Below are 288,358 nucleotides of genomic sequence, written 5' to 3' on the forward strand. Positions count from 1 at the left end.
TCGATTGGATTCAGGTCTGGACTTTGACTTGGCCATTCTAACACCTGGATATGTTTATTTTTGAACCATTCCATTGTAGATTTTGCTTTATGTTTTGGATCATTGTCTTGTTGGAAGACAAATCTCCGTCCCAGTCTCAGGTCTTTTGCAGACTCCATCAGGTTTTCTTCCAGAATGGTCCTGTATTTGGCTCCATCCATCTTCCCATCAATTTTAACCATCTTCCCTGTCCCTGCTGAAGAAAAGCAGGCCCAAACCATGATGCTGCCACCACCATGTTTGACAGTGGGGATGGTGTATTCAGGGTGATGAGCTGTGTTGCTTTTACGCCAAACATAACGTTTTGCATTGTTGCCAAAAAGTTCAATTTTGGTTTCATCTGACCAGAGCACCTTCTTCCACATGTTTGGTGTGTCTCCCAGGTGGCTTGTGGCAAACTTTAAACTACACTTTTTATGGATATCTTTAAGAAATGGCTTTCTTCTTGCCACTCTTCCATAAAGGCCAAATTTGTGCAATATACGACTGATTGTTGTCCTATGGACAGAGTCTCCCACCTCAGCTGTAGATCTCTGCAGTTCATCCAGAGTGATCATGGGCCTCTTGGCTGCATCTCTGATCAGTCTTCTCCTTGTATGAGCTGAAAGTTTAGAGGGACGTCCAGGTCTTGGTAGATTTGCAGTGGTCTGATACTCCTTCCATTTCAATATTATCACTTGCACAGTGCTCCTTGGGATGTTTAAAGCTTGGGAAATCTTTTTGTATCCAAATCCGGCTTTAAACTTCTTCACAACAGTATCTCGGCCCTGCCTGGTGTGTTCCTTGTTCTTCATGATGCTCTCTGCGCTTTTAACGGACCTCTGAGACTATCACAGTGCAGGTGCATTTATACGGAGACTTGATTACACACAGGTGGATTGTATTTATCATCATTAGTCATTTAGGTCAACATTGGATCATTCAGAGATCCTCACTGAACTTCTGGAGAGAGTTTGCTGCACTGAAAGTAAAGGGGCTGAATAATTTTGCACGCCCAATTTTTCAGTTTTTGATTTGTTAAAAAAGTTTTAAATATCCAATAAATGTCATTCCACTTCATGATTGTGTCCCACTTGTTGTTGATTCTTCACAAAAAAATAGTTTTTTATCTTTATGTTTGAAGCCTGAAATGTGACAAAAGGTCGCAAAGTTCAAGGGGGCCGAATACTTTCGCAAGGCACTGTATATTTTGTTTGTTTTTAGTACTGGCCTTCCTCTATTTCTGATGTCCATCCAGTTTGATTTCTCCTTCGTATGATATGTTACCGATTACAATTCTTCTCTTACTGAGTAAACACCTTCATAATATTGAGTTCACTCTAACGCTTCCCACAGTTGTGTCAAGTTGGCTGGATGTCCTTTGGACCATTCTACACACAGAAAACTGCTAAGCATAAAAAACCCAGTAGTGTTGCAGTTCTTGACACAAACCGGTGCACCCGACACCTACTACCATACCGTTTCATATTATTCTGTATGTAAATCTGAGACACTCCATTTAGTATTGATACTTTACCTTGCGTATAGTATATATTAATTTGTGGATGTCCATCAACCATTTTGTGTGATATGTTACAAATTACAACTCATATGTTACGAATTGCAATTCCAACAATATGTTAAGAATTTGCATAGATGTAGAATATGAAACAAATTACCAAAACGTATGATTTGTTAGGAATTCCAATTTGTTGTGGATAATGCTATCATTAGCTAGCTGGCTAATGTTAGCTAGACTAGGAGTTAGGGTTAAGGTTAGGAGTTAGGTTAAAGGTTTTAAGGTTAGATTTAGCTAAAATGCCAAGTAGTTGCAAAGTAGCTAACAAGTAGTACGTCGTTGAAAAGTTGCTAAAATGCTAGTTGTCTTGATGAGATTTGAACATGCAACCTTTGGTTGCTAGGCATTTGTGTTATATGCCCGCTCACCTATCCACCCCAGACTAACCACCCTCCTTTAGCTTTTGTCTTAAGTAACCTTCTGTTTTATTTAACCATATTATACTAATTCCAGTGTCTTGGATTTACTTTTACTATGTTATGTCTAGTCTATGAGACCAGGCTGGAATGGCACACACAATCCATGTCTCAATTGTTTCAATGTTTAAAAAAAAAATATCCTTCTTTAAGCTGTCTTCTCCCCTTCATCTCAATTGAAGAGGATTTAACAGGTGACATCAATAGGGGATCAAAACTCTTACCGAGATTCACCTGGTCAGTCTGTCATGGAAAGAGCAGGTGTCCTTAATGTTTTGTACAGTTAGTGTATGTTACGAATTGCAATTCCTACTGAAAGAGAGCTACTGACACCGCCCCCAGATAGAGGAGAATAAAGCAGCCAAAGAGTGAACACACATAGGGAACTTTATTCACATACAGGAGACGATGAATAGGGGGATGCATATGAGAATGTACATGGGGATGGTTCTGTAGGAAAGGTAATGGTTCTGTAATGGACCGAAACCGAGGTAATGAATACACACATACTGAATGAATATACCAGGGCACAAATCAAGATACAGAATAGAGCAGTAATAAGTGTCAAAGGACTGTATAGATTGTATATGCTATCTGCAGAGTATTATACAACACAGTAAACACAGAGGGGCAACATAAAATACACAATAGTAGTAACCAACTATGAAGAACAATATACAAATATCACACAACTCACTTTGGGCACCCATCCCATCTCACAAGTTCAGAGATATGAATGAGTCCAGTTGTGGATGGGCAGAGACAGAGATGTTGCTCTCTGCCACTGCCTTAGGGAGACTGGAGGTATTGTGTGACCTGTATAGTCAACCTAGTAACCTACCTAGCAACCCATCAGGGCACAGGCCACAAAGGTCAGAAAGCGTTTGAGAGGCAGGTTTATGGTACCCCGTAGTGCAGCTAAGGGGTTGTGAGGTGCTGATAAGTCACCAGCAGGGAATTCCTAACAGCCACCCCTAAATATGAGCAGCATATTTACGCCACCCCATCAGAGGCAGGCAAGAAGCAGCCAGGGGACAGAGTGCTGAGGTTGTCCATATTGATGGCACTTCAGAGTAGGGCCAGCCCACTGCAGCAAGTCAGGTGCTGGGGGGGCTCCCCCACAGAGGCGGGCCAGGAGTGCCCCCATGTCCAGGGAGGAGAGCAGGCACAGCGGCAGCGACTCCCCAACTGAGGCAGGCCCCAGCAGTGGAGAGCAACCACGGTGGTGTTCCCCCACAGGGGCTTGCTATTCCCCAGTAGAGGAGATAAGGCCTGGCTGCGACGGTTCCCAAACTAAGGCAGGCAAGTCCCCCAGTGCAGGACCCAGGGCAGGACCCAGAGCAAGGCCCAGATCAGAAGGCAGTGCTGGTGAGTCCAGGGCAGATGGTGGATCAGCTCAGACCCCAGGAGCAGGAATATGTAGTGCCTCTGAGACAGGACACTGGGGAGTCAAGTCTGGGTAGTTGCCCGCGATTAGGTCTGGTGTGTCCCACAGTCACATCGGGGGTTGAGTCCAGCAGCAGCAGGACCAGGACTGGAGATCGATCATGTGGTGCATGCTGGGCAGGGGCATCCCGGACAGAGGCATCCTGGACACCCCAAATGGCACCCAGGGCTGTGGATGGGTCAGGTGAAGCAGTACTGTCAGTAGCTGGTGATAGTGGTGTGGCTAGGTCTTCCCATGGGCCCAGGTCAGGACCGCTCATCAGAGGTAGCAGCAGACAGGTCCAGTGCTGCTGGAGGGTCCCCTAGTTCAGGAACAGGCTGAGAGTCAGAGGCAGGCATGATCTAGTGGTGGTGAGGAATTGGGTCCTGTCAGCAACATAGGCTGCCTACCCCGTGGCAATTCTGCTGGAGTCGCATAGACTGCCCGAGCCAGGGAGAGGGCTCCCCCAGAATCCACAGCAGTGGAGGGGGGAATCGGGAATGACATCTGTAATAGACTCAAGCAGGCAACTCCAGAGGAATGTGATTGACCACATGAAACAAAGGAATATTGCAATATTTATTGTTTAGAGGCGCTGCATTTGAAAGCAGATTCGAAAAGTCATTGCAACCATAGAGATCCTATTAAATTACTCAAGGGGCTGTCCTAAAACTTCAAAGTTACAGAATTGGGTGAAAATGGCAGCCAGGGAGAAATCCAAACCAGTCTAACTGGAATGAAGGGTAGAGGCATAATCCAGATTTTTCTGGATTATGTAAAAAGAATGTGTATCAGAAATTGTGTAACACAATTGTCAACCTAAAATATTTTCATATAATTATAAATACAGTTTATACCGGTTTTATACACGTTCTGTATAAATAGCCTCTATAAAATATGTAAACAGACCATAAATGTCTAAATTGTTTTCTTGGAAAGCTGTGTGCTATTATTTTATTATAATCTATTTAACCTTTATTTAACCACGTAGGCCAGTTGAGAACAAGTTCTCATTTACAACTGCGACCTGGCCAAGATAAAGCAAAGCAGTATGACAAAAACAACACAGACTTACACATGGGATAAAGAAACGTACAGTAAATAACACAATAGAAAAATCTATACGGTGTGTGCAAATGTAGTAAGATTAGGGAGGTAAGGCAAGAAATAGGCCATAGTGGCAAATAATTACAATTCAGCATTAACACTGGAGTGATAGATGTGCAAATGATGATGTGCAAGTAGAGATACTGGGGTGCAAAAGAGCAAAAAATAAATAACAATATGGGGATGAGGTAGTTGGGTGGGTGGGCTATTTACAGATGGTCTGTGTACAGGTCCAATGATCGGTAAGCAGCTCTGACAGCTGATGCTTAAATTTAGTGAGGGAGATATGTCTCCAGCTTCAGTGATTTTTGCAATTCGTTCCAGTCATTGGCAGCAGAGAACTGAAAGGAAAGGAGGCCAGAGGAGTTGGCTTTGGTGATGGGCAGTGAAATATACCTGCTGGAGCGCATGGTACGGGTGGGTGTTGCAATGGTGACCAGTGAGCTGAGATAAGGAGGGGCTTTACATAGCAAATACTTATAGATGACCTGGAGCCAGTGGGTTTGGCAACGAATATGAAGCGAGGGCCAGCCAACGAGAGCATACAGGTCGCAGAGTGTTGAGGCTATTTTGTAAATGACATCGCCGAAGTCAAGGATCGGTAGGAGTCAGTTTTACGAGGGTATGTTTAGCAGTATGTGAAGGAGGCTTTGTTGCGAAATAGGAAGCCGATTCTAGATTTAATTTTGGATTGGAGATGTTTAATGTGAGTCTGGAATGAGAGTTTACGGTCTAACCAGACACCTAGGTATTTGTAGTCCACATATTCTAAGTCAGAACCGCCCAGAGTAGTGATGCTAGTCGGGTGGGCAGGTGCAGGCAGCGATCGGTTAAAGAACATGCATTTTGTTTTACAAGAGGCCACGGAAGGAGTGTTGCATGGCATTGAAGCTCATCTGGAGTTTAGTTAACAGTGTCCAAAGAGGGGCCAGAAGTATACAGAATGGTGTCATCTGTGTAGAGGTGGATCAGAGAATCACCAGCAGCAAGAGCGACATCATTGATATATGCAGAGAAAAGAGTCGGCCTGAGAATTGAACCCTGTGGCACCCCAATAGACTCTGCCAGAGGTCCGGACAACAGGCCCTCCGATTTGACACACTAAACTCTATCTGAGAAGTAGTTGGAGAACCAGACGAGGCAGTCATTTGATATACCAAGGCTATTGAGTCTACCGATAAGAAGCCTTGGCCAGGTCGATGTAGACGGCTGCACAGTACTCTTTTATCGATGCCGGTTATATTGTTTAGGACCTTGATCGTTTAGGACCTTATAAGACACAATATCACTTGTTGCATTTACAGTGCCTTCAGAAAGTATTTATGCCCCTTGACTTTTCACATTTTGTTGTCTTACAGCCCAAATTTAAAATTGTATTAAATTGATTTTTTCACACAATACCCCATAATGTCAGTGGAATTGTTTTTCAAAATGTTAACAAATTAATAAAAAATAAAACGCTGAAATGTCACGAATGAATAAGTATTACTGAGGAGTAAAAATGTGCTTAAGTCTCATACGTTGCATGAATTCACTGTGTAACAATGATTTTTGTAATGACTACCTCACTGTGCCCCACACATACAATTATCTTTAAGGTCCCTCAGATGAGAACTTAATTTCAAACACAGATTTATCCACTAGGGAGGTTTTCCAATGCCTTACAAAGGGCACAAAAAAAAGCAAACATTGAATATCCCTTTTAGCAGAATGAAGTTATAACACTTTGGATGGTATATCAATACACCTAGCCACTACAAAGACAGTTGTCCTTCACCATGAGTCCAATCGCGACTACAATAGTTTAATGGCTGTGACAGAAAACTTAGGATGGATCAATCACATTGTAGTTACCCCACAATTACTAACCTATATATAATTGACAGAGTGAAAAAGAAGCCTGTATAAAAGGAGAGCTTCAAGTTCCTCATCCACACACACGCACAGTAGTGAGGAAGCCATGACATGACTCTTCCCCCTCAGGTTGTAAAGATTTGACATGGGCCAAGAGTGGTGAGGACGTCCCAGTACATCTCTGGGGCCCCGAGTTCCCTGCCATCCAAGACCTCTATATCAGGCGGCGTGAAATGAAGGGCCGGGAAATCCTCCAGCCACAGACTGTGCTCTCCACTTCATCACAGCAAGCGGTACCAAGTTGCAAGTCTGACACCAACAGACTACTGAACAGCTTCTATCCACAAGCCATGACTGCTCAAAATGGCTACAGACCATTTTATTTTTGCACCGTTTCTACGAACACTCAAAAGGGCCCTACACACTCCATTTGCTCACACATAATATGCACATATTTATACTGACTAAAACGCACACCCAATCACATAAGCTGATGGTACTGTTTAGCATATCCTGTTGCCTAATCACCTTACCCATATCTACCTCTATCACTCCAGTATCCCTACACATAGTAAATATGGTACCAGAAGTGTATATAGTATGATTGCTTACTTTATGGGTGTTCTTCTACATCTTGTTATTTTTAGTACTACATTGTTATTGATTACTGCATTGTTGGGTTTAGATTTGGCAAGAAAGGCATTTCACTGTACTTGTGCACATGACATTAACTTGTAAGCACAGAACTCATCCTCACATTATAAAGAATACAGGTTTTCAAGTCTAACCAGCTCATTGCAAAAGTAGTCACAATGACTTCCAAACATTATGCAGATTTAGTCCAAAATCAGCAAATAAAATCCATGGGAGAAGCTTTTGTTCTTTAGACATTTTATTGACAAAAGAAAGCATGGATTTAGTCTTCGTCCTCCTCCTCTTCCTCATCCTGGTTGATCTGGAAGTATCGCAGTTCATAACTCTCCTTGGTGTTGGCCACCACACGCAGCCAGTCCCTCAGATTGTTCTTCTTCAGGTACTTCTTGGTCAGGTATTTCAAGTACCTGGCACATAGAAGGGCAGTGTCAGCAATTTAAAACACCATTGAAAATCACATTACATTTTGAGTACTTCTCAGGCTAGGCCTGGGGTTCTCAGGCTAGGCCTGGGGTTTATTCTGGATGGTGCAACATAACAGAACGTTCAGATAGAACAGACAATATAACTTGCAGAACCTCAAATCATCAGCTCCATATTTAACCATTCGATCGGCAATGTGCCCCCCCACCCCCAAATGCACTCTCCGGGTTCAATTTAGAGCAGGTCTTGGCACCCCCATAACAAATCAGGGATCCCACCTAAGAATTTAACATTTCTATGTGAGACTCCCCCAACAACTGTTAGAGATAGACGTCAGGCACCCCAAGACACTTCAGTCATCTACAAGAGTCAATGTATAACTTAACAACCCCCCCCTATTACATAAAGCCTAGATGTACTAAATCACCACGCATTAATGCTAGTCAAATGGCATTCACATCTTAAGTCAACTGTGTAAACCTGACCAACAAACTGAATCTGTTCAAAATACTGAACCTATCCATATCAGAAGAAAAGGATCAGGGATACATCCAGGGATCTATGTGGAGGGTACGGATATTAAAAGGCTTGTTTTAAAAAGAGCCCCGTTTGCTTCCCTGCCTGTACTGCAACATCTACAGTGCCTTGCGAAAGTATTCGGCCCCCTTGAACTTTGCGACCTTTTGCCACATTTCAGGCTTCAAATATAAAGATATAAAACTGTATTTTTTTTGTGAAGAATCAACAAGTGGGACACAATCATGAAGTGGAACGACATTTATTGGATATTTCAAACTTTTTTAACAAATCAAAAACTGAAAAATTGGGTGTGCAAAATTATTCAGCCCCTTTACTTTCAGTGCAGCAAACTCTCTCCAGAAGTTCAGTGAGGATCTCTGAATGATCCAATGTTGACCTAAATGACTAATGATGATAAATACAATCCACCTGTGTGTAATCAAGTCTCCGTATAAATGCACCTGCACTGTGATAGTCTCAGAGGTCCGTTAAAAGCGCAGAGAGCATCATGAAGAACAAGGAACACACCAGGCCGGTCCGAGATACTGTTGTGAAGAAGTTTAAAGCCGGATTTGGATACAAAAAGATTTCCCAAGCTTTAAACATCCCAAGGAGCACTGTGCAAGCGATAATATTGAAATGGGAGTATCAGACCCTTGCAAATCTACCAAGACCTGGCCGTCCCTCTAAACTTTCAGCTCATACAAGGAGAAGACTGATCAGAGATGCAGCCAAGAGGCCCATGATCACAAATCTGGCCTTTATGGAAGAGTGGCAAGAAGAAAGCCATTTCTTAAAGATATCCATAAAAAGTGTTGTTTAAAGTTTGCCACAAGCCACCTGGGAGACACACCAAACATGTGGAAGAAGGCGTAAAAGCAACACAGCTCATCACCCCGAATACAACATCCCCACTGTCAAACATGGTGGTGGCAGCATCATGGTTTGGGCCTTCTTTTCTTCAGCGGGGACAGGGAAGATGGTTAAAATTGATGGGAAGATGGATGGAGCCAAATACAGGACCATTCTGGAAGAAAACCTGATGGAGTCTGCAAAAGACCTGAGACTGGGACGGAGATTTGTCTTCCAACAAGACAATGATCCAAAACATAAAGCAAAATCTACAATGGAATGATTCAAAAATAAACATATCCAGGTGTTAGAATGGCCAAGTCAAAGTCCAGACCTGAATCCAATCGAATCTGTGGAAAGAACTGAAAACTGCTGTTCACAAATGCTCTCCATCCAACCTCACTGAGCTCGAGCTGTTTTGCAAGGAGGAATGGGAAAAAAAATTCAGTCTCTCGATGTGCAAAACTGATAGACATACCCCAAGCGACTTACAGCTGTAATCGCAGCAAAAGGTGGCGCTACAAACTTAAGGGGGCTGAATAATTTTGCACGCCCAATTTTTCAGTTTTTGATTTGTTAAAAAAGTTTGAAATATCCAATAAATGTCGTTCCACTTCATGATTGTGTCCCACTTGTTGTTGATTCTTCACAAAAAAGTTTTATATCTTTATGTTTGAAGCCTGAAATGTGGCAAAAGGTCGCAAAGTTCAAGGGGGCCGAATACTTTCGCAAGGCACTGTATATTTGAATACCGTAAAGCCAAATTCGCACGGGGAGACGTCCATCAACGGCGTGAAATGTGTGTGCGAGAGTTGCGAGTGTTAATTCACAGACCGCGTAGCATAACCAGCATAATTGTCATGAAAAGCCATAATAAACAGTTGTATCATCTTAAAATCGTAGTAGCCTGAAAAGGCACTAAGTAGACCAACTATACATTTATTTTCTGTAAATGTATCCTGCTATTTTAACAGCATTGTGCCACGTAGACTCAAGAACAATAGACTGGCGTCATTGTTTGACAAGCTATACGCGCGGGATGCCGTTGATGCTCACAGTCCGTCTGTTTTATCTCATTTAGTCCTGTGCATTCCATTTCCAACACGCTCCTTCTCGTGCATAAAAAAATGTAATAAACACTTAAAAAAATAAAAATTTAAACACAGCTTGCCGTGTGATTCGGGGCTTAAGCCACAAAATTACGACGGGATTTTCTCCTTCAATTGCGCCAATTTGCTTCATTTTAGGCTCACAAGAAGTGCCGCCCACAGACATACCAATGGCCACTTCATATTCAGCTGTGTTTTGTATTTTTGTTTATTTTCCTTCTTTTTTCTCCCTGACCCATTATTCCCAACATGCCCTCCAATCTAACCCTCAAACCCTTACAAAATAAAGGTTCATAATGAATCAATTAAGCACTAGGCCCACACTGGAGGGGGAAATTTAATTTAAAACGGTGCATTTCAGAGAAAGCAAGCGCCACGATCCCACGGGAAATACACATTTTATTTATTTATATATGAGTACTAACTCTGGTGGCCCTGGTGACTGGGGAGCTAACTGAACAGTGCCTGTTTACTCCTGCGGCGCATTCTGGGGTTATTTAAAAAAAATGTGTGTATATATATATATATATATATATATATATATATATATACACACACACACACACATAAGTTAAAATATAAAATGGCATGTCCAGAGACTGAAAAGCTCAAATAAAACATAATAAATAAATAAAACTCAAATAAAACAAGATATTGCACTGAATCAAATTATTAATTGGCAATTATTTACTGCCCGCAAGGGCGGGGTGTCGCTAGTGTTCCATAATTTCCTGCCATGTCGGCCCAAATATAGCTTCAGAAGGTGCTTAAGAATCCATGAATGTCTAAGAGGGTACATGGTGACTTGGAAACAACAATGTTACTTTGAGACTGATGAAAGACCTGCTGTAGACCTCGATCGGATCACAGCATCTCATCCCCTTGTGGAAATAAAGCTGACTGAAGTAAAAAATAAACCATGTGCGTTCTCTTAACTTTTTCTACTCATATTCATCTACCTGTCTAAAGATAGTATTTTATGTGAAACACTAATAATCACTTTAAAGCACTCCTTCAAACAATGAATTAGACTTGGGATAATCTCTAGACTGTCCATCAGGTAAGACAACAGAAAGCCAATCAAAGCACAACATCGATGGCAAAACCGCAACGAGCAGATAACTATTTGTGCCATGTTGCTTGCTGCCTTCGTAAATGCAATACCACAACACAACTGAAAGCAAAGGACAGTTCCACCTTCCCAATAAAAACAGGTGAAAATGCAATACATGCATAACTGTGGACACAAACCAAGTACCACCATCAGACAACATAAAATGGAAGATGATGTTGCTCGCCACATCACAAGGAAATTAAGATTTCATTCACATACCTTTTGGAGAATGGCACCTCAGAATTCACAGAGATTTTGCTCTTGCTCCTTTCAATGGACACCACGCCACCACCCAGGTTCCCAGCTTTACCGTTGACCTTGATGCGCTCCTGCAGGAACTGTTCCTGTAGAAGACGAGGCCAAAGTTGGATTTTAGGACAAATATGGAACCATCCCAACTGAATACTACCTGTAATGAATGCTACATACTGCTGCAAATATTCTGTCAATATGAGAACCATAAGTTGAATATCATTTACATTTTAAACATTTTCATTTTGCCGACTCTAGTAGCAATTTACAGTTTGTGAATTTTAATTAAGGTAGTTATGTACGATAACCATATAGTTATAGTAGCCTAGTCTAGAACCAGGCTTCCCTAATCGGAAAGCCTCCTGAATTCAATGGCAGAAAGTAGCTACAATGGGGTGGAAACCCCATGTAAATCATTAACACCTCAATGTTAAACCAATCAAATCCCTTGCTTGTGCAGATCTCTAAAAAGATGCCCACTAGATTAGTGCCATAGGTGCGTGAGGATGGCCAGGAGTACAAAAGTATCGAGTACTAAACAGAATTACGTTTTTCTCCAGGTTTTCTTCCATTTTCTGCAACATTGCAAACTAGCATGCGCAACAACTCTGCAAAATGTGTCCTACCCGGTCAGAAAACAGTGACAAACATTACACGCAGCACCCCTTCTACAGGCATGTTGGGGTATGGGTCTTGAAATGTAACATCCGCTGACGGCTGGCAGACCATTCGAGCAGTTGACTTACACAAAATTCTACAGACCTCCAAAGGAGGCATGACAACGTCACTTGGAGATATGGCTACACGAGACTAAGGTCACAGTCACTGGCCATGCATCATTTTTGCAAAGAAGGCCGTACTTTTTTATTGTGAGCTCATTTACTTGTGGTTGCCAGTTATTTCATTTTCATCTGATGAAAATTAAGCTATTTTATGCCGAATGTGTTTTCCGTGAAGGAAAACTATACTTGCATGTCCCTGATCACTCAATCGAAGCAAAAAATTTTTTTTTAAAAACACTTGACTTTCAATATAAAAACGCGACCCCTGGACTCTGATGATCCTGCTCCCGCTTTCTCCTGATGTGTTATTTACAAACACGTGACTGGCTCAACTTTGCCGGGGAACTAAGCTTCACAATGTAAAATAATAGAACAGGTGAAATAACGCAATCTGCTAACACATTGCACAAGTTGACGGCAGGTATTTAGTTAAATAGCTGAAAATATTAAAACGTATAGAAAAGCTCAAGTTTCAATGGTATTGAAAAACTATCCCGTATATACAGTATACTGCCCAAGAAAACATAGCTTACCCATTTCCGAGAAACTTTCCTCCCAACTGAAGGCAAATCTACAATACCTTATCAGTCGGTAAGGGTTATAAAATGTTTAAACTGGTAAAACAAACATTTAAATTAAAATGTTACGAAGTTCACTCACTCCATACTAGGTCCCAGATGGAAGCTCACCTTTGTGGAGATAAGAGTGTATTCAGGAAGTGGGATATAAATGTTTCTTTTCACACATCTTATAACCCATACTGACTGGTAGGGCATCCCGGATTATAATTGTCTTCAGTGGTTGGAAAAGTTGATCAGAAATAGGTCAACCAGAGGGCTGGTAAATATGCTTTCGGGGATATGGGACGTAGCCTTCAGCGACGGTTGCCCATGTGTACAGGTCTCCTGGAACTAAGAGGCTAATTTGTGACAGGCAATGGGTACACTGCAGCTCATGACTGGAACGAGCTGCAAAAAAACTCACTGGACAGTTTTATCTCCATCTCTTCATTCAAAGACTCAATCATGGACACTCTTACTGACAGTTGTGACTGCTTCACGTGATGTATTGATGTCTCTACCTTCATGCCCTTTGCGCTGTTGTCTGTGCCTAATAATGTTTGTACCATGTTTTGTGCTTCTACCATGTTGCTACCATGCTGTGTTGTCATGTGTTGCTGTCCTATGTCTCTCTTTATGTAGCGTTGTCTCTTGTCGTGATGTGTGTTTTGTCCAATATTATTACTTTTAATCCCAGCACCCGTCCCCGCAGGAGGCCCTTTGCCTTCTGGTAGGCCATAATTTTAAATAAGAATTTGTTCTTATCTGACTTGCCTAATTAAATAAAGGTTAAATAAAAAAAATATGTAACATGTCTAGTAATAAAGTATGACATTTAATAGGATATTGCATGTTATTTTCTCTAACATAGGCTACTTACAAAGTTGGCAGCATCCATGATGCCATCCTCCACTGGGTGAGTGCAGTCCAGGGTGAATTTCAGGGCCTGCTTCTTCTTCTTGCCACCCGTCTTGGTCTTCTTGACGACCTGCTTCTTCTGGCAGGACATTACAGAGGGTCTAACGTTATTAACTTCAACATTAAACAAACTGAATGGGACACCATACTGTGTCATTTTAGTGTCTAACGTGCTAGATTGTTTTGAAATTAGCTAACTTGATTGATTTGTGTTATCAAACTGGTCCGGAAATGTTTGGTCGTGACGTGTGTAAACTAACGATGGGACTAGACTTTAGAATATCAATTTGGTAACACATTTGATTAAACATATTTTAAAACGGTCACGAATGTGACTATAATTAGCAAGCTATCTTCTAGCTAGTGTATTTCCCGCTGGCTAGCCACCCATCGTTCACGGTTACTACTAGCATTTGCCAACTCGCTAGCTGTGTTAGCTACTATAGCTAAATTGCTACAACGTGGTTCAATGGGTGCAGGCCCAACTGGTAAACAAAGCAATCGATTGGTTTTACAATTCTTCTTTGGAAACACAGTTCAATGTGGATTTATTACGTGAACATTAACTACAATAAACGACAGACAAAAAGTGATATACTTAGCTATACAACCTATTTCAACGTGAGTACTCACAATCGGAGCCATGTTGGCCGGCGATTCTTGTCCAGAAAGGAAGAGGCAGGGTTTGCTAAATCCTATATCCGGTCTACATAAATACATGAAATACATGAATCTGTGATAGATTAATCCAGGAGATATTCTATACCCAATTTGAGGTATAAATATTTTGGCAAAAACAGTTTAATAATTGTTCTACACTTCAGCTACAGACCATTTTGAGGGTAGTCCAATTCAACAACTATTATTGACAATTAGTATAACTTCAACAGGCATATGTAGGCTACAGATATCCTCTAAATCCCGTTGTTGCCCAAAAGAAAATAACTTCTCTCTACAATTGAGTCAAAAAGCCTGCCCTCATTTCAATATTTCTGAGACTGCAGCATAGGTGTTGGTGGTGATACCCATTCAATCCCTGATTCCTGGTTAACTAAGAGGAGAATATTCTATATTAGGGGGATTTTTCCCCTGCTGACATGGCAACAATATCTGATTTCCCTTTTGTCATCTGTGACAGTATGGTTGCACTGTTGGCCCATCCCCAGTCCCCCACTCTGTGAGCAGAATGGCTGCTGGCTAGGGGAGCAGTCAGCTGCCTGGCGTCAGGGCTCAACCAGGCCACTCCAGAAGAGTTTCTGCATTGCTGTCATTCCTGCTGGGGGTAGTTGATAGTACCACTCTGAAAGGTAAGACAGTAGCGCTCCGTGCTGTCCATATGTAGGAACAGACTCCATCCACTACACTTTTACAGTGAGCTCTTGTGTTTGGGATGCCTTGTGTTTGGTTGGACATATAGAGCAGTAGGCTACAATAGAAGTATTAATATGACAAAACAATAGAACTTTCATGTCACATCATGTGTGTTTTTTCATCACAGCACTGAGGACTTCTACCATGGCTGGCAAGGTAAGTGAAAGAGGGAAGTTATCTCTAACCTAACTGTTCCAACTAAATTAGACTAAAGGTATGGGAGTATTATGTACTGCATTAGCCTGGGTACCAGTGGGGTAATGCTAATGTTCAAGTTCCACTTCTTGTACTCCGAGTCATTGGCATTGACACGGGGTACAAGGAGTGGAATGTTAGCAGAAAGTGACTGGTACCCAGGCTAGTCCTGCATCAGATTATTCCATTTGAAAAATTATCTATATGATCTCAAACTCTATATGTGAAGTCAAACATGTTGTCCTACTTACATCGTGGCTGATTTTAAATGTCAGTTTAGTTAAAAAAAGAAAGAAAAAGAGGCTAATCCTAAGGGATTCACTGTCACTACACTCTCTCTGTAGATGGCAGGGGGTGTCCTCTCTCCTTTGGATAATCTGTGTGGAGTGGACTGTTCCAATGTCCATCCCCTGTTTTGTCACCTGTGCCATGAGCAGTACCAGCACCCATGCCTCTTAGACTGTTACCACATCTTCTGTGCACGCTGCCTACAAGGCAGAGCCAATGAAAGTCGTCTCAACTGCCCCCTCTGCGGGTAAGGGACTGAACTTAACTTACTGAAAGAAGCTTTCTGAACACACAAGCTGTGCATTTGATTTGACACTATTGTTAGTCCAAGACTAACTAAATGCCCCCAACCACATTTGTATCTTTGTGGTGACCTATAGTTACTTGTTACTTGTTTAAACATTGGGTTTGAGCATAAGGCATTGCATCTCAGTCTTGGCTATGAAATAGGAGGAATCCCCTTAAGAATCTGTGTAACTCTCAAGTTCTACAGGGCGCTTAGAGCATACATACTGCACAGCCAACTCTGATCTACACATGAATGGAGAACATGACAGGGACTCGCCTATCCTTACAATCAATACCAGCCTTAGTGGATGAAAGTCAAGCAGTCTGCTAAGGACTATGGCTCAGAGTGACCTGGTCTAGCCCGACCAAGGCAGGATGGTTTGAGCGGCTGGGACAGCTGCAGGGTCAGCCCTGGCTCTGAGTTAGCACCATGTTAAGGCCACCATGCAGTCACACTACAACAAAACCTACACAGGCATCTTGGCAATGGAGCCGGGAGCTCAGAGCAATTAAATGTGACCTCACAGTGCCCAATCCATGTTATCCCCTACTGGAGAATGAGTCATGGCCAACAGTATTACCTAAAGGCCCTCTGGATTAGATTAGCTCTCACTGATCAAAGAGCACTCTGGCTATGTGGAACAAAACTTCTCCAGGAAAAAGATTATACTGGAAATAAAACTGATCTTAGATTGGGCCTTTTCTATCACTAGAGTTTTCAGCATATGAATTTATCACTTATCTTTGATTATCTTCAAACCCAAAAACACAAGCAGATACAAAGAAAAGTGGTGGCAACCCCATTTAGATCACTGGATCAAGTAGTGATGAGCAACACATTGGGGATGATGTTACAGCCAAACTGATACACTGCTTTGTACAGATACCCCAATGTGCACACACTGGTTGAATCAATGTTGTTTCCAAGTAATTTCAATGAAATTACATTGAAACAATGTGGAGTAGATGTTGAATTGTCATCTGTGCACAGTGGGACAGTATGCAGCTGACATGATCAGTCATTTCAGTCCATTTCCTGAATACATCCTGAGGTCCCCTGATCAACTCCCCAACGTGATGCCAAACAAACAGTAGATTGCTGAAATAATTTCTGTCCAAATCGTTCCTCTGACATTGGGTAATTTTGAAACATGTTGGATTTTATTTGTAGGGGAGAAAGGGGATGACCGCAGGTCATCAGACTGTAAAATAATCTTACAACTAGCTGTAAGATTATCGCTTCTGCGGGTTCTGATAGTATCAAAGCCTACAGCTAAATCTGTCCCTGTAGATCTCTAGTGGTCCAGAGGGGCTTTGTTTCCCTGCCTGCCCGAGCCCACAACTGCTATGGTTGCTGCTTTGTTCTGCAGTTGCATTGTCCCCCCAGAACCCAAGGTCTCCTTGTGTGTTCTGTGATTACATATCTGGGATGAAACCAAACACTGGATCCCATCCGATCATGCAAGATGATAAGTTAAATAAAACATAGTTGGTACGAGTACGACTGCTATGGGATGGTTTCCCTATTTAAAATTGGCTCCCTGTGGCTCTCGACCAGGCATAAATTATACCAGAGTTCCTCTCATTCCAGGTATTGAAGAGCTTGCAGAAGTGAGCTGATGGATCTATGGAGGGACCATTGTGTAGTAGGCTACTAGAGGGAAGTGTGTTCCGAGGGGAGATAACCCAGTGGGCACACTCTCTCCCTGCAGGTCCCCCTGGCCCTGTGGCCTGTGCATGGGCAATACAGAAGTGCTGTGTGTTGCTATTTTCATCAGTACTACCAACCATCAGCGGTGGGAAAACTATCCAATTGTCATACTTGAGTAAAAGTAAAGATACCTTAATAGTAAATTACTCAAGTAAAAGTGAAAGTCACACAGTAAAATGCTACTTGAGTAAAAGTCTAGAAGTATTTGGTTTTAAATATACCTAAGTATCAAAAGTAAATGTAATTGCTAAAAAATATACTTAAGCATAAATAATTTCTAATTCCTTATATTAAGCAAACCAAATGGCCACTTTCCCTATTTTTATTTAATTTACGGATAGCCAGCGGCACACTCCAACTCTCTGACATCATTTACAAACGAAGCATGTGTTTAGTGAGTCCGCCAGATCAGAGGCAGTAGGATTCTCTTCCCTCCTCACCAATGTTTGTCTGGTTTGCATAGCAACAGGGTCTATTGTGTGCTACTAATAGGAGTGTAGCAAATTCCCGAGATGACATGGTTCTTGAGTGAGTGGATGGCAGTGGTGTAAAGTACTTAAGTAAAATGACTTTTTTGGGGCATCTGTACTTTACTATTAATATTTTTGACAACTTTTACTTCACTACATTCTTAAAGAAAATGAGATACTTTTTACTCCATACATTTTCCCTCACACCCAAAAGTACTCATTACATGTTTAATGCTTAGCTGGACAGGAAAATTATCTAATTCACACACCTATCAAGAGAACATCCCTGGTCACCTGTGTAATACTGCTTCTCTTGATAGGTGTGTGAATTAGATCATTGTCCTGTCCAGCTAAGCATTAAACATGTAATGAGTACTTTTGGGTGTGAGGGAAAATGTATGGAGTAAAAAGTATCTCATTTTCTTTAAGAATGTAGTGAAGTAAAAGTTGTCAAAAAATATTAATAGTAAAGTACAGATGCCCCAAAAAAGTAATTTTACTTAAGTACTTTACACCACTGCCATCCACTCACTCAAGAACCATGTCATCTCGGGAATTTGCTACACTGCTATTAGTAGCACACAATAGACCCTGTTGCTATGCAAACTAGATAAACATTGGCGAGGAGGGAAGAGAATCCTACTGCCTCTGATCTGGTAGAACCAGGTCAATGTTAGAGGTTGCATACTTAAACTCTAAAATGAATTATTGTTTGACATGTTTATGACATGCCATGTGTTTTACCTGTAGTAAAAAACTAGTCACGTACTGAATTCAGAATATGTTAGCAAAGCTTCTGCGATTAGATATGTTGCACCATCTGCTGGAGAGCCTTGGGAATGCAACTCACTACTCTTATGATCAGTGTAGCGAGAAATAAAAATTTGAATGAAGCACTGCATGAAACATTTTTACTGTGCTTTTGTTGCTGGATCCATCTGTGTCACAGATACCCATCAGTTGTAAAAGGAATGAATGCACTCCCACCAGAGGACCGTCTGCTGAAGTTCCTAGTTGATAACTCTACCGATGACTGTGAAGAGACAGTCCAGTGTGCCAACTGTGACCAGCAGAGCAACAAACAGGTACCTTACAACAGAAATAACTCTAACAAACCATGCTATAGATCTTAATAGAGAGCATTTATTATCATGGATCATATTGTGTGTGTGTGTGTTTTATAGGATACAGGGCCAATGTACTACTGTAACACGTGTAGCCAGCCCCTGTGTGGAGCTTGCAGGGATTCCACACACAAGGCCAAGATGTTCTCCCACCATGAGATTGTGTTCCTGGCCAAACGCACCAAAGTGTGCCACCGGATGTGCTGTGAGTACAACCTGTATTATGTTCACACTACAACAAGAGCTCAGCGGCTTCTAGCTATAATTACATTGTTATCTAATAATAACCTATGGTAACACTTTACGTTAAGTTTCCCCTATTACTGCGTAACTAACACAGTAATAACTGTTAACAACATAGATTTTACTAAGCTAACCAGGAGAAATTAAGAGACATGATAACATTAGGTATAACCCTTTTAGTTGCATTGCACAATGTAACAATCTTTGAGAAAGAACGGTGTACTTGCACTTTACATTAAGTTGCTTGCTCCTGGGTATGTACATTGTAAATACATGCATATCCCTTGTAACAACAATGTAATTACAGAGTTGGTTGTTAAAGATTGTTACATTGTAAAAAGGTTCATCCTAATGTTCTCCTGTCTCCTAATTTATCCTGGTCAGCCTATTGTCTGCAAAGGTTATTACATTGTAACTGCATAGTAACTATAAAGATTATACCCTACTGGGCTACACTTTACATTCAGTTGCTTGCTCCTGGGTAGGTACATGATAACTACAAGTATATCCTATGTAATTACAATGTTATTGCAATACATTTGATTCAGTATAGCCTTTGTGCCAGGTCATAACATAGAAATAAACTAATTGAAAATGGCCAGTAGTTAATGTGCCTTGTTACAATTGTTGTTACCAGGTCCTAGCCTATTTATCAACCCTGGTATTGCATGTGGATTCAATGGTAGTGGAACCTTAGTTCCGTAGTTACATGTACCAAGATCAGATTTTGGTTTGAGTTATTAACATGGTAATTCACAGGTGACTTTCAAATGTGTAACTACAAAACATTAGTTATATAGTGGAGCACGAGAATGTGTAATAATAACATCATTAGTTATATAGTGGAGCACGAGAATGTGTAATAATAACATCATTAGTTATATAGTGGAGCACGAGAATGCGTAATAATAACATCATTAGTTATATAGTGGAGCACGAGAATGTGTAATAATAACATCATTAGTTATATAGTGGAACACGAGAATGTGTAATAATAACATCATTAGTTATATAGTGGAGCACGAGAATGTGTAATAATAACATCATTAGTTATATAGTGGAGCACGAGAATGTGTAATTACAAAACATTAGTTATATAGTGGAACACGAGAATGTGTAATAATAACATCATTAGTTATATAGTGGAGCACGAGAATGTGTAATAATAACATCATTAGTTATATAGTGGAGCACGAGAATGTGTAATAATAACATCATTAGTTATATAGTGGAGCACGAGAATGCGTAATAATAACATCATTAGTTATATAGTGGAGCACGAGAATGTGTAATAATAACATCATTAGTTATATAGTGGAACACGAGAATGTGTAATAATAACATCATTAGTTATATAGTGGAGCACGAGAATGTGTAATAATAACATCATTAGTTATATAGTGGAGCACGAGAATGTGTAATTACAAAACATTAGTTATATAGTGGAACACGAGAATGTGTAATAATAACATCATTAGTTATATAGTGGAGCACGAGAATGTGTAATAATAACATCATTAGTTATATAGTGGAGCACGAGAATGTGTAATTACAAAACATTAGTTATATAGTGGAGCACGAGAATGTGTAATAATAACATCATTAGTTATATAGTGGAGCACGAGAATGTGTAATAATAACATCATTAGTTATATAGTGGAGCACGAGAATGTGTAATAATAACATCATTAGTTATATAGTGGAGCACGAGAATGTGTAATAATAACATCATTAGTTATATAGTGGAACACGAGAATGTGTAATAATAACATCATTAGTTATATAGTGGAACACGAGAATGTGTAATAATAACATCATTAGTTATATAGTGGAGCACGAGAATGTGTAATTACAAAACATTAGTTATATAGTGGAGCACGAGAATGTGTAATAATAACATCATTAGTTATATAGTGGAACACGAGAATGTGTAATAATACATCATTAGTTATATAGTGGAGCACGAGAATGTGTAATAATAACATCATTAGTTATATAGTGGAGCACGAGAATGTGTAATTACAAAACATTAGTTATATAGTGGAACACGAGAATGTGTAATAATAACATCATTAGTTATATAGTGGAGCACGAGAATGTGTAATAATAACATCATTAGTTATATAGTGGAACACGAGAATGTGTAATAATAACATCATTAGTTATATAGTGGAACACGAGAATGTGTAATAATAACATCATTAGTTATATAGTGGAACACGAGAATGTGTAATAATAACATCATTAGTTATATAGTGGAGCACGAGAATGTGTAATAATAACATCATTAGTTATATAGTGGAACACGAGAATGTGTAATAATAACATCATTAGTTATATAGTGGAGCACGAGAATGTGTAATAATAACATCATTAGTTATATAGTGGAGCACGAGAATGTGTAATAATAACATCATTAGTTATATAGTGGAACACGAGAATGTGTAATAATAACATCATTAGTTATATAGTGGAGCACGAGAATGTGTAATAATAACATCATTAGTTATATAGTGGAGCACGAGAATGTGTAATAATAACATCATTAGTTATATAGTGGAGCACGAGAATGTGTAATAATAACATCATTAGTTATATAGTGGAGCACGAGAATGTGTAATAATAACATCATTAGTTAAATAGTGTAACACGAGAATGTGTAATAATAACATCATTAGTTATATAGTGGAGCACGAGAATGTGTAATAATAACATCATTAGTTATATAGTGGAACACGAGAATGTGTAATAATAACATCATTAGTTACATGTAGAATAACCTTCATCAAGTGAATGTGTAATTAAGTGTTGCCTAATCTATTGACACAATTGTCAACATGTTCATGGGATGATTATCTTATTGTAAGGAACCAGTGATGTAATGGTCTAACATAATGTTTGTCTCCACAGCTCTCCACGATGAGCCCTACATCATGTTCTCCACAGAGAAGAAGTCGATGCTCTGCATCAAGTGTTTCAGAGACATGCAAGTGTGAGTGAAGCTCCTACTACAGCGACGCCACAGATTCAGACAGGAACACTGTGAGTAAAGCTAATTGATGTTTCTGCTAAATTCCACAGAGAGAGCCGGATACACTGCATCGATATTGAGACAGCATACATGCAAGGCTGTGAGATACTAGACCAGGCAGTGCTGGTAGGTGAATTGTGACTTTTGTTCTCTAGATACATTGTGTGTTATCCCAGTTAGAAAAACAAAGAGAGTTGCACACTCTATGTATAAACTCCAGGTATGTATTGGGTAAACAACCAATGTTTCGGCATCACTGTGCCTTCTTCAGGGTGATGTCATGAATGCTTGAACCAGGTTATGTAGACAAAACAGTGCAATTAGTGCAACCAATTACAATAGTGAGGGGTGTGTCATAATTGTCAGGTTAATTCAAATTAATTTTGTGAAACTGTTAAAAGACAATAGTTTACAGCATATTGAATATATTTGGCTATTGTTATCATTAGCATAAGATTATCATCAACATACATGATTGTTTCATTGAATTTCACATATACAGTGGGGCAAAAAAGTATTTAGTCAGCCACTAATTGTGCAAGTTCTCCCACTTAAAAAGATGAGAGAGGCCTGTAATTTTCATCATAGGTACACTTCAACTATCACAGACAAAATGAGGGGGAAAAAAATCCAGAAAATCACATTGTAGGATTTTTTTATAAATTTATTTGCAAATTATGGTGGAAAATAAGTATTTGGTCACCTACAAACAAGCAAGATTTCTAGCTCTCACAGACCTGTAACTTCTTCTTTAAGAGGCTCCTCTGTCCTCCACTTGTTACCTGTATTAATGGAACCTGTTTGAACTTGTTATCAGTATAAAAGACACCTGTCCACAACCTCAAACAGTCACACTCCAAACTCCACTATGGCCAAGACCAAAGAGCTGTCAAAGGACACCAGAAACAAAATTGTAGACCTACACCAGGCTGGGAAGACTGAATCTGCAATAGGTAAGCAGCTTGGTTTGAAGAAATCAACTGTGGGAGCAAATATTAGGAAATGGAAGACATACAAGACCACTGATAATCTCCCTCGATCTGGGGCTCCATGCAAGATCTCACCCCGTGGGGTCAAAATGATCACAAGAACGGTGAGCAAAAATCCCAGAACCACACGGGGGGACCTAGTGAATGACCTGCAGAGAGCTGGGACCAAAGTAACAAAGCCTACCATCAGTAACACACTACGCCGCCAGGGACTCAAATCCTGCAGTGCCAGACGTGTCCCCCTGCTTAAGCCAGTACATGTCCAGGCCCGTCTGAAGTTTGCTAGAGAGCATTTGGATGATCCAGAAGAAGATTGGGAGAATGTCATATGGTCAGATGAAACCAAAATAGAACTTTTTGATAAAAACTCAACTCGTCATGTTTGGAGGACAAAGAATGCTGAGTTGCATCCAAAGAACACCATACCTTATGTGAAGCATGGGGGTGGAATCATCATGCTTTGGGGCTGTTTTTCTGCAAAGGGACCAGGACGACTGATCCATGTAAAGGAAAGAATGAATGGGGCCATGTATCGTGAGATTTTGAGTGAAAACCTCCTTCCATCAGCAAGTGCATTGAAGATGAAACATGGCTGTGTCTTTCAGCATGACAATGATCCCAAACACACCGCCCGGGCAACGAAGGAGTGGCTTCGTAAGAAGCATTTCAAGGTCCTGGAGTGGCCTTGCCAGTCTCCAGATCTCAACCCCATAGAAAATATTTGGAAGGAGTTGAAAGTCTGTTTACCCAGCAACAGCCCCAAAACATCACTGCTCTAGAGGAGATCTGCATGGAGGAATGAGCCAAAATACTAGCAACAGTGTGTGAAAACCTTGTGAAGACTTACAAAAAACGTTTGACCTCTATCATTGCCAACAAAGGGTATATAACAAAGTATTGAGATAAACTTTGGTTATTGACCAAATATTTATTTTCCACCATAATTTGCAAATAAATTCATTAAAAATCCTACAATGTGATTTCCTGGATTTTTTTTCTCATTTTGTCTGTCATAGTTGAAGTGTACCTATGATGAAAATTACAGGCCTCTCATCTTTTTAAATGGGAGAACTTGCACAATTGGTGGCTGACTAAATACTTTTTTGCCCCACAGTATATTTAATTGTTTCCAATATCATTCAATTTTTGTTACATGTAATATTTTGGTTCAACCATAATGCATATTTTGGTTCAACCATAATGCATAATAAGCATCATCAACAGGGGGAACATATTGGATGTATGTGGATAAGCTGTATAAATAATATATTCATTTATAAGACTTGTTCATAGAAAATTGTTAATTAGAAGGGCCTGAGATCCAGTTGTGTAAAGTACTTAATTAAAAATACTTCAAAGTACTACTTAAGTAGGTTTTTGGGGTATCTGTACTGCTTTTCTATTTATTTTTTGGACAACATTTACTTTTACTTCACTACATTCCTGAAGAAAATGATGTACTTTTTCTTCTCTACATTTTCCCTCACATGCAAAAGTACTTGTTAAATTTTGAACGCTTAACAGGACAGGAAAATTTTCCAATTCACGCACTTATCAAGATAACACGTGGGCATCCCTACTGCCTCTGATCTGGCGGACTCACTAAACACTAATGCATAATTTGTAAATTATGTCTGAGTGTTGGAGTGTGCCCCTGGCTATCTGTACAATTTAAAAACAAGAAAATGTCATCTGCTTTACTTAATATAAGAAATTTGAAATTATTTATACTTTTACTTTTGATACTTTAGTTTATTTTAGCAATTCCATTTATTTTTTATACTTAAGTACTTTTACTCAAGTAGTATCTTACTGGCTGAGCAACTTTCTACTAAGGTATCTATACTTTACTCAAGTATCACAACTGGGTACTTTTCACACCACTTCTGAAATCAAAGTCAATATTCAGACCACTAGAGGTCAATGTTTTTAAACAGGATATGCAGTAGGCATTCCTCCGTAGTAGTAGTAGTAGTAGGACCTCGATGTTACCTACTCTTCTTTGTAGAGCAACATGCTCAATGCCTGTGTACATTCTGAGAATTACATGTTTCATAGAGCTTGGTGAGAGCGTGGTTGTCCTATGGTTATTTTGAATACAACCTTCCACAACTTTCTGGGAATGGTGCAGGGTAGTTGCTTGGTTTTGGAACATTCTCAGCACATTTAAGGAATGACAAAAAAAACATTTTCTTAGAATTTCATTACTTTAACAGAACGTTTCCTAAAAGTACAAACATGGTCTTTCAATTTTGGTAATGCTCTTGGAACGTTCTCAAACTGGTTTGACATTGGGAATGTTCTCAAATAGTTCAGTTCTTCTGTGGGAATTCCAGTACTTCAGCATAATGTTTCCTACAGGTTTCCTCATGGTTCTATTCAAGCTAATGTTCTCAAATTGTTCTGAAAACGTTAAGAAAAGTTCAATAAAAACATCAAGAAAACTTTAGTAACGTTCAGAGAACGTTCTAAGAATGTTATTTAAAAAGAGTAACTTTCATGATTTTTTTTTTTTTACATCGAAAACCAGATGTTTTAAGATTAGTTATTAGAAACAAGTCAATTCTGGTCTTAATTTTGACAGTTTGTATATATTTATTTTGTCTATTAGTAGTAAAGCTAGCTGTTTTTGCCCCTATAGTGGTTCAACTCTACCATTGAAATCGTGATGCAGAGGCACCTTAAGAAGGTACCTCTATGTTATCACAAGGGAGGGCTTCTGTATGAAATCCGCTCCCTTCTAGATGTTCTGGGTAGTACCACCTCAAGGCTTACTAAAAAAAGCAGGTGACAGCGTGCCTTATTTGGCAATGGTATTGGTACTCTCAGTGGAGTTTGCCAATATATTTTGCATGATGCTTCCTTGACTTGACTACGGACATTACACAAAATTCAAAAGGCAGTAAGACACATTTACATTTTTGACAGTTTTTGCTTATCTTTTCATACACATCTATGTGCTTTTACAAAGAAAAACAAAACATGTAGGCTATCAGAATTATATGTTTATATTCGTAGCTACATCGATCAAAACAAGAAATATCTTGTCAATTATTTGTATATTTTCACTACCATGTCTGATTGGTGGCGTAGTTTGCTAAAACAGTTGGCTCATATTTAGTCGTTATGAGTTCTAATCCCACATGGAGCAGTTGTCTTTTATTTATTTTTTAATAATGTAATTTACAATATTCATCCCATGCCCACACACTTATAATTCTGAAAAGTGAAAGCATACCTGTGAGAGGGGTCGCCCTGGTACTATAGTAGTTGTAGGTTTTTATGCAGTTCCCAAGACCAGTCTGTGAGTTACTTTGACCACTGGAAAAATAGTTATTTCGTAAATACTGCAATGAGGGTTGGATTGAATTGAGCCCCTAATCCTTCATTTGCAAGGTGATGATTGCACTTTTCTTCCCAACACAATACTGCAATAAATGTCAGCCCACATTTTTTTTAAAGAATTTGCCCCCATGGGGTATTCAAATTTACACCGCAAGTGGCAATAGATGTCAGGAACTCGGCGTCGTGCCAATGTGAGCTAACTTTCCAGAGCCGTATTTGTATGCAATGCACATAATTGTATTTTCAGAGCCTGGCAGTGGACTTTTGGTAAGTATGCTTTAGTGATAAAGTGTTGGGATCAGGTACAACTAGGTTTACCCACCCCCAAAATGAATATTTCTAAGCAATTTCCCCCACCCACAACTTCTCACTAGAATAAATTTTTTATTTAATTTAAAGGTATTGGGCAAAGGCTGAAATTAGGGGTGAGAGTTACATTCTGAGAACGTGAAGATAATGTTCCATAAAAACAATCTTAAGTGTGTTCATGTGTGTTGGCCGCAGTCATTAATTGACCACACCTGATCTTAATGAGTGCTTGTTTCCTTTGAAATGGGGTCTATTTGGATAGACTGAAATGAACAGCTGTGTTAAAAAATACAGTATGCTAGCACCATTCTGGTGGCACTTTGGACTAATTCAATGGATAGAGAATAGAAGATTATATGTTCGAAGCTCATTGATCCCATGTCAAAATAAAATGTGTTTGCATGATTAATGCCAAAGGAAATTATATTCCATATGTTCAAACAAGTTAACTGAAAGTAAGTTAGCAATGTTATTGAATGTCTTATTGAAACATTCAATGAAAGTTTTAAGAAAGTTATTCAAAAACCTTGAAATAACCTATAATTTCCGTTCCCAAGTGTTAATAAAACCTCTCATGAAAACCTTCAAGGAACCAGAGTAAAATGTTCTCACAATCTCCCTGCAACCTAAAAATAAATGTTACTAGAACATGCAAAATTGTAACTACTACAGTATGTCAGGAATCATATTGCTTTGTTCCCATAACCAATGTAAAACCAAAAAGATACATTCCCACAACTTCCAAGGACAAATGTGCGCTAGCTGGGATTACATTGATATGTCACAGTCACTACCTCTGAAAATCACAGTTTTCCTCTGTAAGGGAGAAATTGAGCCATTTTTTACATTCAGCATCAGTATTATTTCTAACAAAGATACACTACATGACCAAAAGGATGTGGACACCTGCTCGTCGAATATCTCATTCCAAAATCATGGGCAGTAATATGGAGTTGGTCCACCCTTTGCTGCTATAACAGCCTCCACTCTTCTGGGAAGGCTTCCACTAAATGTTGGAACAATGCTGCGGGGACATGCTTCCATTCAGCCACAAGAGTATTAGTGAGGTCGGGCACGGATGTTGGACACTGATGTTGGGCGATTAGGCCTGGCTCACAGTCTACCTTACATTCAAACTTACAAAGGTGTTTGATGCAATTGAGGTCAGGGCTCTGTGCAGGCCAGTCAAGTTCTTCCACATCAACTTCAACAAACCATCTCTGTATGGACCTCGCTTTGTGCATACGGGCATTGTCATGCTGAAACAGGAAAGGGCCTTCCCCAAACTTTTGCCGCAAAGTTGGAAGCAGTGAATAGTCTAGAATGCCATTGTATGCTGTAGTGTTAAGATTTCCCTTCACTGGAACTCGGGCACCTAGCCCAGACCATGAAAAACAGTCCCAGACCATTATTCTTCCTCCACCAAACTTTACAGTTGGCACTGTGCATTAGGGCAGGTAGCTTTTCTCCTGGCATCCGCCAAACCCAGATTCGTCCGTTTGACTGCCAGATGGTGAAGTATGATTCATCACTCCAGAGAATGAGTTTCCACTGCCCCAGAGTACAATGGCGGCGAGCTTCACAACACTCCAGCTGACGCTTGGCCTTGTGCATAATGATCTTACTCTTGTGTGCGGCTGCTCGGCCATGAAAACCCATTTCATTAAGCTCCCGACTAACAGTTCTCCTGCTGACGTTGCTTCAGAGGCAGATTGAAACTCGGTAGTGAGTGTTGCAACCGAGGACAGATGATTTTTCGGTGGCCCCTTTCTGTGAGCTAGTGTGGCTTACCAATTTGCATTGTAGCCGTTGTTGCTCTTAGACATTTCCATTTCACAAAAACAGCACTTACAGTTGACAGGGGCAAATCTAGCAGGGCAGAAATCTGACGAACTGACTTGTTGGAAAGGCGGCATCCTATGACGATGGCCCCATTGGCATTTTATTAGGATCCCCATTAGCTGTTGCAAAAGCAGCAGCTACTCTTCCTGGGGTCCACACAAAACATGAAACATAATACAGAATGACATAATACAGATCATTATTAGATAACAACAGCTCAAGGACAGAACTACATACATTTTTAAAAAGGCACACGTAGCCTACATATCAATGTATACACACAAACTATCCAGGTCAACTAGGGGAGAGGCGTTGTGCTGCGATGTGTTGCTTTATCTGTTTTTTGAAACCAAGTTTGCTGTTTATTTGAGCAATATGAGATGGAAGGAAGTTTCATGCAATAAGGGCTCTATATAATACTGTACGTTTTATTGAATTCTTTCTGGATTTGGGGACTATGAAAAGACCCCTGGTGGCATGTCTGGTGGGATAAGTGTGTGTGTCAGAGCTGTGTGTAAGTTGACTATGCAAACAATTTGGGATTTCCAACACATTAATATTTCTTATAAAAAGAAGAAGTGATGCAGGCAGTCTCTCCTCAACTCTTAGCCAAGAGAGACTGGCATGCATAGTATTTATATCAGCCCTCTGATTCCAATTAAGAGCAAAATGTGCCGCTCTGTTCTGGGCCAGCTGCAGCTTAACTAGGTCTTTCTTTGCCGCACTGAACCACACGACTGGACAATAATCAAGATTAGACTAAACTAGAGCCTGCAGAACTTGCTTTTTGGAGTGTGATATCAAAAAAGCAGAGCATCTCTTTATTACCATCTTTGCAACCATTGAATCTATATGTTTTGACCGTGGCAGTTTACAATGTAAGGTAACGCCAAGTAATTTAGTCTCCTCAACTTGTTCAACAGACACACCATTCATTACCAGATTCAGCTGAGGTCTAGCACTTAAGGAATGATTTGTTCCAAATACAATGCTCTTAGTTTTAGAGATATTCAGGACCAGTTTATTACTGGCCACCCATTCCAAAACAGACTGTGACACTTTGTTAAGGGTTTCAGTGTCTTCATTAGTGGTGGTTGCTGATGCGTATATGGTTGAATCATCAGCATATATGGACAAACATGCTTTGTTTAATGCCAGTGGCAGGTCATTGGTAAAAATAGAAAACGAGTAGAGGGCCTAGAGAGCTGCCCTGCGGTACACCACACTTTACTTGTTTGACATTAGAGAAGTTCCATTAAAGAAAACCCTTTGAGTTATATTAGATAGACAGCTCTGAATCCACAATATGGCAGCGGTTGAAAGCCATAACACTTAAGTTTTTTCAACAACAGGTTATGGTCAATGATATCAAAGGCTGCACTGAAATCTAACAGTACAGCTCCCATATTCTTCTTATTATCAATTCCTTTAACCAATCATCAGTCATTTGTGTCAGTGCAGTACATGTTGAGTGCCCTTCTCTATAAGCATGCTGAAAGTCTGTTGATCATTTGTTTACAGAAAAATATCATTGTATTTGGTCAAACACAATTTTTTCCAACAGTTTGCTAAGAGCTGGCAGCAAGCTTATAGGTTTGCTGTTAGAACCAGTAAAGGCCGCTTTACCACTGTTGGGTAGTGGAATTACTTTGGCTTCCCTCCAGGCCTGAGGAAAAAGACTTTCCTTAATGCTCAGATTAAAAATATGACAGATAGGAGTGGCTATAGAGTCAGCCACCATCCTCAGTAACTTTCCATCTAAATTGTCAATGCCAGGAGGTTTGTCATTGTTGATCGTTAACAATAATTTTTCCACCTCTCCCACACTAACTTTACAAAATTCATACATGCACTGCTTTTCTTTCATTAATAGTTTTTTTATGCATGAATATAATTGCTCACTGTTTGTCGTGGTCATTTCCTGCCTAAGTTTGCCCACTTTGCCAATGAAATAATCCTTTAAAAAATTGCAACATCAAAAGTTTTTGTCATGAATAAGCAATCTGATTGGATGAAAGATGGAGTTGAATTTGTCTTTCTGTGACACATCGCCCCAGACCATGACGGACCCTCCACCTCCAAATCGATCCCGCTCCAGAGTACAGGCCTCGGTGTAATGCTCAAATGCAAATCTGACCATCAACCCTGGTGAGACAAAACCGCGACTGGTCAGTGAAGAGCATTTTTTGCCAGTCCTGTCTGTTCCAGCAATGGTGGGTTTGTGCCCATAGGCGACGTCGTTGCCGGTGATGTCTGGTGAGGACCTGCCTTACAACAGGCCTACAAGCCTCAGTCCAGCCTCTCTCAGCCTATTGCGGACAGTCTGAGCACTGATGGAGGGATTGTGCGTTCCTGGTGTAACTTGGGAAGTTGTTGTTGCCCTGTAGTACCTGTCCCTTAGGTGTGATGTTGGGATGTACCGATCCTGTGCAGGTGTTGTTACACGTGGTCTGTCACTGCGAGGGCGATCAGCTGTCCGTCCTGTCTCCCTGTCTCGCTGTCTTAGGCGTCTCACAGTACGGACATTGGAATTTATTGCCCTGGCCACATCTGCAGTCCTCATGCCTCCTTGCAGCATGCCGAAGGCACGTTCACGCAGATGAGCAGGGTCCCTGGGCATCTTTCATTTGGTGTTTTTCAGAGTTGGTAGAAAGGCTTCTTTATAGTGACCTAAGTTTTCATAACTGTGACCTTAATTGCTTACACGACCATTCCACAGGTGCATGTTCATTAATTGTTTATGGTTCATTCAACAAGCATTGGAAACAGTGTTTAAACCCTTTACAATGAAGATCTGTGAAGTTATTGGATTTTTACGAATTAACTTTGAAAGACAGGGTTCTGAAAAAGGGATGTTTCTTTTTTTGCTGAGTTTATATTAGCCCACACAGCTACAGCATGCTAAGTTTAGGACCTCATATTGAAGCTTTTAGAGAACCCAAACCCCCAACTGATGTATACAACAATCTTTAAATTATCTACTTTGGTTTAGATACAAGCATCATGAAACCTCATTTGACATAGTGAAAATACATTTTTGGGGGACCTAAGTTTGCTTACCACTTTTTCAATGTGGTTTCTTCCTTCACAGACTACATGAAATGATGACCTCTTCCTAAATATTTGGTCAAATTATACATTTTGTGTATGGTCACATATAAACAAGGATGGCTCAACATACCCCACTCTCCCCTAACGCACTCACAACTCCGTGGCCTAGTATGAATCTCCCTCTGCAACTCTGTTTCCATGCTGTATTTTACTTGACATAATATAGGATGCTTATGTTGTCAATTTTGAAAAGGTACCGGGTGGGTCTTGAGTTTGAGATAAAGCATATGTGTGTGGTTTAGCTACAGGTGAGTGAGAATATATACCATGACCATGTGTGAGCCTTGCTTTCTCTGTAGGCAGTGAAGGAGCTGCAGACATCAGCCCGTGAGGCTATTATCATGCTGAGGGCCATGATAGGGGCGGTGGGCTCCAATATGGAGGAAGAGGAGAATGCAATCTGCAACATCTTCACCAGTATGCAGGTAAGGACTCTTTTCATGACTCTACAGGACTCTTTTCAGGTCACCTGAAAAAAAAAAGATTATGTTGTTATTGAGATTTGAATGTATTAAATAAGCATTGTGAAGTTTAACTATCTAAGTGCAACACAATAAATATGATTCCACATTTGAATATGTGATATGCCCTTTACATGGAATATATAACTTTGAAGATGCTATGATGGTGCCTCACCACTGGGTGACTCTCTTGCTCTTTTTGTTAAAAGATTGCAAGGGTCTTCAGCTCTCAACAAAAACTCCATGAATGGACCAAACCCATACTGGTACAATTACAAGACAATGTGTACCACAAAATTACATTTTAGAGGAAATGAATCAGAAGTTAAATCCTCAGACAGTTATTTTGAAAAATGGAGGGTGGCAAACAAGGCCAACAGTCTTTTTCACAGTAGACCGACTACTAGCAGACGTTTTCATATCCATTTTCCTTGTGGTTAACTTTTTCTCTGCTCTCATCTGACAGGAAAGACTGGCTGAGAGGAAGAAAATTCTGTTGCGAGCGGCTCAAAGGTACTGCATTACGTTGCTATGAAACTGTTGCTTTGATAACATAAAAACTATGGATAGGCAATCTGATTGGCATGGATTGAACTTAGCGATTTTCCCTAGGTCTCAATGTGCTTTACATTGTACAGTTTGTACATAGTTAGCAAATCTCATTTACCAATGCGAATGTATTGCAGCGATTATATGTTACACCCTGGTGTAGGCTAGTTTCTATTTGACCCCATGAGATAGACTTCACAGTAAACCATTCAAACAAGAATGACTGGGCAAACAGAGTAAGGACTGCTTCAACACAACTACTCATCGTTCCATGTCCACAGCTGCAGTTCATGGTTACATTTAATCAATGAAAATGTGTAGATAACCTCTGGTATTGATATTTACTCTCTGGTAGCAGTCCATCACAACAAGTGGAGCAGGAAGCTAGATCCTGGGGGCCACTGGACTGCAACATTACTGCCTCTGAAGTCTGTATAGGAGAGAGTGTATCAAGTTGCATTCTGTAGAGATCTTCATTGAGATTTTTGGGCCCCGTGTCCACCATCTTTCTCGGCTCGCTGCCTGGAAGCGGCCCAGTGACTGTCTGGATTCCCAGAAGGGAGTTAAAAGCTATTTATGGCAGGCTGTGTGTTTCCGTCTCAGTGTCTGTCGGTGTGTATGTGTTTGTTACGGAGAGCAGAACATAGATAAGGACCTGGATACATGAAGTATGGGTTTCTGTATTGCATAACCCTCTGCATCGAGTGGATAGACGTGTAGTGGAAATGTTGTGTGTGTTTGTAGCCAACATGAAGAAAAGGAGAAGGCGCTAAAGGAGCAACTCTCACACCTTGCTGCCCTCCTGCCAACCCTGCAGGTTAGATCATCATATCTCTATATCCCCAGGCCTGTAATTAACAGTGTAGGTCAATAACTAGTTGTTACCTAGTTGATACCCATAAATACATTTGACAGTGGTATAGTTTTGCCATTATTACCTGGACAGTTTATTATTCACAAGCCCTCCAGTGTGGTTGACCTCTGACCCTCTCTGATGCCCTCTCCAAGGTTCACCTAGTCACCTGCTCAGCCTTTCTCAGCTCAGCCAACAAGTTTGAGTTTCTGGACATGGGATATGTGAGTACTGGCACTTTATATTCTGAAGAGAATCAAAGATAGAATGGGTAAATTAACCAGAGGTTTGCATCAAACATGGTGGCTCTCTCCTCCACAGCAACTAATGGAAAGGCTGAGGAGGATTGTGAAGCTCCCTCATCAACTGCGACCAGTGCAAAGCAGCAAAGTGAGTGTGGCTTGTCTACTCTGTTCTTACAAAACAATGTGACTTCAATCCACACTGCCCTTACAAAAAATATTGCTGTTTTGAAACTGCAGTAAAAGTGCAGTAACTGCAGTCGACTGTGGTATTTTGGATGCAGCAATTGCAGAATAACTGCAGTTATACTGTACACTGACTGAAATCTTTTTTTGTAAGGGTGTCATGTAAAATTTGCATTTAATACTATACACTCAGTAAATGTGTTGTCTCTTCCTTCAAAGAAAGGTGCTAGCCAATCTCTGACCCAGATGATCTCTCTCTCCCCTCAGATTAACACAGGCTACAGGGTTGAGTTTGCTCGCTGTCTGGAGCCCCTCCTGCTGCTGGGACAACGCCGCCCAGCCTCCATTACCGGAGCAACTAGTATTGCAGCCCTGTGAGTCTGCTTGGCCTTTAACTCTTGTGCAAAATATTCTTCCCTAATCTCTGTCTTTCAGTGTACAAGTGGGGCTTTTTAATGAGACTAAATCTCTGGACCCAAATGTTTGCACATATAAAATATGAGATGATCTCCTTGAAACATGAGATATAATATAAACAACTCTTGGAAGCACAACTGGCAGATGGTGATAACCACAGAGAGAGGGAAGGAGACTCCATTATGAGCCCCACTATGTCACTTATCCTGTCTGCCTGTAAGCTCTGGGCACAGACATGCTTAGGCTACGTAACTCACCTTTTTGGTGGCGGTCTTCCTGTTATAGCGGGCGCTAGTCCCGTCCTTTCCGTGCCAGAAATACGGGTGATAACAGTGGGCTGGGCCAGAGTGACCAGCGCAAAGCCAGGGTTCCAGGAAACAGCTTTTTCCAGCAAGGCTTTGTGTCTGTCTGGATATCACAACACAGTCTGGATCCCAAGCAAACCTTGACACACATGACAGTATGTCTCTCAATACACACACATACTGGGGTGTCAATGTATTTGGCTGAAGTATAAGACACAGTGAGGATGACTGGACCCAAATTCAAGGACTGAGCTTACACTGAGCTTAGCTGTTACCAGAGTTTTAACAGAATCAAAATGTCCCCTTCCAGAGCCTTGGTTCCTAGTTGGTGTAAGCTATAGTTGTAGGTATTTGACACAGACATAGAGATTCATTTGTTTTCAAAATGGACCCATTTGTTCTCACAAACTCATTCAGATGCAGACTCTGTCCCTGTCCATGTAGACACAAGGGACGCATGCTCCCTGACCAATTTTCCACATCAATCACTCCCAACTGTTCACAGGTCTGTAACTCCCCCTTTTCCCAAACCCCCAACATACTGACAGTCCTCCCTCCCAACCAGTGCCCCTTCCATGTAGGATACGGAGTGGGTGGGGACGGCACTGAGCAGGCTGGCACTATTTTTATCAGAATTTCACAGAACTCTCCAGGATTCATCTGGTAGCTAGGCACACAGGAGTGGCGGGGCCAATTGGTTCCATGCCACTGATGTCACTTCTTTTGCCAATGTCTTAAATTGGTATCAGTGGTGGGGGCAGCAAGTGGATGCTCAGAGGACTAAATGCGTATGGCAGGGTGAGAAAGAGACACTCACAGCAAACATTTAGAGACTCACTCTCGGGATAGTTCTACTGCTGTATCAGGGCATGTGCCAAGCAAGAAATCAGGACTGAAAGCATTCCAGGGCCCAGGTAAGCTACATGTCTTCCCCAGTTGTGTGCTGATAAACTTTTCCATAATTATAGAATATCTGTCTTTACCAACTGGCTAATGATATTTCCACCTGTTATATATTCCAGAGTTTATTCCGTGTTTCATTGGTATGATGCATAGCCCTCCCTCATTCGTGGACAATTGTGAACTATGACAAATATTTGGTTAAAATTGTAATATTAAGTGTTAGGAAAGTCTGTTAAAGCGGTCTACAGTATTACATGAATAGCTATCTATTACTCCAGTGGTAGTAGTGGTGGTAAGGAGTGAGGGAAAGCCAGGTCAGGGCCCATCTGTCTGTCCTGGTTGTCTCTTTGTCTTAAAGCTCACTGGAGACGGGGAGAATTTTATGTTTCCAGTTCAGCCGGGTCTCAAAAGCGACTCAAGTACAGTCTACAATATTTAGCATTTCCATTTGTTGCAAATACAGTATATGAAGCAATGGTTCTATTGTTCAAAATGTTATAGCGAAGTAATTTTCTGAACTGGAACTCGGGCAAGCAAATGTTTTACATTGTTAGTTGTAAACATGGTCTTCAGAATGCCATTATCGGAATAGCCTGTGTTGAGTTATGGTTTTGAGGTGCACGCTTCAACTATGAATCACTCTCTCTGGAACATTAGCAGTGAGAACACCTGAATATAATATTGAACATGAGGGACAGTATATTTATATAAAATGGGATAGATAGGCTGTAAAACGTACTCTCTGATATATATATTTAGAGCCTAAAATAAATAACTGTTACTTAGGACGAGGCTTCCCGATGAATGATGCCCTGTGGTTTTATCTCCCCTCCCTCAGGCTCCATTCCCCCTTCTCCATGTCGTGCCGCTCCCCGTCCCTCAGTGACATGCCCCTGGGCTCGGCCACGGGGAGAAAGTCTACCTCCCACCGCTACATCTGCACCAAGGTCCTCCTGGCAGAGGGGGGTGACACACCCTTTACTGAGCACTGCCGCAACTATGAGAACAGTTACAGGGTGAGTGACATGACCACAATGACAACAACTATGGGTAGAGCGACTTGGCCACTTCACTTGTGATAGGGTGTCTGTGACAGTGTTGGTGCGTGCGTGCGTGCATACATTCATCTGTGTGTTTGACCCAGACCCTCCAGACTGAGATCCAGAACATGAAGGACCAGGTACAGGAGCTACACAGGGACCTGACAAAACACCACTCCCTCATCAACACAGACACCATGGGGGAGATCCTGGACCGCTCCCTGCACATCGACGGACAGATCTCCTCCCAGTACTCCTCTGTGGAGACCATGAGGGCTCTGTTTGAAGAGGTACATCCACAGGCCCCATATCGAACAGCAGCAATATGTTTAGGAGGTCAAGCAGCTTATAGATCCTTTAATATATCCTATGTTTTGTGCACATGAATGACTTGGCCTTGTGAATGATTTGGCCTTATTAAAGGAAGTAAACCATATTTCCCTTTTAGATTTGGGAGGAGACCTTTCAGAGGGTCACTAATGAGCAGGAGATCTATGAAGGTAAGGTTTACCCATTAACTAAATATCAATCTGTTGTATGTACTGTATGTACATTTGGACTTGGTAACATGCATCATGATCTAATCCCATCTTTGGATGTGATGCATGTGCTTTGTTCTGTACTTTGACATGGCATTTGTATTCGACCACATTCTAGCACAGCTCCACGACCTGCAGCAGCTGAAGCAGGAGAACTTGTACCTGACCACCATCGCCCGACAGATTGGACCATACATCCTGTCTATCGCCAAGGTTAAAGAGCGCCTAGAACCAAGGTAATAATGATATACGGTTCCCTTACAAACTACAACTCCATCGATACAAAATACAGAAATTCTACGTCAAATATATAATTAAGTAAAATACTGGTCAAACCAGATTTCAGGAGCCCAAAGAGCTTCATGATGATCGCACAGAAACCATGCTGAAAATCTATGAGGACACCTCTATGGCCATGGACGCACAACACAGGTAACTCACAAACACATAACTGTGGTTAGTCTGTATACTACAGATAATATAAATAATGACCGGAAACTGGGACAGATTCCATTTTATAATCATGAAGGTGTTGAATGCACTATCCGAGCTATGTACCCTCTCTTTGTTTTCCTTGGCAGTGAAGACCACACCTGTCCCACTGACAGTGACTGGGAAAAGAACATGGACAACCGCTCCCTTATCATACAGTCTGATGAGGCTTCCATCAAGACCAATGACTACCATTGGCCAGGAAGGCAGACAGCCAATTACAATGAGATGCCATTATAAAGCAGAATGTTACACTTTTCCCTCCCCCCTGTTTCCTGTGTGGCCTCCAGCTCAACACAACAGGACAGGGACAGCATGTGACATTCTCCTCTGTTCAGATAGTCGCTCCTGACATTTCATGGTGACATTTCTTGGCAGGGAGGTGTTGTCATCAGCTCAGAGGTGAGTCCTTAGACAAACAGGTCTCAGAGGACTCCACTGACACTCACTGGACTCAATGACTAACAAATTGGAGTCAATGGACTCACTGAGAGGGCGGTGAATCCCCTCCAATCTCACTTGTCAATGTGAAAAGATCAATCTGATGGACCAGTAGAACACCTCATTATGGACTGAATGGATGGAGGATCTGGAGTTTTATGCTGAGGAAGTGACTACCATGTCTCAATCAACAATGCATGGTTTTAGACCTGCAATAACATACAGAGGGAGAGTGCTTCCTCAGTTGATATTTCTAAAATGGTCATATGTTGTTATGCTGTGTTGTCCTGAAAGGGCTATTCGTTTGATTGTATGGTTCTAAAACCAATGGTTGTATTTGTATCATATGATCACTAGTTATATACAGTACATAGTGGAATGTATCTGGTGATGTATGGCTTGTTGGTCCTCATCCTCAGGTCATAGATAGTGCTGGTGTGACCTCAGTAAATACAACAGTCAAATGTAATGATGCACATCAACTTGTGCATTAATCATGGAGAAACTGGGTGAGTAATTGTCAGTGTGTTTTCCTTAAATTACCCAAGAATATGCAGCAAATTGGTGAAGCCGAGCTTATGTGAGGGAAGCAATGGCAAAAATGTTGCGTCAGGCGCTGCTCCAGAATCTCCCATGTGTTCAATTAGGTTGAGAGCTGGTGACTGAGACGGCCATGGCATATGGTTTACATCGTTGTCTTCCTCATCAAACCATTCGGTGACCACTCGTGCCCTGTGGATGGAGGAATTGTCATCCTATGGGGGCATAGCCATGGTAACCGCAATACCCCATAATGACAAATGCGAAAAACAGTTTTTTAGAAATGTTTGCAAATGTATAAAAAACAGAAATACCTTATTTAGATAAGTATTCAGACCCCTTGCTATGAGTCTCAAAATTGAGCTCAGGTGCATCCTGTTTCCATTGTTCATCCTTGAGATATTTCTACAACTTGATTGGAGTCCACCTGTGTGTTAATTTAAATTGATTGGAGACGATTTGGAAAGGCACACCTGTCTATATAAGGTCCCACAGTTGACCGTGCATGTCAGAGCAAAAACCAAGCCATGAGGTTGAAGGAATTGCACATAGAGCTCTGAGACAGGATTGTGTCGAGGCACAGATCTGGGGAAGGGTACAAAAATATTTCTGCGGCACTGAAGGTCCCCAAGAACACAGTGGCCTCCATTATTCTTAAATGGAAAAAGTTTGGAAACCAGCAAGACTCGTCCTAGAGCTGGCCGCCCGGACAAACTGTGCAATCGGGGGAAAAGGGCCTTGGTCAGGGAGGTGACCAAGAACCCAATGGTCACTCTGACAGAGCTCTAGAGTTACTCTGTTGGGATGGGAGAACCTTCCAGAAGGACAACCATCTCTGCAGCACTCCACCAATCAGGACTTTATGGTAGAGTGGCCAGACAGAAGTCACTCCTCAGTAAAGGCACATGACAGCCCACTTGGAGTTTGCCAAAAGGCACCTAAAGACTCTCAGACCTTGAGAAACAAGATTCTCTGGTCTGATGAAACCAAGCTTGAACTCTTTGGCCTGAATGCCAAGCATCTCGTCTGGAGGAAACCTGGCACCATCCCTATGGTGAAGCATGGTGGTGGCAGCATCATGCTGTGGGGGTGTTTTTCAGCGTCAGGGACTGGAAGACTAGTCAGGATCGAGGCAAAGATGAATGGAGCAGATAACAGAGATCCTTGATGAAAACCTGCTCCAGAGCGCTCAGGCCCTCAGACTGGGGTGAAGGTTCACCTTACAACAGGACAACGACCCTAAGCACACAGCCAAGACAACGCAGGAGTGGTTTTGGGACAAGTCTCCGAATGTCCGTGAGGGGCCCAGCCAGACCCCGGACTTGAGCCCGATCGAACATCTCTGGAGAGACCTGAAAATAGCTGTGCAGCAATGCTCCCCATCCAATCTGACAGAGCTTGAGAGGATCTGCAAAAAAGAATGGGAGAAACTCCCCAAATACAGGTGTTCCAAGCCTGTAGCGTCAAACCCAAGAAGACTCCAGGCTGTAATTGCTGCCAAAGCTACTGAATACTTATGTAAATGTGATATGTTTTTTATTATTTCAGAAATTAGCTTTTCTGAAACTGTTTTTGCTTTGTCATTATGGGGTAATGTGTGCAGATTGATGAGGATTTAAAAAAATCTATTTTAGAATAAGGCTGTTACCTAACAAAACGCCAAGGGGTCTGAATACTTTCCGAAGGCACTGTATGTGGAAGTATCTGCTGTCAATATACTTTGAATCCCTCATTAAGTGTTTTCATTATTTTGTCAGTTACCTATAAATATTTATCTGGTGTAAATACTATTCCTTATTTGTCCTTTCCCATTTTCTTGTATGTTTATTTTTTTGTTTGTCTGTTGAAGACATGTCCATACAAAAACGTATTTCCATATTATAAGAAATCCGTTGCTTCACCAGTAATTAATATCCCCTTTGTATTGTGGATAGAAGCAGGAATGACCTCTATGCAGGAAAACCAGGCCTACATACAGATGGATGATGTAGAGCAGAGGTTGAAGGTTATTTACGTTACAGTATGTGATTTTAGGTCTGTTCAGCCCCGCTGCTTCTCAGAAAATATTCAGGTCAGGCTGAACCTACAGAACAGGGCTGTCTCTCCTCTGCAGAGGAGTCAGGGGTGCACACTCATTAAAAACACATTTGTGACAGCAGAGTAAGTAAAGACTGAGTTTGCAACTGCTCTGGCCATCCACTGCCTCCCCGTGGTCGTATATCATCTCATTGAACATCTAAACCTTGTTTCATCCTCTGTCCACTATAGAGGATATTGATGACCTGTGACTGATCCCAGCCAGGTGTTGAACAGTAATTGGAATCAATGTTGATCCCCTCATCACCACGGTGACAGGTGCTGGGGCAGCCATAGAAAAATGTCAGAGGGCAAGAGAGTAGTCCCATGGGATTGTGGATCCTCAAGAAAAAAACACATCTCACTAACACCAACCGAACCTCTTCACATACGCACGCACAAACTACACACAGGCTCACTGACAATGTCAATGCAAGTCAATTTCCTTCACTATTCCCTGTCTCTCAGCTGTATAATTGAAGGCTGTCTCTCAGCCTAGGGTTTCTAATCTGATCCCTGTCTCTCTGAAGGTCACACTGTCCTCGGTCTCCACGGCTACAACAGGGAGCTCAGATGCTGATGGAACAGAGTGACAAGAACACACTGACCAGTCCACACAGGAGAACCACACACCCACTGGATCCACTGAAACTAGGGCAGTTACACACACACACACACACACACACACACACACACACACACACCAGCTGGAGTGATAGGTCTTTTTACAGCTCCCGCCGTTAACATGCATCATTCACCCTGATCTTGACCTGATATTTTAAGTGTAAACAGACAAGATCACAATGCGTCCTTTAATCGACTACACTTGTATAAAAATGTGGGCACAATTAGAATGTGTTCAAGATCAGGTCAAAGACTGCCTGTTAGAACCAGGTATAAACATGCTAGGTAATTTGTAAAGTGACTACACATAGATAATAAACAGCCAGTAGCAGCAGTCTAAAAACAAAGAGGGGAGGGGGGTTGTCTCACCTTGCTACTTTAAGATGCACTAACTGTAAATCGCTCTAGATAAGTGTCTGCTAAATTACTAAAATGCAAATGTAAAATGTAATCACACTCCTGTGGAGACAAGATAAAGACAATGTACAGTAGCAGTGTGGTAGCCTCTCAAAGCCGCCTGATCCCGAGAGCTTACATTAATGTTGCTCAGTCTGGTACAGCTCTAGATAATACACTGGAACCGTGGCCTTTTCTTGATTTCCTTCTGTAACAGTACAACTTTAGTCCGTCCCCTCGCCCATACCCGGGCTCGAACCAGGGGCCCTCTGAACACATCAACAACTGACACCCACGAAGCATCGTTACCCATCGCTCCACAAAAGCCGTGGCCCTTGCAGAGCAAGGGGAACAACTACTTCAAGGTGTCAGAGCAAGTGACGTCACCGATTGAAATGCTATTAGCGCGCACCACCACTAACTAGCTAGCCATTTCACATCTGTTACACTTCTATCTGCCTTTGAGTGTCGCAGTACGGAAGGAAGTAGGAAAAAACAGGGAACTGTTGACCCTTCCTATCAATGACCTCGCATAGTGGTAAATACTGTATGTCTTGTATGTGAGGCTGACAAGGTGTGCAAAGTGAGAAATGTTCTATAGGGAACAGCCTTACTGTCATTCCTTCTTCTTTTACACAGAATCCTTGCAAAATTCCAAAGTAATGCTAAAACAAACAAAGGAGAAATTGCCTGTTCCACTTATGTATGCGCACGGTCTTGTTCCATGTAATATAACAATAAAACCCAAATCCCTGCAAAATCCTTCACCATTGGATGTCATTTTGAATTTGGTGATCAGTCCAATACTGATGAGGCATTTCTTACAATGCTAAAAATCCACTCGTATGGCTTCGGAATTCACTCACAGAAAACCTCTGGAGGATCATTGCTAACGCAATGAAAGACCTGACAAACAGAGCTCTTTTTATTGCTCAGAACAAATGCAGTCACTGTGTCCTTGACTGGGAGGGATCACAGGTGTGTGTGTCAGAGGATGTGTCAACCCAGTAGCACACCATGCAGGACTCAGGAGACAAAGCCCAGCAGTCCCTGTATTAATCATCAGCTGGTTGGGGCTGACAGCCCCTGCTCTACTCCACCTCCTCTTCCCCTTCCTCCTCCTCCAGCCTCCGTTCTCGTTAGGAGCTCAGCAGGAATGAATCATTAACAGATCAGTTACTCGTTAATTAAGACCTCTCCCAGATGCTCTCACAGGGGGAGAGAGAAAATAAAGAAAGGGAGAGAGGAAGGAGAAAGGCACTCAACACTGAAGCCAGCATGTGGTGTGATATTGGTATTTCAGAGACGAGGAGCGATCATATAATTCCTATAGAGGCACTTGTTCCTCAGAGATGCAGTGGAAGCTACATGAACAAAAATTAGGCTTATGCAGCCTTATCCAACCTGATGACAATGAACCATACAAGGGTTAGCACACAGCGGGTACCAGGTACTTTCAATTCCAGGAGGCATAGATTATCACTCCAACTACATCGGGTTCATACAGGAGAGGTGGTAGACTATCAAGCAACACTACTGATGTGTGATGATCACAGGCCAATTTTAAGTCACATGCTGTTTCTCTTCTCCCATGTGAAAAGTGCACTGGTGCGGCACTCCACACAAGTGTCAGGAGAAGAACTGCATACCAGAGTGATTTCTCCCCGAATAGCCAAATCCTGAATTCTTCTTAGATTCCTTAGATTTTCTGTTAAAATCTACTTTCACAATGTATAACATATAATACCTACAAGATAAATACAGTTGAGTGTGAAAAGGGCAGGGCTGTAAACCAATGTAGACTTGTGTCCTGTCCAGTCTATTCTGATAAATCAAAGCAGTGGTGGGGCTGTGGAGCAAGCAACCCTGACAGGGAATATCAGGGCCAAGGTTAACAGAGACATGTCTGAGAGGAGAGAGACAGAAACAAAGAGAAGTGAAGAAGAAATAGAGGGGGAGAGGGAGAAATTAAAAGGAAGGAGCATGGTAGGAACATCATTAGGGAGATGGTACCGCCTGTTTTGGGGGTGGGGTACCTTAATAAAAACGACTTCATACTGCACTATAAAGTGTTCAAGAAGAGTTCAAGTGGGTTCTATTATAATGCCTGTCAGACAGGCTCTCTGATAAAGAGTCAATGAAAACAATTTAGCCAACGGTAGGCATGTTGTGTTGTGCACTGTGAAAGAAACAGTGATCTGTGCTGTTCTGGCTATGTCTTATATAGAGGCAAGTGTAAAACATCCATTGTTTGAGCTACAAAATTGTTTAATTGTCTAGTGTTTTCATAGACAAGTGCAAGGGGTATAGCATTTGCAAGGAGCTTAGCAATACTTTTTTAAAGTACATTTTGCATGCAATTCTGTCTACCCTGGATAATTCAATTAAACACTCCATGAACAATGTAAATGAAATGTTAGGTGTCGTGTTTTTATTAACTTGAAGATAGAATTTCAAGGTGGTGAATGTTTGGTATTCACCCATGTTACTCAAATCAATGTGGCTGATAACTCAGATCAATAAAGAGTTTGTTTGATCAAGAGAACAACTCAACACTGCTGGGACATGCAATGACTGTGATGGAATTTGTGTGTAAGACTAAGAGTTGTGTACTTTGACAAAGGCTTAAGTGCATTTACACATGAAAGACAATTATTTATTTCAGCTTTTATTTCTTTCATCACATTCCCAGTGGGTCAGAAGTTTACATACACTCAATTAGTATTTGGTAGCATTGCCTTTAAATAGTTTAACTTGGGTCAAATGTTTTGGGTAGCCTTCCACAAGCTTCCCACAATAAGTTGGGTGAATTGTGGCCCATTCCTCCTGACAGAGCTCGTGTAACTGAGTCAGGTTTGTAGGCCTCCTTGCTCGCACACACTTTTTCAGTTCTGCCCACAAATGCTCTATGGGATTGAGGTCAGGGCTTTGTGATGGCTACTCCAATACCTTGACTTTGTTGTCCTTAAGCCATTTTGTCACAACTTTGAAAGTATGCTTGGGGTCATTGTCCATTTGGAGAAATGTCCTCTGGTCTGATGAAACAAAAATAGAACTGTTTGGCCATAATGACCATCGTATGTTTGGAGGAAAAAGGGTGAAGCTTGCAAGCCGAAGAACACCATCCCAACCGTGAAGCACCGGGGTGGCAGCATCATGTTCTGGGGTGCTTTGATGCAGGAGGGACTGGTGCACTTCACAAAATAGATGGCATCATGAGGAGAGAAAAATTGTGGTTATTTTGAAGCAAACTCTGAAGACATCAGTCAGGAAATTAAAGCTTGGTCCCTCAGCTTTTTTACCAAATCAGAGGCAGGGTGGCGCTTTGCTATTGTTTCAACTGCAGATTATAGCTTTAACCCAGACAGTATGGAAGGCACCAATCCATTGGGCACACACACTGGTTGAGTCAACATTGTTTCCACGTCATTTCAATGAAATTTCGTTGAACCAACATGGAAAAGACATTGAATTGACATCTTTGCCCAGTGGGAAGCATCTCATACTGTGTGTTCAGACAGAGATACAAGTCTGATTTCAAAAAGTACACTCACAGTGAAAGGATGTCACAGTACCATTGCAAAACAAATGACTCGCATGTGACTACATGTTGACCTTCTCATAACACTCCTAATCCTGAAACAGGAACTACCCTGAGAGGGTTATGTTCAGTTTCACAACAAATAGATCAAATTATTTAAGTCCTTCCTGAAAGCTGCAGTGTGTGTCATGTACAGTCAGATGGGGAAGTAAAACTAGAAACATCGAGGAGATGGTGGTGCTGAGAATAGCTTATGGATAGCTTACAGTAACATACGGTTTAGTAAAATAACACAAAACCAGAGCACTGGTTAATCCAAACACTGACAATAATACTGTTGGAAACTTGTCATGTCCATCTTTCAGGGTTATGACCAATGTTCCCTCTAAGGTTTTTCATCACTGAGCAAATTTCAGGTCTGCTGAGTGCAAACTTGAACATTGTGAGAATTCTGTGGAACCTCCGGCACGCGTTTACTGTGAATACTGAGGCTGTACCCAGCTTTAAGTTACAGTTATCACAGTTTTCAAGTAGGCTACTATGGCTATTTGATGATAATGTAGGCCTTCCAGAGTGGCCAACCATAAAAAACAAGGGAGAAAATGCATCCCATGACATGCTAACATGGAAATAGCTGTTCTATCATTCAGCCTACAGTTTAAATAATTTGAGAAAAAAAAAACATGAAGGGCTTGACATTAACCTGTCTATCTACTTGTCTTTCAGACAAGTGACTTCCATTTAGTTGTGTTGCTTGATGCAAGAAATTACTTAACATAATAAAATGCACCATTATTCCCATATAAGAGAATCAGACAAATTATGCTACCTTCTGCCTATTGGCAACTTAGCTTATTCAAGACTGTCTCAAAATACAACACTGCCCTTTTAAGACTAAAAAAAGCTATTTACCAGACTCTCTTTTTCAAAGATGTCTAGAAGTGCACACATTTTGTGCTCTTGTAGGAAGCAATCACTCCCCCATTGCTGTCTGCAAATGATATTTGACTGGGCTAATAACTCACGAGCAAAGGATATGAACGAACGTGTACACTGTGCTACATGTAGCTCTCGGTTTGATCTCAAGACAAGCTCATTCTGTAAAAACAGTCCAGTTCAAAGTGAATGGCACTGATCCATATATGGCAATGGTCTATTTGCATATAGGCTTACTGCAGCTGATTGGTTATGGTGCACCGGTCTGTGTAGAGTACCAGCCTGAGTCTTGCCTGTCAATGCAACAGAATCCTACTCTGACACATATTGACTACAACAGTTTTGCATACCAAGTCTTGCATAGTTTGTTTTTGCTTCATTATGTTGCATTGAAAGTAGATAATATTGCGTTGATTCGATCACAGTTTCTACTGTAAAGGGAAACATTGACAGGTATTAAACAGGGAAAACTAGATAGTTCAGTGAAGTTTAATCTCGTGTGTTTCTGCGCAGGGCGAGCTGATATTTCTTCTGTGAGGCAGTCCTGGGGGAGTTGCCTGCCCACACATACTCGGAGCTTAGGGGGAACATTGATTATGACAACAAAGATCTTTCTTCAGACATGGCACAAGGATGTCACCACAAAGATGTCACCACAATAAGACCCTCGAGCTCATCAACTGGCACTTTCACAACCCCATGAATTAATTGATGTATTTTTTGTTATATGTCGGATCCCAGTAAGACTAGCTGTCGCAATTGGCTTTGTCTAATGGGTAATCCTAATAAATATAATCAAATCATAATTTCTCTCATCTGTAGACTAATAAACTGCAGTTTTCTCGAGTCATAGCGGGAGGACCACACCAAATCCTCACCTGACTCCAAGTTTACTTCAATATGATGGTTATTAGGCCTATATAAATATTTGACAATAAAGTAGTTTCAGCAGCCATTTCTCGCAGAATTAATTTTACGCACAAAAAGATCCCACCATAACTTTTCCATCCAGTTATGCGCATAAAGTCATACCATATAAAACAAATCACGACAGCTGTGAAGAAACCAGGAAGTTTCAGTACAATTTGATAAATGTCGACAGATCATTTGTTCTTTCTACATGGTGGGATCTTTTTGTCAGTAAAATTGATTTAAGCGAGAAATGGTTGTGGAAACACCTTAATGTTATGAACCGACACAATCGTAGGAGCTAACTACTAGCTATGTAGAAGTTGGATGGAAGAAGACCTAGTGCTGCTTACCTGAGACCATCACACAGTCCTTCTTCGTAAGTGTACGCAATGACTTCCTTTGTGTTGGAAAGAAAGGCTGAACAGTTGGTTGTAGCCAAACTGACACTCAAAAAAATGTCTGACCAATGGAAAAGCATCATCTTCACCTCTCACTAAAGCCCACCCACAGCTGTGGGGTCAAAAGTGCAAAAGAAGACTTGTGTTTTTAACAACAAAAAAAGTTTTTAAATGTTTTTTTTAAGAAGCACTGCAAGCAAAGGGGGCAGTCTAGCCAAAATGGAGCGTGGTTGATAGCGACATGAAATTGGAGTTTTGGATAAATGTACCTCCATACACTATGTCATCACTCACTGATTTTTATTTTCCACCAAAGTCCATTTGGTGGGAACACCACTGGTGGGAAAATGCACAGATTTTCTTTATGCGGATTTTGGAATACTCGCAAGAAAATCTGTCGCCAATTGGATGGAAACCTAGCTAGTGTAGAAAGAGCAAATTATCTGTTTGTTCTTTAGAAAATTGTAATGAAACTTTGTTTCCGTAGGACTTTCCTCACATAAAAACTGTGGATGGAACGTGGTTAGTGATTTCGTACCATAACATCTCAAATGTAATCACAGCTCTCATTTTATTGTTATGCAGTGACTGAGGTATTTCAAGTTCTCTCCATATGCCAGTGTATGTGACATTACCCTGAGCATCAAGCATACTGTACATGGCATATTTTACCATAACAGTATGTATTTAGATCAGGACATTATTGGTAAGGAATTGAATGAAGCACAGAATAATATACAAAGGACTCTTACAGTTCACAGATACCCATATGAAAGGAAGACTGAATTGGCTTTGAAAAAACACAATTTAACAAAAACATAGATTCCTTCATGAAACCATGCATTTCCAAGAGAATAAAGTGAGTGCTGTGCTGGCTCTCAGTAGGAGTTTGTTGCTCCAGCCTTGGTGTCCCTGGCCTGGTTGAAGGGGTTGGCTGAGCTGGTTGTCTGGTCCTGCTGGTCAATGGACTGGTAAGCATCTCTGTTTCGTGTTACACTGGGGAAGCCTGCTGTGCAGAGATTAGACAAAAGGTCTTGAAAATAAAGTTACTGGTACAGTACATTATATCAAAGAAACCTGTTTCACTTCACTGACATTCATATCACGGTGACATACTATCACGCCAAATCCAGGATGGTAGCATGTCAAGTCGTTTATCTGTAACTAGTAGATTTTAACGTACTAATAACCTATTCATTTATGGTTGAGTAAATCCACAATTTCCTTGTTTTGTAGTGCAAACTATTTTGTTTTGCTGGTGTAAAGATTGCGGGTCTCCCTCAACTCAGATACACCCCCCCACCTCGCTATTTGCACTTCTTTACTTGAAGTTTACCAAAGTGACCCTATATCTGGCTGGCCTGAGTTCTTCCCTCAGCTTTCCCTCCACAGAGTGTCTCATCCAAGCTGCTCCTCATCACTCACCGCCTGGCTGTTAGAGGCAGCTCAACAATCCCCAACCCGTTTTCTCAAATCGACCCCCACACCCAATCTACTCACACACGCACAATCACATACAGACTCATACATACACACTGTCCCTCTCTCCCCTTAATTTTCCTTGGCCTCCATTTCTTACATCTCTCAGAGAAAATGAAAATTTTTGTGGTATTGCTTTGTGCATTGACTTTACTGAACTCCGGAGAAAACGAACATTGTCACTGGGTGAGTCCATCTGACAATGTGCTCTCCCGTCCATTAGACATTTTGTCTGCGGGAACTCGCTCTTTTTCACTCCATCCACTCGTCCCAGTGCCGATGCATTTGTGGCATGATGTGAACAGTACGAACTTGTGTCAATACCAAAGTCTAATGGTTTTAAATGACTGTTTTGTATTGTCTGGAAACCCACTTGTAGAATGTGCTTGCAGTTGGTGTTAAAAAAGACAAGCCGTGCAAGGTTATTAAACAGAGGTGACTAGTTATTCTTCTTTTGTTAATATAAGGTAACGTGCAATCTAACCCTAATATGTAATGTCTCCAAACCCCCTCTGATTTTAAAATCTAGATCTGGTTTTGGTATTTTTCATTTAAATGTACACAGCCTGTTAAAAATTGATGGGGTTAGGATTTGGGCCAAATCAACTGATGCTGATGTAATTGTATTTTCTGAAACCTGGCTAAGCAAGTCTGTTCTTGATAAGGATATTTGTATAAATGGTTACAATGTGTATAGCACTAATCGAGTTAAGAAAGTTGGGGGTGTGGCTATATATGTAAAGACTAAATTCCTTGTAAGTGTGGCAAAGTCCAACTGTTTGCAAACAGTTGGAATTTATTGCTTTGAATATTGAGGTTTCAAAGGGTCTCTCTAACTGTGATTGGCTGTTATAGACCCCCCTCTGCTCTCTGTGATGCATTTTCTTCTCTGATGCACCTTATGTCTAAACTTCTTTACAGTGAAATGATCTTGATTGGTGATCTCAACTGGTTGGTGTTGGTTAAAGTCGGTGTCTGATGATTTAAAAATGTTTTGTAATTATATGAATCTTACCCAGTTCATTAACTCATCCAAATCTCTCCAGAGAAATTTACCTTGATTGACTTGAGATTGACAAATGTTCCACAAATATTCTGCAGTTGATGTGTTTTGATTTAAGTGACCATTGTGCTGTTGTTGCTGTTAGAAATACTAATGTTCCTAAGACAAACCCACGCTTTATTCGTAAGAGAAATTTGAAGTGTTTTAATGAGCAGGCTTTCTTTCATGATTTGTTTTATTTTGACTGGAACAAGATTGAGCTTATTCCTGATGTGGAAGCTGCCTGGAAATTCTTTCATGATGGTTTTCTCCAAATAGTAAACAAACATGCCCCATTCAGCAGGATCAGAGTTAAAAGGGTGGGATAATCCATGGTTTTCTTCTGAGTCGTCTTGTATAATTCACAAACGTAATCTAGCCTGGGCTAAAGCAAGGAAATCATGTTCTGATGCTGATTGGCTTCTTTTAGGAAGCTAACGAGACAAGTGTTCTTTTCTTCTCAGGAAGGCCAAGTCTGAATATTTTATGTCCGTTACCACTGATAACCTGAATGACCCTAGAGAGTTTTGGAAGGCTATTATGTCTGTGTTTGGAAACAGTAATGTTAATGAATTACCGTCATGTGTATCGAAGGACTTTGTTGCTGTATATGACAAAACTGAAATGCTGAATTGTTTCAATGAGCACTTTGTATCATCTGGTAGGCTGTTTGATTCAGTGTCCTCTGTCTCTGTACAACCCTGTGTGGATGAACCAGCGAGAGCTGGTCTAACTTTGAGATGTTTGCCATTCTCAGTGCAGGGGGTACACAAAGCCCTGAAATCCATAGATCAGAGAAAGCCTGCAGGTCCTGATCTTCTTGATCCCTGCTTTTTAAATCTTTCAGCTGACTTCATAGCTGAACCACTTACAGTGCCTTGCGAAAGTATTCGGCCCCCTTGAACTTTGCGACCTTTTGCCACATTTCAGGCTTCAAACATAAAGATATAAAACTGTATTTTTTTGTGAAGAATCAACAACAAGTGGGACACAATCATGAAGTGGAACGACATTTATTGGATATTTCAAACTTTTTTAACAAATCAAAAACTGAAAAATTGGGCGTGCAAAGCACTGTATCACTAAATCCGGCATAGCCAAAGACACGACACAGAAGACCTCGAAGCTTGCTGCCAGCTCTTGGCAAACTGTTAGAATTTTTTTTGTGTTTGACCAAATACAATGCTATTTTTCTGTAAACAAATTAACAACATACTTTCAGCATGCTTATAGAGAAGGGCACTCAACATGTACTGTACTGACACAAATGACTGATGATTGGTTGAAAGAAATTGATAAGATTGTGGGAGCTGTACTGTTAGATTTCAGTGCAGCCTTTGATATCATTGATCAACCTCAGCTCTGAATACATGATATGGCAATCTAATATAACTCAAAGTGTTCTCTTCAATGTAAGCTTCTCTAATGTCAAACATGTAAAGTGTGTTGTATCGCAGGGCAGCTTTCCAGGCCCTCTACTCTTTTCTATTTTTACCAATGACCTGCCACTGGCATTAAACAAAGCGTGTGTGTCCATGTATGCTGATGATTCAAACATATAGGCATCAGCAACCACAGCTAATGAAGTCACTGAAACCCTTAAAGAGTTGCATTCTGTTTTGGAATGGGTGGCCAGCAATAAACTGGTCCTGAACATCTCTAAAACTAAGAGCATTGTATTTAGTTCAAATCATTCCCTAAGCTCCAGACCTCAGCTGAATCGGGTAATGAATTGTGTGGCTGTTGAACAAGGAGGAGACCAACTTACTTGACAGTTTACAATGTAAGGTAAGGCCATGGTCAAAACATATTGATTCAATGGTTGTAAAGATGGGGAGATGTCTAGTAGTAATCAAGATATGCTCTGCTTTTTTTACACCACACTCCAAAAAGCAAGTTCTGCAGGCTCTAGTTCAGTATAATCTTGATTATTGTCCAGTTGTGTGGTCCAGTGCTGCAAGGAAAGACCTAGTTAAACTGCAGCTGGCCCAGAACAGAGTGGCACATTTTGCTCTTAATTGTAATCAGAGGGCTGATATAAATTACTATTCATGCCAGTCTCTCTTGGCTAAGAGTTGAGGAGAGACTGACTTTGTCACTTATTTTTATGAGAAACATTAATGTGTTGAAAATGCCAAATTGTTTGCATAGTCAACTTACACAGCTCTGACACACACTTATCCCACCAGACATGCCAACAGGGGTCTTCTTATAGTCCCCAAATCCAGAACAAATTCAAGAAAGTATACAGTATTATATAAACCCCTTATTGCATGGAACTTCCATCTCAAATAAACAGCAAACCTGGTTTAAAAACAGATAAAGCAACACCTCTCCCCTATTCAACCTAGATAGTTTGTGTATGCACTGATATGTAGGCTAAGTGTGCCTTTTTAAAAAAATATGTAGTTCTGTCCTTGAGCTGTTCATATCTAATGATGTTCTGTATTATGTTTCATGTGGACCCCAGGAAGAGTAGCTGCTGCTTTTGCAACAGCTAATGGGGATCCTAATAAAATACTAAAAATACTAAGTACTCTGTTCTCATGTACATTAAGACTGATGCATGGCAGACATTTTGCACTTGAATGCTAATAGAAACACTGGTAAAAAGAAATTATACAGTCTAGTTTCTTCTCAGTAATATCAAAGGGCAAAGTAATGTGAGAGCTAAAACTTATGATTGCCAATCAAAATACTACACTGAAACAAAATATAAATGCAACATGAAAAGTGTTGGTCCCATGTTTCATGAGCTTCCAAATGCACAAAAAGCATATTTCGCTCAAATTTGTTTACATCCCTGTTAGTGAGCATTTCTCTTTTCCCAAGATAATCCCCCCACCTGACAGATCAAGAAACCTTGTGCTGGGGACAATAAAAGGCCACATCAAAATGTGCCGTTTTGTCACACAACACAATGACACAGATGCTCAAGTTGAGGGAGTGTGCAATTGGCATGCTGACTGCAGGAAGGTTCACCAGAGCTGTTTCTCTACCATAAAGCTGCACCCATGTCCGGCTTCTTCACCTGCTGGGGGGGGCTGAGGAGTTTGTCTGTAATAAAGCCCTTTTGTATGGAAAAACTAATTCTGATTGGCTGGGCCTGGCTCCCCAGTGGGTGGGCCTATGCCCTCAAAGGCCCACATATGGCTGCACATCTGACCAGTCATGTGAAATCCATAGATGAGGGCCTAATTTATTTATTTTAATTGACTGACTTCCTTATATGAACTGTATCTCAGCAAAATCTGAGATTGTTGCATTTATAATTTGTTCGGTATAGTAACTTCTGGTACTGTACAGTGCAATCGGAAAGTATTCAGACCCCTTGACTTTCTCCACATTGTTACAGCCTTATTCTAAAATTGATTAAATATTTGTTTTCCCTAATCAATCTAAACCATACCCCGTAATGAAATAGCGAAGGCAGGTTTAGAAATAACTTATTTACATAAGTATTCAGAACCTTTGATCATCTTTGAGATGTTTCTCAATTGATTGGACAAGATTTGAAAAGAATGCACACACACACACCTGTCCCACAGTCAACAGTGCATGTCAGAGCATAAACCAAGACATGACGTCGAAGAAATTGTCCATAGAGCCCCGAATCAGGATTGTCAAGGCACAGATCTGGGGAAGGGTTATATATATATATATATATATATATATAGTATATATATAGTATAGTATATATATATATATATATATATATATAGTATAAATATATTATATATATATATTATATAGATATATATATTATATATTATATATATTATATATATTATCGGTGTTCCTCAAGGTTCCGTTTTAGGACCACTATTGTTCTCACTATATATTTTACCTCTTGGGGATGTTATTCGAAAACATAATGTAAACTTTCACTGCTATGCGGATGACACACAGCTGTACATTTCAATGAAACATGGTGAAGCCCCAAAATTGCCCTCGCTAGAAGCATGTGTTTCAGACATAAGGAAGTGGATGGCTGCAAACTTTCTACTATTAAACTCGGACAAAACAGAGATGCTTGTTCTAGGTCCCAAGAAACAAAGAGATCTTCTGTTGAATCTGACAATTAATCTTAATGGTTGTACAGTCGTCTCAAATAAAACTGTGAAGGACCTCGGCGTTACTCTGGACACTGATCTCTCTTTTGAAGAACATATCAAGACCATTTCAAGGACATCTTTTTTCCATCTACGTATCATTGCAAAAATCAGAAACTTTCTGTCCAAAAATGATGCAGAAAAATTCATCCATGCTTTTGTCACTTCTAGGTTAGACTACTGCAATGCTCTATTTTCCGGCTACCCGGATAAAGCACTAAATAAACTTCAGTTAGTGCTAAATACGGCTGCTAGAATCCTGACTAGAACCAAAAAATGTGATCATATTACTCCAGTGCTAGCCTCTCTACACTGGCTTCCTGTCAAAGCAAGGGCTGATTTCAAGGTTTTACTGCTAACCTACAAAGCATTACATGGGCTTGCTCCTACCTATCTCTCTGATTTGGTCCTGCCGTACATACCTACACGTATGCTACGGTCACAAGACGCAGGCCTCCTAATTGTCCCTAGAATTTCTAAACAAACAGCTGGAGGCAGGGCTTTCTCCTATAGAGCTCCATTTTTATGGAACGGTCTGCCTACCCATGTCAGAGACGCAAACTCGGTCTCAACCTTTAAGTCTTTACTGAAGACTCATCTCTTCAGTGGGTCATATGATTGAGTGTAGTCTGGCCCAGGAGTGGGAAGGTGAACGGAAAGGCTCTGGAGCAACGAACCGCCCTTGCTGTCTCTGCCTGGCAGGTTCCCCTCTTTCCACTGGGATTCTCTGCCTCTAACCCTATTACAGGGGCTGGGTCACTGGCTTACTGGGGCTCTCTCATGCCGTCCCTGGAGGGGGTGCGTCACCTGAGTGGGTTGATTCACTGTTGTGGTCATCCTGTCTGGGTTGGCGCCCCCCTTGGGTTGTGCCGTGGCGGAGATCTTTGTGGGCTATACTCAGCCTTGTCTCAGGATGGTAAGTTGGTGGTTGAAGATATCCCTCTAGTGGTGTGGGGGCTGTGCTTTGGCAAAGTGGGTGGGGTTATATCCTTCCTGTTTGGCCCTGTCCGGGGTGTCCTCGGATGGGGCCACAGTGTCTCCTGACCCCTCCTGTCTCAGCCTCCAGTATTTATGCTGCAGTAGTTTATGTGTCGGGGGCTGGGGTCAGTTTGTTATATCTGGAGTACTTCTCCTGTCCTATTCGGTGTCCTGTGTGAATCTAAGTGTGCGTTCTCTAATTCTCTCCTTCTCTCTTTCTTTCTCTCTCTCGGAGGACCTGAGCCCTAGGACCATGCCCCAGGACTACCTGACATGATGACTCCTTGCTGTCCCCAGTCCACCTGGCCATGCTGCTGTTCCAGTTTCAACTGACCTGAGCCCTAGGACCATGCCCCAGGACTACCTGACATGATGACTCCTTGCTGTCCCCAGTCCACCTGGCCATGCTGCTGCTCCAGTTTCAACTTCCACCTGACTGTGCTGCTGCTCCAGTTTCAACTGTTCTGCCTTATTATTATTCGACCATGCTGGTCATTTATGAACATTTGAACATCTTGGCCATGTTCTGTTATAATCTCCACCCGGCACAGCCAGAAGAGGACTGGCCACCCCACATAGCCTGGTTCCTCTCTAGGTTTCTTCCTAGGTTTTGGCCTTTCTAGGGAGTTTTTCCTAGCCACCGTGCTTCTACACCTGCATTGCTTGCTGTTTGAGGTTTTAGGCTGGGTTTCTGTACAGCACTTTGAGATATCAGCTGATGTACGAAGGGCTATATAAATAAATTTGATTTGATTTGATTTGATTTGATATATATATATATATATATATATATATATATATATATATATATATAGTATATATATATATTATATATATATATATATATATATATATATATATATAGTATATATATATACTATATATATATATATATATTATATATATATATAGTATATATATATATATATATAGTATATATATATATATATAGTATATATATATATACTATATATATATACTATATATATATATATATATATATATAGTATATAGTATAGATATATATACATACACATACACACACACACACTTCAGCATTGAAAGTCCCCAAGAACACAGTGGCCTCCATCATCCTTAAATGGAAGTAGTTTGGAACCACCAAGACTCTTCCTAGAGCTGGCCGCCCAGCCAAACTGAGGAATCAGGGGAGAAGGGCCTTGGTCAGGGAGGTGACCAAGAACCCAAATTGTCACTGACAGAGCTCCAGAGTTCCTCTGTGGAGATGGGAGATCCTTCCAGAAAGACAACCATCTCTGCAGCACTCCACCAATCAGGACTTTATGGTAGAGTGGCCAGACAGAAGCCACTCCTCAGTAAAAGGCACATTACAGCCCGATTAGGTGTTTTTTTAGCAAACTCCAAAGACTCTCAGACCACAGGAAACACAATTCTCTGGTCGGATGAAATCAAAATTGAACTCTTTGGCCTAAATACAAAGCGTCACGTCTGGAGGAAACCTGCCATCATTATTACGGTGAAGCATGTTGGTGGCAGCATCATACTGTGGGGATGTTTTTCAGAGTCAGGGACTGGGAGACCAGTCAGGATCGCAGGAAAGATTAACGGAGCAAAGTACAGAGATCTTTAATGAATACCTGCTCCAGAGCACTCAGGACCTCAGACTGGGGCGAAAGTTCACCTTCAAAATAGGACAAGGGCCCTAAGCATGCAGCCAAGACAATGCAGGAGTGCTAATTTATTTTAACTGTTTTTGCTTTGTCATTATGGTGTATTGTGTGTCGATTGAGGAGGAAAAAAAACAATTTAACATAACGAAATGTGGAAAAGGTCAAGGGGTCGGAATACTTTCCGAATGCACTGTAACTCTACCTCTTGTACTGCAGTTGCAGTCGGTGCCATTTAAGATTAGGGATGACAATATTTTTTTAATGAGCATGGCCTTATTTCTATTACAGCATATCGGATGACCGTCATTCATATTCCATTCATCCAGCTCAATGCAACATCGATAGGCTACTACATGATACTCAAATTGTTGCGTGAGGTTGCTACAACCTAGCCTATGAATAAAAGTTTACAATGTAGGTTGAGAGAAATGTAGTAATCAAGGTGACAGACACTGACACATTCAATACCCCCTTGCACACTCTTGTCTGCATCTAGCTGACACACCTGTTGTGGACAGGTGTACAAAATCAAGCACACAGCCATGCAATATCAATAGACAAACATTGGCAGTAGAATGGCCTTACTGAAGAGCTAAGTGACTTTCAATGTGGCACCATCATAGGATGCCACATTTCCAACAAGTCAATTCAACACATTTCTGCCCTGGTCAACTATAAGGGCTGTTATTGTGAAGTGGAAATGTCTAGGAGCAACAACGTCTCAGCTGCGAAGTGGTAGGCCACACAAGCTCACAGAACAGGATAGCAGAGTGGAGAACGCTACCTGCCCGGAGAACGCTACCTGCCCAAATGCACAGTGCCAATTGTAAAGTTTGGTGGAGGAGGAATAATGGTCTGGGGCTGTTTTTCATTGTTCAAGCTAGGCACCTTAGTTCCAGTGAAGGGAATTCTTAACGCTACAGCATACAAATGACATTGTCAATGATTCTGTGCTTCCAACTTTGTGGCAACAGTTTGGGGAAGGCCATTTCCTGTTTCAGCATGACAATGGCCAATGTACAAAGCGAGGTCCATGCAGAAATGGTTTGTCGAGATTGTGTGGAAGAACTTGACTGGCCTGCTGCACAGAGCCCTGACCTCAACCCCATCGAACATCTTTGGGATGAATTGGAACGCCGACTGCGAGCCAGGCCTAATCGCCCAACATCAGTGCCTGAACTCACTAATGCTCGTGGCTGAATGGAAGCAAGTCCCCGCAGCAATGTTCCAACATCTAGTGGAAAGCCTTCCCAGAAGAGTGGAGGCTGTTATCACAGCAAAAGGGGACCAACTCCATATTAATGCCCATGATTTTGGAATGAGATGTTCGAAGAGCAGGTGTCCACATACTTTTGTTCATGTAGCGTAGCTACTAGAACTAACACATTTGTAAACACGCTACAATCATGCAATACAGTGTACAGCAAGAAGTTTATTAGTTACACAGGCAGGCCCGTGGCAATAATTTAATAAAACCAAAAGCTTACCTTGACTTGAAAGAGTTCCCGTGTTGGATAGCCTTAGCCAAACAGCTAGCATAGCATCCCTCACCGTTTGAACCAAGTGTTTGAGTAGGCTAAACTAGCTAGCAGCATTCGCTAGCTAAGTGAATATATATATATATATATATATATATAAAAACTAGCTCGCCTTTTCTCTTGCTTCTTCATTTTTGAAAATATTTTTTTTTAAATGTATTTGTCCAAAACTGTTCAACGATTGTGCTTCGCTCTCTCTGAGTCAACTACTCACCACATTTTATGCACTGCTAGCTAGCTATGTTTTCAGTACTAGATTCAATATCTGATCCTTTGATTGGGTGGACAACTCTTCAGTTCATGCTGCAAGAGCTCTGATTAGGTTGCAGGACGTCCTCCGGAAGTCGTCATAATTCCAGTGCAAGTCTATGGAAGGGGTTGAGAACCATAAGCCTCCTAGGTTTTGTATTGACGTCAAAGTACCCAGAGGACAAAAACTAGCTGTCCTCTGGCTACACCATGGCGCTACCCCAGAGAATGCCGTTGAGGCTACTGTAGACCTTCATTCCAAAACAGTGCATTTTAATCCATTATCTGGTGAGATGTACATATACTTAGTATAGTTTTACCTAAAAAGGCTAACTTTAATGTTTCATTACTTTTGTGGACATTCACTGAGGATCGTCCTCTGAGGAGCCTCCACTGATATAATGTACTTACACGTATCAGCGTTAAATGTTTTAATAGTCACACACCTTGTTGCTTTGGTGTGTAGCACAGCAGGAGACCACCTTGAACCCAGAGACCCCCCAAAGTCAAGCAATCAGAGAGCATCAAAAACAAACAGAGCCAACATATCAATTGGTATTGTTCATATATGAATGGCTTTCAGGCGTGTCTTACTAGTCTACGGGACAACTTAAACTACATTCCTGTTCCAGTGAGGAGTGAGAACCATCTACAAAAACACCCAAGACTTATGTTGTGCTAAAATCTCAGAGCGACTCAGACCAACATAATGGGAGTTGATTGATTTCTGGTTGATTTCTGCCACTGCCATTATAGATACAACTGTCTTATTATATTTAATTTTATACTGTATTTGTTTGAATTGAGATCGGATTATTTTGCTAATCAATTATATTATGTAACCCAGCTACAAAGGCATAGCTCTTCTCTAACTGGTCCACTAGTTAGTAAGTGTATCATGTGCATTTGTCTTGTGACTGTCTCTGTAACTCAATTAGCTTGACTCTGGTTTAATCTGCCTGTGCTCTACAATTCTCTCATGGCCAATGACATGAAACAACCCAGGCAAGAGCACAGCCTTGAGAAAGTTATTTCCTCTCTACAACACCTTGGCACTAGGATGGTATCTGACTGAAGCACATGCATCACACCCTGCTTCGGACTTTGTCGAGATCAGTTCAGGGTTAATCCTTTGTGTGAGACTAGTTGTACAAACCTCCAAACCTTATTTTTAACACTTGAAGCTACAGTAACTAGCTTTACTGTAAGCTAATGGTTCACACTTGCTGCCTCTACTCACACCAAGTCATACTAACCAAAGTTGAAGTTGTAATCAGAAACTGGAAGAAAAACACAGATGGAAATACAAGATGAATATATATTAGAGCCAGATGAGGTAGGATGATTCTTATTGATAGCATGTCTGGAACAGCAACACCAAGGAGTAGATATGCTTCAAAATGAACACATAAGACTCCTCTGTCCAGGGCCCAATGAAATAGAATGGATAGAGTGACTACTGTTGGCTATTGTCTCAGTACATGAGTAGGAGGCAGTGATTCACCATAAGTACAGCATCAATGGAGTCCCTCTGAGCGATGGCCCACACACCCAGAGCCAGGACACTGAAGTTACCCCAGGCATAAGAGGGGGGCAGCCACTCCATACAGCCCCTAGGAACCACACACACAAACGCACTTGCATATCCTTCCAAATGTTTTCAGTATACACTACCCAGCTAGCACAGTGGATCTGGGCCGATTCCGGCTGAGAGTCGGGCCACTCCGCCGACATCATGTGGCCCAAGTTTGGGCTGCCTTCGGCAGTATTACTTATGGCTAGGATGTGAGGATTGAGCTCAGGCCGATTCCGGGGTGAGTTATCTAGCCCAAATGTATTACGTGGGGCTCGGGCCGATTGTGGCTACTCTCCGGCAGATGATTACACGGGCTGCTTTATATAATTAACATTTCATTATTTAATTGTATTTCTGTGATCCAAAAATTAAATTAACATTTAAATTAAATTCTTTAAGAGTTCTGTTTATGTAGTATTTTGATACTTTGTGCAAATTGATAAGCATTAAAAAGTGGCGCAGTGCTAGCGAGTGGCACCAGTGCCAAGTGGCACAGCGGTCTAAGACACTGCATCGTAGTGGAAACTGCGTTACTACAGATGCTGGTTTGATACCCGTGCCGGCTGCGACCGGGAGACCCATGAGCTGATGCACAATTGCCAGGCGCATGCACGCAGACACGGTCAGCTCTCGACCTTTGCCTCCCCCGATGGGACAAGACAATTGGATGAGACGAAAAGGGGGTAATTTTTTTTATTAAATTACTTTTATTTGTGGATGGGTCAAATTTGTATGTATAAAATGTATAATAGTAATATCTAAAATGACTAAAATGGGGTAATGTTGTATGCATTTATTTCAAATTGCATTGGGCCGCTTCTGGGGGAATTCTGGTAAGATGCCGGCAAAGTCGGCTGAATTCTGGTAGACAGAAACAGCCCAATGTACTTGGGTTGATTCTGGGCAGTCATTCATTTTGATTCCCGGGCCGAGTCCAACACCCGATTCCAGGTCGATTCAATCAGTTCTGCCCCCCCAGAAGAGGGCCGCTTCCTCATTGCTAGCTGCGCAGCGTCTCTAAAAGAGTAGGCCTAAATATAATTATCCAGATTGACAATTTTAATTGACTAGAGGCAATGCATGTAGGTGAGAAATGGTCCATATAATGTAGGCCTGCAATTAAGGACAGCCTTGTGTGACTGACTAAACTATATTAGGTTTTCATGCAGGGCATGATGTTTGTGCAGCCACCCATTGAGAAAACATAACACAAGTGAAGCATGCAGAGTAGACCACTTTCCTCAGTTGGAGAGGGCAACAAGAGAAATTCCACAGATGTATGAAAAAGTTTTAAAAACCCTTGAGGAGCCAACCCATCCACTTACCAGACGGTCAGAAGCCAGTGCACCAGTACTATGGCCTGTGGGGCCAATTATTTTTTTAATTACATAATATTAAACCAGTTCTATTCCCAGTGAAAGGGAGTCTGCCTGCAGCCAACTCCACTTTGATTATTGCCTGACATTTCATTCAACGATCAGTGACTCACAATAAATATAGAATTTGAATTGATTGGAAACGTATAACCAGGGACTCAGACATTTCAAATCCAAATCACGTTTTATTTTTCACATGCACCAAACACAACGGGTGTAGACTTCACCATGAAATGCTTGCTTACCAGCTTTTCCCAACGATGTAGAGTAAAACAAATAAAAAAATAATAGTTACACTGAGGAATAAAATGTCACGCATTATACAAGGGAGAATATTGTTACACTTGTTGCTATTTTGTACTCTACAATAACGGCATGGCTTGTGTTCCTGTAACATTGTGGAAGATACAACGTAACTCTCGTGCAGATCGTTTTAGAACAGCGTAAATACAGTGAGCATTATAAATATGTAAACAACCGACTTTACCTTGAGGTTTATGGCAGGAATTTCAATATTTTCAGGCCAATACGGATGTAGTTAGGCCCCCTTCGGTTTTTGAGGATTTCATAAATAATTGTTACACTTCACACTCAAAACTTCTCAATACCTCCTAACCGGGAAAGAAACACAACCCATGTGACAACAGCCTGACTCCTTTCACGTGACCCTTAATATCCGTCTCCACTCCACCTTATTTCATACTTGCAAAAAACACGTGAGCATCTGCTGTTGGTGGTCTTGGTCACCATTCTGTAAATCAATTATCATAAACATTAGACCATGTAGTTATTGGAATGTGGGCAAACCTGTTCACATCCAAACACACAAACTATATTATAGGCATTCTGGTTGAACTGGTTAAGGTGGTCACTTTTCATACATGTCACATACACAAGTTGAATATCCTGTGGTCCAATAAGGCTATAGATGGCTGTTCCAGGAAGGATGACAAGTATTTCTGCTGATTTTATTCTCTGCTATCTCCCACCCATGTGTCTACTGTGGGTTTGCACTTCCCTCTGCAGCAGTGGTGGAGAAAGCACCCAATTGTTATACTTGAGTAAAAGTACAGATCCATTAATAGAAAGTTACTCAAGTTAAAGTCAGCCATCAAAATACTTATTAAGTAAAAGTCTAAAAGTATTTAGTTCTAAATGCTACCGGTCAAATGTTTTAGAAGATTTTTCTTTATTTTTACTATTTTCTACATTGTAGAATAATAGTGAAAACATCACAACTATGAAATAACACATACGGAATCATGTAGTAACCAAAAAAGTGTTAAACAAATCAGTAAATGTTTTGTATTTGAGAGTCTTCAAAGTAGCCACCCTTGCCTTGATTACAGCTTTGCACACTCTTGGCATTATCTCAACCAGCTTCATGAGGTAGTCACCTGGAATAAATTTCAATTAACAGGTGTGCCTTGTTAAAAGTTAATTTGTGGAATTTCTTTCCTTCTTAATGCGTTTGAGCCAATCATTTGTGTTGTGACAAGGTAGGGGTGGTATACAGAAGATAGCCCTATTTGGTAAAGACCAAGTCCATATTATGGCAAGAACAGTTCAAATAAGCAAAGAGAAACAACAGTCCATCATTACTTTAAGACATGAAGGTCAGTCAATATGGAACATTTCAATAACTGTTAACGTTTCTTCAAGTGCAGTCGCAAAAACCATCAAGCGCTATGATGAAACTGGCTCTCATGAAGACTGCCACAGGAATGGAAGACCCAGAGTTACCTCTGCTGCAGAGGATGAGTTCATTAGAGTTACCAGCCTCAGAAATTGCAGCCCAAATAAATGCTTCACAGAGTTCAAGTAACAGACACATCTCAACATCAACTGTTCAGAGAAGACTGTGTGAATCAGGATTCATGGTTGAATTGCTGCAAAGAAACTCCTACTAAAGGACACCAATAAGAAGAGAATTGCTTCGTCCAAGAAACACGACATTAGACATTAGACCGGTGGAAATTTGTCCTTTGGTCTGTAGTCCAAATTTGAGATTTTTGGTTCCAACTGCCGTGTCTTTGTGAGATGGTATCCTTTAGTAGGTGTGGGTGAACGGATGATCTCCGCATCTGTATTTCCAACCGTAAAGCATGCAAGGAGGATGTGTTATGGTGTGGGTGGGGGTGCTTTTCTGGTGACACTGTTTGTGATTTATTTAGAATTCAAAGCATACTTAACCAGCATGGCTACCACATTACTCTGCAGCGATATGCAATCCCATCTGGTTTGCGCTGAATGGTACTATCATTTGTTTTTCAACTGGGCAATGACCCAACACACCTCCAGGCTGCGTAAGGGCTATTTGACCAAGAAGGAGAGTGATGGAGTGCTGCATCAGATTATCTGGCCTCCACAATCCCCCACCTCAACCAAATTGAGATGGTTTGGGATGACTCGGGCAGCAGAGTGAAGGAAAAGCAGCCAACAAGTGCTCAGCATATGTGAAAACTCTTTCAAGACTATTGGAAAAGCATTCCAGGTGAAGCTGGTTGAGAGAATGCCAAGCGTGTGCAAATCTGTCATCAAGGCAAAGGGTGGCTATTTGAAGAATCTCAAATACAAAATATAGTTTGATTCGCTTTACAATTTTTTGGTTACTTGCATGATTCCATGTGTTTTTTCATAGTTTTGAGGTCTTCACTACTATTCTATGTATTCTACTATGTAGAAAATAGTAAAAATAAAGAAAAACCCTTGAATGAGTAGGTGTTCTAAAACTTTTGACCAGTAGTGTACTTAAGTATCAAAAGTAAATGGAATTGCTAAAATATACTTAAGTATCAAAAGTAAAAGTATAAATAATTTCAATGTTTTTATATTAAGCAAAGCAGATGGCATTATTTTCTTGTTTTAAAATTTTACAGATTGCCAAGGGCACACTCAAACACTCAGACATAATTTACAAATTATGCTTTTGTGTTTAGTGAGTCCGCCAGATCAGAGGCAGTAGGGATGCCCACGTGTTCTCTTGATAAGTGCGTGAATTGGACCATTTTTCTGTCCTGCTAAGTGTTAAAAATTGAATGAGTACTTTTGTTGTGAAGGAAAATAGATGGAGTAAAAATTACATTATTTTCTTCAGGAATGTAGTGAAGTGAGAGTAAAAGTAGTCAAAATAGTAAAGTAAAGTACAGTCGTGGCCAAATGTTTTGAGAATGACAAATATTAATTTCCTCAAAGTTTGCTGCTTCAGTATGTTTAGATATTTTTGTCAGATGTTACTATGGAATACTGAAGTTACATTACAAGCATTTCATAAGTGTCAAAGGCTTTTATTGACAATTACATGAAGTTGATGCAAAGAGTCAATATTTGCAGTGTTGACCCTTCTTTTTCAAGACCTCTGCAATCCGCCCTGGCATTCTGTCAATTAACTTCTGGGTCACATCCTGACTGATGGCAGCCCATTCTTGCATAATCAATGCTTGGAGTTTGTCAGAATTTGTGGGTTTTTGTTTGTCCACCCGCCGCTTAGTTATCCCCGAGCCACCTAGTTATCACTTTTGCCTTATGGTAAGGTGCTGGAAAAGGCATTGTTCGTCACCAAACTGTTCCTGGATGGTTGGGAGACGTTGCTCTCGGGGGATGTATTGGTAACATTCTTTATTCATGGCTGTATTCTTAGGCAAAATTGTGAGTGAGCCCACTCCCTTGGCTGAGAAGCAACCCCACACATGAATGGTCTCAGGATGCTTTACTGTTGGCATGACACAGGACTGATGGTAGCGCTCACCTTGTCTTCTCCGGACAAGCTTTTTTCCGGATACCCCAAATAATCGGAAAGGGGATTCATCAGAGATAATGACTTTACACCAGTCCTCAGCAGTCCAATCCCTGTAACTTTTGCAGAATATCTATTGTTTTTCCTGGAGAGAAGTGGCTTCTATGCTGCCCTTCTTGACACCAGGCCATCCTCCAAAAGTCTTCGCCTCACTGTGCGTGCAGATGCACTCACACCTGCCTGCTGCCATTCCTGAGCAAGCTCTGTACTGGTGGTGCCCGATCCCGCAGCTGAATCAACTTTAGGAGACGGTCCTGGCGCTTGCTGGACTTTCTTGGGTGCCCTGAAGCCTTCTTCACAACAATTGAACCGCTCTCCTTGAAGTTCTTGATGATCTGATAAATGGTTGATTTAGGTGCAATCTTACTGGCAGCAATATCCTTGCCTGTGAAGCCCGTTTTGTGCAAAGCAATGATGACGGCACGTGTTTCCATGCAGGTAACCATGCCTGACAGAGGAAGAACAATGATTCCAAGCACCACCCTCCTTTTGAAGCTTCCAGTCTGTTATGCGAACTCAATCAGCATGACAGAGTGATCTCCAGCCTTGTCCTTGTCAACACTCACACCTGTGTTAACGAGAGAATCACTGACATGATGTCAGCTGGTCCTTTTGTGGCAGGGCTGAAATGCAGTGGAAATGTTTTGGGGGGATTCAGTTAATTTGCATGGCAAAGAGGGACGTTGCAATTAATTGCAATTCATCTGATCACTCTTCATAACATTCTGGATTATATGCAAATTGCCATCATACAAACTGAGGCAGCAGACTTTGTGAAAATTAATATTTGTGTCATTCTCAAAACTTTTGGCCACGACATTACAGATACCTCAAAAACTACTTAAGTAGTACTTTGAAGTATTTTTATTTAAGTACTTTACACCACTGCTCTAACATTATGAGCTGACAATCATATTACATCTCTTGTAATTTCCTCTTCAGACAGACATAAAACCTCTCTCACCGACTGAGGGGATCTGTCTAATAACATATATATCCCGTGTTAAGAAAATACTGTCTGTCAGAACAGCATATGCTTCAGAGAATTGCTAATGTATCAAATCTCTCTGTAACTCACCTTAAATGGTTGCTTAATGGACAGTTTGTCATGTTCCTTTGAAATCAAAACTCTGATGCAGATAAGAAACTTTACTGTGTAAAGTATATCATATATATGTCACCCTGTTATGTACTGTATCTCTACAGGTGCACCTTTACTATTAACTCAATTATAATCAAAGTCTCAGTCAGTGTGTGAGCTAGGACTGTGATTTGTAGTAGTATAAATGAAACAGGATTCTTAACATACATTGACTGTACATTCTAGTAGACACATCTCATAGATTGAAGTGAAAGGCTTTCCAAATGTGGCCATGTATAGCCCACACTTTTAGGATTGGGGGTGGAGAGAGAGAGAGGGTGGTGGTGTGTGTGACATATGGATCTATTAATTTGTGTTGTCATTTTTTTTTACACTTGGGAGCCAAATCAATCACCAGAATTTTATACAATTGGAAAACAAGTGACCATTTTTTTGTTGTCACCTCCCAATAGAGTGATATACTGCACATACACAACAATGTTCCTTTGAAGCATCTTCCCATACGTTCCGTGTTAAAAAACAAGTCCCCACTCCTGCTGTTTACAGGCTGTATAACAGTCTAGGCAGGTCCCTAAGTGATGCCACCGTTCCCTATGTATCCTGCCACCATCTGGCTGGGGGTGATTTATCATTTGACTGGCTGCTCTTTAAGTTCCAGCAGTGCACTCAGTAGCACTGCACTTTCTCTGAGGTTATTAATGAATACATCACAACCACTTTTTTCCCCCCAAGGCCGTGAATCAGTGAAAGCAAACTGGTGCTCCCAGTGTCCTGATTGTTTGGGATGAAAAACGATTGCTACTCTGGCTGATCAAATATTGATACAGGTACAATCGTGTGGTGGGAGTGGGAGCTATTGTTTTACTCACCAATATACAATATACACTTGATGTCATTGATTTAACTTTCTTTACACTCTGTAGAGCAAGTCTTGAGAAAGAGAGAGAGGGTGAGAGAGAGTGAGAGGATTAGAGAGAGAGTGCGCATCTGTTCTCCTCCAGGGAACGCTGGGCCCTGACACACAGAATCCCACTCAGAGCGGGGGGCATATACAGATTCAACCTCAGAGCTCCTGTGGCTCTTTGGAACCAACTATCACATCTGTCTCCACACAGAGTACTGAGAAGAATTATCCTTACTGGTGTCATGGAGTATAACGTTTCGTAAGACCCTGAGCTCAATGACTAAGCATACTAAACACAGAGGCAGCATGATGATGATGATGATAAGAATCTTAAACAAGCCTGTCTCTGCCCTGCCTGTCTATGAAATGATCAAAGGACATGAACTCCCATTGATATGGGCCATCTACAGGCCATGTATTATGTGAAACCCTGAAGGATGATGTAACATGAGGTCCTTGGCATTTGACAAAAAATGTATGCATCCATAAGATGAAGAAAACATTCAAGAAAACTCAGAACAACAATCATCAATGTACAAGAATTTAATCACATAAAATGAGGTTGAAAAAACACAATAGACACAGAGTTCTGTTGTAAGTATTGTATAAATAAAACAAATATTAAAACATATGGAAGGAAACTCAAACATTTTTGCTTATCGTAATAATTACCTTTAAAGAGTAGTGTGACAGAATCATTAGAAAAGCCATTGACAATCTATCCATTCTCAGAAAACACATTCATATGTTCAGGACACAGTTAATCAGACACTGCAGTGTTGTTGTTTTGGAACTAATGTGTACATGTATGTGATTCTGTGGCACTGAAGTGAGGGAGACCAGATGAGTAGTATGAACATTCTGTATGAACTATCACTAGACACTGTCTGTCTTTTATGTCAGAGAGAGTGGTCATGTTCAGTGTGTGTTGTGTCTCTGTGACCCCTCACACTGTGATGAAGGACCCCTGGTCTCTGTTGGCTGACTCTGGCACCACACAACGACCCCTTCGCCTGGTCACACGAAGCTTCCGGTGGAATTTGGCATAGCAACGGAACCCTGAGACAAATTAATAGGAACGCTGTCAGAGGATGGACAAGCAGGTTACTGACATCAAAAACTGAGCCCTATATGTCCTATGTTGTTTGTGTTCTCACATAAATTCTCTGATGCTCTGTGGCTTTGGCCTGTTACGTCGCTTACTCACCTTCCTCACACATACAGTCATCATAGCACTTGTTGTTGAGGCCGCGGTTGTGAAGCTTGCACTCGTGCTGTCTCAGGTCACAGCAGGATCCTATGGGTGGGGTAGAGGGAGAAACGTCAGGTTATTTGCGTAACCCCGGTTCTCTGATAATATGAGTGAAGTAGCTCACTATAGGGACACATGAGAGCCAGTTTCATCATAGCGCTTGATGGTTTTTGCGACTGCACTTGCAGAAACCTTCCAAGTTCTTCAAAATTTCCGCATTGACTGACCTTCATGTCTTAAAGTAATGATGAACTGTTGTTTCTCTTTGCTTATTTGAGCTCTTTTTGCCATAACACGGACATGGTCTTTTGCCAAATAGGGCTGTCTTCTGTATACCACACATACCTTGTCACAACACAAAGACATTCCACAAATTAACTTTTAAGAAGGCACACCTGTTAATTGAAATGCATTCCAGGTGACTACCTCATGAAGCTGGTTGAGATAATGCCAAGAGTGTGCAAAGCTATCATCAAGGCAAAGGGTGGCTACTTTGAAGACTCTCAAATACAAAACATTTACTGATTTGTTTAACACTTTTTTGGTACCTACATGATTCCATATGTGTTATTTCATAGTTTTGATGTCTTCACTATTATTTTACAATGTAGAAAATAGTAAAAATAAAGAAAAACCCTGGAATGAGTAGGTGTGTCAACTTTTGACTGGTACTGTATATATATTTTTTACAGCATTAACAATCTTATTTACAGTATATAGATTCTAAACAGTAGTGGGCCGAGTATCAAACCTTGGGGCACCTCTTTATGTAACTCAAGAAACTCAGATTTGACCACATCTACCTTGATGGCCTGAGGTCTGTCGTTGAGATAATTCTGAAACCATCGGCAAGCATCAGTATCCAACCCTATAGAGGACAGCTTATTCATCAGAATAGCATGGTCTACAGTATGAAAAGCTTTTGACAAGTCTACAAACATGGTAGCACAATTCATTCGATCATCTAAGGCATTTGCAATATAATTTACAACAAGCATGGTAGCCATAGTGGTACTACATTTAGGTCTGAATCTGGATTGATTAACATTAAGAATACCATTTACAGATAGAAAATAACATAGCTGTTTGTTGACCAATGATTCTAGGATTTTTTGCAAGACAAGGGAGCCTGGAAATGGGTCGATCATTATCGAGATCATTACTATCCCGTCTTTATGAAGTGGCAGCACAAAAGCTGCTTTCCACACTTTTGGAATATTTCCTAATACTAAAGTTAAATAAAAAATGTGTGTTACTGAGCAAGCAATGAGGGGTGCTGCATAGTTAAGCAAAGACGGGTCCATCTTGGTGTCAATAGCTAATCAGGCAGAAAGAACTTCTGTTTCTGTGAGTTGCCAAAAAGAAAAACCAGGACTACCATTTCCCAAGTCGACTGATTCCATTGAGACAACTGAAAGCTGTATGTGGGAAGAACAGTCAACTAACTCGCCAAGACCAGTTTGACCACCATTTATTTCAAGTAAGACACTAGCTGAGATAAAATGCTGATTAAAACCATCACAAATCTTAACTTTCTGAGTAATGATGCAGGAGTCTAAAACTACTTGCTTAGAAAGGGCAGTAGAGGAATTACCCCGCTTCAGTGAATGAACTGTTTTCCAGAATTTAGAGGGATCACTAACAGTCTGCCATAGAGCTAAGGAAGTATTTTGATTTGGACTGTTTAACCGAGGCAGTGCAGCTATTTCTCAACTACCAAAATAGCTGCTGATCAGCTAACGAGCCAGTTTGTCTTCGCCAGACTTGATTTCTTACCAAGAGGAGGTCTGAGAGAACAGGAGAGCACCATGGATTAATTTGTTTTTTGACTCTGAGTTGCTTGAAAGGGGCATGTTTAGGGCTCCTGAGTGGTGCAGCGGTCGAAGGCACTGCATCTCAGTGCTTGAGGCGTCACTACAGACACCCTGGTTTGAATCGAGGCTGTATCACAACTGGCCGTGATTGGGAGTATAGGGCGGCGCACAATTGGCTGGTGTTGGCCGTCATTGTAAATAACAATTTGTTCTTAACTGACTTGCCGAGTTAAATAAAAGGTTACATTTTTTAAACCAGTCAAAATGGATGAGAAAAATGAAAGTGCCAAAGCAGGGTACTGGTATGCAGCTAGTAAAAAAAAGCCAATCAAATTTATTTATAAAGCCCTTTTAACACCAGCCGATGTCACAAAGTGCTATACAGGAACCCAGCCTAAAGCCCCAAACAGCAAGCAATGCAGATGTAGAAGCATGGTGGCTAGGAAAAACTCCCTTGAGTGGCAGGAACCTAGGAAAAAAAACTAGAAAGGAACCAGGCCCTGAGGGGTGGCCTGGTCTCTTCTGGCTGTGTCGGGTGGAGATTATAACAGTACATGGCCAAGATGTTCATAGATGACCAGCAGGGTCAAATAATAATAATCACAGTGGTTGTAGAGGGAGCAACAGGTCAGCACCTCAGGAGTAAATGTCAGTTGGCTTTTCATAGCAGATCATTCAGAGTTAGAGACAGTAGGTGCGGTAGAGTGAGAGAGTCGAAAACAGCAGGTCCAGGACAAGGTAGCACATCCGGTGAACAGGTCAGGGATCCATAACCACAGGCATAACAGTTGAAACTGGAGCAGCAGCACGACCAGGTGGACTGGGGACAGCAAGCAGTCATCATGCCAGGTGGTCCTGAGGCATGGTCCTAGGGCTCAGGTCCTCCGAGAGAACAGAAAGAGAAAGAAAAACACCACTAGCCAAATACTAATGGGGTCGGTTAGTCAGTATAAAATCAATCGATGAGGAGTTTGCTACGTTTTTTACATGAATCTGAATGGGTTTCATTATTAGCTGAGTCAAGTTGAATTCAAGACAGATATTCTTAAACTGACCTGAGGCATGTGTAAGCCAATCAAGATATAGATCTCCTAACACATCCAGTTCAGATGCCAGAAAGGGTTTTAAATAATCAGAAATAATACCAACAGCCCCCACCGAAGCGGCTGGGGGGCGATAGACAGCAGTAATAAATATCTGCATATTTTGGCTTATGGCCACTTTTACAACCAACAAAGCGAGTAGATTTGACATAAAGAGTGAGAGTAGATTTGACATAAATAGCTATCCCCCCCTCTCATTTTTGTCTATCACATCTGAAAATGTTATAGTCCACAATGGCAATGTCCTTATCCATAATCAAATTATTCAGCCAGGTCTCCAGAACGTCTGGGCTACTGTCATGTATCCAGAAAGTCTAGTTTAGACATCAGGCTTTGCACGTTTACAGTAAATTGATCAAAAATATAAATGCAACATGTAAAGTGTTGGTCCCATGTTTCATGAGCTGAAATAAAATATGCCAGAAATGTTCCATATGCACAAAAAGCTTATTTCTCTCCAATTTTGTGCACAAATATGTTTATTTCCCTGTTAGTGAGCATTTCACTATTGCCAAGATAATCCATCCACCTGACAGATGTGGCATATCAAGAAGCCGATTAAACAGCATGGTCATTACACAGGTGCACCTTGCGCTGGGGACAATAAAAGGCCACTCTAAAATGTGCAGTTCTGTCACACTACACAAAGCCACAGGTGCTAAAGTTGAGGGAGCGTGCAATTGGCATGCTGAAAGCAGGAATGTCCACCAGAGCTTTTGCCAGATAGTGTAATGTTAATTTCTCTACCATAAGCCAACACCAAAGTCGTTTTAGAGAATTTGGCAGTATATCCAACCGGCCTCACAACCGCAGACCATGTGTAACCATGCCAGTCCACTATCTCTACATCCAGCTTCTTTACCTGCGGGATCGCCTGAGACCAGCCACCTGGAAAGCAGATGAAACTGAGGACTATTTCTGTTTGTTATAATGCCCTTTGGTGGGTAAAAACAGATTCTGATTTGATGGGCCTGGCTCCCCAGTGGGTGGGCCTATGCCATCCCAGGCCCACCCATGGCTGCGTCCCTGCCCTAAATCCATAGATTAGGGCATAGCAAATGTATTTAATTTGACCAATTTCCTTAAATGAACTGTAACTCAGTAAAATCATTGAACTTGTTGCATGTTGCATTCATATTCTTGTTCAGTATATATGTAACAGTTCAAGCCATCTATGAGTATCCATGTTGACACAAGTCAATAGAACTGGATGAGCTAGCCACAATGGGCTTTCTGATTGGATTCAATGTGGCAGAGCAAATAGTAGAATTCAGATAAATGTGCACAAGATTACTATTGACAATACCCCTATGTTTATGTAGCAATATTTTTATTTTTTATTTCACCTTTATTTAGCCAGGTAGGCTAGTTGAGAACAAGTTCTCATTTGCAACTGCAACCTGGCCAAGATAAAGCATAGTAATTTGACACATACATCAACACAGAGTTACACATGGAATAAACAAAACATACATTCAATAATACAGTAGAAAAAAGCAAAAACAAAAGTCTATATACAGTGAGTGCAAATGAGGTAAGATAAGGGAGATAAAGCAATAAATAGACCATGGTGGCGAAGTAATTACAATATAGCAATTAAACACTGGAATGATAGATGTACAGAAGATGAATGTGCAAGTAGAGATACTGGGGTGCAAAGGAGCAAGATAAATAAATAAATACAGTATGGGGATGAGTAGATAGATGGGCTGTTTACAGATGGGCTATGTACAGGTGCAGTGATCTGAGAGCTGCTCTGACAGCTGGTGCTTAAAGTTAGTGAGGGAGATGTGAGTCTCCAGCTTCAGTGATTTTTACAGTTCGTTCCAGTCATTGGCAGCAGAGAACTGGAAGGAAAGGCAACCAAAGTAGGAATTGGCTTTGGGGGTGACCGGTGAGATATACGTGCTGGAGCGCATGCTACGAGTGGGCGTTGCTTTGTGACCAGTGAGCTGAGATAAGGCAGGGCCTTGTAGATAACCTGTAGCCAGTGGGTTTGGCGACGAGTATGAAGCGAGGGCCAACCAACGAGAGGGTACAGGTCGCAGTGGTGGGTAGTGTATGGAGCTTTGGTGACAAAACGGATGGCACTGTGATAGACTGCATCCAATTTGATGAGTAAGGTGTTGGAGGCTATTTTATAGATGACATCGCCGAAGTCGAGGATCGGTAGGATGATCAGGTTTACGACGGTATGTTTGGCAGCATGAGTGAAGGATGCTTTGTTGCGATATAGGAAGCCGATTCTAGATTTAATTTTGTATTGGAGATGCTTAATGTGAGGCTGGAAGGAGAGTTTACAGTCTAACCAGACACCTAGCTATTTGTAGTTGTCCACGTATTCTAAGTCAGAGCCGTCCAGAGTAGTGATGCTGGACGGGTGGGCAGGTGAGGGCAGTGATCGATTGAAAAGCATGCATTTAGTTTTACTTGCATTTAAGAGCAGTTGGAGGCCATGGAAGGAGAGTTGTATGGCATTGAAGCTCATCTGGAGGTTAGTTAACACAGTGTCCAAAGAGGGGCCAGAAGTATACAGAATGGTGTCATCTGCGTAGAGGTGGATCAGAGAATCCCCAGCAGCAAGAGCGACATCATTGATGTATACAGAGAAGAGAGTCAGCCCGAGAATTGAACCCTGTGGCACCCTCATAGAGACTGTCAGAGGTCTGGACAACAGGCCCTCCGATTTGACACACTGAACTCTATCAGAGAAGTAGTTGGTAAACCAGGCGAGGCAATCATTTGAGAAACCAAGGCTGTAGTCTGCAAATAAGAATGTGGTGATTGACAGAGTCGAAAGCCTTGGCCAGGTCGATGAATACCGCTGCACAGTAATGTCTCTTATCGATGGCGGTTATGATGTCGTGTAGGACCTTGAGCGTGGCTGAGGTGCACCCGTGACCAGCTCTGAAACCAGATTGCATAGCGGAGAAGGTACGGTGGGATTCGAAATGGTCAGTAATCTGTTTGTTAACTTGGCCCCTTTGAAGAGGGGCATGACTGCAGCAGCTTTCCAATCTTTGGGAATCTCAGACAATACGAAAGAGAGGTTAAACAGGCTAGTAGGGGTAATAATAGGGGTTGCAACAATTTTGGCAGATCATTTTAGAAAGAGAGGGTCCAGATTGTCTAGCCCGGCTGATTTGTAGGGGTCCAGATTTTGCAGCTCTTTCAGAACATCAGCTATCTGGATTTGGGTGAAGGAGAAATGGTGGGGGCTTTGGCGGGTTGCTGTGGAGTGTGCCGGGCAGTTGACTGGGGTAGGGGTAGCCAGGTGGAAAGCATGGCCAGCCATAGAGAAGTGCTTATTGAAATTCTCAATTATAGTGGGTTTATCGGTGGTAACAGTGTTTCCTAGCCTCAGAGCAGTGGGCAGCTGGGAGGAGGTACTCTTATTCTCCATGGACTTTACAGTGTCCCAGAACTTTTTTGAGTTAGAGCTTTTTTAAAGAATAACCAGGCATCCTCTACTGACGGGATGAGGTCAAAGTCATTCCAGGATACCCCGGCCAGGTCGATTAGAAAGGCTTGCTCGCAGAAGTGTTTTAGGGAGCATTTGACAGTGATTAGGTGTGGTCGTTTGGTCGCAGACCCATTACGGATGCAGGCAATGAGGCAGTGATCGCTGAGATCTTGATTGAGAACAGCAGAGGTGTATTTGGAGGGGGAGTTTGTTAGGACGTTATCTATGAGGGTGCCTGTGTTTAAGGAATTGTGGTTGTACCTGGTAGGTTCATTAATCATTTGTGTGAGATTGAGGCCATCAAGCTTAGATTGTAGGATGGCCGGGGTGTTAAGCATGTCCCAGTTTAGGTCACCTAGTAGCACGAGCTCAGAAGATAGATGGGGGGCAGTCAGTTCACATATAGTGTCGAGGGCACAGCTGGGGGCAGAGGGGGGTCTATAGCAAGCGGCAACAGTGAGAGACTTGTTTCTGGAAAGGTCAATTCTTAGAAGTAGATGCTCGAATTGTTTGGGTACAGACCTGCAGGCTATCTTGGCAGTAGTTTGCAACACCGCTCCCTTTGGCAGTTCTATTTTGGTGGAAATTGTTATAGTTAGGGATGGAGATTTCAGGGTTTTTGGTGGTTTTCCTAAGCCAGGATTCAGACACGGCTAAGACATCCGGGTTGGCAGAGTGTGCTAAAGCAGTGAGTAAATCAAACTTAGAGAGTAGGCTTCTAATGCTAACATGCATGAAACCAAGGCTTTTATAGTTACAGAAGTCAACAAATGAGAGCACCTGGGGAGTGAGAGTGGAGCGAGGCACTACAGGTCCTGGATTAACCTCTACATCACCAGAGGAACAGAGGAGAAGTAGGATAAGGGTACAGCTAAAGACTATACGAACTGGCCGCCAAGCAGGTTTGGAACAGAGAGTAAAAGAAGCAGGTGTCTGGGAACGATAGCATAGATTCAAGGCATAGTGTACAGACAAAGGTAAGGTAGGATGTGAGTACATTGGAGGTAAACCTAGGCATTGAGTAATGATGAGAGCGATATTGTCTCTAGAGACGTTTAAACCAGGTGATGTCATCGCATATGTAGGAGGTGGAACAACATGGTTGATTAAGGCATATTGAGCAGTGCTAGAGGCGCTACAATGAAATAAGACAGTAATCACTAAGCAGGACAGTAATGGACGAGGCATATTGATATTAGAGAGAGGCATGCGTAGCCAAGTTAACAAATGGATCCAGTGACTGGTTGGGCTGGCTGGGGACACGGCAATTCAGACAATTAGGCAGGCCGGTGCTAACAAGCTACCAGTTAGTAGGCCGTGGCTAACAAGCTAGCAGTAAGCAGACCGGGGCTAGCAAGCAAGCAGTTAGCAGACCGGGGCAAGCAAGCTAGCAGTTAGCAGACCGGGGCAAGCAAGCTAGCAGTTAGCAGACCAGGGCAAGCAAGCTAGCAGACCGGGGCTAGCAAGCTAGCAGTTAGTAGACCGGGGCTAGCAAGTTAGCAGAAGGGCCTTTGGAAGATGTCGCGATGAAGGTAAGTCTGTTTTTGCCTCTTCGTGCAGTGACGTTGATAGATCAGTCATGGATTAGTAGGGTTCCAAGTAGCTCTAGGTAGCTAGCAGGCCGCGGTTAGCAGAATGGGCCTTCAGCGCACGTCGCACCTTAGGGGATGTCGGCATTCCAGTCATAGAGGATCGGCGGGGTTCCATGCCCCGTACTGGCAGTAGAAAGGGTCTGGATATTGTAGCCCAGGAGTGGGCTTCGGTGGTAGCCCAGGAGCCCTAGCCAGGCTAGCTTCAGGCTAATTGGTGCTTGCTCCGGGATGGAGACACTGGCCAGGAGTAGTCACCCGGGATTGCGGTTAGCTAGTTGCAAAAATCCAGATGAAAATGATCGCTCGATATGCGCATACTGTAGGTGGAGCTAACAACAGTGGGTCCCTTACGGGAGCTAACAGAGCTATCAATGTAAATTAAATGAACAGACCCATAATAAATATTTACAATACCCCTATCAACATGTGAATCTGTGGAGGAATGATTTCGCTGCAATTTAATAGGAGTAAATACCTTTCAACAGCATCCTCTGCTTCCAAAATGTGTCAAAATTGTCTACAAAAGTTACACCATTGGAGCTGCAGTAGTCACGTAGGTAGTGAAGTGCTATTAACCTGCTTAAATGTTCACTACCTCAACCCAGCAAGGGCAGAGGGCTAGAAATTTGAGGATGTTTTTTGATGTCCAGCAGAGATCCAATCAGTTCTTCAAAATCCTGTTTCAGCCATTCCAAACTACCATTCCTAATGTCATTAAATCTCACATGGAATACAGCAGCATCAATCTCTGTGTGCTGACATAGAACGGTAGGGAGTAGCCAAGTAATATGCTGTACTCGAGGTCTGGGGTAGCACAGGGTTTTTGGTCCAGGAACCGAGACGCTTCGTACCATAGAGATGCCTAAAACAACAGCCAGCGAGATGAGAGGAAATCCACCCATTCCTACGCCTCGCATGAGTCGGGAGACCCGTTGAGGACTAGTGAGAGGCGGTATCTCGTATGCTAGGAAATCTTGGCACCCGGTTCAAGCCTCCCTTAAACCAGTGAAGCGTCATTCACTGCAGAAGCCACCGGCAAGGGAGACAGAACAGGGGACCAAGGCGCAGGTATCTCCGGATCCAATATTGAAGCATAAGCCCCCAGGGATGAAGGTGCCGGAACCTCTGGATCCAGGGCGGCGAAGCTGTTTGAAGTCTTTATCAGGTCCGGGCTTCCCACCGCCAAGGTGGCCTCTATTGACAAAAGGCCGCTGCTTTCGCCATCCACGGCGAGTGACGTGCCTCCATGGATGGTTGGTAGGGTCAAGAATAGGAACATCCACTAAGTCATCCAGAAGCATCCTACCAACTCCATTCTCCAGGGAAGGGGTAAACCCCTTTGGGGAGGGATCCCTGCAGAGCACTGGCCAGTCGGCTGTTGGTAGACAACACGGCAGCGACACTCCCACTAGGCCAGAGCGGCATCCAGCAACCAGAGTAGAAGAAAAAGTAGGCCGACATGGATTCCCCAGTAGCTTGTGTAAATTCACTATTTGTTTGCTAAGAGTAGCCACTTCACCCCTGTTGTCCTATGCAAGCAAACAGTTGCTACATTGGAAGTCCGGATGGTCCACATTGTCCCAGAAGAGAGCAAAAATAAACACAGCTCCTGCATCTTTGAAAACATTCGTTAGCAACCTTAATTTGAAAATAGTTTAGCTAGTCTAGCTGGGCTTCCATGTCTCTCTTGTTGACAGGAATTTACTAAAAGTTTGCTACAAGCTACAGTGGGTTTGCAAATACAGCCTGCACCCCTCTTCCTGAAACAAGCACAGCCAGTGAAATGGCAAACACACAAGCAACACACACCCGAGTCACACACCAGTACGGCAAACAGAGAGAACGCGGAGGACTTGCTCATCATATGGATCCCGGCTGCACATACTGTACACTATACACCAACTCGCAAGGTGGTGCTGTAGCAACTAGTAGTAAATTGTGGGGCACTGAGCCAAAACACAGGTCAACATGTTATAAGGCTCCACGGTCCCACCCTCTACTTCATTATCAAGCAACTGTTTTCGTCCACGTGAAGGGAAACGTGGTGAGATTCTTCACTCATATTAATATTGTCGGTAGAACCGGGGCGGCAGGGTAGCCTAGTGGTTAGAGCGTTGGACTAGTAACCGGAAGGTTGTGAGTTCAAACCCCTGAGCTGACAAGGTACACATCTGTCGTTCTGCCCGTGAACAGGCAGTTAACCCACTGTTCCCAGGCTGTCATTGAAAATAAGAATGTGTTCTTAACTGACTTGCCTGGTTAAATAAAGGTAAAATTAAATTAAATAAAAGGTTTAGGCCTATTGCATTGATATTCATCCTCTCACGGGCCAGGCCCAAAGAGTGCGCAAAATCTCTCCATTCACTTGGGTCAACAGATCACTGTGTAACAGCAGCTGCTAGGGCTGGTCAAAACAATCTCCGCTAGCCACAGCTGCCCTGGCCATTGAGGGGCTGTAAGGATGAGGGACACATTCTGATCCTTCACTCTGGATAGAGTGGGAAGGATCAGACATGGGAGGAAACGCACAAAGCTGCACCCTTGGCCATGGGTGTGCCAGCGTGTCCACCCCTAGTGGCGCATCACTGCCAGCTAGTGCAAAGAACAGCGGACAGTGTGTGTCTGTGCATGATGCAATTAAATCTACAGAAGCTTGTCCGTATCTCTCCCACACTTGGGCCACCAATTTGGGATGTACAGGGGATTCCCTCTGGACAACATGTCTGCTACTGTGTTCATAACACCTGGAACATGAGTCACAGGGGAAGAGAAGAGGTGCTGCTCCACAGAATGAGCTTGTGGACTAGCCTGCATACAGCTACAGAGATCGGGCGCCACCCTGGCGGTTGATGTACAGTCATACAGTCATATTTTCCGTCCTGACCAGGATGTGACAAATCCAAAGAAAAGGCAGAAAATGTTTTAGGGCCAGAAGGGCTGTAAGCAACCTGAGGTCATTTATATGAGCAAGTGGGAGTTGTGGGGACCAGAATCCGTTCACTGCTCTGCCCTTGTGGGCTGTGACCCACCCTGTGACAAATGTGTCTGTCGTCAAGACTTTCCTTGCAAACACTACACCTAGTGGAGTGCCTTCGGCAAAGACAGAGAGGTCCATCCAGTGGTGGAGAGCCGGGCCAGACTTTGAAGTGGCTGCATTGAAGGACAGCTTGCCCCAGGACCTGCCTCTACTCTGTGAACTCGCCTCCGGGTTAGCAGTCTTCTGCGACGGTGGGGGTTTGGAACCCCTGGCACCAGTGTACTGCCCTCGTCCTGCAATTAAGTTACACGGGCTGGTTGCAGGGGACGTCAGACCGGGATGGTGCCTGGGACTGTGTGGCAGGCAGAAGTTGAATGCCTCGCCTTCTGTCCAGCGAAGTTCCATCCTACACATACACATTCTGGAGGATGGAGGAAGAAAAACATTCAGGCCAGGGAGAGACATGCCGGCAAGTGAGGAGGCACAGCGTTCGGGGTGGAGGTGGTTAGCTAGAGAAGGATCCACTGGAGGGGTTTGCAGAACCCCAGCTCCTCCATACCCTGCATGTCCATGGTAGCAAAGTCCCTAGCTGGGACCTTGCCCGACAGGGTCTTTTGCCAGTTGTGTTTGGCCTCCGCCAAGCAAGCTGGAATCGCAGGGACATCCTGTTTCCCAGGGACAGAACAGGATGGAAGTCTCTTCCAATCAAATCAGTCTCTTTCAGCATTTCACTCAATATTGAGCTTGGCTGCAGCCCGTTTGTACACATGGAGCAGCCGATACTCCATGCTGGGAGAGAGGGGCCCTTCCTCCCTGGGGGGGGGGGTTCTTCCTCCCCTTCTTCATCCTCGTTGTGGAAGTGGTGCAGAATACTGTCATCCTCCTCCTTGTACACCCCCTTGTCTCCTTTCCCTGTTGCTAGTTTGTCAAACAGTGGGTGGAAATCCAGGGGTGACCGTCCATAACCTCAGCTCAGCTGGTTTCATTCAGGGTTGTTGGGTTGCCTCTTGGCCTGAAGGCTGGGAGGAAGAAGAGCCTTGCGGGGGGCTGCCTGGCACACCCTACTTTGAGACTCGACTTAGGCAACTTCTTGCAATGAGTGCAAGATTCAGGATTAGCGAGAGCTGCCTGAGCATGCTCCAGTCCCAAGCAGGGGGTCTGCTGGGTTCACCCTGTGCAGGGGTAGTAGTAGCCATAGCTCTGGATAGTGGGTCCAGGCTATGCTTGTGATGGCTGACGCTTAGCCGTATAGCTAGCTAGTGTTCGCATCATGAGCTAATTGCTAGCACGCTGCTAGCTGAAGAAAAAGTATGTGGCGTAACTCTTTGGTGAGCTAGCTAGGTTAGCTTTGCCTTGCAGTGTGGGCTAACCAAATATTAAAATTCTATTTTCTGTCTTTTACCGTGATGGGGAAAAAGAAGCATGAAGAAGTTAGCTAAGTGGTGTATTGGGGTGAAGGCTAGCCGTGTAGTGCTAGCATTGACTGGAGACTGAGAAGTAAACTTTTCCTTTGGGTGGGTGTGCTCAATTCATGCAACGCAAAGCTGTTATCTTGTACTAGGCAACGCGTCCTGTATAGGTCCCCTTTGAGCAGTTAAGCAGCAAAGCAGTGGTTCAAGTCGTGCTGAGGAGAGATAGATAGAGCTTGTTCTCCGTTAAGAAACTGATAATGAAGTAGAGGGTGTTACCGTGGCACCTATTTACCATACACTATTTGCCACGCTTCCTGTCTGTCTTTGACAGACGTGTTATTGGAACTTTCTTTCACAAAGAAAAATTACTTTGGGTTGTAAATTCAAAAAACGCAAATGTTTCGACCATCACATGGCCTTTATCATAATGAGCTTTCATGAGACCATGACCTGAGTGGCCAGAGGTCAAGGGTCATCAGAGTCGTGGATGGAGGACAGTTTAGTCACTGACCTGGGAGGCAGTCCAAGTGGTGGTCACATGGCTCGATGGCATCAGCGTCCACCGTCAAGTTGCCACTGCTTAGGTTCTTACTACGCCGCTTGTCTTCAGCATGCAAAATAACCAGCACAAAAACAGATTATCAGTAAAGTACCAGTAAAGTACTTCAACCCAGGCTCAGACAAACATATGGACGATCAAGCAAACATTTCAATGTCAAAGAAATAACAAATATATCAAGCATGTCTATCCTACGCGGTACAGTATGTTCAGTAGATGCAAAAGGATCATTAGGGTCTTTTGTGGAGTGAACACATATTCATGTATGACTTTCCACCAACATTAACATTAGCTGTATCTTCTCAAACTGAGATGACTAAATGTGTATTTGAATAAAGTGCTGACCTTTCTTCCTGGAAGAAGGCCAGGCATCCACTGGCTTCATGTCCTCGTAGTCCGTCCAGTCAAACAGCGTCATATCCAGAGTGGGCATCACCTCTCCTTGCACTTTCCCCCGGCCTGACTTCTGTAATGCAGAGAGAATATTATAGCCACACTTCAGTGGTCTATAACTACATTCCTGTAGTTGAGGTGAACAGACACCTGGTCCATAAAATGGCCTGTTAGTTGTGGACACTCAGGATTTCACAGCCCAGAGTGCTTTACAGGCAATCAGTGGGTTTCTGAGGACATGGCTGCACACTACACTGTTTATAGCCCTGAGGCAGCATACATACATCATACTGAACATCTTATGGTAGAGTGTTACTACTTGTCAGAGGAGAAGGCCTGTGAATCACTTTCACACAGCTGTGATTTTACCGGTACGTCAATGTCCTTCAATATCACACATTGAATCAAAGCAATTTAAGCAGAAGTCAATATTGAATAAAACAACTCCTCAGGGGACTACTTAGTCAAAACCGATATGTCATAAACTTCAACAAAGCTCTTTACATAACTCCTTTCCTCTGGACCTCTGGACTGTGTTGACAAAATAATAGCAGGTTATAATGAAGTCAATATGACATTGAGAGGTCTCCTGGGGATGTCTAGAGAGACAGGACCTGAGAAAATCATCTATCAGGAAATAAGGGTCTGTGCCAACCAGACTCTTTGTGCACATTGCTCCCAGCTCATTCTGTGTCACCCAGAGGAAACATTGAGAAACATCAACTAGATGAATGGCGGTGGGATACTAGTACCTGGCTGTTCATTTAGCCATCAGCCAAAATCAAACATGAATTAAGAACGCTCACAGCATCCCGGTGTCAATGAACCCAGGTCCACTCCATGCAAGGCTATAATTTCCACTGCAGGCCGATATCTGACAGCTCCTGAATAAAGACATGCACACAATATCCAAGGCTCTCTGGCAGCTTGTAAACAGCATACCAAGCAGTCAGACAGTTTAGACATCAAACACTCAGAGGCCAGTAAAGCCAGACAGAGCTACAGTAACTATGGAACTATGGACCTGAGACAGACACCACAGAAAAATAGCCTGGAGTAAGAGTCAGACCTCAACACAGGCTGAGTACTGTTATTTACCAGTCTGATGAGTGTGTTGGTGATTTAATAGCATCCTGAGAAAAATAGAGGGAGGATATAAGAGGGAGAGTATTTGTATGTGAGAAGCAGAGAAGGTATCTATCTATCTACCTGTGTGAGTGATCATTGTGATGGTAGGCAGCATGCTGGGAGAAAGTGAAGGAAAAATGATATGTAATTTAAAAAGCCTGTCTCCTCATTTCTCTGAGATGAGTAATGAGCTATGTGATACATTAAGCACATTACGGAGCCTAGGTATTTCCAAATAGGAAATACAGTCACTCTTTCTTTACCATGAATAGCTCTCCTACAACACTGAATTACAATAGACAATGTTGTTTTGAATAAGCAGTCATATGTCTTTATGGGGTACCTTGGGTTTGGTGGAGGCTGGGGGCAGAGTTGGGAGATGCTCGCTCATCACCGTGGTAAACGCAGAGGAGCCGGAGCCAAAGTTGGTGTAGGAGACAGATCTCTCCTTCAGACTAGAGTCCAGCTCAGGCTCAGGGAGGAACCCTATAGGAAGGATGGATGAACAGAACAGGGGTTGGGGAGGAGAGGAAAGACCATACATTATCATATCCACTTAACCAGATTGTTGACAAGAAAATTCAGTTTTTTAAAAAGTATAAGGTCAACTTCAGACTTAACCTCTTAAACTCTGATGCCCTCTGGTGGCATTTTCTAAACTATGCATAATATTGTATACTACCCTCATTAAGAACATTTCTGTTTCAAAACTATAAGTCCTACAAACATATATTTAGTACTGTTAGAAAGGTAAAAACGGTGCGATTCAGATTTGTTTTTAATATTACAGAGCCCAAGAAAACTGAGCAGGCCCCCAAGAAACTGACATTGAAATATTTTAAACAAATTCCCATAGGGACACAGACATTTTAAAAGCACAAGGCTTGTACAATGGACAATGCCTTAATTTTTTGTCTTACAGGAATGATATACATATGATGAGAAAGCTGAAGTCTCTAGCTATCCAATGATGTAAATACACGGAGTGTACAAAACATTATGAACACCGTCCTTATATTGAGTTGCACCCGCTTTTGCCCTTAGGACAGCCTTAATTCGTTGGGGCATGGACTCTACAAGGTGTCGAAAGTGTTCCACAGGGATCCTGGCCCATGTTGACTTCAGATGCTTGGCATCTGAGAGAAAATGTTGCAGTTTTAAAGCTAATTTCCTGCTATTCTACACATTTTATCATTGGGCAGAGAGATTTGTTGTTGCTGCAGCTTTGAAGCTAATATCCTGCAATTGTACACATTTTGCCATGAAACTCATTCCATGAATCCCTTGGCCAAAATGTGTTAAATATGTCTTTTTTTTAAATAATATTCAAGAAAAAATAAATAATGTAAAAAATGTAATAATAATATTAATACTAATTTGGAGATCTGGCCGCAGACCCCCTGTAGTACCTCAAGTCTGAGAACCCCTGCACTAGATAGCAGCAGGAGGTCTCTTGGCCACTTGAAGCCAGTTGCAGGCTTACGGCTCATTTGATAACCCTAGATCCTTTGGGGACTTACCTTTAGTGTGCCGACCCTTGTCTCTCCGACCTCCATGTCTCCTGTGATCAAAGTGGTGCCCATGTCCCTGTTCCTTTCCCTTGTGTGGCCCCAGAGGGTGGTTGTCCCGAGCATGAGATGGGTTCCTGATGCCTCCGCGACCATTCTCCCTCTCCCTGCCCCCAGGGCCCAACTCCAGTCTCACCGGGCTCAGGCCATCCAGACCCGTCCCATCATCCTCATGCCGAGCTGCGGGGTGCAAGGGACTGCGGGAGAGGAGCCCAGCCCCAGTATTTGCTTTGGCACTGTGTGGCCCTTGGCCCCCATGCCCCCCTCCACGCTCCCTGCCGTTCCCATGCCCATGGCTCTGGAAGCCCTGCTCAGGGTACTGGAGGGCATTGCCATTGCCTGGTGAGGGCTGTACCAATCTCCTCTTGGCGTGTGTGGAGCGGGGCTCGGTGCTGTGTGAAATGACCAGATTGGAGACCAGGAGAGCCAGAGGCAGACACCAGGAGGAAGCCATCACCTATAAGTACAGTGCCACCTGCTGGAAATATACAACATATTTCAGTACACTCGTTCTATATTCTATGTTTTACTCAAGAAAAGAGATGGGCAGGAGCAGCTACAGTATGATGCCGCAGACACGCTTTGGACTTCCAGAGTTCATTCAAATACATGTAGATAAACTAGGCTCTTCCTCATCATGTTTTTAAAAAATCCCTACAAAACAGAGTATTTTCTTGGGTGAAACATCCATGTCACAGCTGATTGGTGTGTTATCGCTCTGGACTGTCTGTGGCTTTAAACCTCTGCCATGAAGTCCATCACCATGAAGCCACACTATCATCTTCTGAAGTCCCTAGACAGTACCCATGTTGTTCCCTTGTTCTCTTTTCCCAGAAGCACTCAGTTCCACCATATCATAGCCTACTCACCCCTTCACCCCATCCCTGATGCTGTGCTACAGCAGTACTCATCAGTCCTGGCAGTAATCGTCAGCCTCTCGGGCTACCCTCTCAAGCCGCAGTGGCTCTTTAGGAGCCTATAAAGACAGAGACAGGCAGCCCCTTAGTGCTTGCATTGTAAATGTCTTTCCCTGTCTGTCTGGAAATATTCCCAGCAAACATGCCCATATTGGCATGATGTGGGCCCAATGCAGGCAAAAATATTGGACCCATATAGGCTGCCTTTGCTCATTGGCTCCACATTGGCCCCCAAGGCATTTGCCCAGTGTGGACATCCCATATGTGGTGAGGGCAGCCCTCACCTTGCCTGAAATAAGCAAACATTCTCACAATGTGGGCTAAAATATTTGCCCCATGTAGGCTGCCCACCTTGGGCCAATGCGCCTTTGCTATTTAATAGGAATTCATAATTTATTTGTAAAAAATGTAATTCAATGCATAGATTGCACAATTTAAGCCTTAAAGGTATTTAGGGAATGTGACACATTGTATCAGAAAAACAATGCTGTTGTTACTATCATACATATATTTTCAAACAAGAGAAACTGTTACCTTTCTCCTATGTCACATGTACTTAAGTATTTTTTAAAGACGTCATCAATGGCAGTGTAGAAGATAAAAACAATTTGGTCACCAAACAACAGAACAACGCCAGTAACGGTTGCACAAAATTAACTGTGTGCAAACCACCCCCCAAATATTCAAATTGGGATGGCTCGTGCTGGGCTTGGTGTGGGCTAGCCTGTGCTGGGCGTGGGGTAGCCCATGTTGGGCTTGGTATGGGCTGGCCCATGTTGGGCTGATGTAGGATTGATGTGGGCTAGCCTGTGTTGGGCTGGTGTAGGCTAGTCTCTGTTAGGCTCGTGTGGGCTTGGTGTGGGCTAGCCCCTGTTGGGCTTTGTGTGAGCTGGCCCATATTGGACTGATGTGGGATTGGTGTGGGCTAGCCTTTGTTGGGCTTGTTGTGGGCTAGCCTGTGGCAGGCTGGTGTGGGCTTGATGTAGGCTAGCCTATGCTGGGCTAGCCCGTTTTGGGCTGATGTGCTATTGCTGTGGGCTAGCCCATGCTAGGCTAGCCTGTGTTGGGCTTGATGTCGGCTAGCCCATGCCCACCTTGCCCACCGAATAACACACGGGGCCAATGGAGTAATGTTCGCTGGGTTGGTATGGGGCTCAAGGAATCCTCAGGAATAATAATCACTAACTGACCAACTTAATTTGTATTCAACTCAGGATATCCTAATAAAATGTCCTTATTTGCTGTTTCTAACCCCCTGGTCTAGTTCATGTGGGTTCATTTGGGTTGTTTATTAAAAGAACATGGTGGGCTTTCTGTTCTTCTCTGATGGGTTGGGACCGTCCATCGCCCTGGCAATGCAGAATGACTGCAATGCCCCTGCAGGTCAGTATTTTATGTTAAAGACGGACGGCTTGTGACCCATACAGAAAATCAATCGGGAAGAACTATTGAGCCACTGCTGCTGGGGTGTTGTGGGTCGATAGCCTTGCCTCCATCATCACACACACACACACACACACACACACACACACACACACACACTTTCAAACACCCCACCCTGAGGTTTACAGCGGGTTATTTAGGTGCTTCTAAAAATGGGCCAGGACTAGGAGATTGCGTTATGGGGAGGAGGGGAAGCAACTACTGTCCAGGGAGATTTGTGGTGCTATTGCAGGCAGACCTGCTGGGGGATTAGACACAAACTGCTTTCTCCTGCCCATCTCTGGGAGGGTATTCCACCAGCTGTGCAGTTTGCAAAAAACAGTGGGACTGTAGTTGCTGAGGTGAGACCTTTATCTTCTCCAACCTTACAGTGTGTGTCTGAGAGAGAGGCAGTGTGCCATATCCCACATAAAGTGTTTGGTCAGGCTTGATCACATTTTCCAGACCTGTACATATGACTAGCGTGGCAAAGCTACCGGGAATTTACCAAAGTTACCAGAATCTTCAGTAATTTTGGCAATTAACAGAAAATATATAGCAATCTATCATAACTTTGGTAATTTATACTTGAAATTACTTAAAACAAATACTGTATATATACACTACTGGTCAAAAGTTTGGACACACCTACTCATTCAAGGGTTTTTCTTTATTTGTACTATTTTATACATTGTATAATAATAGTGAAGACATCAACACTATGAAATAATACATATGGAATCATATAATAACCAAAAAAGTGTTGAACAAATTCTTCAAGGTAGCCACTCTTTGCCTTGATGACAGCTTTGCACACTCTTGCATTCTCTCAATCAGCTTCATCTTGAATGCTTTTCCAACAGTCTTGAAGGAGTTCTCACATATGCTGGGCACTTGTTGGCTGCTTTTCCTTCACTCTGTTGTCCAACTCATCTCAAACCATCTAAATTTGATTGTGGAGGCAGGTCATCTGATGCAACACTCCAACACTCTCATTCTTGGTCAAATAGCCATTACACAGCCTGTAGGTGTGTTCGGTCATTGTCCTGTTGAGAAAAAAATGATAGTCCCACCAAGCGCAAACCAGATGGGATGGAGTATCGCTGCAAAATGCTCTGGTAGCCATGCTGGTTAAGTGTGCTTTGAATTCTAAATAAATCACAGACAGTGTCACCAGCAAAGCATCCCCACACCTCCTCCTCCATGCTCCACGGTGGGAACCAGACATCCGGAGATCATCCGTTCCCCTACACTGCCTCTCAGAAAGACACGGCTGTTGGAACCAAAAATCTCCCATTTGGACTCATTGAACAGAATTCCACCGGTCTAATGTGCATTGCTCGTGTTTCTTGGCCAAAGCAAGTATGTCCCTGATTGAGTCTGTAATACCAACATGTTTCAAGCAGATCACCATAGTCCCTGTGTCCAAGAACACAAAGGCAACCTGCCTGAATGACTACAGACCTGTAGCACTCATGTCCGTAGCCATGAAGTGCTTTGAAAGTATGGTCATGGCTCACATCAAAACCATTATCACAGAAACCCTAAACCCACTCCAATTTGCATACCGCCCACAAATGATGCAATCTCTATTGCATTCCACACTGCCTTTTCCCACCTGGACAAAAGGAACCCTTATGTGAGAATGCTATTCATTGACTTCAGCTCAGCATTCAACACCATAGTACCCTCGAAGCTCATCACTAAGCTAAGGATCCTGGGACAAAACACATCCCTCTGCAACTGGATCCTGGACTTCCTGACGGGCCGCCCCCAGGTAGTGAGGGTAGGTAGCAACACATCTGCCACACTGATCCTCAACACTGGAGCTCCACAGGGGTGCGTGCTCAGTCCCCTCCTGTACTCTCTGTTCACCCACGACTGCATGGCCAGGCACGACTCCAACACCATCATTAAGTTTGCAGATGACACAACAGTGGTCGGCCTGATCACCGACAATGACGAGACAGCCTATAGGAAGTAGGTCAGAGACGTGCCCGGGTGGTGCCAGAATAACAACCTATCCCTCAACGTAACCAACACTAAGGAGATGATTGTGGACTACAGGAAAAGGAGGACTGAGCACACCCCCATTCTCATCGATGGGGCTGCAGTGGAGCAGGTTGAGAGCTTCAAGTTCCTTGGCGTCCACTTCAACAACAAATTAGAATGGTTCAAACACACCAAGACAGTCATGAAGAGGGCACGACAAAGCCTATTCCCCCTCAGGAAACTAAAAAGATTTGGCATTGGTCCTGAGATCCTCAAAAAGGTTCTACAGATGCAACATTGAGAGCCACTTGACTGGTTGCATCACTGCCTGGTACGGCAATTGCTCGGGCTCTGACCGCAAGGCACTACAGAGGGTAGTGCGTACGGCCAAGTACATCACTGGGGCTAAGCTGCCTGCCATCCAGGACCTCTACACCAGGCGGTGTCAGAGGAAGACCTAAAAATTGTCAAAGACCCCAGCCACCCCAGTCATAGACTGTTCTCTCTACTACCGCATGTCAATCGTTACTGGAGTGCCAAGTCTAGGACAAAAAGGCTTCTCAACATTTTATTTTACCCCCAATCCATAAGACTCCTGAACAGGTAATTAAATGGCTACCCGGACTATTTGCATTGTGTGCCACCCCCAACCCAACCCCTCATTTTACACTGCTGCTATTCTCTGTTTATCATATATGCATAGTCACTTTAACTATACACTCATGTACATACTACCTCAATTGGGCCGACCAACCAGTGCTTCCGCACATTGGCTAACCGGGCTATCTGCATTGTGTACCGCCACCAACCATCCGCCAACCCCTCTTTTACACTACTGCTACTCTCTGCTCATCATATATGCATAATCACTTTAACCATATCTACATGTACATACTACCTCAATCAGCCTGACTAACCGGTGTATGTATGTAGCCTCGCTACTGTATATAGCCTGTCTTTTTACTGTTGTTTTATTTCTTTACTTACCTATTGTTCACCTAACACCTTTTTTGCACTATTGGTTAGAGCCTGTAAGTAAGCACTGTAAGGTCTACTACAGCTGTTGTATTCGGCGCACGTGACAAATAAACTTTGATTTGATTTGATTCTTCTTATTGGTGTCCTTTAGTAGTGGTTTCTTTGCAGCAATTCGACCATAAAGCCCTGATTCACGCAGTCTCCTCTGAACAGTTGATGTTGAGATGGGTCTGTTCCTTGAACTCTGTGAAGCATTTATTTGGGCTACAATTTATGAGGCTGGTAACTCTAATGAACTTATCCTCTGCAGCAGAGGTAACACCATCCCATCTGTTTTGTGTTTATTGGGACTATAATTTGTTTTTCAAATTGCAATGACCCAACACACCTCTAGGCTGTGTACCTAGTCAGTTGTACAACTGAATGCCTTCATCTGAAATGTGTCTTCCGCATTTAACCCAACCCCTCTGAATCAGAGAGGTACGAGGGGCTGCCATAATCAACAGCCACGTCTTCGGCGCCCTGGGAACAGTGGGTTGCTGCCTTAGGTATCCCCCTTTCCCTTTTTAAGGGCTATTTGACCAAGAAGGAGAGTGATGGAGTGCTGCATCAGATTATCTGGCCTCCACAATCACCCGACCTCAACTGACCTCATTTGAGGTGGTTTGGGATGAGTTGGACTGCAGAGTGAAGGAAAAGCAGCCAGTGCTCAGCATATGTGGGAACTAATTCAAGACTGTTGGAAAAGCATTCCAGGTGAAGCTGTATGAGAGAATGCCAAGTGCGTGCAAAGCTGTCATCAAGGCAAAGGGTGGATACTTTGAAGAATCTGAAATCTAAAATATACTTTGATTGGTTTAACACTTTTTTGGTTACTACATGATTCCATGTGTGTAATTTCATAGTTATAATTTCGTACAATGTAGAAAATAGTTTTTTTAAACACTTGAATGAGTAGGTGTGACCAAACTTTTGACTGGTACTGTATTTTATCTGTGTCCATATTGTCTATGAGTTTCTAGGAGATAGACCATATGGTTCAAGAAAAAAATAGCCTAACGCATGAAAAAAGCATTTAATCAACAATGGTATTAACTCTTAACTTGTCCAATTATTGACTTTTTTCACAACTGCCATCGGTTTGACACCAAAACATTGAGAGCAAATACATAGACATACTAAAATAAATGTATAATTAAAAAATTTAAAAATGATGCTGAAACCCTCACACCAATGGTATTCACTAAATGTATGGTTTATATTTTGCATAATGTTTTACAGATTTGTCATTCTATTTTTTATTTTAAAATTGTCTTATTTAATTATTTTATATATTTTACATGTGATAAGTGTCACACCCTGACCATAGTTTGCTTTGTATGTTTCTATGTTTTGTTTGGTCAGGGTGTGATCTGAGTGGGCATTCTGTTACATGTCTAGTTTGTCTATTTCTATGTTTGGCCTGATATGGTTCTCAATCAGAGGCAGGTGTTAGTCATTGTCTCTGATTGGGAACCATATTTAGGTAGCCTGTTTGGTTTTGGGTTTTTTGGGTGATTGTTCCTGTCTCTGTGTTTGCACCAGATAGGGCTGTTTTGGGTTTTCACATTTCTTGTTTTGTTAGTTTGTTCATGTGTAGTTGCTTTATTAAAGAACCATGAATAGTAACCACTGCAAGAAAACCGTTACAATAAGGCCACACAGAGGGCCAGAGATCATTACAGATGCCTGTGATAATCTGAAGTACCCAAAAGGGCAACTAGATGTCATGTAATAGATTATATAACATCGTTGAAAAATACCAAAATTATATTAGTTTACTGGTAAACTTCAAACGTTTCTAGTAATATACCCTCCCTTTGCAACCCTACATTTGACACAAACTACTGCTATGGTGGAGGGCATAGGGAATTTTTTTAGGGAGACTTCTCAAAAAACCTGCCATCGCTAGAAAATACTCTCACTTGTCAGTCTGCTCAGTTCTGGAGGAGTGCGCTCCATGAGGCCTTGCTGCCAAAATGAACCAACCAACTAGTCCAAATAAACAATCAAAATACACAGGAAACGGATTGACTGAGCCCAGACTCATTTTGGAGATCACTGAGCCCTTTGAAATGAGCGTGCAGATAATGGGCCACAGACAGAGGCTGAGCAGCAGTCTGTTATGGCACAAAAATGATTTCTCTCTCACACAATGAGAAAAGTGACGCCTTCATAGAAACATAGTGAACTGCTTGTCGCAGCCTGAATAGTCCTGTTGCCTTAAAAGGAAGCTGGTTGGTGACGGAGAGGCACAGAGAGGCACAAAGCACCCCTGCCTAGCAAAACCCCTTCTCCATTGGCCCTTTCATGTAGCCACTAAAAGGTGATCCCCTGACAAAATCAGGATGTGGGTGGTAATGGAATACTCTGGGGTGAAGTTCTCAGCATCATCTAATGATTAGAAGTCTACCAAACAGTGTATTACAGAGCACTGTGTGATATAGGTAGGACACAGCAGGGGTTAGCATCTGGTGCTGAGGCTGTGGCCGGGCCTGAGGGGCCACATTAGCAGGGTTAGCTGGATAGTGGAGGAGCGTGAAACTTTGATTCTGAAGACAGAGGGCATTGAGAGAGCATGAGGAAGAGTAGGACATGTAGTGTACCTTCACCTCATATACATGGAAAGCTGTGATCATGAAAAATGACCTATTGAAATAACGAGGAATAAGAAACCACAGATCCTAGAAGACTTTGTAGAACGACTGCATATCATCAGTTGAAGGCCACTAGCTGGGTTAAAACAATATAAATGATTTAGACTGTTCAGACAGAAGTCGGGCCAGTGATGATGGACAATCTAGCAGCAGAGTGTAAAGGGCCACCTCTGGAGGGCTGATTCATTAAACACTATTGATGTGATCTGAGAATTCTCTCTGGTTCTACGACCAGTCCTCAGCGATACCAGGCCCTGACATGCTTCATAAAAGCCCAGCTAACAGCAGATCATGGACACAGCTGAAATTATATTTTGAAGTGTGCTTCTGTGGTAGTGAGGGACGCAGCAAGGCAAAGTAAAGCAGTGGAGGCACAAGGCACTGGTCTGGCAGTGGTCTCTATTTAATGCGCATTGATAATGTCACCTGCTGGGCAACAAGCCTCCAGAAGCCATCTGCTTCTTTCCTGTTGTCTGTCATAGCAACCAGCCAGGCCACAAGGAACAACCAAACAAAGACCTCAAGACCACCGGAATCATTCTGGGTTTACATAAAGAGATTACAGGCCCATGTCAAAAAGCAGAGGCTTCCTTTTTTCCATTTCTATTCGATTATTTACCTGATTAGCAGTGTTCCGTCAAGTTGCTGAGTGTGTGCCTTACGTGTAATGTGGTTAATTTAAGCCAGTCAATGACAGTGAGGGGACAATGGGAAGGCATCAGGAAGGGAGTGGGTGGCAGGGCTCAGGTGAACTCTGGTCCCTGTCCCCATCACACACGGCTCAATGAAGAACAGCAGAAGGAAGACTTCACACCAAACAGATCAGACATGCATGGCTAATTTACCATCCTTTCTTTGCTCCTCCAGTGAACAATGCCAATACCCCCCTCCCCCGTACGCGCTACCCTCTAAGTGAATGCTCAAGAAAATGATTAATTTGTCAATCATTTGTCAAACTTATTTAAGGTACAATGTATGCCTTAATTGATCTATTATCCAATTAAAGTTTACTGTTTGCCAGGTGTTTGCCATGTGTGTAACACATAAGGTTCTCAATATTTACCAACATTTTACAAGTCTGACATGGTAGTTTCCATCTGATTTCTCAACAAATACTTCAGGAAAGCTGCTATGAAAGTTAATTTCAGCCAGTAGCATTTCAACCGCTAAATCAATTACCACTGAGTGCTGAATTCTTCAGCACTTTGGAGAACAATATTGGAGATTTCATACCATCATTTTTTCCAGCTCTGAATTTGTCCAATATAAACCCTTGTATTGATCTGTTTGCTTCTGTTTGGTTCATAAGCAGTTTCCGTGATGAATACACCTCTAATGTTGGGCGAGATCAAACATTGCCACGGTTGCACAGCAATATCAGAGACATCCCGCAATGTAGTCCTTATCTTCCAGTAGAGCATGCTCAGTGCACATACACTCACAGCGGGGCAACCTCCTCCAGACACCCACAGAGCAGAGAGAGAAAGGCGTTCGAACAACGCTGAGACACAAACAGCACCAGGAGAACAGAGCTACAGACATCACACTGAGAAGAAGAGAAGGGTGGTAGGCCAAGAGAACTTAGGGAGATGGGGGGAGAGAGAGAGATAAAGAGAGAATATCCAGGGGAGGGTTAATTGGAACAGTGACAGTGGAATCTTGCTCTCATTTGGTGGCACATAAGGAGACCAGCTGGGTCCACTGCTCCACAAAGACACTCCTTGGCCAACCAAAACACAACAACAACCAATCAGACTGAATCAACCTTGAACCAGCATCTCACACCAGAAGACTCATTATAGGACATGGAGATGGTGGACACTAGTGGATCACCAATGGAGTCCATAGTGGAGGAGATTTTCTATGATGGCACAACTCACTACTTATAGACTACCCACTACACAGAGGAACACAGAGGACACATGGGGAGGGTGATAATGATAAGAAGCTATATATGTAAGTGGAATTACTTTTAGGTGAAATAAGGCTTAGTTAGTGAACCATAAAGTCATGATTAATATTGTCCTTTGGTTTCCTATTATTTTGATTAATTTTCTCTGATTAGTGATTGTAGACTGGGATGTGGCCCCCAATTTGATCTGCTGGGAGCTTCACAGTCAAGTGCACCCACAGTCCCCCTTGTGATCACATTCCTGCTGATTGGCTTGGTTTTAATTAACAGACTTGTTAATGAGTCCACAAACACTGTACACCCGATGTGTCTGCTTTATATTCACTTTTAAAGGCATGATCTGACATGGAGATGCCCAAACTAAATTATCTATATTTCTCTCCCTCTAAGTCCTTGTAATACAACATTATTGAGTATAGTCTCAAAGATGTACAGGCAAGAGGACATGATCACAATATATGATTGTATCATAACATATTCACATAATTAATATTCTGAGATATTATCCTGATACAGAAAACATAATACCCTCCCCCCTAATCAGAATGATTTTCCCCGTGCCAAATAGAAACATACTTTTGTTCAGATATCAGAATTAAAGTTAGCATTAAGTAATTAGTAATATTGAAGGTACTATTGTACATAGTAAAAAGGCATACAATTTCACATTTATTTAAATGTATAATAACTGGGCGCAACGGTTTATATCTTGCCTTCTCAGTGGATTCCATTCATATAACTTTCTTAGAAGCAACAACAGTGTGTGTTATAAATGCACTACTTAGTCTAAAATGCAACAATAAGCTAAATGAATGACACAAAATGTGGCACATTTGATTGGCTTTTCGTTATTGCGACATAGCCATGTTTCAACACTTGAATAAAATGACAAAAAAATAACCTCACCCGCGTTTCTTAATCCGTTGAGGTTGACTATTATTGCAAAGGTAATTGTTTTATATGGGATGAGAGATGTAGGCCGTGAAAGCGCACAGGACTGAAATTCCGTCTGTTTGGGGTCCGTTCACGGTCGGTGTGTTGATCGTTGGGATTAAATTTGGTTTATGAGGAGAGTCACTGTCTGGAAGCGCGTAACCGTATGCGCGAACGTGCGGGGACTGATGTCCGTGTTTGTCCCATTAGTTGAGGCGCAAGAGAATAGACTACCTGGGTGTGGGATGGGTTACGTCAAATTTGTTGCAAATAATTAAATTCGTGAATTTTTTCTGAACGTTTCACTACATGCATTGGGAACTGAATATTGAAACTCAGTGTTAGAGAAGCAATTAAATGTGCTTAAAGAAATTATTTTGCAAAAAAACAAGAAGCATGTACAGAATACAGAAAAAAAATATTGTAGAACTCAAGAACTGGCATCCGTGCATGTGGCAGTATAGGGTAATGAAGAAGCAGAGGTACAGCATGTTGTGGAGTAGGACTTGCTGCTTGGCACAGTGCATTATTAGCATATTACTCCGTGTCCCCGGCAAGAGCAGAGCGTGGTATACTAGCTGGTATAAACTCCCCTCCCATGAACTCCCTAAAATTTAAAAAAATTACCCCCCCACCAAAAACAAGACAAACGGCATTAAAATATATTCAGATTTAATTCAAAGTGATTGTCAATAGAACAAAATACTTTCCATAATTTCGGAGCATCATGAACTCTTAACGCAAATTAATTATATTAACACTTATTTATCATGTATATACACAAAAGATAATACAATATCGCAAAGTGAGTTCACAGGTTAAGCAAAAAGCCATGGAAACATTTGGACAGCAAGACCTCAACCTACATTTCAGACACCTGGTTTGATAAAGATAGTATGAATGAGTATCATCAGTAAGTAAATTAACCATCAAATACTGTCACCTCCAATCACCCAGAGCATTACTTTAATAAAGAGCAGATCTGTTATTGCCTTAGTTTAAACTTTTCAAGAATTGAAAGTAAATCCCTTTTACACAACATTTTGTTAATGACAGTGGTTAGCCTACTGTTTGACAACTTCAATGTTTTAGTTGTTTGGAAGCAGACCTAATTTACTAAGGCTACCAACAAAATGACAATGACACAAAGATGGCTTAAACATTTGCAATAAAATTACCTGAAATACACATTGAGTTTGACACAACACTTTCAAAACGTCCATTGAACAAAATATACTTCACATTTAATTTGGGTTGTGAGGAACATATTTCACAGTAAAATACTGCCACCTTCTGGAATTTTAAGAATAATTTTAACCCCATCAATAAAGTGCTATTATCTACTCTTTTCAAACAAATTCCCAGTAGCAACATTTTTAGCTTCTCAGACAATGATCATCACACAATTAAGTAAATCATCTCAATTAACCTAGTGGCAGTGATGGAAGCAAATCCTGGAATCAAAGAAAAGACACTCATGTAGCCCAAGGTAACAAACGTCCATGCTTTCCCTACACCAGAAATTAAACCAGGTTGGTTGCATTTTGAACAAGTTATGTTTTTTATCACTCCAACCTTAAGGCACAGTTACCATATTTTTGTGTTGCTTCACCACAGATTGCTGTAATTACCCTGGTAGCAAGCCACACACAAAGCATCTCCACCACTGAAAGGGACACGTTGTCATGGTAACCATTGGGATGCTGTGTGTAAACAGCAGGGTACTGATGATAACCTGTCTATAAATGCACTCAGTCGAGTATCTCACCAGCATTGACAGTCAATCTACAAAGAGTGCACACCTCTACCACTGACAACCGTTGTCTGTTCTGATACCTTAACTATTATTTAAGCTGTGATCTACAAGAACATGCAACATGGTGCAAAGTATGGCTGTATATTCAAAAAAATAAAGACATTTAAACATTCTGGTGTTACAAAGCAATGTTATACTCTGCTTTAACCCACTAAGCTTTCAAATAAACCCAAGTCCACTGATTATCTTAACACCTCCCTGTACAATCATCGCGAGGTGGTCAAATCAACCCCATTACAGCCAACTGGACCTCTCCAACTAGTACCTCAAACTGTCCCATGATCAGACTTCAAAAGAGAGAGATTATGAAGGTGTCACTGGAACATGATCCAGGGTGGTGGTTTTGTGGCCTGGTGGCACCTCATACTTGAAGACCACGCTGAAGAGCTTGCCCCCCAGCCGGTCAGCCAGCCAGGAGTTCTTGATGACAGCCATCTTGAGGCTCTCGCAGCTCAATATGGCGTAGTAGTTGGTGTGGATGGCCCGGCCCATGCCCTCGATGATCACCAGGTCTACATGGCGCTCTCGCACAACCCCAGCCAACACCTTGTCAAGACGGCTGTGGTGGAGAGAGAAATTAACACACATTTGGGAGGATTTACCTTAAAAATGTAACAGAAATTACTAAAGAAACTTAAAAATGTTGCTTCAGGTTATGTTTTTAAACATAGTTAACAAGGGTATGTTACATTGAAATATAATGAACGCTTAAGAAATAAAACAGACCTCAAATCTAAGCAAGGAGAGCTGGAGCCACTCTGGACTAGCGTCAGCCTGTCCTCCTTCACAGCAGACCTGCAAAACAAATTAAATGGACATTGACATGCTGGTATAGGAAAACAAAAAAAACACATCATTACTATCCTCTTTTACATCCATAAATGCAGTGCCAAAAGACTTAAATACTCACTGTATGACTAAATCCATTGCAGCTATTCTTTCAGTCAAGATCTGCAGCTCACTGTTTGTTACATCATTCAGAGCTGGGCTAGAGTTGCTGGCAAGGACAACCTGGAAAACAACATAGCAGGGGGTCAAATGAAGAAAAAGGGAAATCTTGCTGTATTCATTGTGTTTTATTAAATCCTGTGTATATTTGAATGGGTGGTACAAGTGACAGCTTTTCAGATGATTGGAAGGACTGTGTAGCTTCTTACCTCTGTTCCCCTGCAGAGAAGCTCTCTGACAAATGGGAACACTCCAAGTATGATGTCTATTCCACTATTATCTACGAAAAACAATGCACACTTATGAGGTGGGCCCTGGAAAAGAAAGCCAGCAGGCATGGTATTCAATTACTGTTCCACAGCATCAAGTCATATACATATTTGTGCCAAATCCTAACTTGAGATCCAGGCACACAACTTCTATGGATCTTAAGTTAGGATGTGGCCCATAAACCAAATGCAGCTAATATAATAACAACTTTGAAACACTTCATCATCAGGAAACAGTTTAAATTCTTACCTTCAGTCTCTTGAGCCATTGGTCATAGGCATCCACAAGCCACGGCCGCTCTATGGAGAAAAAGGGACTATAATTAAGTAGCCTGTATAGGTTGCAGCAGCAGTATAAAATGCAGGACACATAAAACACATGTTTACCCAATAGGGGCTTTCATACCTTCCAACTGCAGTTTTGCATGTTCAAAGCCAAACTCCGGATCAGACTCCAGAACACTATTACAAGTGAAAATGTGAGCATGAGCAACATTCTTTGCTCATCTAAAAACACAACATTTTCAAGAAAATTGAAATATACAGTAGCAGACGAAAGTTGACACACCTACTCCTTCCAGGGCTGTTCTTTATTTCTACATTGTAGAATAACAGTGAAGACATCAAAACTATGAAATAACACATATAGAATCACGTAGTAACGAAAAAGGTTCAATCAAAATATATTTTAGATTCTTCAAAGTAGGCACCCTTTGCCTTGACAGCTTTGCACACTCTTGCCATTCAACCAGCTTCATGAGGAATGTTTTTCCAAGTCTTGAAGGAGTTCCCACATATGCTGAGAACTTGTTGGCTGCTTTTCCTTCACTCTGCGGTCCAACACATCCCAAACCATCTCAATTGGGTTGAGGTCAGGTGATTGTGGATGCCAGGTCATCTGATGCAGCAGTCTATCACTCTCTTTCTTGGTAAAATAGCCCTGACACAGCCTGGAGGTTTGTTGGATAATTGTCCTGTTGAAAAACAAATGATAGTCCCACTAAGTCCCACGCAAACTGGATGGTGTATCACTGCAGAATGCTGTGGTAGCCATGATGGTAAAGTGTGCCTTAAATTCTAAATAAATCACTGGCAGTGTCACCAGCAAACACCATCACACCACCTCCTCCATGCTTCACGGTGGGAATCACATGCGGAGATCATCCGTTCAACTTACAAAAGACACGGCAGTTGGAACCAAAAATAAAACATTTGGACCAAAAGGACAGATTTCCACTGGTCTAATGTGCATTGCTCGTGTTTCTTGGCCCAAGCAAGTCTCTTCTTCTTACTGGTGTCTTTTAGTAGTGGTTTCTTCGAATGCAAGTCGACGATGAAGGCCTGATTCACGCATTCTCCTCTGAACAGTTGATGTTGAGATGTGTCCGTTACTGGAACTCTGAAGCATTTATTTGGACTGCAATCTGAGATGCAGCTAATCTAATGAATTTATCCTCTGCAGCAGAGGTAACTCTGGGTCTTGTTTTCCTGTGGCGGTCCTCATGAGAGCCAGTTTCGTCATAGCGCTTGATGGTTTTTGCGACTGCACTTGTAAAAACTTTAAAAGTTCTCGAAATTTTCCGGATTGAACAATGGACTGTCGTTTCTTTTCCTTATTTGAGCTGTCCTTGCCATAATATGGACTTGGTCTTCTACCGAATAGGGTTATCTTCTGTATACCACCACTACCTTGTCAAACTTATTGTCTCAAACGCATTAAGGAAATAAATTCCTCAAATAACTTAACCTGTTAATTCCTGCTTGATAGAATGCCAAGAGTGTGCAAAGCTGTCATCAAGGCAAAAGGTGGCTACTTTGAAGAATCTCAAATATAAAATATTATTTTGATTTGTTTTAACACTTGTGGTTACTACATGATTCCATACGAGTTATTTCATAGTGTTGATGTCTTCACTATTATTCTACAATGTAGAAAAGAGTAAAAATAAATAAACCCTGGAATGAGTAGGTGTCCAAACGTTTGACTGCTACTGTATGTACACACATGCATACATACACAGAGCATTCGGAAAGTACTCAGACATTATAGTTTTATTCTAAAGTTGATTCAATTGTTTTTTTCCTCATCAATCTACACACAATACCCCATAATGACAAAGCAAAAACAGGTTTTTAGAAATGTAAAAATAAAACCCTGAAATATCAAATTAAAACAAGTGTTCACTCTTTACTCAGTGCTTTGTTGAATAACATTTGGCAGTGATTACAGCTTTGAGCATGATGTTACAAGTTTGGCACACCTGTATTTGGAGAGTTTCTCCCATTCTTCTATGCAGATCCTCTCAAGCCCTGTCAAGTTGGATGAGGAGCGTCACTTCACAGCTATTTTCAAGTCTCTCCAGAGATGTTCGATCGGGTTAAAGTCCGGGCTCTGGCTGGGCCACTCAAAGACATTCAGAGACTTGTCCCGAAACCACTCCGGTGTTGTCTTGGCTGTGGGCTTAGGGTCATTATCCTGATTAAAATGTGTACCTTCGCCCCAGTCTAAGATCCTGAGTGCTCTGGAGCAGGTTTTCATTTAGGATCTCCGTACTTTGTACATTAATCTTTTCCTCAATCCTGACTAGTCTCCCAGTCCATCCTGACTAGTCTCCCAGTCCATGCCACTGAAAAACATCCCCACAGCATGATGCTGCCACCACCATGCTTCATCGTAGGGATGGTGCCAGATTTCCTCCAGATGTGACGCTTGGCATACAGACCAAAGAATTCGAACTTGGTTTCATCAGACCAGAGAATCTTGATTCTCATGGTCTGAGAGTCTTTAGGTGCCTTTTGGCAAATTCCAAGCAGGCTGTCATGTGCGTTTCATTGAAGAGTGGCTTCTATCTGGCCACTCTACCATAAAGGCCTGATTGGTGGAGTTCTGCAGAGATGCTTGTCCTTCTGGAAGGTTCTCCAATTTCCACAGAGGAACTATGGAGCTTTGTCAGAGTGACCATCGGGTTCTCGGTTACCTCCCTTATCAAGGCCCTTCTCCCTCGATTGCTCAGTTTGGCCGGGCGATCAGCTCTACGAAGAGTCTTGGTGGTTCCAAACTTCTTCAATTTAAATGGAGGCCACTGTGTTCTTGGGGCCTTTCAATGCTGCAGAAATGTTTTGGTACCCTTCCCCAGATCTGTGTCTCGACATAATCCTGTCTCGGAGCTCTACGGACAATTCCTTCAAACTCATGGTTTGGTTTTTGCTCTGACATGCACTGTCACCTGTGGGAGCTTATATAACCAGGTGTACCTTTCCAAATCATGTCCAATCAATACAATTTTCCACAGGTGGAATCCAATCAATTGTGCTTCGGGAAAAGTCTCAATGTCCTTGAGGGGCCCAGCTAGGGCCCGGACTTCAACCCGATCGAACATCTCTCCTGAAGAAAGCTGTGCAGCGACGCTCCCCAGCCTACCTGACAGTGCTTGAGAGGATCTGCAGAGAAGAATAGGAGAAACTCTCCAAATACAGTAGTGCTAAGCTTGAAGCATCACACCAAAGAAGACTCTGTGTTGTAATCATGGCCAAAGGTGCTTCAACAAAGTACTGAGTAAAGGGTCTGAATTCTTATGTGAATGTGATTTCAGTTTTTATTTTTAATACATTTGCAAACATTTCTAAACCTGTTTTTGATTTGTCATTATGGGATATTGTGTGTAGATTTGAGGGAAAAAATGTAATCTGTTTTAGAATAAGGCTGTAATGTAACAAAGTGGAAAATGTCAAGGGGTCAGAAAACCTTCCTAATGCACTGTATATGACCAGAATTTTAGTCCTAATAATATCCTTCAAAGTCCCAAGTTTAGGAGTGCACAGAATGCAGCCTCATTAAGACTCACTCCGATACAGCCTTGGCTCCCCAATCAAAGACGTTCCCAGCCAGGAGGCCCCTGACCAGGGCAAACTGCCTCTGCTCCCAGCTCAGCTCCCCCAGGGACTTGACTGCCTTCTGGAAGTACTTGAGGGCCAGGTCGTTCTCCCCCTGCTTGATCTGTGGGAGGGGTGGAGACACAGCACTGAGACAACAGCTTCCTCCCACTTCTCACAGATGATCTATAACATTAGCAATTCATGCTAATCAAGGCAAGTGGACATGAAATTACATTAAAAGGCACACAAGATGACACTTGAAAGCTTCATCAGATGAACTACTCATCATTCAAGGTACATCAATTCCAGAAAAAGAGTAGCATTAGAACATTTATTGGAACAATGAACAACAATAGAGAAAAATAGTTTTATAGGAAAGAGCTATAGAACCACTCAAACCTTTGAGTATGGGTCAGGGAAGTTGAACTCGTTTAAACAGTGTTCTCTTGTGTCTAACAGACTTCTTACAGTGAGGGATCCATAAGCACTAGAGGTGAGAAGAGAAGTACTCTACATTAGCAGATAAACACATACAGATTGGTGAGGGAACAGTGAGACTTCATCTACAAGAGTCACTCATCCACTAATAAGAGGCCTTTGGAGACAAGCATCTATAAATTATCAAGGAACCGTGTTATGCTCTAGTTGGTTTAACAGCCTTTGAAATCTATCTGCAGCTGTGGCATTCAGATCCTGTGGCTCCCCTTACAAAGGCTGGTGGCGGAGGGTCTGAAGCTTGTGCTGGTACTTGTGACGGAACTTCTCTGCTCGTTCAGCGGCCTCTGGAAGATCAGGCTGGCTGGCAACAGCTCTCTTCACCACCTATCCAAAGCACATTGCCCAGATCAACTGTTTCAAAAGTGACCAGGATAAGGACTCCCTGTCAATGCATAATGCAATGTGTGTATATTGATTAATAGACCAGTGGCAGGTTCTCTGTCTCTTACCCCATCCAGGGCCTCCTCGAAGCAGTAGAGCCAGTACTCCCGTGCAAGGGCGTCCTCTGAGAGGTCCACTGTGTCTGGGATGTAGGAGGACGGGTCCTGCAGCAGGGGCAGATTCACCAGCTGCCTCTCCAAACGGTCCATCTCCAACATGTCAAACTGAAGCCGAAGAGGAGACAAAATGAGCACTGTACATAATGACAACGCCAGCAAAATGCATATCGCAGGGGTAAAAGGCTGTGTGGTATGATTTTGAATGGTTAGATAGCCAGCAACAATGACAAGAAACTGCCTTGTCAACATATCCGACCACGACTCCACCTTGCTCCTACAGTCCTATAGGCAGAAACTCAAACAAGATGTACCCATGACTAGAACGTTCAACGCTGTTCTGACCAATCGGAATCCACGCTTCCCGATTGTTTTGATCACGAGGACTGGGAAATGTTCCGGGCAGCCTCAGAGAATAACACCGATCTACAGTTGAAGTCGGAAGTTTACATACACCTTAGCCAATTACATTTAAACTCAGTTTTTCACAACTCCTGACATTTAATCCTAGTAAAAATTCCATGACTTAGGTCAGTTAGGATCACCACTTTATTTTAAGAACGTGAAATGTCAGAATAATAGTAGTAAATAATAATAGTAATTATTAATTTCAGGTTTTATTTCTTTCATCACATTCCCAGTGGGTCAGAAGTTTACATAAACTCAATTAGTATTTGGTAGCGTTGCCTTTTAAAATGTTTAACTTGGATCAAACGTTTCGGGTAGCCTTCCACAATAAATGTAATTTTGGCCCATTCCTCCTGACAGAGATGGTGTAACTGAGTCCGGTTTGTAGGCCTCATTGCTCACACACGCTTCTTCAGTTCTGCCCACCAATTTTCTACAGGATTGAGGTCAGGGCATTGTGATGGCCACCCCAATACCTGTACTTTGTTGTCCTTAAGCCATTTTGCCATAACTTTGGAAGTATGCTTGGTGTCATTGTCCATTTGGAAGACCCATTTGCGAAGCTTTAACTTCCTGACTCACGTCTTGAGATGTTGCTTCAATATATCCACATAATTTTCCTTTCCTCATGAAGCCATCTATTTTGTGAAGCGCACCAGTCCGTCCTGCAGCAAAGCACCCCACAACACGATGCTGCCATCTTCGGCTTGCACCCCCCCCCCCTCGGCATCATGAAGTGCTGAGAGAGACTAGTCAATGATCATATCACCTCTACCTTACCTGCCACCCTAGACCCACTTCAGTTTGCAGACCGCCCCAACAGGTCCAGACGATGCAATCGCATGCACACTGTCCTATACCATCTGGACAAGAGGAATACCTATGTAAAAATGCTGTTCATTGACTACAGCTCAGCATTCAACACCATGGTACCCTCCAAGCTCATCATTAAGCTGGAGGCCCTGGGTCACAACCCTGTCCTATGCAATTGGGTCCTGGACTTTGATGGGCCGGCCCCCAGGTGGTGAAGGTAAGAAACATTGCCACTTCACTGACCCTCAAAACTGGGGCCCCACAAGGGTGCGTGCTCAGCACACTCCTGTACTCCCTGTTCACCCATGACTGCGTGGCCATGCACACCTCCAACTCAATCATCAAGGTTGCAGACGACACAACAGTAGTGGGCTTGATTACCAACAATGACGAGACAGCCTACAGGGAGGTGAAGGCAATCTGAGTGTGGTGTGAGGAAAACCTCTCACTCAACGTCAACAACAAGGAGATGATCGTGGACTTCAGGAAACAGCCAAGGGAGCAGCCCCATATCCACAACGAAGGGACAGTAGTGGAGAAGGTGGAAAGCTTCAAGTTCCTCGGCGTACACAGACAAACTGAAAAGTTCCACCCACACAGACAGTGTGGTGAAGGCTCACCCTAAAACCCTGACAAACTTTTACAGATGCACAATTGGGAGCATCCTGTCAGGCTATATCACCGCTTGGTACAGCAACTGCACCACCCTCAACCGCAAGGCTCTCCAGAGGTAGGTGTGGTCTGCACAATGCATTACTAGGGGCAAACTACATGCCCTCCAGGACACCTACAGCACCCGATGTCACAGGAATGGCCAAAAAGATCAAGGACAACAACCATCCGAGCCACTGCCTGTTCACCTCGCTACCACCCAGAAGGCGAGGTCAGTACAGGTGCATCAAAGCTGAAACCGAGAGACTGAAAAACAGCTTCCATCTCAAGGCCATCAGACTGCTAAAAAGCAATCACTAACTCAGAAGCTGCTGCCAACATAGAGACTCACTAGTCACTTTAATAATGTTTACATATCTTTCATTATTCATCTCATATGTATATACTACATCTTACCTATGCCACTTGGCCATCGCTTATCCATGTACACACACATCTAAAGGGATGAAATTAGGTAGTTGTTGGGGAATTGTTAGATATTACTGCACTGTCGGAACTAGAAGCACAAGCATTTCGCAAAACTCGCATTAAAATCTGCTAACCATGTGTATGTGACCAAAACAATTTGATGTGGGGACTCATAGGCGACTCGTTTCAGCCAGTTGTATCTTGTTCTTGATACCAGGTCTTGTTTTGAGGTGTTTTGAGTAATGACATATCCATGCTAATATGGCTAAAATTCATTAGTAAGCTAACCAACAACTGTAACGATGTATTTGAGAGAAAGCAAGTGCTTATTGTGCACATTTATGTTTTCAATAAATATTTGGAGGCCAAATATAGTTGACATATTATCAAAAAGAAAGGAGGACCAAGGCACTCCATATAATTAATTAAAATGCCTTTATTTGTTTGGCATGTTCAATGTAAAAAAATAAATAATCATAAATCAGACGCGTTACAGCAGCATGGCCTTCGCCAGGGAGTACAAAGAAATAATACAATGTCCTCTTTGTAACAGCTTTTCAAATTAGCCCTAATTTGAAGAGGGAGTTTACATGTTGTCAATAATCCTTTGAACATAAGCCAACCCAGTCTGTTTTGCCCCAAAGTTGCGCACGCATCGGTTTTGTTGCTAAACAACCCAATAAAAGTGAAACGACTCCTTCAAACATAGCTAAACTCCAATATGTTTTCACTATGCCCCCTAGGTGGTCAGTGAGTTGAGAATAACATTGTGTCAAACTCCACACTGTTAGTGGGCAGTGGACACACGCATCAACATTATAGTATCACTGGAGTTCCGGCGCCGACAGAGATGGCCGCCTCGCTTCGCGTTCCTAGGAAACTATGCAGTTTTTTGTTTTTTTACGTGTTATTTCTTACACTAGTACCCCAGGTCATCTTAGGTTTCTTTACATACAGCCGACAAGAACTACTGAATATAAGATCAGCGTCAACTCACCATCAGTACGACCAAGAATATGTTTTTCGCGATGCGGATCCTGAGTTCTGCCTTACAACCAGTGTAACCGAGTGGATCACATGCAGCGACCAAAAAAAAAACGACTCAGAAAAAGAGGGAAACGAAGCGGTCTTCTGGTCAGACTCCGGAGACGGGCACATCGTGCACCACTCCCCAGCATTCTTCTTGCCAATGTCCAGTCTCTTGACAACAAGGTTGATGAAATCCGAGCAAGGGTAGCATTCCAGAGGGACATCAGAGACTGTAACGTTCTCTGCTTCACGGAAACATGGCTCACCGGAGAGACGCAATCCGAAGCGGTGCAGCCAGCGGGTTTCTCCACGCATCGCGCCGACAGAAACAAACATCTCTCTGGTAAGAAGACGGGCGGGGGCGTATGCCTTATGGCCAACGTGACATGGTGTGATGAAGGAAACATACAGGAACTCAAATCCTTCTGTTCACCTGATTTAGAATTCCTCACAATCAAATGTAGACCGCATTATCTACCAAGAGAATTCTCTTCGATTATAATCACAGCCGTATATATCCCCCCCAAGCAGACACATCGATGGCTCTGAACGAACTTTATTTAACTCTCTGCAAACTGGAAACGATTTATCCGGAGGCTGCATTCATTGTAGCTGGGGATTTTAACAAGGCTAATCTGAAAACAAGACTCCCTAAATTTTATCAGCATATTGATTGCGCAACCAGGGGTGGAAAGACCCTGGATCATTGTTACTCTAACTTCCGCGATGCATATAAGGCCCTGCCCCGCCCCCTTTCGGAAAAGCTGACCACGACTCCATTTTGTTGATCCCTGCCTACAGACAGAAACTAAAACAAGAAGCTCCCACGCTGAGGTCTGTCCAACGCTGGTCCGACCAAGCTGACTCCACACTCCAAGACTGCTTCCATCACGTGGACTGGGAGATGTTTCGTATTGCGTCAGACAACAACATTGACGAATACGCTGATACGGTGTGCGAGTTCATTAGAACGTGCGTTGAAGATGTCGTTCCCATAGCAACGATTAAAACATTCCCTAACCAGAAACCGTGGATTGATGGCAGCATTCGTGTGAAACTGAAGGCACGAACCACTGCTTTTAATCAGGGCAAGGTGTCTGGTAACATGACTGAATACAAACAGTGCAGCTATTCCCTCCGCAAGGCTATCAAACAAGCTAAGCGCCAGTACAGAGACAAAGTAGAATCTCAATTCAACGGCTCAGACACAAGAGGTATGTGGCAGGGTCTACAGTCAATCACGGACTACAGGAAGAAACCCAGCCCAGTCACGGACCAGGATGTCTTGCTCCCAGGCAGACTAAATAACTTTTTGCCCGCTTTGAGGACAATACAGTGCCACTGACACGGCCTGCAACGGAATCATGCGGTCTCTCCTTCACTGCAGCCGAAGTGAGTAAGACATTTAAACGTGTTAACCCTCGCAAGGCTGCAGGCCCAGACGGCATCCCCAGCCGCGCCCTCAGAGCATGCGCAGACCAGCTGGCCGGTGTGTTTACGGACATATTCAACCAATCCCTATACCAGTCTGCTGTTCCCACATGCTTCAAGAGGGCCACCATTGTTCCTGTTCCCAAGAAAGCTAAGGTAACTGAGCTAAACGACTACCGCCCCGTAGCACTCACATCCGTCATCATGAAGTGCTTTGAGAGACTAGTCAAGGACCATATCACCTCCACCCTACCTGACACCCTTGACCCACTCCAATTTGCTTACCGCCCAAATAGGTCCACAGACGATGCAATCTCAACCACACTGCACACTGCCCTAACCCATCTGGACAAGAGGAATACCTATGTGAGAATGCTGTTCATCGACTACAGCTCGGCATTCAACACCATAGTACCCTCCAAGCTCGTCATCAAGCTCGAGACCCTGGGTCTCGACCCCGCCCTGTGCAACTGGGTACTGGACTTCCTGACGGGCCGCCCCCAGGTGGTGAGGGTAGGCAACAACATCTCCTCCCCGCTGATCCTCAACACTGGGGCCCCACAAGGGTGCGTTCTGAGCCCCCTCCTGTACTCCCTGTTCACCCACGACTGCGTGGCCATGCACGCCTCCAACTCAATCATCAAGTTTGCGGACGACACAACAGTGGTAGGCTTGATTACCAACAACGACGAGACGGCCTACAGGGAGGAGGTGAGGGCCCTCGGAGTGTGGTGTCAGGAAAATAACCTCACACTCAACGTCAACAAAACTAAGGAGATGATTGTGGACTTCAGGAAACAGCAGAGGGAACACCCCCATCCACATCGATGGAACAGTAGTGGAGAGGGTAGCAAGTTTTAAGTTCCTCGGCATACACATCACAGACAAACTGAATTGGTCCACTCACACAGACAGCATCGTGAGGAAGGCGCAGCAGCGCCTCTTCAACCTCAGGAGGCTGAAGAAATTCGGCTTGTCACCAAAAGCACTCACAAACTTCTACAGATGCACAATCGAGAGCATCCTGGCGGGCTGTATCACCGCCTGGTATGGCAACTGCACCGCCCTCAACCGTAAGGCTCTCCAGAGGGTAGTGAGGTCTGCACAACGCATCACCGGGGGCAAACTACCTGCCCTCCAGGACACCTACACCACCCGATGCTACAGGAAGGCCATAAAGATCATCAAGGACATCAACCACCCGAGCCACTGCCTGTTCACCCCGCTGTCATCCAGAAGGCGAGGTCAGTACAGGTGCATCAAAGCTGGGACCGAGAGACTGAAAAACAGCTTCTATCTCAAGGCCATCAGACTGTTAAACAGCCACCACTAACATTGAGTGGCTACTGCCAACACACTGTCAATGACACTGACTCTACTCCAGCCACTTTAATCATGGGAATTGATGGGAAATTATGTAAATATATCACTAGTCACTTTAAACAATGCTACCTTATATAATGTTACTTACCCTACATTGTTCATCTCATATGCATACGTTGATACTGTACTCTATATCATCGACTGCATCCTTATGTAATACATGTATCACTAGCCACTTTAACTATGCCACTTGGTTTACATACTTATCTCATATGTATATACTGTACTCGATATCATCTACTGTATCTTGCCTATGCTGCTCTGTACCATCACTCATTCATATATCCTTATGTACATATTCTTTATCCCCTTACACTGTGTATAAGACAGTAGTTTTTTTTTGGAATTGTTAGTTAGATTACTTGCTCGTTATTACTGCATTGTCGGAACTAGAAGCACAAGCATTTCGCTACACTCGCATTAACATCTGCTAACCATGTGTATGTGACAAATAAAATTTGATTTGATTTGATTTGATTTAAAAAATATAGTACACCACCTCACACCAGTCACATCTGTGCAGTGAGTATGATTTCATGCACAATTTATAAGGTGAACAGACCTGCCCTACTATTCTCCACAGTGTCACACAGGTTGGTTGACTATAAGGTTGGTTATAACATGTTACAGCTCAATTTAAACCATGACTACATAGAGCAACACTTCAAAGGCTGTTATGCAATAAAGGAAAAGGCTGGCATATAGCAGTTACAATGCCACAGCTGTCTCTCTGAAACCTTATTTAACCCATTGTGAATGTGAATGCTTGGCAAGCTGGTAGCTACAAAGCCAGAATCATGAGGAAACATTTAGCCCTAATCAAACCACTACACACAAAGCATGGAGAAGTACTTACGGAAAACTGAAGGGTTTACAGTAGGTAAACAGAGGTAAAAGATTGTGGATATGAAGAGAAGAAATTAAAACAAAATGTTAGACAGAAAAGATCAATGAATGCCTCATACCAGGCCCGTGGATTTTAAAAGGACAGCGTTGGTGACATTTCCATAGAAAAGATAAAATCCACAATCTCAGGCTGAGAGCGGGGAGAATTGCTATAATGGTCAATGAAATGACACCAAAATTAAATAACAAGTGGGTTATGAGCGCACCCTGGTGGTCTTGTGCTGACCTTTCAGTATTTTAACTTTTCCAATGGACTTACTGTTCCACTACGTGCACGTTGCATGGGGTTCAGGTCAGGAGAAGTACTCATAAGGCCAGAGCTCCCAGCATAGTTCTCCCCCCAACTGTACTGGTTAGGATCTAGATAAAGCGCAACAAATAACAGTGAATTAGACAAAAGAACTTCCCATCAAGAAGAAAATCCTTACAAAACCTAGGGTGTGATAAACTATGGATTCCTGTGCCACTTTCTGTCAAGAAGAAACTCCATAGATGAAAGCATCTTGACCTACTGTCTTCCTCTGCTCCCTTAAGGAAGGCTCCAATAGTCCCCAGATAGCCTTCATGCCTCAGGAAGAGTGCCTGGACTTCACCCTGCAAAAACACAATATAAAACTCCACTCAGATGGAACCATTTCCAACTAATTATGCTCATAGATTGCATCATTTAAAAGTAGCCTATCAGCCCAATACAATCAAACATGTCATATCAATGTTTATGTATCATCTCCACTAGGGAGGAGCACGGTTAATCGAATATCCGGATATCCGAACGGACATTAGTATTCGATCTTTTTGTTGTTGAGGGGGGGGCATTTTAACAATGAAAAAGCTCTAAACTAAAATTGTCCATGTTACATTGTTACACACAAGGCATGACATTTGAAATGCTTAATTTAATAAAACAAACCTTAAAATGTAGTGTTTATGTACTGTGTGAATAGTGCAGTTCAGATTTGATTGCTGCTTTTCAAGCTCTGAACTAGGCCCATACCTGATTATAGTCAGCTGCCATCAGATCCAGTTCTGTCAGTGCTAAATCTAGACCTCAATCAAATGTAACTGGATTGAGAAAGACATGCTTGTTAATGAGGTACATTGTGGGGGGGGCTTGCCTTGGTGAAGAAGTTGATGCTGTAAGTGATGGTGTGCATAGTGACAGGGTGTCCTCGGATGAAGAAACCCCCAAAGTAGACCCTGGTCAAGTTGTGGAGCCGGGCATAGAGGCAAGCCAGCTGCCCAATGTCATTGCTGATCATATGGAGCAGGCTCTTAGCCATGTCTTCTTTAGAGAACTCTAATTCAGGAGGAGACAAAAGTAAAAGGTATGTCAACATACAGCCAAGTGAAGCACCAGAAACATAACTCATCAACAAGCCCAGGTCACATTGAAGTACGTACGTACAGTGTGGTTTATGTATAGGTAGTTTGTGACCGGTATTATTGGCACTACATGATACACATGAATGACCTACATGATACATATGAATGACCTAATAGAGTGAATTAGTTGCTTTCTTTGCCATGGCTGGCTGCCTCGTCTACATTTCTCAACAGTAACAGTAACCAACCAGCCTACAGGGGACAAGGTCACAGTAACTGGGTAAGAGGTCATCAATCAGTTAGTGCTCAACAGGAATGTAGCCTATATTACAGTAGATAGCATGCCAGGGAGTCTGCTCCTGAAGACAGTACCATGAAAAACATGTCATGGGGTAAAGAGTAAAAGTACTGCAAATGCTCTATTCTCTTTACCTTTGTCAGGAGTAGCAGATTTTCCAAAGCTGCTTGCAATAAGGTCCCCAGTCAAGCCCAAGGACCCATAAGATCCCCCGTAGATGTCTTTGACCAACATGTCAACATTTGTGTGCTGCCCCTTCGAGGCCAACTGAAGGAGTTCATCAAACCTCTGTAGGAGGGGAGAGCAGGTCATGGGAGTACAGTAGTTTTAAAAAGAGACTTTTCACCAAGATAGCTATTTTGTAACCACCCTATTCAGAACAAGGGTTTAAGTACACAGGGCAGTCTTCCAGATAATAAAAAGTAGCAGTAAGGTCAACTGGCAAAATAATAGGCAAGAACAAACAGAAAATAAAACTGTAAATTTAAGTTAATTTGAATAGCTTGATCAATTAAAAAAGGTTATTGGGCTTGAAGTTTTTGATTATTATTACTATTTTTAAATCTGTCGGGCCCCAGCCACAAACTCGGGTTCTGTGTGTAGTTAACCGACCCTCTCTGCCCAGTCATCACCATTTTACCTGTTGTTGTTTTAGCTGATTAGCCGTTGTTGTCTCACCCGTTGTCTTAGTTAGCTCTCCAAATCAACACCTGTGATTACTTATGCCTCGCTGTATGTCTCTCTCATGTCAATATGCCTTGTATACTGTTGTTTAGGTTAGTGATCATTGTTTTAGTTTACTGCGGAGCCCCTAGTTCCACTCATTATACCTCTGATACCTCCTTTGTCACACCTCCCACACATGCGGTTACCTCACACATTATAACCAGCTTATCCAGAGATACAACCTCTCTTATTATCACTCAGTGCCTGGGCTTACCTCCGCTGTACCCGCACCCCACCATACCAGTCTGCACATTATGCCCTGAATCTATTCTACCACGCCCAGAAATCTGCTCCTTTTATTCTTTGTCCAACGCTCTAGGCGACCAGTTTTGATAGCCTTTAGCCGTACCCTCATCCTACTCCTCCTCTGTTCCTCGGGTGATGTGGAGGTAAACACAGGCCCTGCGTGTCCCCGGGCACCCTCATTTGTTGACTTCTGTGATCGAAAAAGCCTTGGTTTCATGCATGTCAACATCAGAAGCCTCCTCCCTAAGTGTGTTTTACTCACTGCTTTAGCACACTCCGCCAACCCTGATGTCCTTGCCGAATCTGAATCCTGGCTTTGGAAGGCCACCAATAATTTTGAGATTTCCATACCCAGCTACATTATTTTCCGTCAAGATAGAACTGCCAAACGGGGAGGAGTTGCAATCTACTGCAGAGATAGCCTGCAAAGTTCTATAATACTTTCCAGGTCTATACCCAAACAGTTTGAACTTCTAATTTTAATAATGAACCACTCCAGAAATAAGTCTCTCACTGCTATCGATCCCCCTCCGCTCCCAGCTGTGCCCTGGACACCATTTGTGAATTGATCACCCCCCCATCTAGCTTCAGAGAGTTTGTTCTGTCAGTTAACCTAAACTGGGATATGCTTAACACCCCGGTAGTCCTACAATCTAAACTAGATTCCCTCAATCTCACACGAACCCACCAGGTACAACCCTAAATTTGTTAACATGGGCACCCTCAGACATTATCCTGACCAACTTGCCCTCCAAATACACCTCCGCTGTTTTCAATCAGGTTCTCAACGATCACTGCCTCATTGTCTGTATCTGCGGTCAAACGACCACCCCTCATCACTGTCAAGCGCTCCCTAAAACACTTCTGCGAGCAGGCCTTTCTAATCGATCTGGTATCCTGGAAGGATATTGACCTCATCCCGTCAGTCGAGGATGCCTGGTCATTCTTTAAAAGTAATTTCCTCACCATCTTAGAGAAGTATGCCCCAGTCAAAAAAATGCAGAACTAAGAACAGATATAGCCCTTGGTTTACTCCAGACCTGACTGCCCTTGTCCAGCACAAAAACATCCTGTGGCAGACTGCAATAGCATCGCATAGTCCCCGAGATATGCAACTGTTCAGGGAAGTCAGGAACCAATACACGCAGTCAGTCAGGAAAGCAAAGGTTAGCTTTTTCAAGCAAGCAGAAATTCGCCTCCTGTAGCTCTAACTCCAAAAAGTTTTGGGACACTGTAAAGTCCATGGAGAACAAGAGCACCTCCTCCCAGCTGCCCACTGCACTGAGGCTAGATAACACGATCACCACTGAAAAATCCATGATAATCAAAAATTTCAATAAGCATTTCTCAACGGCTGGCCGTGCCTTCCTCCTGGCTACTCCAACCTCAGCCAACAGCTCCCCCCCTGCCGCAGCTACTCGCCCAAGCCTCCCCAGCTTCTCCTTCACCCAAATCCAGACAGCAGATGTTCTGAAAGAGCTGCAAAACCTGGACCCGTACAAATCAGCTGGGCTAGACAATCTGGACCCTCTCTTTCTAAAACTATCCGCCGCCTATTACCAGCCTGTTCAACCTCTTTCATATCATCCGAGATTCCTAAAGATTGGAAAGCTGCCACGGTCATCCCCCTCTTCAAAGGGGGTGACACCCTAGACCCAAACTGTTACAGACCTATATCCATCCTGCCCTGCCTATCTAAAGTCTTCGAAAGCCAAGTTAATAAAACAGATCACTGACCATTTCGAATCCCACCGTACCTTCTCCACTGTGCTATCCGGCTTCCCGAGCCAGTCACGGGTGCACCTCAGCCACGCTCAAGGTAGTAAATTATATAACCGCCATCGATAAAAGACAGTACTGTGCAGCCATCTTCATCGACCTGGCCAAGGCTTTCGACTCTGTCAATCACTGTATTCTTATCGGCAGACTCAATAGCCTTGGTTTTTCTAATGACTGCCTCGCCTGGTTCACCAACTACTTTGCAGACAGAGTTCCGTGTGTCAAATCAGAGGGCATGTTGTCTGGACCTCTGGCAGTCTCTATGGGGGTACCACAGGGTTAAATTCTCAGGCCGACTCTTTTCTCTGTATATATCAATGATGTCGCGCTTGCTGCGGGCGATTCCCTGATCCACCTCTACGCAGACGACACCATTCTGTATACTTCTGGCCCTTCCTTGGACACTGTGCTAACTAACCTCCAAACGAGCTTCAATGCCATACAACACTCCTTCCGTGGCCTCCAACTGCTCTTAAACGCTAGTAAAACCAAATGCATGCTTTTCAACTGTTCGCTGCCCGCACCCGCCCGCCCGACTAGTATCACCACCCTGGACGGTTCCGACCTAGAATATGTGGACAACTATAAATACCTAGGTGTCTAGCTAGACTGTAAACTCTACTTCCAGACTCATATTAAACATCTCAAATCAAAAATCTATTCTAGAATCGGCTTTCTATTTTGCAACAAAGCCTCCTTCACTCACGCTGTCAAACTTACCCTAGTAAAACTGACTATCCTACCGATCCTCGACTTCGGCGATGTCATCTACAAAATAGCTTCCAACACTCTACACAGCAAACTAGATGCAGTCTATCACAGTGCCATCCGTTTTGTTACCAAATCTCCTTATACCACCCACCACTGCGAACTGTATGCTCTAGTCGGCTGGCCCTCGCTACATATTCGTCGCCAGACCCACTGGCTCCAGGTCATCTATAAGTCTATGCAAGGTAAAGCTCCGCCTTATCTCAGTTCACGATAAAAACACCCACCCATAGCACACGTTCCAGCAGGTATATCTCACTGATCGTCCCCAAAGCCAACACCAACAATTTGGCCGCCTTCCCTTCCAGTTCTCTGCTGCCAGTGACTGGAACGAATTGCAAAAATCGCTGAAGTTGGAGACTTTTATTTCTCTCACCAACTTTAAACATCAGCTATCTGAGCAGCTAACCGATCGGTGCAGCTGTACATAGTCCATCTGTAAATAGCCCACCCAATCTACCTCATCCCCATACTGTTTTTATTTTATTTACTTTTCTTTTTGCACACCAGTATCTCTACTTGCACATCATCATCTGCTCATTTATCACTCCAGTGTTAATCTGCTAAATTGTAACTATTCGCTCCTATGGCCTATTATTGCCTACCTCCTCATGCCTTCTGCACACAATGTATACAGACTTTCTTTTTTCTACTGTGTCATTGATTTGTTTAATGTATTATTGGCTTGTTTATTGTTTACTCCATGTGTAACTCTGTATTGTTGTGTGTCACACTGCTTTGCTTCATCTTGGCCAGGTTGCAGTTGTAAATGAGAACTTGTTCTCAACTGGCCTACCTGGTTAAATAAAGGTGAAATAAAAATGTAAAAAATAAGTCTCAGCATGGGGGTGAGGAGGGGTTTTACCTTTGTTTTTGTGAGCAGTGCTCCAAGGCCCCAGAATGTCCCCCCACCTATGGAGCTTCCTCCAACACGCTCAAATGTATCCTCTGATTCAACCTGTTTGGAGAGAAAGATTGTTGAATTAATGGGTAAGTCTACATAGGCCACGTCACACCAGATCTGGAGTGTCAGGCATTGGTACCTTGAAAATGGACACCCCTGAGCCGATGTTGATGAGCAGGTAAGGGAAAATGTCAGGGTGAGTGTTCTGGAAGCGGAACTCAGAGTCTGCATGCTTGGCATAGACAAAGGCCTCATGGGTGATATTCCTCAGCACAAAGTTGCAGCCCTTGATCAGGCATGTCATTTCATCCTCCTTGTCCACCCTAATCAAAACAAAGAATAGCTACATTATAATAAGCAAAACCTTCTACTGGTCATAGGGTCTTTAAAAATAAAACTCACCTGAGTTTCAGTTTCTTCTCTATGAGATCTTTAAACTTGTGAGCCCCTCCACCGGTGGCTTTGATGACTTTGGTGTCAGTGTTGACCAGGTGATCTTTGATAAAGTCCAGGCAGGTTTCGATATAGGCATTTTCAAATTTAATGAAGTGAAGGCGAGCCGACACCTCCTCCTGCATAGAGATCTCATAGAGGGGGTCACCCTCAGTCTCCTAGTAAAAGAGGAGAGACACAGTTAAGAGACCAGGCCAGCACTGCAGATCACCAGGGCAACCTGTGTGGTGTCAGTAAGACCTTTTAAGTCTACACCTTCACTGTCCCAATGTACAAACCTTTTTGATAGGGATGCACGATATCGGATTCGGCCAATATTAGCTAAAAATGGCAACATCAGCCCGATGTCTAGTTTTACACCAATGTGAAAACCGATGTCAAAGCTGACGTACATACATATATATCGTAGATGACGTAATGACGCCATGAAAAATATAGCGCTACATGTGCAACACAGCATTCCTAACCTAGCCAACAATGTCTGCTGTGTGGATCGAACAGTCAACAAGTCAAGCAGTCATTTGAAAAAGTACAAATATTTCAGCGAGACAACTCAAAGGGGAAGTCCATTAAAGCCAAGATAATGGAATTCATTGCCCTTGACAATCAACCGTTCTCTGTTGTGTATGATGTTGGCTTTCCCCGACTGGATCGAGCACTGGCACACACTACCAAGTAGGCGTCATTTTTCAGATGCTGCCCTACTGGAGTTACACAGCATCCATGAGCTACTTGATTAATTAGGGCCGATTGAAAGTTTTCATAATCGGAAATCGGTATTTTTGTGCGTCGATTTGCCGATTAAAATAAAAATATATTATTATTTTTATACCTTTATTTAACTAGGCAAGTCAGTTAAGAACACATTCTTATTTTCAATGACGGCCTAGGAACAACCTTGTTCAGGGGCAGAGCGACAGATTTTCACCTTGTCAGCTCGGGGGATCCAATCTTGCAACCTTACAGTTAACTAGTCCAATGCAATAACGACCTGCCTCTCTCTCGTTGCACTCCACAAGGAGACTGCCTGTTACGCGACTGCAGTAAGCCAAGGTAAGTTGCTAGCTAGCATTAAACTTATCTTGTAAAAAACAAGTCATAATCACTAGTTAACTACACATGGTTGATGATATTACTTGATATTATCTTGCGTGTCCTGCGTTGCATATAATCGGACTGTTTTGCCAGCAGCTCTTCGTTGTGCGTGGGAAATAGTCCTATAATTCCTAGAACTACAACCTTAAAACTTCTTACCTGGGAATATTGAAGACTCATGTTCTGAGCAAGGAACTGAAATGTTAGCTTTCTTACATAGCACATATTGCACTTTTACTTTCTTCTCCAACACTTTGTTTTCGCATTAGTTAAACCAAATTAAACATGTTTCATTATTTACTTGAGGCTAAATTGATTTTATTGATGTATTATATTAAGTTAAAATAAATGTTCATTCAGTATTGTTGTAATTGTCATTATTACAAATAATATATATATACACACACAAATAAATTAATGAATTGAATTTAAAAAATATATATTTTTTTTTAAATATAAATCGGCCGATTAGACGGTATGGGCTTTTTTGGCCCTCCAATAATCGGTATCGGTGTTGAAAAATCATAATCGGCCGACCTCTAATGGGCATCACTGCTATTAGCTTCACGACTGACATTTGGACCAGTGATGTCAGCGCCATGAGCATTATGAGTCTAACAGCACATTTGTTCTACGAGGATTTCCTACTGACTAAAGCTGTATTGCATGCTCAAGAATATGCTCGTTCTCATACCGCTGCTGCCATTTCAATGGCATTTGAGAACGTGTTTGAAAAACTCGCCTAGCTCCATTCGAACAACTGACTCGAGAAATAAGCTCAACTGTGTCTGCAGCAGACGTGATACCCTGTCATGGCATTGAAACGCCTGCTCAACAAAAATTTTAACAGACCATCGGGTTAACTTGGAAAAGTACTCTACTAGAGGCTGTGAACAAGCAATACGGTGGAATTCTCTGAACCTCTACTGTGTCACACCATGCTCAATGCTAGGTACAAGGACCGCTACTTCGATGCAGACAAGAAACAGAGTTTACGTGAAAACTTCGCTGGTTGAGAACAACAAAACAGAACAAGTGAAAGAAATAGGTTTTGATTATGTTTTACTGGTAATTGGGACATGCGTAAATGCCAACAAAATAACTTGTTGGTCAGTGTGTATGTGTGTTTCAACTAATTGTACTAGAATGCTTAAAAAGGACGCAAACATTTTTAATATCAGTATCGTTTTTTTTGGCAAGGAAAATATCGGACTCGGCCAAAAACATAATATCGTGCATCCCTACTTCTTGATGCCCTAGATCATGAAATCGGTAGCCTATACGAGTCTACCACAAAACACACACTGAAGCAATCCTCTATTGGCTTCTCTCCAACTAAAACAAGCTCGATTAGATTATGTTTCTGTAGCTACACACACATTTTTTATCAGGTAGACCCATCAGAGACCTCAGACAAGAAACACAGTTCAGTCTGCTTAGTCAACCAGGCCTAAACACTGTAATAACACTTCATAGCTGAGCACTTTGGCAGCAAATCTCTTTATCCCCTCATTGAGCACTGACAGACATTTGATGTTATTGTTGCTGCATAAATGGCTTAAATAGTTGGATATAAGGGGGGGGGTCTCATTTTGGCAAGTCTGTCCTCCGTCCTCTCTCCTCCACCCTTAGTAACCCGGAAACCGATAAGTGGTCGAGTGGTGTCATTTCGTTAATAGCACATGGAAGATGATATTCCACTCTTCGATAGCCTCATTTTGTCGAGGAAGCACAACTGTATCTAGCTCTCAAACTCTAGGAGGTATTCTGCCTTCACCCTAAAGTTTTCAGCGATTAGAGTCGCCAACGACTGGCTCATGTCATCTACAATCCCGATGCTGTGTTTTAACGTTTAGAAACCTCAATCCTCCCTTGCAATATGGCTTTTGAAACATATGGCCGTTAACTTTTATCAGCGATAAAAAAAAAAAAAGATACTGACCACACCACCCGCGTGACCACCCGCGTGCGTGCGTGAGCATTGCAAAATAAATTTACTCTACGCTGCATATGGAAAGTATTCAGACCCTTTGACTTTTTCCACTTTGTTACACTACAGCCTTATTCTAACATGGATTCAATAGTTTTTTTCCTGCGTCAATCTACACACAATATCCCATAATGACAAAGCAAAAACAGGTTCAGAATATTTTGCAAATTTATTACAAAAACTGAAATTTCACATTTACATAAGTACTCAGAACCTTTACTCAGTACTTTGTAGAAGCACCTTTGGCAGCGATTACAGCCCAGAGTCTTCTTGGGTATGACGTTACAAGCTTGACACAACTGTATTTGGGGAGTTTCTTCCATTCTTCTCCGATGATCCTCTCAAGCTCTGTCAGGTTGGATGGGGAGCGTCGCTGTATAGTGATTTGCAGGTCTCTCCAGAGATGTTCGATTAGGTTCAAGTCCAGGCCTCTGGCTGGGCCACTCAAGGATATTCAGTGACTTGTCCCGAAGCCACTCCTGCATTGTCTTGGCTGTGTGCTTCGGGTTGTTGTCCTGTTGGAAGGTGAACCTTCACCCCAGTCTGAGGTCCTGAGTGTTCTAAAACAGGTTATAAATCAAGGATCTCTGTACTTTGCTCTGTTAACTTTCCCTCGATCCTGACTAGTCTCCCAGTCCCTGCCACTGAAAAACATCCTCACAGCCTGATGCTGCCACCACCATGCTTCACCGTAGGGATGGTGCCAGGTTTCCTTCAGACCAAAGAGATAAATCTTGGTTCTATCAGACCATATAATCTTGTTTCTCATGGTCAGAGTATTTAGGTGTCTTTTGGCAAACTCCAAGTGGGCTATCATGTGCCTTTTACTGAGGAGTGGCTTCAGTCTGGCCACTCAACCATAAAGGCCTGATTGGTGGAGTGCTGCATAGATGGTTGTCCTTCTGGAATGTTTCTCCCAGCTCCAGAGAGGAACTCTGTCAAATCAAATCAAATTTTATTTGTCACATACACATGATTAGCAGATGATAATGCGAGTGTAGCGAAATGCTTGTGCTTCTAGTTCAGACAATGCAGTAATAACCAACAAGTAATCTAACTAACAATTCCAAAACTACTGTCTTATACACACAAGTGTAAGGGGATAAAGAATATGTACATAAAGATATATGAATGAGTGATGGTACAAAGCGGCATAGGCAAGATACAGTAGATGGTATCGAGTACAGTATATACATATGAGATGAGTATGTAAACAAAGTGGCATAGTTAAAGTGGCTAGTGATACATGTATTACATAAGGATGCAGTCGATGATAGAGTACAGTATATATGTATACATATGAGATGAATAATGTAGGGTATGTAAACATTATATTAGGTAGCATTGTTTAAAGTGGCTAGTGATATATTTTACATAATTTCCCATCAATTCCCATTATTAAAGTGGCTGGAGTTGGGTCTGTTGGCAGCAGCCACTCAATGTTAGTGGTGGCTGTTTAACAGTCTGATGGCCTTGAGATAGAGACTGAAAAACAGCTTCTCGGTCCCAGCTTTGATGCACCTGTACTGACCTCGCCTTCTGGATGATAGCGGGGTGAACAGGCAGTGGCTCGGGTGGTTGTTGTCCTTGATGATCTTTATGGCCTTCCTGTAACATCGGGTGGTGTAGGTGTCCTGGAGGGCAGGTAGTTTGCCCCCAGTGATGCGTTGTGCAGACCTCACTACCCTCTGGAGAGCCTTACGGTTGTGGGCGGAGCGGTTGCCGTACCAGGCGGTGATACAGCCTGCCAGGATGCTCTCGATTGTGCATCTGTAGAAGTTTTGTGAGTGGTTTTGGTGACAAGCCGAATTTCTTCAGCCTCCTGAGGTTGAAGAGGCGCTGCTGCGCCTTCTTCACGATGCTGTCCGTGTGGGTGGACCAATTCAGTTTGTCTGTGATGTGTATGCCGAGGAACTTAAAACTTGCTACCCTCTCCACTACTGTTCCATCGATGTGGATAGGGGGGGTGTTCCCTCTGCTGTTACCTGAAGTCCACAATCATCTCCTTAGTTTTGTTGACGTTGAGTGTGAGGTTATTTTCCTGACACCACACTCCGAGGGCCCTCACCTCCTCCCTGTAGGCCGTCTCGTCGTTGTTGGTAATCAAGCCTACCACTGTTGTGTCGTCCGCAAACTTGATGATGGAGTTTGAGACGTGCGTGGCCACGCAGTCGTGGGTGAACAGGGAGTACAGGAGAGGGCTCAGAACGCACCCTTGTGGGGCCCCAGTGTTGAGGATCAGCGGGGTGGAGATGTTGCCTACCCTCACCACATGGGGGCGGCCAGTCAGAAAGTCCAGTACCCAGTTGCACAGGGCGGGGTCGAGACCCAGGGTCTTGAGCTTGATGACGAGCTTGGAGGGTACTATGGTGTTAAATGCCGAGCTGTAGTCGATGAACAGCATTCTCACATAGGTAATCCTCTTGTCCAGGTGGGTTAGGGCAGTGTGCAGTGTGGTTGAGATTGCATCGTCTGTGGACCTATTTGGGCGGTAAGCAAATTGGAGTGGGTCTAGGGTGTCAGGTAGGGTGGAGGTAATACGGTCCTTGACTAGTCTCTCAAAGCACTTCATGATGACGGAAGTGAGTGCTACGGGGCGGTAATCGTTTAGCTCAGTTACCTTAGCTTTCTTGGGAACAGGAACAATGGTGGCCCTCTTGAAGCATGTGGGAACAGCAGACTGGGATAGGGATTGATTGAATATGTCCGTAAACACACCAGCCAGTTGGTCTGCGCATGCTCGGAGGGCGCGGCTGGGGATGCCGTCTGGGCCTGCAGCCTTGCGAGGGTTAACACGTTTAAATGTTTTATCACCTCGGCTGCAGTGAAGGAGAGGCCGCATGTTTTGGTTGCAGGCCGTGTCAGTGGCACTGTATTGTCCTCAAAGTGGGCAAAAAAGTTATTTAGTCTGCCTGGGAGCAAGACATCCGGGTCCGTGACGGGGCTGGTTTTCTTTTTGTAATCCGTGATTGACTGTAGACCCTGCCACATACCTCGTGTCTGAGCCGTTGAATTGAGATTCTACTGTGTCTCTATACTGACGCTTAGCTTGTTTGATTGCCTTGGAGGGAATAGCTACACTGTTTGTATTCGGTCATATTTCCGGTCACCTTGCCCTGATTAAAAGCAGTGGTTCGCGCTTTGTTTCACGCGAATGCTGCCATCAATCCACAGTTTCTGGTTTGGGAATGTTTTAATCGTTGCTATGGGAACGACATCTTCAACGCACGTTCTGATGAACTCGCACACCGAATCAGCATATTCGTCAATGTTGTTGTCTGACGCAATACATATCCCAGTCCACGTGATGGAAGCAGTCTTGGAGTGTGGAATCAGATTGGTCGGACCAGCGTTGAACAGACCTCAGCGTGGGAGCTTCTTGTTTTAGTTTCTGTCTGTAGGCAGGGATCAACAAAATGGAGTCGTGGTCAGCTTTTCCGAAAGGAGGGCGGGGCAGGGCCTTATATGCGTCGTGGAAGTTAGAATAGCAGTGATCCAAGGTTTTGCCAGCCCTGGTTGTGCAATCGATATGCTGATACAATTTAGGGAGTCTTGTTTTCAGATTAGCCTTGTTAAAATTCCCAGCTACAATGAATGCAGCCTCAGGATGTATGGATTCCAGTTTGCAAAGAGTCAAATAAAGTTCGTTCAGAGCCATCGATGTGTCTGCTTGGGGGGGAATATATACGGCTGTGATTATAATCGAAGAGAATTCACTTGGTAGATAATGCAGTCGACATTTGACTGTGAGGAATTCTAAATCAGGTGAACAGAAGGACTTGAGTTCCTGTATGCTTTTGTGACCACACCACGTCTCGTTAGCCATAAGGCATACGCCCCCGCCCCTCTTCTTACCAGAAAGATGTTTGTTTCTGTCGGCGCGATGCGTGGAGAAACCAGCTGGCTGCACCGACTCCGATAGAGTCTCTCCAGTGAGCCATGTTTCCGTGAAGCAAAGAACGTTACAGTTTCTGATGTCCCTCTGGAATGCTACCCTTGCTCGGATTTCATCAACCTTGTTGTCAAGAGACTGGACATTGGCGAGAAGTATACTGGGGAGTGGTGCACGATGAGCCCGTCTCCGGAGTCTGACCAGAAGACCGCTACGTTTCCCTCTTTTACGAAGTCGTTTTTTTGGGTCGCCGGCTGGGATCCATTCCGTTGTCCTGGGTGAAAGGCAGAACACAGGATCCACTTCGCGAAAGTCATATTCTTGGTCGTACTGATGGTTGACGCTGCTCTTATATTCAGTAGTTCTTCTCGACTGTATGTAATGAAACCTAAGATGACCTGGGGTACTAATGTAAGAAATAACACGAGTAATTTAACATTTTCTTTTAGAAAACAATTTCTCGCTGATATGAAAGATACACAAGTGGACACCCCTTCAAATTTGTGGATTCAACTATTTCAGCCAAACCCGTAACTGACAGGCGTATAAAACTGAGCACACAGCCAAGCAATCTCCATAGATAGACATTGGCAGTATTAAGGCCTTACTGAAAAGCTCAGTAACTTTCCAAGTGGCACCGTCATATGATGCCACCTTTCCAACAAAGGAAAGCCCTGCTAGAGCTGCCCCGATCAACTATAAGTGTTGTTATTGTGAAATAGAAATGTCTCGGAGCAACTATGGCTAAGCCGCGAATTAGTAGGCCACACAAGCTCACAGAATGAGACCACGGAGTGCTGAAGTGTGTAGCACGTAAAAATCATCTGTCCTCGATTGCAACACTCACTACCAAGTTCCAAAGTGCCTCTGGAAGCAACGTCAACACAAACTGTTCATCTGGAGCTTCATGAAAGGGGTTTCCATGGCCAAGCAGCCACAAACAAGCTAAGATCGCCATGCGCAATGCCAAGCATCGGCTGGCTTTTGTGTAAAGCTCGCCGCCATTGGACTCTGGAGCAGTGGAAATATTTGTCTGGAGTGATGAATCAGGCTTCACCATCTGGCAGTCTGAAGTATGAATCTGTGTTTGGCAGATGCCAGGAAAACACTACCTGCCCCAATGCATAGTGCCAACTAAGGTTTGGTGCAGGAGGAATAATGGCCTGGGGCTTTTTCATGGTACAGGCTAGGCCCTGTAGATTCAGTGAAGGGTAATCTTGCTTCCAACTTTGAAGCAACAGTTTGGGGAAGGCCCTTTCCTGTTTCAGCATGACAATTCCCCCGTGCACAAAGCGAGGTCAATACAGAAATGGTTTGTCGATGTGGAAGAACTTGACTGGCCTGCACAGAGCCCTGACCTCAACCCCATCAAATACCTTTAGGAACACCGACTGTTAGCCAGGCCAAATCATCAAACATCAGTGCCCGACCTCACTAATGCTCGTAGCTGAATGGAAACAAGTCCCCGTAGCAATGTTCCAACATCTAGAGGAAAGCCTTCCCAGAAGAGTGGAGGCTGTTATAGCAGCAAAGGGGAGACCAACTCCATATTAATGCCCATGATTTTGGAATGAGATGTTCGACAAGCAGGCAAACATTTTAAAAACATAGTCTACTTAACCTTTATCTATTAAGTGTTTTTAATCGCTTTGTATATTTATTTTGGGATTCCAACCAGTAAATGTAATTTGCCTGATGTCGCGCGATTGGCGCGTTATGATAGTTTCAAGATAACTGGGAACGAGGGTTGCAAAGGGTTGGAAATTTCTAGTATATTTTCAGAATTCTTCCCAGATATTATTCATGGGAAGTTAAGCCCTGGAATTTGGGGAATTGTGCTTAAATTCATCAAAAAAGTTATAAACTAACAGTGAAATTTTTGTGGGATACACAAGGCAATTCTAGGTCTTGTGGCATACTTTGGTTAAACTATCCCCAATTCAATGGAATTGCAACCCTCCGCAAGCACAGTGATTCTCAAGATCTTGCTATTGAGCCCACTACTACTACACTGTCTGAGCCAAGGACTACATGCTTTCTGGTAAGTTTTGATTACAATACCGGGTGGGGTGAATATATTTTATATGACATACATTTTTTTTTGTTAACTAGTAATTTCTGCTAGTTCGTTTTTGCTGTCATGTGGGTTTTAGCACGCCTGCTAACTGAGGAGAGTAAATTCACCTGTTTCCATACAGGTTTCATTTTTAAAACATGTATCTTACAAAGGAGTTGTTTAATCTGCTTAACTATTTATCTGTACATGGAATTGTATTCATTTATTTTACTAATATTTACAGGAAAATGCCACGGGCACTATCTGATGTGTGGAGACATTTCACTCCAGCTTATGTAGAAGGAAAAGCTGTGTACATTTGCAAATACTGTGCCAAATCATGTGAAGAATGCAACAAAGATGCAGAATCATCTGGCCAAGTGCATAAAGTTCCCTCAGAGCTCACAACAAGCAACCTCTGACAATTCTCCCTCTACTCGAGGTGAAAATTATGAATCAGACACCTTATCGACAGCTCATGGTTATCCTGGAATCATTTGTTTTTTGACTCAATGGAGGAATGTAGAGAAATGCTGATGGATGTCTTGCTCGAGCTGTGTATGCAACTGGTTAACCTCTGATGCTCACAGGCAATGTGCATTGGAAGAGATTTCTAAATGTTCTTCGCCCAGCATACACGCCTCCAACCAGACATGATTTATCTACTCAATTGCTGGATGCAGATTTCAAGTGAAGGTCAAGAAAATCAGACAAAGCAGACTTGCAATCATCTTTGATGGGTGGTTGAATGATCAAGGAATAGTTAACTACATCATCCACCCCTCAACCAGTATTCAACAAGAGCACAGACACAAGGGACAACAGACACACCGGTCTCTACATTGCAGATGAGCTCAAGGCAGTCATCAATGACACACCACAGAAGACATTTGCACTGGTGACAGACAATGCAGCAAACATGAAGGCTGCTTGGTCTAAGGTGGAGGAGTCCTACCCTCACATCACACCCATTGACTGTGCTGATCATGCATTAAATACGCTCCTCAAGGACATCCAGGCACTGAAAACAATGGATACACTCTAAAAGAGAGCCAAAGAAATGGTTAGGTATATGAAGGGTCATCAAGTTATAGCAGCAATCTACCTCACCAAGCGAAGTGAGAAGAATAAGAGCACAACATTGAAGCTGCCCAGTAACACCTGTCTGGGTAGTGTTGTCATCATGTTTGACAGTCTCCTGGAGGGGAAGAAGTCTCTCCAAGAAATGTCCATATCACAGTTTGCCGATATGGACAGCCCCATCAAGAGGATCCTCCTGGATGATCTATTTTGGGAGAGAGTGGTAAGCAGCCTGAAACCTATAGCAGTAGCCATTGCACGGATTGAGGGAGACAATACCATCCGGTCTAATGTTCAGACTCTGCTTTCAGATGTAAGAGAAGACATCTGTACTGCCCTGCCCACTTCACTGTTGCTCCAAGCGGAGGAAACTGCAGTTCTAAAATACATCCAAAAGTGTGAAGACTTCTGCCTGAAGCCCATACATGCCGCAGTGTACATGTTGGGCCCCAAGTATGCTGGCCAGAACATCCTGTCTGGTGTAGAGATCAACAAGGCCTATGGTGCCATCACTACCATGTCTCGCCACATTGGCCTAGATGAGAGCAAGGTTCTTGGCAGTCTGGCGAATCACACTTCCAAGCAAGGACTTTGGGATGGAGATGCAATATGGCAGTCGTGCCAACATATCTCATCAGCCACCTGGTGGAAGGGACTTTGTGGATCTGAGGCTCTTTCCCCTGTTGCCTCCTTCCAGCAAATTTGAGGCTTTTTGAGCCTGACAACCATCCAACCTCAACAAGGTTGGAAAGTGACAGTGAAGATGAGGCCTCAGTCTGATGTTCAAGAGGTGGACATTGAGGAGGTCCAGAGAGAAGACATGGAAGCCTGAGAGAAAGACAACCAAAGCTTTAGTGTCAAGACTATCATTTTACAGATGTATGTTGAATCCGTTTTTGGGAGACGCGATGGATCATTGGGGATCATTCAATATTCCCTTTTGTTGTTCAGTGATATCATCCCATGTGAAGAGTCAACTCAATTAAAGTTCAATTCGTAACTACATTTTAGATATTTTTTCCATTGGAAGGATTTAGTCATTTGCAATTATGTCTCCATATGATATGGTAAATATAGCCAATGCAAAAAATCTCTACGTTTATAATGGTATTAATATTAATTTGCATACATTTCTGTTAATTCCCATATATTCCCACGGAAAGTTTCCACCTCTGAATATCCCCCAAAATGTGCAACCCTAATCATGACAGTGATCTTGACGTCAAAGCTCTAGAAAAATTCTAAAGATTTTTTCCCAGTCGGAAGTCTGAGATGTCCCAGTTCCCACTGCTTCATTTCAAACATGAGCATTTTTATCAACAGTCCCTCTTCTCAATTATCTTTGACCTTTTTCAAAAGGAAAGAGGACACAGGAGTTGAGCAAATCTAACAGGGAAAAGGCCAAGCTCTTATGTACTGTAAGTCCTCTGCTCCATTGGACCTCAGCGCTACAACCTGGTTTTAGTGCATTTCGTATTATTCTGTACGTAAATCCAAGACACTACATTTAGTATGATTTGTTATGTTTTGTATGGTATGTATTAATTTGTGGATGATCATCACACGTCATATGATATGTTACGATTTTCTGTCTAACGTTAGCTAGGGTTGAAGCAAATTTATGCTTGACCATGCAGCGGCTTTTAGGGGTTAGGGTTAACTAAAAGGGTTAAGGTTAGAGTTAGGGGAATGGTTAGTTAACATGCCAAGTAGATACAAAGTAGCAAAAAAGTAGTAAGTAGTTGAAATGTTTCTAATTAGCTAAAATGCTAAAGTTAACCATGATGAGATTCGAACTCGCAATGTTCCCTCTAATTTGTTTTGTCACTGAGTAAATTTCAGGTCTGCTGAGCACCAAATTGAACATTGTGAAAATTCTGTGCAACTTCTGGCGCGCGATTGCTGTGGACACCTTAGGCTGTACTGAGCTTTAAGTTAAAGTTATAACAGTTATACTGTGGCTATTTGATCATAATGTAGGCCTACCATCAAAAAACAATGAAGAAAATGCATCCCATAACATTTTAACATGGAAATAGCTGTTCTATCATTCAGCCTACAGTAGCAGACAATGTGTGGTGTTCAATGTAGGTCTACATTCCATGAGACTTCTGAAAAAAACAACATGCAGGGCTTGACATTAACCTGTTAATCCACTTTTCCTTCAGACAAGGAGGTGACTGAAAATGTGTTATTTGATGCAAGAAACCACTTAACAAAATAAAATGCACCATTACTCCCATACTACTACTTAGCTTATTCAAACCCGTCTCAAAATACAACACTGGCCCTTTAAGACGAAGAAAAGCTCTTTACCTGACTCGCTTTTCAAAGACGTCTAGAATTGCACATGTATTGTGCTCTTGTAGGAAGCAACCACTTCCCCATTGCTGACTACAAATTATCCATAACTGTTAAAGATTCACTAACTAGCAAAGGATATGAACAAATGTGCACACGTCGCATAAGTAGCTCTCGCTTTGATCACAAAACAAGTGCATCACCTCATGACCGCTCATGCTGTAAAAACAGTCAAGTTCAAAATAAATGGCACAGATCCTACTGCAGCACTGATTGTTTATGGCGCACCGGTCTGCATAGAGTGCGGACCTGAGTCTTGCCTGTCAATGCAATTAGAATCCTACGGCAATGCCTTCTGCATACAACAAAATCTCCTGCATAGTGTGTTTTGATATGTTGCATTTAAAGTAGCTAATATTGTGTTGATTCGATCACAATTCCCACAGTAAAGGAACGACAATAGTGTAAACTAACAGGACAAACTCTAAAAAGTTGACTGAAGTTCAATCTAGTGTTTCTCTACATGGCTGAAGTCTCTTCTGCGTGGTAGTCCCTGGGGAGCTGCTTGCAGTGCGCAGCTTAGAGGGAACATTGGTTGCTAAACGTTCCTGTTATATGGCCACCCATCCACCCTACTTTCGCTTGAGTAACCATCTGTCTTGTGTAACCAAATTCTGGGTGTCCCGGTTGTACATTTACTATGTTGCGTCTAGTCTGACACCAGGCTGAGTGTACTGACAGTGTTCCAACGTTTATGTATACCACCTACCTTTGCAGTATGGTCGAATGACCGTACTTTCGCTACTTTGTGTTGAACAGTGGAGTAATAGGCGAGTTTCGTCAGAGATCCACCTGTGAGGAAAAAACGTTGATAATTGATCGTAGTAGCTACCTAGTTAGCATGGAATAACATGTCAGACACTGTTGACAGCACAGCCACTTTGGCTCAGTGGTAAAAATTAGCTAACTTAACTAGCTAGACAGTTGAGAAAACTGTAGCTAAATTGGCCCATAAAATGTGTAATTGCCACTAGATAACATGTATGTCTGTAGCAGGCTTGTGGCGCTAAGGTAACTTCGCAGGAACAGGTACTTAATTTAGTTAATCTAAACACTGCAGCGTTAGTTAGCCAGACAGAACGACAACACGTCGCTGCTTGCTAACCTCTCGTGAATGCCTGGCTGTGTGTGTTGTCAAAGTAAGAAGCCAACTGAATATATTCAAGTAGTGATAGAAAAATGCAACTTAGTGTATAACGTTACCTATGTCTATTGCGAACCTCTTTGCATTTTCCAAATTCCTGAAGATCTCGTCGGGTGGAAGAGTTATGCTTTTATCCATGCTGTGACTACTGTCCACTCTTTCACATCCCGCCGCCATCTTGGAAGTAGACATTGTGCGGATTCGATTACGCTGAGCCGCGGGGCACACTGACTATAGCCCGTGACGTGACGGGCAGGATGAGCGCCTGTCTCAATCGAATGCTGTTCTGCGCCGCTCGTAACCTGGCTGACAAGACCCACTTGACCACAGCTCGGTCATGTTGTCAACAAGGCAGCATGGTGAATCGTCCATGGCCCGGCTCCACCAGGCGGCAAAATGGTTCTTAAACCCCTCAATAGAAAAGTTTTAGTTTTATGTCCCAATATAAAAATAGCTGAAAAGTTCAAATGGTTGAGTGACAGGGTGACACATAACCGAATATCCACTGGGATGGTCAGGACAATAAATAGTGCTCCGTCCAGAAACGTACATCTCTTTCCCATAAAACATGTTTGGTTTTTCAAACTAGTTTTCATTGTGAAGGTATATGAAGCATTTATATATAGAAAAAAAATCACCTTTGCATGTTAAAAAATTAGAATCCCACTCATTACTCATTACTCCTGTTTGGCCCTGTCCGGGGGTGTCCTCGGATAGGGCCACAGTGTCTCCTGACCCCTCCTGTCTCAGCCTCCAGTATTTATGCTGCAGTAGTTTATGTGTGGGGGGCTAGGGTCAGTTTGTTATATCTGGAGTACTTCTCCTGTCCTATTCGGTGTCCTGTGTGAATTTAATTGTGCTCTCTCTAATTCTCTCTTTCTCTCTTTCTTTCTCTCTCTCGGAGGACCTGAGCCCTAGGACCATGCCTCAGGACTACCTGGCATGATGACTCCTTGCTGTCCCCAGTCCACCTGGCCGTGCTGCTGCTCCAGTTTCAACTGTTCTGCCTTATTATTATTTGACCATGCTGGTCATTTATGAACATTTGAACATCTTGGCCATGTTCTGTTATAATCTCCACCCGGCACAGCCAGAAGAGGACTGGCCACCCCACATAGCCTGGTTCCTCTCTAGGTTTCTTCCTAGGTTTTGGCCTTTCTAGGGAGTTTTTCCGAGCCACCGTGCTTCTACACCTGCATTGCTTGCTGTTTGGGGTTTTAGGCTGGGTTTCTGTACAGGACTTTGAGATATCAGCTGATGCACGAAGGGCTATATAAATCAATTTGATTTGATTTGATTTGATTTGATTACACCACTAGGACACCTGGCTCACTCCCGGGATTTAGCCAGTTTCCAATTCGAATGCATTCAACTATCACAGTCCCTAACCGGGTGCCGGGCCCAGATGAATCAAATCCCCTCATTGGTCGTGTTCCTCTGCTCAGACGTTGCATGCATCAACCAATGGGCACATTCCTCTGCACAGGCTTTGCTGGCGCATACCAGATCGTACAACGCCTGGATAAGTATTTTACGTTTCAGCTAATCACGTCATATGATATAGCAATATGGTTCCCGAACGTTGGTTGGTGCATGCTAAATCGGTGCAGGGGTATGCGACCTATCATCGACTGTGTCATCATTGCTATACGGTGGTTAGCTCATACTTAAAATACCTATCCAGGCAATCTGGCAGGCGAAGCAACTATCTACGCAGAGGTGTGTGCCCATTGCAGCAGACGTGTTGCGCAATGATGTTCAGGTAGCTATGAAAAATCGAAAATTCCTCGATGGAAAAGACTGCGTTCCAGAGCTTAGACGTTGCTGATGCCTGACCGATCATACAACGCCCAGATAGGCATTTTAAGTTTTAGCTAGCCACATAATATGTTACAGCAATGTGTCAGTTGATGACACAGTTGCCTATCCTGCGTTTAGCAGGACGCAACGTTTTGGAACATTCAGATGCCTCTGAAATGTAGAATACGGAATCACATTGGCTCTATCCATGGCATTTATATCTGCAACATTCAATAACGTATGGCAACTGAACATGGCCCTGAACTTCTGTGATATTTGCTTTAGGAAATCTCTGGTCTTCTGTGATATTTGCTGTAGGCCTACACATAGGTGAACACTTGTGAAACTATTTGGTATACATTTGATGAGCAACAAAAATCATTATAATATCATCGTAAACTTCCAGCACACAGTGGTGTACAGTAAGTAAGTACAAATACGTTTAAGTACTACTTTTGGGATATCTGTACTTTACTATTTATATTTTTTTACAACTTTTATTTTGACATAAATTCCTAAAGAAAATATGTATTTTTTACTCCCATACATTATCACTGACACCCAAAAACTCGTTATATTTCGAATGCTCAGACAGGACAGTACTATGGTGCAATCCATTCACATATTAATATAACGCTTTGTAAGCCCTACTGCGTCTGATCTGGCAGACTTACTAAACACAAATCCTGCGTTTGTAAATTATGTCTGAGTATTGGAGTGTGCCCTATCGGTCTGTAAATACATTTTTTTAAAGAATCGTGCAGATAGTATTTGCTTAATATAAGGAATTTGCATTTACTTTGACTTTTTACATGTACCCTTGTATGACAATAAAATACTTTTTCCCACCACTGTAATTTGTAATCATTTCACTTTTAGGCCCAAGCCTACACATTATTGAACTGAAATATAGGCTATAATGGTAAAGATGAGAAAATGTAACTAAGTAAAGAACAAGAAAAAGTATTTAATTTGGTTGACTTTGTATTTATAAAAATGTACTCAATGAGTTGTGCAAAGTGATTAAACATCACTAACAGAACTTGGATACATCTCCAAGTCTTACTCTGACAGAGTATGGGCTGCCAGACAATAGTATGGGGGATATAGGCTGTATTTACTGTCTTTACTAAAGCACCTTATACCACCCACCACTGCGACCTGTATGCCCTAGTCGGCTGGCCCTCATTACATATTCGTCGCCAGACCCACTGGCTCCAGGTCATCTACAAGTCCATGCTAGGTAAAGCTCCGCCTTATCTCAGTTCACTGGTCACGATGGCAACACCCATCCGTAGCACGCGCTCCAGCAGGTGTATCTCACTGATCATCCCTAAAGCCAACACCTCATTTGGCCGCCTTTCGTTCCAGTACTCTGCTGCCTGTGACTGGAACGAATTGCAAAAATCGCTGAAGTTGGAGACTTTTATCTCCCTCACCAACTTCAAACATCAGCTATCTGAGCAGCTAACCGATCGCTGCTGCTGTACATAGTCTATTGGTAAATAGCCCACCCATTTTCACCTACCTCATCCCCATACTGTTTTTATTTATTTACTTGCTCTTTTGCACACCAATATCTCTACCTGTACATGACCATCTGATCATTTATCACTCCAGTGTTAATCTGCAAAATTGTAATTATTCGCCTACCTCCTCATGCCTTTTGCACACATTGTATATAGACTCCCCCCTTTGTTTTCTACTGTGTTATTGACTTGTTAATTGTTTATTCCATGTGTAACTCTGTGTTGTCTGCTCACACTGCTATGCTTTATCTTGGCCAGGTCGCAGTTGCAAATGAGAACTTGTTCTCAACTGGCCTACCTGGTTAAATAAAGGTGAAATAAAAAAATAAATTTTTTTTTTTACAAAAGACACGCTGGATTGTTGATAATTAACAAGAGTTTGGAGACAGCTTTCATCAATCTGCAATAGACACATTCCGGTAATGTTTTATCATGTTTTATCATATCACAAAACATCATGAAATAAAATTGACAAGTTTGATCTTAAATCAGAGTATTGCTTATCACAGAGTGATGATTACAGGTATAATACCCAGCTTGGGTAAATAATCATCATGGAGGAACAGTGATGCTGTAGCTTAGGTCCATCATTATCAAATGGATAACTAATACATGTTTCATATAAGATGCTCAATACAATGTAAATAAAACTATATCAGTACACAAATGTAGTGGAAACAATTGCTTATTCTCTAAGATTTGACCTTAAAACAGATCATTAGACAATCACCAAAAGTTTGTGTAAAAGTCATGGAGGACTTTTAAAGTTGATGTTGCTCATGAACAACCATTCAACATAATCAACACACTTTAGAAAACATAAAGGTTATTCATTATATAAAACCATCACACTACAAAAAATGTAGTTTTCATAGTATGGATCATTTTCTTAGAAAAACTTCTTCAGTAAAACTGAAATGAACAGTCTCAATCAGAGCAAGACTTTTAGAAACTCCTGCATGAGCAGAAGATAAAGAAGATCTCTTCCTATTCTCATTCGTGTCCATGACAATAATGCCATTATTCTTAGACCAACGTGATCCATAGGTTTTCTCTATGAGTGGAGCTCCAGTCTGTAGGACTCTACCAGGGCCTCCAATGGACGCTGCTGACTGGACTCTTCTCTTTGCTGTTGCCTGAGGCAGGTCACTCTCCCTTCTGTTCTTATCAGAGGATGGCTGAAGTATCTGGAAGTGGCTCAGCAGTCTTCTCTGGGATGTGTCTTCACCTCATCCTTAGACAAGAAGTGTACAATCTCTTGGACACATCTGGAGTAACCCTGATCGACAGGTGCTGAGCATGAGGAGGAGCTCACTCGCTGGATGTGTTGCCGTCCTCTCAGGAAGCAAACTCATTTCCAGGATGTCTTGCTTTCTCCAACTTGAAGTTGTTTTGCTGATTGAGGATCTCTGGACCCAGGAGAGACTTGAGCCGCTCAATGCTGCTGTTGATACAATCTCTGAATAACTTCCCCACCACTGTCTTTCTTAGTTGCGAGAAGAGGAGGAGTGTCATTAAAAGCGTTGTTCTGGAATATGGTATTATTGAAGCAAATAATCAATCTAATCAAACTGAATAATGGTCCTTAAATTTGAATCTTCAATTTACTTTTTTTGTCAGTCAGGTGGTCCTTATAGTAGATCATTGCTGAAGTGATTGTAGGCTCCATGGCTGGATCCCTGTGCTGTAGAGGTCTCTGTGTAGAGTTATTTCTACTGGCTTCACCTCTCCTATATATAGTCCCAAATCTCCATATGAAAGTGTGTGTCTTGGGCTTGTTGGAGTTTCTCACAGTCTGTAGCCAATGGGTGAGCTTGGGAGGACAATAAGGAATGTGGAGTTGCCACATGCTCAGTGTTCTTATTGCTGGGGGACAATGGTCACGTCTCAGTGGAACAGGTGGAGGGGTGGTGGGTGATGGAGAGTAACTCACAGAGCGCTGTGTGACTCTGGGAAAGTGGTGACCCACAGATCTGCTGCTAAATGTTGGGATCAAAGACACAGGCATTGATCCCACAATTTACATACGTGTGAGATGACACATGCATTTAAAACACTGGTAAGCTACTCATAATGTTGTAACTTTTACTGAAAGCTGTCTGAGACAGTGACAGTACTGATCAGATTGGAGTTCTTTCACACTTGTCCGTCTGTATCAGACAACCTTCCAGGTAATGTGACTCCATCAGAGTGCTGCAGCTCTGAGGTGATGATGACCTGTATGTCTGTCTTGTCTACAGGCACAGATTTCCCAGATGCCTCAGGCAGCACACTTCCCTCCTCTGAGCTTTACAGCTGGCTCCCTGCACAAAGCTGAGTGTGCCCCAGTCACACGCTCTCTGGAGCTGGGAGCCACAGAGACACACGGCTTCCCACACTTCTGCATGCAGTCTGCTGAGCCCTGACACACAATAGAAGTGTGTCTGCTATCACAAAGACCCACTGCATGGCAGGAGGGGTTTGAATAGATGTTGTTGGGGTTCCCAATACATCCCAAATGCATTCCTCATGCTCTTTCAGCCATCGATTAATATCCTCAATAGTTTCTTTATATTTAAATTCTGAGATGACTCTCTTAATTTATCCTTTGAAAGCGAACATGTGAAACGCTTTATTTTAAAAAGCACTTTCATCATTGATTTGTGAACATTTCTTGTGACTGTTTCATATTACATTCCAAATTCTATGATGAAAATTAGTCGACTGGCTAATACGGGCATTTCTAACAGTAATGTTGATTAAGTGCAATGTCCTTCTAAAACTAAAATGCAATTAAGTAAAGTAAACATTTCCACTGTCTTCCATTGTTTCTCATTACTCGTAAATGAGATTGCCACCACTGTTTCGATGCAGTGGTGAATGTGACGAATGTTCCAACAACTCATGTGACAACATTTACCTCAAAATGTTTGTGTTCGTCTATTTCCTCATTGAGAAATATTGTACTCATGAGCTTTAATCCCAAGGGCATGTTGGAAACGGCTTGTGTAGAGATTAATTAGCATTTAACAATGCACACTTCTATTGTTTATTTGAAGCTATCGCAATGGGCAGAGTGTGGGAAAGCTCTAGAGAGCAGAGACAGTTAATGGTCATTCATCAGTCCCACCAGCACCTGTGAGTCTCAGTGGGGGAATAGGCACACTTCAGGAAGTGAATGAAGCAACAATTTACAAGCCTGAAACTGAGGTTATGTTTTGTACTTAATGGTATTACCTTATAAATCAGTATATTTATTGAAAAAAGAAAATTTATATTTTCTGAATCATCTGAACAGCTAAACAACATGGCAGTTATAATAGTGGAAATAAGTTATTGAATTAGACTAATTAGGCTATATGAGCAGGTATTTGAACCCATTCAAAGCGCTTCACATTGGATTGAATTTTTACAATGTCAGGACAGTAATATTTATCTAAAATGCAAAAAACTAAAATTATTAGGAATTTTATTGAAAAGTATTTGAGTCAATCTTACATATGTAAATTGTGATGATGAGCGTGTGCTCTGTCAGTGTCATTGGTCCCAAGATCTGTGGGTCACCACTTTCCCAGATTCACACAGCACTCTGTGTCACTCTCCATCACCCACCACCCCTCCGCCTGTTCCACTGAGACGTGATCATTGTCCCCCAGCAATAAGAACACTGAGCATGTGGCAGCTTCACATTCCTTATTGTCCTCCCAAGCTCACCCATTGGCTACAGACTGTGAGAAACTCCAACAAGCACAAGACACACACTTTCATATGCAGATTTGGGACTATATATAGGAGAGGTGAAGCCAGTAGAAATCAGATCACTTTCTACACAGAGACCTCTACAGCACAGAGATCCAGCCATGGCACCTGCAATCACTTCAGCAATGATCCACTCTAAGGAGCACCTGAGTCTGACCAACAAGGTAAATTGAAGATTCAAATTCAAGGACATTTATTTACTTTGATGGATGGTTTATTTGTTTCAATAATGCCATATCAGAATAAGGTTATTAATGACTCTCCTCTTCTCTTCTTGCAGCTAAGAAAGCCAGTAGTGGAAAAGTTATTAAGAAATAGACTTCAAGATGGAGAAATCAGGCATCCTGGAGCTGACAGTTTTCTTCCTGATACGACAACAACAGTACCAGCCAGTGAACTACTCCTCATGCTAAGCTCCTGTCAATCAGGGTTACTCCAGGAGTGTCCAAGAGATTGTGCACTTCCTGTCCAAGGATGAGGTGAAGACACATTCCAGAGAAGACTGCTGAGCCACTTGCAGATACTTCAGCCATCCTCTGATAAGAACAGAAGGGAGAGTGACCTGTCTCAGCTGAGTCCACCACCCCAGCACAGCATAAGCAAAGAGCAGAGTCCAGTCAACAGCGCCCTCTGGAGGCCCTGGTAGAGTCTTACAGACTGGAGCTCCACTCCGAGACAAACATAATGGACCATGTTGGTCTTACATTAATGTTGTGGAAAGTAATGACAATGTATAGAGACATAATCTTCTGCTTATGCAGGACATTTAAAAGTTATCTTTTGATTGTGTTTATTGTTTTTTCATGAATATGTGAAAAAGCCTTCCCAATGGAAGTTCATATATATATATGACTTTTTTTATTTTCCTCTCTGAGGAAATATCATCACTTTTCATGTAACACGAGAATCACGTAAAGTTATTCTTACTATTTAAGACGAAATTCCTCAATCTGCTAAAGATGGTTTATAATCTGCATTGCTTAGAAAATGCAAAACAACCACAAAGGAACAATTAATTTCATAATATTGTTGATGTTTTTGAGTGAATTTATCTTCTTTGAAGATGTGTCTTGAATTGTCATTCATCATGGACCCATTATAGTCTATTTATTACCCACATTGGGTGAGAAAGCGCACAAAGAATGTTTAAATTCTTGAATTATGCAACACTATCCTTCTGTGAAGGAATTTCACATCATATTTTCTTGTTTATGACTTACAAATCTTTAATTGATTTGCTTGATATTCAAGCCTGTTTTTTGTGTGATTCACTACCAATGTTACAACATTGAAATACTCATATCATATTAAGATATGTATCTGTAAGAAATGCATTTGTTTGCAGTTGCTTCTATGAAGGTTTTATATAACCCACACTCTATGATGTGTCTTGAAGATGTTTTCAAGAAATTGTAGGAATGTGTCATCACAAAATGAAGAAAAACTATTCTATATGAAAAATAAAATAAATCATTAAATGTATCTGATTGTTTGTGTGTTTTTTTCCAAATCCTATATTTTGCATTAGAGTCCAAGTACTGATCATTTGACACTGTAAAATCTTAGATCCAAGGAAAGAAAGATGCAATGGCTTATGAACGTCATCAAGAAATATATGATTATCCAGAAGTTACAGTACCTTCAGAAAGTATTCATACCCCTTGACTTTTTCTACATTTTGCTGTGTTAAAGACTGAATTCAAAATTGATTAAATCATATTTATTTTCAACCATCTACACACAATACCCTAAAATGACAAAGGGAATACATGTTTTTAGAAAAGTTTGATTTTTTGGGGAAAATGAAAGAAATAAATATCTCATTTATTTTACATAAGCATTCACACCCCTGAGTCAATACGTGTTAGAATCACCTTTGTCAGCGATTTCAGATGTGAGTCTTTCTAGGTAAGTCTCTAAGAGCTTTGCACACCTAAATTGTACTATATTTGCACTTTATTATTTTTTTACTTTTTCCAGCTCTGTGAAGTTGGTTGTTGATCACTGCTAGACAGCCATTTTCAAGTCTTACCATAGATTTTCAAGACGATTTCAGTCAAACTGTAACCAGGCCACTCAGAAACATTCAATGTCATCTTGGTAAGCATCTCCAGTGTATATTTGGCCTTGTGTTTAAGGTTATTGTCCTGCTGAAAGGTGAATTTTTCTCCCAGTGTATGTTGGAAAGGAGACTGATACAGGTTTTCCTCTAGGATTTTGCCTGTACTTAGCTCTAATCTGTTTATTTTTATCCCCAGAAACACTCCCTAGTCCTTGCCGATGACAAGCATACCAATAACATGATGAAGCCAACACCATGCTTTAAAATATGAAGACGTGTTGTGTTTGCCCCCAAACATAACACTTTGTATTCAGGACTTCAAGATCATTTCTTTGCCGCACTTTTTGCAATTTTATGTTAGTGCCTTATTGCTAACAGGATGCATGTTTTGAAATATTTTAATTCTATATAGGCTTCTTTCTTTTCACCCTGTCATTTTGGTTAGTATTGTTGAGTATTGTAACTACAATGTTATTGATCCATCCTCAGTTTTCTACTATCACAGTCATTAAACTCTGAAACTGTTTTAAAGTCACTATTTCCCTCATGATGAAATCTCTGTGCGGTTTCTCTGGCACCTGAGTTATGAGGGACGCCTGTATCTTTGTAGTGACTGGGTTTATTGATACACCATCCAAAGTGTAATTAATAACTTCACCATGCTCAACGGGATATTCAATGTCTTTTTTTTAACCCATCTACCAATAGGTTCCCTTCTTTGCGAGGCATTGGGAAAACGTCCCTGGTCTTTGTGGATGAATATGTGTTTGAAATGAACTGCTCGACTAGGAGATCTTACAGATAATTGTATATGTGGGGTACAGAGATGAGGTAGTCTTTCAAAAATCACATTACACACTAGTATTGCACAAAGTGAGTCAAGGCAACTTAAGATAGGACTTGTTAAGCACATTTTTACTCCTGAATTTATTAGCCTTGCCGTAACAAATGTGTTGAATACTTATTGAATCAAGACATTTCAGCTTTTCATTTTTTATGAATTAGTTAACATTTCTAAAAACATAATTCAACTTTGACATTATGGGGTATTGTGTGTAGGCCAGTGACACAAATCTCAGGCTGTAACACAGAAATATTTGGAAAAGGCAAAGGATGTGAATACTGCAGGCACTGTATGTAATATTCTGTGTTAATTCATTTAGTTGAGGGTTTAGAGGTATGAGATATGTATCACTAGCAAATCTAGGTTCCAACTTCAAATATATGTGTATTTGATTATTTGATATTTAAATACGTACTTTCTGTGTATTTGAATAGTCAAATAATGTGGCCAAATCACCTACTACTGGAAGTATTACAATTATTTTCAAATAATAGCTTACTAATACATTATTTCAAATATTTTTAGGACCTGGGGTCAAATGCATGTATGTATTTATTTGTATTTGAATATACTCTGTGTATTTGAGTATTTTCACAATACAGTGCTTTTGGAAAGTATTCAGACCCCTTGACCTTTTCCATATTTTGTTAGGTTACAGTCTTATTCTAAAATGTATTAAATAGTTTTTTTCCCTCATCAATCTACACACAATAACTCATAATGACAAAGCAAAAACTGGTTTGTAGACATTTTTGCTAATTTATAAAAAGTTTAAAACTGAAATATCACTTTTACATAAGTATTCAGACCCTTAAAAACTAGAAAATTGTGCTGTCTGGTTTGATTATGTCACGGATCCCCCCGGTACTGCTGCTCATTCCGTTCAACAGCTCCGGAGGTCTACGTCACCGGCCTTCTAGGCGTCACTGAACTAGATCAGCACCACCAACCCTGGACTGTCTTGTCTCATTATTCACACCTGGATCCTATTCCCCCTGACTAGTATGTGTATAATTGTGCCCTCTTCTGTTCCCCATTATCCTTGTCGATCATTGTTCCATGTCTGTTGGTCTTGTTAAGTACCTGTGCTCTGTTTGTATCGGCTTTTGTACTACATTTACTGTACATTGTATTACGGTTTACATACCGTGTTAGTGTGCACTTGTTATTACGGGTCTCGTCCTGTGTATTGTTATTACGGGTCTCGTCCTGTGTATTGTTATTACGGGTCTCGTCCTGTGTATTGTTATTACGGGTCTCGTCCTGTGTATTGTTATTACGGGTCTCGTCCTGTGTATTGTTATTACGGGTCTCGTCCTGTGTATTGTTATTACGGGCCTCGTCCTGTGTATTGTTATTACGGGTCTCGTCCTGTGTATTGTTATTACGGGTCTCGTCCTGGGAATTGTTATTACGGGTCTCGTCCTGTGTATTGTTATTACGGATCTCGTCCTGTGTATTGTTATTACGGGTCTCGTCCTGTGTATTGTTATTACGGGTCTCGTCCTGTGTATTGTTATTACGGGTCTCGTCCTGTGTATTGTTATTACGGGTCTCGTCCTGTGTATTGTTATTACGGGTCTCGTCCTGTGTATTGTTATTACGGGTCTCGTCCTGTGTATTGTTATTACGGGTCTCGTCCTGTGTATTGTTATTACGGGTCTCGTCCTGTGTATTGTTATTACGGGTCTCGTCCTGTGTATTGTTATTACGGGTCTCGTCCTGTGTATTGTTATTATGGGTCTCGTCCTGTGTATTGTTCTGACGGGCCTCGTCCCATGTATTTATTCGAGGTTTACACCTCTGTCTTTTGTTTGGGTTACATCCGTGTTATGTATATACGTGTTTGTTTTGGGCTTCGTCCCCATGACATACTCTATTTTGGTTAGGGACATTTTTTTTAAATCCTGCGCCTGTCTCCTATCATTATACAACGTGGCAGATTAACGTAAGGAATTTGAAATTATTCATACTTTTACTTTTGACACTTAAGTATATTTGAGCAATTACATTTACTTTTGATACTTAACTATATTTAAAACCAAATACTTTTAGACTTTTACGCAAGTAGTATTTAACTGGGGGACTTTCACTTTTACATGAGTTATTTTCTATTAAGGTATCTTTATTTTTACTCAAGTATGACAATTGGATACTTTTTCCAAAACTGTTAGTCTTCGCAGAAGTGCTTACTTGTGCAATTTCATTACAAAAGGCAATTAAACCATTTTTACATTGGTAAAATGTATCTTTTCTGCATTGTTCCGTAGATTACAGGTGTTCTATATCTTGATTTAGCTAATATGTTGATGCATGGTAGATTTTCTAAGTGTTTTATAAAAATAAAGCTTATTGATACCCTCATCCTAGTCAGGTGGGCAGACAGAGTAAGTATCCTTCTTTGTCTGGGACTTGACTCAACTGCATAGCTAATGTGATGAGTAATAAGACACACTTCTGCTCTACCATTGAAAGCAAAGCAGTCAATGGAGAGAGTGTGGGAAACCCAGGAAAACTCATTCACAGAGCCTCTTTGGGACAATAGATTCAGACCCCTACACTGGGGGGGGGTCTGAATTGTTATATTTCAGAATCCTAGGCCTATGTTTAGTAAATGTTCACATATTATCCAAAACCAAAAAGTACATAAAGTGTCTGCTGAAAATATACATTTCATAGTCTTATTTTGAAATGTATTGTTACAGTCCTTATACTAATGCTGATGAAATAAGTCCAATAATAACTTGCTGTATGGTTAACCCTTCAGGATTTTTTATTAAACTTGTTGCTTATTGTATAGGCTACCGAGACTATATCAATTAGTGAAAATATTTGTATTTACCATCATCTAAATTGACAAATATCTAAGAAACAAACTTAACCCCAGGGGCTTGATGGGAACTGCTTGTGTAGAGACAATGCCATTTAACAAGGCATACTAAACGGTGATTTGCCTATTTGGTTCCATCATTTTTTTTTTACACTATTCCTATCTTTCTGGAAGGAAATCTTATTATTTTATGTCATTTGTAATAACATGAAATGTTTCGTTTAAAATATAGCTATTGTTTAGGACAAAGAGAATCAATATCAGCTTAAATACCATTTAGAAAACAGATTGAATTGCAGACATTGACTTGGACTAACTTGGATACACGGTCTGTACCTCTAAGAGTATGTGTTGAATCAGCCAGTGCAGGAGTTTCCCTCCAGAATCCAGATGGTCTGTGATGTCAGAATCTGTCTATCATATAACACAGATCCAATAGCCATCACTAATGGTCCACTGAGCACCTTTTGTTGTGCATTGATCACAGCACACAGGACTTAGTGTGGGAAACTCAGATCAGCTCTCTACTCACACTGACCACCAGACTTAAGCCAGAGAACACATCTGCTACCTCTGGACTTCCAAAACCCGAAGTGTATTCCCTCCACTCTGAATAATAGGAACAGTATTGCAACATTTCTCTCAAAAAGTTATGAGAAATTATGAATGAGAAATGATGAAGTCATTCCAATATCGATCTACATTTTGATCATATTGCTATTTTCTCTGTCTTCTATAAGAATTCATGCTAATTATGCTACTTCATTATAATGAAAAAAACATTTAGCATGAATAATTATGAATGAATCTCAGACGTGTACAAACCTTTTACGGATAAAGCAAACACGCAAACAAGCTAAAATACTGAATTTGCACAGAATTGAGCAGGAATCCATTTTTCTATTCAGGATTACAAATAAAGAGGTCATATTCATAATGTAGTCACCAAATACAATACAGAAGGCTACGAATCTTCCAATAAAATGTATAAGAAAGCAGTGTAAGTTTTAATGCAGAAGGTATGTGTCAGTCCCGCACGTGTAAGTTTTGATGATGAGCGTGTGTACTGTCTGTGTCATTGATCCATTAGGCAGGAAATCTGGGGGTCACTACTTTCCCAGATTCACACAGTGCTCCGAGTCACTCTCCATCACCCCCCACCCCTCCACCTGTTCCCCTGAGATGTGACCATTGTCCCCAGCATTAAGAACCCAAGCTCCCCCATTGGCTACAGACTGTGAGAAACTCCAACAAACCCAAGACCCACACATTCATATGCAGATTTGGGACTATATATAGGAGAGATGAAACCAGTAGAGATCAGACCAGTAGAGATCAGACTTTCTACACAGAGACCTCTACAGCACAGAGATCAAGCCATGGCGCCTACAATCACTTCAGCCATGATCTACTCTAAGGAGCACCTGACTCTAACAAACAAGGTCATTTGAAATTACATCTTGCTTTATGTTTCGGATCTTGATAATAGTTGTCATCTTTTTATCAGACCTCTGATATATTTTAGAACAATGTTATAAATGACTCTCCTTATTTTTTTGCAGATTAGAAAGCCAGTCGTGGAGAAGTTACGCAGAGATCGTATCAACAGCAGCATTGAGCAGCTCAAGTCTCTACTGGGTCCAGAGATCCTCAACCAGCAGTCTGACTCCAAGCTGGAGAAAGCAGACATCCTGGAAATGACAGTTTGCTTGCTGAGACGACAGAAACAGTACCAGCCAGTGAGCTCATCCTCATGCTCAGCACCTGTCAATCAGGGTTACTCCAGATGTGTCCAAGAGATTGTACACTTCCTGTCCACAGATGAGGTGAAGACACCATCTCAGAGAAAATTGCTGAGCCACTTGCTGCTGGACTTTCAGAGCCTGCAACCATTCTCTGATAAGAACAGAAGGGAGAGTGACCTGCCTCAGCTGAGCTCCCCAGCCCAGCACAGCATCAGCAAAGAGAAGGGTCCAGTTAACAGCGCCCTCTGGAGGCCCTGGTAGAGTCCTACAGACTGGAGCTCCACTCTCAGACAAGCACAATGGACCATGTTGGTCTAAGAATAATGTTATGGATGTTAGACAGTAATGAGAATAGGAAGAGATCTTCTTCCTCATCTGCTCAAGCAGGACATTTCCTACTCCACATTACTGACGATTTCATCCTCATTTTCTGCATTTGCAGGAGTGTATACTATAAGTTTTAGTTTTAATGAAAAGGACATTTAACAATGTCAGTATTTTAATTATCCTCTCTTGATTACAAGAGCATCAATTGAATCTTCTGTTTTTATTTTTGTTTCACGAAATAAGATTCTATTTCATTTTTATAAAGTGAATATATTTTGTATTTCTTCCTGTGGAAAAATGATAATTTATGATATGGTGTTCACTGTCTTCCTAGTGGAAAGACTAGGGAAAAAATGTCATTCTTATTTGCCCTGTTTTGATATTGATGTTAAAACATGCAAACAGCATCGTATGTCATAATTCAAAAAAATGATATCTGCATTTAAGTCAGAATAAGTTACTTCCTCTCGATTGTGAGAGGAGCTAAACATATGTAATGGTTTGTGTCACTATGTGAGTTTATCAGTATCACTCGCATTCCGAGAAGTTATTGTCAAGCTTGAAAACATGTTTTCAAAATGAATGTAAATCTTCAAATCAAGTTGATGCGAATAAAAACAATCATCGAAAACAATTCTTATGTTTGTTTGATTAATTACATTCCATTGAAATTTCAAATGTCAAAATCTTTAAAAAAAATAATAATAATGTCCCCCCCTGATGTACAGTACGTACTTACCTGCACATTAGTAGTGCAGGAAATACACAAATTCGTATGCTGCCTATTTCTTGTGACTACAAGCAAAAATATACAGTAATATAAATTATTCCGAAAACAAATGATTTATCATGAGGGCAGTGGTGATTTTAGCATGTAAATCTTGGTGGGGCAAACTCCCCACTTTTTTTTAGATGCATGCCAGCAAAGCCACTACACAACACAATACAACAGTAAACAATACATTAATTTCACTTTTACCGTGACCAGTGGGGATTTTAGAACGTAAATCTTGTTGGGGCAAACTCTAATAAGTATTTTGTATGCATGCCAACAAAGCCACTACACAACACTAAACAATACATAAATTGCACTATAACGGGGCCCACATGAAGCTGTCCCAAAAGTAGAGCTTTCTTTTCAGCACCATGGAGTGAATCCTTACAACTGCTACACCTGGCTATCAAGCAGAGCCTTGTCTGTGAAACAGTTCATTCAGCCTCTTTACTGCCTTTTAGAAAACATAGCTGATATGGCTGACTTGCTTAAACATGTGATTTCTATTGACAATTGAGATGTACAAACTATGGCATAAGGGGACTATGAGAGGATAAGAGGCAATCTGTCATTTTGATTAAGACATTAATGAGCGAGCTAGGAAGGACATAGTCAACATAACTATTTGTTCAGCACTTTTGAAATGTACAAAAACAGAATTCAGAACATGGGCCGTTCTTACAAAATTCTCCCTGTACACCAAGTCAGAACCATAAAGTGGTCGTATAAACAGACAATGAAAGCTCTTACAATATTTGCTGATTACATTTCTCTAAAACAGGCTATAGGCTACATGTCACCACCAGGTCAGAACAGTAGGCTAAGTTATGAGGGGGAAAGGGACCAAATTATTAGGGTGAGGCACATGGGCTATTAACAGTTTACTACACAACCTGTGGTGACCTGTCATTCAGGGCAGGTGGGGCAGAGTTTTGAGTCCCACATTTTTGGCACGTTACATATCAATTTGCAAACAACGTAAAAAAATTAAATAATCATTGAGTTAATAAAGCCGCATACAAACATGGTATCTTTTTTGTTACAGTATACATATCTCCCTGGCATATTACATAATTTATGCTGCAGGATACAATACATTTTTGGACTCACCTTGTCTGGGTTGGCGCCCCCCCTTGGGTTGTGCCGTGGCGGAGTTCTTTGTGGGCAATACTCGGCCTTGTCTCAGGATGGTAAGTTGGTGGTTGAAGATATCCCTCTAGTGGTGTGGGGGCTGTGCTTTGGCAAAGTGGGTGGGGTTATATCCTTCCTGTTTGGCCTTGTCCGGGGATATCATCGGATGGGGCCACAGTGTCTCCTGACCTCTCCTGTCTCAGCCTCCAGTATTTATGCTGCGGTAGTTTATGTGTCGGGGGGCTAGGGTCAGTTTGTTATATCTGGAGTACTTCTCCTGTCTTATCCGGTGTCCTGTGTGAATTTAAGTATGCTCTCTCTAATTCTCTCTTTCGCTCTTTCTTTCTCTCATTGGACCTGAGCCCTAGGACCATGCCTCAGGTCTACCTGGCATGATGACTCCTTGCTGTCCCCAGTCCACCTGGCTGTGCTGCTGGTCCCGTTTCAACTGTTCTGCCTGGGGCTATGGAATCCTGACCTGTTCACCGGACATGCTACCTGTACCAGACCTGCTGTTTTCAAATCTCTAGAGACAGCAGAAGTGGTAGAGATACTCTTAATGATCGGCTATGAAAAGCCAACTGACATTTACTCCTGAGGTGCTGACTTGCTGCACCCTCGATAACTTCTGTGATTATTATTATTTTACCATGCTGGTGATTTATGAACATTTGAACTTCTTGGCCATGTTAGGTTATAATCTCCACCCGGCACAGCCAGAAGAGGACTGGCCACCCCTCATAGCCTGGTTCCTCTCTAGGTTTCTTCCTAGGTTTTGCCCTTTCCTAGCCACCGTGCTTCTACACCTGCATTGCTTGCTGTTTGGGGTTTTAGGCTGGGTTTCTGTACAGCACTTTGAGATATCAGCTGAAGGGCTATATAAATACATTTGATTGCATTTGATTTGGATTTGTTGTGCAGTAATCACTTGAACAGGAAGGTGGCACGGCGGTCCTTGTGGGAAAAGTTTGTCATCAAACTTTTTCATTAAAGTCTGGCATTCTCTGGATTTATGATGCTTTCAAGACGAACAGGAACTCCGAAAACAAACAAGGTAAAATCATGACGTCAGTGATCTTCAGCTTAGAGCTCTAGAAAGAGGCCCCAGTTCCCAACTTGGAATTCCGAGTTGGATGAAAACACATTTTCACATTTTTTTTTTCTGAGTTCCCAGTTGTCTTGAACGCACTGAAGTCTGAGATTTCCCAGTTCCGAGTTTCCAGTTCTTTTGAATGCGTCAGAAGTCATGCTGAATTGACAGCATGGCCAATGTATTAAACTTTTTCTGGTCCATGGTGTTGAATGTTTATCCTTTTAAGCTTGGAAAAGAGACCCTAAAACCCAGATTTGGACCACACACGCTCTCCACTGAATAGCAGGCTAGTGATTGCTTTGCAACGCTTGCGGTTAGCCACTGATTCCTTCCAACGCACTTATTAGTGAATTTGCGATTTCCAACTTGTTGTGTTTATGTCTAATGGTTGATGAACACCGATACATTTTATCTATAATTTCTTTTCATATTACAAGGATGGAAAGGATTTGCCAGTAGATTGTTGACGTGATTCACAATGAAGACTGCTTGTCTAAATTGCTAGCTAAGATTTTGAAAGTATGACGTTGACCTGATCAGTCCAATCAAAGCTCTGGTAGATTTTACGTCATATTATCTGTGGCCAATGTCCTTGAGCCTTCTTGGATGGGCACTTCTAATGTAACTCTATGGCAGCACCCAATGGGCTTGAATTTTCAAGCTCTCTCTGTAGATTTTACAGTGTCCCCATGAGAGACAGAACACTGAGCCAATCACAGTGCAACTAGAGGACATTACCAGCCCCATTACTAACCCCTACACAAAAAAAAAACAATAATAATAATAATAATAATTGGCCCCACCTGCCTTGAATGAGGGGTCGCCACTGTGAGAGGGCAATAAACAATAACAATAGTACTGCTGCACACTCCAAGAAAGGTTCAAATCTTACCTATCTGGTAAAACATTTTTTATAAATTGCTGAAGTGTATTCACTTTTGAGGATACAAGCTCAAGTACACAGTACAAATATGATCAAAGTATGAAAATATGAAATATTTTATATGACGTATTTCCTATTCAACACAATTGAATGAACAAGTCTTGAAATGACTTATACGCTTTCTAAATTTAGTATAATCAAATTCTAAAATGACTACCTATAAGATTTCACATCCTATGTCAAGCAGGCTCAGAAATATACTACTGTGTTGGTGTGGGAACCAGGGCTATCGCTCAATGCATGCCATTTCGATCTACGGTGTCCCCAGATGATCCATTTCTAAGTGAAAATGTTGATTTCTAAGCGAAAATATAGGTTGGAACCGGTCCCAGAACCACGTAGGTCCCCTAAAAACAGGGGACTTCAGATCTAAGAGGTTTTTACTGTCAATGTGCTTGTCAGTAGTTGTAATTAATCATGTAATGTAGTAGTAATTAATATAATTAATTTGTAATGAATTAGTAACTAATGTTAGTTATTACTCCTAATTACTGTTATCTAGTCATGGAAATGTCACGCCCAAATAGGCTTTTCCTACAGGTGGTTTACTGCAATGCCCTAACTGATGCACATAATACAGGACATGTCAAAAGACTCAACGATCCTATTCCCTGTCTACCCTTCTCTCCCCTTTCACTCCACCTCATGGATTTAAAAGGAATGAACTAGTGTAAGAAATATGATGGATCACCAGTGCCATGCATTTAAATCCATGAGAGCAAGTGCACACTTGGTGGGAAATGGTAAGTCCTTTATGTGAAGAACCATAGTGATGCTTTGGACTTTTTTGCAGTATACACATTTTGAGGAAGTACGTTAAAATAATCAGAAGGTGTCTTTCTCCTGAGTTTCTATAGGCTGGTAAATGAAGCCAGTAAAATTCAGTATTCATTTTCAGACAAAAATCCCAGATATGAGGAATAGACAAAAAAAGTGGATTTTGTTTGCAGTTTTATTAGCTTACAAAAATAAACAACAATATTAACAAGAATATAAATCCCCTTTGGGTTCTTACAATAAAATAAACATTTACTTTATGTATCATGCACAACAATGCACTGTTCCTTTACAAAAAGAAAGGTATGCGTGTGGATTTACTTTCCAACTTGAATCAAGGCATGATTTCTCCTTGAAACAATGTATTTGGTTCATCATTTCACAGAACGAATGAAGCAGTACAACTCTGCTTATATCAATGCACACAATTCATTTCAAATGAATCTGCAGCTTTAAATGTCATGTAAAACTATCTCTGACAGTCTGGTCCAAATAAGACAACCAACCAATCACCATGGTGGGAACAGCCGTAGAAATGGCACATATAATCTGAGCAGAATTTGCACATAAACAGTATATTGTGCTCTGCTTGCCTTCAGGTCAGTTCATTCCCTTTCCACAGGTTTGTATCTCACAGTGCAGTGATCATTTTGTCTCAGACCCTAGTCTAAGCCCAGTATGTGACCTCTGACCTATAACCTCCACATCCATGGGTCTCTCTCAATTCATTGTTCAAACCAGTGGTACAATGTCCTCCTCTGGAGCAGGAAAAAGGCACAGCATGTCCCTGGAACATTTGGAATAGCCGGTGGGTGACCCCAAGGCCTTCTTCGGAGTGAAAAGGGACATTGTCTTCTCCAAAATAGGAGATATGGGAGATGTAGGAATCCCGTTCTGGAGGTGTCCTCCAATGACTATCTTCAGTTTCTCCACACCACTGCTGCATTTCCTCTCAAACAGAGAGAGTTTACACCTAAAAACAACACAAGACAATCATGGACACCTATTCTCTCTCACACACAGTTTCAATTCATTTTAATATCTTATTAAAATATTTCTATGTAATATTTTTATGTAATTTAACCTGGTCTTACCTAATGTGCTGATCTTTCACGTTCATGCTGTCCTGAAGAGCGATGTCCACGTAGGCTGGCATTATTAGATATTGGTCTTGAGTTTGAAGCTCGTCAAAAAAGTAGAGAAGTTGGTCTTGGTAGGTCTTGCTCTAGCATTTGTGTTGTGGTAGCTCCTCTGCTGTGCTGCGTTGCTGCTGGTCTTGGGTCAGCTGATGCTTAGAGAGTCTTCGTTAGTGAATTCTGCATCTCCACTTTCTATGTATTTTATGTGCCTCCTCCTACGCTGTCATACGCTCTGCAGCCAATCTGAGGGCTCGGATGGTGGGACAATAGTCAGTGGGAATAATAGCGGATTCCACACAGGACAGGTGAGATGTTGTTCTTGATGCCATATGGCAAAGAGGTCGGCCACTTTAGTCCGTGGGAACGTGTCTTTGCCCATGTGTACTCAGAAAAATCACGTTCCCGTGTCAAGTTCCCATGTCAGAAATAATCAGAATTAGAATATGGCACATATGCTAGGATCACAAGTCTCTGTGCTCATTGCAACACATATACGCATCACAGAAAACACAACAACACGAGTCTTTATTTATAATATGACCATTTTATAGTAGGAATATGATAAAGACAGTGATGAGAACCTAGTTGCATGGATTTCCTGTCTTTAGATTGATAGCCAACCATCAGCAAAACATTGGACTATAAACTGGCCATCACATGGCCAGTTTAGTCCAATATTTTGCCATGTGAAAGTTTTGACCACGTAAATAGGATAAATGATTCCCATATCCTAAGGTGTCAATTATATCAGATTTGAACATTTACAGTATATGATACGTTGACATAAAAATATATCAAAAAGGTTGTTTGCTTACCTTTTGAAGGAAAAAAGTTTTGGAAACGGGTGTTTGTACAAATTGAAACTGATTTGTTTGTTTTTGAAAGAGTGTCTTTCTGAAGTGAGTTATAGCTGAACCAGATGGTTTGCCCTGTAAGCCAGACTGTGTCCCTGCATGGGAACAGGCAGTAGGTCTTTGTGATAGCAGACACACTTATATTGTGTGTCAGGGCTCAGCAGACTGCATGCAGAAGTGTGGGAAGCCGTGTGTCTCTGTGGCTCCCAGCTCCAGAGAGAAGAGGGCGTGTGACTGGGGCACACTCATCTTTGTGCAGGGAGCCAGCTGTGCTGTGAAGCTCAGAGGAGGGAAGTGTGCTGCTTGAGGCATCTGGGAAACATTCCTTATTGTCCTCCGAAGCTCACCCATTGGCTACAGACTGAGAGAAACTCCAACAAGCACAAGACTCAGGCATTCATATGCAGATTTGGGACAATATATAGGAGAGATGAAGCCAGTGGAGATCAGATTCACTTTCTACACAGAGACCTCTACAACACAGAGATCCAGCCATGGAGCCTACAATCACTTCAGCTATAATTTGCTCTAAGGACCACCTGAATCTGACCAATAAAGTAAATTGAAGATTCAAATTCATGGAAATGAATTACATTATAATGATTGTTTGTATCAATAATGCCATATTCCCACATAAGGTTATTAATGACTCTTCTCTTCTTGCAGCTAAGAAAATCAGTGGTGGAAAAGTTATGCAGAGATCGTATCAACAACACCATTGAGCAGCTCAAGTCTCTCCTGGGTCCAGAGATCCTCAACCAGCAGTCTGACTCCAAGCTGGAGAAAGCAGGCATCCTGAAAATGAAAGTTTGCTTCCTGAGATGACAGAAACAACAGCAACAGTACCAGCCAGTGAGCTCCTCATTCTGCTCAGCATGAGCCAATTAGGGTTACTCCTTCTCTGTGTCTCAGACAAGACTGCTGAGTCACTTCCAGATACTAAGAACAGAAGGGAGAGTGACCTGCCTCAGATGAGCTTTTAGCCCAGACAAACACAATGGACCATGTTGGTCTTAGATTATTGTCATGGAGAGTAATGCGAATAGGAAGATATCTTCTTCTTCATCTTCTGCTCATGTAGATTTTTTGAAGTATAGCTGTGATTGAGACTTTTAAATTCAGTTGTACTGAACAAGTTGAAATGCTTTTTTATCCCAAAATGGGTATTATATCACCAATCTGCTTGTGAATGTTTATGCCTTGTATTTTTTAAGGGGAACGTATCAGAGAAAAAAAAGAACATATTTGCTTTGTTACCAATACATTTGTGTAGTGAAAGGGTCATATTGACGTTATATTGCACATCTTCTGTTAAAAAAAAACATGTATACTAGTCCTGTATTACCGGACCAATAAAGTCGTCTGTAGCGCGGGGAAAATAAATTAATCAGCACCCACCCTTCAAACAGCTATCTGTATCAGTTATTTATTTGATATTGATCAACTTGAGCTACAGCATCTCTGTTCCTCCACGACACATTTTTACCCAGACTGGGTGTTATACAGTACCTGTTATCATCAACCTGTGATTAGCGATATTTGATCTGTTTTAAGATCAGACTTTGTGTGGACACTTTTTGTGTGTAAAACCTGTTGTTTATTTTGAACAATATGTTGTATTTTATAAAGACGGTAACTGTATATCCTATGCCTTGGAGAATTGTCCAAGTTCTTGTTGTTTAATCACTTTATTTCTATTGAAATATTTACCTTATATTAAGGTATTTAATGATATGAGTCATTGAGTCAATCTGAATAAATACACAAATCATTTGATTAAATCTTGTTTGGTTTGATGGCAACCTTCCATCGCAGTTACATTACTGATTCATGATATTCCACATGCAGAAACAATAAAGCCTACTATTAACCCATTACTGTAAACAAGGATATTGAATTCATTAGAATGCGACACTGAATCCATATTCATTTGTGCCTCTCTGGGTGCTTCATTCTAAGTCTACCACGTAAGATAAAAGTTAGACATTTCTATCCACACATAATGACATTTTTTCCCTTTATTTAACCAGGAAAGACATAACAAGACATTGCTTAATTGTTTTAGTTGCCATGTGAAAGTGACTATAACGAGATAATTCATCATAAATATTCCCCAGGAGGCATGAATGTGATTTCTTTTTACTGATACACATATATTACATAAATGTATTTTCAGTGTATCAGAATGTATAACAATTCCATTTCAGTGAGTTTAGTTTGGTCAGCAGTAATTTCAGGTGTTGGACCAAAACTGCTACTGTCATCTTAGTGCTCTAAAAGTTTAGGGCAGCTGTGCCCTCAAAACTCAATAGCTAATGAGATGTGCAATAAGACACACTTCTATTGTTCCTCCATTGAAAGTAGTGAATGGAGAGAGTGTGGGAAACTGAGGAAAACTCACTTACAGAGCCCATTAGGGACAACAGACTCAGCCCTCTACGCTGGACTGTCAGAGGTTAGAGGGGGGGTCTGGCTCTCTATTGGGGAAATCAATGGATCTATTTCTTATTATCAAACAAATGTTGAGCACTTGGTTCATGGAGGTAGGACTTTGCAAATGTTTTGAAAATAAAAATAAAAACATCATATTTGAAACATTTAAAGGCATCCATTATGTATTTTTGCGGCAGAAAGGTGCCCTTCTCCAAATCAAATCAAATTGTATTTGTCATATACGCTATATACAAATACAACCTTACAGTGAAATGCTTACTTACAAGCCCTTAACCAACAATGCAGTTTTAAGAAAAATACACACAAAAAAAGAAACCAAAGTAACAAATAATTAAAGAGCAGCAGTAAAATAACAATAGCGAGGCTATATAAAGGTGGTCCCGGAACAGAGTCAATGTGCGGGGGAACCGGTTATTGGAGGTAATTGAGGTAATATGTACATGTATGTAGAGTTATTAAAGTGACTATGCATAGATAATAACAGAGAGCAGCAGCAGCGTAAAAGTGGGGGCAATGCAAATAGTCTGGGTAGCCATTTGATTAGATGTTTAGGAGTCTTATGGCTTAGGGGTAGAAGCTGTTTAGAAGCCTCTTGGACCTAGACTTGCCCTACCGGTACCGCTTGCCGTGCGGTAGCAGAGAGAACAGTCTATGACAAGGGTGGCTGGAGTCTTTGACAATTTTTAGGGCCTTCCTCTGACACCATCTGGTGTAGAGGTCCTGGATGGCAGGCAGCTTAGCCCCAGTGATGTACTGGGCCGTACGCACTACCCTCTGTAGTACCTTGCCGTCAGAGGCCGAGCAATTGCTGTACCAGGCAGTGATGCAACCAGTCAGGATGCTCTCGATGTTGCAGCTGTAGAACCTTTTGAGGATCTCAGGACCCATGCCAAATCTTTTTAGTTTCCTGAGGGGGAATAGGCTTTGTCGTGCCCTCTTCATGACTGTCTTGGTGTGTTTGGACCATTCTAGTTTGTTGTTGATGTGGACACCAAGGAAGTTAAAGCTCTCAACCTGCTCCACTACAGCCCGGTCGATGAGAATGGGGGGCGTGCTCGGTCCTCCTTTTCCTGTAGTCCACAATCATCTCCTTAGTCTTGGTAACGTTGAGGGATAGGTTGTTATTCTGACACCACCTGGCCAGGTCTCTGACCTCCTCCCTATGGGCTGTCTCGTCATTGTCGGTGATCAGACCTACCACTGTTGTGTCATCAGCAAACTTAATGATGGTGTTGGAGTCGTGCCTGGCCATTCAGTCGCGGGTGAACAGGGAGTACAGGAGGGGACTGAGCACGCACCCCTGGGGAGTTCCAATGTTGAGGATCAGCGTGGCAGATGTGTTGCTACCTACCCTTACCACCTGGAGGCGGCCCGTCAGGGAGTCCAGGATCCAGCTGCAGAGGGATGTGTTTAGTCACAGGATCCTTAGCTTAGTGATGAGCTTTGAGGGTACTATGGTGTTGAACTCTGAGCTGTAGTCAATGAATAGCATTCTCACATAAGTGTTCCTTTTGTCCAGGTGGGAAAGGGCAGTATGGAGTGCAATAGAGATTGCATCATCTGTGGATCTGTTTGGGCGGTATGCAAATTGGAGTGGGTCTAGGGTTTCTGGGATAATGGTGTTGACGTGAGCCATGACCAACCATTCAAAGCACTTCATGGCTACGGACATGAGTGCTACGGTTCTATAGTGATTTAGGCAGGTTGCCTTTGTGTTCTTGGGCACAGGGACTATGGTGGTCTGCTTGAAACATGTTGGTATTAGAGACTCAATCAGGGACATGTTGAAAATGTCAGTGAAAACACCTGCCAGTTGGTCAGCACATGCCCGGAGCACACGTCCTGGTAATCCGTCTGGCCCCGCAGCCTTGTGTATGTTGACATGTTTTAAGGTCTTACTCACGTTGTCTACGGAGAGCGTTATCACACAGTCATCTGGAACAGCTGATCCTCTCATGCATGCCTCAGTGTTGCTTGCCTCGAAGCAAGCATAGAAGTGATTTAGCTCATCTGGTAGGCTCGTGTCATTGGGCAGCTCGTGGCTGTTTTTCCTTTTGTAGTCTGTAATAGTTTGCAAGCCCTGCCACATAAGACGAGCGTCAGAGCCGGTGTAGTATGATTCAATCTTAGCCCTGTATTGACGCTTTGCCTGTTTGATGGTTCGTCGCAGGGCATAGCAGGATTTCTTGTAAGCTTCTGGGTTAGAGTTCCGCACCTTGAAAGCGGCGGCTCTACCCTTTAGCTCAGTGCGGATGTTGCCTGTAATCCATGGCTTCTGGTTGGGGTATGTACGTACAGTCACTGTGGGGATGACATCATCGATGCACTTATTGATAAAGCCAGGGACTGATGTGGTTTGTGATAGCAAAACAGTCCTGTAGTTTAGCTGCTTCATCTGGCCACTTTTTTTATAGACTGAGTCACTGGTGCTTCCTGCTTTAATTTGAGCTTTTAAGCAGGAATCAGGAGGATAGAGTTGTGGTCGTATTTACCAAGTGGAGGGCGAGGGAGAGCATTGTACGCGTCTCTGTGTGGAGTGCAGGTGATCTAGAATTTTTTTCCCTCTGGTTGCACATTTAACATGTTGATAGAAATTTGCCCATGTTGATAGAAGTTTCCCTGCATTAAAGTCTCCGGCCACTAGGAGCGCCGCCTCTGGGTGAGTGGTTTCCTGTTTGCATATTTCCTTATACAGCTGACTGAGTGCGGTCTTAGTGCCAACATCTGTCTGCGGTGGTAAATAAACAGCCACGAAAAGTATAGCTGAAACTCTCTAGGCAAGTAGTGTGGTCTGCAATTTATCACAATATACTCTACTTCAGGCGAGCAAAATCTAGAGACTTCCTTAGATTTCGTGCACCCACTGTTGTTTACAAATATGCACAGACCGCCCCACCCCCCATCTTACCAGAGTGTGCTGTTCTATCTTGCCGGTGCAGCGTGTATCCCGCTAGCTGAATATCCATGTCGTCATTCAGCCACGATTCCGTGAAACATGGGATATTAGAGTTTTTGATGTCCCGTTGGTAGGATATTCGTGATCGTACCTCGTCTAATTTATTGTCCAATGATTGCACATTGGCGAGTAGTATTGACGGTAACGGCAGCTTTCCCACTCGCCTTCTCCGGGTCCTGGCAAGGCATCCGGCTCTTTGTCTTCTGTACCTGCGTCGCTTCCTCTTGCAAATAACAGGGATGTCGGCTCTGTGGGGTGTTTGGAGAATTTCCTCTGCGTCCTTCTTGTTGTAGAAAAAATCTTTGTCAAATCCGAGATGAGTGATCGCTGTCCTGATATCCAGAAGCAATTTTTTGCCATAAGATATGGTTGTTGAAACATTATGTACAAAATAAGTTACAAATAACGCAAAAAAAACCCACATAATAGCACAATTGGTTGGGCGCCCGTAAAACCGCTGCCATTTCTTCCGCCGTAATTCAGCAGGTCAAATCACATTTGTATGTATTCCTCAGAGATCCTAGAAGGTAACAAGATTTCACTATTTCATTAGGGGTGTAGTATATCCTATAGGACACCATATTTGGTCAGAGAGCGGCGCCTTAATGAAATGCCGGGCGGCCATCACTTGAACGACTGTATCTTTGTCAAATAAGCACCAATCGGGGTCAAACAAAGCTAGTTAGATAGCCAACGAGCTGGGCTTTATGGGAGTATCCGGAAACCATGTATATGTCGTAAAATGTAGCTACTAACCTTGTACGGCAGTATGCCTTTGTACGACAGGATATTCAGAGTTATGAACTTATCAATAATGGTTGTTTTGCAAATGTTGAACTTATAATATGGCTACTAATACTTGGAAAGCTAAATCAAAGTCCAAGTATACAGATTTGACGATATTCTTGCAGAAAAATTGAATAAAAATGTGAATGTCTTCTTCATGATTTGCCCAAATGTACCTGGGGACTTCACACTTAAAGTCTTGTTGTTCACTCATTTTTCACGTTATCCATCTGAAACTTTGCACATACACTGCTTCCATCTTGTGGACACTATCGGAATTACAACCAGAGTGACGGCAATAACTATGGCCTTTCTCTTGCATTTCAAAGAAGGTGGTAGAAAAAGACTGCTTGGTTTTTTCTTTGTATTTTCTTCTACCAGATCTATTGTGTTATATTCTCCTACATTCTCCTACAGAATTCACATTTCCACAAACTTCAAAGTGTTTCCTTTCAAATGGTACCAAGAATATACATATCTTTGCTTCAGGGCCTGAGCTATAGGCAGTTTGATTTGGGTATGTCATTTAGGCGAAAATTGTAAAAATAAAAAAAGGGGGCTTTTAATGAACTGCTTTAGAGATTCATTAACATTTAGCAAGGCACACTTCTGTTGTTTAATAGAAGCTCTCTCAATGGGCAGAGTGTGGGAAAGCTCTGGAAAGCAGAGTCATAGTTTAGTTTTGTCAGTCCCACCAGCACCTGTGAGTCTCAACGGGGAAAAGGCACACTTTATGAGGGTAATAAAAGAAAGATTAAATAAAGGGATCTCAGGTCTACCAAAGTTATGAAAGCCATTTTCAGTTTTTCTATCTCTATGATTAAACAATCTTTATTAGTAAATGTGTGTAGCCCACTTATTTGTGTAGACAGAAGTAAAGCACTCAAAACCACAAGGGAATTTAAAGTATTTTGTCATTAAACAAAAAGTAAAAATGTAAGGTTTTGTTCAAAAGTAGACACAGTCATGTGCTCGTTTGATTGGCTAACAATCCCTTTCTAAAAGTGTGATTGTCTGTGAAGTCAAGTTCTGTCTATAGTACAACACAGACCTAATTGCCGTCACAAATGGTTCACTGAGCGGCTTTTGTAGTGCATTGATCACAGGACTCAGTGTGGGAAAAACGACTAGCTCTCTCAAGACAGAGGACACAATCTGCTGCATCTGGACTCCCAAAACAGAGAGAGCATTCCATGCAAAACACATGACATCCTACTTTGCCCGATTATTGTCTAATTGTTCTATTTTTCTGGATTTAAAAAAGTTACATACTAAAATCACAAGGAATTACCAAATGGATATACTGTTTATAAATAAAGTGAAACAATTCAAGTCATTCATCATATCAGATTAACAGAGCTTAAAACAGAGCTTAAAAGTGCTTAAATGTGACCAAACTGCACGGTATCAAGGAAATAGCAGACTGTCCTTCAAAATGCAACAATCTAAAGGATTTGGGTAACACCAAGAGTTTTCATGTAGAGGATCTGCGTCGATCTCACATGTAAATTGTGATGATGAGTGTGTGCTCTATCAGTGTCATTGATCCCAACATCAGGCAGCAGATCTGGGGGTCACCACTTTCCCAGAGTCACACAGCACTCTGTGAGTCACTCTCCATCACCCACCACCCCTCCACCTGTTCCACTGAGACCTGACCATTGTCCCCCAGCAATAAGAACACTGAGCATGTGGCAGCTCCACATTCCTTATTGTCCTCCCAAGCTCACCCATTGGCTACAGACTGTGAGAAACTCCAACAAGCCCAAGACACACACTTTCATATGCAGATTTGGGACTATATATAGGAGAGGTGAAGCCAATAGAAATCAGATCACTTTCTACACAGAGACCTCTACAGCACAGAGATCCAGCCATGGCACCTACAATCACTTCAGAAATGATCCACTCTAAGGAGCATCTGAGTCTGACCAATAAGGTAAATTGAAGATTCAAATTCAAGGACATTTGTTTACTTTGATTGATGGTTTATTTGTTTCAATAATGCCATATCAGAATAAGGTTATTAATGACTCTCCTCTTCTCTTCTTGCAGCTAAGAAAGCCAGTGGTGGAGAAGTTATTCAGAGATCGTATCAACAACAGCCTTGAGCAGCTCAAGTCTCTCCTGGGTCCAGAGATCCTCAACCATCAGTCTGACTCCAAGATGGAGAAAGCAGGCATCTTGGCGATGACAGTTTGCTTCCTGAGACGACAGAAACAGTACCAGTCAGTGAGCTCCTCCTCATGCTAAGCACCTGTCAATCAGGGTTACTCCAGGTGTGTCCAAGAGATTGTGCACTTCCTGTCCAAGGATGAGGTGAAGACACCATCTCAGAGAAGACAGCTGAGCCACTTCCAGAGCCTCCAGCCATCCTTTGATAAGAACAGGAGGGAGAGTGACCTGCCTCAGCTGAGCTCACCAGTCCAGCACAGCATCGGTAAAGAGAAGAGTCCCGTCAACAGCGCCCTCTGGAGGCCCTGGTAGAGTCCTGAAGAAGCTGCACTCAGACAAACTTGATGGACCATGTTGGTCTAAAGTTAATGTCATGGATGAGAATAGATCTTCTTTACCTTCTGTTTATGTAGGAGTTTTTACAAGTCTTTCTGTGATTGAGACTTTTCATTTCAGTTTAACCGCATTTCTGAAATCATAACCTTTATGTTTTGTGAAACGTGTTAGTTATGTCGATCGTGTGTTCATTCAAGATCAAAATAACCTGAATGATCTTTCATAAGGACTTTTGACCCACAATGTGTAGTTTATCATACCTTTTTTTGTCATTGTCAATGACTCATCTGTTTAAAGGTCAAAACGTATAAGAGAAAACAACTGTTTGTTTTTTTGTTACTGCTACATTTGTGTAGTGATATGGTCATGTTGACGTTATATTGAGCATCTTCTGTGAAGCCATTATCTGTTTGATATTGATCAACCTAAGCTAGAGCATCACTGAGAAAACTGTTCCCTCTCATTGTAAGATCTCTTGTTTATTTTCAAAAGACATTAACTGTGTATCCTATACTCTGTTAAAGTATATTATGTCTGGAGATTTATTGTTGTGATATTTAATCACTTTATTTCTATTGAAATATTTACCTTAAATTAAGGTTTTCAACGACGAGACTCATTGAACTACTCAATAAATACACAAATCATGAAATGAAATCTTGTTGTTTGTTACTCTATTCTTCTCTTGACAACCTTCCATCACAGTTATATTACTGATTTATCAAATTCCACATAGAGCTACGAGCTAGACCATATGGAGCTGAATCAAACAAAGCCTACTGTGAGTTTAGATTCTACAGAATTATCTTGAAAGAATAACACACTAAATATATATCGTTCACCTCTTTGTGCTTTGTTCAACATTTTCAGTGTACGATAAATATTTTTTTAGTCACACGTTGTAACTTCACATGAATTGGTTTGATATAGTCCGAAAATACGAATGAAACATTCAGGCTGTTTATTTGACATATAATATCACTGAAGTGTGATGTAGGTTGAAAGAGATAATTGATAATATGAGTTCCCAGAAGCATGGCTATGTTGTTTTTACTGACCTCACCTGTTTTACATAAATGTATTTTTAGTATATCAGAATGTATTCCAATTGAATTTAGTTTGTTCATCAGTGACTCCAGGTGTTGGAAGAAAACTTCTGCTGTCATCTTAGTGGTTTAAAAATGTACGGCTGCGGGGCTGCATAATGTGATGTGTAATAAGACACACTTCTATTGTTCCTCCATTGAAAGCAGTGAACGGAGAGAGCGTGGGAAATCCAGGAAAACGCACTCACAGAGCCCCTTTAGGGCAATAGATTCAGACCTCTAACCTGGACTGTCAGAGGTTAGAGCGAGGGTCTGGGTCTCAATGGGGAAATCTAGGGATCTATTGCTAATGAGCCTTTAAATGTTCTATATTTTGTGTCTTGCAGGAAGAAAACTGATAGAATATTAACATGATCAAAATAAAGGTTGAAGACATCATATTTTGATAATTAGCTTTGTTGCGCCACATTTGGGTAGTACTTCTTCTTCTTCTTCAAGATCAATGCAATTAGTCCAGTATTTACAGTGCATTCTGAAAGTATTCAGACCCCTTCCCTTTTTCCACATTTTGTTACGTTTACAGCCATATTCTAAAATTGATCAAATTATTTTTTTGCTCATCAATCTACACACAATACCCCATAATGACAAAGTGAAAACAGGTTTTCAGAAATGTTTGCTAATTTATAAAACCTTAAAAACAGAATACCTTATTTAAATAAGTATTCAGACTCTTTGCAATGAGACTTGAAATTGAGCTCAGGTGCATCCTGTTTCCATTGATCATCCTTGAGATGTCTCCACAACTTGATTGGAGTCCACCTGTGGTAAATTCAATAGATTGGACATGATTTGGAAAGGCACACCCCTGTTCTTATAAGTTCCCACAGTTGACAGTGCATGTCAGAGCAAAAGCCAAGTCATGTCAAAAACCAAGTCAGCTCCGGGACAGAATTGTTTTGAGAAACAGATCTGAGAAAGGTACCAAAAAATGGCTGCAGCATTGAAGGTCCCTAAGAGCACAGTGGCCTCCATCATTCTTCAATGGAAGAAGTTTGTAAGAAGACTCGTCCTAGAGCTGGCCACCCGGCCCAACTGAGCAATCGGGGAAGAAAGGCCTTGGTCAGGGAAGTAACCAAGAACCCAATGGTCACTCTGACAGAGCTCCAGACAGAGCTCTGTGGAGATGGCACTCCACCAATCATTTCTCCAGCACTCCACCAATCAGGCCGTTATGGTAAAGTGACCAGACGGAAGCCACTCCTCAGTAAAAGGCACATGACAGCCTGCTTGGAGTTTGCCAAGAGGCACCTAAAGACTCTCAGACCATGAGAAACAAGATTCTCTGGTCTGATGAAACCAAGATTGAACACTTTGGCCCGAATGCCAATGTGTCACGTCTGGAGGATTCCGGGCACCATTCCTACGGTGAAGCATGGTGGTGGCAGCATCATGCTGTGGGGATGTTTTTCAGCGGCAGGGACAGGGAGACTAGTCAGGATCGAGGGTAAGATGAATGGAGCAAAGTACAGGGAGATTCTTGATGAAAACTTCCTCCAGACCGCTCAAACTGGGGCAAAGGTTCACCTTCCAACATGACAACAAACATTAGCACACAGCCAAGACAACGCAGGAGTGGCTTCGGCACAAGTCGCTGAATGTCCTTGAGTGGCCCAGCCAGAGCCCGGACTTGAACCCGATCGAACATCTCTGGAGAGACCTGAAAATAGTTTTGCAGCAACGCTCCCCAACCAACCTGACAGAACTTGAGAGGATCTGCAGAGAAGAATGGGAGAAATTCCCCAAATACTGGTGTGCCAAGCTTGCAGCGTCACACCCAAGAAGACTCATTGCTGTAATCGCTGCCAAAGGTGTTTCAAAAAAGTACTGAGTAAATGGTCTGAACACTTATGAATATTTCCGCAATTAGTTTTTTGTTGACATTTGCACAAATGATAAAAATGTGTTTTTGTTTGTCATTATGGGGTATCGTGTGTATATTGATGAGGAAAATAAACAATTTAATCCATTTTAGAATAAGGCTGTAACAAAATAAAATGTGAAAAAAGTCAAGAGGTCTGAATACTTTTCCGAATACACTATATACTGTTTGTATGTTGGGTATAGTTAAAACACACTATTTGTTTGTGTACACAAGCACACAGGTGTGCATTGATTATCTGTAACAGTGTATCTTTATCAGTTTTTAAAATAAAAATATTTCAGTAATGGGCTTTACCTGCAGTGGCTTTACGTGAACTGCCTGTGTAGAGATGAATTAGCATATAACAAGACACACTTCAATTGTTTAGGAAAAGCTCTCTCAATGGGCAGAGTGTGGGAAAGCTTTGAAGAGCAGAGTCTCTGTTTAGCCTCATCAGTACCACCTGTGAGTCTCAATGGGGAATAAGCACACTTGTATTGTTCAGTGGATAGAATGGGTGGGAGGGTGTATTTGGGGTTATTTATTACTCTTGATAACTTTATTATGATAACTTTCAATGCCATTTGTATTATGCATTATATTCCTATTTTCTGTATAATTATTGTAATGATGTTTCTATAACAGTGTATCAGCATCTTGTGAGTTCAGGACCTGAATCAGCCAGTCCTGGTTTTTCTCTCCAGAATCCAGATGGTCGGTGATGTCAGGCTCTTTCTATAGACAACACAGAGCCAATGGCCGTCACTACTAGTCCACTGAGCAGCTTTAGTAGTACATTCATCACAGCACACAGGACTCAGTGTGGGAAACTCAGATCCGCTCTCTACTCACACTAATCAATAGCCCCAAGACAGAGGACACATCTGCTACCTCTGAACTCTCAACACTGAAGGAGAATTCCCTCCATTCTCTGAATACAGAAGTAGTGAAGGTGTGTAGATACAAAACTCTTTCTCTTCAAGAAGAACATCAATAATCAATCACTTCAATACTCATAAATTAGACTCCACTTAAATGTGCACGTTTTTCATAGTTTGTTATGCATTTCATGTCGTATTGATCATACTGAGTGCAATAATTGGGAGGTTTTGTATTTGACACACATTTCTAAAAGGAATGAAGCCAATTTAGAGAAGGAGCCTAAGAAAGTACAATAAATAACCATCATCAGCCAGTCAACTGTGATCCAAACAGGATCTTAATAGCAGCCCTACCTTGAAATTAAACCCTTGGAGAGCACAACATATTCATATCAGCAGAATCAAAGAGGTCAAACCCAACTTCTAGTGCTTAAATGTGACTGAACCTGTACTGTATCAAAAATAATGGTATTCAACAACAAACCCAACAATCAAAAGGACCTGTGTAGCACCAAACGTTTTAATGTAGAGGATCTGTGTAAATTGTGATGATGAGTGTGTGTTCTGTCAGTGTCATTGATCCCAACATCAGGCAGCAGATCTGGGGGTCACCACTTTCCCAGAGTCACACAGCGCTCTGTTAGTCACTCTCCATCACCCCCACCCCTCCACCTGTTCCCCTGAGATGTGACCATTGTCCCCCAGAAATAAGAACATTGAGCATGTGGCAGCTCCACATTTCTTATTGTCCTCCCACGTTCACCCATTGGCTACAGACTGTGAGAAACTCCAACAAGCCCAAGACACACACATTCATATGCAGATTTGGGACTATATATAGGAGAGATGAAGCCAGTAGAGATCAGATTCACTTTCTACACAGAGGCATCTACAGCACAGAGATCAAGCCATGGCACCTACAATCACTTCAGCCATGATCTATTAAGGAGCACCTGACTCTGACCGATAAGGTAAATTAAAGATTTAAATTCAAGGAAATTAAATAAATTGTAATGGTTTATTTGTTTCAATAATGTCATATTTCAGAATAAGGTTATTCATTATTATCCTCTTCTTGCAGCTAAGAAAGACTGAAAGACTGTGGAGAAGTTATTCAGAGATCGTATAAACAGCAGCATTGAGCAGCTCAAGTCTCTCCTGGGTCCAGAGATCCTTAACCAGCAGTCTGACTCCAAGCTGGAGAAAGCAGACATCCTGGAGATGACAGTTTGCTTCCTGAGACAACAACAACAGTACCAGCCAGTGAGCTCCTCCTCATGTTAATTACTCCAGGTCACAGGAAGTTGGTGGCACCTTAATTGGGGAGGACGGGCTTGTGGTAATGGCTGGAGTGGAATAGGTGGAATGGTATCAAACTCTTGGTTTCTATGTGTTTGATGCCATTCCATTAGCGCCGTTCCAGCCATTATTATGAGCCGTCCTCCCCTCAACAGCCTCCACTGCTCCAAGTGTGTCCAGGTGATTGTGCACTTCCTGTCCAAGGATGAGGTGAAGACACATTCCAGAGAAGACTGCTTAGCCACTTCAAGATACTTCAGCCATCCTCTGATAAGAACAGAAGGGAGAGTGACCTGTCTCAGCTGAGTCCCCCACCCCAGCACAGCATCAGCAAAGAGAAGAGTTCAGTCAACAGTGCCCTCTGTAGGCCCTGGTAAAGTCCTACAGACCGGAGCTCCACTCAAACAAACAAAATGGACCATGTTGGTCTAAGATTAATGTTGTGTACAGTAATGAGAATAGGAATATATATTCCTCATCTTCTTCTTATGCAGGAGGTTTTAAAAGTCTTGTTGTGACTGAGAACTTTTTTATTTATTTTTTCTATGAAAATGATCCAGTCGATGAACACTCCATTTTAGAAGTGTTAATTGAAATAATAATAATTTTTGTTTTATGAAACGTGTTGATTATGTTGATTATGTTTTAATTAATGATCAACAATAACTTGAATTGTCCTCCATGAGGATGTTTAACCCAAAATAGGTTTTATATCCGTTTGTGATTGTCTATATGATACCACTACATTTTGTATTGAAAGGTTATTGAGTATGTACCAGTCTGTTCAACTTCCTCCGTGATTAGACTTTACCCAAACTGGGTAATATATCTGTGTCAGATCAACAATATACAATTTGCTTCATGTGAATGTTATTCAGATCATTTCAGCATTAAAGATATTGCATATAAATGTGTATTCTCTCACATAGACCCATTGTTAATTTTAAACAAGGATGTTGTCTTTTTATAAAGACAGTAAATATGTTTCCTATACTCTGATAGAGTATCATAAGTCTTGGAGAATTGTCCAAGTTCTGGTTGTGATGTTAAATCACTATTATTTGTCTATTCATGTTGAGTCAATTTTAATAAACTATTAAAGCAATCAAAATAATTGTTTCTTCACTTTTTCCCCTGTCTTTAGTATTTACTAATCTCCTCACTCAAGGACATGACTGGGCTAAATTTCACATTTAGATTGTGAGGATTAAGCCCAAAAAGTGAATATCCACAGCTAAAAGTGTAGAACATTTTGAAAAGACTTATCTAGTGGCGCCCCCTGGTGTGCGATTAGCTCTTGAATTGTCTATGGTGCTGAACTAGAATTGCCCGCCACTGTACATTGCAGCACACGAAGCGAAGCCTTTCTAAACTAAGTTACTGATGCCATTGCTAGCTAAGATTTATAAATGTTAGCTTACTTAGATAATTATGTTGAAAGTCATTCCACAAATGGCTTAGTGCACCTTGAGTCAGTGTGATAAGAGGGAAAGAGATAGAAGACAGAACCAATAGAGTTAGTAGAAAATAATCAGGAATGTTTTATTAAGTGGTATCAATTACAACATGATGTGGTATCAATTACAACATGATGTGGTATCAATTACAACATGAAGTGGTATCAATTACAACATGAAGTGGTATCAATTACAACATGAAGTGGTATCAATTACAACATGAAGTGGTATCAATAACAACATGATGTGGTATCAATTACAACATGATGTGGTATCAATTACAACATGAAGTGGTATCAATTACAACATGAAGTGGTATCAATTACAACATGATGTGGTATCAATTACAACATGAATTGGTATCAATTACAACATGAAGTGGTATCAATTACAACATGAAGTGGTATCAATTACAACATGAAGTGGTATCAATTACAACATGAAGTGGTATTAATTACAACATGAAGTGGTATCAATTACAACATGATGTGAAAATAATCATTGCTGAATTTGAAAGAGAAGTAACATCATACAACAAAACAGAGTATAACACCTTTACAAAAGGCAAAATAATTCCAGAAGCTTACTCCCTATAATAATACAACTGCTTTGAAGCAGTGTTCGTCATACACTGTAGACAATTTCCTGGGTACATCAAAACAAGATATGTGCAAATGTTGAACAACTGACAATAAAAAGTCTATACTGAAAATAATACAAATCAACGACAGCATTGGTTGTTGGGTTGAGAGGAGCAAATATGATCCAAAATGTTCAGGTACGCTTCCCTAGTCTTGTGATGCAGTGATCGTTGTCAGTAGGCTATTGCCATGGCCTCCACAGAGAGCCTTGGAACCACCGTGATGATGACCTTGATGTTGACCGCTTGGCTGCAGACTGCGCGTGCTGTTCACTTGACATGCTCCTGGACAGGGCTGTTTTCTGGAGCACGTAAAAGCGTTTGATATCCTGTTGTTCTGCAGCCTGCAGGGGCGCGTGAAGGGACAGGTGGCGGAGGGTATCCTGCAAACACTGAGAGTAGGTGGGCGAAACGCCCGCTTTGGTCTCCTTCTGTAAGAAACTCACGGCCAACTCCAAAATATCCGCTTTCTCCAGTTTGGATAAGCGCTGCTGCTGCTGTCCACACATCTGTCCTCTGTGGAGAAGTGTTCTCAGTTGCTCAATGCTGCTGTTGATGCGGTCTCTCCGAATTTTCTCCACAACGAGCTTCCGTAACTAAAGGAAGGATAAAGAAATACATATTAGGCTATTGTTCGTGATAATTCAACTGAATCTAAAAAAAATATGAAAATAAAATGGTGTTGTGCTTGTCAAATGCCGAGCATTCGGCTACTTACCTTATTACTGGATGAACAGGACGAGTAAACAGAAGTAAGCCTATTGCTTTCAGCAAACGGAGCCATGGCCGTTAGAAACAGCCCCTTGGAAACAGGCGTTCCAACTTGGGACGTTTAGAGTGGATATCCTTCAACGAGCTCTCACACAAAGCTATATGAAGGTTACAGCAGCCCAGCAACCCAATCTAAATAAGTTTGTGATGAGTCTGTGGAGTCTGTATTTATACTATGCGCATCCCGACCTAATTGCGTGGTTTTTTAACACCTGAAACTTTCCCACACTTCACAGCCAACCATATAGCCGACGACTGCAATAAAATTTCAGCGACATATATTAGATGACATCCCCCATTTGCCATGTCTCGCTAACACTGTTGGAAGGAACACAAGTGTGTGAATGGGACATGCTGCCACCCAAAAGTGTGCCGGTTAATCACACCTTCCTTGGCGCCTAACTATACTGCCCAACAGCCCACCATTTACCTTGAGCAAAATAGTCTGTCTCCTTTGACGGATCTTTGATGTCCACCACGTGGTGAGATAGAGGAGAAACAGGAGTAGCCGGGCACACGTTAGCACAAACATCAAAGATGCATTTTGCACCCATGGTGCTTGTCAAATAACTCATAAAGCTAGATCCACGCGCTGCTCCACAGGAAATCGAATGTGTGGTTGCCTTTCACTTCACACTTTACGGTAGTAGTCTACATTCTGTGTTTACTGCAACGTCTGTCGGTAGATGCAGTTGCATACTTTAGCCCTCGAACGAATTTAATGTAAAGTTAAAATGAACGAATACACACACACACACACACACACACACACACACACAGACACAGTTCAGCTTTCTGGAGGGACAGATTGGAAGTGTGCTTTCTCCATTGGGAGATCTGACCAACATGGTTTAGATGAATAATCAATTTGTCCTACATATTAATGATACTAACTGTTGCTGTAAATGTGGGGGTCAGGATAACTGGGATGAAGCATTACAAAGATCATGAAAGATAATACAAGACATCTATCTGGCTTTCTTTATCTAACATTATTTGCACATGTCCTTATGTCTTCGTTTTTTTTTGTTTTTTTTTTACATACAATTACTTTTTATGTTAATAATCTCTTTAGTGTGATTATTCTCTGCCTATCTGCCATGTGAAGTGTGCAGTGTCTCATTTGGTATGCTTTTAAGGTCTCTTATCAAGTCTACGGTCTGACCGAGTCCCCATCTGCCTGATAAGGAATGTTCCCAGGTAATAAAAGTGTAACGATGTGCTCGTGTTCAGTCTGTGCCTTTAATATCTGCAGCACCATTCCCTCTGTTGAGGCCAGTAAACCATGAGATAATGGTTGCCTCTCCCATTGTTGTGTCCACCTCACCCACTGGCCTCTGAGTGTGGGAAAGCTAACCCAGCCTGGTACACACGGCTTTGTAATGCTAATGGGCTCCTATAAATAGGGGAGTGGGCTCCTCTGTCAGCTCACAACCCTCTCGCCTTCCTCAGAGAAGCACACTCTCTGTCTAACAGAATGGCTTCTACCTACACCAGAGATTCTGACAACACCATGCTCTCTACTAAAGACAAACATAAAGTAAGTATTGTTTATAACATGTTTGTGTCATAGTTTACTACTGAATCCTTTTCTTCATGATTTGAACTTAAAGGACGGATAACTAACTGAATGCCCTCTTTTCTTCATCAGCTAAGGAAACCAGTTGTGGAGAAGATGCGTAGAGACCGCATCAACACCTGCATAGAGCAGCTCAAGACCCTGCTGGAGAGGGAGTTCCACAAACAGGACCCCAATGCCAAGCTGGAGAAGGCTGACATCCTGGAGATGACGGTGGGGTTCCTGAAGCAGCAGCTGCAGCCTCAGAGCCCAGTTCTTCAGAGGGCCCACAGTGAGGGCTACTCCCAGTGCTGGAGGGAGACAATGCACTTCCTGTCTTCCAACTCCATGAAGGACATGATGCTCCATAACCTCCAGAGAGCTGAACAGGACATCTGTCTCTCCTCTCCACTCTCCTCCCAACACCAGAACCACAGCCAGGGCCCAGTGAAGCAGGCCATCACAGGCCACAAATCAGTCTGGAGGCCTTGGTAGAACCACCGCATAGAGAGACTATCTCACAAACTGGATGGATGTTTACCATCTTTCTTGCTGTAGGAAATACATTTCCAAACGTTATATTGAAACTATATTATTTTCTTGTTATATTTGAACGGAATTCTACTGATGTGATTATTTGTTCTCAGAGAAGAAGCTGAAAACATATTTGTATTAATTCATAATGAAGAATATGTTTGATATTTTACGTGTATGTTTGTGTGTGTTTTGTACTCACTTGATGCACCAATGTGTTCTTTAGTCCTTTCATTTTCTATGAAGATGATTTGTAAAGGTCATATCTTAACGTGTATGGTTGCTTAGCTAACTCAAATCTTGCTTTAACTCTATTGTATGTACTGTCCTAATGAAGGACATTTACAAATGCTTTGATATGTCTTTTGTGAAGGCTTTTTGGGACATTGTTGTTCCACCATAGGCACTGTTGTGCTGTGAAATGTATTGTTGACACTGTGTGTCTTTCATTCTCACTTGATAAAGTGAACAGACACCTAAAATGGATTCCAATAAATGTTTTGGAAAGTAACCATACTGTGTGTGTGTTTCTAAAGGAGTTGTAGTTAAACAGGATGATGGGACATGTAGAAAACTCATAATGTACAGGGTAGATGGAAAGTAACAACAGGTCCTTTATGAAGGACAGCAAACGTCATATGACAAGCGTTATAGTTTGTTGTCCCCTGTTTGGAGCTGTCTGTAAAATAGACTACTATGAATCTGCTTCATGAGTAGACGTAGTCAATACTTTCCTGCTATCTAAACTTCCTGCCATGTGGCATATGACTCTTATGGAGTCGACTCAGATTTTGGTGATGAATATAGAATCAATTGTATTCTAAATAAAAAATAAAAAATGATCACGTTTAAGTGAAATCCTTTTGTAAAGGAACAGATTGCACATGATGAGTCCTCATGCAAGCTGCAGCAGCAGGTAGCCTAGTGGTTAAAGCATTGGGCCAGTAACTGAAAGGTTGCTAGATCAAGTCCCCGAGCTGACAATATGAAAATCTGTCGTTCTGCCCCTGAACAAAGCAGTTAACCCACTGTTCCTAGGCCGTCATTGTAAATAAGAATTTGTTCTTAACTTACTTGCCTAGTAAAATACTGAAACATTATGTTGTGACGACATTGTATTTTCATATTGTTGACATGTAACCTAAACTGGGTCCACAAGTGGACATCATACTAATGTAAACAATGATATTGACAATGCATATTGGTAATATTGATTATATTATCGCCACTGAAGTCTCAAGTCACTCTCTCTCTCTCTCTCTTTCCCAATTCAATTCAAAGGGCTCAATTTGCATGGGATACATGGTTGCCTTTTCTTGTGGCAACAGGTCACACATATTGCTGCTGTGAAGGCACACAGTGGTATTTCACCTTATAGATTTGGGAGTTTATCAACATTTGATTTGTTTTCAAATTCATTGTGGGTCTGTGTAATCTGAGGGAAATATGTACTGTATCTCTAATATGGTCATACATTTGGCATGAGGTTAGGAAGTGCAGCTCAGTTTCCACCTTATTTTGTGGGCAGTGTGCACATAGCTTGTCTACTCTTGAGAGCCAGGTCTGTCTACAATGGCTTCTCTCAATAGCAAGGCTATGCTCACTGAGTCTGAAAATAGTCAAAGCTTTCCTTAATTTTGGGTCAGTCACAGTGATCAGGTATTCTCCCACTGTGTATTTACTCTCTGTTTAGACCCAAATAGCATTCCAGTGGTCTCTGTTACTTGGTTAATTCTTTCCAATGTGTCAAGTAAATATCTTTTATTTTTCTCATGATTTGTTTGGGTCTAATTGTGTTGCTGTCTGTCTCTCTCTCTCTCTCTTTCTCTCTCTGTCTGTCACACTCTGTCACACACAATTCAAGTACTCTAAATCTCAGAATCTACTCTCTTCATAGGTCAAATGTCAATAATAGTTTTATTAAAGTTGCAGTCTTTAGTTTGTAGCTCTAATTAAAGATATGTTTTATTATTTATTCATTTGCATGTGTTGATAATATGTTTACGTTGTATGTACTGACACCCCAATAAGAAAACATTAAATGCATACTCATGTAATAATTTATGTATATAGTACAGGTATGATTCAAATGAGATCATGAGCATCGGCGCACACACACGTGTATGTGCCATTGTGTGTGTGTCCAACGTGCCTGTCTTGGGCTTTGTATGTAAAGCCCCAGGCTAACGTTGGGCCGTCGGCTCTGTCAGCTCTGGTTTCATCAAACAGCTGGTGAGCCGGGCCACTGCCTGACTGCCTGTCGGGCTGTGTGACTGTGTGGCGTGTCTCTCCTCGGCTTTCCCACACTCCTGTTTCATTCTCCCCTTTCATCGCATGGACAAAGGAAGTGTGCCGCTCTAAATGATCCTCTAGGCATGATGCTGAGAATCCTGATCCCCCCCCTACCCACTCACAGCCTAGAGAAAAAAAATGCTTATTAATTTAATCATCATGTCCTTCTTCATTATTAAATACAAGTGATTATCGTTAACAGTCCCTCTGTATTTCTTAGCAAGAAAAAAAAACATAAATAAATAATGTATGAAATTGGCATGCATTTCAATTTGGATAGTTTTCAAACTAGTTTTGATTTACATGTAAATTACTTTTCTAGTTGAAGTATATTCCACCCTGTGTGCCATTGCATTTATTTATCTGTTCTTTAATCTAATGGTGTGTACAAAATAAAGTCTGAATGCACTTATATTATATTAGAGAATTCATTGACTTAGTGACACAACAGTGCTGTGAGGGTTAAGCTTTGTTTTGAAGATGTGAGTGTTAATATCTATATGACAGGATGGGCCTGTGCCTGTTGCAAGGCCTCGCTGTGTAGCGCCGTGGGAAACCTATCTTATCTGCCTGATGCAAGCAGGTGTCAGTCTGGAGGGTAAGTCTGCTCCCAGGTGATAGATTAGAGTCAACACACCTTAAGCAAACACACACACCATCTCACACACACACACACCATCTCACACACACGCACACATATACACACACACGCACGCACGCACGCACACACACACACACACACACACACACACACACACACACACACACACACACACACACACACACACACACACACACACACACACACACACACACACACACACACACACACACACACACGACACCAGCCATGACACACATCCTCCTCTAAACTGACTGACTGCTACTCCACCCACAGCCAATGCAAGGTCTCTCTCTCACTCTCTGTCATGCACGCGCGCACGCACACACACTCAGTCACATTGACACTCACACACAAATTCATTGATGTTATCTATTGTTCTAATCAGGGCTGTTATTGGTTGAGGAGTGTGGGAAAGCTGGGTGAGCTCCAGACCCATGCTACCAGATGCAGACCATGTGGTATACACACTAAGCCAATCCCTGATAATTGATTATTGACCTCTACAAAGTATCAATATGCCCTGTTCAAGACATGCAGTTCTACCACCAATACCAACACATATGTCCCAGCACAACATGTACTAATAAACATGTTGTGATGCTATTTTTGTATGTTTTTATTATTTGTATTATTCCATTGACTGTACATCACTTTCAATGTGATCTCTACTTAACAAAAACAGGTTAATGTAAATGTCAAGATAAACCATGCAACATTTCCAGGTTGGTGTTGAGATGTGAGCTCACCAAATTAAGCAACTATATTTGGGCAGGCAGCTATTTTCAAAATGTATATTTGAAAAGAAATGCATCTCACAAGATAAACTATGCAATGCAGCAGTATCCAATAACTTCAATGTAACAGCTAGATAGGGAATTCCATTACAGTAATTGTGACCTTACAACTTAGGTTTACAGGTATTAGACTGTGATTTACTTTATATGATATGGCCAGATGCCTGCTCTTTTACCTATAGTATCTATCAGTACATCTGCCTGTTTGTGTTATCTGTCGTTCCCAGTTTATCTCCACTTACTTTTATAAAATTGTTACTTTCCATCTACCCTGTACATTATGACTTTTTCTACATGTCCCATCATCCCCTGTTTAACTACAACTCCTTTAGAAACACACACACAGTATGGTTACTTTCCAAAACATTTATTGGAATCCATTTTAGGTGTCTGTTCACTTTATCAAGTGAGAATGAAAGACACACAGTGTCAACAATACATTTCACAGCACAACAGTGCCTATGGTGGAACAACAATGTCCCAAAAAGCCTTCACAAAAGACATATCAAAGCATTTGTAAATGTCCTTCATTAGGACAGTACATATAATAGAGTTAAAGCAAGATTTGAGTTAGCTAAGCAACCATACACGTTAAGATATGACCTTTACAAATCATCTTCATAGAAAATGAAAGGACTAAAGAACACATTGGTGCATCAAGTGAGTACAAAACGCATACACACATAAACATACACGTAAAATATCAAACATATTCTTCATTATGAATTAATACAAACATGTTTTCAGCTTCTTCTCTGAGAACAAATAATCACATCAGTAGAATTCCGTTCAAATATAACAAGAAAATAATATAATTTCAATATAACGTTTGGAAATGTATTTCCTACAGCAAGAAAGATGGTAAACATCCATCCAGTTTGTGAGATAGTCTCTCTATGCGGTGGTTCTACCAAGGCCTCCAGACTGATTTGTGGCCTGTGATGGCCTGCTTCACTGGGCCCTGGCTGTGGTTCTGGTGTTGGGAGGAGAGTGGAGAGGAGAGACAGATGTCCTGTTCAGCTCTCTGGAGGTTATGGAGCATCATGTCCTTCATGGAGCTGGAAGACAGGAAGTGCAGTGTCTCCCTCCAGCACTGGGAGTAGCCCTCACTGTGGGCCCTCTGAAGGACTGGGCGCTGAGGCTGCAGCTGCTGCTTCAGGAACCCCACCGTCATCTCCAGGATGTCAGCCTTCTCCAGCTTGGCATTGGGGTCCTGTTTGTGGAACTCCCTCTCCAGCAGGGTCTTGAGCTGCTCTATGCAGGTGTTGATGCGGTCTCTACGCATCTTCTCCACAACTGGTTTCCTTAGCTGATGAAGAAAAGAGGGCATTCAGTTAGTTATCTGTCCTTTAAGTTCAAATCATGAAGAAAAGGATTCAATAGTAAACTATGACACAAACATGTTATAAACAATACTTACTTTATGTTTGTCTTTAGTAGAGAGCATGGTGTTGTCAGAATCTCTGGTGTAGGTAGGAGCCATTCTGTTATACAGAGAGTGTGCTTCTCTGAGGAAGGCGAGAAGGTTGTGAGCTGAGAGAGGAGCCCACTCCCCTATTTATAGGAGCCCATTAGCATTACAAAGCCATGTGTACCAGGCTGGATTAGCTTTCCCACACTCAGAGGCCAGTGGGCGAGGCAGACACAACAATGGGAGAGGCATCCATTATCTCATGGTTTACTGGCCTCAACAGAGGGAATGGTGTTGCAGATATCAGAGGCAGAGACTGAACACAAGCACATCGTTACACTTTTATTACCTGGGAACATTCCTTATCAGGCATCTGCAGATTGGGACTGAGTCAGACTTGATAAGGAACCCTAAAGGCATATAGATACTGCACACTTCACATTGCAGATATTAATGCTAACCTATTAAGGAGACAAAGTATATAGTCAGAAGACACAATGTTAATACTGTGATAGTACTGTAAGTACTGTAAGTGTGCTGTAAAATTAAATAATTTCTCTCCCCTTACATCCGTTACTTATATACCATTTACATCTTCTCTGTCTTTCACATGTACAGAAAGCATGAGAAAGGTACACTGGGAGAGAGAGAGAGAGAGAGAGAGAGAGAGAGAGAGAGAGAGAGAGAGAGAGAGAGAGAGAGAGAGAGAGAGAGAGAGAGGAGAGAGGGAGAGAGAGAGAGAGTGAGAGAGAAAGTGAGAGAGAGAGAGAGAGAGAGAGAGAGAGAGAGAGAGAGAGAGAGAGAGAGAGAGAGAGAGAAACATTCACATTGTAGATGCCAATTAAACACAATTATCCAGCACCTTCTGGGAAGGCACACTTCCATTGTGAGACACCTTCACTCAGACCCCCCACAGAGTATGTGGTAAATGTGAAAGAGAGTGTGGGAAAGCAGGAGAGGATCCAGTCAATAGGCCACACCCCATCTCCCCTCCATCCACCACCCCCTTGCCCCCCTCTAGAGATACCCTTTCAACCTGCTGCCCAGATCAGAGGCACTGCTGAGCCAGGGGGCACGTGTGTTCCCCCCACCTCGCCCTCGTTCACATGGCTGGCCTGTGTGCGTGCACACTTACCTAACACTGATTACACCTCTCCTCCTCTAATCTCCTCTGGCCTCTCATTAATGAAACCTGCACTCAAACATCTGCTCCCACTGAAGCCTTCGGACAGTACAATACAGTGAACTTCACTCTCATCATCAGAGGCTATTACTAAATAATGTTTCTCCTATCACTCGTGAATAAGTTAATAGAATTGGTAAATGTCTACATACTTCAATAACTTACTAGACACTTGCATTAAAATGTTTAACATTGATTCAAATGGTTGCTCTAAACTAAATGGACAAAAATGCTAATGCTAAAAATGTAAAAAGGCAGATGGCAAGGGTATTTTTGGAGGGAAATCATTTCTGGTCTGTCTTTTCTTCTCTCTTTAAAGATATTTCTAATAAGTGAGTCATGACTATGCAGATGAAAACATTATTTGAGTATGAACACATTCCAATGTGGACATTCCATCTATTCAGGAAGAAAAGAGATGGCCTCATTATAAGCCCCTCCACACACACACACACTCTCGCCCACGTGCATGGACACACACACACACACCAAAACAGTCTCCATAGCTTTGAGCCCAGATGTCCCAGTGTCTATGTGCAGCCAAAGGCCCTCTCCCTCTCTCCAGTGAGGAATGTGTGAGAGCTCCGACCTGCTCCTCTTTCCCACACTTAGCCCCCATTCACGGCTGAGCCCCACCCTGCCACAGCCGCCACTGATCCATCACCCCTCATTATGCCTGGAACTCAATAGGCCATCTGGAACTCTGCTGGGCGAGCCCAGGCCTCTCACACACTCCGCACCTAGAGGAAGTCACAGGTAGATCATATTGGAACGCAAATAAAAAGACTTCAGGCTGCTATTATGATTTAAAAGACAAATACATGTTATATTTGTGTTATTGTCGGATAATGGAATACAGACATGGACATACAGTAAATACACAATCCAATGATAAACAAACAAGATTGAACCTTCTCCAGAACAAGTTAATTGAAAAAAACAAACATGTTAATTGAAAAAAACATACATTGCAGAGCAATAATAAGATATTTATTGTTTTTGTATGTGTGAATACCTATTAAAACTGACCACCAACACACTGACCCATGACAGTACTGAAAGGGCGTCGACTAAGACAGAAGTCATACATTTGACAATTTCCCACTTCAGGTCACATGTCCATGGGATGCCATAGCCCGGGGTCCACATTGAGGAGGATTTATCAGGTCTAAAGAGAGGTCAGGCATTTCCCAGGTCCCTGTGTGGCTCATGCCACAAGGATGCCCTACTTGATGAGGCGTGTGATACCAAGCACCTGCCCCTCTCAGGCGAAGCCTGGTTCAGCACAACAGTCAGGAATGCATTGGGCCCTTTAACATGGCACAGTTTGGCGGAAGAGAGAGAGAGGGACACATGTGGGAGATGCAAGGTTGGTTAAAACAATTTCACAATCTGGAGTTTAAAAAAATACACAGAAACAGCATGAATGAACAAAATAGCTTTTTTTACTGTAAGATGTTAATTGATGTTACAGATAACATAGACCAACAAATGAAACAGTTCTATAATTATAGGTCCAAGTAACACAAGACAGTGCCCATGGCCATGAGAGAAACTAGGTGCACTAATTATAGCTAATAGGTCATTTAAAAGATACCACCGTTTATATGGCATCTCATGTGGTTATAAGCATCACACAAAATTGAATTTAAAAAAAACGAAAGACTGAAATGTAACCTTTGGAGTGTGCTGTCCATTTAATTTGTATGTATTATCTAAGATGATCCAGCAGAACCCACCTATTTTGGAGTAGATTCAACAGGTTGTTTTCATTATCCTATAGGCCCATAATGTTGCCAGCAATGATTGCTGCATTTTTCCCATCATTATCTATGGAATTGTGAATATGTATACAATACAAACAACAATTTGGTTGAAATTCTAACATTTCACAACTGGACTGATGCCCTCTAACTAGAACTAGAGAGGAAACATGTATTGAAGAACTCACCCAGCTGACAGAGGTTTCCCGCCACAGAAGCCAGCTGCTCCTCTATTCAAAGACTAATCCTGTAGGCTGTGGTGTCCCAACTTTCCCACAGCACACTTTCAACAGAGCAACAATGTAAGTGTGCTGTGCTCAATACCGCATTAGTCACGGTCCTCAATGAGGCATCCCATTCCCAAGGGGCCACATGGAAAAATATCACGTTGATACATTGTTGACCGATTGGTGATGAAGCGAACAGGATAGAGTCGTTTACAAAGGTTCGCATAAACTACCTGTATATAAATAGACTGTCGATGTATAGCCTATATCTAAAAGATCCTTTCAATGACAACAGACTTCGTATCATAATAATAATAATCGTTTTTGAAAAACGTATTATATAGGCTAATGTCTAAATATATGCTATTTATTATAATACTATTGTTATGGTTCTTATTATAATACAATATGAGTAAGAGTGGCTATAACAATCATAATTATAACTTTTGCGCATACGAATAACAATCATAACTATAACTTGTACATAAAATAGCCAAATCAAACATTGTGTAAGGTTGAATGAATTCATCAAACGAACTAATTTATTTTAAAAAATAGCGGGAAAAAGCATACAGAAGCAACGCCTCTTGATCCTGAATAATCTTCTGGAAACCCATTTACTTACTCCGGATTTGTTTCCCGCCTTTTGGGTTTGACTGTGAATGGAGCAACATTTTGGTGTGCAGTCGCAAGGAACACAGTCAAATATTTCAGAGCATTTACTCTATTGCACAGTCCACCTGTTCCCTTGGGACACGATCATTGTCCCAAAGCAATAGACAGTCAATTTAGCATGAAGTAATGGAACCCTCTTTCTTTGTACTGTCCGCGTTCCTGATTGGCCAGCAAGTGTGGGAAACCTGTCAAACTGAGACCCACACGGGTTTACAGTGTGAGGGGTGTATAAATACGGAAGCTCTGTAAGGGTGGTCAAACCCCACTTCTAACATCCGCAACTATCTTTACTAAGAACAAACACCAACTGACCAACAGCAATGGCTCCTGTCAATATGTGCAACATTGTGAGGACCACGAAAGATAAAATCAAAGTAGGCTAAGTACAATTGACTACTGTCCTCTGTATTCATAATTGTAATTTTAATTTGAACATGTTTTTTTAAACTGCGATTAACTAATCAGATTATTTGTTTTATCCAGCTGAGAAAACCAGTGGTCGAGAAGATGCGCAGAGACCGCATCAACAGCAGCATCGAACAGCTCAAGTCACTCCTCAAAACCGAACTTCAAGCACACCAACCCAACTCTAAACTGGAGAAGGCTGACATTCTCGAGACAGCTGTGTTTTACCTGAAAGACAACAGCACGCGCCCTGCTTCTTCATTCAACGTAGCGTCACCTGTCCAGAGCTACGCGGAGGGATTCACCCGCTGCCTGGAGGAGACGCTGCGTTTCCTCTCAGCGCACAACCAGCCGACTGACTCGCAACATAAGCTTGTCGATCACTTCCATCGGGTACAGAAACTTGGTGAGAGAGTCGCGCTGAGTCCAAACCGCGCGACGGTCCCTCACAACAGCAGAACTCCGAAATGTGTCTCCGCAGGTGGAAGAGGGCCTTTGTGGAGACCCTGGTGATGCGCATAGCCTATTTTGAGACGTTAAATAATGAAACTTTCGATGTCAAAACCAGATAATATGTTGGTCTAGCTGCACGACCAAGTATGATCTCTTGTAGGAAATAATTATTCCCTTTACAATTTATCTTTTGTTCGTAAAAGTTGAAATTATTGTTATTATTCTGTTTAGAATGTAAATTCCATATCCTGTATTGTGCTATTGCGCATATATTTGTAACTTCACAATTGTGAAGTAAACTATTTTTTACATATTGTAAAATATATTCAAGTAATATCTTGGTGTATTTCTGGGAAAAGAACTCAGCCATATGTTGCTGAATTGTAATGTGTCCTGAAACAAGCTGTGATTGGAACATTGATTATCACATTGATATGGAAATATTCCCCAATAAATAAAAGGCAATTACAATTTATGGACGAATCTCTATTAATTAGGCTACTATTTCTATGTTTTTTTTTATACACAACACTTATAGACAGTAGGCCTACACCTCTATTTAAAATAAGGTGGCACTTAAATGGCAGGAATGACTGAACTTCATGCATAAAAAGACATAATTTCACATCATTCAGAATGATACCAACAGGACTACACAGTGATTTATACCAAAATATTTCAGCGAACAACTTAGCCTAAACGAAGCCTACAAGACTACAGGTGGTCTCCATATTTCCCGACAACAACAAAATATTGATGTACAGCCTTCCCACACAGAGTAACGTTACTATTTATTTTGCTTCCCACCATAAAAACATCTTGCTCTAAATGTCCCATTGGGTAAAAACAGGTTGAATCAACGCTCTTTTACAAGTCATTTCAACCACAACAATGTATGTGAAGACAAAGTGGAAAACGAATTGGATTTGCAAAAGTCATCAATAAGGGCATTTCGTCTTTTTTTTCTTAATTTGTTAACCAAACTTTTAACCTAAACCCAATGACATGGTGAAATATTTTGTTGATTTCACGTTGAATTCATGTTAGTTGACAACTCAACCAAATGTATATCAAGGCTAGACTTTGAACTGACGTCTGTGCCCAGTGGAGTGTTTTCACTGTAGAAGATATAGGAGCTTGATTTTGGGAGGGAGAATGAAGGCATGAAGGGCTCGATTCTGTTGAGTAAACATGTTCAAATTGAATGGTCCAGCTGCTGTTACACAAAAGCTAGCACTGGCGCCTCCGGAAAACGCTAGCTAACCGGAGCTTCTCTCCCACACTCACACCATTCAAGAGCTGTCAATTAGAAGCGCCAACATTCTCAATCCAACACATTGCGTTTTATTGCTGGTATAAAGCTGGATGGCAAACAAAAAAGAAATCAGATTAAATCTTACATGTGAATATGGCATTAGCCAGAAATTTAGGCTACAACAACACCATTAACAATTGAATATGACCAGTGAAGGTACATCTATGTATTACAGGGAACAATGGACATCATATCATTCAAAGCATGATGGGGGTTTATTTGAAGCATCCCACATGGAGCTCTCCCAATTGTGCTGCACAACAGACATGTTATTCCATAAATCTGCATAAAAAAGCATTCCACTGCAGTATGTATCACCATGAGATCAGTCCCTAGAATACTTGGCATAGCTTTGTAATGACACTATAAAGTACCCAGGACCTGTGCTAAATATTTTGACATGACAAAATATACTCACAAAATGACAATTATTCTTCAGACTTCTTTCAATAGGAATAGTAACACGTAATTTGTATTCCCCCTACAGATGGTTTAGAAATGTTCAACTAATGAGTTACAAATTTGCCAGTGACCAGTTTGAATATTTAGTTTGTCTAGATATGTTTCTTTCAATTTCCCTTTAGTTAATGAGCACCATTGCCTATTCCTGCCTGCACATTGGCTCTGGTTGTATGATTCCATTAGGATTCATAACAGTGGAAAAAGTTGCAATGAGAAAGTTGAGTATAAAAAAAATACACAGCAGGTTCTTTGAGCCTATATATCCAGACATTTGGTGTCTGTCAGGTAGTGGAGGCTGCTGAGGGTAGAACGGCTCATAATAATGGCTGGATCGGAGCGAATGGAATGGCATTCCACTAATTCTGGTCCAGCCATTATCATGAGCCTGTCCTCCCCAATTAAGGTGCCACCAACTTCCTGTGCTGCCAGGCAGTGCTCTTTCCCGTGTCTACACATACAGCACTAACTTCCAACAGTTTGAAGGATGGGAGTGTGCCAAAGGCACGGTAAGGATGTCTCCTCCCATCTGACTTTGATGTGACAGGAGTGTGGCACTATAAACACATCACAGCGTGAGGGATGAGGTAGAGATGCTAGCACATACTCAAACATCCTGACAGGAAGTAAATACCTTGGCTTTGTACTTTGACACCTCAGTGTAGGACAGCAATCCCAGTTCACTCTGGGCAGGTACACATTTTAACTCTCTTGTCAAATTGGTTAACCCTATCAGTCCCGAGACCCCAGCAAAACTTGTTTTTTCATTTATCTGCATGTCCAGCCCTTATATTTAGCCTCACAATGAAGTGTTTGACCAATCTTATTTTCAGGACAACCAGGGTTACAAGTTGAACACAAAACAAATTGATAAATTAGTTGCATTCATGAGTTTTGACAAATGTTTTTTTTATGTCCACCAAAGCAAAACCAGAAAAATGAATTTATATGAATGCTGTAAGTACAGAAATTGTTTTCTCAGTGGGAAATTACTATTGAACTAGTCAGTGACAACTGTGTGGAGTTTGGTGTTTGTGACAGCAACAATGTGAGCTTATTACGGTATTATAGACACTATGTCCTGGGATTTCCAATGATCTATGTAGAAGAGACCCTTACCTTCTAATGACCCTTGTGTAGCTTGTGAGCGTCATAGAGGAAAACATATGTCACATGTGTGTGTTTGTTAGAGTCCCAACTTTTCATAGATCCCTTATAAGAGTTTGTAGCTCAAACTATTAGGACTCTACAGACATTTTTGTAAAAAGACCCAGCCACCTTCGGGATGCGCCCTAGTCTCACAAACACCGCCCTAGCTCAGCCCCTGTTAATCACACAGATTAATGGTTGGTATCGATGGATGCAGAAGAAACCAATTGTACAAGAAGTATGTAGCTCAACCTTACAATATTTAGAAGGGGTTAGAAACTGGAGAAACACCATCAGCTGTCACAATAACAACAGAGTATGGATTAAAGCAAGCCACATTCAGAAACAAAAATATGACATTAAACACAAAAGGTTAATATACTTTCTGAAATAATTTAATGACCATTCTTACAAATTTAATAAAGGTCAATCTCTATTATTACCAATACAGGCACAATCGAAGACAAATCATTTATATTAGCATTTAACAGAAAAATATTAAAAATACAAAATACATTGTATCAAAATATATCCCCCTGAAATTGTTTTCAAAACGATAAAGATGGCATGAAATTCCGATTGAGACTGAGCAATTACATGAAGTTGAAGCAATTAACACTTACATATATTTTTGCAAATGCTCAGTAAAATATTCCACAATTGGAAAAGAACAGTAAGTGTGCGCGGTTGCTGAGGTAAACATGATTAGATGGCAAAGTGGGGTTTAAGTAAAAAGGTAACAGCACCCTCATGCTCAACCGGGTCTCAGAGCATTTTGTAATATCCTTAACGGAAATCCAAGACACTCCAGTTAGTATGTTACGTTTCGTATGGTATGTATTAATTTGTGGATGTCCATCACCCATTTTGTATGATTATGTAACGAATTTGCAAAACGTACAATATGTTATGAATTTTCAAAACGTATAATGTTACAAATTCTAGCTAGGTAGCTAATGTTGCTAGGATAGGGGTTAGGGTTAAGTTTAGGAGTTCTGTTAAAGGGTTAGGGTTAGCTAAAAAGGGTCAAGGGTTACGTAACATGCTAGTAGTTGCAAAAGTTATAAAAAGTTGTAAGTAGTTTAAAAGTAAAATGCGAAAGTTGTCTGTGATGAGATTCGAACTCGCAACCTTTGGATTGCTAGACATTTACATTATATGCCTGACCAACCACCCTACTTTTGGTATTTTCCTCACGTAACCATAGCAAACATAAAATATCATACTAATTTGAGTGTCCCGGATGTACTTTTAGTATGTTACGTTTAGTCTATGAGACCAAGCTGTCATGCGCAGTCTCAATGTCTCTCTTTCTCTCCCCCCACCCAGAGGCCCATGCCTCAGGACTACCTGGCATGACGACTCCTGGCTGTCCTAGTCCAACTGGTCGTGCTGCTGATCCAGTTTCTGCTGTTTGCATGCGGCAATGGAACCGTGACCGGTTCAACGGACGTGCTACCTTGTCCAGGACATGCTGTTTTCGACCCTCTCGTTTGAACATATTCAAGAACGATCTGGCCATGTACTATTATAAATCTCCACCCAGAACAGCCAGAAGAGTGGCCACCCCTCAGCGCCTGGTTCCTCTCTAGGTTTCTTCCTAGGCTCCTGCCTTTCTAGGGAGTTTTTCCTAGCTACTGTACTTTATATCTGTATTGCTTGCTCTTTGGGGTTTTAGGCTGGGTTTCTGTATAAGCACTTTGTGACATATGCTGAGGGCTTTATAAATACATGTGATCATAGCCACATCCTGTAGGACCAGCCATAGTTCAAGTGTACACAGCAAGGAACTGAGTTTAGGTTAAGGACTTTCTTAGCACCAAAAAAAGAAGATAACCATTTTCCCCTCTTTTTGCCATCACAAACACTTAAAATTATAAACATTTTGATACTTGAACTTTAGCTGTCATGAAATATTCATGGTCGAAACTCAGTGTTATTGTTTTTGTCAAAAAATGTTAAGATGAGACGGTCAGTTAATTTTTATAATACAGAGTCAGTTTCGTAAAGTATTTGATGCTTAACAACTCTTTGAATACTTTCCTCAGGACAGAACAGGCGGAGACAACCTAACAGTGAGTAGCCTACATCTCAGGACCAGTCAGTACTGAGATGGTAAAACAGAGGCTCAGAAGCACATAGCAGCCATTTGATTAAAAAAACAGATGACTGATTACTACAAGTCTGTGGAATCCATGGTAGACCACACAGTTTTACTATGTCTGTGGATCCACGGGACGTATTGTCATATTGTCATTCTTCTGTACAGCTAGCAGGCAGCTTGGCTGGGTCAGCTGCAGCTCCTGCTGATCTCATGAAGTGCCAGAGGGGCACTGTTGCTCCCCCTTTCAATTTAGAACAGCTAATAATTACATTCGTACTTGTGTATAGATTCAGTGCATACTTATAAGGGCAAAAAGGGACAAAACTTGGATGAGTAAGGAGAGCATTGTTCTCTTCATTTGATTGTCCGTGTCGACTGGAGAAAACACCTACAGATTCCTCTACAGAACTAGGATTGGGTGAGGGAGGCCTAGGTAGGGGAGGAAGGGGTAGAGTACTGTCTTTTTAACCCATATAGGGGTACTTCCATTCTCGGAGCGGGACGTGGGTGGCCTTGACCACCTGTGGGGACGTCCATCTGAGTACGTAGTGAGGACCACCAGGTTTGTCATTAGTACCTTTGCAGACAAAAGTTCATGTTTTAGGTATTATTGATATCAATAAAGATGATGTACCCATTTGACAGAAGTATCCATGCCAGACATAGAGAGCTAACCAGGAGTAATGAGAAGTCCTGAGTTATAGAACTGTTAGCAGTCACATGGATATCAATGAGCTGTGGATTGGTGTGCGGGCTGTGCATTGGTACCTGAAGCTCTGGCGCCACCAAATGGTTGCTGGGCGACAATAGAGCCAGTGGACTTGTCATTAACATAGTAATTTCCTGCAGCGTTCCGCAAGGCTTTGGCTGCCTCATTCACAACATTCCTGGAACAAAAACATTACTAAAGGGTTTAGGAAGCAACATCTATTATCAATAAGCTGATCAAAGTTGGCTTTGCATTCATAATATTTGTATATAAAAACTATATTATGTTCTTTATTTCATCAATACTGACACTCCATTGCAAACCAGCTGAAGTAATGGAACGTACTTATCAAGAGCAAAGACAGCTCCTGTCAGGGCATATGGTGATGTGTTGTCTATCAGGTGCAGAACTTCCAGGTAGTCATTCTCAGGGTAAACATAGACAGACAGAACTGGCCCAAAGATTTCCTACAGGAGTTAACCCAGAAGCGAGTTATAACAGAGTTGTTATAAAGTTCCATATTAACTGAGCAATCGCAATGCAAGGAAGCAAGGAGGACTAGCCCCCCATTTTTGAAGCAGAGTGCACTGTAAACCCCAAAGTGCTGTCATTACTAAAAACTTGAGGAAACCGGTTGCACTTAATATATTTGAGTACAGTTACCTATAGTGATTTTGTAGTCATTACTCATACCGAAAGAGTCACTATGACCCTGTAGGTGTCCAGAACTGAGTTGTATCAGCTTGAACACGCCTCCAATATAATTTCCCAGTGTGCCTTGCCTTTGAGTGAATTGTAGTGTTACCACCCATGACACTATTTGTTGTTGATAGTTGAATTCGTTCATTTTCTGTCCTGTGTCTTTCACCAAGTGAGTTCCTAGGCAAATATTATCATTATAATTAACTCTTTATGACAATACATATCTCTTAAGGCCTAATTTTGAGGCCTAGCTTTACCCTAATGCAGTGGCCTAAAATTAATGGTTTACAGGCCACATCAGGCCTGAAAGTGTGGTGCAAAATTCCAGTAACTTTCCCAAATTCCCAGATGTAAAAAAAGATCCTGGTTGAAGGATATCCAGGAGTCTTCCAAACCAGATTTCTGGAAAACCTGGGAAATGTACCAGAATTTTGCAACCCTAACCACAATTCACATTATGTTGGCATCCAAGGTGATGTGTAATTCCTATTGGAATTCAGCCAGAGTTAGGATATCCAACAGTTGAAATGTTTATTCTCCCGCATTCATAGTGACTGCCAGGGTTAGAAACAGTTTGAGGAGACTACATAAACCATTTAATCTAGAACAACCATTTCAGTAACAGGTGCAAGAAATCTAAATAAATGATTTCATTGGTTTAGTTATTTATCTTTGTGTAGCATAAGATTAATCAAACACTCAATGTACATGCAAAAACACAGATATAAAAATAAAATCAACCTGACGTAGAGCATGCTGGGAAAAAAGTTAATTTGTTATCATTATTTTTTTTTAATGTTGATTTGATAACTCATTTAGTTTTGAGTACCACAAACATTTGAATTAATAATGACTTTTCATTGACTTTGAGTTCAACTTACTAGACGTTTTTGAGTTAAAAATGCCTTGGGGTTTAGTGTGTGAAGCATGGCTTTGGTTAAACAAACATGGTGTCCATTACATCCCTGTATACATGTTTATGTGAGTAATCCAAGCACTTGGCCCTGAGCCTGATCACAGGCGTCTCAGTTAAAACTGCACTTGGCCCTGAGCCTGATCGCAGGCATCTCAGTTAAAACTGCACTTGGCCCTGAGCCTGATCGCAGGCGTCTCAGTTAAAACTGCACTAAAAGTGAACTAAAAGTGAAAACACAATCCTGCTTTTTTTCTTCATAAAACAACCATATCTAACAGGCTAGAATAAAGTCAGTTTCAGCAATTCAGACTCAACTGACTGTCTCTCATGTGATTATGACATGTACGCATGTCTGGTATACCACTTGTAGGTTGGTTAAAAGAAGTGAGAACATACATGGTTAAAACTAGAATCACAGTACGATGTTCCATAGGCTAATAACAGTGGTGAGTAAAGAGGTGATCGACAATAACTACTTATCAAGAATATTGAGTCTTACCTCGGCCATGATGGCTTCTTGTGGGTCTGTGCTCTCAATGATGGTGGGCTCCACAAAGTAACCCTTCTTGTCATTACAGTGGCCCCCAGCAATAACGTTCAACTTAGGGGAAGACTTGGCATGGTCCAACCACTTCTTAATACGAGCAAAGGACTGAGACAAAAATAAATCATATATAAAGAGTCACTAAAATGTAAAATAATCTTGAAAATAAAATAACTCTTGATCAGAAGTAATATAGCTGCTTCTGATCAAGCATCAAGAGTGGCAAATCTCACAGTACTGTACCTTGTCATCAATCACAGCAGAGAAGAATGTACTCCAGTCCTCCACGGGCTGGACAGGGGAATCATGGAGACCGTTATAACAACCTGATATCAAATTAACACCTACAGTAAAAACTTCAACACTTTCAAATATCTCCTATTGGAGCACACGTCAACTGGCTGTAACTATTCACACCAAAATAACCATTGTGCCAAAGTGACTGATGAAACAGTCCTAGAAGCTAAGGTCAGTTGCACACTTACGTCTCCCACTTTGAGCTGCTTGTGGATGTCCAGGAGCCCCTGTTTGATCTGGGGCCACAGAGAGTCTGGTACATACATCCTGGAGCAGGCCGAGCACTTCTGCCCTCCGTACTCAAACGCTGAGCGGATGGTCCCTGTCACGACACTCTGTACATCTGCTGACTTGTGCACAAAATGGAAGTTCTTACCACCGCATTCTGAAAGGTATGGCAGAGGAGGATGTCGTGAGGCAGTTTTCAACGACTGATATACACTCCCCTTCGTATTTATTTGGACGGTGAAGTTAAAATGAGCAAATGTGGCTCTATTCTCCAGCTTTTTGGATTTGAGATCAAATGTTTTGAATGAGACAAGAGTACTGAATGTCACCTTTTATTTGAAGGCATTTTCAAACATACAGTATGTGTCCTACCATTTAAAAATGAAAGCATTTCATGCATCTAGTCCCCACATATGAATAAGTTATTTTTTCATAAATATTTTGACAAAATCACTTAATAGTGTATTAAACTCAACATTTTTGTATTTGGTCCCATATTAACACAGCACGCCATGACTACATCAAGCTTGTGACTCTATAAACTAGTTGGATGCATTTGCAATTTGTTTTGGTTGTTTTTCTATTTATGTTTTGCCCAATAGGAACTGAATGGTGAATAACATAGTATCATTTTGGAGTAACTTTTATTGTAAATAAAAAATTACAAAAAATGATGAATGAATAATGACGAGTGAGAAAATTACAGAGGAACAAAGATCATAAACCCCCCCCCCCAAAAAAAGAATGCTAACCTCTCATTATTCATGATTATCCATGGTTGCATCCACATTAACGTAGAAGTGTTCAGAAACATATTATATTCTTATTTACAATAAAAGTGACTCCAAAATGACACAATACATTATTCACCATTTAGCTCCTATTGGCAAAACATAATCTTAAACACTACCAAAACAAACTGCAAATGCATCCAACAAGTTTGTAGAGTCACAAGCTCGATGTAGTCATTGCGTGCTAGTAATATGGGACAAAACTTTTGACTACTTTAATACACTATAAGTGAATTTGTAAAAATACTAATGAAAAACAAAACTTCAAATGGGGGTACTAGATACATAGTGATTTCATTTAGAAACAGTAAAACAGATATGTATGAAAATACCCTCAAATAAAATGTGACATTCTGTATTGTCACCTAATGAAACATTTGATCTCAAATCCAAAATACTGCAGTATAGATCCAAATGTACAAATTTGAGCTTCACTGTCCAAATACATTTGGAGGGGAGTGTAGATATAAGATGAGTATGAAGTCAATATTCTCATGTTTAATATTCAATCCGTTTAATAACTTGACAGTGTGGTGGTGTACAGCATTTATCTCTATGGTTTCTCTATTGGTCCAACCCACCTCCTGCCACCCGAGGAAAATTCTTGTAGACATCCAGGTTCTGGGCCACCTGTTTCCACAGGCGCTTGAAGGTACTGAAACAGAAATGGGTTGTTAAGAGACTCCAGGGTTGTTAACTAAAAACAGTGTGGTATAGATTTGGTATTATGTACCAAAAGTGGCAATCAGTTTTAGGTATGCTTTAACATGTAGAGATAAACACATACGGGACACTGCCAGTGAAGTTGATGCCAGCAAGGTGTTCAGAGGAGGTGATGGTGTCTCCAAATACTGGTCCATCAGCCGGCACAAACTGGATGATGTTGGGGGGCAACCCTGAATCCCGGAGGACATTGTAGACGGCGTAGCTAGCTGACATGGCTGTGTCACTAGGCTTCCACAGAACTACATTACCCTGAAAAACACAGGCAAACAAAGAAAGTCCGGTTCAGACTATAACAAACACACATCAGCATCTAAATGTGAAATGTATTAGAACTATAAGGACAATTTGGGTATTGTTGTTTGTAGGGGAACACTTACCATGAGAGCAGGTGTACCTGCCAGGTTTCCACCAATTGCAGTGAAGTTAAATGGGGCAACAGCAGCTATGAAACCCTGTAGTTAAAGGGAAATAAAGGTGTTAACAACAACAACTCCTGGAAAATATGAGTTCTAGAAAATCCATCCTAACATATCCCCAAGTATAAAGGCTTTTATCTGTGACTATTATCAAGTTTAGATGATGCTAGGACCAGAGAGTGCTCACCTCCAGCCCACGGTAGAGCATGGTGTTGGTGCTACCGTCACTGTCCAGGGGCTGCTGGCTCTCCAGTTCAACAGCGTGCTTCGCATTGAACCGGAAGAAGTCTATTAGCTCTGCAGCTGCATCAATCTCTGCCTGCACCACTGTTTTACCCTAGAAAATAAATCAGAAAAAAATGTGCTCATTCAATTGGCTCATTCATCCACCCTCCTCTCCCCTGTAACATTTATGTAACTATTCCCCAGGTCATTGCTGTAAATGAGAATGCGTTCCCAGTCACGAAAAAAAAAACGCTTAGGGGATGAATATCCACTTGATATTCAGCCATACAATTATAAGATTATTAAAACAACATGTAGACTAAATAGTTCACTGTACCTGGCCGATCATGGTCTTGGCCAGAATCTCAGCTCTCTTAGGTCCACTGATGATGTCAGCAGCCTTAAAGAGGACCTGGGCTCGGTCCTGGATGGGTTTCAGGTCCCATTCTCTCCTCGCCGCCACAGAGGCCAAGATCGCCTTGTTGAGCAGCTCCTGTATCAATCATACCGAGGCAACACCATCCAGTCAGGTTACGTAAATCTTGGTGAATGTCTGATGAATAAAAACAGAAGAACTGTAATCTTAGTTTACCTTGTCAGCATAGCAAAACTTGGCCAGTTTGTGAGAGTGGTTGAAGGGCTTTCAAAAATAAAATAAAGAATTACATTGATTAATAGGTAATAATAGCTTCAGGAAATAACATTTAAAGACAGTGTGGTATTGGTCAAAATTTACATTTGACTAATTTAGCAGACGCCTTATCCAGAGCAACTTACATTAGTGAGTGCATACATTTTCATACTGGTCCCCCGTGGGAATGAAACCCACAAACCTGGCATTGCAAGCACCATGCACTACCAAATGAGCGACATGGGACTACAGACTCCACAGGCAGGCCCCCAGTATAGGTAGTATGTTGGTTTATGATGGATGTTATAGAAAACTAATAACACAGCTGATAACAAAACATTATTACAGTCTACATTATTTCCAGTTTAACTTCACAGGCCTGGAAAGTTTCCATTTGGATTAGGCAGTATGCTGTGTATCTGAGCAGCAGTGTGAGGGTAAAAGTGAGAGCTTCAGTATCCAGGCTCCCATATTTGCAGGCAGCATGGAGCAATAGTTTGCTCAGATTAGGGACGTGCTGTTGACTCCACTCACGGATAGCTGGTATCTGATGTCTTTGGTCCACACATGTTCATCTCCAACTACACAGGGAATCTCCTCTGTCTTCCCCTTCAGGTCATCCAGGGCCTATCACACACACAACCTTATTGAGTCTCATCTTTTATAGAGATGACCTTGTAGGTCATAAAGGGCATATGGAATGGTGCATGCGGTGGTTATTTGCTTGAGAGTGTGTGCTGTGTATGATTGTATGTGTGCGCGCACCTTCTGCAGCTCGGCCCTCTCTGGACTGCCCTCGTTGAATCCCAGGATGGGCTCATTCTTCACCTCAACAGCCGCACAGGGGAAGGTCCTGAAGCTGCACAGAGAGACACACATTAGGAGACAGATGCACACTAAGTGAAGATGGACATATACGCAGCAGCAGACATCCCCCACATACATTATATCCCAAAATCTGAGACTCATCCTCATGGTGCAAAGTGAAGCATTTGTTCATCAATGTATTACAGCTCTTTTACATCTTTGTTTTGAATAATATGAAACTTAACAATGTGGTTATGGAAGAGAATGAATGCCATTCAGTTCATTTTGAGGCAAGGCCAAATTCTGTTGACCTGAATAAGACTTTACTGGCCATGTAGATTGTGGTCTTGGTGCGATTTAAAAAATAATAATAATATATATATATTTTTTTTAACTAGGCAAGTCAGTTAAGAACAAATTCTTATTTTCAATGACGGCCTAGGAACAGTGGGTTAACTGCCTGTTCAGAGGCAGAATGACAGATTTGTACCTTGTCAGCTTGGGGGTTTGAACTTGCAACCTTCCGGTTACAACGCTCTAACCACTAGGCTACCCTGCCGCAATATTGAACTGTCTTTTTATACAGGTGCACCTCAGAGTTGGTTCTGTCCTGCCTCTTCCCTGCTAGATTTTGGCAAGCTGCAGTCTTCTGTCAGCTGGAATAAGTAACTTGAAGTAATCTCACAATCAGTTATTCTGTTATGACCAGTTGTTATAGCATAAAGGCTTAAAAAATGCAAGTCGTGCATAAAAGATGGGACCATCTTGCATCTGTAAAAACTATAAAAAGCCAGACACACCTAACAGCAGCAAGCAATTGCAATAAGCAATTCATGCTTATTTGATATTTCACTATTGTCTGTGTGTCGGGGTGAACACGGCTGTCTGTGTCTAATTTCTTTGTGGAAAAGTTAGAAAACTGCCAAACTTCTGGTGATCGTGCATGCACTGCCTCAAAAAATGATTAACTGCTCTAGTTTAAATAGTCAGTGAAGGTCAGAGTGTCTAACTGGGTAGACAGGGGCTCGTATTCAAATATTAAAAAACACCCTCAACTCCCCTGACACATGGAATCGATGAAATATGATTAGTCAACTGCCTTCCCACATCTACACAGATGCTTCTCTGTCAATGGGTGACCTGCTGTACAACAACACAGCCTTCATACAGTTTATTGATCTTCCTCACCCAACAGAAAAGTCAGACCTCTAAAGAGATTCAAAATATGGCTATAATGTTTTACCAAGGGTAACTGCATAAATAAACATTCATGCAGCTGGCTTGCCCATACAGGTTCCTTCTGTCCATTTGATTTCTTGCATAACACCAGTTGCCAGTGCCACTTCAGGTTTTTAGTCCAAGTCTACTGTCATAGAGATAGATAGAGGATTCATCATGGATATAACCATTTTAGCAGGAACATTGCCATGGACATCGCCATGGAGGGCTTCCACCATTTTTAAGTAGTCAACTGGGTGGAGTTTCCTATGGATGGGGTTTGCTATGGGTAGGGTTTGCTATGGATGTGCAGCAATCATCCAATGAAGAAGGAAATTGACCCCTTTAAAATAGATGTAGCCTCAATGGCGCTGCCCATGCTGTCACAGACGCTATAATAGAACAGATAAAAAGAGGAGTTCTCTTTCTAGCTCTATGTGCCCATGGTGTATCATTCACTTTCTGATTTTTGAGTGAATAGTATTTCTGTGAACTGTTAACTTTACTCATGCGGCATGGAATCATGGTAATCAGAAGACACAAAATCATAAATAACTTATTTAAACTTATTTTGCTTGGCCTTGACATTGAAAATGTACTATTAGCTACCAAAATAATGCAAATTACATTAGCTTGGTTACGAAGAGTAACCACGAGTTAGTCTCGTGTATGTTCATGTGAAAATACGTACCCCTTCCAAGACTGGTAGAATGCTGATCTCACACGCAGCATGTTCCAATGGAAAATATGTAGAGAGAAAAAGGACAATCTAATAAAAACACCCTTATAAGACCACTTCAGGGAACCGATACAATGTATCAAAACTGATAAGATACATTGAAGCTGTTTGATATCTTGAGTAGCCTACTGGTTGCACGTATAGCGAGTTCAGAGGATTCGGCCCGTACCAATATTCCATAGGGAGGCCACATTCATTATATTACCACACTTGCGGCTAAATTGTCACAGTAATTTACAGTATTTTATCTAAACAGAAATGACATAATTTAATCGTAATATTTACACTGTGAAACTTTTGAAATTGTACTTGTTAATATTTCAAAGAAAGAATTATTGCTAAACACACCTCACATATTCATAATGAAACTTACTGGAGGCAAAGAGGGCGAGTCTGCGAGTGGCCAATCAGCACTAAGAAGACATCTCCAGCCAATCACAGTATAGGGCTGTCATTTCTGAATTGAGAAATTATATTTTCGACGGAGCATATGTTTCTCTTTGATGTAAATGTCCCGCTTATCTTTTGCACAATTACTGATTTTCCCATGTAACCTAAATTACTTTCATTGTGACGAATGTAACTGTCAGAGAATGTATAGCCTACTGTTGCTGCCTCACTTTTCTATCTACACGGAACAAAATATAAACGCAACAGATAAGTGTTGGTTCCATGTTTCATGAGCTGAAATAAAGGATTCCAGAAATGTTCCAACCGGCCTCACAACTGCAGACCTGGTGTATGGTGTCAACGTTGTGAACAGAGAGCCCCATGGTGGCGGTGGGGTTATGGTAAGGTCAGGCATAAACTACTGATAACAACTGCATTTTATCGATGGCAATTTGAATGCACAGAGATACGGTGACCAGATCCTGAGGCCCATTGTCGTGCCATTCATCCGCCACCATCATCTCATGTTTCAGCAAGATAATGCACGGCCCAATATCGCAAGGATGTGTAGACAATTCCTGGAAGCTGAAAATGTCCCAGTTCTTCCATGGCCTGCCCACTCACCAGACATGTCACGGTATGTAACGGTAACGGTATCTGTGACCAACAGATGGATATCTGTATTCCCAATCGTGAAATCCATAGATTAGGGCCTAATTAATTTGTTTAAATTGACTGATTTCCTTATATGAACTGGAACTCAGCAAAGTCTTTGAAACTATTCCATGTTGTGTTTATATCTTTTTTCAGTATATCTACAGTGCCATAAAAAAATATCCATAACCCTTGAATTAATCCACATTTTGTTGTGTTACAGCCTGAATTCTAAACGGATTAAATAGATTTTTTCTCACCCATTTACACACAATACCTTATAATGACAAAGTGAAAAGATGATTTTACAACTGACATAAGTATTCACACCCCTGAGTAAATACTTTGTAGAAGCACCTTTAGCAGGGTTTACAGATGTGAGTCTTTCTGGGTAGGTCTCTAAGAGCTTTCCACCCACAGATTGTGCAACATTCTCCCCTTATTCTTTTCAAAATTCTTCAAAACTCTGTCAAATTGGTAGGTGATCATTGCTACACAACCATTTTCAGGGCTTGCCATAGATTTTCAAGTAGATTTAAGGCAAAACTGTAACCCAGCCACTCAGGAGCATTCACTGTCTTCTTGGTAAGCAACTCCAATGTAGATTTGGCCTTGTTTTAGGCTATTGTCCTGCTGAAAGGTGAATTCCTCTCTCAGTGTCTGGTGAAAAGCAGACTGAACCAGGTTTTCCTCTAGGATTTTTCCTGTGCTTAGCTCCATTCTGTGTCTTCTGAAAAACTCCACAGTCCTTTAACAATTACAAGTATACCCATAACATGAGGCAGCCACCACTATGCTTGACATTTTGGTGAGTGGTACTCAGTAATCTGTTGTATTGGATTTGCCCCAAGCATAACACTTTGTATTCAGGACAAAAATTTAATTGCTTTGCCACATTTTTTGCAGTTTTACTTTAGTGCATTGTTGCAAACAGGATGCATGTTTTGGAATATTTGTACAGACTTCCTTATTTTCACTCTGTCAATTAAGTTACTATTGTGGAGTAACTACAATGTTGTTGATCCATCCTCAGTTTTCTCTTATCACAGCCATTAAACTCTGTAACTGTTTTAATTGGTCTCATGGTGAAATCCCTGAGCGTTGTCCTTCCTCTCCGGCAACTGAGTTAGGGAAGGAGGACACCTATATTTTTGTAGTTACAGGGTGTATTGATACACCATCCAAAATGTAATTAATAACTTCACCATGCTCAAAAGGATATTCAGTGCCTGATTTTTTTCTTCTCCTGAAATTATTTAGGCTTGCCATAACAAAGGGGTTGAATACTTGTTGACTCAAGAAATTTCAGCTTTTCATTTTTAATTATTTTGTAAACATATTGAAAAACACGATTTCATTTTGACATTATGGTGTATTGTGTGTAGGCCAGTGACAAAAAAAACTAAATTTAATACATTTTTAATTCAGGCTGTAACACAACAAAATGTGGAAAATGTCAGGGGGTGTGAATAGTTTCTGAAGGCATGGTATGTCTTTCTATCTATCAATCTATCTGTCTATCAGATTATTTAGACATTGTTATTAGGCGATATGAATCAATCTTCAACTTGTTACTTAAGCACAGAATAATGTAGAGTAGCCTGTATGAGGTGGGTAGTTACATACAGATCAAACATTTTGTAATATGTATAATTAAACATGATGCACCTCTAGAGGACAACAAAGACTCAAGCTAAAGGCAATCCACCATTTTATTTAACTTTCCCCCAACACCAATTACAGTGTACATTCATTATTTTCAAACAACAGTATACCCCGAATCCCCATGAATGCAATGTTTTACTAATAGTTTACATACAAATAACATCATATTTTACAATGCACAGAGGTATGCATTGAAAAAATAAAGATGCAGGGAAATAAATCATTTAAATTAAAAACAACAGGCTTGAAATAGCATCATTATTATGTAATGTTTATGAAAATACAATGAGGTCAATAATGGTCATCAAAGACAGTACTTTCCTCCATGGCCACCTTGACTGGGGATGATGACCTACCTCTGCCTCTCTAGAACACAGGGAAACCCACCCAATACAGACAAGCTCTGAACGTTAGGGTGACAAAGCAATGGAAGATACACAATATATACAAAAGTATGTGAACACCCCTTCAAATTTGTAGAATGGCCTTACTGAAGAGCTTAGTGACTTTCAATGTAGCACCGTCATAGGATGCCACCTTTCCAACAAGTCAGTTCATAAAATGTCTGCCCTGCTAGAGCTGCACCGTCAACTGTAAGTGCTACTATTGTGAAGTGGAAACATCTAGGAGCAACAATGGCTCAGCCACGAAGTGGAAAGTCACACAAGCTCACAGAACGGGCCTGCCGAGTATTGAAGCATGTAAAGATTGCCTGTCCTTGGAAGCAACACTCACTACCAAGTTCCAAACTGCCTCTGGAAGCAACGGCATAAGAACTGTTCGTCAGGGTTTCCATGGCCAAGCAGCTGCACACAAGCCTGAGGTCACCATACGCAATGCCAAGCGTCGGCTGGAGTGGTGTAAAGCTTGCCGCTATTGGACTCTGGAGCAGTGGAAACACGTTCTCTGGAGTAATGAATCACACTTCACCATCTAGCAGTGCTGCGGACAAATCTGGGTTTGGCGGATGCCAAGAGAACGCTACCTGCCCGAATGCATAGGGACAAATGTAAAGTTTGGTGGAGGAGGAACAATGGTTTGGGCTAGGCCCTTTAGTCCCAGTGAAGGGAAATCTTAATGCTACAGCATACAATGACATTCTAGATGATTCTGTGCTTCCAATTTTGTGGCAACAGATTGGAGAAGGCCCTTTCCTGTTTCAGCATGACAATGCCCCCGTGCACAAAGCGAGGTCCATACAGAAATGGTTTGTCGAACTCAGTGTGGAAGAACTTGACTGACCTGCACATAGCCCTGACCTCAACCACATCGATCACCTTTGGGATGAATTGGAACACTGACTGTGAGTCAGGCCTAATCACCCAACATCGATGCCCAACCTTACTAATTATCTTGTGACTGAAGGGAAGCAAGTCCCCGCAGCAATGTTCCAACATCTAGTGGAAAGCTTTCCATGAAGAGTGGAGGCTGTTATAGCAGCAAATGGGGGACCAACTCCATATTAATGCCCATGATTTTGGAATGAGATGATCGACGAGCAGGTGTCCACATACTTTGGGTCATACAGTGTACATTTCAGTAATGGCTAATGTAACACTTTAGACCCTAGCACTACATCGATAAAACCAACCATATAAAATACCTATGAAACAATTAAACCCAACAATTTCAAATTCCCATATAGGCTCAATAAGCCAAACTTACGTCCTGCAAGGGTACATAATGTAGTAGTTCAACTATACATGTACAATTTGTGTTTGTTTAGACAATAAAGAACAATGTGCCATGTACAGATCAGGTTTCTGTGTTCTGACCCATATCCTGAGATATGCACCAGTTCTGATTGTAAGGTTGGGACTGTAGGTCTAGTCAGAAGACTGCTCCTAAATATTGACCATACATTCAGCAAAGAAGGTGTCGACAATCTGTTCAATTGAAAATATGCAACAATATTACAGTCACCATGAGACATGAGAACTAAAGGCACATAGGTCTACTGTACAACATACAAGGTGTTTCCCAGCCTATACTGTATGGTGCAACAAAGGATGGAAAAAAAGCATGGCTTACTGCTGCACTCGTCAGGCTGATTTTAAATCTAACACAAATGATTTTTATAGTTAGCTGGGAATAAGGCTTCTCCCTAAATGTTATTTGTCTTTATAGTGTGTATGAGTTTTGACACTTTACTATGGTTTAGGAAATAATATACAATAGACTGGTTGGGCCAGAATCTTTGTGTCAGATGAAATTATGAAATAGTTAAGTTTCCATACCATTTTTACCATCCACGATTGTTCAACAAGAAGATAATATTTCATTTATGCCTCAACACTCACAATTCAATCTGTACAACGCAAATTCATGGGCCCATGTAAAATTACAGGAACATAATGCATATTTTGATTTAAGAAATGATAGGGAATTGCAATACTACAACTATGTGCCTCTAGTTCAATGTAAAATAATTCAAAGAAACAACCAAATGCAATAGCCCTTCTTCCTTCATAAAACAATGCAATGCCAAATGTCATTATTTTTCCATCTTAAAACCCTCATCATACAAATAGCACTTTTGTCCTTGATTCTGCAAACTAACAACACTCCATAAACCAATTGAAAAATAACTTCCAGAAAACCTCCCCCAATCCACATGCATTGATCAATTTTGTTAATTGATTCATTTAATTCAAATCATTAGACAGGATGTAATACAAAAAATGAATTATACATAGGGCAATATGAACAGAAAGGCATCTGGGGTATACGATCACATGCCAACAGCCCTCTTATCTACGTACAAACAATTATAAACCCAATCCAGGGCTCATGACAATTAGACAACGGAATATGATAGGAACAGTGCACCCTGCTGGACAGACAGGTGGGAGTTGTTATGAAAGGCCATCTGAGTTTAGTATCCAAGATTGGCAAAATAAAATCCTAAATATCAAATTTTTCAGTGTATAATCTAGGGAATGTATCATTAACCAATGTTCATAGTATTGCCTGTTTACGTGATCGTTTTATGTAATATATCATTTCAGTACCCTATCTCTGAGAGAACAAACAGGTGACCAATAACTTTCAAAAGCTCTTTGGACCACAAGAAGTTGGTGGCACCTCAATTGGAGAGAACGGGCTCGTGGTAATGGCTGGAGCTGAATAGGTGGATTAGTATCAAATACATCAAACACATGATTTCCATTGATGCCATTCCATTCACTCCGTTCCAGCCATTATCACGAGCCATCCTCCCCTCAGCAGCTTCCACTGCTTTGGACTTACCAAAGAGTAGCCCAAGGAATCATCAATAACTTAGTTCTACCAATTAGATACATTTAAGGGGAAATTATTAAATCTTACTATGATAGTAATAAGCATAAGACAATACAAATCAAAGACAGCATGTTTGCTGGCACCTTGTTCCATATTGTTTTGGATAACCTTTCAAATGTTTACAGCCTCTAAATTAACATGGATAGGGGGAGAAGGTATGCCTTTGACAAAGGACACTAGGGAGTTTTCCTTTTATGCGATAATTCTGCACCTCCCATTGCTCTTCTACTTTGGAGAACACACAGGAGCACTCTGAATAACAGATAGAAAACACTTTCCCAGGTTAAAAAGGCAAATCATGAGGGAAAAGAGGGGTAATGAAGGTCAAAGGTTATCCTGAAATAAGGCTAGCTAAATTGCATAGAATATGAACAATGCATTATAGCAGCAAAGGGCTGTGCTCCGTTCCCCAGTCAACACTGGTAACTGTGGAGAGTCCAGTCAACTGATTTTTTAGCTTTGACTCTTTGGTGAGAACATTTCAATCCCCATTTGAACATTTGCATGTACAGTATATGTGAATGATCAATCTGCATCTATGGGGAACGTGCAAGTACAAAATAGTGTGACTGCTCTTGATCTGTGATGTTTTGTGTGATTATAAAAAAACTCAAAAGGATAGATATTCTCACTGGTGAATAATGTTGTGCATGTTGTTCCCTGTTCACCAAATGGACTGTTCAGCCTCAGGCCAATAGAATGACAGTGGTGACAGTGGAACTGCTTAGACTATGCTAAGAGTGAGCCAGAATGACATGTTTGATCATGTTGATTGTTTTGCTGGATGTTCCTGTGCAGCACTGTGGAAGAGAGCACAGCTCAGACACTATATTGTATGTACCACCTCTGCCTTAAAACACTTGTGAAGCAAATGAACCCCGTCCCCCTTCATTCCTGTGAGAACAGAGACAATAAGCACCAGTTCCGGGCCTGGGGCAGTGGGCTAGATCCATAGGACAATTGGGACCATCAGGACCACCAGTACCCCTTGGCTAAAGATGCCAAGCAGGGCAGAACACTGGGGTCAGCCCCCAAGCAGAGTGGAGCTCTGTGAGCAGCTGTCAGTGAACAGGGGAGGAAGGGGGTGGAGCCAGGCTATCAACTGATTGGCACCTCAGCCTCTCCATCCTTGTCTAGTAGTTTGTCCTGGATCTCGTCAGTGTTCCCTGAGTCGCTGCTAGCCACCGAACTGACAGAGGGAGAGTTCCTGCCCCCTTTAATCATCCTCCTGCACGTCTCCATCTGCACGTCCAGACCACGCTTCATGCTACACATATCCATGTACTCATGCAGGTGTCTGTTCATGTCACTCTTCGCTGTGGCTAGCTCCATCTGAGAGGGAGAGAGAAAGGGGCAGGGGGAGATGGAGGGAGGGAGAGAGAGAGAGTTAGAGTGAGGGAGAGGATGAGAGATATAGATGGACAGAGAGAGGAGATGAGAGAAGAGGAGGGGAGAGGTCAAAGGGAGCCAGACAAAAAAAGGAAGGAAGAGAAGAGAGAGAGACATCAGTGACGTTGATCAGGGACAGGTGCCAGCCCTGCCAGGAACTGAATCACTCTGGCCGAATCGTCAACCGAGTCACAAATCAAAACCAAACAGAGAGAGGGACAAAACAACCAACAAATTAAAGGCAGTCGCCCTCCTCTGTACTTTCACTTGACAGGTGTTTCTATTAGATACAATGAGAGGAACAAATTCCCAGGGACAATCTCTAAGAGGTAGATAAATCTCAGGGGATTTCAATCTCCCTATATTTTTGTTACTGTAGGCCCCTACCTCTCTTTCTGTCACATTGTCTCTCTCATACACACATATACACACAGGCTCGTAGGCAGGCAGGCACGCATGCACACACCCACAGACACTGCCTGTTCACCTCAATTGCGCCAATGCTCTCCTGGTACTCCTGCTCTCTGGTCTTGAATAGTGATTCTGTCTCATCTATGAGGCTGCCCAGGCTTCCATCCTGAGAGACCTGCGAGGAAGCAAAGAAGATTAGCTAATACATTCTGTTACGATGTTGCATTTCTCAACTGAGAGCAGAACAATGGGCAGGATTTCAAAATGAAAATAAGTTATTTTACCGCAAACATTTCACTTTGCTGAATATGAATGGATGGGAAGTTTGGGAGGTGAACAACTCCTCAATGCCCTCCTGTACCCTTGTCCATTAGTTTATCAGTAGGTAGTGGTAATTGAAATGTTTATGCATTATCCTCTACATATGTATCCTTGACATTTACTGTATGGTGTCTATTCCGACTCACAGGCTCCTCTGTGTTGCTGTTGGCTGCGCTGGTGACTGTGCAGTTTGCCGCGGTGATGGCACCGGGTTGTATGTTGTAGTTGTTGAAGTCCTCCCATAGCAACAGGGTCTCGTCATTCTCTTCCCACGTCAGGCTGTCACAGTCATCATCAATGTCAAACGTCTCCCTCCTGGCAACAAAATTATCATCTGAACAATTTCTATGGGGGACAGAGACAGCGAGAGGAAGGAAGAGCGAGAGAGAGGAAAGAAGAGCGAGAGAGAGAGGAAGGAAGAGCGAGTGAGAGAGGAAGGAAGAGCGAGAGAGAGAGGAAGGAAGAGCGAGTGAGAGAGGAAGGAAGAGAGGACAAACACAACAGGCACTACCTTACAAGAGGTCCAAACACAGAGGAGGAAGAAAGATACCTAGAGAAGGCATGCAGGAATACAGACGACATGCTTGAGACAGTGACAGATTTAGTATAATACAAATTAGACTTATAACCAATATCCAATATTACACTGAGGAATTCATATACACAATGAATACATATTCTTTGATATAATGTTCTCATCTATCATTTGGTGGCCCTAATTGTAGCACATGAAAATAACTACTGAAAAAATAATTAATGCAGGACTCTGAATTAACACTAGATGGGAGCAAAGTACAGCAAAGTACAACACAATGCACCGTGTGTGTGTGTGTGTGTGTGTGTGTGTGTGTGTGTGTGTGTAGGCTGACTCACAGCTGGTTGAGCATGCGTTTCATTTCGTCAGTAACGTTGAGCGGGACCTCCTCCTCTGAGGTACTTGTGCTGGGGTCTGCATCCATCTCAGAGCTGTCCTCGTCAGACACAGGCTTGCACTCCTTCTTCCTGCAGCATGCCATGGCACCCTGGAACACACACACGCGCACACACGCAGATTACTTACTGGCGGCATCAATGCAGAATTTGAGGCAGTTTGTCTAATCCGACATTAGTAATTTAAGCAGTACAATGCACCACCTAAAAAGCCTCTGGTCTGTTTCTGTCTGGATTCATAGTTGGGCTTTAGCCAGCACTGTCTGCACAATGTGATAACCTTGTGTGCAGTGCAGAGAGTCACAGCATCAGCAGTTCACTGCTGAGCAATGACTGTGTTTGTGTGTGTATGGAGGAGGGGTCAATGAGTATTGTGTTAGTGGTGTGTGCCTGCCTATGTAGAAGAGAGTGTAGCAGCAGTATACCGGTAGTTAGCTGTTCCAGACTGAGGCCTAACATACAGATAGATACACACCCTCTCTGGGAGCGACCTGGCCGGGCTCACGTTGAACATCTTTGACATGTCCTCTGAGTTGCACTGCTGAGCCACGTCACACAGTTTGGTGGTGATGTCAATGCGCCGGCAGATGTCCATGTCCACCAGCGTGGCTTTCTCCTGGATCTTAGTGTCCATGTCGGACATTTTCTGGAGAGGAAGGAGAGGGGTCGGTGTTGCTGGCTTTGAAGCAGAGAATCACCCCACCAAAACCTCTCCTTACTATACTCAACAAATCTCTAAACGCTTTTTAAAGCTATCTGACAGATAAGAATAACATAAGTCACATGCTGAGTTCATCAATATGGACTGGCAATATGCACAGGGCAGGCTCCAACCATGAGCAATGTAAGCAGTCGCTTAGCGCCCTTAGCCGAGTTAGAATAGTAGAATACACACGGTGCAAGTTCGAATTTTGGTTGTGCATCAGTAGTTTATCTCTTTTTTTGTCAGTCACTGACAGTCACTATATTAGCCATGTCAGCGAACAATTTTTAGATTGGTAAATTAGTCTAACCAGTTATCTAAACTTGTAGTAATCATGGCCGAATACTGACAGGGCACATAGGGCACATGCCCAGGGGCCCTGACCTCCTGGAGGCCCCAATTGATTTTGTTAGTCACTCTCACTCAGATATCATTAACATGGCATAAGTCATGGCAAAATGTGTAGAATTGCAGGAAATTAGCTTTAAAACTGCTGAAATTTCTCTCTGCCCCACCGCAAAATTTGTAGAACTGTATGAAATGTGTTATAAAACTGCAAAACTTTATCCTGTGGCAAAATTTGTAGAATTGCATGACATTTGTTATAAAATTGCTTATGATGTATCTTCGTCTCTTCATCCCATGGCAAAATCTGGAGAATTGTGTGCCCCCCAACCAAATCTCACTTAGGGCCCCCAAAAGGCTAGAGCCAGCCCAGCATATGCAGCAGTCAATTGAATACACTTGTTAAATTGTAGACCCGGCAGAAACCCACATCCAGTCAGTCTGGGTCAATAACACATCATGCAACATTTCTGTGAAGGTCCAAAGGAAACTCCAAAATGAATTTGATCACTGCTGAATGTAGACCTGTTTGAAGGTCTTACTCACATCGGCTACGGAGAGCGTGATCACACAGTCATCCGGAACAGCTGGTGCTCTCATGCATGTTTCAGTGTTACTTGCCTCGAAGCGAGCATAGAAGTAAATTAGCTCGTCTGGTAGGTTTGTGTCACTGAGCAGCTTATGGCTGTGCTTCCCTTTGTAGTCTGTAATAGTTTGCAAGCCCTGCCACATCCAACGAGCGCCGGAGCCGGTGTAGCATGGTTCAATCTTAATCCTGTATTGACGCTTTGCCTGTTTGATGGTTCGTCAGAGTGCATAGAAGGATTTATTATAAGATTCCGGGTTAGAGTCCCGCTCCTTGAAAGCGGCAGCTCTACCCTTTAGCTCAGTGCGAATGTTGCCTGTAATCCATGGCTTCTGGTTGGGATATGTGGGGACGAAGTCATCGATGCACTTATTGATGAAGCCAGTGACTGATGTGGTGTACTCCTCAATGCCATCGGAAGAATCCTGGAACATATACCAGTCTGTGCTAGCAAAACAGTCCTGTAGCTTAGCATCTGCTTCATCTGACCACTTTCTTATTGACCGAGTCACTGCTGCTTCCTGCTTTAGATTTTGTTTGTAAGCAGGAATCTGGAGGATAGAATTATGGTCAGATTTGCAAATGGAGGGCGAGGGAGAGCTTTGTACGTGTCTCTGTGTGTGGAGTAAAGGTGGTCTAGAGTTTTTTCCCTCTGGTTGCACATTTAACATGCTGATAGAAATGAGGTAAAACTAATTTTAGTTTCCCTGCATTAAAGTCCCCGGCCACTAGGAGCGCAGCCTCTGGATGAGCATTTTGCTGTTTGCTTATGGCCGTATACTGTACAGCTCTTTGAGTGCGGTTTTAGTGCCAGCATCGGTCTGTGGTGTTGACAGCTACAAAAAATACAGATGAAAACTCTCTAGGTTGATAGTGATGGTCTACAATTTATCATGAGATACTCTACCTCAGGTGAGCAAAACCTTGAGCTTTCCTTAGATTTCGTGCACCAGCTGTTGTTTACAAATATGCATAGGCCACCTCCCCTTGTCTTACAAGAGGCCGCTGTTCTATCCTGCCTAAAAAGCTTAAAACCCGCCAGCTGTATGTTAATCATGTCATCGTTCAGCTACGACTCGGTGAAACATAACGTGCTCGTAGTTTGTCTATTTTATTACCGATTGATTGTAAGTTGGCTAATTGGACCGATGCTAAAGGTAGATTACCCTCACGGATCCACAATGTCTCTGTCTTTTCCTCCTGCGAGTGACGAGGATGAAGGCCTTGTCGAGTGTCTGGAGTAAATCCTTCCCGTCCGACTCGTTGAAGAAGAAGAATTCCTCCAGTACAGGGTGAGTAATCGCTGCCCTGATATCAAGAAGCTCTTTTCCGGTCATAAGACACGGTGGTAGAAACATTATGAGCAAAATAGGTATCAAATAACGCGAAAAAACATACACAATAGCACAATTGGTTACGGGATCGTAAAACGGCAGCCATCTCCTTCAGCGCCATTATTATTCTCTACATCTACACTGATTGAAGTGGATTTTAAGTGACATCAACAAGGGATCAAGCTTTCACCTAGATTCACCTGATCAGTCTATGTCATGGAAAGAGTGAGTGTGCTATGGAGTGTGAGGGTGTATATACTATACTCACATCGCTCATGAGGCTCTTAAAGACCACCAGCTCAGCCTTCAGCCTCTCCACCTTCTCATTCAGTTCATCCTGGATCTTCTCTGACTCCTGGGCACTCTGAACACACACCACACACACATGCACAGATATGCACAATTCAAACACATGCCCCAACCACATACACTCAAAGACATGCAGCAAAATACCAACACACTTTCTTATTTACCATATTAGAGAAAGCATGTTATTGAATATGGCCCCAATCTATATTTGTACTAGTATGCAGTGGGATAAGTAGTAAAGATGGATTATGGACATTACAGTAGATGCCCAGGGGGACCACATACAGAGTAAATCGCACTACATAATCAACTGATATTATTTGTGAAACTGTGAAATGACTATTATAATGCAGACCTCCTGTTTCACTTTCATGCTAAACAATATCTACCTGTGTCACCTCAGAGAGGTTAGAGCACCCCAGGGAAGTCTGCTCTCTTCCAGCGTTCTGCTGACCCATAATCCAACACAAACACATACGCTGCCATTGATCGATTTGTCTGTTGACGGTGGTGCAGAGAGAGGGGGGATTGCTGTATGAGCACCTGCTGAGGCTTTTGGTGTTGCATAGGAAGCATGGTGCCTGCCTTGGGCCATGATACTGCAAACTGGTGTAACGATGAGGCACGGGGCATAGTGGTGAGACACGGATTTCCAGGTTTGCTATGGGGGCCATCCAGGTCACCAGGGTCTATGTAGGTTTTCTGACATACATCTACCAGATAGTGATGGGGGGAGAAAATCTATACAGTTACATATCAAGATATTAATTTAGACAGTATCACAGTATCAAATCGCAATACATATAGAATAGTGAAAATCACAAGAATCACATAATATCGTATCGTGAGGTCCCTAGACATTCCCAACCCTACTACCTGATCTCGGGCCAAATTCTGTTGACACACACCCGCTCAAGACATTATGGATATGAACAGACCATAAGAAATGAAGGATGGGGTCATGTACAATAAGTAATGGTAATTTCCACGTAAAAGGAACCATGACCACCAACATGTGAAGTTCATATCAAATTGGGTGTCAAATGAAAGATAAGAGTCTATATTATTTTTGATATTAAGGCATATTTATTTTTTTACGCACCAATTTTCCATTCTAAAAATGTTGAATAAGCAAAGACCCCTTATTAGAAATATAGTGCACTCGGAAAGTATTCAAACCCCTTGACTTTTTCCACATTTTGTTACATTACAGCGTTATTCTAAAATGGATTCGATTTTGCCACCACCATGCTTCACTGTAGGGTTGGTGCCAGGTTTCCTCCAGACGTGACGCTTGGCATTCAGGCCAAAGAGTTCAATCTTGGTTTCATCAGACCAGAGAATCTTTGCCTTTTGGCAAAACTCCAAAAGGCAGGCTGTCATGTGTCTTTTACTGAGGAGTGGCTTCCGTCTGGCCACTCTATACTGAACTATACTGTACTTTACTGTACTCTACTGTATTGTACTTTACTGAACTCTACTGTACTGAACTTTACTGTACTGTTCTGAACTATAGTCTACTCTACTTTACTGTACTGTACTACATCCTACTGTAATCTACTGCACTCTACTGTACTGTACTGAACTCTACTGATGAATCGATACACCACCCCTACCTTGTCAGGTTGTAATACGTCACTTCCCTTTGAACGCGGAAGGAGGAAGAGTTCGGATTTGTTGTTTTGAAAAGTTTGTTGTTTTGAAAGTGTATGGGAAGTAGCTAGCTAACTTTTTTGTTTGGATCCCGTGACGCAGTTGGCATCAGTTGTTGGGACTGCTGGTCTCTGTCCAGTGATCCTGTCGAACAAGGATGGATCTGAGGAGCCTTTTGGCATTATCAAGCTAGCTGGGTTTTCTTGAAGGCTTGAAGGCAGCCCGTGACGCAGTTAGCCATTGTGGCTGGGACTACGGATTGTCCCAGGTTTGTGGCTGTCTAGATCCCTGCTGTTTGTTGTTTTCAATATTCCCCGTGACCTGCCCTGTCTGGAACTGTGAGGAATAACAGCATAACCTATGTCGCTAGCTACCATGACAAAGACCAAAACCGGCGGAGACCAAAGTACTGTTGAGGACAGTGCCAGTGGTGTCTCTCTATCACACGTGAAGGATCTTTTAAATGAACAAAACTAGTTCTACAAGCAGTTGCTACAACAATAAGAAAATAGCTTCAAGTGCTTTGTCCAAATACTGGTGAATTCAACTTATAAAATAACAGTTTGCAGTTCTCCCAGGGTCAGCTCGATGAGTTGAAACAGGAGAACGGCAAGATGAAAGCAATCTGTAAGTCATTGAGAGAGGACATCAGTTCTGTGTGTGAATCCATGATAACAACGACGGATAAATCAGACTTTCTGGAGGGACAATCAAGGCGGAACAACATGCTTGTGGACGAAAGTTTAGAATCTCCACGAGACCTGGAGTGTTATTGAAGTGTTGTTGTTGCAGGTTCACTTGGCACATTCAAAGCTTTATTTTGGGGTGTTGTTATAGGCCACCAAGTGAGAACAGTCAGTATCTAAATAATATGTGTGAAATGCTTGATAGTGTATGTGATGTAAACAGAGAGGTCTACTTTCTTGGGGACCTGAATATTGGCTGGTTTTCATCAATCTGTCTACTCAAGAGGAAGCTTCTCACTGTAACCAGTGCCTGTAATCTGGATCAGTTTATTAACCAACCTACCAGGGTGTTTACAAACACTACAGGAACAAGATCATCCACATGTATCGATCACATTTTTACTAATACTGTAGAACTTTATTCTAAACCTGTATCCGTACCCATTGGATGCAGAGATCACAATATAGTGGCTATATCCAGGAAAGTCAAAGTTCCAACAGCTGGGCCTAATTAATCACATAAAACTTTTGATCGGTAGTGTATGTGTTATGGCTTTTCAACCTCTGCCATAGAGCTGTGTATTTAATATATCTCATAGGGTTTTCTTTAATGGAAGCTTCTCCAATGTCAAACATGTAATGTGTGGTGTGCCACAGGGCAGCTCTCTAGGCCCTCTACTCTTTTCTATTTTTACCAATGACCTGTTACTGGCATTAACAAAGCATGTGTCTATGTATGCTGATGTTTCAACCATACTGTATACACATCAGTAACCACAGCTAATGAAGTCACTGAAACAGTTAACAAAGAGTCACAGTCTGTTTTAGAATGAGTGGCCAATAAACTGGTCCTAAACATCTCTAAAACTAAGAACATTGTATTTGGTATAAATCATTCCCTAAGTTCTAGACCTCATCTGAATCTGGTAATGTATGGTGTGGCTGTTGAACAAGTTGAGGAGACTAAATTATTTGGCGTTACCTTACATTGCAAACTGTCAAGGTCAAAACATATTGATTCAATGGTTGTAAAGATGGGGAGAGGTCTGTCCGTAATAAAGAGATGCTCTGCTTTTTTGACTCCACACTCCAAAAAGCAAATTCTGCAGGCTATAGTTAAGTCTAATCTTGATTATTGTCCAGTCGTGTGGTCCAGTGCTGCAAGGAAAGACCTAGTTAAGCTGCAGCTGGCCCAAAACAGAGCAGCACGTCTTGCTCTTCATTGCAATCAGAGGGATGATATAAATACTATGCATGCCAGTCTCTCTTGGCTGAGAGTTGAGGAGAGACTGACTGCATCCCTTCTTCTTTTCACAAGAAACATTAATGTGTTGAAAATCCCAAATTGTTTGCATAGTCAACTTACACACAGCTCTGACACACACACTTACCCCACCAGACATGCCACCGGGGTTCTTTTCACAGTCCTTAAATCCAGAACAAATTCAAGAAAGCGTACGGTATTATATAGAGCCATTATTGCATGGAACTCCGTTCCATCTCATATTGCCAAGACCAAAGAGCTCTCCAAGGATGTCAGGGACTAGATTTTAGACCTACACAAGGTTGGAATGGGCTACAAGACCACCGCCAAGCAGCTTGGTGAGAAGGTGACAACAGTTGGTGCGATTATTCGCAAATGGAAGAAACACAAAATAACTGTCAATCTCCCTCGGCCTGGGGCTCCATGCAAGATCTCACCTCGTGGAGTTGCAATGATCATGAGAACGGTGAGGAATCAGCCCAGAACTACACAGGAGGATCTTGTCAATGATCTCAAGGCAGCTAGGACCATAGTCACCAAGAAAACAATTGGTAACACACTACACTGTGAAGGACTGAAATCCTGCAGCACCCGCAAGGTCCCCTATTCAAGAAAGCACATATACATGCCCGTCTGAAGTTTGCAAATGAACATCTGAATGATTCAGAGGACAATTGGGTGAAAGTGTTGTGGTCAGATGAGACCAAAATGGAGCTCTTTGGCATCAACTCAACTCGCTATGTTTGGAGGAGGAGGAATGCTACCTATGACCCCAAGAACACCATCCCCACCGTCAAACATGGAGGTGGAAACATTATGCTTTGGGGGTGTTTTTCTGCTAAGGGGACAGGACAACTTCACCGCATCAAAGGGATGATGGACGGGGCCATGTACTGTCAAATCTTGGGTGAGAACCTCCTTCCCTCAGCCAGGGCATTGAAAATGGGTCGTGGATGGTTATTTCAGCATGTCAATGACCCAAAACACACGGCCAAGGCAACAAAGAGTGGCTCAAGAAGAAGCACATTAAGGTCCTGGAGTGGCCTAGCCAGTCTCCAGACCTTAATCCCATAGAATCCCATCTGTGGAGGGAGCTGAAGGTTCGAGTTGCCAAACGTCAGCCTCGAAACCTTAATGACTTGGAGAAGATCTGCAAAGAGGAGTGGGACAAATTCCCTCCTGAGATGTGTGCAACTACAAGAAACGTCTGACCTCTGTGATTGCCAACAAGGGTTTTGCCACCAAGTACTAAGTCATGTTTCGACCAGGGGGTCAAATACTTATTTCCCTCATTAAAATGCAAATCAATTTATAATATTTTTGACATGTGTTTTTTGGGATTTTGTTGTTGTTATTCTGTTCAAATAAACCTACCGTTAAACTTATAGACTGATCATTTCTTTGTCAGTGGGCAAATATACAAAATCAGCAGGGGATCAAATACTTTTTTCCCTCACTTTATATACAGTACCAATCAAAAGTTTGGACACACCTACTCATTCCACGTTTTTAAAAAAACAACAAATTTCTACATTGTAGAATAATAGTGAAGACATCAAAACTATGAAAGAACACATATGGAATCATGTAGTAACCAAAAAAGGGTTATATTTGAGTAGCCACCCTTTGATTTGATGACAGCTTTGCACACTCTTGGTGTCACACCCTGACCATAGTTTGCTTTGTATGTTTTCTATGTCTGGCCTGATATGGTTCTCAATCAGAGGCAGGTGTTAGTCATTGTCTCTGATTGGGAACCATATTTAGGTAGCCTGGGTTTCACTGTGTGTTTGTGGGTGATTGTTCCTGTCTCTGTGTTTTGCACCAGATAGGACTGTTTTAGGTTTTCGCACATTTGTTGTTTTGTTAGTTTATTCGTGTACAGTTTCTTTATTAAAGTACAATGAATAACAACCACGCTGCATTTTGGTCCGCCTCTACGTCACCTAAAGAGAACCGTTACACTTGGCATTCTCTCAACCAGCTTCATGAGGTAGTCTCCTGGAATGCATTTCAATTAACAGGTGTGCCTTGTTAAAAATGACAGTGTAATTTCTTTCCTTCTTAATGCATTTGAGTCAATCAGTTGTGTTGTGACAAGGTATGGTGATATGCAGAAGACAGCCCTATTTGGTAAAATACCAAGTCCATATTATGGCAAGAACAGTTCAAATAAGCAAAGAGAAACGACAGTCCATCATTAGTTTAAGACATGAAGGTCAGTCAATACGTAAAATTTCAAGAACTTTGAAAGTTTCTTCAAGTGCAGTCACAAAAACCATCAAGCGCTATGATGAAACTGTCTCTCATGAGGACAATTGTTTACCGACAGATTATTTCACTTATAATTCACTGTAGCACAAACCCAGTGGGTCAGAAGTTTACATACACTAACTTGACTGTGCCTTTAAACAGCTTGGAAAATTCCAGAAAATGATGTCATGGCTTTAGAAGCTTCTGATAGGCTAATTGACATAATTTGAATCATTTGGAGGTGTACCTGTGGATGTATTTCAAGGTCTACCTTCAAACACAGTGCCTTTTTGCTTGACATCATGGGAACATCAAAATAATCAGCCAAGACCTCAGAGAAATAATTGTAGACCTCCACAAGTCTGGTTCATCCTTGGGAGCAATTTCTAAATGCCTGAAGATACCACGTTCATCTGTACAAACAATAGTACGCAAGTATAAACACCATGGGACCACGCAGCCGTATGCCGCTCTCCTAGAGATGAACGTACTTTGGTGCGAGAAGTGCAAATCAATCCCAGAACAACAGCAAAGGACCTTGTGAAGATGCTGGAGGAAACAGATACAAAAGTATCTATATCAACAGTAAAACAAGTCCTATATCGATATAACCTAAAAGGCCGCTCAGCAAGGAAGAAGCCACTGCTCCAAAACCGCCATAAAAAAGCCAGACTATGGTTTGCAAATGCACATGGGGACAAAGATCGTACTTTTTGGAGAAATGTCCTCTGGTCTGATTAAACAAAAATAGAACTATTTGGCCATTGTGACCATCATTACTTTTGGAGGAAAAAGGGGGAGGCTTGCAAGCCAAAGAACACAATCCCAACCTTGAAGCACGGGGGTGGCAGCATCATGTTGTGGGGGTGCTTTGCTGGAGGAGGGACAGGTGCACTTCACAAAATAGATGGCGTCATGAGGAAGGGAAATTCTGTGGATATATTGAAGCAACATCTCAAGACATAAGTCAGGAAGTTAAAGCTTGGTAGCAAATGTGTCTTCCAAATGGACAATGACCCCAAGCATACTTCCAAGGTTATGGCAAAATGTCTTAAGGACAACAAAGTCAAGGTATTGGAGTGGCCATCATAAAGCAATGAGCTCAATCCCATAGAAAATTTGTGGGCAGAACTGAAAAAGCGTGTGCGAGCAAGGAGGCCAACAAACACCAGCTCTGTCAGGAGGAATGGGCCAAAATTCACCCAATTTATTGAGGGAAGCTAGTGGAAAGCTAACTGAAACGTTTGACCCAAGTTTAACAATTTAAAGGCAATGCTACCAAGTACTATTTGAGTGTATGTAATCTTCTGAATGTGATGAAAGAAATAAAAGCTGAAATAAATCATTCTCTCTACTATTATTCTGACAGTTCACGTTCTTAAAATAAAGTGGTGTTCCTAAATGACCTAAAACAGGGAATTTTTACTTGGATTAAATGTCAGGAATTGTTAAACTGAGTTTAAATGTATTTGGCTAAGGTGTATATAAACTTCCGGCTTCAACTGTATGTGTTATTTCATAGTTTTGATGTCTTCACTATTATTCTACAATATAGAAATTAGTATAAATAAATAAATAAAGAAAAACCATGAGTAGGTGTGTCCAAACTTTTGACTGGTACTGTATATATAACATTTTTGGGAGTGGCGGCAACGAGTTATCGGGAAACACTGACACTACTCTACTATTCTGTGGTGTACTCTACTGGGGCCTCATTTATCAACCATGTGTAAATGTCTTACTAAATTCTGCCGTAAGTGGAGATTCTAGGATTTGCATTGCCTCACAAATTATTTGGATTCATCAAACTGTTGCACGCAACATATATGCATGATTTTTTTGCTATATCAGAGCTATATTATATTATATCTGATTCACACAGTCTCCTGATATTATATTTATGCGGTCGTGAATGACCACTACAACTCCACCTAGAAAATGCCCTCCATTCACCTTTTATGGTAACAAAAACAACCTAATTTGTGTATAATTTGGAGATGTTGGAACTGTGCCATGATAGTTCTTGAAAGAAAGTGCAATGACAAATTTGATCACATTTCTGTAGATGCATGCAGCCTAGTGAATGCCAAACACTGTCCATGCATTCTGCAAGATTGATTGTCCTCTCTAACAATTTTAAAGTAAATGCTGCAGCCCACACTTCTATGTAAAATACTAATTGTTGTTCAATATTTTGTTTATCAATACATGATTGTGTTTCTATCTCCTGCCTTAGTGTAGGCTCAAATTAGATAGGCTAGTGTAACGGGATTCATCTTCCTCTGACGACCAATATGCAGCGTGGTACGTGTCCATGTTGAGATTTATTAACACTGAACACAAAAAACAAAATAACAAGGAAAACGAACTAAAACGAAACAGTTCTGTCTGGTGAAGACACAGAGACAGAAAACAATCACCCACCACTAAAATGGGGAAAACAGACTACCTAAGTATGATTCTCAATCAGAGACAACAAACGACACCTGCCTCTGATTGAGAACCATACCAGGCCAAACACATAACTACTACATAGAAAAAAGAACATAGACTACCCACCCCAACTCACGCCCTGACCAAACTAACACAAAGACATAATAAAGGAACTAAGGTCAGAACGTGACAGCTAGGCTATGATTTTCGCACTCCTAATCCTATCACACATTAACACTGGAGCGTACCCATACTGTCACATACTGTAGGCTACTGTCAAGGCTACCGGTCTATTTACTTCAGAGCATGCTTCACTATTGAATGAGCGAATGAACATTTGTTGTGTAGACAGAATCATTTAAACCAATTATGTCAGCAAAGGAGAGACATGTCCTGCAATATGATTATGATTTAGGTCTATATAATAAAAACAAAATAAATATACTGTATTAGACGACATGCTGCTATGCAATCTCTTTACCATCAGCAAATGCATGTGTTTTATCATTAGGCCTCCATTTTAATGTTTTTATTAACTTACCACTATTGTAATTCCTGTGCATCAAACACCTCCCATTTCCTCCAAACAAACAATATGTCTATTTGCTTGCAATAGAGTTGCTCAACCTTGTAGAAGTTGTGCACACGCATGGTTTGAGATCTGAGTGGAGATATGTGCACTTTCCCTTCAAGTTCAAAATGGATAAATACCAACCTTTGCGGGAAAACTAAAGCACGCAAGCTTTAGAGTATTGTTTTGTGTCCATAAACCATTGACAAATGAGGCCCCTGAGCTCTACTGTGCTTGCTGTAATTTGATGTCCAAACTTGTGAAACATACACCATGATTGGTTCAGATTTGGTCCGGTCCAGAGCTCATTAAAATAATTGCCAGTGTGTAGAATAATACCCAAATATGCAAAGGAGGATATTGCATGTTTATACCTTAGTGTACCTATTTAGGATACATCACCATGAAGAGGATGACATGTTTTTCCATAATTATCTATTTCTGTGTAGTACAGATCAGGGACACATGAAGAAATTCTGTTACCGCAATTCTGTTACCGGGTGTAAATCAACTTAACTTACTGTAGTCCAATAACCAAAATAGATTTTTTCAAAGGCAATGTGTCATGTCATAGCTGACACACCATTCTTTTTGCAGACATTGTTGAATCTTAATTCGGTTACCAAACTTTACATCTGCACAGTTCTTCGAGTAAATGTGTTTTTGTAAAATATTCTATGTAAATTGTTAAAGGTTGTACTTTTGCATAGAGTTGTATGGTTTATTAAACTTTGAAATCAATGGTTTTTGTTTGGCATACATTTTAAGTGAAACATCTCAGCACAAGTGAGTTTCAGCGCAATTCCGTCACGGTGGAATTGCCCTGATTCAAAGGATGTATCTTTTTTCAGCAGCTGTGGGACTTCCATTTTCTTTGTCTTTATGACAATAACCATCTGAAAGGCATTATACGGTAGTGAATAAAGTACAATTGGATCTTGAGATGAAGGTGAAATTATGTTATGGTGAAGGTACATTTATTTTATGTTGAAGGTGAATTTATGGTTTATGTCTACTCACCTCCTGCATGGATTCCACCAAGGACTCGAGCTGCTCTCGTCTGTTCAGCTCCTCTTCCCATCTACAACACAGAACACATGGAGGGTCAGTTACCTGCACTTACATTATACTTACATTTGAAATAGAAAATAGCCTAATGTCCAAGACTAATGTTCAAACATAGACGTCAAACAGTGTCAAGGTTCTGGCCTAATGCTTCTAAAAATGTTAGGAATAACCGTGATCATGGAGCTCTCAACTAGCCTTAGTATTGTTTAATATGCCATATAGCCCTTTGTGGTATATCAGTGTGAACAGAATGTCACAGTTAGTAAAGACACTATATGGTCAGAGTCTCCCGGTCCCAGCCTTAACCTTTACCTTGACTGTAACCTGAACTCTGTCTCCCACTACTGCCCTATACACTTCCCACTGGGTCTTTGAATACAACAAAGGACAGGAGGTTCCATACAATATACTGTGTGTATATCACCTAGAAAAAAAAAAGATCAATAAGTCTTCACTACAAATTGCTTGAGGTTCCTCCAGATTGGACCTCTGTTTTATGTTTACAAAAGAGATTCCATGAAGTTGACAGCATGTCTCAATTGATATCATGTCTTAGCTGCTTAAACAGGCAACTATCTACCAGGGTCTCATCATTACATGGAATTCAGTGGCTAACATCAATGGAAAAAACATTCCTTCCATCCTAGTCACAGAAGGGGAAGAATCATTCCTTCCATCCTATTCACAGAAGGGGAAGAATCATTCCTTCCATCCTAGTCACAGAAGGGGAAGAAACATTCCTTCCATCCTAGTCACAGAAGGGGAAGAAACATTCCTTCCATCCTAGTCACAGAAGGGGAAGAAACATTCCTTCCATCCTAGTCACAGAAGGGGAAGAAACATTCCTTCCATCCTAGTCACAGAAGGGGAAGAATCATTCCTTCCATCCTAGTCACAGAAGGGGAAGAAACATTCCTTCCATCCTAGTCACAGAAGGGGAAGAAACATTCCTTCCATCCTAGTCACAGAAGGGGAATAACTGAGCATGTGTTGTATCTATTGTTGCTAAAGCTTGGGCAAGAACTTGAAAATTAATGTCAGTATATATGAACTCTAAAGAGATTCATGTATTAAAGATTTTTAAATATTTAACTAGTGAGAAATATGAATATGGTTACTCAAGAAAATCTTCAGAGTTATTGTTTGTATGAACCAACTCCTTACAGGAATAGTCAGAAGAGACCATGATAAATGTGAGAGTATATGAACTGCCTGACTCTCTCAGAGTCACAACCGTTACTCATAGCCTATGGTTAGCAGGGAATCGTTCTCTCAGTTGACAGGTCATATCTTCTTGATTACCATAGCATGCCAGTAGACTTGTGTAGAAATAGAAATAGTGCCACAATGGGTCATAAGCCACTTTTAGCCTCTATTACATTCACATGACATAACAGGCAGTTATAGCACGGGCCTGGTCAGTATATCCAAACTAGACTCTGACTGCTACATTGTCTAAGGATAGAAAAAGAGGACATACCGAGGCACAGCATGATTCCCTAAACAGAGTGGAAAGTGAAGGAATAGACAATAAAGTCATTCATCAGTATGAGGTAAGTTAGTGTCAGACAGCAAACGTGACTAAATGACTTTATGGGCTATCAAACAAAATAAGGGTAATTTCCCCCCTCCCCCAGCTAACTCTCATGCCTTGCTCCACCAATGTGAGACAGGGGGTGGGGGATGTGACCAAAACACCAATGAATGCTGGCACATTTTGTCTGGCTATGCCTTCACTATAGCAACAGGACCAGAGACAGAAATACTCAAGTAAAGATCATTCCACACAGAGTTAAATACTTTTTTCAGATCTCCTCTCTTGATCTAAAAGCAATTTTCTAGAATTCACCATTGAATGTAGAGTAAACAACAGAGTAAGTACATCACTAGTACATTCTGTCTGACCAACCTCCCTTTGTTGCTTTCGGAATCCACTAAATGTAGGCGACACGCTAGAGAGAAGTATCCCTGGCTGGGCGGTCTCCAGCTCACATTTGATTGAAGCGTTGGCACTGCTGCTTTACTGTGTCCAAGAGCAGGATGTTTCCCAAGTAACACAAAGGTCATTGGAGTTCAGAACTACATCACATCCACCCTCTGTAGACAGAGGAAAACAGTCTGTCACAGCATCTGCATGTGCTCCGCATCACTTACAATCAACAGTGCCTTCAGAGAGTATTCATACCACTTATTCCACATGTTATTGTGTTACAGCCTGAATTCAAAATGGATTAAATAAATACAACAAATCTCAAACATCTACTGTGGCAAAGAAGGGGGACGAGTGATAAAGGGCAGAACTAATAAACGAGCTCTGCGCTCTCACTAAAATGGCCACCCCGACCAGAACTACAGATCACAAAATGGCTGAGATGTGTGGGGGGAGATGTGGGGCAAAGAAGGGGGCCGAGTGATAAATGGCAGATATCTGAGGTCAGAACTAATAAACAACAGTTTGTAATTCAGACGGATGCCTCAGAGGTCGGCTTTGGAGCCGTGCTCTCCCAAGAGGGAGAAGGGGTTGAACACCCCATCCTGTTTTTAAGCAGGAAGCTGGAACCATGGGAGGCCAACTACTCAGTCGTTGAGAAAGAGTCGCTGGCAGTAAAGTGGGCTCTAGAAAGACTGAAATACTACCTGCTAGGGCACCACTTCACCCTCATCAGTGACCATGCCCCACTCACCTGGATGCATAGGGCTAAAGAGAAGAACGCTCGGGTGATGCAGTGGTTTTTGAGTCTCCAACCGTTTCACATTGACTTAAAACACAGTGCAGGGAAGGAAATGGGAAATGTGGATGGGTTATCCCGCATACACACCCATTTTGCTGCAGTAGCCCGACCTAGGGGTCGAATCTAGGGGGGAGATGTGTGGCAAAGAAGGGCGCCGAGTGATAAATGGCAGATATGTGAGGGCAGAACTAATAAAAGGGCTCTGCCCTCTCACTAAACTGGCCACCACAACCAGAACTACAGATCACAAAATGGCCGACCGCCAAAACCACAACTCCCAGAAGCAAGAGGAACGTCCAGAAAGTGGGGCCGACCCACAAATAAGGGGTCAAGAAAAACGAGGAAGAGAGAGAGGAAGGGGCTGGGGGATTTGTGAAGCATATAGAAAGTGACAATATATATATTGGCTGGATTTACCATGTATGACCTGGACTGATTGGACTTACTTGTTGGCGTTTGGACCTGGACCTACCGAGAAACCAATTTGTTTACCGAACCCTGCTATCCTTGACCTCGCCTGCGGCCTGGGTGGACCAGGACGGAGAAACCAACACACAGGTACTGTCCTGTTCGAAATAACTCTCATTCTGGGGGGATTTTGGTGACTGTCTCCCGCTTAATTTGTGACAAACTGTCCTAACCTTGAAGAGGTTTGTCACACTACACACAATACCCCATAATGACAAAGAGAGAACATGTTTATAGACATTTTTGCACATTCATTTAAAATGAAATATAGACTTCTCATTTATATACAGTACCAGTCAAAAGTTTGGACACACCTACTCATTCCACAGTTTATCTTTATTTTTTACTATTTTCTACGTTGTAGAATAATAGTGAAGACACCAAACTATGAAATAACACATATGGAATATATAGTAACCAAAAAAGTGTTGAACAAATTATATATTTTAATATATAAATCTATTTTATATTTGAGATTCTTCAAAGTAGTCACCCTTTGCTTTAATGACAGCTTTGCACAATCTTGGCATTCTCTCAACCAGCTTCATGAGGTAGTCACCTGGAATGCATTTCAAATCAAATCAAATTTTATTTGTCACATGGTTAGCAGATGTTAATGCGAGTGTAGCGAAATGCTTGTGCTTCTAGTTCCAACAAGGCAGTAATAACCAACAAGTAATCTAACCTAACAATTCACAACAACTACCTTATACACACAAGTGTAAAGGGATAAAGAATATGCACATAAAGATATATGAATGAGTGATGGTACACTTGCATAGGCAAGATTCAGTAGATGGTATTGAGTACAGTATATACATATGAGGAGTAATGTAAGGTATGTAAACATTATATTAAGTGGCATTGTTTAAAGTGGCTAGTGATACATTTTTTACATACATTTTTCCAATATTAAAGTGGCTGGAGTTGAGTCAGTATGTTGGCAGCAGCCACTCAATGTTAGTGGTGGCAGTTTAACAGTCTGATGGCCTTGAGATGGTTTTTCAGTCTCTCTGTCCCTGCTTTGATGCACCTGTACTGACCTCGCCTTCTGGATGATAGCGGGGTGAACAGGCAGTAGCTCAGGTGGTTGTTGTCCTTGATAATCTTTATGGCCTTCCTGTGACATCGGGTGGTGTTGGTGTCCTGGAGGGCAGGAAGTTTGCCCCATGTGATGCATTGTGCAGACCTCCCTACCCTCTGGAGAGCCTTACGGTTGTGGGCGAAGCAGTTGCCGTACCAGGTGGTGATACAGCCCGACAGTATGCTCTCGATTGTGCATCTGTAGAAGTTTGTGAGTGCTTTTGGTGACAAGCCAAATTTCTTCAGCCTCCTGAGGTTGAAGAGGCGCTGCTGCGCCTTCTTCACCACGCTGTCTGTGTGGGTGGACCAATTCAGTTTGTCCGTGATGTGTATGCCGAGGAACTTAAAAGTTACTACCCTCTCCACTACTGTCCTGTCGATGTGGATAGGGGGGTGCTCCCTCTGCTGTTTCCTGAAGTCCACGATCATCTCCTTTGTTTTGTTGACATTGAGTATGAGGTTTCAATTAACAGGTGTGCCTTGTTAAAAGTCAATTTGTGGAATTTCCTATCTTCTTAATGCATTTTGAGCCAATCAGTTGTGTTGTGAGAAGGTAGAGGGTATACAGAAGATAGCCTTTTTTGGTAAAAGACCAAGTCCATATTATTGTCACCACCTGATCTGTTCCACCTGTCTTTGTGCTTGTCTCCACACCCCCTCTTCCCCATTATCCCCTGTGTATTTATACCTGTGTTCTGTTTGTCTGTTGCCAGTTTGTCTTGTTCGTCAAGCTTACCAGCGTTTGTCCTGTCAGCTCCTGTCTTTTCCCAGCCTCTCTTTTTCTCGTCCTCCTGGTATTTCACTCTTGCCTGTCCTGACCCGGTACCTGCCTGCCTGACCACTCCACCTGTCTCTGAGCCTGCCTGCCGTCCTGTACCTTTGCTCCTACTCTGGATTATCGACCCCTGCCTGCCTTGACCTGTCATTTGCCTGCCCCTGTGGTTACAATAAACATTGTTACTTCACACAGTCTGCACTTGGGTGTTACCTTGATTCCTATTAATTATGGCAAGAACAGCTCAAATAAGCAAAGAGAAACGGGAGCCCATCATTACTTTAAGACATGAAGAATTTTGAAAACAACAAGAACTTTGAAAGTTTCTTCAAGTGCAGTCGCAAAAACCATCAAAAACCATCAAGCGCTATGATGAAACTGGCTCTCATGAGGACTGCCACAGGAAAGGAAGACCCAGTTCATTAGAGTTACCAGACTCAGAAATTGCAGCCCAAATAAATGCTTCACAGAGTTCAAGTAGCAGACACATCTCAACATCAACTGTTCAGAGGAGACTGGGTGAATCAGGCCTTTATGGTCAAACCACTACTAAGGACATTCACATTCTTATCGGCAGACTCAACAGCCTTGGTTTCTCAAATGACTGCCTCGCCTGGTTCACCAACTACTTCTCAGACAGAGTTCAGTGTGTCAAATCGGAGGGCCTGTTTTCTGAAACTCAGGCAGTCTCTATGGGGGTGCCACAGGGTTCAATTCTCAGGCCGACTCTTTTCTCTGTACACATCAATGATGTCGCTCTTGCTGCTGGTGATTCTCTGATCCACCTCTACACAGATGACACCATTCTGTATACTTCTGGCCCTTCTTTGGACACTGTGTTAACTAACCTCCAGACAAGCTTCAATGCCATACAACTCTTCTTCCGTGGCCTCCAACTGCTCTTAAATGCAAGTAAAACTAAATGCATGCTCTTCAACCGATCGCTGCCCGCCCGTCCAGCATCACTACTCTGGACGGTTCTAACTTAGAATATGTGGACAACTACAAATACCTAGGTGTCTGGTTAGACTGTAAACTCTCCTTTCAGACTCACATTAAGCATCTCCAATCCTAACTTAAATCTAGAATCGGCTTCCTATTTCGCAACAAAGCATCCTTCACTCATGCTGCCAAACACACCCTCGTGAAACTGACTATCCTACTGATCCTCGACTTCAGCGATGTCATTTACAAAATAGCCTCCAACACTCTACTCAGCAAAATGGATGCAGTCTACAACAGTGCCATCTTTTTTGTCACCAAAGCCCCATATACTATCCATCACTGCGACCTGTATGCTCTCGTTGGCTGGCCCTCGCTTCATATTCGTTGACAAAACCCACTGGCTCCAGGTCATCTAAAATTCTTTGCTAGGTAAAGCTATGCTTTATCCCAGCTCTCTGGTCACCATAGCAGCAGCCACCCGTAGCACGCGCTCCGGCAGGTATATTTCACTGGTCACCCCCAAAGCCTATTCCTCCGTTGGCCGCCTTTCCTTCCAGTTCTCTGCTGCCAATGACTGGAACGAACTGCACAAATCACTGAAGCTGGAGACTCATATCTCCCTCACTAACTTTAAGCACCAGCTCTCAGAGCAGCTCACAGATCACTGCACCTGTACATAGCCCATCCAACTACCGCATCCCCATACTGTTATTTTTAATTTTTATTTTGCTCCTTTGCACCCCAGTATCTCAACTTGCACACTCATCTTCTGCACATCTATCACTCCAGTGTTTAATTGCTATATTGTAATTATTTCACCACTATGGCCTTACCTCCCTTATCCTACCTCATTTGCACACACTGTATATAGACTTTTTCTATTGTATTATTGACTGTATGTTTGTTTATTCCATGTGTAACTCTGTGTTGTTGTTTGTGTCACACTGCTTTGCTTTATCTTGGCCAGGTCACAGCTGTAAATGAGAACTTGTTCTCAACTAGCCTAGCAGGTTAAATAAAGGTGAATACAAATTAAAAAATTAAATAAAAAGGACACCAATAGTAAGAAGAGACTTCCTTTTGCAGTTTTACTTTAGTGCCTTATTGCACAGGATGCATGTTTTTGAATATTTTTTATTCTGTACAGGCTTCATTCTTTTCACTTTGTAATTTAAGTTAGTATTGTGGAGTAACTACAATGTTGTTGATCCATCCTCAGTTTTCTCCTATCACAGATATTAAACTCTGTAACTGTTTTAAAGTCACGGTTGGTCTCATGGTGAAATCCCTGAGTGGATTCCTTCCTCTTCGGCAACTGAGTTAGGAAGGACGCCTGTATCTTTGTAGTGACTGGGTGTATTGATTGATACACCATCCAAATTGTATTGATTACTTCACCATGCTCAAAGGGATATTCAATGTATGCTTTGTTTTTTAAACACATCTACCAATAGGTGCCCTTCTTTGCGAAGCATTGGAAAACCTCCCTGGTCTTTGGTTGAATCTGTTTGAAATCCACTACTTGACTGAGGGAACTTACATATAATTTTACATGTGGGGTACAGAGATGAGGTAGTCATTCAAAAATCATGTGAAACGACCTATGCAGGGATGGTGTTACATCCACATTGAACTCCAGATACAGACTGATCCAGTTTAATTTCCTCCAACAGCTCTATATCACCCCATCTAGACTGCACAAGTTCAACCCAGATATCTCCTCCCTATGTTTTAGACGTGGCTCAGATGAAGGAACATTCCTCCATTCCACTTGGCAGTGTTCAAAACTACACGGTTTCTGGCAGGGGGTATGCAATACCATATCCTCAATTCAAGGGGTTGCATTCCCTTTAGACCCGGAGGTCTGTCTACTGGGTAACTTTACTAACACCAATCTTAGGCAAAGCCATACTATAAAGCTAACAGAAATATTGCTAGCGATTGCCAAGAAATGTATTGCCTTGAAATGGAAATTGGATTCCTCCCTGCCAGTTGCAATGTGGCTATCGGAAGTTAATAGTTGTATCCCTTTGGAGAAAATCACTTACTGCTTGAGGAATAAGTTAAAGACATTTTACAGAATTTGACAACCTTTTATTGACTATATGGAGAATCTCCCCCACATCTCATTGATTGAATCTATATATAATCCTCACATAATGTTTCACACTTAATGTATAATTTTAGCCTACGGCAGGTGATCCAATGTCTCGTTATTATTATTTTTCTTATTGTATGTTTGTATATATATTTGTTTTTGTTTTTGTTGTTACGCTCGTCTGTTACTGTCACTTTGTCCTATCGTTGTCTAATATCTTTTCACTTTTGTTCTGAATGTTCTTAATTGGAAAATGCAAAAATAAAATATTTAAAAAAATATATATAATAATAATAATAATAATCATGTGAAACACTATTATTAAACAGAGTGAATCCATGCAACTTATTTTGCGACCTGTTAAGCACATTTCTACTCCTGAACTTATTGAGGATTGCCATAGCAAAGAGGTTGAATACTTATTGACTCAAGACATTTCATCTTTTCATTTTTTATTCATTTGTAAAAATGTCTTAACATAATTCCACTTTGACATTATGCGGTATTGTGTGTAGGCCAGTGACATAAATCTAAATGTAATCCATTTTAAACTTAGGCAGTAACACAACAACATGTGGAAAAAAGAAAAGGGGTGTGAATACTTTCTGAAGGCACTGTAAGTACAGTAGTATGTCACTTCCCAGATGGGCACTAGGCCATTTCCTTTACACAGTGTGCATTGATGGAAAAGGACCCATAAGTAAGCATTTCACTCTTAGCCTACACTTGTTGTTTACAAAGCGAGTGACAAATACAAATTGATTTGTGGTATAACTGGAGTCTCAAACTAATTACAACAGAGGAAATGGTCATGTGACAAAGTTGCTCCATCACTTCTAGGTTATAGAAAGGTTCTGTGTAGTGATAGCAGTCATGAGACCTGTCCCTGGAAACCAAGGCATCCAAATAAACATTCCACCATTCCACATCGGAGAGGTATTCTGTCTTCTGCCATAACCCCGCTCCCAAAGGATTGTTGAATGAGTTTGACCTTTTAGCTGGAGTCTGTGAACCAACCTGGAGTCTCCTTACAAGGACAAAGACAGCAGGAGACTATTAGCCCGACTGTGTCATTCCTTAGACATCTGTTTGTGTGAGACCAGATGCCTGTTATCTAGTCAGGCTGCTCTAACACAACTAGAGTACACTCTGGATTCATATTCATATCCAATATAGGTTACATAAACAATGTATACATACATTATTTGATTTGAGTAAACAATCAATGCAATTACTTAAATAAAAAATGGCTGATGCAGGAAAATGGTTCTAAACAAGGATAAAATAATGCAGTTCTGGGCAGACCTAGCCAGAGATTCTCGTATGATTTTCCCCTGCTGAACAATTTAATTATAAGGCAAGGCCTGCCAACGTACACTCCCTCTCAGTATGGTATGCCTAGGGAGTTTCATTTGCACGCAAGTCGTTTTAATCCTTTATTTATCACTCTGCCCCAGGACACAGAGATTATCACTATTACCTGCAGATGTAGGATCTTAATTTGAGCCAGTTTGCTACAGCAGGAAAATAATCCTGCAGAAACAGTAAATGTGAGTTCTTATGAGGATTATAAAAAAAGTCCAGTAATTATAAGGTTTGATAAATGTATCATTAGGGCAAATAATTAGGAATGATTAAGGGAAAATTCTCAGCAACAAAAGATTGATCACATTAAGATCCTACATCTGTAGGAAGCATGGTTCCTCCATCTGATGATCAATTCTTTGTTTTTTTGTGTTTTTTGTTGTTGTTAGAATTACATTTTTAGGGTGCAAATAAGCTTTTTTACATTTTCAGGTATTAGAATGTGAAATGGTCTGATCTATTATGGCTGCTCTGCATTGATGAACGGAAAATGCCCAAAGGATAGGGCGATTTCTGCTTGTGTAAACCCATTCATTCCCCAAGTAAGGCCAGATCCAAGTAACTAGTCAACCTTTTCCCTGTAAAGCTCTGGCCAACCTTTCACTCTGAGAAATAATTCACTGTAAAAAAGCCAATTTAACCAATTGCTTAATCAACGTTAATCTGTGAGTTGAGTGGACTTCAAAAGGACAAGAATTGAAGCTAATGTGTCCTTTGGAGTCTAAGGCACAGTTCAGTCAATGAATTTATGGGAAGTTGAACTGAATTGGAATTGAAAACAGGCTGGCATGGTTAAGAGCTTTTATTGACATATCGATCGGTTTCATACAACCGATCTCAACACTGCAGAAGACTTCCTCATTGGTTTTTGGGTCGAATTCAGGCATAGCAGCAACCTCTCACAGAAGTCATCCACCTGCAAATTCGAGACCATGATTGAGCTTCTGTTGTGGGTGTGGTAGCTACGCAACCTTCATTTGCATGCAATTAACATACAGTGTATATTGATATGCATTACCATTTCTCCCGAAAGTGGAAGAACTGCTCTCTGGCAAGCTACATGAAACGGTGGCGTGCTTCACCCGCACTGCACCGAAAGAGTGGCAGAGGCTGCCGAACTATCATCTCAAGTCAGATGAGGTGCACTTAACAGTTTCAAATGGCACTCTATCCCCACTCTTCCAAAGAGAAAGTGACATTTTTGTTTTGAAGTATCTGTCCTACATATTAGAGAAATTAGAAAGCTCAGGAATGTATAATTTTTTTAAACCGCATAATGACGTAGAAATACCCTATTCACTTCCATAACTTTTCAGCCCGGTACTGGGTTACCTTCAGATTTAGTCTTGTGAGGCTTGTGGGCAGCCAACATGAACATGTTCGTGAGAGTCTCAGCTTTCGATGGTGGGGTCATATTAGCCCCAACCATTCGGGCGCTACAGACAGAGGTTGGCACATCGGCGGTACCAACTTCAGAAGAGTCCCGTGACGCATGTACATGTTCGTGAGAGTTTCAGCTTTCCAAAGTGGGGTCCAGTGGCAGCTCGTCCATTAGGGCATTAGGGGTGGTGACCCACTTGTGATTGGTCCAAAAAGTATTTTGGAAACAAATTACACACTGAGTATACAAAACATTAGGAACACCTGCTCTTTCCAAGACATTGACTGACCAGGTGAATCCAGGTGAAAGCTTGATCCCTTACAGATGTAACTTGTTAAGTTCACTTCAATCGGTGTAGATGAAGGGTAGGAGACAGGTTAAAGAGGGATTTTTAAGCCTTGAGACATGGATTGTGTATGTGTGCCATTCAGAGAGTGAATAGACAAAGCAAAACAATTAAGTATCTTTGAACGGGGTATGGTAGTAGGTGCCAGGCGCATTGGTTTTTGTCAAGAACTGCAACGCTGCTGGGTTTGTCACGGTTTGCCATGCGTATCAAGAATGGTCCATGACCCAAAGGACATCCAGCCAACTTTACACAACTGTGAGAAGAATTGGAGCCAACATTTGCCAGTATCCCTGTGGAAAGCTTTCAACACCGAGTAGAGTCCATGACACAACTAATTGAGGCTGTTCTGAGGGCAAAAGGATGGGGGTGCAACTCAATATTAGAAAGGTATTCCTAATTATGTTTGGTATACTCAGTGTATTTATAGATGTTAGATCTTAACTTGATCACTCTTTTGTCACAGAAAATTTTCCTGCTGCATCAGGAAATTCAAATGAGCCTTGTGAGTCTCTGAAAAATAGCAGTTCTCTTTCGCTCCATGCGGTTGCATTTGAATCATTGAGATCAGGGCTCACTATCAAAATAATTTTCTCTCTTGCTTGCTCAAACGCTAGGCCCAGGTCTTATTAATGAAACATTCACTTAATCAAAAATGTATCTGAAATGCTGCCATACACATCAACAACCACAGTTTCATATAGCCTAATAACACATGATAGATATTAGTTTCCATTAAACTACGACATTTAAGTGTATCCTCAGGTCAAAATGTTGTTCACTCATGGCCTGGGGTGGTCTAGTGGTTGGGGTCGCTGCTTTCAGAGTGCATATATAGGCCTACCGCGTCAGCGTGGGTTAGATTCCCGCCCGCGCCCTTCTGGCACAAATAACTCAATCCCCCGATCAATGGAGATCAGTCATTCAGGGGGGCACCTGTTTTGAGCACCAGCCTGGCAGGTGTATAAACCTAGCTCAGTGCTTTCTGTGGTGGTGAGGCTAGCCAGCAGAAAATATAGAGCATTGAGCCTGATTGGCTCAGTTTTCTGACATGATTGGCTCAGTTTTCATCCCCAATTCTAAGGTTAGAGCTCGAGAAAAAATTGCCCCTTAGGTTCTGCCATAGAGTTATATTTGAAGTGCCCATCCAAGAAGGCTCAAGGTCATTGGCCACAGATAGAATTATAGATAAAACGTATTGGTGCTCATCGGCCATTGTACATAAACATTACACAACAAGTTGGAAATCGCAAATTCAACAATGAGTGGTTTGGAAGGAATCAGTGGCTAACTGCAAGCGTTGGAAAGAAATCACTAACGCTATTCAATGGAGTGGCTGTTTTTTTTCTTAGAGTTCCCACGATAAATCCAGAGAATGCCAGACTTTGATGACAAAGTTTGATGACAAAATTAGCCTACAAAGGACCGCTGTGCCACCTTCACAAGGTGAGTCCAAAAATGTCTAGTAAGCTGCTGCATAAATGATGTAATATGCAAGGGAGAAATGTAAACTGTAGCTAAGAAATGAATACTAACTGTATGTTGTGTAGTAAGCTGTTAGTAGCCCATGTGCCTCAACCTAATAATTGGGTCTATTTTCAGTAACGCGGTATTGTAAACATTTAACGTTAGTAGTTGTGGTGCTTGGCTTGCACGTGCAAATTCAACACACACAACATTCTATAACAGAATTGTGTTATTTGACGTGTCAAATTAACTTAACACGTCAAAAAGTGTTTTATGATGTGTATCTGTTTTGACGTGCAAAGACCTAAATGGCGTTCAATGTGCCTCACCCAAATAATTTGCTCTATTTTCACCTCTTAATTTCACCTACTGTTCTAACTTGGTGGTGTACAAATAGCCTATAACCTGTTTTAGAGAAATGTAATCATCAAATATTGCAAGAGCTTTCATTGTCTGTTTTATACGCCCCATTTGTTTATCCTACGGTTCTGACGTGTACACTGTAAGAACGGCCCATGTTCTGAACTGTCGCTGTACATTTCAAAAGTGCTGAACAAATAGTTATATTGACTAAGTCCGTCGTCGCTTGCTCATTAATGTCTTAATCAAAATGACGGATTTCCTCTTATCCGCTTGTTGTCCCCTTATGCCATAGTTTGTACATTTCAATTGTCAGTAGAAACCACATTTGTTTAAGCAAGTCAGCCATATCAGCTTTGTTTTTTAAAAGGCAGTAAATGAGTCTGAATGAACTGTTTCGCTGCCAGACAAGGCTCTGCTGATAGTCAGGTTTAGCAGTGGTAAGGTGTTGGGACTTTATGTAGGCCCTAACAGTTTGTGGGCACCATTTGTCACCGTTATAGTTTAATTTATGTATTGTTTAGTGTTGTATTGTGTAGTGGATTTGCTGGCACGCATCCCACTTTTTATTTTTTTTTCCCCACCAAGCTTTACTTGCTAATATCGCCACTGCCCCCAATTGACTTGATTTAGTTACACATTTAAAATATGGACAGTCCAGGGATATATTACCCCCGATCTTGATAAGAAATGACTGTACCAGACAACTTTTGGATAACATAAATAGGAAGCTAATAAAATAATAACTGTAGACTACACCAACATTAGTTTCCATTCAAACAAAATGTCGGGTAAATTGCCACAGCAGGTTTGTTGTGGTAAACAATTAAATACTTTATTCTATTGTACGGAATGCTTGTCAAATAGAGAAATCATCCTCAGTCTGTTCAAAATGGACTAAAATGTTCTGATTACAATATCAACCAGAGGGTGAACATATCTTGAAAGACCTTGGTTGAAAGCAGGACTAAAGGTAACACCGACATAATATTTTAGGGAGTGGCAATGAGGTGACCAACAGTGGTTGCAATTGAGATCAGGTGAATTTAGCATGTATTGATGGTTTAACGCAGTGGTTCTTGTTGGAGGTACTGAGCCCCACCAGTTTCATATGCGCATTCACCGAACCCTTCTTAATTGGAAAAATAAAATATGATTTTTTCTAATTCAAAACATAGGTATATATTTTACTGGTGCACAAAATGAACCGTGCATCAACATCACTGTGTTCAAAGAACAAAATCATTAAAACATGATTTTCACACAATAATGAATATTTACTGCAAATCAGTGTGACTTCTGCTGTTGCCTTTCAGAGACCAGTTCAGAAATGCGCGGCTTCACCTTGGCAAGTGCCACTCTCATGTCTCATGATGTCATGTCTCTCATGTCATTTTCACAACAAAGTCTGTTCCTTTTCTTCGTTTTATGTCCAGTATCCTCAAAGGATTGCTCGCAAAGATATGTTGTAACAAACGGTATGAAAATCTCCAGAGCTTTCTTAGCAATAACAGGGTACGTTACCATTTGTTGACACCAAAACGTTGAAAGCGTTGTTGTTCTGAAGAGTTGCTGTTGAACCTGGCTCTGCTGAATTTCAATGATTTCACCGAGGTATTCATCATTGACATCTGTTGTCTCAACACTAAACGTGAACGGCTGTCTCACCCATGCTGGATATGACTCTCTTGTAGGGAAGTGTCCGTCGAGAGACTTTGCAAGCTCATCTAAGTGCGTGGCAATTGCTTGCTTCAGTTCCGCTGGTACAGAAATGTCTCCGATTCCAGATACATCTTCGATCTTACTGACAGTCGTCCAGCAGGGGAAAGTTTGCGAAGTTATTGTTCTCTGTTCGTCGTTTCCATAATGGTAGCTTTTTTTGAAAAGCCTTCAGGTTTTCCTCCGCTTCGATGATGTTGACTCCACCGCCCTGCATCTTTTGATTGAGATGATTGAGACCTGCGAAGATATCAGCCATGTACGCTAAAATGAGAATGAACTCAGAATTTTTGAAGCAATCTGCATGACAATGTTGGTGCTCTTGCAAAAACAGGGCTAATTCCACACGCACGGCAAAAACAAGATTCAGCACCTGTCCCCGGGATAAACACCGAACGTTAGAATGGTACAGAAGTCCCTCGAATTCAGAGCCCATTTCTTTACACAGCTCACTGAAGATGCGGTGCCGCAGATCACTAGTTCGCACATAGTTCACACACTCCACTACAATTTTTAATACTTCTGCCAGTTTTGGAGGCAAGGTTTTTGTTGCCAACTCATGCCTGTGCAGAATACAATGCGTAACAATGATGTGTGGTGCATCGGCTTTCACTAGCGCACCAAAACCAGACTTTCTTCCCAGCATGACTGGAGCTCTGTCCGAACAAACTGCAAAAACCATATCCCACGAAAGATTGTTGTCTTTGAAGAAGTCATCCACAAGTTTCTTCACATCGGCTGCCTTAGTTGTTGTTGTAAGAGGCTTACAAAATAAAAAATCTTCCTTTATCACGTCGTCTTTCACAGCGCACGAATACAGCAAGCTGGCTTAGATTGGAAACGTCTGTGGTCTCGTCGAGTTGAAGGCTGAATTTTGCCGGGCTTGAAATCAGATCTGCAACTACTTGAGCCAAGATGTCTTTGCTCATGTCCTCTATTCTGTCGCTGATGGTGTCATTTGAAAGAGGAATTTGGGATAACTTAACTTCAGCCTCTTTTCCCAGCATGATATTCGCCATCTTCAACACAGCTGGTTTTATGAGTGTTTCACCAATGGTGTGTGGTTTGCCCTGCTTTGCGATCAGGTAAGCAACTTCGTACGATGCTGGGAGGATCGGTTTGTTGATGGGTACAAAGCCGAGAACAGGCAGAGTAGCCTCGAATCTGGCTCTCTTCACCTTGAATTCAGCGAGCGTTGTGTTCTTGTATTTTCCATCTCCATGCAGCTTAAGGAAGTGTTCTCTTAGTTTTGCCGGTGCTAGACTAGAATTGCTCAACTTGGCATTGCAAATCATGCAGTTAGGACGCTGACTCCCATCACGTTCTGTTATACATGTGAATCCATATTGTACATATTCGTCCGACCACTTTCTTTTTTTTCTCGACATAGTAAGTATGAAGGGATTAAAATATTAAGAAAGAAATCACAAGACGTACCATCACGACAGTCACAAGTCGACTACTGAGCGCACCACATTCCCTGCAGCACAGATAGGCCAAGCGATGTAGCGTGATCACCTGCAGCCAATGATGGCCAAGCGGGGCGTGTCATCACGAATCATATGAATCGGATGTGTGTCTTGACCTCCGCCGAACCCCTGAGACTGACTCACCGAACCCCTGGGGTTCGATCGAACCCAGGTTAAGAACCACTGGTTTAACGGGACATCAGCTGGTGATAATCTAGTGCCATTGATGGTTACAATTGATCCTTTTTGTTATTTGATTATTTTCCAATAGGCTACATTCTGTAGGCTCCCCGTTAGCCTATCCATTGTCACATAATGAAAGGTGTGAAATCTGATAATCGGCTACTGTGTTTCCCTGGCTGAGTTGATGAGCGGATTTGAGCCATCAGTTGATTGGTAGATGTAGGCCTACTGTAGAATGATAAACTTTCCTCCAGTGTGGATGCTTGTCCATGTTTCAGAGATGCTTGTTCTAGGTCCCAAGAAACAAAGAGATCTTCTGTTGAATCTGACAATTCATCTTAATGGTTGTACAGTCGTCTCAAATAAAACTGTAAAGGACCTCGGCGTTACTCTGGACCCTGATCTCTCTTTTGAAGAACATATCAAGACCATTTCAAGGACAGCTTTTTTCGTAACATTGCAAAAATCAGAAACTTTCTGTCCAAAAATGATGCAGAAAAATTAATCCATGCTTTTGTCACTTCTAGGTTAAACTACTGCAATGCTCTACTTTCCGGCTACCCGGATAAAGCACTAAATAAACTTCAGTTGGTGCTAAATACGGCTGCTAGAATCCTGACTAGAACCAAAAAATTTGATCATATTACTCCAGTGCTAGCCTCTCTACACTGGCTTCCTGTCAAAGCAAGGGCTGATTTCAAGGTTTTACTGCTAACCTACAAAGCATTACATGGGCTTGCTCCTACCTATCTCTCTGATTTGGTCCTGCCGTACATACCTACACGTACGCTACGGTCACAAGACGCAGGCCTCCTAATTGTCCCTAGAATTTCTAAGCAAACAGCTGGAGGCAGGGCTTTCTCCTATAGAGCTCCATTTTTATGGAACGGTCTGCCTACCCATGTCAGAGACGCAAACTCGGTCTCAACCTTTAAGTCTTTACTGAAGACTCATCTCTTCAGTGGGTCATATGATTGAGTGTAGTCTGGCCCAGGAGTGGGAAGGTGAACAGAAAGGCTCTGGAGCAACGAACCGCCCTTGCTGTCTCTGCCTGGCCGGTTCCCCTCTTTCCACTGGGATTCTCTGCCTCTAACCCTATTACAGGGGCTGAGTCACTGGCTTACTGGGGCTCTCTCATGCCGTCCCTGGAGGGGATGCGTCACCTGAGTGGGTTGATTCACTGATGTGGTCATCCTGTCTGGGTTGGCGCCCCCCTTGGGTTGTGCCATGGCAGAGATCTTTGTGGGCTATACTCAGCCTTGTCTCAGGATGGTAAGTTGGTGGTTGAAGATATCCCTCTAGTGGTGTGGGGGCTGTGCTTTGGCAACGTGGGTGGGGTTATATCCTTCCTGTTTGGCTCTGTCCGGGGTGTCCTCGGATGGGGCCACAGTGTCTCCTGACCTCTCCTGTCTCAGCCTCCAGTATTTATGCTGCAGTAGTTTATGTGTCGGGGGGCTAGGGTCAGTTTGTTATATCTGGAGTACTTCTCCTGTCCTATTTGGTGTCCTGTGTGAATCTAAGTGTGCGTTCTCTAATTCTCTCCTTCTCTCTTTCTTTCTCTCTCTCGGAGGACCTGAGCCCTAGGACCATGCCCCAGGACTACCTGACATGATGACTCCTTGCTGTCCCCAGTCCATCTGACCATGCTGCCGCTCCAGTTTCAACTGTTCTGCCTTATTATTATTTGACCATGCTGGTCATTTATGAACATTTGAACATCTTGGCCATGTTCTGTTATAATCTCCACCCGGCACAGCCAGAAGAGGACTGGCCACCCCACATAGCCTGGTTCATCTCTAGGTTTCTTCTTAGGTTTTGGCCTTTCTAGGGAGTTTTTCCTAGCCACCGTGCTTCTACACCTGCATTGCTTGCTGTTTGGGGTTTTAGGCTGGGTTTCTGTACAGCACTTTGAGATATCAGCTGATGTACGAAGGGCTATATAAATACATTTGATTTGATTTGATTCATATTTAGGCTATGTATAATTTGTTAATATAGTTCTGGTCTTTTGTGTGGATGGAAAGCCTATATTGTTTGGCTTTAATATTTGATTTTGTGAAGCTGTCAATATGTTTATGCATTTGAGCCTATCCAAAGAAGATTTCATTGAGCTGAGACACTTTTTTTCTTTGTGTAAATAAATATCAGACTATTCGTTTTACTTAAATAAATGCAATTGACTTGTAGGCTCAGGCTTGTCCCTATGTTGCCCAGCACTTGGCGCAAACTCATGAGGCTTGGAGCCGGAGTGCGTTGCTTAGACCACTGTGCTATGGCAATTCACAGTGCTCTAGCAAGCTCCAAGAATATGATCTAATACATCTGGCCCCTACAAATATATACATTTATTATAATCCACAGAAGATTTCACGAGAGAAGAGCTATAGCCGGCACATAGTCTACATACTGTAAGGTACAATGTAGGTATGGTGAGCATCGTATACAAACACCGCTTCCATCTGCCCTGTGGCGGCGATTCTAAATATTTCTTCAGATATTCAAATCCTACTTCTGCAGAATTATTTTCCTTCTGCGACGAAAGTGCTCAAATAAGATCCGACATCTGTACTTAGACCCTCACTTGGTAAAGGCTACAGGACAATGCTCGCTTTGAGGAAAATATAGAGCTGCCGACGTGGGCCGCCGACGCTCACGAGGACTGTGAGCTTTCGTTCTCCGTGGCCGATGTGAGTAAGACATTAAGCGAGTTAACCCTTCCAAGGCTACCGGCTCAGATGGCATTCCTAGCCACGTCCTAAGAGCATGTACAGACCAGCTGGCATATTCAATCTCTCCCTATCCAAGTCTGTTGTCCCCACTTGCTTCAAGATGTCCACCATTGTTCCTGTAACTTTTTATTTTTATTTATTTATTTCACCTTTATTTAACCAGGTAGGCCAGTTGAGAACAAGTTCTCATTTGCAACTGCGACCTGGCCAAGATAAAGCATAGCAGTGTGAGCAGACAACACAGAGTTACACATGGAATAAACAATTAACAAGTCAATAACACAGTAGAAAACAAAGGGGGGAGTCTATATACAATGTGTGCAAAAGGCATGAGGAGGTAGGCGAATAATTACAATTTTGCAGATTAACACTGGAGTGATAAATGATCAGATGGTCATGTACAGGTAGAGATATTGGTGTGCAAAAGAGCAAGTAAATAAAAACAGTATGGGGATGAGGTAGGTGAAAATGGGTGGGCTATTTACCAATAGACTATGTACAGCAGCAGCGATCGGTTAGCTGCTCAGATAGCTGATGTTTGAAGTTGGTGAGGGAGATAAAAGTCTCCAACTTCAGCGATTTTGCAATTCGTTCCAGTCACAGGCAGCAGAGTACTGGAACGAAAGGCGGCCAAATGAGGTGTTGGCTTTAGGGATGATCAGTGAGATACACCTGCTGGAGCGCGTGCTACGGATGGGTGTTGCCATCGTGACCAGTGAACTGAGATAAGGCGGAGCTTTACCTAGCATGGACTTGTAGATGACCTGGAGCCAGTGGGTCTGGCGACGAATATGTAATGAGGGCCAGCCGACTAGGGCATACAGGTCGCAGTGGTGGGTGGTATAAGGTGCTTTAGTGACAAAACGGATGGCACTGTGATAGACTGCATCCAGTTTGCTGAGTAGAGTGTTGGAAGCCATTTTGTAGATGACATCGCCGAAGTCGAGGATCGGAAGGATAGTCAGTTTTACTAGGGTAAGCTTGGCGGCGTGAGTGAAGGAGGCTTTGTTACGGAATAGAAAGCCGACTCTTGATTTGATTTTCGATTGGAGATGTTTGATATGAGTCTGGAAGGAGAGTTTGCAGTCTAGCCAGACACCTAGGTACTTATAGATGTCCACATATTCAAGGTCGGAACCATCCAGGGTGGTGATGCTAGTCGGGCATGCGGGTGCAGGGAGCGATCGGTTGAAAAGCATGCATTTGGTTTTACTAGCGTTTAAGAGCAGTTGGAGGCCACGGAAGGAGTGTTGTATGGCATTGAAGCTTGTTTGGAGGTTGGATAGCACAGTGTCCAATGACGGGCCGAAAGTATATAGAATGGTGTCGTCTGCGTAGAGGTGGATCAGGGAATCGCCCGCAGCAAGAGCAACGTCATTGATATATACAGAGAAAAGAGTCGGCCCGAGAATTGAACCCTGTGGCACCCCCATAGAGACTGCCAGAGGACCGGACAGCATGCCCTCCGATTTGACACACTGAACTCTGTCTGCAAAGTAATTGGTGAACCAGGCAAGGCAGTCATCCGAAAAACCGAGGCTACTGAGTCTGCCGATAAGAATATGGTGATTGACAGAGTCGAAAGCCTTGGCAAGGTCAATGAAGACGGCTGCACAGTACTGTCTTTTATCGATGGCGGTTATGATATCGTTTAGTACCTTGAGTGTTGCTGAGGTGCACCCGTGACCGGCTCGGAAACCAGATTGCACAGCGGAGAAGGTACGGTGGGATTCGAGATGGTCAGTGACCTGTTTGTTGACTTGGCTTACGAAGACCTTAGATAGGCAGGGCAGGATGGATATAGGTCTGTAACAGTTTGGGTCCAAGGTGTCTCCCCCTTTGAAGAGGGGGATGACTGCGGCAGCTTTCCAATCCTTGGGGATCTCAGACGATATGAAAGAGAGGTTGAACAGGCTGGTAATAGGGGTTGCGACAATGGCGGCGGAAAGTTTCAGAAATAGGGGTCCAGATTGTCAAGCCCAGCTGATTTGTACGGGTCCAGGTTTTGCAGCTCTTTCAGAACATCTGCTATCTGGATTTGGGTAAAGGAGAACCTGGAGAGGCTTGGGCGAGGAGCTGCCGGGGGGCAGAGCTGTTGGCCGAGGTTGGAGTAGACAGGCGGAAGGCATGGCCAGCCGTTGAGAAATGCTTATTGAAGTTTTCGATAATCATGGATTTATCGGTGGTGACCGTGTTACCTAGCCTCAGTGCAGTGGGCAGCTGGGAGGAGGTGCTCTTGTTCTCCATGGACTTCACAGTGTCCCAGAACTTTTTGGAGTTGGAGCTACATGATGCAAACTTCTGCCTGAAGAAGCTGGCCTTAGCTTTCCTGACTGACTGCGTGTATTGGTTACGGACTTCCCTGAACAGTTGCATATCCCGGGGACTATTCGATGCTATTGCAGTCCGCCACAGGATGTTTTTGTGCTGGTCGAGGGCAGTCAGGTCTGGGGTGAACCAAGGACTGTATCTGTTCTTAGTTCTGCATTTTTTGAACGGAGCATGCTTATCTAAAATGGTGAGGAAGTTACTTTTAAAGAATGACCAGGCATCCTCAACTGACGGGATGAGGTCAATGTCCTTCCAGGATACCCGGGCCAGGTCGATTAGAAAGGCCTGCTCACAGAAGTGTTTTAGGGAGCGTTTGACAGTGATGAGGGGTGGTCGTTTGACTGCGGCTCCGTAGCGGATACAGGCAATGAGGCAGTGATCGCTGAGATCCTGGTTGAAGACAGCGGAGGTGTATTTGGAGGGCCAGTTGGTCAGGATGACGTCTATGAACTAAATGACTATCGCTCCGTAGCACTCCTTTCCATCATCATAAAGGGCTTTAAGAGGCTAGTTAAGGATGATCTCACCTCCACCTTCTCTGACACCCTAGACCCACTACAATTTGCATACCTCCCCAACAGATCCATGGATGACGCAATCGCCATTGCACTGCACACTGACCTTTCCCATCTGGACAAGAGGAATACCTATGTAAGAATAATGTTCATCAACTACAGCTCAGCCTTTAACACCATAGTGCCCTCCAAGCTCCTCAATAAGCTTAGGGCCCTGGGTCTGAACCTGGCCCTGTGCAACTGGATCCTGGACTTCCTGATAGGCTGACCCCAGGTGATGAAGGTAGGCAACAACACCTCCGCTACACTGACCCTCAACATGGGGGCCCCACAAGCGCGCATGCTCAGCCCCCTCCTGTACTCCCTGTTCACCCATGGCTGCGTGGCCAACTAAAGTTGCAGACAACACAACAGCGGTAGATCTGATTACCAACAACAAAGAGACAGCCTACAGGGAGGAGGTGAGGGCTCTGGTGGAGTGGTGCCAGGGAAATAACCTCAACATCAACTAAAACAAAGGAGCTGATCGTGGACTACAGGAGACAGCCCCCATCCACATCGACAGGGCAACAGCGCAGAGGGTGAAAAGCATTAACGTCCTCGGCGTGCACATCACTGACATCCTGAAATGGTCCACACACAGACAGTGAGGTTGAAGAGGCACAACAGTGCCTCTTCAACCTCAGGAGGCTGAAGAAATGTGTTTTGGACCCTAAGACAGAAACTTCTACAGATGCACCATTGAACACTGGGAAATATGCAAATAAGGTAGAATAAATTCTTAAGTGAAATTGTAAGTTCACTCAAACAAAAATTCAAAGTTCAATGAACATACAATTAAACTTGAGAATGTACTGTTCAGCTTTATATCCAAATGTTGAGCAAATTCACAATCCTACTTGCCTTACAATTGTACATTGAATCAACATATTTTTTTTCCTTACAGCGCTTTTCCATATCGACAAGGACTCTCTATTCTCATTTACATAAAGTTCTGAATTACAGTACATTCCAAGTGACTCGATCATAAATGTCATGTCAAACACAGTAGTTTTTTGTTGGCTGCCCTTAACCCAGGGTTCTCAACGGACATTTGGTTGGGGGACAATGCCTTCTAGAGAATCAACTAAAATATTTAAAAAACGAAATTGTTACTATATAGATGATAATATTGTAAACATTTGATAAGAAAGGACTGAGCATTATTTCATTATTTAAATTATTGACCACTGGAAGATCACCATAATTGTCATCAATAACGCCTAATGTATATGAGAAGCGGTGATCGAAAACTCAGAAGTGTTAGTGTTACGGGATTGAAGGATCAATATGTCTGCTCCATGCAGGAGGAAACAGCCCTTTCATCACCCTCCCTCACAGACAAGACCAGGATGAACCCAGTGACAACACAGATAAATCACACCAGGCACTGAGGCTAGAACACACACCTACTGTACATGATTCATCCTATGGAGCGCCATCCATGACACTATATATCTCCAGGTCCATGACAATATCCCACATCCTCTCCATGCAATTATATCTATTGCATGGAAGGGGCTTCAGCCCCACCTTCTGTCTTCGCAGGGAGGGCAGAAGGTGGGGTGTGGAGGGATCTGACACAGGGGTTAAGATGGGAAATACTGAAAAAGGGTGTCGGTTGTTTGAGTCAGAGGCTGTCTGTTGGGAGATGAAGGTACATTTCAGTTTTTTACATTTTAGTATTTTAGCAGACGCTCTTATCCAGAGTGATAACTATCAGCAAAGTAGAGGATCATTTAAGAACTCTTTGAAGAGGTAGGGTTTCAGGTGCTTTCGGAAGATAGGCAGGGACTCTTAGCTGTGTGGGAAGTTGGTTCCACCATTGAGGTGCCAGGACAGAGAAGAGCTTGAATTGGGCTGAGCAGGAGCTGCCCTCCCTTAGGGGTGGGAGGGCTAAGAGACCAGAGGTGGCAGAACGGAGTGCTCGGGTTGGGGTGTAGGGTTTGAGCATAGCCTGAAGGTAGAGAGGGGCAGCTTTTCTTGCTGTTCAATAGGCAAGCACCATGTTGTTACAGTGGATACGAGCTTCGACTGGAAGCCAGTGGAGTGTGTGGAGGAGCAGGTGACATGGGAGAATTTGGGAAGGTTGAAAACTAGGCAGGCTTCAGCGTTCTGGATAAATTGCAGTAGTCCAGACAGCAGCGGACAAGTGTCTGGACTAGGACCTGTGCCGCTTCCTGTGTGAGGTAGGGTTGTACTCTACAGATGTTGTAGAGCATGAACCTGCAGGAGCGGGTCACTGCTTTGATGTTTGCAGAGAACGACAGGGTGTTGTACAGGGTCACGCCAAGGTTCTTTGCACTCTGGGAGGGCGACACTGTGGAGTTGTCAACCGTGATGGAGAAGTCTTTGAGCAAGCGTGCCTCGGTTGAGTGACCCGTCTTGAAGTCTGACTGGTTAGTGTCAAGAAGATCGTTCTGAGAGAGATAATGAGAGAGTTGATCAAAGAGGGCACACTCAAGTGTTTTAGAAAGAAAATAAATAAGGGATACAGGTCTATAGTTTTTGACGTCAGATGAGTTGAGTGTTGGTTCCTTGAGGAGGAGAGCGACTCAGGCCATTTTTAAGTCGGAGAGGATGCAGCCAGTGGTCAAGGAGGAGTTGATGAGGAACAGGAGAAGGTCTCCAGAGATGGTTTGGGGAAGAAAGGAGGGAGAAAGTCGAGCGGGCAGGTTGTAGTGCGGATGGACCTCACTCGTCACAGGATTTCATCTGGAGAGGGATCATTGATTGGATGTCATCAGGCTGGCTCTGTGATCTATGATGTCCACATTATGGGACATGTGTGGGGTACTAATGAACAGACACGTGTACAGATAGGGCTCTAGGGGTGCCTGAGCACTTGCCCTTTTGCCCTCCTTTGAGTAAAATGCCCTTCCAGATTGGTAAAAATAAACAAAAAAACATTTCTGTTGAACTTTTTCTCTCTTTTCTCTCCTGCTTTGTAAATAATTGCCCAACAAACTAGATAATTTCTCATTTTTGAATCTTGGGGAAATTTCCCTTCTCATGCTCCCATGTGAACGTGCACTGCACTTGTCCTCTTGCTGCTGCACAAGCAGAAGCTATCTGCACCTAGAGTCAGTATGAGTAGTGGCACACTGGCTACTTCTTGAGTTGAGCCTCTCACGGTCAGGGACAGGGAAGGGTTCAATTCAACGTTGTAGACGTTAGCAGCAGAACAAACTCCAATCACAGGTAAAGAGTAGCTAAATTGTTACAACTGCATAGCTAACTAGTTAGCTGATTTCCATCATTCTCTATAATTAGCTGATAGCCCTCCGCTATTTGCCCTCTCTGTGAGCAGCAGGCCTGGTAGCTTGTTTATTGTGATGACTGTTTTTGCAGAAAGGAAAGGCCTATGCTAAAGCAGTAGAGAATGATGAATGTAAGGAAATATACAGTTGAAGTCGGAAGTTTACATACACTTAGGTTGGAGTCATTAAAACTCATTTTTCAACCACTCCACACATTTCTTGTTAACAAACTATAGTTTGGCAAGTCGGTTAGGACATCTACTTGGTGCATGACACAAGTAATTTTTCCAAAAATAGTTTACAGACAGATTATTTCACTTATAATTCACTGTATCACAAATCCAGTGGGTCAGAAGTTTTCATACACTAAGTTGACTGTGCCTTTAAACAACTTGGAAAATTCCAGAAAATGATGTCATAGCTTTAGAGGCTTCTGATAGGTTAATTGACATCATTTGAGTCAATTGGAGGTGTACCTGTGGATGTATTTCAAGGTCTACCTTCAAACTCAGTGCCTCTTTGCTTGACATCATGGGGAAATCAAAAGAAATCAGCCAAGACCTCAGAAAAAAAAGTATAGATCTCCACAAGTCTGGTTCTTCCTTGGGAGCAATTTCCAAATGCCTGAAGGTACCACGTTCATCTGTACAAACAATAGTACGCAAGTATAAACACCATGGGACCGTCGTACTGCTCAGGAAGGAGACGTGTTCTGTCTCCTAGAGATGAACGTGCAAAAAGTGCAAATCAATCCCAGAGAAACAGCAAAGGACTTTGTGAAGATGCTGGAGGAAACAGGTGCAAAAGAATCTATATCAATAGTAAAACGAGTCCTATATCGACATAACCTGAAAGGCCACTCAGCAAGGAAGAAGCCACTGCTCCAAATCCGTCATTAAAAAAAAGCCAGACTACGGTTTGCAACTGCACATGGGGACAAAGATTGTACTTTTTGGAGAAATGTCCTCTGGTCTGATGAAACAAAAATTAAACTGTTTGGCCATTGTGACCATCATTACGTTTGGAGGAAAAAGGGGGAGGCTTGCAAGCCGAAGAACACAATCCAAACCGTGAAGCACGTGGGTGGCAGCATCATGTTGTGAGGTTGCTTTGCTGCAGGAGGGACTGGTGTACTTCACAAAACAGATGGCATCATGAGAAGGGAAATTATGTGGATATATTGAAGCAACATCCCAAGACATCAGTCAGGAAGTTAAAGCTTGGTCGCAAATTGGTCTTCCAAATGGACAAATACCCCAAGCATACTTCCAAAGTTGTGGCACAATGGCTTAAGGACAACAATGTCAAGGTATTGGAGTGGCCATCACATTGCCCTGACCTCAATCCTATGGAAAATGTGTGGGGAGAACTGAAAAAGCGTGTGCAAGCGAGGAGGCCTACAAACCTGACTCAGTTGCACTAGCTCTGTCAGGAGGAATGGGCCAAAATTCACCCAACTTATTGTGGGAAGCTTGTGGAACTCAAAACGTTTGACCCAAGTTAAACAATTAGGCAATGCTATCAAATACTCATTGAGTGTATGTAAACTTCTGACCCACTGGGAATGTGATGAAAGAAATAAAAGGTTGAAATAAATCATTCTCTCTTCTGTTATTCTGACTAGAGGTCGACAGATTATGATTTTTCACCGATTATTGGAGGACCAAAAAAGGCTGATACCGATTAATCGTCCGATTTTAGATTTTTTACATTTTTTTCAATTTATGTATTTGTAATAATGACAATTACAACAATACTGAATGAACACTTTTATTTTAACTTAATATAATACATCAATAAAATCAATTTAGCCTCAAATAATGAAACATGTTCAATTTGGTTTAAATAATGCAAAAACAAAGTGTTGGAGAAGAAAGTAAAAGTGCAATATGTGCCATGTAAAAAAGCTATCGTTTAAGTTCCTTGCTCAGAACATGAGAACATATGAAAGCTGGTGGTTCCTTTTAACATGAGTCTTCAATATTCCCAGGTAAGAGGTTTTAGGTTGTAGTTATTATAGGAATTATAGGACTATTTCTCTCTATACCATTTGTATTTCATATACCTTTGACTATTGGATATTCTTATAGGCACTTTAGTATTCCCAGTGTAACAGTATAGCTTCCGTCCCTTTCGCCCCTACCTGGGCACGAACCAGCAACACATCGACAACAGCCACCCTCGAAGCATCATTTCCCATCGCTCCACAAAAGCCGCGGCCCTTGCAGAGCAAGGGGAATAACTACTTCAGGGTCTCAGAGCGAGTGACGTCACCGATTGAAACACTATTAGCGCGCACCCCGCTAACTAGCTAGCCATTTCACATCGGTTACACCAGCCTAATCTCGGGTGTTGATAGGCTTGAAGTCATAAACAGCTCAATGCTTGAAGCACATGAATGAATGCTTACGAGCCTGCTGCTGCCTACCACCGCTCAGTCAGAATGCAATATCAAATCATAGACTTAATTCTAACATAATAACACACAGAAATACGAGCCTTGGGTCATTAATATGGTCAAATCCGGAAATTTTACCTAACGGGTGACATCCATAAGTCTAAATATTCCTGTTACATTGCACAACCTTCAATGTTATGTCATAATTACGTAACATTCTGGCAAATTAGTTCGCAACGAGCCAGGTCGCCCAAACTGTTGCATATACCCTGACTCTGCGTGCAATGAACACAAGAGAAGTGACACAATTTGCCTACTAACATGAATTTCTTTGAACTAAACATGCAGGTTTAAAAATGTATACTTCTGATTGATTTTAAGAAAGGCATTGATGTTTATGGTTAGGTACATTCGTGCATCGATTGTGCTTTTTTCACAAATGTGCTTTTGTTAAATCATCCCCTGTTTGGTGAAGTTGGCTGTCTTTGTTAGGAACAAATAGTCTTCACACAGTTCACAACGAGCCAGGCGGCCCAAACTGCTGCATATACCCTGACTCTGTTGCACAGAACGCAAGAGAAGTGACACAATTTTCCTAGTTAAAATAAATTCATGTTAGCAGGCAATATTAACTAAATATGCAGGTTTAAAAATATATACTTGTGTATTGATTTTAAGAAAGGCGTTGATGTTAATGGTTAGGTACACATGGTGCAACGACAGTATTGTTTTCGCGAATGCGCTTGTTAAATCACCCGTTTGGCGAAGTAGGCTATGATTCAATGATAAATTAACAGGCACCGCATCGATTATACGCAACGCAGGACAAGCTAGATAAACTAGTAATATCATCAACCATGTGTAGTTAACTAGTGATTATGTTAAGATTGATTGTTTTTTATAAGATACGTTTAATGCTAGCTAGCAACTTACCTTGGCTCCTTGCTGCACTTGCATAACAAGTAGTCAGCCTGTCACGCAGTCTTTTCGTGGAGTGCAATGTAATCGGCCATGATCGGTGTCCAAAAATGCCGATTACCAATTGTTATGAAAACTTGAAAATCGGGGCTAATTAAATCGGCCATTCCGATTAATCGGTCGACCTCTAATTCTGACATTTCACATTCTTAAAATAAAGTAGTGATCCTAACTGACCTAAGACAGGGAATTCTTACTAGGATTAAATGTCAGGAATTGTGAAAAACTGAGTTCAAATATATTTGGCTAAGGTGTATGTAAACTTCCAACTTCAACTACATATATGTTTTGCGTGTGTGTGTTTGTGGGAGGGTGTGGGGTCACTTTGAGCACCTGCCCCTCCAAAGGCCTGTGCACGGCCCTGCTAATGAGCAGTGGGGGTGTGGGTAGAGCAGCAGGCATACGTGGAGTCTACCCCTGGAGGCTGTAGGCCGGGCGGAGGGTGGGGGTCTGCATTTGCTGAATAAATAACACCTCAAAGTCAGATCTAATTTGATTTGCCTTGACCTCATTCCCTGCTCCCTGACTGACTCCATCTCCCTCCTCCCCTCCCACCCCCTTCCTCTCCCATCACCCGTCCCGGTGTAGCTATCTCGTGTCCATAGATAACATAACCACTGCCTGCAAACATCTAATACATACAGAGCTACTGTACATTCACACCTTACTCCAGCATGTAGTGTACACTGTAGTCAACATGTAGACAGCTGATGGAGTGATCACTCAATAAATGCAGTTGACCTGTTCCACAATTTAGTCTTTAAATAGCACTCCTCTGTCCTCTCCCAGACAGGCCACAGTCACAGCCTAAACTGTTTTATACAACCTGACATCTCCAATTAATAAACTACTCCCTAATAATAGAGAGTATCACCTCAGACATGCAAAACAACACAATAATACAAAACATTGTAATAAAATATATATTTTTAAACAATCACATTAATTCTGATTGGGATGTGCTGTAGTGGAATGTAATTTAATGAATTAATATTCAAATAAAATAAAATACATTTGTATTTGTCACATGCGCCGAATACAACAGTTGTAGACCTTATAGTGAAATGCTTACTTACAAGACCTTAACCAGCAATGCAGTTTTAAGAAAAAGATAAAAACAACAAATTAAAGAGTAGCAGTAAAAAAAACTATAGCGGGGCTATACAGTGCCAAGGCACTGTATACAGGGGGTACCGGTAGAGTCAATGTGTGGGGGCGCCGCTGTCGAGGTAATTGAGGTAATATGTACATGTAGGTAGAGTTATTAAAGTGACTATGCATAGATAATAAGAGAGTAGCAGCAGTGCAGAAGGGGGAGGGGCAATGCAAATAATCTGGGTAGCCATTTGATTAGATGTTCAGGAGTCTTATGGCTTGGGTGGTAGAAGCTGTTTAGAAGCCTCTTGGATCTAGACTTGCCCTACCGGTACCGCTTGCCGTGCGGTAGCAGAGAGAACAGTCTATGACAAGGGTGGCTGGAGTCTTTGACAATTTTTAGGGCCTTCCTCTGACACCGCCTGGTAAAGAGGTCCTGGATGGCAGAAAGCTTGGCTCCAGTGATGTACTGGGCTGTACGCACTATCCTCTGTAGTGCCTTGTGGTCGGAGGCCAAGCAGTTGCCATACCTGGCTGTGATGCAACCCGTCAGGATTCTCTCAATGGTGCAGCTGGAGAACCTTTTGAGGATCTGAGGACCCATGCCAAATCTTTTCAGTCTCCTGAGGGGGAATAGCTTTTGTCGTGCCCTCTTCATGACTGTCTTGGTGTGCTTAGACCATGTTAGTTTGTTGGTGATGTAGACGCAAAGGAACTTGAAGCTGTCAACCTGCTCCACTACAGCCCCATTGATGAGAATGGGGGTGTGCTCGGTCTTCCTTTTCCCGTAGTCCACAATCATCTCCTTAGTCTTGATCACGTTAAGGGAGAGGTGGTTGTCCTTGCACCACATGGTCAGGTCTCTGACCTCCCTATAGGCTGTCTCATTGTTGTCATGATCAGGCCTACCACTGTGTTGTTACCTACCACTGTGTCATCGGCAAACTTAATGATGGTGTTGGAGTCATGACTGGCCGTGCAAGCTTAAGTGAACTGTAAGTACAGGAGGGGATTGAGCACACACCCCTGAGGGGCCCCCATGTTGAGGATCAGCGTGGTGGATGCGTTGTTCCCTACCCTAACCGCCTGGGGGCGGCCTGTCAGGAAGTCCAGGATCCAGTTGCAGAGGGAGGTGTTTAGTCCCAGGGTCCTTAGCTTAGTGGTGAGCTTTGAGGGTACTATGGTGTTGAACGCTGAGCTGTAGTCAATGAACAGCATTCTCACATAGGTGTTCCTTTTGTCCATGGGGGAAAGGGTAGTGTGGAGTGCAGTAGAGATTTCATAATCTGTGGATCTGTTGGGGTGGTATGCAAATTGGAGTGGGTCTAGGGTTTCTGGGATAATGGCGTTGATGTGAGCCATGACCAGCGTTTCAAAGCATTTCATGGCTACAGACGTGAGTGCGACGGGTCAGTAGTCATTTAGGCAGGTTACCTTAGTGTTCTTGGGCACAGGGACTATGGTGGTCTGCTTGAAACATTTTGGTATTACAGACCCAGAAAGGGAGAAGTTGAAAATGTCAGTGAAGACAGTTGACAGTTGGTCAGCGCATGCTCGGAGTACATGTCCTGGTAATCTGTCTGGCCCTGCGGCCTTGTGAATGTTGACCTGTTTAAAGGTCTTACTCACATCGGCTGCAAGAGAGTGTGATCACACAGTTGTCCGGAACAGCTGGTGCTCTCATGCATGTTCCAGTTTTGCTTTTTTCAAAGCGAGCATAGAAGTAATTTAACTCGTCTGATAGGCTTGTATCACTGAACAGCTCTCGTCTGTGCTTCCCTTTGTAGTCTGTAATAGTTTGCAATCCCTGCCACCTCCGATGAGTGTCGGAGCCAGTGTAGGACGATTCGATCTTAGTCCTGTATTGATGCTTTGCCTGTTTGATGGTTCGCCAGAGGTTATAGCAGGGTTTCTTATAAGCTTCCGGGTTAGAGTCCCGCTCCTTGAAAGCGACAGCTCTACCCGTTAGCTCAGTGCAAATGTTGCCTGTAATCCATAGCTTCTGTTTGGGATATGTACGTACAGTCACTTTTGGGACGACGTCATTGATGCACTTCACTTATTGATGAAGCCAGTGACTGATGTGGTGTACTCCTCAATGCCATTGGAAGAATCACGGAACATATTCCAGTCTGTGCTAGTAAAACAGTCCTGTAGCTTAGCATCTGCTTCATCTGACCACTTTTTTATAGACCGAGTCACTGGTGCTTCCTGCTTTAATTTTGGCTTGTAAGCAGGAATCGGGAGGATAGAATTATGGGCAGATTTTCCAAATGGAGGGTGAGGGATAGCTTTGTACACGTATCTGTGTGTGGAGTAAAGGTGGTCTAGAGTTTTTCCCCCTCTGGTTGCACATTAACATGCTGATAGAAATGAGATAAAACTGATTTTAGTTTCCCGCAATTAAAGTTCCCGGCCACTAGGAGCGCCGCCTCTGGATGAGCGTTTTCCTGTTTGCTTATGGCAGTATACAACTCATTGAGTGCGGTTTTAATGCCAGCAACGGTCTGTGGTGGTATGTTGACAGCTACGAAAATACAGATGAAAACTCCCTCGGGTATATAGTGTGGTCTACAGCTTATCATGAGATACTCTACCTCAGGCGAGCAAAACCTTGAGACTTCCATATCGTGCACCAGCTGTTGTTTACAAATATGCATAGGGCGCCAACCTTGTCTTACCAGAGGCTGCTGTTCTATCCTGCCGATAGAGTGTATAACCCGCCAGCTGTAAGTTATTAATGTCGTCGTTCAGCCACGACTCGGTGAAACATAAGATATTGCACTTTTTAATGTCCTGTAGGTAGGATATATGTGCTTTCAGTTCATCACATTTATTTTCCAGCGATTAAATGTTGGCTAACATTACGGATGGCAAAGGCAGATTAGCCACTCGTCGCCTCATCCTCACAAGGCACCCCGATCTCTTTCCGCAAAATCTCAGTTTCTTTCTCCTGCGAATGATGGGGATGAGGGCGTTTGGAGTATATCCTTCCTGTCTGACTCAATAAAGAAAAATTATTAGTCTAATTCGAGGTGAGTAATCACTGTTTTGATGCTCAGAAGCTCTTTTCGGTCATACAAGACGGTAGCAACCACGTTATGTTCAAAATAAATTACACACAATGTGAAAAAACTAACAAAAAGGCACGGTTGGATAAGAGCCAGTAAAACAGCAGCCATCCTCTCCGGCACCAGCATTACAATATTGATCCCCATTGGATAACTGGGTTAGATATGTACCTAGTTCAATACTGATCCGAGTGAGAAGTGGTTGAGTTTTGAATGGAACAGTAAGCATTATATGACTCAGAAGATTTCTCTGATGCCTACCCTTACTGGGGAGGAAGACCACAGCCATAAATACTACACTTCAAATAGACCACCCTGAACCAGCTTAAACTTACAACGTTCACTACACGTATCAATGACAATGAAAAGGACAAGCAGCTGGGAGGATGAAGCCTGGCAAATGTTCTGTCTTTCTAAGGCGCTACAAACTATAGAGCAGCATGCCGTAAGTGTGTGTGTGTGTGTGTGCGCGCGTGTGTGTGTGTGTGCGCGCAACGTGCCTGTCTTAGACATTGTATGTTAAGACCCAGGCTAATGTTGTGTGTATGTGTGTGCAGTGGTGTAAAGTACTTAAGTAAAAATATTTAAAAATAATGATTTTTTTTTTAGAGGTATCTGTACTTTACTATTTATATTTTTTGACAACTTTTACTTTTACTCTACTACATTCCTAAAGAAAATAATGTACTTTTTACTCCATACATTTTCCCTGACACCCAAAATACCTAAAATTACATTTTGAGTGCTTTAGCAGGACACGGAAATGTTCAAATTCACGCATTTATCAAGATAACATCCCTGGTCATCCCTACTGACTCTGATTTGGCGAACTTACTAAATACAAATGCTTAATTTGTAAATTATGTCTGAGTGTTGGAGTGTGCCCGTGGCTATCCGTAAATTTTAAAACAAGAAAATTGTGCTGTCTGGTTTGCTTAATACTTAAGTATAGTTTAGCAATTTAACTTAAGTATATTTAAAACCAAATACGTGTATTCAGGTGGTAGTTTACTGGATGGGTATTTTACTTTTACTTGAGTATTTTCTATCAAGCTATTTTTACTTTTAGTAAAAAGTATGACAATTGGGTACTTTTTCCAGCACTGTGTGTGTGTTTGTTTGTTTGTTTGTTTGTGTGAGGAGTCAGTTACTTTTAGTTATCAACTTGAAAACAGTTCAACCACAACAATGTCAGGGGAACATACATTATTAGCCCTGTGAGACTTAGAAACATAGCTCTAGCTCAGAATGTTTGTTTCTCTATTTATTTTTCCTCATAATCACTACATCATAGGGGAAACAGGACACAACAATTAATACTAAGAGATATAGTACATCTGGGTCTAAAGAGATTAACTATGTAGTGTTTGAAATTAGTTTAGGGCCTGTTGCATTTTTGCAACCGATGGTCTCACAGGGTTAAGAAAGACACGGGAGACTTATATACAGCATGTATTCCAAATCCTAGAGCAATGGAACTTCCTTTTCCAAGCATCCCAGCACTAAGAAACCACGGAGGGGCAGGCTCTGACAACACACAACAGGCTCTGGGTGCAATAATGATACAGAGACAGGCCTATGTAGTAAATAGCCATTTCACATAATTCACAATTCCGTAAGCTATTTGCTGATGAACCCGCAATGAATCAAAGTCTAGCTCAATAGAAGGAGTTGAATAGGTATTAGAGGACACACCACGGTCAGGGGTGGAGTGCTGGATGGGTTGAAGCCATTGTTGTAACAGTCCGAAACCCAAGGCCTTTCCTGGTCCTACTCCATGCAGAGCCACACACCACTCGACTATCCCAACAATAGGAGTGTGTGCTAGGCTTGTCTCCAGTTTCTGCACTTTGCTAACACATTATTTAATAACTAAGCCCCAGCCAGCCATGATGGCCCTCCATTTCCCCCAATGGGTTATACTGTCCGTCCATTAGCTCTTCTACAGAGGCACACCCAGTGAGAAGACTGGCAGAGCTCTGGTTCGCCGCCTTACGTGTCAGCCAGACAGGTAATCTCACATTTTGTTAACACATGGCACTGTGATCAAAGAACAGCCTGGGAGGAAAAACACATAATTTTCAATAGGGCACAGGTAATTGTTTTAACAGTAACAGTTTCAGGCTGCTAACATTTTATCTAGACAGGCAAAGATAATAAATGTGGGTGTGTATGGACTTGTCACATTGGCACTGGCTTCCATTTTTTTTAAACACCATAAACCGATGCAAGATGAAGGAGACGGTGTGATAAAACGCCCAAACCTATTGCTTTGTGTTTCTCCTGAGTCTGCGGATTCCAAGGCTGGACCACAAGGCTTAGCCCCACAGCTGTAAAGCTCACTCACAGAGAGATGACCTGACAGTATTGAAAAATGCCTGACAATAGGGATTTCTAAAAGGCACAAAAAATAGATTATTGTTTCTCTCTTCGAAAATGTATGGTTAAATGTCGACTACTGGTTGTGCAGTTTTGTGTAATGTCATTGCACTGTACACCAACGACATTCTGTGTCATTTAATTTATCCAATTTAAATGGCACTAATTACGATAAAATCGTACTTTCATCCCAGGGAAGGGCGTCAACAGTTCTGGCACATTGATGCAATTTGTTAATTAAGAGGGGCTTGAGAGTAATGACAGAAAATCAGTTTTTCACTGAGGTCTGCAAAGTCAACAGCTCACCCACCCATCCTCAATTGAGAACACGCCTGCTCTTTCCACTATAGAGATCTAACCTCCTGCAGGCCACATTAGAACCCAGTAAATTGGCTGTCCGCTCCATGCTATTGACTCGAGATATAGAGGGACATTCAAATGTATCAATGCAAAAGAAAAGAGCTGAAAAGATAAAACACAGTTCATGGTGGAAAATTAGCACGTCTTCTTACACTAATAAGGGTACATTTCAATAGGTTTTCCCGGTTAGCAAATTATGGGGGATTTGGAGAGTATTATGAAATATGTTTTGTCCCCACCGAGACACACACCCATGGGCAAGCTCAGGCCTGGTTTGGGTGGAGCTGTGGGTGGATAGTCCCATTAGAGAAGTTCTACCCTTTTGGCACAAATCCTCCCTAAACGGGATGTGTACAGTTTAAACTATGGGAAAGCCATGTTTCTGCTTTCCATTTTCACTGGAAATGTTCTCCATTGTACATCCCTATTATCGTCTAAGTAGATTGTGTCAAATAAATCAGAACTCCCAGGAAAGCATGACAGCTGTATTGACAGAAAGTCAGCTTTCCATCATTATCATCCCTGTTTAATTTCCCCTCACTCTCATCATGGTCCATCGTCATTGTTTATCCCCTGGCTTAAAGGTATGTCAAAGCCAACATGTCCCTAATTCAATATAGGTTAAACAAAGGTTAAAATAATTTGAAGTGTAGTTTGGAATGGATCACAAGAGAGGCTGACAGCACAGCAGTGCCCACAAAATGATAACTTACAGCAAACTATATATGAATGATTATTAAAGAGCAAGGCACCAATACTAGCATATAATAGATACGCATTGTATACAGTACATGTGTGGGCTCTCTGTTTTCATCCAGCTATCTTGCTCTGTTTGATGGGAGGGAGCTACAGCAAGCACGTCTACATCACCATGATGATTAGCCTTTGCACAGTGGGCCACTTAAACAGACATAATGAAAACACTGTCACAGAAGGTTAATGTGCTCTCCATCCAACTGCATTAAGTGTATCTTAAGTGTTAGTGTGTCTCTAAGATGGACATGTTTAGTCTGGTCTAATGCAACGGAATATCCATGTCTGAGGTCACTCACCCATAACGACATCAAATACGCTGACCCATATCCTTCCCTAATCACTAACACACCATCATAACAAATACATTCTACCCCAAGCCTGAGCTTGGTAAGTGATTGAGGCTGTATCTTTGTGTACTTCGCCTTGGAGCTTCTTAGCGGTCAACCAAGAGAATGTTTCTCCTGCATTATTAAGATCTTGAGATAAAGCAGTGATAAAGGCACAATGCAGTGTCAGTATATGAATCTGTTTCATTAAGGTGCATAGATAGAGTCCACATCCTCCTTATCCTACATAGAGCAGTAGAATGCCAATCAATATGTGCATGGTCCCGTGTGGCTCAGCTGGTAGAGCATGGCTTGTTTGACGTCAGGGTTGTGGGTTCAGCTCGCACGGGGGGACCAGCACGAGAAAAATATTTTTCGCTTTCCTGTAAGTCTGTCTGGATAAGGGCATCTGCTAAATTACGAAGATTTATATGTATGTTTCACTAAATCTACGTTTAACACTGAATGTCCTTATCCACTATACCAGACCATAGCCTCCTCCTATAGCGCTACACTCTTAGAAAAGGGGTTCTTTGGAGATGGAGATGGTTCTACCAAGAACCGTTTTGATCAGAATAACCTTTTTTGAAAGTCAACGGTTCTTTGATGATTCTTTGGAAGGCAAAAAGGGTTCTACGTAGAACCATATATATTATTTCCCAGCATGGTCTGTTGCAGGGAGATTTTAAGAATGGTTTGTTTTACTGTAATATCTGTGTTTTTTGCATGTACATTGATTGGTTAATTAAATTTATGCTACACAAAGATACATAGCATGGATTTATTGCACCTGTTACTGAGATGGTTGTTCAAGTTTAAATGATTGAGGTACTCTCAGGAGTTTTTTTTACCTACCCTAGCAGTCAGTCTGAATGCAGATTGTGAGTAATAAACAATTCCACTTGTTGACTAATCTTAACTCTAGCTGGATTCCAATAAGAATTACACATTACTTTGCAAGCCAGCATAATGTGAATTGCAGGCCTGATGTGGCCTGTAAACCAAGAGATTTCTAACACAACTGTGTTAGAATATAACTAGGCCCTCAAAGAAAGGCCTAATGACATATGTATTGTCATAAATAATACAAATGTAAAGGATGATAAGGCTGCTGGAACTGTACATAGACGGTTATGGGAAGAACCCTCCAAGGATAAAAGGGTTCTCGGTAGGACCCTTCATATAAGGTCCTAAGCAGAACCCTACATAGACGGTTCTAGGAAGAACCCTCCAAGGATAAAAGGGTTCTCGGTAGGACCCTTCATATAAGGTCCTAAGCAGAACCCTACATAGAGGGTTCTAGGTAGAACCCTATACAGGGGGTTCTTTGAAGAACCCTACATAGAGGTTCCTAGATAGAACCCTCTGCAAAGAGTTCTAACCAGCACCAAAAAGGGTTTCCCAATGGGAACAAACTGAAGAAACCTGTTTTTTTCTAAGAGTGTATGCAGTGGTTAAATGAGACAGGTGCATTATTGCACGTTCATACATGGCAGTGTGCCACTGCGCTCAGCTACATGAATGCCCATGAATAATCGCCTCCACTAGCACCAGTGCTACTTCAGAAACATGGTGCACTCACTAAGAAAGCAGACACACAAAGGTGGAAAAATGATTCCAGCAACCGAGTACCCGTCCATAGGTTCACCCAGAATCAATAGGGAAAGAAACCATAGCTTCTTGTCACCAAAATACCAAGCCTTATCATTGACCTTAATGACAGCATGCAGCCTCTCATTAAATGAAGCAGCTTATCATCACCTCTACGGTGGAAAATTGAAAGCACTTCTAATGATACAGATATCTGTGGACACGTCCTGACCTTAATGACAGTCTGATATCAGTGGGTTGACCTCCACAGGCTAAGGAGGTAATGACTGGTTGAGCCTGCAAACGTATTAGAAAATTAGAGATGAAAATACAGACGAGAGAGAGAGAGAAACTGTGTGCCCTGAGAAATGAGTTCACTCTGCCTGTGTATCAGCAGGGGTTGGAGAGAGGAGGCCTCAGCCCATGTGCTCAGCACAGGCAGCAGACTAAGTGCCAGGATGCAATGTAGGCTACACTCTTAGAAATAGTGGTGACTAGGAATCCTAGAAATCCTCAAAGAACCCCTGGAGTTCCTCAAGGAACCATTGCTAGTTAATAGTTCATATTTACACCTTCGATTATTTGAGGGGTTCTTGGAGTAACCTTTAATGTTTCAATGGGTTCCTGGAGGAACCCTGGAGTGGAGGTGTGTTTTTCTGGGGGCGTGGCTTTCATATTTTCTTTTGCCCACCTGTTAAGAGTAAATGTCATTCCTGTGCATCTGTTCTGTTGAATTGTCATCCCATATTAAGGCTGAACACTGATAGCTTTATAGGTTCAATGAGCTGATCTGAAGTTGGTATAGATACCATTTTATTATTGTATGTATTCATTAAAATGAATGGGGTTCCACGATGAACCCCACCCCCTATGGGGTTCTTGGAATTTTCAGTACCCCCAGAAGTTTCTTCAAAGAACTTTGAGAATCTTAGAAGAACCCTTGTTGAACCCCTAATTTGTAGTGTAGGACTGACTGACTACTGGGTGGAACAGGCCACCTGAACAGCAGATGTGAATTACACATAGCAGACCACAACAGTGCAAAAAGGTTTGCATACATAATGCAGAATTATGTATGGAAAAAAGTTACAACTTAAAACCTGAGATTATTGTGCTCTGTAATTAGCCATATTAGGTTTTTCCACGTAGGCAGGTCTTTGTCCTCCCTTTGCTGAACCCAACAGGCCCAATTAGCCCTTTCATCTCCTGAGCAGCAGCAGAGAGATCAAAGCAGAGAGAAAGTGTCTCCTCAGGATTCTCATCTCATTGATCTACACACAGCGATGCAGCTAAATTCAGCTGCCTTCAATTATTAATGCAGGAAGAAACTGACTGTCGCGAAGAGCTGTGCTTGCCTGCCTACACTGTATGGTGTTGGGAACAGGTCCCTTTTTGTCGTTGAGGGCTACACTGTGTCTGAACTGCTGCAATAAACATTGTGTAGCGGAGGTGGTTCGGTGAACAATGGTCACATGACGAGCAACCTTGCCTTAGTCCTGAAGACTCATGTTAGCTTGCAGAGTTTATGCCTACTGTAAGGATTAGCTCACAAGCATAACAGGGTATCGAGTTGTGCAGATGTTACAGGATCAAAACCTGGGTGGTCACAACTGTACATAGAAATTGTGTAACATCCCACTACAAGACTCATTGAAATAGAAGCACCCATGGAACTACAGTACATCAGACTCTAGTAGGCAGCTTATTGCCCATTTACAACTCTAATTTCATTCTCTCTTTCACATTTTGAAGTTCTCACACACACACATACACAGCCTGTCTGAAACCTGCTCGCCATTCAATAAAAAAATACACTAAAGGGATACTACATTACAATAAAAACACCAAACTTCCACAACAGGCAACACACACACTCATACACACACACACTTTATTGCCAATAAAAAGGGACATTGCTTTTCTCCTTCTCTCTCTCTCCCTCTGTCAGTGATTGGGATGGAGTTCAAATGCCATTTTCATTATAGGTTTAGAGATGTGGTTTTTTTCTATGTTTATGGTTCTTATACTCAACCATTGCTTTGGTATTATGGATGACATTCAGCATCTGAACTGGGGCACTGGCAATAACCCTGGTCACCTATCTTTCTATTCTCATTTGTCAACATGAAAGACATGTATCCTTCCTGTCCATATATTCCAGCATGCTATTGTTATCTCAAAAGAGAAGCCCACTGTGGTCTGCTCACCCAGTGCTTTAAGTTCAAATGTGAATTCCATAAACTTCAATACCGCCTCGGTTTTCAAATCACCTAGAGGGCTTGGGCTGTTGCACTATAGCAACCAAGGCCCATATAAGTCAGTTTATAACATTCCATCACTGGTTACTCGGAGAGTTCCTCATATTGAAATTGGCTGTGGCCTCAGGCCCAATGGGCCTAACCTTGGAAAAGTTATTTTAATTTCTACTCCATCCTCTGTTACTAATAGGGACAGACCAAATTGTGCAGTTCTATGCAATCTTATAGCCATACCAACTATATCAATATCAGACAGGGCCTGTAACCACCTATGGAACGTAGCTTGTTTGAGATGGAGACCACATGTGTCTTTAAAAATCTTAAAGGACCTGGGTTGATGCATCTGAAAAGCTGACTTTCTAAACTGGATTACATTAAGATTTAGGCTATGCAGACAAATCCAGACATTCTGATGTTGACTGAAACTTGGCTCTCTGAGGACATTCTGGACACTGACATTAATATTGAGGGTTATAATGTGTTCAGTGATGACAGACAGGGTAGAGAGGGTGGAGTGGCCATTCTTATAAAAAATTATTTCACTGTCTTTTTACTGAAATCCATTTTCCCTTGCCAAAATAATGTAGCCAATATCTTTAAGCTTTTGTCTGGGGAAGAATGTATCCATAACTGTTATAGGGGCCTACCATCCTCCCTCGAGAAAACCTTTGTGCACTCGAGGAGTTAACTAGTCTTCTTTTATTAAATCAGAATGTATTATTATTATTGGAAATTGCAGGCTTCAGACAACCTAAAAGACATGTAATGATCAAAACTTAACCCAGTTTGTGACTTGCCTACACAGCCCAAAGTCAACTCTGATTGATCTTATTTTAATGAATACACCAGAGAAATATGTTTCTATTGGTGTCTTCGCCCAAGACATTAGTGACCATAAGCCTTGTGTCACCTCAAAGAGGAAGTTCAAAAACTTCATTGAACAGGCTTTTTTACATGATCTTTATTTTAGTGACCTTGATTGTATTTCAGGTATCCCTGAACCTGATTTAGCTTTGTGCCTTTTTGCAAATGTCTTCAATACTTTTGTGGATAATCATGCTCCCTTCAGAAAATAAAGAGTTAAAGGTAGATGAAATGCCTGGTACACTCCGGAATTATCAGAACTCATTCTGCTTGGGTCAAGGTCAGGAACACAGGCTTAGGCCCGGACTGGCAAGCTTTTAAGCAACTGATGAATCCCTGTGTAAGTGATCCAATCAGAAAGGCTAATCACTCTTTTGGATTCTAATGGCAGCCAAATTCTGGAAAACTGTCAAATCCCTGAAGGGTTCTACTTCCTCCTCTCTGCCACAACAAATTAATTCAGACACTGGCCTCAAAAAAGGCCACCATTGATGAATTACAGTGGCTTGCGAAAGTATTCACCCCCTTGGCATTTTTCCTATTTTATTGCCTTACAACCTGGAATTAAAATGGATTTTCTTTTTGTAGAGCCACCTTTTGCAGAAATTATAGCTGCAAGTCTCTTTGGGTATGTCTCTATAAGCTTGGCACATCTAGCCACTGGGATTTTTGCCCATTCTGCAAGGCAAATCTTCTCCAGCTCCTTCAAGTTGAATGGGTTCCACTGGTGTACAGCAATCTTTAAGTCATACACAGATTCTCAATTGGATTGAGGTCTGGGCCTTGACTAGGCCGTTCCAATACATTTAATTGTTTCCTCTTAAACCACTCGAGTGTTGCTTTAGCAGTATGTTTACGGTCATTGTCCTATTGGAAGGTGAACCTCCGTCTCAGTCTCAAATCTCTGGAAGACTGAAACAGGTTTCCCTCAAGAATGTCCCTGTATTTAGCGCCATCCATCATTCCTTCAATTTTGACCAGTTTCACAGTCCCTGCCGATGTAAAAACATCCCCACAGCATGATGCTGCCACCACCATGCTTCACTGTGGGGATGGTGTTCTCAGGGTGATGAGAGGTGTTGGGTTTGCGCCAGACATAGCATTTTCCTTGATGGCCAAATAGCTCAATTTTAGTCTCATCTGACCAGAGTACTTTTTTCAAAGTGTTTCGGGAGTCTCTCACATGCCTTTTGGTGAACACCAAATGTGTTTTCTTATTTTTTTCTTTAAGCAATGGCTTTTCTCTGTCCACTATTGCCCAGCTCTGTGGAATATACAGCTTAAAGTTGTCAGATGGACAGATAATCCAATATCTGCTGTGGAGCTTTGCAGCTCCTTCAGGGTTATCTTTTGTCTCTTTGTTGCCTCTCTGATTAATGCCCTCCTTGCCTGGTCTGTGAGTTTTGATGGGCGGCCCTCTCTTGGCAGGTTTGTTGTGGTGCCATATTATTTCAGTTTTTTAACAATTGCTTTAAATGGTGCTCCGTGGGATGTTCAAAGTTTCGGATATTTTTTTATAACCCAACCCTGATCTGTACTTCTCCACAACTTTGTCAGTGCCCTGTTTGGGGAGCTTATTGGTCTTCATGGTGCCGCTAGCTTGGTGGTACCCCTTGCTTAGTGGTGTTGCAGACTCTGGGGCCTTTCAGAACAGGTGTATATATAGTGAGACCATGTTACAGATCATGTGACACTTAGATTGCACACATGTGGACTTTATTTGGTTGCACCAGATCTTATTTAGGGGCTACATAGCAAAGGGGGTGAATGCATATGCACGCACCACTTTTCCATTTTCCATTTGTATTTTTTGAAACAAGTTATTTTTTTCATTTCACTTCACCACTTTGGACTATTTTGTGTATGTCCATTACATGGAATCCAAATAAAAATCAATTTAAATTACAGGTTGTAATGCAACAAAATAGGAAAAACGCCAAGGGGGATGAATACTTTTGCAAGGAACTGTAAATCAGAATTTTATTTAAGCGGGCTCTCTCTTTGAAATAACTTCTAAGTCTATTCACAATGATATTGGGCTGGATACTGATAGAAGAAACTTGCTGAATGATTAGAGAAATTATAGTCAAAGCTTTTCTTTTAGGCTATTTACAGAAAAATAAGTCCTGGATGCTTTGCTAGCAATAGACAATAAATAATAACAATACATCCACAGGGACCGAACAATTGGTTCCCAGTCTGCTTAACTGTGCAGCGACCATCATTGTTGGCTCAATAAACCACATTTTTTATTTACCATTATCAGGAAATATTCCAAAATCATCTCTTGTGCTGCCACTCCAATCTTAATAATTATCGTCCCATTTCAAGGCTTCCTTTTCTAGCTAAGATTCTTGAATCCTTGGTAAATGCACAACTTTGCTTTTTTTATATCTGAGAAATGTATTTATAATATAAACCTATCGGGGTTTAGGCCTGGGCATAGCACTATTACAGCAAACACTTTAGTCGTTAATGATCTTGTCAATGCTTTAGACACAAAAGCTCTGACGAAGGCCTTGAGGCCGATATGTAAAGCTTAATATAGAGCAGTGATACTAGACAGAGCAGAGTGCGGGTTTCTTATTTTTTCTCATCTTATTCAACTGTTACCATGCAGCTGCAACAAACATAGCTCAGATGTGCGAATGCTTCAGACACTAAAATTATATGTGCTGCTTTGTTTGTTGACCTGTCAAATGCTTTTGATAATGTTGATCATGCTATTTTATTAAATAAACTGTCCTCGATAGGTCTGAGCTCTGACACCTGTTTATGGTTTCATGATTATCTTAGTGACAGAACTCAGGCCATCTGAATTTATTGAAGTATATAAAGGTGTCCCACAGGGGTTTTCATCAATATTTATATAAACACCATTGACACCATCAATCTGTTAAAAAATGTCAATTTCATCTATATGCGGATGATACTTTTATGTATGCTATTGCCCCAACTGTGTCAAAACTACAGTCAGATTTTATAGCAATGCAGGAATCCCTTGCTGATTTAAAACTTAATACAGGCAAAAATAAATACATTGTTTCAGATTAACTACATGTTCACTCATTAGGTGGTTCTCCAATCGAACGTGTTCCTGCATATAAATACTTTGGCATTTGGATTGACATGGATTTGACGTTTAAAAACATATAGATAAGCTGGTTAATTAAGAAGGTAAGATTTACAGACGGCTTGTTTTAAATAAAAAACCTGATTGTGCCTTTCTCTAAGCATTGGTAATCAGATTATTCAGTCAACCTTTCTTGATTTACCAGGTGGGTTGAAGCATTTCCAACTGTTCAATGTGATGCTAAAACAGTAGCAAAACTTCCGGTAAGGGAAATTATCCCTAGATTTGGTATTCCGGAAGTTCTTTTTGCAGACAATGACACCCATTTCACATGAGATGTGGTTGCACAGGTGGCTAGAAGTTTGTTAGAAGTTTTTTTTTAAATCTACCACCCACATAGTAAAGTGATTGCTGAGAGGGCTAATCAAACCATAAAAGGGGGGCTTGCCAAAGCATGCCACTCCACAGGGAAGTCATGGGTAGAGTGTCTTGATGAAAATGAGCAATAGTATAAACCCCGGAACAGGGCTTAGCCCACATGGGCTCTTAACTGGCCGTTCAATGAACGTTCCTTTACAAAGACCAATGACTCCAAAACTGACTGACCTGACTGCACTGGTTGATGACATATATGAAGGAACTAACCCATGCTGTTAGGTCTTTGTATTCCCAATACAGGAAGGCCCAGGAAGTTCCAGAACAGGATGACCCAGACAGCCTACCTGTTGACGTTGGAGGATGGATCAAGCTGAAGGTTCACAAAAGGAAATGGAACCACCCCAGATGGATGGGACCGTACCAGGTCATCGCAGCAACACCCACAGCAGTGAAGGTTCAGGAGCGCCAGGAGTGGCACCACCAAAGACGCCCCAACCATCATAACAGATAAGAGTGCACACCCAGACCCAGATGTTGTTGTTACACATGACCAATATGGTTACATTGTCAAAAATAAAACTTGGGCTAAACCTTTGAGGTACATGTTTTTGATACTTCTTTTCATCCACTAGCAACCTCTGTTGGGGGGAATAGATATCCAAAGGAATCAATTGAAAACCAGTAACCAATGGGTAAAAATGGTTCAGAACCTGAGCCGACAAGCCACGCCTAGTGGTTCGTATGTAGTCATTTTTCAAAAACTCAGTCAGAGTGAATTGTTTGGATCAATTGTAGTCACATTGCTAAGTACGTCTATCGCATGCAGTGTCCTCTCATACATCCTCCAACAAGTTAAGACAGCTAGGAATCAACCCAGATGCATCCAATTATATGTCTCCAAAGAGTATTCCACCACAATTAACCATACTATTGGCTCTCATAAGGTTTCTGGTCAGTTTACCAATCCATGTGCCAGAATGAGAAATATACTCCCCCAGTAATGGGTCCATCCAGAGCCTTAGTCTAGGACCCACCCTTACGTTTAGGGGTAGTAAGTATGCCTCTAAGTTATATAATGTCTCCTCTGCTATTGAATGTCCTAAATATCCCATTCATCCACTGCCTTTGGCAATTGGAAATAACAAGAGAGAACCTGTCTTGAATAATTTGAGACCTGTAACCGAACCCTAGCTTTGTCTTTGTGGTAGAGGTAGTATTACCATGGGCCTTTCAGACAGCTGTAGGTGTTACGCGGGTGTGCCACCAACTACCGAACCTTCCCTTAATATGAATTATGCATTAACATTCTCTGACTCTAAAACTGGAATACCGATATCCGTTATAGGGTCTGGATTGAGAGCTCCTAATGGGTTTACGGTGAAAATGGCTACTTAGAATTGCCTAATGTGTGGGATGGATGGTTGCTGTTATTTAGGCCAAACTAAAATTCAAGTCGTAACCATACCCCTGCTGACCCTATTGGAGGCTAAGCCTAACTCCACAGCGCACCGTAGTAGCCATGTGAAATGAGCAATGGCAGATAATGGCTTGGCTAGTAGATTTTCTCTTAGCAATGGTGAAACGTTCTAATTGGCACTCTTCCCAGGGGTTGGAATTAAAGTGTTAGGTGATTGGATTAACAACATCACCTACTCCATGCAGGCCCATATTAATTTGACTATTGCTGGTTTTGCCCTTCTTTCTACTGATGTTCCGTATCTTAAAGCTGTTACAGCCAGGCTATGCATTAGACTACATCCTGGATAAGGAGGGGGGATATTACCGGACCCTAAATTATATTTCCCCCACTGACTGTGTTATGCTTCTCCCTGACTCCTCTGATAATATGACTGAGATTTTTGAAATAATTAACAGTTGGCTGACACCTACACCCCCACAAGAGAAGACTCCTGGTTCCTTTTTGGGTGGTTGAAAGATAAACTAGAACATTTTGGATTTAAGTTGTTTTCATAAGGCCATGCCAGGCATGTTTATGCTTCATGATTCTCATCCCCCAGACCCTTATTTCTATCCTCAATCTCCTGAGGATTGCTTGCAATCTAATACACCTTTTATGTATGATTCTTATAATTACTATGTTTGAGTTGCTTTGCTTTTGTTGAGGCCTGGTAGCCTCAAAGGGGGGAATGAAGAGGGTTAAACCAAGGCCTTATACCTTTTAAGGGGTTAATAAATGATGTTATGATAAAACGTAAGGTCTCCTCTTAAGGAGACCTCTGTGTGTGTGTGTGTGTGTGTGTGTGTGTGTGTGTGTGTGTGTTAAAACCTGTTGTTGAGTGGTGTGACCTTCAGACACTATCAGAAGGCAACTACATTCAGACTTCTCCTTTCTGGATCCCACCATGGTTCTGGTTTTCTGAGAACCCAAGGCTGCCACAGACCTGATGAAACCAGCCCCCTGTCAGAAGATGCTTACATTCGTTCACCTTGTCATGACCCTATACTTGTGATGAAAGGTCAAATTTTGGTCAAACTCACTTCTAAGTTTTTACTTGCTGATAAGATGGTTCCTGCTGTCGGGGGGAGGTCAGATTCATTAAAATGTTGTTGCCAGGGAAAGTTACGTAAGGGTGATTGGGGAGGCTATATGAGTTACAGGATGTCTTAGACATTTTGCAGAACTTGGGAAGAAAGTATCATATACTGTTATACTGAACTCTGTACCAATTTCTGCCTCCAAATTGTATTGCTAAAGAAGTATTTTTTAATACTTAAAAAAATAGTCTGTTTCCTTTCCATTACTAATGCATGTTTGATAATTATATAGACCTCATTTGTTGAAGAAATTTACCTACCTTGTCACAACACAACTGATTGGCTCAAACGCATTAAGGAAAGAAATTCCAGAAATACATTTTTAAGAAGGCACACCTGTTCATTGAAATGCTTTCCAAGTGACTACCTCATGAAGCTGGTTGAGAGATTGCCAAAAATGTGGTTAACTGTCATCAAGGCAAAGGGTAGCTATGTGAAGAATCTCAAATATAACATACATTTTGTTTTGTTAAACACTTTTTTGGTTACTACATGATTCCATATGTGTTATTTAGTAGTTTTGATGTCTTCACTATTATTATACAATGTAGAAAATAGTAAAATATAGAAAAACCCTTGAATGAGTAAGTGTTCGAAAACTTTTGACCAGTAGTATATACAGTTGAAGTTGGAAGTTTACATACACCTTAGCCAAATACATTTGAACTTAGATTTTCACCATTCCTGACATTTAATCCTAGTAAAATGTCCCTGTCTTAGGTCAGTTAGGATCACCACTATATTTTAAGAATATGAAATGTCAGAATAATAGTAGAGAGAATTATTTATTTCAGCTTTTATTTCTTTCATCACTTTCCCAGTGGGTCAGAAGTTTACAAACACTCAGTTAGTACTTGGTAGCATTGCCTTTAAATTGTTTAACTTCTGTCAAACGTTTCAGGTAGCCTTCCACAAGCTTCCCAAAATAATTTGGGTGAATTTTGGCCCATTCCTCCTGACAGAGCTGGTGTAACTGAGTCAAGTTTGTAGGCCTCCTTGCTCGCAAACACATTTTCAGTTCTGCCCAAAAATGTTCTATGGGATTGAGGTTAGGGCTTTGTGATTGATGGCCGCTCCAATATTTTCCATTTGGAAGATTCATTTGCAACCAAGCTTTAACTTCCTGACTGATGTCTTGAGATGTTGCTTCAATATATCCACATAATTTCCTTTCCTCATGATGCCATCTATTTGGTGAAGTGCACCAGTCCCTCCTGCAGCAAATCACAACCACAACATGATGCGGCCACCCCCAGGCTTCACGGTTGGGATGGTGGTCTTCGGCTTGCAAGCCTCCCCCTTTTTCCTCCAAACATAACAATGGTCATTATGGCCAAACAGTTCTATTTTTGTTTCATCAGACCAGAGGACATTTCTCCAGAAAGTACGATCTTTGTCCCCATGTGCAGTTGCAAAACGTAGTCTGGCTTTTCTATGGCGGTTTTGGAGCAATAGGTTCTTCCTTGCTGAGTGGCCTTTAAGGTTATGTTGATATAGGACTCGTTTTACTGTGGATATAGATAATTTTGTACCTGTTTCCTCCAGCATCTTCACAAGGTCCTTTGCTGTCGTTCTGAGATTGATTTGCACTTTTCGCATCAAAGAACGTTCATCTCTAGGAGACAGAACACGTCTCGTTCCTGAGCGGCATGACGGCTGCGTGGTCTCATGGTGTTTATACTTGCGTACAGATGAAAAGATGAACATGGTGTAAAGATGAACATGGTTCCTTCAGGAGTTTGGAAATTGCTCCCAAGGATGAACCAGACTTGTGGAGGTCCACAATGTTTTTTCTGAGGTATTTGCTGTTTCCTTTTGATTTTCCCATGATGTCAAGCAAGAGTCACTGAGTTTGAAGGTATGTCTCGAAATACATCCACAGGTACACCTCCAATTGACTAAAATTATGTCAATTAGCCTGACATCATTTTCTGGAATTTTTCAAGCTGTTTAAAGGCACAGTCAACTTAGTGTATGTAAAACTTTTGACGTACTGGAATTGTGACACAGTATATATATATATATATATATATACACAGTTGAAGTTGGCAGTTTACATACACTTAGGTTCGAGTCATTAAAACTTGTTTTGCAACCACTCCACAAATGTCTTGTTAACAAACTATAGTTTGGCAAGTCGGTTAGAACACTACTTTGTGCATGACACAAGTAATCTTTCCAACAATTGTTTACAGGCTGATATTTTCACTCATAATTCAGTTTATCACAATTCTAGTGGGTCAGAAGTTTACATACACTATGTTGACTGTGCCTATTATTAATTTCACATTCTTAAAATAAAGTTGTGATCCTAACTGACCTAAGACAGGGACATTTTTACGAGTATTACATGTCAGGAATTGTGGAAAACTGAGATTAAATGTATTTCGCTAAGGTATATGTGAACTTCCGACTTCAACTGTATATGTGTGTAATATATAGTTTAGTTATAATGTATATATTTATGGTGTATATACAGGGCATATTTGTAAAAGAGACCTAGGTCTCCATATGTCTTCCGTGATCAAATAAAGGTTAAATAAATAAATAAAATATATCTCACTGATTAAATGAGCCTATGCATGGGACTATGTACTGCGTGTGTGTGTTTGCATCCCCCAAAATAAAACGTCAAAATAATTGATTGTATATCTATATGTACAGTATGTCCTGCTCAGACAGTGTTGCAAAAGTCTGTTATAAAATCAGATAAGAGGTAAGGCTCTTTCTCAAATCTGGCATGAAACTTTTCGACCGAGAAATAATAGAGACTGTTGCACAACTGCAAAACAATGAATGTTATGCAACTGAGCACTATGCAATTTAGAAAGAAGTTTATCTTTATTGTTCCCTGGGGGGGGGGAAACAGGCAATATTGAAAGCATGTGATAACATGTGATAACAAATTCTGTTATGACATGTTTAACACAAGTAAATTGATTACTTCTTGCCATGTCTCTACAGATACTTAGTTTCCCAAATCTGGTATGAAAAAAATCTAATAAATCCTGTCCATACTAATTCCATAGACACAGTATATCAATATTGTGTAACGTGATGGCTGGTGACAAATCATTCTGTTTTTCCTGAAGCTTACAAAATCGACGCCGGATTTGGGAAGGTTGCATTGTAAAGAAGCAGATTATAAACATATGAATACTTTGGGAATCCATCTCATGGTGTGTCCACACTCAAAAAGCTTAATTAAATCAGCACACTAGGCTGAAGGTACAGGGCCTCTCCAGTAGGCTTGAATAAGCTTTACAAAGCAGTCTGCATGAGACAGGGAGGGGTGGAGAAAAGGGTGGCTACAGTTAGTGGGCCATTAGGCCAGTCTTTTGACAGCATATTCTACTCAGTTGACTTGTCATCATGCATTCTTGAATGTTCCATCCATGGAATCTTGCCTCTCATAATGAATTGCTATTCTATTTTCTGAGATGCATCTAAAGAACATGAATAGTGTCTGAAGCCTAACAGTTAAATGTATGACTCCACGTGTGGTTCTGACAGGGGTATATCTGGGCCCTCAACAGAGCTACTGACTCCCTAATTTAGCAATGAAAACATTGGGCATAGGATGTTTTTTTAAAATCTTAACTGCAGAAATGTCTAAAGTACATGGAGCTGGTATCTCCCAAACATAATGTGAGCTGATCTTTGCAAGATTGTTCCATGCCTTGTCGGTCATTTGTAGCAGAGTTACAAATTGTCTACTTTACCAATAAGATCACCCTCCACTAGGCTACCTGCGGCCGTCATTGAAAATAAGAATTTGTTCTTAACTGACTTGCATAGTTAAATAAAGTTTAAATAAAAAATAAAATATTACTAAACACAGTTCATGACTTCATCATCCTGTGTCAGTGAGTCATTATGGGGACATGGAAGTGAGTCTATTCCATAGCCAAACTCTTAGTTCAGTTATTTAATCCTTCCCTGGTTAAATCATGGGGAAACAGAGGCGATTGGCAGGGATTCCTGCAGTAGCCAGCCATGCCGGCCAGTTGTGACGTGGGCCAGGGAGGCTGCAGTGAATCCTTTGGGAAATTACATTAGTGTGAGCAAAGAGGAAGTGGGGGTTGGATGGGACATCCACACCATGAACCATTCTACCATGGTGAACTCCATTAAGACAGTGAAATCAGGTTTAAAATGAGTGTTCAATTTAAAGGAAGTGCACCCACTATTTTCCCTCAGACCCTCTAGTTTCAACATTCTCGCTGTATCTATTACTGTACCAGTAACACTGCAAACCAATACTGTATGACCTCTGGCTTCGTTTAGCTATATTCTTTATCATTTCTATCATCTCACCATAATAACAGCACCTTCTGGCCTACAGGCCACATAACTGCTCATGGGTCAACCAATCATGGTTCATACTAAACATGATGACAATTAAATATTTGAAACTGATTTCAACAAATCTGTCCTGAATTCAAACTTCATGGAGGTAGATTGTGCAATGCAATTGCATGGTTTTGGCAAGAGGTACAATACCCTTGTTGCTTGCTGTTTGGCTGCCAAAGATTTCAGGTAAGCAATGAATCCATCCCCCCTTTAAAGGGGCAAACTGAAGTTGCTACATACATTTTCTGATTTATAAATTAATGATATGTACCCATTGATTCTTGAAGATTATAACTTATAAATGCATCGTGGACTGGGATATGTTCTACATAGCGTCGGACAATAACATTGATGAATACGCTGATTCGGTGAGCGAGTTTATTAGCAAGTGCATCGGTGATGTTGTACCCACAGCGTCTATTAAAACATTCTCCAACCAGAAACCGTGGATTGATGGCAGCATTCGCGCAAAACTGAAGGTGCCAACCACTGCTTTTAATCAGGGCAAGGTGACCGGAAACATGACCGAATACAAATATTGTAGCTATTCCCTCCGCAAGGCAATCAAACAAGCTACGCGTCAGTATAGAGACAAAGTAGAGTCGCAATTCAACGGCTCAGACACGAGAGGTATGTGCCAGGGTCTACAGTCAATCACAGACTACAAAAGGAAAACCAGCCCTGTTGCGGAACACGATGTCTTCATCCTCAAGAGCATGCGCAGACCAGCTGTCTGGTGTGTTTACGTACATAATCAATCAATCCTTATCCCAGTCTGCTGTTCCCACATGCTTCAAGAAGGCCACCATTGTTCCTGTTCCCAAGAAAGCTAAGGTAACTGAGCTAAATGACTATCGCCCTGTAGCACTCACTTCCGTCATCATGAAGTGCTTTGAGAGACTAGTCAAGGACCATATCACCTCCACCCTACCTGACACCCTAGACCCACTCCAATTTGCTTACCGCCCCAATAGGTCCACAGAAGACGCAATCGCAATCCCACTGCACACTGCCCTAACCCATCTGGACAAGAGGAATACCTATGTAAGAATGCTATTCATCGACTACAGCTCAGCATTTAACACCATAGTACCCTCCAAACTCGTCATTAAGCTCGAGGCCCTGGGTCTCAACCCCGCCCTGTGCAACTGGGTCCTGGACTTCCTGACGGGCCGCCCCCCAGGTGGTGAGGTTAGGTAACAACATCTCCATCCCGCTGATCCTCAACACTGGGGCCCCACAAGGGTGCGTTCTGAGCCCTCTCCTGTACTCCCTGTTCACCCATGACTGCGTGGCCATGCACGCCTCCAACTCAATCATCAAGTTTGCAGACGACACTACAGTGGTAGGCTTGATTACCAACAATGACGAGACGGCCTACAAGGAGGAGGTGAGGGCCCTTGGAGTGTGGTGTCAGGAAAATAACCCCACACTCAATGTCAACAAAACAAAGGAGATGATCGTGGACTTCAGGATACAGCAGAGGGAGCAGCCCCCTATCCACATCGACGGGAGAGTAGTGAAGGTGGAACGTTTTTTAAGTTCCTCGGTGTACACGTCATGGACAAACTGAAATGGTCCACCCACACAGACAGCGTGGTGAAGAAGGTGCAACAGCGCCTCTTCAACCTCAGGAGGCTGAAGAAATTTGGCTTGTCACCAAAAACACTCACAAACCATTACAGATGCACAAGTGAGAGCATCATGTCGGGCTGTATCACCACCTGGTACGGTAACTGCTCTGCCCACAACCGTAAGGCTCTCCAGAGGGTAGTGAGGTCTGCACAATGCATCACCGGGGGCAAACTACCTGCCCTCCAGGACACCTACACCACCCGATGTCACAGGAAGGCCAAAAAGTTCATCAAGGACAACAACCACCCGAGCCACTGCCTGTTCACCCAGCTATCATCCAGACAGCGAGGTCAGTATAGGCGGGGACCGAGAGACTGAAAAACAGCTTCTATCTCAAGGCCATCAAACTGTTAAACAGCCATCACTAACATTGAGTGGCTGCTGTCAACATACTGACTCATCTCTAGCCACTTTAATAATGAAAAAATGGATGTAATAAATCACTAGCCACTTTAAACAATGCCACTTCATATAATGTTTTCATACCCTACATTACTCATCTCATATGTATACACTGTACTCTATACCATCTACTGCATCTTGCCTATGCCGTTTGGGCCATCGCCCAATCATATATTTTTATGCACATATTCTTATTCATTCCTTTACACTTGTGTGTATAAGGTAGTTGTTGTGAAATTGTTAGGTTAGATTACTTGTTAGATATTACTGCATGGTCGGAACTAGAAGCACAAGGATTTCTCTGCACTCACATTAACATCTGCTAACCATGTGTATCTGACAAATAACATTTGATTTGAGCTCAGTTCAAATGTTGTACTCCATCAGAACCCAAAATATCAGCTTGTTTTGCTCCAGTGTTTCTAAACAAAGTCAATGTTAAACACTTTATAGCCTCTATTGTTTGTTTATAATGTATGTTCAGTCCTTGCATCCATAGCTCTGTCTATGAATTTGGTTATATTTCTCCAGCCCCATCCCTCTGCATTTTACAGAAACAGGGGCTGTGAGAAGGCTTTGGTATCGTTTCAACTGCTGACTGCCTCTTTAAAAAAATATAGGCAAATGGGAGGTATTGAGAGTTGCAGTTTCTCTACCCATGGCGTATTTCATTCATTCCTACGTGAATAAAAAAATAATCCGTCAGGCCTATAACTGCTGCAATTCAAAATGCGCACTGATGTCACTGTCAGAGTGCAGTAGTTTGTTGGTAGGCTACTTACTTTCTCTTGTATTCATCTCTCTCTCGTTTGACTTTAGCCAACACATTATACAGAGCTCGGATTTCTGGGGTGATGGTATCGATTTGGACCCCAACACCGTCCGGATGATTCCAGGATACACCAGGGCCCTGGAGAGTCTCATAGCGCTCTCCGTGTCTTCTCACGTGCGTGAAACTCCAAATGGTACCAGGTAGTCGGGATTCGGTAGAGTCGGTTTGGACAGCCACTTCACGAGTGTATACTTGGTATCGTTGTTGATCCAAGGCTTGCTGCAGTTGGTTCTCTAATAATTTGTTTCTCCGCTCTAATTCATGAACTTTGGCAAGAAAACAGCGAAACCGCAGGTTCAGAGTCTTCAGGACATGAATATTGGACCCCAAATCATTTCGAAGCGCACTGGTTACAGCGCCCGTCCCAGCAGTGGACATACCGCTGACAGGAATTGTATCAATCATAGCAGCAGGCGAAGAATCAAAAAAAGAGTTCATCATACTGGTAAACATACAAATGATAAAACCTTTTTTTGTTTGTTTTGCTACATGAATTTAACAATAAAACCGACCATATCCTCCAAAATGCCAGTTCTCTAGGTAGTTTCTTATGATGTGGCTCCTTGAAATTAGATTGACGGGGCAGTTGAAGGTGATGGACCTTCGCTGTCCTCAAACCTCCAGAAAACACCTTTTCCTATTGGTAGGCTATCCACAAACATATAATTTTATCAGTCCAGATCTCTGGCGCAACGGGAAAGTCTCCATCCTCCTCTGTTATACGCAGGAATATGACACACCGTGCGTTTGCCTCTGCTTTTTCAGATGCTGCTGATGCTGTAGGCCTATGCGCTCAGTTTCTCCCTTCCCCATTCTCTCTATACACACTCACTGTCTTTGCTCCTATTCGCGTTTCTTTCCCCGGACTCCGGTACCGCGGTGTGATGACAGACTAGTCTACAGCCCTACCCCTGCCTCTTTGTGGCGCCGCTGGGTCATTCAAGCAAACTGCTAAACTGGGCACTGTATGCATCAACCCTCCCATTCTCTGTCACGTACCCTCACGTGCTAAAACACAAGCACGCGCGCACACACAGTACTCCCAAAATGCATAGGCCTTTCAAAGAATGTCCTTAAGTGGACACAATTTGTTATTTCAAGGTAGGCTTGTCTAATTCTCGGGCTAATATGTCAATTTTAGGAACTGTATTTTCTCTCATAATTCTGTGCTTTGGGCTTCAGAGCTCCCAGTCACCCTGTGCAGAAAACACATTGTTAAAGTTTAAAATTAAGCAATTAAATATCATTAGTAATAAAAGTTTTACTTGGCAAGTCAGTTAAGAACACATTTTTATTTACAATGACAGCCAAGGAACAGGGATTTAAACTGCCCCAGGGGCAAGATGACAGATTTTTACCTTGTCAGCTCCAGGCAGGGATTTGATCTAGCAACCTTTCGTTACTGGCCCAATGCTCTAAACACTAAGCTACCTGTCTGTATAATGTTGTCCTAAAAAAAAAATGTGTGATAGATCCCACTGGACACAGACATCAATTCAATGTTGGCTACCACAGCATTCTGCAGCGGCACGCCATCCCATCTGTTTTGGGTTTAGTGGGACTATCATTTGTTTGTCAACAGGACAATGACCCAACACACCTCCAGGCTGTGTAAGGGCTATTTTACCAAGAATGAGAATGATGGAGTGCTGCATCAGATGACCTGGCCTCCACAATCCCCTGACCTCAACCCAATTGAGATGGTTTGGGATGAGTCGGACCGCAGAGTGAAGGAAAAGCAGCCAACAAGTGGTCAGCATTGTGGGAGCTCCTTCAAGACTGTTAGAAAAGCATTCCAGCTGAAGCTGGTTGACAGAATGCCAAGAGTGTGTAAAGCTGTCATCAAGGCAAAGGGTGGCTATTTGAAGAATTTCAAATATAAAATATGTTTTGATTTGTTTAGCACTTTTTTGTTTATGTGTAATTTCATAGTTTTGTTGTCTTCACTATTATTCTACAATGTAGAAGGTGGTAAAGGGAAGTAGTTTGTCGTTGAAGAAAATAAAGAACAACTCTTGAATGAGTAGGTGTTCTAAAACTTTTGACCAGTAGTGTATATGTAACTGATAGATGCACACACACAATACATGTTAATGTCATTTGTAAAGCTGTTTTTGTCTGTAAAGTCTTTCATTGTGTCGGACCCCAGTAAGACTAGCTGTCGCCATTGGCATCTTCTAATGGGGATCCTAATAAATCAAATCAAATCTCATCTTCACAGACTGAGGCTGTGTTAACACTTCAACAGTTTTCAACAGTTACACTTCAACAATGAAAATAAACAAACACAACAGCGCACCCGGTGGATTACTAAAGCACAACCACAACTACCACACTAAAACAACCACAAACTATTTCCGCTTTACCACCTTCTGTCCATGCCTCCTCAAGGCAACAGCACACACAGGAGAGATATTCCCCTCTTGTCATGTCCTCTATATTTTCTCCTGTCCTGTGTTAATAGCAGATTGCACCTTAGCATACTTGTCTGGCTCCTCATTGCACATCCACCAAGACGGCCTACCTCAGTCTGACGTTCTTCACAGTTCGGGAGGTTGACACAACGCAGTTGTCAACAGTGATGGAGAGGACTTGGAGCTGGCAGGTCTCCCAAGGAATGAATAGCAGTGCTGTCTTGTAGAGTTTGAACCTGAGGGTGTGGACCAACATCCAAGCGTGTGTAACAACACATCCACCACACTGATCCTCAACACAGGGGCCCCTCAGTGGTGTATGCTCAGACCCCTCCTGTACTCCCTGTTCACTCATGACTGCACGGCCAGCCACGACTCCAACACCATCATTAAGTTTGCCGACGACACAACAGTGGTAGGCCTGATCCTGACTACAGGAATAAGAGGACCAAGCATTCCCCCATTCTCATTGACGGTGCTGCAGTGGAGCAGGTTGAGAGCTTCAAGTTTCTTGGTGTCCACATCACCAACAAACTAACATGGTCCAAACATACCAAGAGAGTTGTGAAGAGTGCACGACAAAACCTATTCCCCCACAGGAGACTGAAAAGATTTGGCATGGGTCCTCAGACCCTCAAAAGGTTATATTTTACTGCTGCTCTTTAATTACTCTTATCCAGATTTGTTTAAACTGCATTGTTGGTTAGGGACTCCTAAGTAAGCATTTCACTGTAAGGTCTACCTACACCTGTTGTATTCGGTGCATGTGACTAATAAAATTAGATTTTGAAGCGTAGACATCTTCCAAAAACACAGAGATAATATGTCAGGGGATAGGCAGAAAAAGTGAGTGCCTTCAGCATACCAGTGATAAGAGAGACCCTGAAATGCCAACACAGAGGGGGAGAGCAGAGTACTATATATATCAATAACTTTCCTAGTTTCATCATTTGCGGTAGAGTGCCTCACACCATCACATCTGGAAAAAACAGAAACCACCAGTTCGTAATAAAGGTCGCAATAAAGTAAACAGACAAGAGACAACAGCACGCAGTAGAAATTAAAACGTTAGCTAGCTGAAGCTAACTGTTAGCGAAAGTGTTTTGAACCTGTTGAAAATAAACTTCCAATGCTCCTTCATGTTCTTCATCCAGTTGTTTCATCTTCAGCTGAACATTTCAAATGTGCTTTGTTGAAATATTTTCCGATCATGTCTAGTTAGAATACAGCTTATGTCAAATTGACGTCAAAAGTAGTTCATTTTGGCATTTTAGCTAACCCTAACTCTTTTCCTAACCTCAACCTAATTCTCATAACTTGCTGCGTAAGTTCTCCTAGCCTGCTACGAAAAGTAAATTCTGACATAAGCTGTACTCTATTCAAAACTATATTTTCCTTCTGCTTCAAATAGTCCTGCAAATATGACCTATCTCATTTTAACCTAATCTTTGTTTTAGCTTTGACGTAGTGTCCGTTATTGGTATGGAGTGATTTCAGTGTCCCCCCACAAAAAAAGTCAGTGCCAAAATAAATTGTATTTGAATTCATTCAATTCAGTTTGAAATCATGAAATACAAGTTCAATTTATGAAATGAATGATTCAATTTGAGCATTACACATTCAAATTCAATATCTTAATATAAACTCAAAATGATGGAATTCAAAAACAATTTTTGTTGGCACTGAAATCAATCGATACTTCGGGATCATCAGTTGATGGAGGCTTGACACCACTTCATCAGAGATTTTAGATTTAATTAGAATAAAGCCCTACATTTATACTCAGTCGCATCATTGAGAAAATATGGTGAAAATATTCAGTCATACAAGCTAAAGAAAATCAGTGAAGTCTACAAAGAATAGAAATAACACACGCACACTCACAGCTCCATTTCATTTGTGTATGTTTGGTACACCATCACTAGGTGCTTGTGTGTGTAGGAGCCAGGTAGGCCTAATAGCTTGTCTATCTGGGATTTCACCTCTTGCCACTGCATTTCTCACTTCAGGTTCACAGATACAACCATGGGGTGATGGAGATTCATCATTTTAAGCCTTGTATAAATCACCACAGTAATTCTCAACTTCACCACCACATGATCATAGGCTATACTTACATAGCCTAGCGGATGGGAAGGAAAGAGAGATGGAATGAGAATGGGAAATGGCTGATATGATGTAACATACCACTGTGACCCAGATTTGACAAGTCAAGCACCCACCCCACCCCCTGCTGAATAATGCTCAATAAATGCACTACTGCAGCTGTTGTGTCTGCTGATCCATGCAACGCCTCAAACCAGATCCCTAGATCTCGCTGCAAGGTGGCTCCCTTGACAGAATACATGGCTTGGTGCAGAGCATAAGATAAATAGTATGTTTTCCATAAACTCATCTGTTACAGATAATTATTCCACAAACACACGGTCACCACCGATAAATCCATGACGATCGAAAACTTCAACAAGCATTTCTCAACGGCTGGCCATGCCTTCCTCCTGGCTACTCCAACCTCGGCCAACAGCTCCGCAGCTACTCGCCCAAGCCTCTCCAGGTTCTCCTTTACCCAAATCTAGATAGCAGATGTTCTGAAAGAGCTGCAAAACCTGGACCCGTACAAATCAGCAGGGCTTGACAATCTGGACCCTCTATTTCTGAAACTATCCGCCGCCATTATCGCAACCCCTATTACCAGCCTGTTCAACCTCTCTTTCATATCGTCTGAGATCCCCAAGGAAAGCTGGAAAGCTGCCGCAGTCATCCCCCTTTTCAAAGGGGGAGACATCCTGGACCCAAACTGTTACAGACCTATATCCATCCTGCCCTGCCTATCTAAGGTCTTCGAAAGCCAAGTCAACAAACAGGTCACTGACCGTCTCGAATCCCACCATACCTTCTCCGCTGTGCAATCTGGTTTCCGAGCCGGTCACGGGTGCACCTCAGCCACGCTCAAGGTACTAAACGATATCATAACCACCATCGATAAAAGACAGTACTGTGCAGCCGTCTTCATCGACCTTGCCAAGCCTTTCGACTCTGTCAATCACCATATTCTTATCGGCAGACTCAGTAGCCTTGGTTTTTCTAATGACTGCCTTGCCTGGTTCACCAACTACTTTGCAGACAGAGTTCAGTGTGTCAAATCGTAGGGCATGCTGTCCGGTCCTCTGGCAGTCTCTATTGGGGTGCCACAGGGTTCAATTCTCGGGCCGACTCTTTTCTCTGTATATATCAATGATGTTGCTCTTGCTGCGGGCGATTCCCTGATCCACCTCTACGCAGACGACACCATTGTGTATACTTCCGGCCCGTCCTTGGACACTGTGCTATCTAACCTCCAAACGAGCTTCAATGCCATACAACACTCCTTCCATGGCCTCCAACTGCTCTTAAACGCTAGTAAAACCAAATGCTTTTCAACCGTTCGCTGCCTGCACCCGCACGCCCGACTAGCATCACCACCCTGGATGGTTCCGACCTAGAATATGTGGACATCTATAAGTACCTAGGTGTCTGGCTAGACTGTAAAACTCTCCTTCCAGACTCATATCAAACATCTCCAATCTAAAATCAAATCTAGAGTCGGCTTTCTAATCACTCACGCCGCCAAACTTACCCTTGTAAAACTGACTATCCTACCGATCCTCGACTTCAGCGATGTCATCTACAAAATAGCTTCCAATACTCTACTCAGCAAACTGGATGCAGTTTATCACAGTGCCATCCGCTTTGTTACTAAAGCACCTTATACCACCCACCACTGCGACTTGTATGCTCTAGTCGGCTGGCACTCGCTACATATTCGTCGCCAGACCCACTGGCTCCAGGTCATCTACAAGTCCATGCTAGGTAAAGCTCCGCCTTATCTCAGTTCACTGGTCTCGATGGCAACACCTACCCGTAGCACGCGCTCCAGCAGGTGTATCTCACTGATCATCCCCAAAGCCAACTCCTCATTTGGCCGCCTTTCGTTACAGTTCTCTGCTGCCTGTGACTGGAACAAATTGCAAAAATCGCTGAAGTTGGAGACTTTTATCTCCCTCACCAACTTCAAACATCTGTTATCTGAGCAGCTAACCGATCGCTGCAGCTGTACATAGTCTGTCTATTGGTAAATAGCCCACCCAATTTTACCTACTTTATCCCCATACTGTTTATATTTATTTACTTTTCTGCTCTTTTGCACACCAATATCTCTACCTGTACATGACCATCTGATCATTTATCACTTCAGTGTTAATATGCAAAATTGTAATTATTCACCTACCTCCTCATGTCTTTTTGCACACAATGTATATAGACGCTCTTTTTTTCTACTGTGTTTATTGACTTGTTAATTGTTTACTCCATGTGTAACTCTGTGTTGTCTGTTCACACTGCTATGCTTTATCTTGGCCAGGTCGCAGTTGCAAATGAGAACTTGTTCTCAACTAGCCTACCTGGTTAAATAAAGGTGAAATTTAAAAATAAATAAAAATAAACACAGCAGGCAACAGCCACTGTATCGATGTCTGTTTAAAGCATTCATTAATTAGTCTACATTGAATCATATTTTAGTGAGAAAAACACCCTTTACTTGCAAGTGCATACCACAGACACCTCATTCAAGTGAGACTGCTGCCCTCTCCAACCTGTCTTTATTTTTTGTCATTGCAGCGCAATATGTGCTTTATGGAGCAAAAGAGGTACAATATTTATATTCAATAGAAAACAACAGAATAAAAAAATGAATCATAATTTCTGTCACACCATAATAACTTTTAATGGATTTATCATGATTTCTGTGTGCTTGTTATAGCACTTATTATGAGGTGCGCCCTCTCATGTTTGCAGGGTTCCATCTACTGGGGAAAAAGAGACCATGTCCATAAAGCACATTTATTTTGCATTGTTAATCCAGATGATTAAATAATGTATTTATATTATCAAAGTCAATATTTTATTTCAAGTCAATTATGTATCAGAAAATAAGCTCGGGAAACGCAACAATTCATTTTTTTTGTAGGCATATTTTGGACCGCTATATTCAACAGACAGAAACACGTGGGGTCCTTTTCCTCCATAGGTCTACACAACGTGAGGACCATGCCGAAGTCAAAGAGAGACAAGAAAGGTATGTTTTTATGTCATTCGTCCAGTAGATTAAGCGTATATATAGTCTAGTGTATTGCTTCATGTAATAGTTCACAAATATAGCATTTCCAGGGTATGTCTTGCATCAAGAGGTGAAAGAGGAGCCAGCTAGCTACGAAGCTAACGTTAGCTAACTAGCTAATTATGTTTATTAAGATGGCTAATGCTGAACATACTTTGTTGTCCTGTATGCATCCAACCTGATTGTTTTGTCTTTTTCACCTCTTCAGTTTCACTAACAAAAACAGCCAAGAAGGGTCTGGAAACTAAACAGAACTTAATAGAAGAGGTAACTACGTATACTGATACCCATCAATCCTTCTTAGCTAAGCTGTTTTCTGTCTGACATCGGTACCCAGCTAATAAACGCTTGACTAATGGTCTGTATGTCCATGTCTTTATAGTTGCGGAAATGTGTAGACATTTACAAGCATCTGTTCATCTTCTCTGTGGCAAACATGAGGAACAACAAACTGAAAGACATCCGGACATCCTGGAAACACAGTCGGTAAGAACACACACAACACAGGTCTAAGCAGCCTGGTTCTCATTACTCAGACAAATCTAATTGTCAGACACCCATGATGTGTTATGCGTATAGGTAGGTGCAGCTGGTTTGACAATGAGGTGATGTTTTTCTTCTTCAGATTCTTTTTTGGCAAAAACAAAGTCATGATGATCGCTATAGGTAAAGGACCAACAAGCGAGTACAAAGACAATTTGCACAAGGTATGCTATATTTGTTGTGATGAAGTTATGTAGACTCATGAGTTAAAGTCTTGTACATTTGATTTGCACAAAGATAATTTTCAAGGAGTTGAATTAATGTTGGTCTCTGCTTATTTTGTAGGTCAGCCGGTTTCTGAGGGGAGAAGTGGGTGTGTTATTCACAAATAAAACCAAGGAAGAGGTACAAGAGTAAGTAAACCTATGTCTTGCATTTCCATTAAAGATATACCATCATTAAATTGAGTAATTTTTTTTTGTTCATCTGGTGCTTCGGCTGATTCCTTGCCCTCAATGGTAGTTTCATATAAGTTGTTTTTCTCTTGATAAATGTTTTTCAGGTATTTCAGCCAGTTCAAAGAGATGGATTTTGCACGAGCAGGAAACAAGGCAGGGATGGCCATAACACTTGATGAAGGACCCCTGGAACAGTTCCCTCACTCCATGGAGCCACAGCTGAGACAGTTGGGACTCCCCACAGCACTCAAGAAAGGTGAGACCTGTCTCTGATGCTCAGAGAAACCTTTCATAAGTCTGCAATGAAAGGATGGCTGTAACCTCTCTAGTGACCCACTTTGTTTAGTTTAAATGAACTTTTTCTGCTTCTGCTACAGACTTCTGATCTAACAACCGAAGCTCGTCGATAACTAGTCAAGTTTACGTAGGATTACTTCCAAAGGGGAAGGATTAAATGTTGCAATTGTTGGCTTATACCCCATTGTTTTGTTGTAGGAGTGGTGACACTACTGAAAGACCATGACGTGTGCAAAGAGGGAGACACACTAACCCCTGAACAGGCCCGTATTCTGGTGAGTTCTAAACCTTCCCCCCCAGTCTACACCTGATTGGCCTATGAGACATTCTGCAAGTCCACAGTTGCTAGATGGTTACATTATTTTTCCCATATAGAAACTCTTTGGGATTGAGATGGCAGAATTCAGAGTGCAGATCAAGTGCATGTGGAACTCTGAAACGAGCGACTTTGAGAAGCTGGCTGAGGAAGAAGAGGAAGAGGCCATGCAGGATAATGACACAGAGGAGGAAGAAGGGGGTGGGAAATGAATCTGGATAGACTAATGGACTTCTCAGACCTTAGGATTTTAATACTGTGTGACCTGTATGTTTTAATGTCTCAACCTTCAAGTGTTTCCTTTTGCCTATGAAATGCTAGATTTCTGAGGCACAAATTCACTGGTATGTTACCCATTGAATCTTGTGAACATACATTTTGTGCTTTATACATCTTTTGTCATCCACTCAAATACAACAGTACAAACTAAAACAGTTTTCTTGGTTGTGTCTTATAAAATATCCCACAAAAAAAAATGTTTAGTGGGAATTGTTTATGCACAGTATAGCTTTAAAATAGCCAGCTATGTAAAATTGTTAGCCACATTTTGATCCTTACAAACGCACCAGCCATGGCAGATTAGTGAAGATAAAATACTCCCATTGTTCTCCAGTTGATTAGACACAGCCTCCAGAAAATGTTTTTCCCTAATTCATTGAATTTACATGAATTGCTCACCATTAGAATATACAAGATCAAAGTAATCTGTGCCTTTCGTAGTTTGTTTTAATGAATACTTGCATCAATCTGATAACGAAAAATCTCACTGTACAATTAGCCAATTGTTATATGGTTTGTGGATAATGTCGATATAGTCAATCAGATGACCATGGGTTCTGGGGGTTCGAACGGGTTCTGCTGCAGCTGCTCGACGCAGGACATTCCAATGATGACACTGTATCCCAAATCCCTCTGGAACAGTGGCGACAAAACCCAGGTGCAAGAGGACCCAACCATTTGCACTATATACGTCTAACTAACTAAACATTTATGGTAATAATTGTAGCTAGTACTGCTGACATTGAGTGGCAATTGTCATGTTCAACCTATTGTTAAATTTATTTAATTTTCTTTCATATAAAGGTTGAATATGAAGAAATCCTTCCACCATTTCCTGTTTGCTGAAATTCTAATAGTTCACCTAATTTCAGTTTGTGACAAAACAAGCAGTCATTGTGTAGAGAATCATTGTACCATCTAAACGGCTGTGTAATATATTTTCCGTAACCAAACATATTGTATTTTCAGCTGTTTGAAGCTGGTGTACAAAACCGAAAGTAAAACACGCAAAAACTAAACTTAACGGGAAGCATAGAAATGGTGCACATGAAACAGATTTACTGCTTAGACTTGCTTTCAATGGGAATGCCAGATCTATAGGTTACATTTCTATGTGAATTTGGTTGGTTTGCCCAAAAAGGTACATATTGTAGCTTTAAAATCAAAGTGACTAGCTGGTAGTGGGTTGTTCTTGTTGCATGTGGTTTGTAACCTTGTGGTGTTACATCCAGTGTAAAGCAGCATATGTCATAGTCTGCTTGTCTGAGCCATACACTGTCTCCGGGGTCTTCTGAACAAGCTCAATATCCTGGGAGTGACATTCCTTCCAGTACCTGACATAGAACACATGAATCATCCAAAGGTAATGTTTTATTGTATCTAGTGTAAAGGTAAGCTCAAATAATGTTTTCATTGTGAATAACAATGTTTATCCTATTATTACTGTTTAATTTATTGTAATAGTTTAAAAACATTGTTCTGTAATTTGAATGAAGGCAATGTGGTGAGTGACAGATGCAGGCTTTCTGTGTGTGTTACCTGATAAACAGTGGGAAGTATCCAGTTGTTTGCAGATAGTAGCGATTCCAGCAACTTCTGATGCTATATAGTTTGGTAAGCCAAGCTCCTTGTATTTCCCCTGAAAACCAACATAGAAATAAAGACCATGCCCAAAGAGCATTATCAAACGTTATTTGTCACATGCGCCGAATACAACAGTTGTAGATCTTAGAGTGAAGTGCTTACTTACAAGCCCCTAACCAACAATGTAGTTAAGAAAAATACAAACAAAAAAAATATAAATAAAATAAATAATTAAAGAGCAGCTGTAAAATAACAATAGCGAGGCTATATACAGGGGGTACCGGTACAGAGTCTATGTGCTGGGGAGCTCGTTAGTTGAGGTAATATACATGTGGGTAGAGTTATTAAAGTGACTTATGCATGGATAGAGTAGCAGCAGTGTAAAAGAGGGGGGTGGCGGCAATGCAAGTTGTCTGGGTAGCCATTTGATTAGATGTTCAGTAGTCATATCCCTGCATTAGCATAATATTGCAATATTTTAATGGGTGATATGGTCACAATTTCTTTTCTTACTCAAATATCAGAAGCAGGTTTTAGAACCGGCTCAGGGAACAGAACAGAAAACAGGAAAACATCATTTATCATGGAACAGATTCAGAGCCGGGAACAAAAGTGATCTATATTGTTCAGGAGCAGAGCTGTTATTTTAAAAGCATGGGAATGGGTTAATAATGTTCTATTACATTATGGCCATTTTTTTCCAGTCTCACAAATAAAAACACAAAGTGCCTATGCAAAGCCCCCCCTTCTGTCACTCAGAAATGTATTCCAGTGTCAACCTGCCAGCTGAAAATCTTTGCCTGTGTGTGTGCGCATGTGTAGGATGCGTGCCCCTCCACTCTGAAGCATAGGCTACTGTATCACAGTAGCCTTTGACTGTATCCTAATGATGTTACAAGCGCGATTCAGAAATTAGGGAGAGATTTTTAATTATAGAAGAATGGATTAACTTTTTCTATGCTAGTTTAGGATACTATAGTTATCACGTTTCACATTGGATTTGTACATTTAAAAAAAATTCTTTTTTTAAATATTCTTGTGCAGCTCGTCACACACAAGCTTGCTAGCTAGCTCTGGTCCAACATTAAGTTCAAAGTTCCTTCATATAAGCCGCTCCACCGTAGGTATAATTATGTGGGCCTAATTCAGATAATGTATGTCATAAGAAGATGCCCAGTGCTTCAAGTCAAGCCTCCTGCCCCACCCTTTCTCTCTCTATCCATCCATTCGCACACCTGCAAAAGTTCAGTCACATTTAACACCCTACATTTGTCTGTCCAATGCAGGTAACCTACTATAGCTTGCCCACTCCATAGCAAGCTGCTCTATGCACACTGATTGTTGAAGAAAGGTAATGTTGAGCTAAATGTGAAAAAATATATTTCAGAGGTTTCGAAAGGAACCGAAAGCAACCATATAAACCGTTCATTTTTTTTTTTTGGGGGGGGGTGAACTGGTTCAGAACTATATTTCGCTGGTCGGAATAATGGTTCTGTTCAGAACAAAACGATTGGAAAATAATCGAGACGTAGCCTGTGTTGCAACTTTGGAGGTTTTGTGTTGCACTGGCATTTTAGTTAATATGACTGACCAGGCCTGTTGGTTTGAGATTTTCCTGTAGTTGGTGTTAGGAGGGTAACCCCCAGTGAGCCCAGTACATCAGTACATCGTGGAGCTCATGGCAAGCCTGCAGTGTGTCCTGGATGGGGTTCTGATGGTCTGCAGCATGGAGGTAGAAGAGTTCCACAGACTAAGTATGCAGTCTCTTCAGCCAGGTCCAGCTGGGAACTCGCACTGTCTGGTTTCAGGGTCTTTCAGGGTCTTTCTGTCTCAGGGATTGGTCTTGGTGGCAATGCTCACTGGAGATACAGGCAATAAAACAAATGGCTGATAAGGTCCAATAACTTCAGAGAGCATGTGTAAGAAGTTATAGTGGTAGGCCCTAATGTAGCAGAGGTTTGAAACATTGTAGCTAGTTTGTGCTTTGTAAACTAGGATTCTAGTTTTAGGCACTGCATGTGGGTTAACTTTTCTTACACTCATACACGTTTGTTTAACTTGTCTCTTCTTCTCTTATGTTATTAGGCCTACATGCCTATTTTCCAATGCAATCTGGGGATCCCTGCACAACTGAAATGAAACGCCCCACACTCTAGTAGTGAACATATTGCAGAAACATAGCAGTGAAATATGCAATATAGGGTTTTCTTCCATGCGCTGTGCTCTCCTTATGCCAAATAATCAACACTTTATAATATGAATTCAATGGATTGTGGTCAGTAAACCCATGGAATATGGTGTTGATATTATTTATTAAAAATCTATTAGCAAGTACAAATCACAAGTGCATAACTAAACTCAGCAAAAAAATAAATGTCCCTTTTCCAGACCCTGTCTAAATATTAAGATATTTTGTAAAAATCCAAGTAACTTCACAGATCTTCATTGTAAAGGGTTTAATAAACACTGTTTCCCATGCTTGTTCAATGAACCATTAACAATTAATGAAGATGCACCTGTGGAACGGTCATTAAGACACTAACAGCTTACAGACGTAGGCAATTAAGGTCACAGTTATGAAAACTTAGGACACTAAAGAGGCCTTTCTACTGATTCTGAAAAACAAAAAGAAAGATGCCCAGGGTCCCTGCTCATCTGCGTGAATGTGCCTTAGGCATGCTGCAAGGAGGCATGAGGACTGCAGATGTGGCCAGGGAAATAAATTGCAATGTCCGTACTGTGAGACGCCTAAGACAGTGCTACAGGGAGACAAGACGGACAGCTGATCGTCCTCGCAGTAGAAGACCATGTGTATCAACACCTGCTCAGGATCGGTACATCCGAACATCACACCGGCGGGACAGGTACAGAATGGCAACAACAGATCTTTTTTGCTTGTATTATATAACTAACTGTACCTACCAGCATACAATCCTTTCTCCAACTAAATGTTAATCTTTGCGAGTTATATTACACGGTACTAGGATATTAGTCCATCCATAAAGATTAGAAATGAAAAAAAAATGAAACTGTAGGTGAAAACCTGTCTGACTTCACTCGTTCCCAAGCAGGTTAGTATGTATATCTTAGTATGTATATCATGATGCAGTCTTTCTTGGGTCATTTGGCTCCTAAGCCAGGTATGTAGACGTCTTAATGCACTGAAAGATCTCTCACAGCTGCTATAACTGGGATGGTCAGCGTGGCCAGCATGATGCCTTCAATGATGGAAACCAATTAGGGTCTAACAGTTTATACACACAGGACATGTCAGAAGAGGCGTCTTTCTTTTTTGAGAGGTAATGTTTAGCAATAACTACTTCCTCTGGCTTGAGAGGAATATGACATCTGTCTTGTGTGCCTCCCCTCTATGTTCTCTGTCTGTCTTGTCTGCTCCTCTCTCTCCCTCCTCTCTCTTCCTTGCTGTCTGAAGTCCTGCTTCCCTGGATCTCCTATCTTATTACAGAGATGTCATAGTATCAGTGCCGTAATAATATGAAGTATTCTGAACAGACAAACGGACACAGAAGCAATATGCGCATGAACACACATGCAATATGAACAATAGGCCAATAATGTTTACCTGAATTGAGCGAAAAGGGATCATTACTGTTCCTTAATGATATTAGAAGTTCACTCAATCTTAAGCCTGATTTAACATTCAACTGTCTTACCCTTCCCTAACACAATACCTGTGTCCTCTCTCTCTGTGTTGCTTTAGCAACAAAATCAACATGCGTGCAACCATGGGGCAAAACAGATGAGGTAGGCTTCGAGATAGTTGACAACATGTAAGCTATATTTCATCTCCAATGCTTATTGCAAACAAACACATTTGCACAATGACCACTTGTTGTCTCAAATACATCGTTACAGTTGTTGGTTAGCTAGCTAGCAAATTTTAGCCATATTTGCATTGACATGAAATGTCCAAACAACTCAAAACAAGACATGGTATCAATAACATGATGAAACATCCTGAAATGAGCTCTTATGATTCCTCACATGACAGTTTGTCATTCTTGCTAGCAATCTGGCCATCCAGAATCACAACAGTCTATCTTCTGCCCCATGGTTAGACAGTAATTGTTTATTTTGAGATACTTGTCGGGTGGTGAATGGAGTTCCAGCAGTTGGATTCAGTGTCTTGATAGCTAATCAATTCATGTCAAATCTCTGTACCAGGTAGCTAATGCTAGCAGCACTAGGTAGGCCGGGACTACTAGTCTAACTAACGTTAGTTAGTTAACGTTAAACTAGCTATCTGTCAGTACAGCTTTTGAGTCAACATGTTGAAATGTAAGTTAGCTAACAAAGTTTACCTCCGTCCTTGTCATCTTTGCACTCTCTCTCTCAGAGAATGAACAGTCGCCCGTGCTTGCCAAAATATAATTTATTTGGACGAATTAAAAATGACTTTGGAAAACTAAAAAGGCAGGGCAGGCCCGGGCTCATGATTGGAGTATTCAATGTAAAGCACTGTAGCCTAGTTTGTTCTACAACATCCGAGCAGGGCAAAAGACTAGGGCTGAGACCAAATCAATCAAAGCCTGGATTTGGTGACGTCAACGTTCTACTCACACCTACTGTAATGGTCTGGGCCTAAACCACATAAAAACAACACTAGACACTATGGAACTCAAAGCTTTTACAATCTCATCCTGGAATATACACGGTCTGAGGTCATCTGCCTTTGGCCTAAAGAGGAAGAACCCAGACTTTATCGCATGTGTAACTCTGGGTTGTTTTTTTCGCACTGTTTTGTTTTATCTTGTCCAGGTCGCAGTTGTAAATGAGAACTTGTTCTCAACTGGCTTACCTGGTTAAATAAAGGTAAAAGAAATTGGAAATACAGACATTGTCATCCTACAAGAAACATGGTATCAAGGAGACGAACCTACTGGTTGCTCACTAGGTTACAAGGAGCTGGTAGTCCCATCCACCAAACTACCGAGTGTGAGACTCAGGGGGTATGCTAATTTGGTATAGAGCAGACCTGACCCACTCTATTAAATTAGTAAAAACAGGACAATTTTACATCTGGCTAGAAATGAATAAGGAAATGATCTCAACAGAGAAAAATGTCCTCGTGTGCTACCTATATCCCCCCCAATAGAATCCCCATACTTTAACAATGACAGCTTCTCCATCCTAGAGGGGGAGATCAACAATTTCCAGGCCCAGGAACATGTACTAGTCTGTGGTGACCTAAATGCCAGAACTGGACAAGAACCTGACACCCTCAGCACACAGGGGGACAAACACCTATCTGGAGGTGACAGCATCCCCCATATGCCCCCCTAAAGACAACTATGACAGCAAAAACGGGTCACAACTCCTGCAGCTCAGTCGGACGTTGGGTATGTACATAGTCAGTGGTAGGCTTCGAGGGGACTCCTATGGTAGGTACACCCATAGCTCATCTCTTAGCAGTAGTACTGTAGACTACTTTATCACTGACCTCAACCCAGAGTCTGGACCAGGATGTCTTGCTCCCAGGCAGACTAAATAACTTTTTTGCCCGCTTTGAGGACAATACAGTGCCACTGACACGGCCTGCAACGAAAACATGCGGTCTCTCCTTCACTGCAGCCGAGG

At 41.9% G+C, this 288,358-nt stretch overlaps 14 protein-coding genes and 1 pseudogene across 20 annotated transcripts; 7 read left to right on the forward strand and 8 right to left on the reverse strand.

Moving 5' to 3' along the window:
* Positions 1–7,274: 7,274 nt before the first annotated feature.
* LOC112254486 (60S ribosomal protein L22) lies at positions 7,275–14,362 on the reverse strand. Of its 2 annotated transcripts, XM_024427144.2 has the most exons (4): positions 14,217–14,362; positions 13,546–13,662; positions 11,291–11,415; positions 7,275–7,461 (listed from the first exon to the last, which is right to left on the reverse strand). In XM_024427144.2, exons 1-4 carry the CDS (start codon positions 14,310–14,312, stop codon positions 7,317–7,319), a joined length of 483 nt encoding a protein of 160 aa, XP_024282912.1. In that variant the 5' UTR covers positions 14,313–14,362; the 3' UTR covers positions 7,275–7,316. The 2 variants fall into 2 exon arrangements, with proteins under 2 accessions (XP_024282912.1, XP_042180331.1); XM_042324397.1 differs by lacking the exon at positions 14,217–14,362 and having other exon boundaries at positions 13,546–13,689.
* Positions 14,363–14,928: 566 nt separating this feature from the next.
* Positions 14,929–39,089, forward strand: LOC112254487 (RING finger protein 207-like). Its single transcript, XM_042324396.1, has 18 exons — positions 14,929–15,110; positions 15,494–15,684; positions 18,856–18,991; positions 19,091–19,235; positions 22,184–22,265; positions 22,355–22,430; positions 32,200–32,325; positions 32,828–32,874; positions 33,655–33,727; positions 33,919–33,987; positions 34,085–34,153; positions 34,459–34,565; positions 36,655–36,832; positions 36,961–37,146; positions 37,305–37,356; positions 37,514–37,631; positions 37,735–37,827; positions 37,977–39,089. The coding sequence occupies exons 1-18, from the start codon at positions 15,051–15,053 to the stop codon at positions 38,125–38,127; spliced, it is 1,959 nt and encodes a 652-aa protein (XP_042180330.1). The 5' UTR covers positions 14,929–15,050; the 3' UTR covers positions 38,128–39,089.
* A 9,540-nt stretch (positions 39,090–48,629) lies between these two features.
* On the reverse strand, positions 48,630–62,258 carry LOC121846735 (type-1 angiotensin II receptor-associated protein-like; the record flags this gene model as incomplete). The annotated part of the gene is made up of 5 exons (XM_042323709.1): positions 48,630–48,760; positions 49,213–49,243; positions 60,303–60,411; positions 61,700–61,734; positions 62,238–62,258. Coding segments are annotated over 5 exons (327 nt in total), but the record flags the coding sequence as incomplete, so codon positions are not given.
* Positions 62,259–68,079: 5,821 nt separating this feature from the next.
* On the reverse strand, positions 68,080–95,845 carry LOC112254488 (draxin-B). 3 transcript variants are annotated; one of them, XM_024427147.2, is made up of 8 exons: positions 95,637–95,845; positions 85,683–85,789; positions 84,766–85,291; positions 83,589–83,731; positions 82,070–82,190; positions 81,677–81,769; positions 68,760–68,849; positions 68,080–68,611 (listed from the first exon to the last, which is right to left on the reverse strand). In XM_024427147.2, exons 3-8 carry the CDS (start codon positions 85,265–85,267, stop codon positions 68,499–68,501), a joined length of 1,062 nt encoding a protein of 353 aa, XP_024282915.1. In that variant the 5' UTR covers positions 85,268–85,291; positions 85,683–85,789; positions 95,637–95,845; the 3' UTR covers positions 68,080–68,498. The 3 variants fall into 3 exon arrangements, with proteins under 3 accessions (XP_024282915.1, XP_024282916.1, XP_024282914.1); XM_024427148.2 differs by lacking the exon at positions 85,683–85,789 and having other exon boundaries at positions 84,766–85,288; XM_024427146.2 differs by lacking the exon at positions 85,683–85,789 and having other exon boundaries at positions 95,637–95,844.
* A 473-nt stretch (positions 95,846–96,318) lies between these two features.
* Positions 96,319–131,075, reverse strand: LOC112254489 (4'-phosphopantetheine phosphatase). 2 transcript variants are annotated; one of them, XM_024427149.2, is made up of 20 exons: positions 130,792–131,075; positions 130,298–130,380; positions 117,064–117,272; positions 116,801–116,984; positions 116,623–116,715; positions 112,373–112,526; positions 111,733–111,914; positions 111,130–111,211; positions 110,877–110,977; positions 110,568–110,573; positions 103,520–103,675; positions 103,282–103,394; positions 102,972–103,059; positions 102,542–102,693; positions 99,103–99,158; positions 98,947–98,996; positions 98,637–98,741; positions 98,390–98,490; positions 98,206–98,274; positions 96,319–98,038 (listed from the first exon to the last, which is right to left on the reverse strand). In XM_024427149.2, the coding sequence occupies exons 1-20, from the start codon at positions 130,922–130,924 to the stop codon at positions 97,783–97,785; spliced, it is 2,373 nt and encodes a 790-aa protein (XP_024282917.1). In that variant the 5' UTR covers positions 130,925–131,075; the 3' UTR covers positions 96,319–97,782. The 2 variants fall into 2 exon arrangements, with proteins under 2 accessions (XP_024282917.1, XP_024282918.1); XM_024427150.2 differs by lacking the exon at positions 110,568–110,573 and having other exon boundaries at positions 130,792–131,072.
* A 6,802-nt stretch (positions 131,076–137,877) lies between these two features.
* LOC121846844 lies at positions 137,878–139,219 on the forward strand (annotated as a pseudogene).
* Positions 139,220–144,863: 5,644 nt separating this feature from the next.
* On the forward strand, positions 144,864–146,188 carry LOC112255475 (transcription factor HES-5-like). The gene is made up of 2 exons (XM_024428455.1): positions 144,864–144,977; positions 145,098–146,188. The coding sequence occupies exons 1-2, from the start codon at positions 144,915–144,917 to the stop codon at positions 145,539–145,541; spliced, it is 507 nt and encodes a 168-aa protein (XP_024284223.1). The 5' UTR covers positions 144,864–144,914; the 3' UTR covers positions 145,542–146,188.
* A 14,184-nt stretch (positions 146,189–160,372) lies between these two features.
* On the forward strand, positions 160,373–161,632 carry LOC112255476 (transcription factor HES-5-like). The gene is made up of 2 exons (XM_024428457.1): positions 160,373–160,454; positions 160,571–161,632. Exons 1-2 carry the CDS (start codon positions 160,392–160,394, stop codon positions 160,766–160,768), a joined length of 261 nt encoding a protein of 86 aa, XP_024284225.1. The 5' UTR covers positions 160,373–160,391; the 3' UTR covers positions 160,769–161,632.
* A 6,084-nt stretch (positions 161,633–167,716) lies between these two features.
* On the reverse strand, positions 167,717–169,749 carry LOC112255477 (transcription factor HES-5-like). 2 transcript variants are annotated; one of them, XM_042325029.1, is made up of 2 exons: positions 169,475–169,749; positions 167,717–168,869 (listed from the first exon to the last, which is right to left on the reverse strand). In XM_042325029.1, the coding sequence occupies exons 1-2, from the start codon at positions 169,574–169,576 to the stop codon at positions 168,456–168,458; spliced, it is 516 nt and encodes a 171-aa protein (XP_042180963.1). In that variant the 5' UTR covers positions 169,577–169,749; the 3' UTR covers positions 167,717–168,455. The 2 variants fall into 2 exon arrangements, with proteins under 2 accessions (XP_042180963.1, XP_024284226.1); XM_024428458.2 differs by having other exon boundaries at positions 168,992–169,749.
* Positions 169,750–170,468: 719 nt separating this feature from the next.
* LOC112255478 (transcription factor HES-5-like) lies at positions 170,469–171,931 on the forward strand. The gene is made up of 2 exons (XM_024428459.2): positions 170,469–170,584; positions 170,696–171,931. Exons 1-2 carry the CDS (start codon positions 170,522–170,524, stop codon positions 171,095–171,097), a joined length of 465 nt encoding a protein of 154 aa, XP_024284227.2. The 5' UTR covers positions 170,469–170,521; the 3' UTR covers positions 171,098–171,931.
* Positions 171,932–175,188: 3,257 nt separating this feature from the next.
* Positions 175,189–176,905, reverse strand: LOC112255479 (transcription factor HES-5-like). Its single transcript, XM_024428460.2, has 2 exons — positions 176,268–176,905; positions 175,189–176,156 (listed from the first exon to the last, which is right to left on the reverse strand). Exons 1-2 carry the CDS (start codon positions 176,328–176,330, stop codon positions 175,755–175,757), a joined length of 465 nt encoding a protein of 154 aa, XP_024284228.2. The 5' UTR covers positions 176,331–176,905; the 3' UTR covers positions 175,189–175,754.
* Positions 176,906–180,159: 3,254 nt separating this feature from the next.
* LOC112254490 (transcription factor HES-5-like) lies at positions 180,160–181,430 on the forward strand. Its single transcript, XM_024427151.2, has 2 exons — positions 180,160–180,480; positions 180,590–181,430. The coding sequence occupies exons 1-2, from the start codon at positions 180,427–180,429 to the stop codon at positions 181,022–181,024; spliced, it is 489 nt and encodes a 162-aa protein (XP_024282919.1). The 5' UTR covers positions 180,160–180,426; the 3' UTR covers positions 181,025–181,430.
* An 855-nt stretch (positions 181,431–182,285) lies between these two features.
* LOC112254491 (delta-1-pyrroline-5-carboxylate dehydrogenase, mitochondrial) lies at positions 182,286–195,170 on the reverse strand. The gene is made up of 15 exons (XM_024427152.2): positions 194,893–195,170; positions 192,942–193,035; positions 192,711–192,803; positions 192,138–192,185; positions 191,883–192,038; positions 191,508–191,657; positions 191,282–191,356; positions 190,966–191,153; positions 190,760–190,833; positions 189,348–189,544; positions 189,106–189,153; positions 188,818–188,970; positions 187,046–187,167; positions 186,760–186,878; positions 182,286–186,568 (listed from the first exon to the last, which is right to left on the reverse strand). Exons 1-15 carry the CDS (start codon positions 194,931–194,933, stop codon positions 186,456–186,458), a joined length of 1,671 nt encoding a protein of 556 aa, XP_024282920.1. The 5' UTR covers positions 194,934–195,170; the 3' UTR covers positions 182,286–186,455.
* Positions 195,171–198,882: 3,712 nt separating this feature from the next.
* On the reverse strand, positions 198,883–272,735 carry LOC112254492 (intermediate filament family orphan 2-like). 2 transcript variants are annotated; one of them, XM_024427155.2, is made up of 8 exons: positions 271,725–272,735; positions 217,158–217,218; positions 207,237–207,332; positions 204,476–204,646; positions 203,944–204,092; positions 203,217–203,385; positions 202,826–202,924; positions 198,883–202,281 (listed from the first exon to the last, which is right to left on the reverse strand). In XM_024427155.2, the coding sequence occupies exons 1-8, from the start codon at positions 272,225–272,227 to the stop codon at positions 202,048–202,050; spliced, it is 1,482 nt and encodes a 493-aa protein (XP_024282923.1). In that variant the 5' UTR covers positions 272,228–272,735; the 3' UTR covers positions 198,883–202,047. The 2 variants fall into 2 exon arrangements, with proteins under 2 accessions (XP_024282923.1, XP_024282921.1); XM_024427153.2 differs by having other exon boundaries at positions 203,217–203,415.
* A 6,460-nt stretch (positions 272,736–279,195) lies between these two features.
* Positions 279,196–281,331, forward strand: LOC112254493 (mRNA turnover protein 4 homolog). The gene is made up of 8 exons (XM_024427156.2): positions 279,196–279,301; positions 279,552–279,610; positions 279,726–279,829; positions 279,969–280,050; positions 280,172–280,239; positions 280,389–280,540; positions 280,780–280,856; positions 280,957–281,331. Exons 1-8 carry the CDS (start codon positions 279,274–279,276, stop codon positions 281,107–281,109), a joined length of 723 nt encoding a protein of 240 aa, XP_024282924.1. The 5' UTR covers positions 279,196–279,273; the 3' UTR covers positions 281,110–281,331.
* Positions 281,332–288,358: the final 7,027 nt, after the last annotated feature.

The sequence above is a fragment of the Oncorhynchus tshawytscha genome, linkage group LG07 (genome assembly GCF_018296145.1).
Source record: "Oncorhynchus tshawytscha isolate Ot180627B linkage group LG07, Otsh_v2.0, whole genome shotgun sequence".
Taxonomy (NCBI): domain Eukaryota; kingdom Metazoa; phylum Chordata; class Actinopteri; order Salmoniformes; family Salmonidae; genus Oncorhynchus; species Oncorhynchus tshawytscha.

Coding starts and splice junctions, on each gene's coding strand:
- LOC112254486 (XM_024427144.2), bottom strand. CDS start 14,312: ATGTATTTCATGTATTTATGTAGACCGGATATAGGATTTAGCAAACCC. Junction 13,663..14,216: donor CGGCCAACATGGCTCCGATT/GTGAGTACTCAC, acceptor ATGTCCTGCCAG/AAGAAGCAGGTCGTCAAGAA. Junction 7,462..11,290: donor GAGGTGCCATTCTCCAAAAG/GTATGTGAATGA, acceptor TCTATGTGCCAG/GTACTTGAAATACCTGACCA.
- LOC112254487 (XM_042324396.1), top strand. CDS start 15,051: ATGTCACATCATGTGTGTTTTTTCATCACAGCACTGAGGACTTCTACC. Junction 22,431..32,199: donor TACTAGACCAGGCAGTGCTG/GTAGGTGAATTG, acceptor CTTTCTCTGTAG/GCAGTGAAGGAGCTGCAGAC. Junction 37,828..37,976: donor GCCATGGACGCACAACACAG/GTAACTCACAAA, acceptor TTTCCTTGGCAG/TGAAGACCACACCTGTCCCA.
- LOC112254488 (XM_024427148.2), bottom strand. CDS start 85,267: ATGGCTTCCTCCTGGTGTCTGCCTCTGGCTCTCCTGGTCTCCAATCTG. Junction 81,770..82,069: donor GCCTTCTTCCAGGAAGAAAG/GTCAGCACTTTA, acceptor TGCATGCTGAAG/ACAAGCGGCGTAGTAAGAAC. Junction 68,612..68,759: donor TGACTGTATGTGTGAGGAAG/GTGAGTAAGCGA, acceptor AATTTGTCTCAG/GGTTCCGTTGCTATGCCAAA.
- LOC112254489 (XM_024427149.2), bottom strand. CDS start 130,924: ATGTCTACTTCCAAGATGGCGGCGGGATGTGAAAGAGTGGACAGTAGT. Junction 103,395..103,519: donor TCGAGGAGGCCCTGGATGGG/GTAAGAGACAGA, acceptor TGCTTTGGATAG/GTGGTGAAGAGAGCTGTTGC. Junction 98,275..98,389: donor GCAATGGATTTAGTCATACA/GTGAGTATTTAA, acceptor TTTGTTTTGCAG/GTCTGCTGTGAAGGAGGACA.
- LOC112255475 (XM_024428455.1), top strand. CDS start 144,915: ATGGCGCCTACAATCACTTCAGCCATGATCTACTCTAAGGAGCACCTG. Junction 144,978..145,097: donor ACCTGACTCTAACAAACAAG/GTCATTTGAAAT, acceptor ATTTTTTTGCAG/ATTAGAAAGCCAGTCGTGGA.
- LOC112255476 (XM_024428457.1), top strand. CDS start 160,392: ATGGCACCTACAATCACTTCAGAAATGATCCACTCTAAGGAGCATCTG. Junction 160,455..160,570: donor ATCTGAGTCTGACCAATAAG/GTAAATTGAAGA, acceptor CTCTTCTTGCAG/CTAAGAAAGCCAGTGGTGGA.
- LOC112255477 (XM_042325029.1), bottom strand. CDS start 169,576: ATGTTTGTGCTAACGTGTGCCCGGCTACTCCTGTTTCTCCTCTATCTC. Junction 168,870..169,474: donor GACAGACTATTTTGCTCAAG/GTAAATGGTGGG, acceptor TCCTTCCTTTAG/TTACGGAAGCTCGTTGTGGA.
- LOC112255478 (XM_024428459.2), top strand. CDS start 170,522: ATGGCTTCTACCTACACCAGAGATTCTGACAACACCATGCTCTCTACT. Junction 170,585..170,695: donor CTACTAAAGACAAACATAAA/GTAAGTATTGTT, acceptor TTTCTTCATCAG/CTAAGGAAACCAGTTGTGGA.
- LOC112255479 (XM_024428460.2), bottom strand. CDS start 176,330: ATGGCTCCTACCTACACCAGAGATTCTGACAACACCATGCTCTCTACT. Junction 176,157..176,267: donor CTACTAAAGACAAACATAAA/GTAAGTATTGTT, acceptor TTTCTTCATCAG/CTAAGGAAACCAGTTGTGGA.
- LOC112254490 (XM_024427151.2), top strand. CDS start 180,427: ATGGCTCCTGTCAATATGTGCAACATTGTGAGGACCACGAAAGATAAA. Junction 180,481..180,589: donor CCACGAAAGATAAAATCAAA/GTAGGCTAAGTA, acceptor TGTTTTATCCAG/CTGAGAAAACCAGTGGTCGA.
- LOC112254491 (XM_024427152.2), bottom strand. CDS start 194,933: ATGCTGCGTGTGAGATCAGCATTCTACCAGTCTTGGAAGGG. Junction 191,658..191,882: donor CCAAGACCATGATCGGCCAG/GTACAGTGAACT, acceptor TTTATTTTCTAG/GGTAAAACAGTGGTGCAGGC. Junction 189,545..190,759: donor TTTTCCTCGGGTGGCAGGAG/GTGGGTTGGACC, acceptor CATACCTTTCAG/AATGCGGTGGTAAGAACTTC.
- LOC112254492 (XM_024427153.2), bottom strand. CDS start 272,227: ATGTTTACCAGTATGATGAACTCTTTTTTTGATTCTTCGCCTGCTGCT. Junction 203,416..203,943: donor AAACGCATGCTCAACCAGCT/GTGAGTCAGCCT, acceptor TGTCCCCCATAG/AAATTGTTCAGATGATAATT. Junction 202,282..202,825: donor AGAGCATTGGCGCAATTGAG/GTGAACAGGCAG, acceptor TCTCCCTCTCAG/ATGGAGCTAGCCACAGCGAA.
- LOC112254493 (XM_024427156.2), top strand. CDS start 279,274: ATGCCGAAGTCAAAGAGAGACAAGAAAG. Junction 279,302..279,551: donor GTCAAAGAGAGACAAGAAAG/GTATGTTTTTAT, acceptor TCACCTCTTCAG/TTTCACTAACAAAAACAGCC. Junction 279,611..279,725: donor AACAGAACTTAATAGAAGAG/GTAACTACGTAT, acceptor ATGTCTTTATAG/TTGCGGAAATGTGTAGACAT.